The sequence below is a fragment of the Myotis daubentonii genome, chromosome 1 (assembly GCF_963259705.1).
Source record: "Myotis daubentonii chromosome 1, mMyoDau2.1, whole genome shotgun sequence".
NCBI classification, from domain to species: domain Eukaryota; kingdom Metazoa; phylum Chordata; class Mammalia; order Chiroptera; family Vespertilionidae; genus Myotis; species Myotis daubentonii.
The window spans coordinates 208,627,804-208,903,175 of record NC_081840.1 but is presented as its reverse complement, the minus strand read 5'-3'; the positions used below and the strand labels follow the sequence as shown (position 1 = coordinate 208,903,175).

The 275,372-nt window shown below is 43.4% G+C and overlaps 4 protein-coding genes across 11 annotated transcripts; 3 read left to right on the top strand and 1 right to left on the bottom strand.

Moving 5' to 3' along the window:
- Window positions 1-30,719: 30,719 nt before the first annotated feature.
- LOC132241003 (transmembrane protein 126A-like) lies at window positions 30,720-31,321 on the top strand. The gene has a single exon (XM_059709032.1). The coding sequence runs from the start codon at window positions 30,872-30,874 to the stop codon at window positions 31,319-31,321; it is 450 nt and encodes a 149-aa protein (XP_059565015.1). The 5' UTR covers window positions 30,720-30,871.
- A 20,795-nt stretch (window positions 31,322-52,116) lies between these two features.
- Window positions 52,117-71,181, top strand: CHRNA9 (cholinergic receptor nicotinic alpha 9 subunit). The gene is made up of 5 exons (XM_059672843.1): window positions 52,117-53,330; window positions 53,618-53,763; window positions 54,720-54,874; window positions 59,854-60,386; window positions 70,409-71,181. Exons 1-5 carry the CDS (start codon window positions 53,267-53,269, stop codon window positions 70,948-70,950), a joined length of 1,440 nt encoding a protein of 479 aa, XP_059528826.1. The 5' UTR covers window positions 52,117-53,266; the 3' UTR covers window positions 70,951-71,181.
- Window positions 64,403-68,547, top strand: LOC132219990 (ATP-dependent RNA helicase DHX8-like). Its single transcript, XM_059672835.1, is given in 1 exon segment — window positions 64,403-68,547. A coding segment is annotated over 1 exon segment (3,630 nt). The 5' UTR covers window positions 64,403-64,440; the 3' UTR covers window positions 68,071-68,547.
- A 41,171-nt stretch (window positions 71,182-112,352) lies between the features above and the next one.
- On the bottom strand, window positions 112,353-271,440 carry RBM47 (RNA binding motif protein 47). Of its 8 annotated transcripts, XM_059672778.1 has the most exons (8): window positions 271,295-271,440; window positions 270,987-271,146; window positions 204,981-205,065; window positions 146,345-146,469; window positions 122,701-123,863; window positions 121,624-121,830; window positions 118,770-118,969; window positions 112,353-115,096 (listed from the first exon to the last, which is right to left on the bottom strand). In XM_059672778.1, the coding sequence occupies exons 5-8, from the start codon at window positions 123,830-123,832 to the stop codon at window positions 114,857-114,859; spliced, it is 1,779 nt and encodes a 592-aa protein (XP_059528761.1). In that variant the 5' UTR covers window positions 123,833-123,863; window positions 146,345-146,469; window positions 204,981-205,065; window positions 270,987-271,146; window positions 271,295-271,440; the 3' UTR covers window positions 112,353-114,856. The 8 variants fall into 8 exon arrangements, with proteins under 8 accessions (XP_059528761.1, XP_059528780.1, XP_059528788.1 ...); XM_059672797.1 differs by lacking the exons at window positions 270,987-271,146; window positions 271,295-271,440 and adding an exon at window positions 269,916-270,228; XM_059672805.1 differs by lacking the exons at window positions 204,981-205,065; window positions 270,987-271,146; window positions 271,295-271,440 and adding an exon at window positions 188,964-189,072.
- Between the last annotated feature and the right edge of the window lie 3,932 nt (window positions 271,441-275,372).

Here is a 275,372-nt window from a genome sequence, read left to right as displayed (position 1 = left end):
TTAATCTATATACTTCCATCTAGGGTCTAATACAGAAATCAACATGACGGGAACATTTTCTTCTGCTTCTTTATTATTTTTATTATATTATTACTATTACTATACTATCTGGTATTATTATCTATATTATGTAATATGTAGTATAATATATTATATTACTTATATTAGACTCACACTTTTGGAGTTGGAAGAAGGCTATCTATACTAATAAAAGGGTAATGTGCTAATTAGACCAGGAGACGGGACATCTTCCGACTGTCCGACTTCCTTCTAGAGTCTAGAATCTAGACAAAGCCATAGTGGTGGGGGCCGAGGCAGAGGTGGTTAGGGGCGATCAGGCCTGCAGGGGAGGGCAGTTGGGGGCCATGAGGCCGGCAGGGGAGAGCAGTTGGGGGCCATGAGGCCGGCAGGGGAGGTCATTGGGGGGCCATGAGGCCGGCAGGGGAGGGCAGTTGGGGGCCATGAGGCCGGCAGGGGAGAGCAGTTGGGAGCCATGAGGCCGGCAGGGGAGGGCAGTTGGGAGCCATGAGGCCGGCAGGGGAGAGCAGTTGGGAGCCATGAGGCCGGCAGGGGAGGGCAGTTGGGGGCCATGAGGCCGGCAGGGGAGGGCAGTTGGGAGCCATGAGGCCGGCAGGGGAGGGCAGTTGGGAGCCATGAGGCCGGCAGGGGAGGGCAGTTGGGGGCCATGAGGCCGGCAGGGGAGGGCAGTTGGGGGCCATGAGGCTGGCAGGGAAGGACAGTTGGGGGCCATCAGGCCAGCAGGGGAGTGGTTAGGCGGCAATCAAGCTGGTAGGCAGGCAAGCGGTTAGGAACCAGCAGTCGTGGATTGTGAGAGGGATGTCCGACTGCTGGTTTAGACCCCATCCCACAGGGTCCCAGATTGGAGAAGGTGCAGGTTGGGCTGAGGGATCCCCCACCCCCTGTGCACGAATTTCATGCATCAGGCTTCTAGTGTTAGATATGATAATATAATATAATTCATATAATATAATATAATATAATATAATATAATATAATATAATATAATATAATATAATGTAATTCTTTTACTATTACCAGAGGACACACAGCTGGCTTCAGCCAAAACTGGGACTTGAGAGCCAGGTCTCAGCTCTTCCCTCAGGCCTCAGACCGTCAACCTCTACCTTTGAGCTACCGACTCTGTGTCTATTTGTTTCAGTTTCAATGATAGAAGTTTAAAGGTTTACCCTTTGCTTAAAATGTCAGCGCATTGGCAGGTGATTAAAAAAAATAAGAAAATGTCAGAGGCAAAGGCCGGCATATGAAACCAGCAACTGTAGTGGAGCAGAAAGACACGGGACACAACAGCCCTGCGCTGTCTGTTCCTGACAAGCTCGACAGCCAGAGCCAGGAGCCCTGGACCACTCAGGGCTGGGGCCACGGGGGTCGGTCCAGGGGGAACCTGAGGGATGCTCTCCTACCTCCACCTACCTGCTCAGAAGGGAGATCTGCAAGCCAGCCCGGTTGGGGCAGGTTAAAGAAATCATAAAGGAAAGAGATTCTTCACACAGATATATACTTGCATATCTGTTCCCCACCAAATCTTACAAATATTGCACACTTATTGTTGAAAAGATTAGGGAAAAAAACCCAGCAATGCAAAAAGACAATACTAAAAATCACCCTGATGTCACATCATTTTTTTGTATTTATCCTTCCAGAATTTTTCTTGCACACATATGTGTGTATTTTTACAAAAATAGGATCATATGGTACAATCTGATTTCCAATCTGCTTTCTTCACTCTCTATATTGTGAACAGCTTTCAGTGTCAGCGTGTTAATGAATATACATCCGCCTACGTTGTTGAGTGTAAAGGCAGCATGCGAACTGCCCCAGATTTTCCCGGTGAACCTGTAAGCATGTTTGTTAATTGCATCCATAGGTATCTATCGAATTTTGTATTGAAAATGTATGTGCGCGTGCAGGCTTGTGTGTCTGAATGTGTGTGTGTGTGGCCTTGCTTAAAGCCGCGGTAAAAGCCACAGATGTCTCTAGCACTCTGTGCTTTACTTGTAAGCGCTCAAGAGAAAGGCACTATTATCCTCCCCCTTTTACAGTGGAGGAAACTCGCCCAAGGTCACGCACCCAGCGTGTGCCAGAGTCAAGGTTCAGTCCGGACTCTGGCTCAAGCCTGGGTTCCTGACCACCACGCTTCCTATGATGCTTCATTCTGTTTGTTGCTACGTGCTGGCTCCTTGGTTACCTCACGGGGTGGGCCTGTGGGAGCAACCAGTCCCAGAAAGGAAAATCTTAGTATGACAGATGTGAAGTCCAGAGATTTCTTCCCTTTCCTACCGAGTCACCTTTAAGTTCATGACATAGTTTGAAACCATCCACCCAGCACTTCCATCTCTGGTCTTCCCTATCTTTCTTCGACTGCCCCTCACACCCCTCCCATCTTTTCCTAGCTTTTCTGCCCTTCCCACAGGGCAGGGCTCCCTAGAGAAGGTCCCTGGAGGAGGCTTAAGCTCTTCAGAGGGAAACAGTATGAAAAAAACACACCTTTTTGTTTTGTTACTCTTGACACCTGTCAGAGAGAATAGTCACCTTCCTCCAGCTCACCAGACTTCCTCCCAGGAAGGGCTGGGAGGGGGCCCAGAGGAGGAAGGACAGGAGGGGGTGAGGGGGGGGGAGAAACCCCCATCCTGCCACAACACAGAGCCTCGGATTTTGCTCTGCTTTGATGCTAACGTCTCTGATTCTCCCTGGGTCCTTCTGAAGTTGGGGGTGGGGTAGGCAGGAGGGTATGAGAGGTCCGGGCCTCCAAGCTATGGTGTAGCTCTAGACGCTGAGGGTGAGGAGCCTTGGCCGGACCTACCTGCCCCTCCTCCACCCCCCCCCCCCAAAAAACAACCCAACAACAAACAAACAAACCGAAAAAACAAAATACAAGAGTAGTCATCTTGAGTGAGGCTCTTGTTAGCGCAGCTGGCTAAGGTCTGTGTAGGGCAGATTCGGGGTCTCTTTCTCTGTCCGGATATTTCTTTGAAATGGAATTTCTGGTGTGATAGAGCCATCTGGCCTTTCCAATGGGCCTGTGATCATCTGATTAAACTGCTGTGGTACGAGACCTTCTAAAAATTTTGTTTCCAATCATTGCAGACCAATACTGTTTAAAAGCATAATGAATTCCAAGAAGAAGAAGAAGAAGAAGAAGAAGAGCAAAAGATAAATAGGAAAAAATGAGATTAAAAAAGGACATATAAAATGCAAGTCCCCTTTTTATTATTAGATTCTTAGATTCAATAGACATTATCCAATTGCTAAAAATACACCTTTCTAAATATATACTCCTGATGGCTGTGCTTATCTTGCTATGGTCCGGCAACCGTTTGCAGACCTACTCTGCCAGGTCTTTGGACCGCACTTTGAGCAGCCTTGATATTATCACGCACTCATTTCTTCTCTGTTTGAGAAAGTTCATTTCTGTGACCATGATTATGTGCTATTGTCACATAATTAAGGTGCAATAGTCTCATGATACATCAATATAATGTGATGTTCACCCTAGTAGCATTAAAAAGAAAAATGGACCCAGACCGCTCTGGGATGGACCCTCCTTTGTGTGGTGGAATTCAAACCCTCTTTCTGGGAAGAAAATCAGCGCTTCTGTCGAAACGCCTCTGCAATTTCCTGGTGGATTGTGATGGATTAAGACTTGTTCTGAGAAACCAGTCACCTACTCCCACCTCCAGCTGACTGTCAGATAACAGTTTAGTTGACCTTCAACCAGACATTCTTTTTATTTTTTTATTTTTCCTGTGTCTAATAACGATTATCTGGCCATTCCTATCAAGTGTGAATCTTTGACGTGGACTCCTCCAGGCCCCTGCCCCTGAAGAAAGGCCACAGTACTGCTGGGCACACGGTCATGTCTAAAGAGGAAGGAGGAGAGGATTCTGGTGGGTTGGTGGAGTTGGTGGGAGCTGGTGGCCCTGGGCAAGCTTTATGTTTCCTAGTCTCAGTTTTTTAAAACATTTATTTCATTCATTTATTTTTCCCCATCACTATTTACCCCTCTATGCCCTCTTCCACTTCCAGTCCCCCACCCTCCCGATCACCACACTGTTGTCCACACTCAGGAATTTTCTCTCTTTTTTTTTCTTTTTGGTTCAATCCTTCCACTGCCACCCACCCCACCCCCACCCCCACCCCCACCCCCACCCCCACCCCCACCCCCACCCCCACCCCCACCTCCACCCCCACCCCCACCCCCACCAGAGCTGTCTGCCTGCTCTCTGAGTCCATCTCTATCTGGCCAAGTTTCAGTTTTTTTCATCCATGAAATGAAAGAATAATACTTCAGGAAGCGGCTGTGAGCATTAGGTGAGGCGCAGAATGGGAAGGGCGTGGGATCTAAGCAGGTGCACCGTGCATGCTCACCATTACTCAAACGGTGCCCATGGCCTGCTGGTCTCCTGGAAGGGAAAGCCCTGTGGTGCCAGGTTCCTCCTTGGCTCTGGCAGGAATGAGACTGTAGGGAGCAGGGGTCCAGGCCCTCAGGCGAGGAGGGGGGCCTCCTGAAGCGCCTGCGTCAGCTGGGCTGGCATGTGGGGTAACATTGGCGTGGCCCACACTTTCAAAGCTGCCCCTAAGGCAGAGAGGAGGGGATCGGGCTAGAAGGAGCTTGGGGGTGATTCTGGCCGACAGACTCCCCGGGCTGGGGCTGAGCCTGAGCCGCAGCAGGTGTGAGCTCTGGAAGCCAGCCAAACCCGAGCTCTCCCCACAGCGGTGGGAGAAGGCGCGCTCGCCTGTGGCTCGGCTCTGTGGCTGCTACCAGGCGCTGTTATGGCCCTCCTTTCTCACAGCCTGTCTCTCCGCTCGGGCTTGGCTGGCAGGAGAGGGAGGCTGCTGTGTTCTGCTTGGGTCTGTTTCTTCTTTCTGCTCTCAGCAGAAGCAGCCCACCTGCCCTGTCGTGAGTCATATTTGCCCTTTCACCCTCACTCTCTTTTCTCTGAGAAAGGGAAGGCCACGGGTGGTGTCAGAAGCTCTGGGAGAGGCTGAGGGAGAGAGGGAGGAGGGGAGATGGGGGTCTGGACAATGTTCCCAGCCCACATGATATTACACACTCACCCTTCTCCGCATGGCCCCCTGTTGGGAAGGGGAGGAAGCAGGAGGAGGGAAAGAGCAGAGTGTTAGCAGGTGGTGCAGCGCTGCTCGCCTGCAGGGCGCCCTCGTAAGAATGAGAACATGGCACCAGCTCTGGTGCACACAGCCCCCGGCTAGCCCAGAGCTTGGCAAGCGCAGCACAGGCCCGGCTTCCACCTCCTCTGTCCGCTCTGCCCAGAGCCTTGTTCAGGGAACAGCCTGAACGACGGTGCCCAGCAGCCCTGGCTGGGGGAAGGCCCGTCTCAAATGCTGCGGAAGGTGCGGGCTCCCAGGGAACTGCGATGGGTGCAGAGGTAAACCCGCCCTCAGTATGGCTACAGTGTCTGGTGAGCGTAAAGGTGCAGCCCATTTCCAGAAGGAAAGCCTTGTTCCTGGGCAATCGCTCTCCCTCGTTCAGTGCAGCTCTGCCCTGCCTCCATGGAGCCAGGGGTCCAAACCTGCGGAGTCTGTTCACCCCTCCTCTTCCACCAGATTTGGACTTCCGCCCCTGCGGCGCCGTCTTTGGGCTCCCAGGCAGCTGCTTCCTGGACCTCAGAGGGAAATCTCTACCCCTAACCTCTCCGCTGCTGATATTCACGTTTCTTATAGGAAAATTCTGGTGCCTTATTCTGCCGAGAGGATCCCTTGCCCCCAATCAGATGACACCTTTTAGAAAAAAGAAGACAGGAAGATGTGAGGGTAAGAGAACACGAGAGTGGACAAAATCCAGCCTAGTCGAACACAATGCTTTTGCTTTAATTCACTCCCCGCCCCCCCCCCCCCCCCCCCGAGGGAGAATGTCTAAAACATTCATCAGATTCTCGTAAGAGTCCATGACCCTGAAATTTCAAGAGCTGCTGCTATAAAATGAGTCAGACCATTCAAACAAAAAGGGCACAGAAAGTTCAGGGAGGGCTTATTAAATATATTTTATCTCACTGTCTTATGTTCGGCGGATTATCTAATTTCTTTGAGACCATGGCCACGAACATGGCTGTTTATTTTGCTGCCTGGCTTGGATGGCTTCCAGAATCATAGTATTCTAATAGCCAGCGAGCCGGTGCCCCGATCTTCAGCCCCTCGCTCTCCGTTGTTTCCAGAGCCGTAATCCTGAAGCGTCTCTCATCGTATCTCCACCAAACTGCCAGCCACCCGCTCACTGGGGTTAAACTTCTCCATTGTCTGACCCACCCAACCTGCCTGTCCTTATCTTGCTTTGTTCTCTGGCCAGCCCTCCAAGCCAGGCAGCCCTGCCCGCCACGTGGGCAGCATGACCTTCTGCCTCCAGGTCATCGCTCAGAATATCCTGTCACCCCTTTCTACCTCTCCTTCCCATTGGTTAAGGCTAGCTCTTCTAGAGTGGGGTGCCCTGCTTCTGCGCACAGCACCCTGTTTTCCCCATCGCGGTCCCCAGGGCTGTGTGCTGTAACTTGCCTGTCGTGTCTGCTCCTCCCCTCCCACTGGCCTGTGAGTTTCTTCAGAACGGGCTAGTGTCTGGCCAATGTCCTTGACATTGCCTGCAACTTCGTATGTGCTTGATAAATGCTGGGTAAACAACGTCTTCTCTGACAATGGTAGTGCATCTCCATCCTGTGTTTCCCCAAACTTCTATTATATGTATTGTTTCTACCAGTGACGGACGATTCTTTCCTGGGCAAGTTCTTAGGAAATAACGAATTCTCCGAGCCCCGTTAGAGGTCCACTGAGTCAGAATCTGGAGGGGTGGGGCCCCGAATCTGTAGCTTTACAACGTTCCCCAGGTGATTCTTATCATCTAGTGTTGGCTTTGTATCTGCTGTTCTCAAACTTTTGGGACTTGGGACCTTACACTCTTAAAAACCATTGAAAAGCCTGGAGGTTTTGTTGACGTGAGTTCTGACTATTAATTTTAACCAAATTAAAATTATAACAGGTAAATTATTCATAACAAAATATTTAGATATTAATTCACTTAAAATAACTATGATAAATTAATGTACCGTTAACATAAATAACACATTCTTAAATAAAAAAAATAACTGTATTTTTCTAACTAAAAATTTTTAGTGAGAAAATGCCATTGTTTTAGATTTTTGAAAATTGCTTTAACACTTAATGATAAATGATAGCTAGATCTCATATCTGCTACTGCATTTAACCTGGTATAATTTGCAAAGTATAGTTTTGGATGCAATAGTTGAAGAAAATTTGGCTTCAAACATATATGTACTTAGAACAAAGGGGAGTATATTTAATAGCCTTTTCAGATAACTGTGGGTATTTTTTGTTGATAGTACTCCAAAAATTGATATTGTGGTTTCTTCAAGGTTAGTTTCAATGTGGAATCTGGAAATCTTGTCAATAAACTTTCTGAACTCTGTACACTTGTAGAGAATGAGTGAAATAGGCAAGCACGGCCTTAGTATTATTATGAAAATAGTTTTGACCTCATGGTGTCCTGTAAGAGTCTTGGAGAGCCCAGGCATTTCTGGATTACACTTTGAGAAAAGTTGCTGTACTCCACAATGTTCATCATTTATATCTTGTTCTCAGATTATTTTATACTCATTCATTCAACAGATATTTGTTGAGTGCTATGCTAGGCAGCATTCTAGGCTTTGGGATTCTAAATGTAACTGATCCTACAACTAAATTATATTAAAGACCGAGGCCCCAATTTCAGGGCTGCCTCTTGAGAACCTAGTTCCCGGGTTGCTGCTAGGGATTTGGCCCTTTTGCGTAAAGTAGAAAAAAATCCCTTCCTCTGAAGAGATGCATCTCACGGGCATGCACTTCAGGTGGACATGACCCAGGGCTCGGTGAGAGGAGTGTGGGCAAAACTGCATCCACCACTCACTCACTGGCTGAGCACTTTTATGCAGTAAGTAACTTTATACGACTGCTCATGGTAGCCTTGTGTGTTTTATATTTCTCTTGTTTCTAAGCTGCTAAGCCTTGGAGCCAGAATTTCAACCCAGGTGGTGAGGCCTCAGAAGACTCCAGTAAGTCTATGACCTTAACCTTTAGGCCAGGGGTTCTCAACCTTCCTAATGCCCACCACCCTTTAATACAGTTCCTCATGTTGTGGTGACCCCCAACCATAAAATTATTTTCGTTGCTACTTCATAACTGTAATTTTGCTACTGTAAACAATATGCAATTATATATGTGTTTTCCGATGGTCTTAGGCGACCCCTGTGAAAGGGTTGTTCGACCCCCAAATAGACTATGCAATTCCTGATGCATTGCGAGCTCTCACCAAGAGGCCGGTGTGTGGGTAGAAGTTGATAATAGTATATCCTTAGGCTTAACAGATTGTCGTTAACAGATTTATACAGACTTTGTAAACTTAGTGCTTCCTAAAGACAACAAAAAAAGCTAAGTTGACTATTTTGTGACTACTGGTTGGTGGTCACAAACTAGTCCTGGGGATGTCAAGGACAGCACAGGGGATGCAGTCAATAATATTTTAATAACTATGGATGGTGCCAGGTGGGTCCTTGAAATATCTGTACATCTGAAACTAATCTATAATAATAAAAGGGCAATATGCTAATTAGACTGGAAGTCCTTCCTGACAAAGCCAGGGCTGGAGGAAAGCTGGTGCTGGCAGCCGGGGGAAGGAAGGCCTACTCTTGCATGAATGTTTGTGCATCGGGCCTCTAGTACAAAATAATATTGAATGTAAACTGTAATTAGAAAAAGAAGCTAAGTTGAGAAGAACTGAACTTATTTCATAAAGGGACCTATACACAGTTAACTTAAGCACACGTATATAGAGTATCCCCAAAAATGTATACACACACTTTGAATAATTATAAAGGCAGTGTTTATTAAGATATATTTCATTTTCAAAATTGATCTGCCAGCTGCTAAAGTGTGTATACCTTTTGGGGGGGGCACCTTGTATATTTAACAACTATAAAGAATGCTGGCCCGTTTTGGTGTTAACTGCCAAGCCTTTGTCACTGGGGCACTGATGGATCTCTCAGCCAAGTGACATCATTTCCTGGACACTGAGCCTATCTTCAAAGGATGGAGACACAGTTCTGCAGATACCTCGCCTGCAGTCACCTTCAAATGGGGACACTGAAGTGGAGTGATGTGGCTACCTGCAGTGTGGTGACTAGCTGAGGTCTGGGGGAAGTCTCTCACCATTGAACCAAAATTCACAGCGGCAGCCCTTCCTGCTCCTGTGTGCAGAGCTCTGTGAGAGCGGAGGCCGGCCAGTACAGACAGCTTGACCATGACCCAAGGGCCCAAGGATGTGGTTGGCGGAGGTTGGGGGAGGGAGTGAGACAGGGAGGGAAAGGCAGGTGAATTTTTCAGTGCTGCCAAGAACCATCTGAACAGAGATGAAAGCTCCGTGGAAGGGACCAGGAGGAAACTAAACGAGGCCTGGCAAAACCAGGCTTGGGCCGGAGCTCCGTGTGGCCTTGCCGTGACCTCTGCTCTCCCTGGCACGTGTGTTCCGTTAGGAAAGGAGGTGACTGGGATCCCTCTCTGGTGCCCTGAGCTGGTGTCACGGGACTGCAAGGTCCTTGGATTGAGAGCAATTTCAAAAACCCTTTTATTGTGTGTGCTTTTTCTCAACAAGGAAGGGAAAAGTGTTTCAGAAACAACGTTTATTTCAGAATCTAATACTACATACAAGGAATAATAAAATGAAACTGTCCTTTTGTTACTTTCCTAATACATGTCTTTCCAGCCTTTTCAGATATTTAATATGCTTTCCTATGATGTTTTATAATTTTACATCAAGGGCATTTGGCATAAACGTTAAAAGCCTAGTTTTAGCATCATTGAATGGATCTGTGTTTAAATTTTTTCATGGCTCTTGGTTAGCTCTGTGACCAAAGGCAAATTATATAGCTTCTCCAAACCCCATTTTCTTAAACGTAAATTGGGAATAATACACATACCTTCCTCATGGGCTTTTGTGGGAATTGAGTGAGGTAAGTGTTACGAGCTCAGCATTGGGTCTGGCACATAGTGGGCATTCATGAGCTGCTCTTACCACCATCGTCATCACCACCACCACCTTTGAGGTAGACAAAGGCAAAAAGAATCAGCCCATTTTACAGACAGGGAAAACAGAGTCCATATTAACTGACAAGATACAGGAAGAAAACTAAGTCCCACCTCATTCATTAACTACGCTGTCTCCAGTCACTGACCCCCTTCCTCCATTCTTAATACAAACCACAAAAGCATCCTAGCTCTCTTGGAAGAAACTCTGTGTTAGCATCCAAGAGGAGGAAGATATTCCTTTCCACATGCAACCATAGGGGGATGTGCAGGAAGTTGAGTGTGACTGTGACCCAGTGGGTGGGAGTGTTCCATCACACTGCATGGTGGGGGAGAGCTGGGGTCATGCTGTTCCCTCTGGTTGGCTGAACAAGCAACCTGCCCTCAGTGCAGAATGATCGGTGAGGATAAACCTTTGTTTATTTCCCCTGATATAGTCTGAGCTGGAGTGAGAAGTGTTGCAATTGTGTTTTGATCTGTTTGGTTTTTAATGACAAGGGGGATGAATGTAGGTTTGGGGTAGGAGTGAGGGACAGACTCTGAGTGAAAGTACTCAGATTGCTGGTTTTAAGAGAAAAAAATTTTTTGGCTTATATAATAGCTTGTTCTTATGTCTACCAATAAAACATGCTAATACTCAATTACATTTATTGATGAATACCAATTAAATAAAATATTGTGATTTACTTTTAGAAATGCCCTACAAATACTTAATCTTTTTTATGATAGTGTGCTATAACAATCTATATTTTCCAAATTTTAAAATTATAGTATACTTGTTAATAATTTTATTAAAATCTTATAAAATGGCCACAATTTGTATTATCTAATATTTTCTCCCAATCATTCTCAACATAGAATTATAGTTCTTTTTTAAAAATATTTTTATTGTTGATAGTATTACAGATATTTCCTATTTCAACATAGGGTTATAGTTTTATATAATTTCAATTAGTGTGTATAAACTATATTGTGTATATATATACTTTCACTTAACATTATTTTCTGAACAAATTTCCATGTTTCTCATGGTGCTATTAAGTTTATGGCTAAATATTCCATTGTATGAATGGATGCTATAAATATCTATGTGCTTTTTGCCTTTATATAATTTCTCTGGGGTATTTTGAGGAGGTGTTTATACCTTGATCAGTAAGTATGAATATTTTATAATTCTTATAAAAGTTATGAAATACTTAGCAATTTGACATTAATTTAGTCCCTCTCAGTTCTTAACCATTTTTAGAATAACTAGAGGCCCATCACGCGAAATCGCGTGAGACCCAGACCCGGCGTACCTGCGGGGACGCAGCGCCAAGTTTCCACCCATCCACGCGCGCCCCACTGCGCACGCAGCCTCCTGGGACTGGTCATTATGGTGTTATGGCGTCACGGCTAAGGGGTCTATATTATATAGGATAATCTTCTTTAAAGCTAGCTTTGGTTGATGATAACTTACTAACACAATGTAAAAATTAGAAATAATTCTTACAGGGGGCATCTATCAGGGGGCAGTTTGCATCTATTCGGGCACTGTGCATGAATTTAGTTAGTAAATGGCAAATCTGGGTTAAACTCCGGCAGTTTTGCTCCAGAGTTTATGTACTAAACCACCATGCTGTCCCGCTATACCTAACTTGATTCCTAAAAAATTCTCTGAGGTATGTGCACTCCACCCCATTTTTCACAGAAAGCTGAGACTGAGAGGGGATAAATCAAGAACTCAAACTGACACACAAATTGAGTCAGTGTAAGAAGATATTTTGTTCCTCTACTTTCTCATTTTGCTAAAAATGTATGTATAGCTCTCTCAATCTCTATTGATAATAAAAACTATTTTTGATTACTCTTAGCCCAATGATGAGAAAAAAACAAATCTCAAGAATAATAATTAATATAAACTATCACCCACCTACCCTGTAAAGAGACAATAGAGAACAGTAGCAGGAACAGTGGGGAGCTGCAAAATTCATTTCAAGGAGCTGATCACCCCAGCTAAGTGTTGCCATGAGGAACAGACAGACAGCAGGCCCAACATGTCCAGGTGTATCAGTTAGCTATTGCTACATAACAAACCACCCCCAACACTCAGTGGCTTAAAGCAATAAGCATTTACTATTGTCCACAATCTGTGGATCAGGTGGGTGGTTCTCCTAGTCTTGACTGGATTCACTCTTGCAGGCATGTGCTCGTCATCTGGAAGGTGAGTTGTGGATTAGCTCTGCTAAACTTTCACACACCTTGGGCTTTGGCTTGTCTTTGTCGGATATGATCTCTCCCTCCAGCAGGCTAACCCATGCTTGTTCACATGGGGTTCTGGCAGGTTTCCAAGAAAGAAAGACAAGTGTACAAGGCCTCTTAGCTACAGGATCAGAACAAGCTCTCTGTCATTTCTGTCACATTCTATTGGCCCAGGCAAGTCACAAGGGTGGATAAAGGGTGGAGATATAAACTCCAACCCTTTATGGAAAGAACTGTAGAGTAACATGGCAAAGTGTGTGGGCAAAGGGAAGGGTGAAGAATTGAGGCTATTTTTGCAATCAAGCTACCATATCAGGTCTCCCAAGTTTTCAGAAAAAGCAGAAATTCAGATCTTTATGTAAAATTTCCTGAGCTTTAAGTATTGCCAACTCACTTACAAACTTTTAAGGCAGTGGTAGGCCAATTCTCTGTGGGCCAAACAAATTATGTCTGAGCTGGATGTGGTTTGTGGGCCATCCGTCCGCAACCTCTGGGTAAATAATTTGTTCACGTTTTCACAGAAATTGGCCGAAAAGGAGATTTGAACTTAGTGCTGTCTGGTCTCTGGGTCCATATTCATTCAACAAATATTTGCATGCCTTCCCAGTACAAGGCTTGGGCAAACCATGATAAATAAAGCACAATTCCTCCCTTCAAGGAGTTTCTGGTCATAAATGGGGGACGATACATAAACAGTTAATTCATGTGATTGAACACTACAGGTGCTTCCTTCCTGTGAAGGGAACTCGATTAATATAACACTATCTCTCTCTCTCTCTCTCTCTCTCTCTCTCTCTCTCTCTCTCTCTCTCCTTTTGTATGTTCCACGCCCTGCAGGTGGACTGCCTCATCTCATTTGTAAGTTTATGGAAAACAACTAGGTATGTTTACCTCACTTCTCTATATTTTGGGGGCTGGACCTGGCCAGAGTGTTTGCCTCTGATCCTTCATGCTAAAAGTCCTCCTAGAACTCTGGCTGATGTGGCTCAATTGGTTGGGTATCGTCCCATGCACAGAAGGGCTGCTGGTTCAATTCCCAGTCTGGGCACATGCCGGGTTTCGGACTCGATCCTTGGTTGGGGCATGCAGGAGTCAGCCCATCGATATTACCCTCTCACATTGATGTTTCTCTCTCTCCCTCTCCTTTCCTCTCTCTTTAAAAATCAATATAAATATTTAAAAAAATAAAATACAAGTCCCCACAGAGCAGGTTCCTCAGCCTTGGCTCTCTCCATCCCCGGCTCCTGGTGAGCAGTCCTGAGAAGGGGCCGGGAATCCACCTGATTCTGGGTTTGGGAAACAAGCTCATTTAGCTCTCACACCAAGCTATGGCTTCCCACTAGTTTGATCAGTAACAAAGGTGACATCATGGCCTCCCCCTTTCCCTTCCACTTTATTTCTTAACTTGTTTAGGACCCAGATGGTGAAGAAAATGCTATTTGTTGGAGGACAGCGTCAGAGGCCTCAGTGGTGTTGTGATGATAATTCGAGTATATGCATAGATCTCCTACAGGTCGGCCTATATATAGGCCTACACACATGCACACGGGCTGCCCTGAGGGCTCTGACAGCTGTGCCTTCAGCAGGCTGCCTCCCAGAGCTCAACCTTGACTTCGAGTTATACCGAAGGGGGGATGTAAGTCTCCTATTCAAGCAAAGGAAACAGAAATGCTCTTAACTCACATAAAAGCTGGCATTGAAAACGTGGCGCAGCGCTTCCTATCACATTACAGAATTACCCGCTATATTGTGGCGCACCCTTTTCCTTCTAGGCGTCTCCCTGGGATCATCACTCCAGGCCCACTCTCCTTTCTGTTCCCAGGGTGCCGCACCTGTACTTTCATAAGCGGAGGGCCCATGTTTCTCAGGAGAAAATGGTTTGATTTCAAAGGTCTCTTTAGGTTGCCTTCTGGGTCTCAGAACGTCATGAGTTTATGCACCAAAAGAGTCCTGAGCCCCCACCATCTGGTGGGCGCTGTGCTCGGTGCTGGGGGTCATGGCACAGGAAACTATGAGGTCCCCGCCCTTGGGGAGCTGCCATCTGGGAGGGAAATGTGAAGCGAGAGAGGGAGGCCAGCGCCCTCATCATGCTGGGCCCAGGCCCCAGGAAGGCGTGAGATCCTGGGGTCCCCAGGAGGAGGCTGAGACAGAAAACTCAGGCCGGGACCCTCTCTTTTCTTCCGACCAGGCTTATTTCGCAGTGCTTCCTTCTTCCTGGTAGCGCTCCAATCCGCTGTGCCGGGAAGGCAGCTTGCGGGGAACCGGCCAACGCTTCACATACTAGTATTTTCCATCTGTGGAGCGTGAGTGGCAGCGGGTCAGGCTGCACAGGTTGGGGTTCCATCTTCCTTGCCAGCCGCAGCCAGGGGCCCACCCACGTGCTCTCCTCGGTCCTCTCTGATGTTCTTCCTCCTCGGGGGCTGCAGCCAAGAGGGGTAGGAATTCCATCTCGCGGAAGGAATTTTCTCTCTCTCGAGCGGCGAGCAGCGTGGCAAGATGAGCTCGAGAGCAAAGCCACATCAAAGGAGGCGGCTGCTGTCACCGTTGTATCTGCGGCGCGTGAGCCCGTGGGAGCCCGGGTTTCCACGCGGCGCCTGCAGCAGGCTTGGGGACGGTTCATAGTTTCCATTCACGAAGGCAGCTGGGACCGTTTTACAGTATATGTGTAATAATCCCCATGACACAACGTGACCCATGCCACTCATGTTGACAAATCAATTCTGGGCCCAAAGAATTCGGGTGGAATCACCACTGTAGCCATCTAGACCCAGGGCCAGCCAGTGTCTGGGGGAGGGAAAGCCATGGTCAGATGGCCTCCGTTTAAAACCCTGAGTGAGGGGGGGGGGGGGCAAGTTATGAAACTTCCTACGTATCAGTTTTCTGTCCTGTAACAGAATAATAGTGTTCTATGGGATGAGAGAGCAGTAGTACACACTTCCTAAAGTAATTAAGTTGAAGCGAGGTAATGCCTGTAGCACATGGACGGGCCATAGGAGACTCAGGAAAAAGTTCTCCCCTGTCATTTCTGGGGCGTCCTCAGCCTTGCTGCTGACGGTGATGTGACAAGGGTGGGAAGGTGCCCCCCTGGCCTACAGCAGGCCGCCCACAGTGCCCAGAGTGCTGGGATGTGCCCCCGCCCAGTGAAGGTCTTAGTGAATCGAGGGGAGGCCTAAGGGAAGCAGGGCACCGAGCTGGCGGGGTCTCTTCTAGTCCTAGAGCAGTGATGGCGAACCTATGACGTGTGTCAGAGGTGACACGTGAACTCATTGTTTTGGTTGATTTTTCTTTGTTAAGTGGTATTTGAATATATAAAATAAATACCAAAAATATAAGTCTTTGTTTTACTATGGCTGCAAATATCAAAAAGTTTCTATATGTGACACGGCACCAGAGTTAAGTTAGGGTTTTTCAAAATGCTGACACGCCGAGCTCAAAAGGTTTGCCATCACAGGTGCAGGCAGGGCTCCTATTGCCCCCACCCCTGGAGGGAGCAGGGAGAACCCAGGAGGCACCCCCTGCTTTTTGAAGGTTTACATCACGTCACCGGTTTTACAAAAGACCTACATCAGGACCTGTTTTAGCTAACCGAAAGAAATCCGGATTTCTAATTTTACGAAAAAAGGCAAACATCGAAAATAGCGGTCAGCATGTTTGGCAGCAGGCCTTGCAGAGGCAGCGGCACCGGCACCGGCACCGGCACGGCACCGAGCAGGCAGCCGCAGTGGCCGGCCAAGCTTCCTTCCTGCAACTACACCTGCATCTCAGCGTCTCAGCCTCAGGCCGCCAGGGCCGAGAGCCGTGTCTGCGAGCACCTGTGCTTGAGCTGCTGTACTTGGTGCCTCCCTCAGCAAGATGTGTCCTAAGGCGATTGCTTCCTTGCTTAGGCTTTTCAATTAGGGAAGGTTCCATAGGAACGCTCTGCTTTCGATAATAAGGGAAACCTGTATTTCAAAGATTTTAGGCCAAAACTGCCAACAGGAAGGAGATCCCAGAGGCATCTTGAGGGGAAGGCTCCAAGGTCAAGTTGTTGGAGGTGGTGACAGGGAGAGAAGACCAAGAGTGGGAATGGAGAAGGTTTACCCAAATCCTCTCCCTCTGCCCATTCTCCTCTTTTTCTCGCCTCCTTGAAACTGGGCAGGAGACCACCTGCTGGGGATGGGGCTGTTTTAGGAAGGTGACTCCTCATTCAGACCCAATCTCTTTGGGGAGAGAACAAGGGGCCTAAGAGCACAGGGAAGTGCTCGCTGGAGCTTCCGCTCTTAGGAAAGGATCTGGAGCAACCGAAGGACTTGTATGCATGTGTATAAGCATAACCAATGACGCAAGACACTGGGGGTGGGGGGATGAGGGTATGTGCCGGGGTGCAGGGGAGGCGGGGGTGGGGGGAGGTCAATGGGAGAAAAAAGGAGACATATGTACTACTATTTGTAATACTTTAAACAAAATAAAGTTTAAAAAAAAGGATGTGGAGTTTCTTGCGAGCTGAAGGCCACCCTGCAAGGCGGGGTGGGGGGGGGGTGTTGCTTTTAGCACCTCAGGGTGCTTGGCGAGGACAGAGCCAGCTGTGCTTGAGAGAATGGAACTCCTCCTCACATTGATTCAGGCTGATTTTCACTGTTGGACTCTCTAATAGAAGCCCTGAGAGTGGGTTGCCATGGTGACGCTGCTTTTAACAGGGAATTAGGGATAAATGGCTTCCCCCAGGCCCTGCAGCTTTCCCCGGCTGTGTTTGGATTTTTAATTTCTCCTGGGCAGGTGGGGGTGGTGCTCACAGACAGGCGTGGGGGGTGGGGGGTGGGGGAGGGGAGCATTGGGAGGTGGGCGGATTTGATTGGAAAGAATTTAGGCTTTATCTATAGACCAGAGGTAGAAAAGGGTGGTGGTCAAGTGAAAGGGCTTTAGAGTCAGCATCTTCTGAGTCCCAGCTTTGTCAGATGCCACCTATGGGACCTTGAGCCAATGACTCACCCCACCTCTTGGAGAAGTGGGTCCTCAGAGCATGCACTTCACAGGCCAGCAGCCTGCCCTCGGGGTTAAATGAGATGACGCGTGGCCCTTGGGAGGCTCTGAGGGTGTTGGTTCACCAGGCCCTCTCACTCACCTTCTCTCAAGGGCACAGAGCAGGGATGCCGGTGTGGATGCCATTCTAATTTTCCAGAGGAGGGAACGGAAGCAGGAGCTCAAGGACTTCCTATCCTGGCTTTTAGGGTGGAGTTGTGCTCGCTTCTCTGACTTCATCTCCCTTGGCTGCCAAGCCCAGGCCGGCCTGTCACTGTCCCTCTCTTTATGCCACTCCCCTGGCTTTTCATGAGTCCAGCTCCTTCTCTTCTTTTGGGTTTTAGCTGAGACCTTGGGAGGCCTTTTCTAATCAACTTAGTCAATCAACCACCCTGGTTACTGGTTAATCTCTATCACTTTTTTTAATGCTTTATTATTACCTAAAATTATTTTTTATTGTCTTTAAACAACTCATGACAATCTGAATTATTGTGCTTATTATCAGTGCTCCTCAACTAGAACATAAGCTCCTGTGTTTCCTACTGTAGTCCCAGAGTTAGCCTCATCTTGGGGACTCTTTGGAGTCTGTGGATAGAACTTGGGCTCTATGACTCTGGGTAGAAAAGAATTACATCTTTATTTTTCACTACCCCCTAACCGAAGTTTAGCATGTCCTTCCATCATGAGCGTTGGCAACAAATCACAGTCCTTACAAAACAGGATATTCTCATTCTTACTGACTTCTTGGCATATTGGTAGTTTGGCCTAGTTTGTAAGATAAATAAAACAAACATGCAGGGCAGTTCCTCTGAAATGGCTCCTCCAGCTCTATTGAAAAAAAAAATCTTAATTGATTTCAGAAAGGAAGGGAGAGGGAGAGAGAGATAGAAACATCAATGATGAGAGAGAATCATTGATTGGCCTCCTGCACTCTCCCTACTGGGGATCAAGCCCACAACCTGGGCATGTGCCCAGACTGGGAACCGACCTGTGACCTCCTGGTTCATATGTCGACGCTCAACCACCACGACTGGGCTCCATCTCTGTTTTAATGTGGCCCTGCTCACGTCATTTTCCACGACCAAGGTGCTTGTGTTCTCCCTCTTGTCTGTGCTCGGGAGGCCCAGCTGTGGGCCCAGTTACTCTCCTTGATCGCTACCATGCCTCTTACTCGCACAGGCCTTTACATTTGTAACAAGTTTTGCCAAAAGTCAAACGATGAAGGATTTGCAGCACAGAAAAATACAAAAATAAAAAACTGAATAACAGTTATCTCCATTTTTCAAAAGCGTGATTTGCCGTTGTCTTAGTTAAGATTTAAGCTACGTCCCTGAAACAACAGAGATTCCGCGCCACCCCCCCCCCCCCCCGCCCCCCGGGGCCTCCTGCTGAAAACCTGTGATTTTATCTCTCTCAGTCCAGGCTGAATGGCAGTTTTGTTCTTTACTGTCACTCCAACCAATGTTCCTTCTATCTTGTTGCTTTGCCATCCCCAGGAGTAGCTGTGTCTTCATCTGCATGGTCATAGCGGGGGAAGGGGGGGGGGGGACCACACCCACTAAAGGCCATTGAAAAGGGAAAAGAGAAGGGAATGGAGGCCAAGGATTTCCTAAGCAATTAATTATACACATCACTTTCATTCTCATTCCTTTGGCAAGAATATAGTCATGTGATCACTCTGGCTGCAATGAAGCCTGGGAAATGTAGTCTTTAACTGGGCAGTCATGTGCCCTGCTGAAACTCTATTATCATGCCAGAAAGAGAGAACAGGATTTTGAAGACCACTGGAGTTATCTGCTTCAATCAATCTGGTTTCCAGCCTCCTACCCTTTGATTAATCTTTTGCTCTGTCTTCTTTCCCTCTTTCCACTCTCCTTTAATCTCAGCTCTCTCCCCTGCCTCCTGCCTGTGCCCCAATTCTCATTTCATTTTAATGCAAAACCATTTAGCCATCTCTCATTTACCCCCCACCCCCACCTGTTCTCTCATGTCTCAGGGACTCACTTCCCATCACAAATGACCTATAAAACAATTGTCCTAAACAAAGACATTTTATTTTATTTTATTTTTAAATATGTTTTATTGATTTTTTACAGAGAGGAAGGGAGAGAGATAGTTAGAAACATCAATGAGAGAGAAATATCCATCAGCTGCCTCCTGCATACCCCCTACTGGGGAGGTGCCCGCAACCAAGGTACATGCCCTTGCCTGGAATCGAATCTGGGACCTTTCAGTCCGCAGGCCAATGCTCTATCCACTGAGCCAAACTGGTTAGGGCAACAAAGACATTTTATATTCAAATTGGGAGTCTGGCACCACCTGTTACATTTTTTTCTCTCTCTCCATCCTCTGCTACATGGCAAAAAGAAAACAAGATATCATTTAAAGACACTTTCCCCCAAAACACTGAGTTAAGATTAAAAAAGAAATCCCTTGTTCTGTAATGTAAGCATCCCAAATCATAAATGACTTCACAAACTCTCAAGAAACACAGGCTGCTCATTTCTTAAAATGAAACAATTTCACACTACAGCAGAGCATGAAATCCAGACTTCCAAGAAAAAGTTTCCGAGGGGCAGCTGTTACTCTTATTACTTGAAAAGTAAAACAATCTTCATGAGAGAGTTCTACACTCTTCTTCCCCATCTTCCTAGAGTCCACTTGCTCTCAGTTCAATCAAACCACACAGCATTTGAAGTTTCTGCAAGCACGGGTAGATTTCACATCTGATTACATGTCATGGGGCAAAGCAAGTTATATGGACAAGTCTCAAGTCAACGAGGCAGGAATCGATCCTCTTCCTATGGGGAGATTATAAGTCACAAGACAATGGATGTAGATGTACAACCTATTAGGAGATAGGGTGAATACTGGTGCACATTAATCGATTTGTCGGTTGTAAGAGGTAGGACTGGGAATAGATATTGAACCCAGGGCACAGAGAGCCTTGAACATTAGACCATGTAATTGGGGCTTTATTGGAAGGCTGTAAAGAATCATTGGAGATGTTGAGCAAGCTGGTGATGTGATCAGAGCATGTCTTAGGAATGACAATTAAGAGCATGACCTGCTTCTTCTGCTTCTGAGCTCATCATCGTGGGAGGAACTGTGGTAAACTTGAATTAATAAATTAGTACAAAAATAACTTTTTATTCCTGCCTCTATCCCCAGCTGGCTGGACAGTGTGGTGAGCCATTGTATGAGTCAGAGTTCTCCAGAGAAACAGAAACTCTTCTCTTTCCAAAGCAGAAATCTGAGCACGAACTTCTCAGACAAAACCCACTTGAGGCGCTGTATTGCATTCCTACAGAGGCTGAGTACATTAGGCTGTGCAAGACCTGACCCCAGCCTGCTGCTGCAGCAGGGTCACCCTCTCTGTCCTCTGTGCTACACCCAGTTCTACCCCCTGCTGCAGCCTGGAAGCCTTAGACCTTGTGAGGACACCTCTGAGGAGAGGTGTCCACTGCTGCCTCTACACAGCTACCCTATTTTACCTGCCTTTTGAAGAAAGGAATCTGTGGGTGGTAACGCGTTTGAAGAGTATTCTTTTGGCAATACCGAACTGCTTGTACTTTATTGCATGTACCAAGTCATTTCACGCTTCTGTTCCTTTATTTATGCTGTTCCTGCTTCTGGGAATGCCCATCTTTCTATGCCTGGGACTGACTCTTCCTTTGCTATAAACAGAATGCTTGTGTTTATATATTGAATTTATATATTGAAGCCATAATTCCTGAGATAATGGCATTAGGAGATGGGGCCTTTGAGAGGTAATTAAATGTAGCTGAGGTCATGAGGGTAGGGTGGGGCCCCCATGATGGGATTAGTGCCCTTATAAGAACAACAGATCAGAGTCCCCTCTCCTCCACCCCATGTGAGGATACAGGAGGAAGGCAGCCATGTTCAAGCTAGGAAGAGGACTCTCACCAGACCCTGACTCTGCCGGCATCTTGATCTTGGACATTCCAGTTTCCAGAACTGTGAGAAATAAATGTCTGTTGTTTAAGGCTTGAACTTTAAGCCACCAGTCCATGGTATTTTCTTACAGCCTCCCAAGCTGATTAAGACATTTCTCAACTCTTAGCTCTAAAGCCAGTCTGAACCCCAGAGTGTGTTACTGTCTTCTGTCTACTTCCCCACTGATGCCTGTGCATGTAGCTATGTTAGTATTTACTACATTAAACTGAAGATTACTTGTTTATGTGTATACTTCCATTGTTAGGCCGTAAACTCCTGAAGACAAGGATCATTTATTTCCTTAGTACTTAGTATAGTTGGAGCTCAAAATTATGTGTGTGTATGTGTGTATGTGAGTGTGTATGAATGGAACCAAGTTCCCTGGAAAAGACCCCCATTCTCCTATGTCTACCTTGATTCTCACCACCTCCATGACTACTGCAGTCCTCATTGATCTCCATCTAACCAGCTAAAGAAACTCTACAACAGGGGACATCTTGATGTTGTATTACATGGCTGAGTATAAATTCAGCCTCCATCTTTATTTTCTTAGCCCTAATAATGCCACTAATTAAGTCAATTTAAGAAAATTAGGTGGTGAACACACAGTGCAATGTATGGATGATGTGTTATAGGGCAGGAAGCAGCTGATTGATGTCTTTATCTCTCTATCCCTCTTCCTTCCTCTCTCTCTAAAATAAATAAGTAAATAAATAAATACAACAACAAAAAATTTAAAACATTAAAAAAAGTTACCCACAATCCTACCATCCTTGCAGTAACCACTTCCATTTTTTTTACATTGTCCTTATGGTTCCTGTTGAAATGATATAGTTTTTAAAAAATTAATAAAAGAAACACAGGTTCTGCCCTGGCCAGTGTGCTCAGTGGTTAGAGTGTTGACACATGCACTGAAGGGTCACAGGTTCCATTTCCAGTCAAGAACATGTACCCAGGTTGCAGGTTCGATCCCAGCCCCTGGTAAAGCTATGTGTGGAAGTCAACCAATCTATGTGTCTCTCTCACATCAATCTTTCTCTCTCCCTCCCCACTCCCTCCTTCCTTTCCACTCTCTCAAAAAAGTAATAGAAAAAATATCCTTGCCCTAGCTGGTTTGGCTCAGTGGAAAGAGCATTGGCTTGTGGACTGAAAGGTCCCGGATTAGATTCTGGTCAAGGGCATGTACCTCAGTGGCAGGCTTGATCCCTGGCCCTGGTGAGAGTGTGTGTGAAGGCAGCCAGTTGATGTGTCTTTCTCACATCGATGTTTTTCTCTGTCTCTCTCTCTCTCTCTCCCTTCCACTTTCTATAAAAATCAATGAAAAAATATCCTCAGGTGGGGATTAAAAATAACAACAAAATATCCTTGGCCTGGCTGGTGTAGCTCAGTCATTGAGTGTCAATCTATGAACCAGGAGGCCTCATTGATTCCTGGTCAGGGCACATGCCGGGTTGTGAGCTCGATCCCTAGTAAGGGGTGTACAGGAGACAGCTGATTGATGGTTCTCTCTCATCATTGATGTTTCTTTCCCTCCCTTTCCCCTTCTTTCTCCAAAGTCAATAAAAACATTAAAAAAAAAAAATCCTCAGATGAGGATTGGCAAAAGAGAAAAAAAAGAAAAGAAATACAGATCAATTATAGGATGTTTTAAAAATGTAAGACAGTATAAAGAAGGAAACAGAAGGCACCCATCATCCTTTCACCCAGAGATAAGCACAGCAACTCTTTGGGGCAATTTATTCCGGCCTCTTTCCATGTGTGTATGTATTTGTATAGGTTATTATAATCACTAATATTCATTGAGCATGCTTTATTCTAGTGCTCTAATCCTAGTATTCTAAACTCATTTACTTTTTAACAATCTATGAAGAAAGTATTATTATTATTATCTCAATTATAGAGACAAACTGAGACAAGAGGGGTTAAGTGATTTGTTCACAATAGGCAGGATAGTAGGGACTTGTATATGTACTAGTATGTGTATGTGTATGTATGTATTAATATTCATAGATACCCATTTTTTTTGTAGCTGCAAAGGGTTGGAAGTTTTATATCTTAAGTGTTGAAGACAAAGCTAACTTCTAGAAAACACTTGGCAGTTGGCTGATGCTTTGGCCGAGAATCTCTGCATTGTTCTGTCACAGCCTGTTATGCTGGGCTGCCTGAGGGTCATGGTTCTGCTTGTCTATTGGCTCTACTCCTGCTTCAAAGAGGACTTCAAGGGTCAATTCGTTCTACAGCGTCCCCATTTCTTATGGCTTAGGGAGCTAACGAATCCTTCTCAGGTTTACTAGAAGGGAAGGCTACCTAGCTGCCTTTCAGGAGAATATATTAGCTGATTCACATTTCCCAGAGAACATATTGACTCATATTCCCAGTTCTTATTATAGAGTTACTTTTAAGTAAATTGATTAAAATTCTTACTGTGGATCATAAAAATATTTGATAAGTACCTAACAAAAATTGTCATGCATCACGAAAATGTGCTAAACTACCAGTTTCTAAGAAACCACAACCCATAGTAACATAAAGCTCATGGTAGCTACTGCTGACCCATAGGCAGAGCTTTGTGGAATGCACTGTAGTGCTCCAGTTCCTTATTGCAGCACAAAATCCACTCCAGGTATAACAGCAATCACTTATTGTTGCCTGAGCTCAGGAGGCGGTTCTCACTTGGAGTCCCTCTCGAGGTGGTGGTCAGGCGGTGACTGGGGCTACTAGAGTCATCTCAAAGACTGTCTGGGACTTCACTTGGAACATCTATAGTTGGCTCTACATGGTCCCTTGAGCTGCCTCATACCATGGCACAGCTGGGTTTGAAGATCAAGAATCCTGAGATAGAAGCAAGCTCAAACAACGTTTACAACCTCACCTTGGAAGTCACACAATGTCACTAGGTCCAGTTTATATTCAAGAGTAAGAGAATTAGCCTGTGTAGCTCAGTGGTTGAGCATCATCCTATGTTTTCCAGGAGGTCATGGTTCAATTCCTGGTCAGGGCACATGCCTGGGTTGCAGGCTCGACCCCAAATGCAGGGCATGCAGAAGGCAGTCGATCAATGATTCTCTCTCATCACTGACGTTTCTATCTCTCTATCCCTCTTCCTTCCTCTCTGAAAGCAATAAAAATATTTTTTAAAAAGAGTAAGAGAATTAGACTCCACCTCTTGATGTGAAGAGTGTCAAAGAATTCACAGGTATATTTAAAAACTGTCTTATGTAGAAATTCTGCAAAACCTATGGTTCTCTTCAAAGAATGGTCATTCCTCGGTTCACCCTCAGGGTGGACTCATTTTCTGAAATGTCCTGGGACGCACGTACATCTTTAGCACAGTTTACTTGTTCTCAGAAGCTCCCCTACTAGGTCCATTACCTTCTAAGACTAACAGCTCTATGATGCCATCTATCTCCTGGATTTTGTCAGTGCCTTTAAATACCCTTAATGGTTCTGAAGGTGTGTGGGGCCCGCCATGACTCCCCGTAAGCAACTTCAGAGGGGAAAGACTGTTTGAGGAAGATGGATGAGTTTTTCTTTGTCTTCTGGCTTCCCCTCCCCTGATTAGCCATTCGGGGTGGCTGAGGTAAAATGGAAGGCTCTGCTTTTGTCAACAGCTGGGAAAAACTGGAACGAGGACAGGCATTCCAGAAGTAAAGAGGAAGTGATCAATCCTTTGAACCACCATTATGTTGCTAACAATACTCCACTTAGATCGAGCTCTACTAGCCTTAAGTGGTAGGCACTTTATACATAAGAAAACAGTGGTCAGAGTGGTTAAGTGATTTGCTCTAGGTCGCACAGTACTACCAGATAGAGCCTGGATTTGAACCTGCATAGAGCCTGGATATGTCTGACTCAAAAGGCGGCATAGCATTTATGAGTTCAAACATTGGGGTCAGAGCACTTGGGCTTGAGTCCTTGTGTTGGGTGATCTTTGACAAGTAACTTCTTTGTGTTTCAATTTTCTCATTGGCAGAGAGGGAACAATCGATCAATTGATTAATCCCATAAGAGTTTTAGAATTAAATTGGTTGAGGCCTTTGGGGTGTTGAGCACTGAACAAATGTTAATTATTCCTCCTTCTCCTCTTTACTTATGTCTGCTGGGGATGGTGATTTCTTTAAAAGAATAATATGCCAAAAATCCAGAAGTCTGAGGAAGTACAGGATGAGGCATCTGCCATAGACTCACTATCAAACCTCAGCATTCAGCCACTCATTTCAGCTTCTAGTGACTCTGAGTTCCAATCTGCAAAGTGGACACAAGACTGGGATTTGGTGACAGTGAATGGAGGACCCAAAAGTTCTGCACTATGGCACCCCGTCCTTCCTCTATTCCAGGTCCAACTCAATTTACCAGCCATTTACCAAACCTAATACAAATGATACATGATGATTCAGGAACTCAGAGTCCTAGGAAGGGCTAGTGACAAGCCTGCTACACCTCATCGCTGGGTGCAGAACGCTGTCCAATCCACAGAGTGGCCAGATGCCAGGTTCTTCTCCCTGGGTTAAACCCTAGAGCAGTGGTTCTCAACCTTACTAATGCCGCGACCCTTTAATACAGTTCCTCATGTTGTGGTGACCCCCAACCATAAAATTATTTTCGTTGCTACTTCATAACTGTAATTTTGCTACTGTTATAAATCGTAATGTAAATATCTGATATGCAGGATGTATTTAGGCGACCCCTGTGAAAGGGTCGTTTAACCCCCAAAGGGGTCGCGACCCACAGGGCCTAGAGGGAGAAGAATGGGAGTATGGTTTCCTGACATGTGTTTACACTGAAGCAAAGGGGTGGGATCTGTTACAGTAGGGTCTCACCCGTTGCCTCCGTGAGTAACATACAGTACATGACTCTATGTTATGGAGTATTGGGCTGGCATGGGCCCCGGGGGGGGAGAGCCCGGCAGCTGGTGTGGCCTGCCCTTTTCCATCCATGTTGCTTAGCTCTGGATCAGCATGGTCTTCACCCAAAGAGGCTAGGAGGTGTTTACACAGACCCCACTTTGTCGCTGCGTGTGGATCGGCCCCCTCCCAGGCAGGCTGATTTGTGAATGTGTTGAACTCTAGCACGCTGGGCGGCCTAACCACAGAGCCCTGTTTTGTTTCTCTACCGGATACACCTGCCCAAAAAGCAGTGTTCACGCATGCTGCAGGCTCCGGCTGTTTTACTTTTGAAAGATTGCTCCCTCCAGATAAACCAGGGGGTACAACTGTGCGCATTGAGGACCTGCGGAGGCTGAAAAGTAACGAGATTCTTTTTTGGGGGGAGCATGGCGGGGGCAAGGGATCATTATGTAAAATTGTTTATTCTTCACTTTCCAAATGAACATTCTCCACTTTCACATCAGTCATTATTCCCCAAAGCGTACCACCCAGAGTAGTGTTAGGGATGCATGGACACAGCACTAAAGAGCATCGAGTCACAGACTGAGAAAGCCAGTCCCTTTTTAAATTTTTTCAACCTTTCTGGTTTCGTCAAGGAAAAATCCTTCATTTGAAGCCAGTATGTCTTTAACATCTAACACTTGCTAATCTCCCTTAAACACACACACACACACACACACACACACACACACAACTACAAATGAGTGCAGACCTCAGATTTTATATCTTTAGTTATAGTATCTACTTAATTGTTATAATATTGTCCAGATAAAAGTTGATAATATTGTTTTGTTTCTATTGTGATTATTTTTAGGATTGTCTTCAATTTACGGCAAGAAATAGCAATTTACTATTTACTCTAGGGATATTATGTTTCTTTTTAAAATAAATAAATACATTTTAAAATCGGTTGATTTAAAGAAAAATATTATATAAATAATTGTACAGGTACTATTATTCATAAATAATGTAAGTTGTGAGGGTCGTATGTGGTGATATTTGGATACAGTGGAAATTGGGAAGAGATGATACAAATATATGATATCTGAGCAACTGGGCTTTGGAGTAGGACGACCTTGGGTTTGAATCACTGTCTATCACCTACTAGTTGTATGACCTTGAGCAAGTTATATAATCTCATTCCACATCTGTAAAATCAAAACAACAGTTCACTACCTACCTCAGATTTCTTGTGAAGATTGCCTCGTAAGTGCTCAATAAAGTTAGCTATTGTTATTGTTGCCAGGGGATCTATTTCTACTTCTCAGAACTGTGCTTGTGTAAGCACAGTGCCTGGTACATAGCACACACAGTAAATTATAATTGCTTCCTGAATTACTGTTGTTATTAGCACCATGTGTTAGTCCATGTTTGCTTTGAAGTAGATGTCAAGATGAGATTAGGTAGGCAAGGGATTTATGAAGTGGGGAGCCTGTGAAGGAGCATGGAGGAGGGAGCAGAGGAAGTGGGAGAGAAGTTCTGCACCTGTGCAAGGAAGGGGGTGGGGCTGGAGGAGTCTCTGACCGCAATGCAACCACAAGAAAGGTTTGGCCAGGCGATGAGGGGTCCTGGAGCCCAAGTCAACCATTGGAGAAGTGCCCCTCTGTGCTCAATCATTGGTTGAGAGCAACTCACGGGACATGTGGTCTTCATGTGAACGTGGTGGTGGGTCCAGGAGACAGCATCTGGGGTGACAGTCAACTATGCTCCCACAACAGGAGCTCTGGGTGGCATACCAGGTGTGGCAAAAGTAGGTTTACAGTTATGAACACAAGAAACACAGTTTATTCTTGTGCTATTATTTATTAACTAGAGGCCCGGTGCATGAAATTCGTGCATGGGGGGTGGTCCCCTCAGCCCGGCCTGCATCCTCTCCAATCCGGGACCCCTCGGGGGATGTTTGACTGCCTCTCACAATCCGGGACCGCTGGTTCCTAACCTCTCGCCTGCCTGTCTGCCTGATGGCGCCTAATCCCTCTGCCTGCCTGCCTGATCGCCCCTAACAACCTCTGTCTGCCTTCATGATCACCCCTAACTGCTCCCCTGCTGGCCTGATCACCCCTAACCGCCTCTGCCTCGCCCCGCATGCGGGACCCAGGATTCCCTCCTCCGGCTGGTCACAGGCACCTGGGACCCGGGCTGGCTTCACCTGGGCTGGCTGTAGCTGAAGGGGACTGTGGGTGGGCAGATTTGCCTGGGCTGCAGCCGCAGGTGCTGGCACCCGGCACTGTGGGGCAGGCGGCTTGTACCTCTCCTGGGTCGCAGGTGCAGGCGCTAGCGCCCGGGACTGTGAGGTGGGTGGTTTGTCCCTTTCCTGGACCACAGGCCCAGGTACAGCCGCTGGAACCCAAGGCAGGAGGGCGAGCAGCTTGTCCCTTTCCCGGGCCGCAGCCTGGCTGGTCCCCATTTCTCTCTTGCGAGCTCATTTGTGCCTGGCTGGTCCCTATGCCTCTCTCCCCAGTGTCGAGTGTCTGAGCCGTTATGGTGTGATGGCATGAGGGTGTGATGACCATTTGCATATTAGCTCTTGATTATATAGGATTATTGTATTATTTTCCAGATGACAGCTGTAAGCCCACTTTTGCCCCACCCTGTATTTTGTGGCTGCTGCACACGTCATCTCCATCTTACATGTGAAAAATGGAGCCTGAGCATTTCCTCCAGTGCATTTACCTGGTTAACTAACTACCCGATTGTTACAACCCAGAGAGAGACTAAAATGATTCCACACCGAAAAGTCCAATGTGATATTCGGAGGATGAAAGAAATTCATGACCAACTCATGATTTGACGCTCACCTCACGCTGCGGGGGCTGCTCATTTGACCAACTCATGCCCAACTAACAAACCAAAGATGTTATCTAAAGAGTTTATCTTGGTCACAGCTCTTTATTAGCCTTGTTTGTCTTGTAGGTCTACCTTTGGATTTCAAAAGTTTTGCATTTAAGGCAGAGAGTTAAGCACACTGCAAGGTCCATGCAAATCATAGGGCCCCAAATGCCCGTCCACACAGATGTTTGGCCCGTACAGTGTTTAAAGAAATTATTTTTGGTCAACATTTTAAAATTGGGAGGTTACTAGTATATATATTTAAGTGTTGATTTCTGGCTTCTCTTGAAAACCAACAGATCTGGAACACTGGGCCTGAATTTCTGCCTGACAGTTCTGCCTGGGTAAAAGTGGCTGCGCCTCAAAATGGGGCTTTCCTGTTTGCTTTCGGCTCCACCACCCCCACAAAATATGCATACGTCCTTATACCCAGAAGGCTTCACTGATTTATATTCCTGTTTGGTCCTTTGTGCAGAGAATGCTAACTGTCCCCCAATATTACATTCTCCCCTTGTTCTATAGTAATGCTCCAGGTGGACTCATGACTACATTTCCCAGCCTCCCTTGCAGCTAGATGTCATCATGTGACTAAGTTCTGGCCAACAGTATGAGAGTGAAATTGATGTTTGGAACTTCCAGGCTGTGCTTTTAAAGTAAAGTAGTGTGGCCTTTCTTACTCCTTTTCTTCTTCTTGACAGCCGGAATGTGGACATGGTGGTGGGAGCTGGAGCAGCCGTCTGACATCACAAGATGGAAGCTATGTAATGAGAATAGCAGAGCATTAAAAAAAAAAAAAAAAAAAAAAAGGAGGAGGAAACTGGGTCTCCAACAAGGAGCCCCATACCTCCTCTGGAAAGCTTATGCTCAGACTGTTACATCAGAGAAATAAACTTCCATTTTTGTTTCTCTTTTTCACAGCAGCCTCAACTGTATCTTAATGAACATATCCCTGGAGAGTAGTTTTTCCTTGTAAATGGGACCCATGAAGGAAGCGTCAAATCCAATTGCACCAAGAGCTGAGATGGGGTATAACCCTCTTCAGGGTACAAGCCTCATTGGAAAACCCTGCCCACGCCCCACAGGCGCCACTTGCAGGTGGTACCACTTCCCGGCTGTGGATGGGTTCGTTCACATGGCTCCTTAGGGGCCTCTGTTCCCCACAGCTGCGTGTCTCGGGTTCACAGGCCGCTGTGCCACATGCTCATCTCCACCTTGTCTTGGAAGGCCACACCTGAGCAGGCGGCCCTCCCACCTTTTCTCGGCAGTGCCCTCAGAGCGGAAGACGAGAAGGAAGTTCTCGGTGGGTACCGTTCTGGCTCCCAAGTGGCCGCCACGTCTTCCTGGGCTAAGTGTGGACCCACAGAGGATCCTCACAGTTTCGAAATGAGCAGCCCCCGCTGCGTTCAGTGAGCGTGAAAGACTGGTTCTGGAAATGACTTCTAACAAAAAAAGATGTAGCTACCTCCCCAGGGACAGCGCCCCAGATGACAGGTTGTTGTGCTCCTTAGAATGATGAATGAAAGTACTGAATGAGGGAGTCACATGCCTGCCAAAGACGGCTGTGCCGCCAGCAGAGTGAAGGATGAGCCTTAGGGCTGAGAAAGGCTGCAGGGAGAGCATAAGGCTCAAGATGGAAAATCATGAGTCAAATGACACTTTCAAGAAAGAACACATTTTGGACATCATAAACAGAAAAATTAACCAACTTCCAGAAGCAGAAAGAAATCTACTTGAACATGGATCAACATATGTTGGGCCTAATGCTGCTCTCCGGGGCCTAAAGCCGTCTTTTCCCACGCATCTTATATGTGACACAGGCTCGTATAGCTGCTGGTTTACCAATGGTAGTGATCCCATTTTTGACAGCGAGCGTATCTTACAAAAGTTTTGTAAGTTTACCATTGAGTACAGGTGATTTGCATTGTGAAACCTGTACCATCACACGAGGTGGACTGACTGGGCTTGTTTGTGGTGGTCTGTACCCTGTTTTCTTGGCTACTCCTGTGAATGGTGGCCTAGCAGCCAGCTGTGCCTCAGCCCTGCTACCAGAGAGAGGACACATCTTAACCCACTGGATGAGAATGTCTCGACCTATCTTTAGAAAGATGTTATTTCCCATATTGCTCCAGGCTGGGTATTCAGCATACCTTAGTTCTAGGCAATATAAACTGCTTATAAGGGCTTTTCAATTACCTGAACCTGGCCTAAAAATTCAGCGATTGTTAAGCAAATGTGTACACAAAAATAAAACTGTAAGAATAAAAAGAGAAAAGAAAAAAAGGAAGTACTGATAGAAATTCAGGTAATAATAACGCCAGGCTCTGTGGTATAGTCTTTGACAAGGAGTCCTCCAATCCAGGACTACTTTGGGGGAACAGATGGGGAAAGAAAAGAACTACTGTTTAATAAGCATTTAAATCCTAGCTGGTTTGGCTCAATGGATATAGTGTCTGCCTGTGGATCAAAGGGTCCTGGGTTCGATTCTGGTCAAGGCCAGGTACCTTGGTTGCAGGCTCCTTCCCGGCCCAGGCCCCTGGTCCGGGCTCATGCAGGAGGCAACTAATCGGTGTGTTTCTCTAACATTGATGTTTCTCTCTGTCTTTCCCCTTTCCTTAAAAATCAATGGAAAAATATCTTCAGGCAAGGATTTATTTATTTTTTTAAACTTATTTTTATTTTTTAAATATATTTTTATTGATTTCAGAGAGGAAGGGAGAGGGAGAGAGAGGCAGAAATATCAATGATGAGAGAGAATCATTGATTGGCTGCCTCCTGCAGGCCCCCTACTGAGGACCAAGCCCGCAACCCGGGCATGTGCCCTTGAGCAGAATTGAACCTGGGACCCTTCAGTCCGCAGGCCGACACTCTATCCATTGAGCCAAACTAGCTAGGGCTCAGGCGAGGATTTAAAAAAAAAAAAAAAAAGCACTTAATGTCCCATAAATGCATTGTACATTTTCTCATTGAATCATCTCAGAAGCCCTGTGAGGAGGTATTATAACTATTCTTTCTTAAAGCCGAAATGCTAACTAAAGTAACTTGTCAAAGATCACACAGCTTGGAAGCAAAAAGCCAGGATTTTGATGTTTTGGTGACTTATGTTCAGTCCATATCACTCAGCCTCACGGACTCTCTAAGGTTAGCCTAATCAGAAGGTGGAGGCAAGCAAGATCATGGACAAATCGCTGGGGATGGAAGTATCTCGGTGAGGGGGCTAGTGTGTAATGGAGGCAGAAAAGCAATAAAAGAAAGGGGGAGCCCAGCTGGCATGGCTCAGAGATTGAGAGCCGACCTACGGGCCAGGAGGTCATGGTTTGATTCCAGGTCAGGGCACATGCCTGGGTTGTGGGCTCGCTCATCAGTAGGGAGCATGCAGGAGGCAGCTGATCAATGGTTCTTTCTCATCACTGATGTTTCTCTCTCTCCCTCCCTCCTTCTCCCTTCCTCTCTGAAATCAATTTTAAAAATATTGTGGGAAAAAAAGAAAGTGGGAGACATGAAGAGACTGTATACCTGCATCAATCAGATCATCATAAGGCCCCACAATTTAAAGAAGGTTTCAAAACAAGTGCAACTCTCTGATGCCTGAGGGAGGAGCGATTGTGGAAGAGGCAGGTGGCCGATATGCATGGGGAGAGCTGGCCTGGCAGCAAGATGAAATCACTCTGAAAACTAAATGTTACTGCCCTCTTTGCATTGCAGGATACTGCTGAGTAATTGGTTGGTAGGATATGAAGTAGAGAAGAAATTACAGCTTAATAGGCAAGACAGAGGGGTCCATGTTTCTGCTTATTGAAGTACGTGTGCTTTTCCCTTCCCTGGAAAATTCTTTTGCCGTGTGTCCCCAGGTTACTCTTTGATATGCAAGGCCTCTGTGTCCATTCAGACTGTCCTGCAAGATCAAAGGGGGAAAATGTTCCCAAAACGCTCCCTGGGGCCCTGAAGGTCATCAAGCATCAGACAAAATCATGCCAACATTCCTTTCGCTATTATCACTTACCTCTGCCTCTTCAGAGAGGCAGTTCGTCTTTACGTCCACTTAGTGCTAAGGTGTTTTCTGACAGCATCGGTGAAAACCCACTCAAAGTCAAAGACCAGCCTTTTAGACACAAGACAAATGTCAGTTCTGTTTGGCACAAAGTGGCTGCTAACAAATCTTTTAAGATATTTCTTTCTCTCTCAGCTATGGATGGGTGTCTGACAGCTCCAACTCCTTTAACTCTAAACCAATTTGTAAGACAGATAAAATCCTCAGCAAAGGAGACGTGTCTAAGTTGCAGCTGTTTACACTTCAGCGGTGATGGTGGTGGTAGTGGTGGGGACAAGCTGGGTCCCAGATATATTCCAGCTGCAACAAGAGTGATATCCTCTCCTCTGGGTCAGTCGAGCTCTTTCTACAGAATGGGTCTCCGGTGAGTGAATAACATTCTCCAGACAGGAGCAGAAAAGGATATAAAATAGAAGCATCGGTGAGGCAGAGAGAAAGATGCCTCCAAGCCTATCTGCAGTTCAACAGACCTTATGCTTGTGCGGGCGTGGCAGCAGGGTGAGGTTGGAGAGGAGATCTGCAGAGAGCTCCCGGGGAGGGCAGGGGTCCTGAGCAGGATGGGGACATCTGGTTTTCAGAAGGCTTCTCGAGGATTCCATCGTGCAGAAGCTTTCCAGAGCTAGCATGTGGCTCCATGATGCTGGGGACCCTGTTCCCTTCTATCTTTTTTTTATTCCCTGCTATTTTCAATAGGTAGCTTCCTTCCAGTGAGGTCAGATGGTAGCCAGGTAGTGGTCAAAGGTTGCTTCGCTCATCATTCTTTATGAACGTTGCTTTGATAATGAGAACGTGGACTCCTGCTAGACTTGGGGTCAGAGAAGGAGACAAAGGAATATGATGAGCTACTAGTGCAGTTGGCAGCTTAAAATTCATTGCATCACTTTGGGGAGGTGAGGGGGATGGGTGGAGGTGGAAGAGGACACGGGATAAATGATGATGGGAAAAATGAAATTAAAACAATTACAAAAAATCCATTGCATCACCAAGTTCTCTGAGTTAAGTCTCTTGCCCACCTTGCTTTGATAAAATCAGAAATGCAGCCCTCAGCTCTCCATTGCTGTAACCTGGCCTGGTTGGGAGGAAGTGAAACTAATTTGGGCAAAGACACATCCTGTCTGCCTGTCCATGCTTCCTGTATGGACAGGAAGGTAAAAGCAAGGGGTTACACATATTGGGCTAGAATATTAGGGAAAGAGGAAACAATGTACGAAGTGAGACTTTGGGGTCAAGGATCTATGTATATTAAAGCCTAATATGCAAACTGTCCCCGAGGGAGTTTGACTGGGAGACCAATCACTCGCTATGACGTGCGCTGACCATCAGGAGGTGGCGCGGAATGAAGGAAGGCCCAGGCCGGCAGCTGGCAGCTGGCAGCTGGGGAAGGGAGGCCCTGGTTGGCAGCAGGAAGGAAGGCCCTGGCCAGCAGCCAGAAGGCCTCAATAAGCCCTGATCGCCGGACAGGCCTAGGGACCCTACCCATGCACAAATTTTGTGCACTGGGCCTCTAGTAGTTCAATTTTTAACCATTTCCTTTTGCTTTAGGAATTGCTCAGTTTTTTGTTTTTTTTTAAGTCAAGTTTCCAAATAGAAAAGGCAGTATTTGTCAAGCACTACAATTTACTTTGAATCAACTGGGTTCAGAACACGAAGGCCCTTTTTACGCCCATAGTAACTAAAAATAATAATAGTAGTAGCATGTTTCTCCACTAATTTGTAGGTTTCTCATTTAATGCTACAGTAACCTTCTGAGATAGTGATTGCTACTCTCTCTTATGGGCAGGGAAAGTGAAGCTCAGAGAGGGTAAGTGTCTTCCCCAAGGACACACGGCTGGTAAAAGGCAGAGTCTAGACCAGTGATGGCGAACCTTTTGAGCTCGGCGTGTCAGCGTTTTGAAAAACCCTAACTTAACTCTGGTGCTGTGTCACATATAGAAATTTTTTGATATTTGCAACCATAGTAAAACAAAGACTTATATTTTTGATATTTATTTTATATATTTAAATGCCATTTAACTGAGAAAAATCAACCAAAAAAATGAGTTTGTGTGTCACCTCTGACACGGGTGTCATAGGTTCGCCATCACTGCTCTAGGTCCTTCCATGCTGTGTCAAAGGGTAAGAGATCCTTTTTAGTGCTGCATAGTATTCCATGGTGTAAATATACCACAGCTTTTTTTTATCCACTCCTCTACTGATGGGCACTTGGGCTGTTTCCAAATCTTAGCTATTGTAAATTGTGCTGCTATGAACATAGGGGTGCGTATATTCATTCTGACTGGTGTTTCGGGATTCTTAGGATATATTCCCAGAAGTGGGTCAAATGGCAGTTCCATATTTAATTTTTTTGAGGAAACTCCATACTGTTTTCCACAGTGGCTGCACCAGTCTGCATCTTCTATATTTGGTAGAAATATAAATCTGGCGCAGCCATTATGGAAAACAGTATGGAGGTTCCTCAAAACATTAAAAATAGAACTACTATATGATCCAGCAAACTCACTTTTGGGCCTACATATCTGAAGGAAATGAAATCATTAGCTTGAAAAGATATCTGTACTCCTATATTCATGCATAATTTTTCCCAATAGCCAACATATGGAAACAACCTAAGTGTCTGTTGCTAGATGAATAAACTAAACTTTTTTGTGCGCATGTGCACGCACAGAGAGAAGAGTATTATTCAGCCTTAAAAAGAAGGCAGTCATGCCATTTGCAGCAATACGGATGAACCTGGAGGACATTGTGTTAAGGGAAATAAGCCAGATAGAAAGACGAATACTGCATGGAATCACTATGTGGAGGAAATGGGGAGAGGCTGGGAAAAGGATATCAATTTGGTAAAACTTTCAGTTAAGCCACAAAAAGAGAACAGCTTTGGAGACCTCTAATTCTGATGAATTCCAGCCAGGTGAGGCTGCGGTTACCTTTGCCGCCACCTGTTCCCTCCTTCAGCAAAGGTATTATGTGGATGGAGCAGTGTAGACTCAGACCCACTGTGGGAGTCCAGCTCTCTGAATATGTATCAAGGGCATTAAGAAGTTCTGCCCAGGGCAGGATGTGATGATACATCATCTGATGGAATATCATGCGATTTCTAAAAATAACAGATCAGTTTGGATTGATGTGGAAAGCTGTCCAAGATCCAGTAAGTGAAAAAAGCAAGTGGGGTAGAATAATTATAGTGTCAAATAAAGAAATGATATTTATGTGTTTCTATATTCATAGAAAACTTCTGGTAGCAGTGGTGACCTATAGGATGTGATACTAGGTAGAAATTACTTTTTAATGTACTGTTTAAATTTTTAAAAAATCCTAAACATGAATTAGTTCATTTAAAAAATGGTTTAAAAATGTCCAGGCTTTTTGAAACTCCTTTTATGATTTTTATCCTGAGGAAATAGGGCTAAATAAATATTTTGTACTAAAATGATCATGACATTTATGAAAATGGTGTAAGATTGGAAATAACCTAAATGACTAGCATTAAGAGAATGATTAAGTAAATAAAGGAGAATGGACTGTAATATAATGTGGTCATTTAAAAAAAAAAAATCAGGTTTCTGAAAAGTGTAGCCAGATGGGGGAAATGCTTACAATATGCTAAGTGGAAAAAACATAATCTATGTAAATTCAGTATTAATAGCAATGATATAAAAAATGCATAGAAAAAAAAAACTTGGAAGAAATATCCTCAAATGACAACAGTGGCTGCCTCTGGTAGTGAGGTTACAGGGAATATTTTTCTTTCTAGACTCTTATTTTATTACATTCTTTTCAATTTTTCTTCAACATGCATGCATTAGTTTGTAATGTGAAAGAAAACGGAAGTAAACCACGGAGAAAACCATGACATGCATTCCTGGCATGAGTCAGGAGCTGAATTTTCATGTTTAAATTAGTTTCAGAAACACGGAGTGGTTTCTAGGCAACCTGCTTGGGAAATCATGTTCCTGCCCATTGTTCCTGGAGTGTGCGTGAGCCTCTCAAAGAAAATGTAAGCGATGAACCCCTGTGGAAGCAGACTCCTGCTAAGGAAAAACACGCTTTGCCACCCAGCTTTGGCCATGGGGAGCTGAGCTATTGTGACCTCACAGGGGGCCTGAGAGTTGTTGTTGTTTGTTTTTTTAGTTTGGTTTTGTTTGCAAATGAGTAATTGACTTTAATGAAGATTGCTGAAAATAGGTAAAGTAGATAGATATTCAAGGATCTGCTTATGGTGTGGGAAACTGGGTGGGGGTGGGGAACGAGAGCCCAAAGCAACAACCCCAGGTGGCTGGCTTTGCTGAGAATCCGGGGCTGGGAATGCAGACAGTGGCGAGGCTTTACAAGATGGACTGCAGCTCAGGATGTGAAAAAGATTGCCTCATCATCATGTGAGCCATTTGCTATCATTACAGATCATCCTGCTGAGCCCGAGGGCTTTTAATCAGGAGGCAACACTGAAACACGGAATCAGAGCTAAGAAACCCTGGGCCCAGCGTGATGGGCTGTGGGTGGAGGATGGGCTGGGTTACGAATGCCTTTTAGCCTCCAGGGAGCCGTGCTCTGTACGAAGAGCTTGCGGAAGGTGCAGGAAGTATTGTTCTCGGCCCACTCGTGTGTTTTGTTGACTTTGACTGCTGCATTTTCCAGCCAGGACCAAAGGCATTCTGCCTGATGAATAGGGTCAGAGCCCAACGCTCACTCCTAGGCCCCCTAGTGGTTCTCTGTCGCAATTAAAAGAATTGTAAGTGAGGCATAAACAGCAGGTTCCTGCCTTTGGCCTTGACTCCCTCCAGGCCTCATCACAGCTCAAGGGAGAGGCTGCATTTCAGGACCCCTGGCCTCTGGATTGATGAACCCTCGTCCTAGCAGAAGGTGGCACTGGAGGCAGGAATTTTTCAAGGGGGAGAGTTAAGAAGAGCTTATTCTGCCTCCAAATATCTGACCCCATGCCCTGCATTCCACTGCTACCCTACTCTAAAGCTACAGGCAGGGTAAAGGGAGAGGGGATACCAATATTTACTGACTCCTACTCATGTGGTAGCATATATATATATATATGTGTGTGTATATATATATATATATATATATATATATATATATATATATATATTTCAGAGAGAGGGAGAGGTATAAAGAGATAGAAACATCAATGAGGAGAGAATCATTCATCGGCTGCCTCCTGTACTCCCCCTCCTGGGCACTGAGCCCACAACCCAGGCATGTGCCCTGACCAAGAATCGAACGGTGACCTCCTGGTTCATAGGTCGATTCTCAACCACTGAGCCACACTGGTTGGGCATATGGTAGCTCTTGAGGGCTTGACACATCTGTTGTGCTAAATGTTTGCAGTCTGGAGTGATACATGGCGCCCATGAAGCAGATAATAGTCTTCTTGTCTTTCCAGTGAGGAAACTTAGGTGCAAAGAGGTTTACAAATGCCCAAGATCTCTAACGAATAAATGGCAGCACAGAAGCTCCAGCCCCAAATTCCAAAGGATCTGCTCATTTCTGTCCACCAAGATGCCCCACCCCCAATGCCCACCACCTTGCTGTCCAGCCTGTCAGGTAAGAGCCCCATGATCTCTGTATCCTTTGGGTTAGTCTGCCCTGGAGGCCAATGTCCTCTCACTTCTCTGGACCTCTCATTTGGCAGTGAGTCACCCCTTTAGGACATATTCTTCTTATATTATTTGTTTAAATAGTCTTATATTATCATTTAACTTTTCTTAGAAGTTTGTCTTCAAATAGTTAGTTCATAAGCACCTTGAAGGAAGGGACAATGTATTAATCCGTAAACTCTCTGCCCAGAATTCAGAAAATATTTGCAGTTAGAGTGCAAATCAGAACTTACCTCCCAGGGCCTGTTGGTACTAGGAAACTAGCAAACAGTTTTAATTTTTGTTTGAAAAATTTATTCTCATAAAGACACACCTAGCCATAGATGGTTTGGCTCAGTGGATAGAGTGTCAGCCTGTGGACTGAAGAGTCCCAGGTTTGATTCCGGTCAAGGGCACATGCCTGGGTTGCGGGATCGATCCCCACCAGAGGCATGCAGGAGGCAGCCGATCAATGATTCTCTTCCATCGTTAATGTTTCTATCTCTCTCTCCCTCTTCCTTCTTCTCTGAAATCAATAAAGAAAAATATTTTTAAAAATAAAATAAAATAAACCCCACACACCTAATAAGTGACTTTTTCCTTGGATTGGGGGGAAGCGGGTGGCTTGCAACCTAACATAAGGTAAATACAGATCTCTTTCTCCAGAAGCTTAGGACCTTGAGCACATATGTAGCTGGACTGTTATGACACGGGGTTTGGGCCACAGGGGGAATTCAGGCAGCTCCTTCCATGCTGACTGGAACCTGTTGGTTCCCAGGCCAAACAGCACAACCTTCTGAAACAAGGTTCTGCTCCAGCAAGCTGGAGCCCTAATAGACCCAGGAACAAGCTGCTGGATTGTTTACCAGGAGCACTTACATCTGGGTTTGCTCATTTTGCTCTTAGGGCTGCCCTCCAGGGAGCCATGCTTGGCTCAGGGATGTGCACAGTACGGTTAAGACCCAAAGCACTCAGCTCCCACCACCCTCTCACAGTGGAACAGCAGGGAGTGCTGCTTCTCAGGAGAGGCTGGCCAAGGCTGCCTGGGGAGGTGTGGCATGGGAGGGGGTTGACCGGCAGTCAGGAGACCCCCCAACAGGCTCTGGCCACTACAGTCATGTATTTCGTGAGCATTTATTGGGCACCTCTTATGTGCCAGGCACTGGGGATACCAAGAGAAATACAGTAATTGGAAGGTGTTCAGTCAGGTTGGTGGACAAACATGTCAACAATTAAACAAAATGATAGGCATTAGAATAGAAGAGTACAGAGTACATGTATGAGAGTACAGAGGAGGAAGTATAGAATTCTGCCCATGGAGGTTCAGAAAAAGTTTCACAGGTTAGGAGACTCTGCAAATGAGTCTAGAAAAAGGGAAAACTGTTCCCTGGTTCGGCAGGGTAGAACGAATATTTCTGGCTGAGGGAACAACACATGCATGGAGGTGTGAAGGAGTGCGGCAAACCCACCTCGGTATTTATTTTTTTAATTTTATTGATTTCAGAGAGGAAGGGAGAGGGAGAGAGAGCTAGAAAGAGCAATGATGACAGAGAATCATTGATCGGCTGCCTCCTGCACACCCCACACTGGAGATGGGGCCTGTAAAACCTGGGCATGTGCCCTGACCAGGAATTGAACCGTGACCTCCTGTTTCATAGGTCAATGATCAACCACTGGCCACGCCGGCCCCGGCCCCGGCCCACCTCATTAGCCAAGCGATGTGGCGATGGCAGGAAATGAGTCTTATGGGGGAAGGCAGAGTTGAAAATATGAAGGCATGAGATGCTGTGTTTTAGAGTGTGACTCCATCCTATGGATGGTGAAGGAACATGGGAGGATTTCAAAGGAGGAGGTGGGTGTGGCTCAGTCAGATTTCAAAAGATCTATGTAATGATGTGAAGGAGGTACTAGAAGAGGAAGAGACTGAAGAAGAGGGACCAGCCCTGAGGTGACCTGGTCACACTACCTGGAGTATGTCAGGGGAGATAAGAGAGACTGTGTGGGTTTAAAAGACAGAATTGATGAAGCCTGGTGAAAGATGAGATGTGGTGATGCGGGAGGGCAATCTGGGATAACTCCCAGTTTGGGCATGGGAGATGGGAATGGTGGCTCCATTCAACAAACGCAGGAACAAATGGGAGGGGCGGGAAGGTCAGTGTGGAGGGGAGTTCACTTTTGGCCATGTGTCAAACTCAGGAACAAATGGGAGGGGCGGGAAGGTCAGTGTGTGGGGGAGTTCACTTTTGGCCATGTGTCTAAAGTGCGTGTGGGCCGTCCAGGTAGAGCTGTCTGCTGAGTGCTTGGCGTGTGGGAGTCTGAGCTCATGGAAGAGGCTGGTTTCTGATGGCAGAGGCTGGAGCAGGCTTCCCTTTCTGTAGACATTCCGTAAAGATTGTTTTGGGTAGCTAATTAATGACTACAAGGCACTGGGAAAACAGAACGACTTTGCAATATAAATGTGGATGCTCTCCCGGTAATGGACTGATGGTTGCAGAAAAGCTCCAGCTAAATAACACTAATTTTTTCCAGCTATAAATAACCCTTCTGCTGCAGTCGGGTTTTCAATGACACCATGAAAAGAAATGCCGCAGGGGAAAGGAGGACTGGGGCACAGGAGGGCACAGCATGCCTGCAGGGTACAAATGTGGGCAAGTTCCAGCCAAAGGGGGTAAGGCAGTGATCTGATCTGGTAGAAAGAGATGAAAGTTTAACATCAGGAGATGATTTCTTAACTACTTGGGTGTCCATAATAAATGATCAGATGTGTAATAAACGGTTGCTGCCACTTTCACAGATACAGTAACAGTTTTAAGCTTTTTTTTTTTTTTTTTTTTTTTTTTTTTTTTTTTTTTTTACAGAGAGGAAGGGAGAAGGATAGAGAGTTAGAAACATCCATGGGAAAGAAACATGGATCAGCTGCCTCCTGCGCGCCCCCTCCTGGGGATGTGCCCCCAACCCAGGTACATGCCCTTGACTGGGCTCTAACCTGGGACCCCTGAGTCAGCAGGCTGACGCTCCATCCACTGAGCCAAGCCGGTCAGGGCTGTTTTAAGCTCTTTATGTGTATTACTTCATTCCGTTCTCAGAACAACTTCATGGTAATTCCGTTGTTATGCCTCCTTTGACGATGAGTAAATTGAACACAGAGATTATAAGTGACGTACCCAAGGCCACTCAGCTCAAAAGTGGCAGATAGTCTAGGCCCAGCATCCTTATAGAGGCAATTAATGACTGTGCTTTCCTGCCTCTCCATGTAAAAGTTAGGAAATATCGCCCTAGCCGGCTTGGCTCAGTGGATAAAGCTCAGCCTGTGGACTGAAGGGTCCCAGGTTCGATTCCGGCCAAGGGCACATGCCTGAGTTGCTGGCTCAATCCCCAGTGGGGGTTGTGCAGGAGGCAGCCGATCAATGATTCTCTCTCATCATTGATGTTTCTATCTCTCTCTCCTTCTCCCTTTCTCTCTGAAATCAATAAAGAAATATATTTTTAAAAAGTTAGGAAATATCACTTTACATGGCCTCCAATTCCTCATTAGTGCATGGATTCTGTAACAGGCAGGTGACATAATGTATATTAAGGCCTACATTATAGCTGTATATTCTCCTGTGATTGATCCTTCGAGGAAGCAGTGTTTAGAGATTTGTCCCAGCCTCTTTGGGGAAAGCTCTGGGAGTTCCTGTCATTGTGTGGCTTTGTGTCTGCAGCCCGCAGCAGACTACTGAGCAGCATGATCATTCAGCGCTTGAGTCCTGTTGATTGGATTCAGCGTAATAATAATGATCCAGGGCTCGCGAGTAAGAGAAGCCTTGGTTCCATCCCAGCTCTGCTACTTAGACGTGCTACTCAAAACTCCCAAGCCTCCTTCCTCATCTGGACATGGGGTAACTTTTAGGACTCTAAGGATTACAGTGGCAGAGAGTTGATAGTCCAGGGTAGGAGAGTCAGTAAGCTAACTACGACACAAAGAGACATGTGAGCACTAGGGCAGCCCTTTCTAGGGAGAAGGACCCGCGGAAGTCTTGCTCTGATGGGGAACTTGGAGTGTGGGTTGCCCTCCAAGAAGGCCAACAGGGTGCTCTCATAAATTTATTCAACAATTAGCATTCTTTTAAATATTCAACAGTCAGCATCTCTCTCCTCATACAGTATGTCTATAACTAATAAAGCAAAGCTTATGATTTTAAGGAAAGAATTTTCTCCAAACATTTAAGCGTTGATTGCAAGCTTAAATTAAGTTCTTCTGTTCATTTAATTAAAATCACAACATGAACACATTGGATTTTCTTAAATGCATACATCAAACACCGTAAATAGCTGACAAAACACACACTAATCGTCACAATGATTACAGAAGTTACTATGAAAAATGTATTTTAAAATTGCTACTACCATGGATTTAAGGTTGTTTGTTCATCATACTAATTGTTATCTATATTTTAATTCTTATTTTTATTTTATGCCTTTCTGGAATTACTATTTCTATATCAGTTTATGGTTGCAATAATCATACTGATCATCCCTTCTCCCCCCTCCCCCAAAAGAGTCAGATTAACCAAAGTTGCAAATTCTGAGTTCTCAAGTCATTGCTTCTTGGAGGGGTTACCAGGCCTAGCAATTCACACCTGCACAGTTAGTCTTTAGATTGAGCCCTTTTAAAAATAATCAAGCCTTATTTCTGGTGTTACAGAATTTTTGAGTCTCTTTTAAGTTCAAATAGATACTGAATTTTGGAAATCAGAAGCATGTATTCTTTAACATTTTCACAATCTATATTCCCCATCCCACATTTCAGCCATTGTTATAACTGATCTGGTCTGTGGGGTAGCTGGCAACTTAGGTGTGCTTTATCGGTACCCCATTATAATGATGGAGTCTTCCGGGGCATTGCTTCTCAAAGTGTGGTCCACGGACTGGCAGCGCCCGCATCAGGTGGGATGAAGAATCTCAGCTCCACTTCAGATAAGTTGACTCAGGACCTGCATTTTAACAAGGCACCCCCGCTGTGAGATGATTGCACTTTAATTTAGAGCAGCCCTGCTGTAAAGAATTCATCTACCTGGAGATGAGGGATCAAGCCTGCAGCTAGCACTCCTCTTCAGGACATGCAATTAACTTATCAGAACCACCATGGCTTCCTCTTTTCTTATCGTTTGAGACTTTATTTTATATTTTAAAATGTATCTTTATTGTTGAAAGTATGATAGATGTTTCCCTTTTCTCTTCCCCATCGACCCCCTCCAGTCCACCCCCATCCCCTACCCCAGGCCCTCACCACCCCACTGTCTGTGTCCATGGGTCATGCATATATGCATATAAGGTCTTTGGTTCATTGCCCTTCACCCACCCACTCTCCCCCGCCTTCCCTCTGGATTCCGGATGCTTCCATGTCTCTGATCTACTCTGTTTATCAGTTTCTTTTGTTCATTAGATTTCGCATATGAGTGAGATCATATGATACTTGTCTCTCTCTGACTGACTTATTTCACTTAGCATATTTTCCAGGTTCCCCATGCTGTCTCAAAGAGTAAGAGATCCTTCTTTTTTACAGCTGCATAGTATTCCCTTGTGTGAATGTACCAGATCTTTTTTATCCACTCATCTAGTGATGGGCACTTGGGCTGTTTCCAGATCTTAGCTATTGTAAAGTGTGCTGCTATGAACATAGGGGTGCGTACATTCTCTCTGATTGGTGCTTCTGACTTCGTAGTGAAGCCACGGACAACAGGTGATAGGTGAAAAGTACAGAAACTTTATTGCAAGCAAATACTACCTCTAAACCTTAATTCTAAATTCTAAGCCTGCAACTCTGCCCCGCTTGGCTCAGAGGGGCAGAGGGGCAGTGGGGCCACCTGAGAAAGGTGTCCTCTAAGTTCCTAATCCTGAGACTCTGTCCTTGCTGGTCGGAAAGAGGGGCCCCTAAGAAGGGTGGCCGCTGCTTTCTTTGTCTGGAGGCATTAAAGAGGCTGGAGACCTCCTTTTCTGCCGTGGGACCTTAGCCCTGTTATCAGCTCCCAGGACCCGCACATCTGCACTTTTCCTCGTTGGTCATCTTATCTGTTTAGGTGGGAGTCACTTTTGATTTATCTATGGATTTCTCCCAGTTGTGCTGGCAGAGATGCTTTATCTTATAGCTTTCCTAGCCGCTCAGGTCAAGGCTACTTTTGGTCTAACTTTGGTCACTTTAATTGCTCAGGCCAGAGATACCCCTGTCTGTCCTTGGTTTATGGCTGTTTTAATTGCTTAGGCCAGAAATGTTTCCATCTGCCTGTGGCATTTCTCTGTCCTCTGTACAAGTAAGATAAGCACCATGACGTCTTCAAGTCTCCATCTATGCATTCCTTTCCCATGGGCTGTCCTCATTCCCTAAACCAGCGGTTCTCAACCTGTGGGTCGCTACCCTTTGGGGGTCGAACGACCCTTTCACAGGGGTCGCCTAAGACCATCGGGAAACACATATATAATTACATATTGTTTTTGTGATTCATCACTATGCTTTAATTATGTTCAATTTGTAACAATGAAAATACATCCTGCATATCAGATATTTACATTACGACTCATAACAGTAGCAAAATTACAGTTATGAAGTAGCAATGAAAATAATTTTATGGTTGGGGATCACCACAACATGAGGAACTGTATTAAAGGGTCGCGGCATTAGGAAGGTTGAGAACCACTGCCCTAAACCTTCCTAATTAAGATAGCTTGCTAACCCTTTCATTAGAATATATTCCTAGAAGTGGGATCACTGGGTCAAAGGGCAGTTCCATTTTTAGTTTTTTGAGGAAAAAAACTTGACCTTGACCATAACACCGTTTCCCATAATGGCTGTACCAGTCTGCATTCCCACCAACAGTGCAAGAGGGTTCCTTTTTCTCCAGCACTTGTTTGTTGATTTATTGATGATAGCCATTCTGACAAGAGTGAGGTGGTACCTCATTTAGTTTGCATTTCTCTGATGATTAATGACGCTGAGCATATTTTTCATGTGAATTTGAGACTTTAATTGCTAAGAGCTTTTTGCTACATGGACCAAGAGAAGAAGAAGGCCTGGGGCTGAATGTGAGGAATCCAATATGGGAAGGGGGCAGATGAGGGGGAATTGCCCAGAAAGCTAGGAGAAAACCAAGGGAGCTTGACGGTCATAGAAACCCAGTGCGAAGACCTTTCAAGGACGTCACACTTGTCAGGTCCTCTTACCACCCTGACGAGCACGTGGTGAGCGCTCCATGAGCGCTACCCGTCGTCCCTGTTGTGACCACTGTCTGTAGCAATTTAAAGACGAAGAGCGGGTGCTTCTGGACAAGCTGGGGGAAGGCAAGAAGCATCATCACCGAGGTTTCCCACAAGAGTCACTTTCCCGGACCCTTGGAGGAAGTATCTATGGTCCTTCCTGGGTGTTGAATGGAAAGGGGCTGATTCGGAGAATAAACCCAGAAAAAAAATTAGGTCAGAGGAAGTAGTCTGTTCACTGTTTACACTTCCCTTTGAGGGCAGGGCGAGGTGGCGCCAAGGGAGAGGTTGAGAACACAACTAAGTAAACTTACTTTGAAGAATGAGACAGCTTTCCCACCACTTTTTTTTTCTTTCTGGACTTGACCATAACTCTTCATGAGTTTGTTTATTTATTTATTTTTTTAAAAAAACCCCATAAACAAATGGTTTGAAACTATTTTCAAAATTCCCTGCCCTGAAGGAGTAGAGAGATCAAGCTGGGTGAAGATGGTTCCTCTGAGAGGCTCCTGGGATGCTCTGTTTGGGTCTGGCAGGGTTGTGCTCTGTTAGAGATTAATCTGGCTGAGGGATGAGGAAAGAATAATGCAGGAATATTCTAGAAAGTATATTGACAAACTGACTCTAATAACTGATCTCAGAGATAGGGGAAGAGCTATGATAATAAGCATTTAGCTATTAGCCAGAAATCCTGAATAAGTGGATGGATCTCTGAAGTATTTGGTATTGGAGCCTGTTACACTTCAAATTGTTTTTGTGTGACCTCTCTTTAGAGCTGGTTACAAACCACAGATTTCACTCATGACGTCATCCTCAGCATCCTGTGCAGGGCCTGTAGGGAGTTTACAGAGACACCTGGTGGCTGGTAAGGTGAAGTACCCAGCTTTGTTAGAAAATGAAAGATGGGAATTGTGTCTACAATTTGGTTTATGTTCGTGGTTGAGAATTTCTTTCCTTCTGCCATTTATTTTCGTAGGACTGAAATTGTGTATTTAAAAATAGATTTTGATTTCTTTAGATTATTTCTATAGCCTCCAGCCTTTCTTTCCTAAAGAAACCACCAGCCTGGTGACCAGCAACATCTGCTGGGCTCAATATAACCAGGGCCAGGGCTAGGGCAAAGCAAGTGCAAGTGTAAGGAAGAGCCAAAATTCTCAGGGATGAATGTAGACAGTATGGAATGCACTATTTAAAAAACTCAAAATCCATGCAAAAAATTTATGATAAAAAAACATCAAAATTGTAAATACAGGACCAGTATTAACTGATTTTCCCCTTTATCTTAGGCTCCAGGGTGGCTCCAGGAGGCACTGGAAAGAGCAAATGTAGCCAATGGCCTAGCGCCTCACCTGGCTCATTCATGGTCAGTGAATGTGTGTCTACCCTTCTCCCTCCCTCCCCCCCGCTGCCCCCCTGCACCCCCACATACACACACACACCTACGATTTCCCTTGTCCTTGCTGTGGCGCTCTCAGTCTCCTCTCCTTTAATTCAAATGTAAGGAGTCTAGGTCAATGGCAATGATAGGTAAAAAGAGAAATAAAGAATAGAACATTTAAAAGTGGCCTTGAGGGAAAAAATTGGGAATGAAATATTCAGGTTCTCCTGCTTTTCATGACCCTCCTTCCTCCCAAGCATGCTTACTATTCCCTTGGAGCTCTTTGCTCAGTGGGCCTGAGCCCATGAGACTCAGACACTGAGGACCGGTGGGAATGGGAGGTGGAGGAGGGCGTTGCTCTGGAGAGAGAGACCCTTTCATTTCTTTCCTGTTTTAACACAGCCCTTCAGTTCCCATTTACCAGGACCAGGGCAGGCGGAGGGGTGGGATGCGTGAGGATCTGAGACCAGGGGACCTGCCACTTCTTGGGGTGGGGGACATTGGTGGGAGATGTCGGTAGCTGGTATACCCCCCAAATCCTGGGAAGGGTATGTGTTTGTCTGTGTGATGCTATCTCTGAATCTCCCTGTTCCTCTTCATGAGGATCAGCAACCTGGATGTTCAACTTCTGTGAACAGAAGGGGGTCCCCACGAGCTCCCTCCCTGAGTCTACAGGCTTGTCCTTCACCTAACTCCTGCGTTGTCAGTCAAACAGCAGGGAAATGTTGTGCAATGGTAGTCACACAAGCTGCTGTGAAAGAGGAAGTAAAGCCAGTGGGGTGAGAACAGATGGGGGAGGAAGGATCAGAAACTCGAGAACAAAGGAAGATTTCAGAACAGCTTTAAGAAGCACGTGGCTTAAGAAAGAGGCCAAAAGGATCTCATGGATGGGGGTTCCTCAGCACATGGTGAAGAGAGAACCCAGAAGTAAGAGGAAGCCGGGAGGTACTCGCTTGTGCAACTGTGTACACTTTCACATATATTCCCTTGAGGGGTTTCAGGGAGAGTAGTGTGTGCCCTCTGACAAGGCACAGACACCAGAGCCGGCCACAGTCCCCGGATCACTCACCTGCACACATCGGATACCCCGTATCATGTATCAGCTGTTCTTCTGCCCCAGAAAACGGCATATCCCTTATCACCGGCTCATGACTCCTCATGAACTTGGCTCTTCTGTTGGCAACGGGTGAGTCTCTTTTTACCGATGGAGGTTTTGCCGGCCACTGGAGCCCATGTGGTTCAGTTGAGAGCCTGCTATATGCCGAGTACGTGTTTGGCACTTTAAGTTTTCTCTTTAATCCTCATACTACCCTTAATTGAAACTTGAAGAAATCTTGTGATGGCTCTAGCTCATGTAACTACTGAGTGGCGGTTCCAGGACTTGAACCTAGACCTCGGGACAACTGCTGTGTCTCTATGTTCTTTCTGTTGCATTGGGTCAGCAGAGAATGGAGAGATGCCTCCACGCCCTCCTTCTGCAGCCATGGCAGGTCCTGCTAATTGATCCTGGTGCTTGTTCCCCTAGAGCAGCGGTTCTCAACCTGTGGGTCGAGACCCTTTTGGGGGTCCAACGACCCTTTCACAGGGGTCGCCTAAGACCATCGGAAAACACATATATAATTACATATTGTTTTTGTGATTAATCACTATGCTTTAATTATGTGCAATTTGTAACAATGAAATTGGCGGTCACCACAACATGAGGAATTGTATTAAAGGGTCGCGGCATTAGGAAGGTTGAGAACCAGTGCCCTAGAGCTAGGGCTGTGAATAAAGCACAGGCTGCATATAGAGAAGTAGAAATTATGATCCATGTCCTCAAGGACTTTTGCTGTGACATAGGTGAAAATAGATACAGCAGTAGATTAGCAAGGTAAGGCTATAAAAACACCCCAGCTGTGAGTGCTAAAAACCTGGTAAGCTTATAAATCAGAGGAAGTCTATCTACCTTCTTTTGTCTGAAAGCTGGCCTTTCCCCCCTTTTTGATTCTTTAGATTCCCCACCGCCCCCATTCTAGATATTACTCATTTATTCAACCAATAAATATCTTCTCTGTATCTGAGAGTACAGCATGGAACAAGGCCAAGCTCCCATTCTCATGGAACTGAGTTTTCATTGGGAGATTAGACACTAAGCAAGTAAGGGCACTCGCGTGCATATACATCAGCTGGCCCTAAGTGTGATGAGAAGGTGCAGCAGGGAGGGTGGACAGAGGGAGTGAGGTGTTACTTTATGTAGGGTCAACAAGAAAGATGGCATTTGAGCTGAACCAAGAAGGAAGAGAGTGGGGGAGCCAACAGGATATGGCCAAGGGCACCCTGGCAGAGGGAACAGGAAGAGCAAAGGCCCTGAGCAGAAGTGGTTAGTGTGTTTGTGGAATGCAAGGAGGCCAGTGTGGCTGGGGTGCAGTAAACCAGAGGAGAGTGTTAGAGCCAGAATGTCCGGGGCCTTGTAGCTATGGGTAGGATTTGGGTTTTACTCTGAGGAACCTGGTATGGGCCCCTGGGAGCCTGCGCTTATTTAGTTCTCAAAACAACCCTCAGAGGCATAAACTGTTATAATTGTCCCCATTTTATAGATAACGAAACTTTAGCACAGAGAGGTTAAGTCATCTGCCCAAAGTTCCACAGCCAGTAAGTGGCAAGTGGGCTTGAATCCAAGCAGTTTGACTCCAAAGTTTATGCTTTAAACTCAATATTATACTGATTTTCTTGGCGAAAACAGAGAAAGGAAGAAGTTCTGCCTTAATGGGTAGTCCTTTGGGCATGACTTGGCATCCAGATACCAGCCCTTATCGCAAACTCAGGTGCATGGTGAAAGAATTGGGGAACTATTTCTCCAAAGAAACTTTAACCTTTTAATTTCGAGGCACATGCCCAGCATGAATCCAGCAAATTTAGAAAACAGTGGTGAAGAGGTGCTCAGGTCTGGAGGCCAGAGATTTCAGTGAGCTGGAAGCAGTGGGAGCAGGTGTCCCAGCTCTGAGCACCGAGGACAGCTCTCCTCAGCCAGGAGCTCAGGCTCCTATGCGGGGGGTAGGCTGAGGGTCTCTGACTTGGCTCTGGATGGAATCAGAATCCTTTCCCATCTATGAGCTCTCTGGGCCTCAGTTTTTCCATCTTTATAATGAGGGAGCTTAACTGCATGCTCTCCAAGAGCTTTTTATGGGTTAAACATATTCTGATTCTAGATTTAATGAAATGGAGAAAATATTCATACCATCTTTTTTTCGGGGGAAGGAGGGGTGGTCCTTTATAAAACATTATGTTTGAGTCTTGCAATTTTTGTTAAAAAAATACAGGTAGCAGGATGAAGGTATTTATCCTCTTCACCCCTTTGTCCTCACCCTTTCCCCTCTGCTACTGGGAGAGGGCCTTTTAGCAGAAGAATTCACCAGGATTTTTTTGTGGGGCCTGGGATCTCTCCAAGGGACTGGAGTACAGCCGCCTAGAGTGGATCCAAGGGTGCTCCAGGAGGCATGACCCCAATGGGCCAAGGGTTCTCAGCAGCTTCAACCCAAAAGGGTTGAGCAGGGACCCTGAGGGGAAGGGAGAGAGGCAGGAGACGATGGGAGCCCATTCAAGGTAGACCTGGTAGACCGTGTCTGAGCCACAATCCAATCCCAGGAGAGCAGGAAGAAACATCCTCAGCACTTCTATGTGCTCATGATAGAGCAAGACAGGGATCCACTCATGGTCTGTGCCCTTCTGGATCCCAAAGACACGACAACACAGCCCATGAGCATTTTCGAAAGACGGCTGCTGCATAAACCTGCGTGCCTCTGCCTGGTTGGGTTCTCCTCAGTGACCTTTCTTTTCCTGCATTGTGCTTTTTTATACTTTTCAATATTCCTGCATGAGGCGTGCATTGCTTATGTAATAGAAATTGTGTTTAAAAATATTAAGAACTTACGAAATGTCTCTAATACCGTAATCTCACATTTGGCAATAGACGAGTGTCTGTGAGTCCATAGGGGAGAGTCTGAAATGGCTGGGCTACTGCACTGTGGCAGGACTGCTGCTTCTCAAACGGCGCTGGGGTTGAAGGATTACTGTGCTCTCTAGAAATTCTCCGAACTGCGCAGCTCTTGTTTCTGGCCAGCGTCTACTCCCTCGGGGGGTGGTTTTGAGGTCAGATGCTGTTCAGAAGCTCTACCCATGAGCTGAGGAAAAGCAGCTGCTGGCGTGAGGGTCATGAACTTCCGAACTGGAAGAGTTCAGTGCTCTGTGAGCCTGAATTAACATGCCAGTACATAGGACCAGCCCTACATTCATGGGTGCTCAGGAAATGGGGTGTACTCAGGAGGTTCCACATTTCTGGATGGCCAACGTTTGTTCAGATTCTTTTGGTTGTCTGAGCCCACATTTTAGAAAATCGGTCTAAAGCTTAGCTGCCTGATTTTTAGAAGCCTTACTGAACTCTAAATAGTAAATTCAACGGATTTCTTCTTCCATTAGTATCTTGCAAGCTATGGGATTACATTATAGCTCTCTCTCTCTTTCTCTGTCTCTCTCTGTCTCTCTCTCTCTCTCTCTCTCTCTCTCTCTCTTTCTCTTCCCTCGCCACCCCGCCTCCCAGTTGGGAGGTAAGGAAGAGCTAGTGACTGGGCATCTTTGGGCCTCAGTTTTTCATATGAAAAGGAGATGGTCAATTCCATTTCAACAGTGCCTTCAGCCCCTGAGATTCCAGAGCGGAGGTTTGCTGAGCGTGGGCATAAGGAATTGTGTCATTTGATGGGTGAGTCAGACTAGGGCGTCAGCAAAATAATGTCTTCACAATCAACTCCAGGGCCCAGGCAATTAAAAAACGCATTTAGCCGACAGCTTGAGCGTCTGCTCCGTTCGGCGGCTATGTTCCTGAAGAGGGACAGGATGACTCACCGGCCGGCTGTCACCTGAGGAACGAGGTTATATCCAGTTTCCTTGCTTTGATTCCAGGCGACCGACGGAAAGATCCTAATTTGGGTTTCCCAGGCAGTCAGCCCAGGCGAGAGCAAGCATGGCGACTGAAAATTGACATTCTTTTGTGGGAGCCAAACTAGATCACAGAGGAGAAAAGACGGTAACATTCCATGAAGCAACATTCGATGCGAAGGGATTGATCATCCTTGGCAATATCATCATTGCTTATGAATCACTCTCATGCTGATGGGCTTAGAGGCCTGTGAGCCATTGTTTTGTAGAGCTAGCAAACCTGGGGTGACTTGGTAAGTAAGGAAATTCTGCATCTGCAATGCTGCTCCGAATTTAGTGCTTCACAGTTTCCAAAGTGCTTTCCATACAGCACCCTGGTAGCTGGGGAAGGGGGCACGGTGTTTCCCCAGTGTCTGCCTCAGGAAGGCTCGTCCAACCCAGGACCAAATCACAGTCCGCCGCTTCTCCTACCCATCACCCCCTCACACATAGACTCACACATACCCTCCCCCCCCCCCCCCCGCCCCAGATCCGTGCTCCAGGGGACAACTGAGGCAGGGATGTGAAGCAGAACGCAGAAAGGAAAGCCCATCTGTTCTGGAGATCATGGAACTGCTGCTCTTTCCGTCCTGCTCAGAGCGCACGTGGCCTTTCCAGATGGCTGCCCGTGGCTGGGTCTGTTCAGCTTCCCTCAGCCCCAGACGCAGGCTGAATCTGACTGCTGCAGGGGTAGAAAGTACCCAATCTTTTAAGATGGAATCTCTTCCCCTGAGAGTGTGGTCTAGATGTTCCTGCTAAGGGTGGGGTGGCCCTCCCAGAGCAGCACGGCCTCACCTAGCCCTCCTGGGACTCCTGGCATCTCAGCTGCTGGCACTGCCCATCTCCGATTACCAGAGGGGAGGGACCTCAGGACCTGGGGCCCTCCGTGCAGTGCAAACCTGAATGCTCCATCGCTCCATCGCTCCATCGCTCCATCGGCTGTGGAGACTGCCCCGGAGCTGTGCCCAGACCCTTCCCATTCACGGAGGGGAGTGGAAGACAGCGCTGCCTGGCTGGGAATTTATAGAGGCTCAGAAAAAAGATGAACTGGCCCCATTCCTGCATCTCCTTTTGTTGGATTTGCTTTGCTGCCTCCAGACTGAGAGGTAAGAGACTGGTGGGTGGGTACCCACCTCTGCTCATCTGGGGCCACTTCTTTGGTGGGAGGTGGGGTGGGCCAGGGCACAGACCCGGTGATCTAGCTGTAGGGAAGTGTCGAGTGCTTCTTACTGACTAGCCCTGGTCCCGTAGTGCAAGGTAGGAAAAAACTCCTCCTCCAAAGCTTGTCCCTAGCTGATGCTGGGTCGCCCCCAATTCCAGTCCTCGGTCTGTTGTTCTTTGCCTTGAGACACACACGGCGCTGAGTGTTGATCAGGTCCCTCTTTCTGAGCAGTCGTAGGAGCAGCAGATGGGAAATACGCTCAGAAGTTATTCAGTGACCTTTTTGAAGATTATTCCAATGCTCTTCGTCCAGTAGAAGACACAGACAAGGTCCTGAATGTCACGCTGCAGATTACACTTTCCCAGATTAAGGACATGGTGAGTCCACAAAGTGGTGCCTCTTCGGCATGTTGCTTAGGAGAAGCTGACAGTGCTTTTCAAAGGGCTGTTTTAACTGGGAGTTTGAGAGGGAAGAACAGGCAGCTCTGTGTGCAAGCGGGTGGGAGAGGGGGACACCCGGGGAAGGAAGCGTTCTACAAAATTAATTTTGCTAATTGTTACCTGTCCCGGCCATTAACAGTAATAGTTTAAGATCATCTAAAGACAGAGGGTGTTACGTATCGCGTGACTGCATCTCTATGAAATGTCCAAAATAGGCAAACCCACAGAGGCAGAGTATCGGTTGCCAGGGGCGGTGGAAAGGACAGGGGACCAGGGAGTGACTGCTTGACAGTCTTAGGGTTTCTTATTTGGGTGACATAATGTTCTGGAATTAGATAGTGGTGAAGGGTGCACAACACTGGGAATCTTCTGGAAGCCACCAAATGATTAAAAGGTAAATCTTTAAGATGGTTAAAATGGTGAGTTTTGTGTTATGTGCATATTATGTTATGTGCATTTTATGTTATGTGCATTTTATTCCAATTTAATAAACACAAAGGTGGTGTTTTAAGATGACATACCTTAATCACTGCTTATGTGTGTTTAATTACGCAAAATTATGAATCTTGATTTTTTTTTCTGTCCACTGTAAATATTTCCTGACTTTCTCATTCAAATGAATCACCTGAAAATTATTTTTTGGAGAAATTTGGGCAGTGGATTCGTGCAAAGATTTGATGACTTAAGTATTTGTCCACTTAACATTCCAAACACTAAATAAAGCAGAAAAAATATGGCCTTGGCAGTCAGTCAAGGGGCTAGACTGAGAGAGCTCCCACTCACAGAAAAAAGAGCAGTGCTCTTGGAATTCCATGTGAAGAACAAGTGTTCTAGAGATGGAGGGCCAGCTGAGGTGTCCACTGGATAAAATTACATCTGGGTCAATTGTGCAGGATGAAAGGAATCAAATTCTGACCGCCTACTTATGGATCCGCCAAACCTGGCATGATGCCTATCTCACGTGGGATCGAGACCAGTATGACGGCCTGGACTCCATCAGGATCCCCAGCGACCTGGTGTGGAGGCCGGACATTGTCCTGTACAACAAGTAAGTGCAAATCACTGGTTTTTCAGGAATGAACTTGTTGATGTAACAGGATTTAAACATAATGGAGAAGGAATATTTAAAACATGTGTAAGTCACCTGGCCAGTGTAGCTCAGTGGTTGAGCGTCGAGCCCAGAACCAGGAGGCCATTGGTTCAATTCCCGGTCAGGACATATGCCCGGCTTGGGGGGGCTCCATCCCCTCTGTGGGATGTGCAGGAGGCAGTGGATCAATGACTCTCTCTCATCATTGATGTTTCTATCTCTCTCTCCCTCTCCCTAACTCTCTGAAATCAATTAAGAAAAGATGTTCCATCATTTCAAAACAAAACAAAGCTAGTCAAATGTCAATTTCTGTTTCTAGGCCCTAAAATAATGGTCATAAAATCTTAGATGATAAGATGGTAGTTCATAAAAGCTTGGAGCTACATTCCCCTTTGCAGGTAAGAACTGTCTAAGGCTGTATTCGTTTTCCAGGTCTACTGTAACGAAGTACCTCAAACTGGGGGTGGGAGGCAGGGGCTTAAACAACAGAGATGTGTTAGCTCACAGTCTGGAGGCTAGACGTGCATGATCAGGGTAAGGTGCCAGCGAGGCTGGTTCCTTCTGAGGGTAATGCGGAAGACTCTGTGCCCACCAGACTGGTGCAACCACTGTGGAGAACAGCATGGAGTTTCCTTAAAACACTAAAAGTGGAACTCCCATTTGACCCAGTGATCCCACTTCTAGGAATATATCCCAAGAAACCAGAAACACCAATCAGAAAGGAAATATGCACCCCTATGTTCATAGCAGCATAATTCACCATAGCTAAGACTTGGAAACAGCCTAAGTGCCTATTGGCAGACGAATGGATTGAAAAACATCTACACGATGGAATACTATGCTGCTGTAAAAAGGGAGGAACTCCTACCATTTGCAACAGCATGGATGGAGCTGGAGAGCATTATGCTAAGTGAAATAAGCCAGTCAGTGAAAGATAAAATCACATGATCTCACTCATTTCTGGATTATAATGAACAACACAAACTGATGAACAAAAACAGATCCAGAGACAGAGAAGCATCGATCAGACTGTCAAACCTCAGAGGGAAGGTAGGGGAGGGTGGGGGTAAGTGGGAGAGATCAACCAAAGGACTTGTATGCATGCATATAAGCCTAACCAATGGACACAGACAACAGGGGGGTGAGGGCATGAGTGGGGAGGTTGGGGGTAATGGGGGGGATAAGGACACATATGTAATACCTTAATCAATAAAGAAATTAAAAAAAGAATCTGTGTCCGGCCTCTCCCCTGGCCTCTGGCGGTTGGCAGCAGTCTTTGTTGTTCTTTGACTTACAGAAGCATCACCCCAATCTCTGCTTCATCTTCCCACGGCATTTTCTCTATATTGTCTGGGCCACATGTTCCCTTTTAATATGTTTTTTTTCCTTTAATTGATATCAGAGAGAGGAAGGCAGAGGGAGAGAGAGAGAGAAACATCGATGAGAGAGAAACACTGGGGATTGAACCAGCAACCCAGGCATGTGTCCTGACTGGGAATCAAACCAGTGACCTCCGGGTGCATGAGATGATGCTCAACCAACTGAGCCACAGGGGCCAGGCACACAAGTTTCCTTCTATAAGGACAGCAGCTGTGCTGGCTTAAGTATCCACCCTACTATACCTCATCTTAGCTAATTACTTCTGTAATGACTCTATTCTGAATAAGGTCACATTCTGAGGTGCTGAGGGCTAGGATTTCAACATATGAATTTTGGGAGGGACACAATTCAACACATAATAGCAGTGTTCCCTTCTCCAAGATCACGTATCAATAACAATGATACTACTAAGATTAAATCGGGATGGACCGGCTGGAAGCTGGCCTATGGATTCTGGACTTTGTACGGAGAGGAGGAGGAACGAAGTTGTAAGGTCACCAGTTGGCTGATCTCAGAGCAAGGGGCCTTGAGTAAATGTAGGTAAGGTTTATGTTTCTCAACTGTAAAGCACACATGAATCACCCAAGGAGCTAATCAAAATACGGATTCTGAGTCAGTGGGTCCAGGCTAGAGTTTTTTATTCTGCACTTTTATAAGCTCCAGATGTTAGAGCTGCTGGTCCGTGGACCACATTTTGAGAAGGAGCCAGCTTGTTCTGTCACAATTCAGGCTCAGTTGCTCCACCTATTGTCAAAGGAGCTTCAATCTCTTTTTATTCTGGAACTCAAGTTTCCAGGGGCTGGGAAAGGCTCCTCTTGGGCTCAGAACAAGGTGAGTGAGGGGCAGCTCAGGGGATCTCTCCTAAGAGAGAGCTCAGCCTGCAAGTGGGCACGAGTGCCCCTTCAGGAAGCGGCACTGGTGGGATGGGTGGTGGGACTGAGTGCACAGACGAGTCTACGCTGAGGGTCCAGGCACTCTGGTGACCGAAAGAACTGGCGGACTCACTGTTCTCTCCTTCACCAGCCCACTCCTCCGGTTCCGGTTCCGGTTCCAGGGTGGGATTCTTACAGCCCCCACCGGGAAAGACCTGTGTGCACAAGTGCTAGGTGACTGAGATCAGATCAGCCTTTGATCAGCTCCAAGGGGACGAGGGGCTGCCTGGAGGGCGCTGAGTGGCCGAGGAAAGGGAAGAAAAGAGGGAAACAAATGACATATCCTCAGGGTCATCCTGTTCTGTCGACCTCCATTTTGAAAGTTGGTCCCTGTCATATTTCATGTTCTGGTTGAGAACACGGAGCCCAGTTAGAAACACAGGGAAGGGGGAGAGAAGAAAGGAACATATATTGGACACATACTATGTGTCAGGCAGAGTTGGGGCTTTGCAAAGGGTGGTAGATAGAAAAACCGCCCCCAAAGTGTCCGCACCCTAATCCTGGAAACCTGCGAATATGTTACCTTACGAGGCAAAGGGGACTCTGCAGGTGTGATGACAGCAAGGATTGGAGTGAGGAGATCACCCAGCTGGGCCCAATGTAAACAGGAGTTCTTATAAAAGAGGAACAGGAGGGTCAGAGTAGGAGATGCCAGGAAGGAAGCAGAGGGCAGAGTGCTGCCCTGCTCCATGGCATGCAGGCAGCCTCGAGGAGCCGGAAAAGACCAGGAAAGGGACAGTCCTTCAGAGCCTCCACAGGATTACAGCCTTGTCTACCTCTCGATTTCAGGATTTCTGACCTCTCAGAACTCGAGAGATGTTCCATTTGTATTGTTTTAAGACACTAGGTTTATGGAACTTGTTACAATAGCAATAGAAATTAATACATATAATTTACTTACTTAATCTAATGTTCAAAAAGAAACTTTAAAGTATTATACTCCTTCCTTTTACAGGTGAGATGTAACTTGCTCCAGGTTATAAAACCTGAACCAGGTTTTGAACCAAAATCTCTTGGTGACATTTCTATGATGTCATGACACTTTCTCAAGGAGAATGGGCCTTAATTATTCAAGCAACCCATTTACCTACCTACCTACGTCTCTTTGTCAAATCTTTCTTCTGGGAAAGGCGTTCTGTAGTGTGTTGAAGAATAAATTAGGATTTTAAAACTCAGTCTCTGGCCTGGCTGGCGTGGCTCAGTGGTTGAGAACCGACCTATGAACCAGGAGGTCATGGTTTGATTCCCTGTCAGGGCACATGCAGGCTCGATCCCCAGTGGGGGTGGTGTGTGTGTGTGTGTGAATGTGTGCAGGAAGCAGCCAATCAATGACTCTTTCACCATTGATGTTTCTATCTCTCTTTATCTCCCTTCCTCTCTGAAATCAATAAAATATTTAAAAAAACACACAATGCAAACGATGGATATTTAATCTGACTGGAGAGGCAGGGAAGGCTTCTCATAGGAGGTGAATCTTTTTTAAAATTTACTTTAAAATTTTATTTATCAATTACAGTTGACATTACTAGTGCTTTAAGAAGTGGGTCTTGAACAATGTATTAGATTTGTTCATGCAAACTATTGTACATCGAAGAAAGGGTTTGAGTGAAGGAGGGAAACTCACAGGGTGGGTTAGGGTTTCAGCCCTGGTTGGTGGAGTGTGAGTGAAGGAGACCGTGGGAGACGTCAGGCTGGAAAGTGAGATGGGAATAGATCGTGGAACATCTGGGACACTAAACTAAGGAGGCTTGGAGTATTTGGTGGACAGTAAGAAACCATTGCAAGTTTTGACCTATAAAATCTGATCAGAGAAACCAGGGAGATAAAACAATAAGATATTGGTTTTAAAGTAAATAAATAGGAATGCCTTTAAACTCTTCCCTCTAGCTTCTGGGAGCACCAGTGTGCAATTAAAGGGAGAAAATAAAGTGAGGCCAGGATATGCTACCTTCCTATAGAGTTATCTTTGGCTGTCTGTCCCCGAACAGAACGTCATAACTCCTGACTTGATCAACAGCCAATATGCCTTGCAATGGTGGTGGAGAAAGAGAAATCCCTAAAAGAAAATAAAAATTCTGTACCCCAAATTGCCAGGCATAAATGTTGACAACGCAAAAAGAACATTTATCCAGAATAAATTATTATATCTTAAATTCTGGGTGAATAAAATTTTGTCCATGTTTTCCAAAAGTTCTACTACACATGTAAAACTTTTCCAACAGCAAGAAAAAGTTGCCTTAATATTCTTGTGCCCAAAGTTAACAAAATCAGGTAAGCAGAACCTCCCTTTCAGATTTTAGCTTTGACAGGTTTGCATTTTGTCTGGACTTATAAGTCATTATACCTGGACCAGCAGAGTGGTATTGGGAATAGAGAGGAAGGGACGTAAAGCAGAGATGCTTTTAAGGAACAGTCCAAGACAACTTGCCCCTCACTAATCACAGGAGATGGAGCAGAAGAGAAAATTAGAGTTGATTTCAGATTTTCATGCCAAAGTAACAGGGAGAATGGTGACCCATAGCCAAAGACATGAAAGTGATGGACACAGCGTGGTGAGCTGTCTGGAATGGGAAGTTGGTGAGTTATTCCAGCAAGCTGCTTTCATTTTCTTCCTCTAACTTTCAGGGCTGACGATGAATCTTCCGAGCCTGTGAACACCAACGTGGTCCTGCGGTATGATGGGCTGATCACCTGGGACGCACCAGCCATCACCAAAAGCTCCTGTGTGGTGGACGTCACCTACTTCCCCTTTGATAACCAGCAGTGCAACCTGACCTTTGGTTCCTGGACCTACAATGGCAATCAGGTGGACATATTCAACGCCCTGGACACTGGAGACCTCTCCGACTTCATTGAGGATGTGGAGTGGGAGGTCCATGGCATGCCTGCGGTGAGGAACGTGATCTCCTATGGCTGCTGCTCTGAGCCTTACCCCGACGTGACATTCACTCTCCTTCTGAAGAGGAGGTCCTCCTTCTATATCGTCAACCTCCTCATCCCCTGCGTCCTCATCTCTTTCCTGGCTCCCTTGAGTTTTTATCTCCCTGCAGCCTCTGGGGAAAAGGTCTCCCTGGGAGTGACCATCCTGTTGGCCATGACTGTATTTCAGCTCATGGTGGCAGAGATCATGCCGGCCTCAGAAAACGTCCCTCTGATAGGTGAGTTCAAGTGCCTTACACTTTGAGCCCCACTTTGTAGTGACTGCAGTGATATGCATGCCTTTAAACCTATAACAGTTAGGCCAGCTTCACACTCAACACAGGCTGTCACCTACTTCATCTAGTGTCTTCAGTTGGCATCGTTGAATACAGGTGTGGCTGTTGGAAACAAAACTGGCCTTGTGGTCTCCAGATGGACCCAAAAGAAGATTGAGGGGCAATATAGTTTAGAGCAATGGTTCTCAAAGGGAGGTCCCCAGACCCGCAGCATCAGCATCTTTTTTAGAAATGCAAATTCTCAGGGCCCACCCTAGACCATTTAATGAATTAGGGACCCTGAGGGTGAGGGCTGGCATCTGTTTTAATAAGCGTTCTGGGTGATTTTGAGTTTAAGGCCTTGATTTTTTAAAGTCAAAAGAAATCTACATTTGAACTCTGACTTCACCATTCATTCCTTGATCAATCTTTGACAAGTTATTTAATCTTTGAGTCTCTGCTACCTCATCAGCAAAATTCATGTAACTGCTACCTCATGTGTCATTGCTTAGCTCAGAGCCCAGCATATGATAAGTACTGAGTAAAGAGTGACTCTTTTTATCTTTTCACATCACAAGGGGTCTCTCCTTGGGAAGAATGGTAAACATGTTAGAAATGAACTGGTTTTAAGCCTACCATCTACCCTTAAAAGAATAATTCTCAACCTTTATTGGGTATAATAGGTGTGTGAGGGCTTGTAAAAATTCAGGTTCCTATATCTATAAAGTTTAATTTAGCAATCTTGGGCAAGATTTGAGAATCTGACGTGATTCTAAAGTGGATTACATTTTAAAAATCTGCAATAATGAAATGTCCTCCTAAGGGTAGAATGTAGACTGAGACTACCATTCCTGTCTCCTGTATTTTTTTTACCTACCTTATTCTGAGTTCCCTCCTAACACCTTCAATACCTACACCCTGCCACCAAGGATATCACTCAGCTGCAACACCTCTATGTCAATGCTGTGTTATTGTCAAAGATGCTTACCCTGCCCTAACTGATTTGGATCAGTGGATAGAGTGTCTGCCTTCAGACTGAAGGGTCCTGGGTTCGATTCGGGTCAACGGGACATGCCTGGGTTGCAGGCTCTGTCCCCAGTAGGGGGTGTGCAGGAGGCAGCCCGATCAATGATTCTCTCTTAATCATTGATGCTTCTATCTCTCCCTCTCCCTTCCTCTCTGAAATCAATAAAAATATATTTAAAAATAAAAAATTAAATTTAAAAAAGTTGCTTACCCAAATAAAAAACTAGACCTATTTTTTAGTTCCTTAAAGTAGGCAATGAGGAGAAATTTCAGAACCAGAGACTTACAGACCAATATCAAAGGGATGTTGCATTGCTCCTTTACCCTCCACTGAATCCCGTATTATTTAATACTAGAGACTCAGTGCATGAAAGTCATGCACTGGTAGGGTCCCTGGTGGCTGCCAGCTGCCAGCCAGGGCCTCCATCCCTCCCCCTGGCCGGCCCTGCCCCCTGGTAGAACTCCTGGATGCACTCCCAGTCAAGGGGACAATTTGCATACTATGTTTTTCTTACATAGGATTCAGATGTTACTACATTGATTTCTCTGTTTGGAGGTTTGTTTCTTACATCTCTCCAAGCAAAACACAGACACAAACACACACACAGACATACACATACACCTTTTTAAGAGATAGACACAGAAGGTTCTCTCATCCCCATCGTACCACTAAAGAGGAGGTATATTGGCATTTTTTATGACCTCTTCTGAGAGGCAGAAATGATGGACAGTGACGATATCCAATCATAACCCTATTTGAGGCAGCACCAAGTGGTAAGTCCCTCTCCCTTCTTTAGCAGTGACATTCAACAGCAAGCTGCCTCAGTTCTGAAAAGCAATGTCTCAGGACATGTGTTGGAAATTTTGCAAGCACTACTTGTTCTATTTCTGTGATAATATAAAAATGTATTTTTTGGGAGTACCCATACGACTGTCAGCTGATTTCTCAACAGAAACTTTGCAGGCCAGAAGGGAGTGGCAAGAAATATTCAAAGTGATGAATAGCAAGAACCTACAACCAAGATTACTTTATCCAGGAAAGCTATCATTCAGAACTGAAGGTCAGATAAAGAGCTTCACAGATAAGGAAAAGCTAAAGGAGTTCATCACCACCAAACCAGGATTATATGAAATGCTGAAAGGTATCCTTTAAGAAGAAGAAAAAGGTAAAGATACAAATTATGAACAACAAACATGCATCTATCAACAAGTGAATCTAAGAATCAAGTGAATAAATAATCTGGTGATCATAATAGAATCAGGGACATGGATAGGGAATGGACTGACTATTCTTGGGGGGGGGGGGAAAGGGGTGTGGGAGATGCGGGAAGAGACTGGACAAAAATCGTGCACCTATGGATGAGGAGAGTGGGTGGGGAGTGAGGGCGGAGGGTGGGGCAGGAACTGGGAGGAGGGGAGTTATGGGGGGAAAATAGAGGAACAAATGTAATAATCTGAACAATAAGGATTTAATTTAAATAAAAAAAGAATTTAAAAAAAGAAAAAAAAAAAGGAGTTCATCACCAGCAAACCAATATTATGTGAAATGCTGAAAGGTATCCTTTAAGAAGAGGAAGAAGAGGAAAAAGGTAAAGATACAAATTATGAACAACAAATACACATCTATCAACAAGTGAATCTAAAAATCAAGTGAATAAATAATCTGATGAACAGAATAAACTGGTGAATATAATAGAATCAGGGGCATAGAAAGGGATTGGACTGACTATTCTCAGGGGGATACGGGTGTGGGGGGTGCGGGAAGAGACTGGACAAATATCGTGCACCTATGGATGAGGACAGTGGGGGTGGGGGTGAGGGCAGAGGGTGGGGTGGGAACCAGGTGGAGGGGATCTATGGGGGGAAAAAAGAGGAACAACTGTAATAATCTGAACAATAAAGATTTAATTTAAAAAAATAATTAAAAAAATATTTTTTAGAGAGAGTAGAAGGGAGGGGGAGAGACAGAGAGAGAAACATTGGTATGAGAGAGACACATCCATTGGTTGCCTTCTGCACGACCCAACCAGGGCGGGGGTCAAGCCTGCAACCAACGTACATGCCTTTGACAGGATTGAACCCGGGACTCCTCAGCGCGTGGGCTGACACTCTATCCTCTGAGCCAAACTGGCTAGGGTGGTTCTTATATTTCTTTTTTTAAAATATATTTTTACTGATTTGAGAGAGGAAGAAAGAGTGAGAGAGAGAGAGAAAAAAATGAATGATGAGAGACAAGAGAGAACCATTGATCAGCAGCCTCCTGCAGACCCCACACTGGGGATCAAGCCCGCAACCCGGGTATGTGCCCTTGACTGGAGTCGAACCGAGACCTTTCAGTCCACAGGCCGATGCTCTATCCACTGAGTCAAACCATCTAGGGCTGCTGCCCCACCCTCTCTTTAAATTGATTTTTGAAGAGAGGAAGGGAGAGAAACATTGATGTGGGACTGAACCACCGGCTGCCTCCTGCACGCCCCCAAATCCAACCCGCGATCACCACACGCCCCCCACGGCCCACCCCCCGGACAGCGCACTTCGCTCTAACCACTGACCACCTGGCAGCGGGCTCCGGTCAGCACTGCAGGGGAAGAGCCACCAGGGGGCGCCAGCGACCAGTGCCCCCGCCCAGACACTACCAGGGACAATGGGGCGGAGCGGGGCGGGGAGGTGTGGGGCAGGGCGGGGCGCCCGCCCCTGACTGGCTCCAGCTGGAACCTGGAGAATTCGTCATAATCCTGCCCGCCGCTCAGGATAAAAACGACGCTCCTGCGCACGCCGCCGCAGTTTCTCTGCAGACTCCGGACCTGCGACAGCGGCGGTGTCGGCGCAGGGCGGCTTCCCTCCACTGCGTGAGGGAAAGGCCTCTTGGAAAGGGAAGACCTTTCATTAGCTTCTCCAGGAGAAGAAGCCACGGAAGGAGCAGGAAGAGAAGGCAGAGTAAATTGCTTAAAAAATTCCGGCCGTGAGTGAGGAGGCGGGGGAAGCCGCAGCCATGGCGGTGGCCGTGGCCTTGGTGGGAGCCGGCAACGGGACGGAGCTAGGCCTCGCGGGAGAACTCGCCAAACTCGAGTATCTGTCTTTGGTGTCGAAGGTTTGCACCGAGTTGAACAATCACTTGGGGATCAACGACAAGGACCTGGCTGAATTTGTCATCAGTCTTGCGGAGAAAAATACCACCTTTGATACTTTTAAGACTTCCCTGGTCAAAAATGGTGCGGAATTCGCGGATTCTCTCATCAGTAACTTGCTGCGTCTCACACAAACCATGCGGCCTCCCCCAAAGCCTTCTACTGGCAAAGATCCAGTTGTTAAACCCAAAACGGAGAGAGAAAAGCTGAAAGAACTCTTTCCAGGCCTTTGCCAACCAGACAACCCTTCTGTGCGGACCAGGCTGGATGAGGATGATGTGAAAGTCGCTGTGGATGTCCTGAGAGAGCTGGAGGCTTTAACGCCCAGCGCAGCGGGCCAGGAGAGGCAAAGAGACGCCGAGCCCCGGGACAAGGCAAAGAGGAGGCAGCGGAGCCGGAGCTGAGGGCGAGACCGTGGTAGAGACCACAAGCGGAGACACCGGTCCCGCTCTCGATCACGTTCCAGGACCCGGGGGAGGAGTAAAGGGAAGTCTAGATATCCGTCCAGGAGCAGAAGTCAGAGTCCCCCCAGGGACCGGAAGGACCGAGACAAATGGGAGAGGAATCTGGACAGATGGCGGGATAAGCACGCGGACCGCCCTCCCCCGGCAGAGCCCGCTATCGGGGACGTTTACAATGGCAAAGTGACCAGCATCATGCAGTTTGGATGTTTTGTGCAGCTAGCGGGACTAAGGAAGCGGTGGGAAGGCCTGGTGCATATTTCTGAGCTCTGGCGCGAAGGCCGTGTCGCTAATGTGGCTGATGTGGTGTGCAAAGGCCAGAGAGTCAAGGTCAAAGTGTTGTCCTTCACTGGGACCAAGACCAGTTTGAGCATGAAGGATGTGGATCAAGAAACTGGGGAAGATCTAAACCCGAATGGACGACGAAATCTTGTCGGGGAGACCAATGAGGAGACTTCTATGAGGAATCCGGACAGACCCACTCACCTCTCCCTCCTCAGTGCCCCTGAAGTAGAGGATGACTTGCTGGAGCGCAAGCGCCTTACCCACATCTCTGACCCAGAGAAGTGGGAGATCAAACAGATGATTGCTGCTAATGTACTTTCTAAAGAAGAGTTTCCAGACTTTGATGAAGAGACTGGCATTCTTCCTAAAGTAAATGATGAAGTAGATGAGGACCTTGAGATTGAACTGGTTGAGGAAGAGCCTCCCTTCCTGCGAGGGCACACCAAGCAAAGCATGGACATGAGCCCTATTGAAATTGTTAGGAACCCAGATGGCTCGCTCTCTCATGCAGCCATGATGCAGAGTGCCTTGGCCAAAGAAAGGCGGGAGCTCAAGCAAGCCCAGCGGGAAGCCGAGATGGATTCTATTCCCATGGGACTCAACAAACATTGGGTTGATCCTTTGCCTGATATGGAAGGCAGGCAGATTGCTGCCAACATGAGAGGCATTGGGATGATGCCCACTGACATCCCCGAGTGGAAGAAGCATGCCTTTGGGGGCAACAAAGCTTCTTATGGAAAAAAGACCCAGATGTCCATCCTTGAGCAGAGAGAGAGCCTGCCCATCTACAAACTGAAGGAGCAGCTAGTCCAGGCTGTCCATGACAATCAGATCCTGATCGGTATTGGAGAGACAGGATCTGGGAAGACAACACAGATCACCCAGTACCTGGCAGAGGCGGGCTACACTTCCAGGGGCAAGATTGGGTGTACCCAGCCCAGAAGAGTGGCAGCCATGTCAGTGGCCCAAAGAGTGTCAGAGGAGTTTGGTTGTTGCTTAGGCCAAGAGGTGGGCTATACCATTCGATTTGAGGACTGTACCAGCCCTGAAACAGTCATCAAGTACATGACAGATGGGATGTTGCTCCAGGAGTGCCTGATTGACCCCGACCTCACGCAGTATGTGATCATCGTGTTGGATGAGGCACATGAGAGAACAATTCACACTGATGTGCTCTTTGGATTGTTGAAGAAGACTGTTCAGAAACGGCAGGACATGAAGCTGATTGTCACCTCAGCTACCTTGGATGCAGTGAAGTTTTCTCAGTACTTCTATGAAGCTCCCATCTTCACCATCCCTGGTCGAACCTATCCAGTGGAAATACTGTACACAAAGGAACCTGAGGCAGATTATCTGGATGCCAGCTTGATCACCGTCATGCAGATCCATTTAACAGAACCACCAGGTGACATCCTGGTCTTTCTGACTGGTCAGGAGGAGATCGACACTGCCTGTGAGATCCTGTATGAAAGAATGAAATCCCTGGGACCTGATGTTCCCGAGTTGATTATCCTCCCGGTGTACTCTGCTCTTCCCAGTGAGATGCAGACCCGAATCTTTGACCCAGCTCCACCTGGCAGCAGAAAGGTCGTGATTGCCACCAACATTGCAGAGACATCGCTGACTATTGATGGCATCTACTATGTGGTGGACCCTGGCTTTGTGAAGCAGAAGGTTTACAATTCCAAGACAGGGATCGACCAGCTCGTGGTGACTCCTATTTCTCAGGCTCAGGCAAAGCAACGAGCTGGCAGAGCTGGAAGAACAGGCCCAGGGAAGTGTTACAGGCTGTACACAGAGCGAGCCTACCGAGATGAAATGCTGACCACCAATGTGCCAGAAATCCAGAGAACCAACTTAGCAAGCACAGTGCTCTCACTCAAGGCCATGGGCATCAATGACCTTCTGTCCTTTGACTTCATGAATGCCCCACCAATGGAAACCTTGATCACAGCCATGGAGCAACTGTACACACTGGGGGCCCTGGATGATGAGGGCCTTCTTACTCGCCTGGGCCACAGGATGGCAGAATTCCCACTGGAACCAATGCTGTGCAAAATGCTGATCATGTCTGTGCATCTGGGCTGCAGTGAGGAAATGCTGACCATTGTGTCCATGCTGTCTGTGCAGAACGTTTTTTACAGGCCCAAGGATAAACAAGCCCTTGCTGATCAGAAGAAGGCCAAATTCCACCAACCCGAAGGAGACCACCTCACCCTGTTGGCCGTGTACAATTCTTGGAAGAACAACAAGTTTTCCAACCCATGGTGCTATGAGAACTTTATCCAAGCTCGTTCTCTGCGCCAGGCCCAGGACATTCGCAAGCAGATGTTAGGCATTATGGACAGACACAAGCTGGATGTGGTTTCCTGCGGTAAGTCCACAGTCCGAGTGCAGAAGGCCATCTGCAGTGGATTCTTCTGAAATGCTGCCAAGAAAGACCTGCAGGAGGGTTACCGGACACTGATTGACCAGCAAGTGGTCTACATCCACCCTTCCAGTGCTCTCTTCAACAGACAGCCGGAATGGGTGGTGTACCATGAGCTGGTGCTGACCACAAAGGAGTACATGCGTGAGGTCACCACCATCGACCCCCGGTGGCTTGTGGAGTTCGCTCCTGCCTTCTTCAAGGTCTCTGACCCGACGAAGTTAAGCAAGCAGAAGAAGCAGCAGCGCCTGGAACCCTTGTACAACCGCTACGAGGAGCCCAACGCCTGGAGAATATCCCGGGCTTTCCGGCGGCGCTGACAGGCAAGACTTGTTTGTCTTCTGTGGCAGTGGTCCAGGGCTTGGACTCACTCTTATTGGTGAAAAGCTGACCATGAGGATACGATCTTAACGGGACATTTTCCAAACTTGATTTGCATTTCTTCCCTTGTGGTAAAATAGAAACAGGGATTTATGCCTGGTTTGACCAGAATGTCCAGTCCGCACTATCTCAAATCACTGGGGCCACATGGGGCTCACAGCCAACACGGGTACATTGTATCATCTCCAAGAAAGGGGTAACTCGTGCAGCCCTGGGATGGGAAATGGGTTGTGAGCACAGGACACCTGGACATGCAGACAGAGGGACACGATGGGGACCCTGATGCCCTAGCTGGTACTGTGTGGAGGAGAGATCCATGAAGCTCATTGAAAGTATTGGCGCCACTTCCTGCTACTGTCCAGCCCCTGTACTTTCCCTTGACCTGATAATATTTATTTGCTTATTAAGGAAACAAAAATGGAAAAAAAAAATTCTGATCGGTAACCTTCGGGCAGGACGAAGCTCGCTGGGGGTGGGAGAGGCGGGAGATGGTGAGAGAGCATTCCCGGAGAAAGCTGGACTGCCTGGAGCAGCTGGAAAGGAAGCTGGAGTGGGAGCACAAGCTGCGGGAGCAGCAGAAGGAGCAGTGGGAGACTGTGGGTCAGACCCGGTCCTGCCCGGACGACGGGCTACTGCGGCCCGGGCTGTGGTCATGTGGCCTCGAGTTGAACTGCTGGCCTCGTTTTCCACATTTCGTTTCTGTTTTGTCTTGGCTTGTAAATTTGTAGAATTAAATCTTATTTCCTTGTGTAAAAAAATAATAATAAAAAATCCAGAACAAGAGGTTCAAAAAATGTATTTTTTTTTTTTAAGGAAGGATGCACACAGATCTTGAGAATATTTATTAGCAATCACAATTTATTTGTAGCACTCATGAAATGAACTTCTAGTCATAGAAACGTGTTCAAGTTTTCTTCATAAGTATAGCATTTGATCTGGGCATCTGGCCCTTAGCCTTTACCGAGTTCCATTTAGTTTTAGTTTACTCAGAGCTTTTAACAAGTAATAAACAGATGATGAATATTATTAAATCCATTATCTCCATCTGTTAAGATATGCATGTGAGTTTTCTCTTTTACTCTCTATTAAAGTAGTGAATTAGGTTTTCTGATGTTGAGCTAAACCCTCCTTTATCATGATGAATTATCATTTAAAGACACCAATTGAGTTAGCTTGCTAATAATTTTTATAGGATTTTCTCAAATATGTCTATAAGTGAAATGGCCTTAATATTTCCTTTCTTGTTACTTTTGGAATCAAGGTTAAATTGACGTCACAAAATGAACCAGGCAGTTTTTCCTCTTTTTCTATTTCTGGAACAACTTGAATGAAATAAATTATCTGTTCCTTAAAAGTTTGGCAAAACTCACCTACAAAGTCTTTTGGCCCTAGAGTATTTGGGGGGTAGATATATTTGATTAATTCCATTTCTAATCAAGTGTTCTTTCTTCTTATGCTATGTTTGACATCTGATATCTTTCTAGAAATTTGATCTAGGTTTTCAAATGTAGTATCATGCAACTATTTATAAGATTATTATATTGTTTTCTCAATTTTGATTCTCTTATTTTCTCTTTTGCATCCTCTTTCTCCCCACTACCACCTGCCTCTATTTCATGTGCAGTCTTACCAAAAGTTTATCGATTTCATTATTTTAAAAAAGTAGCTCCCTTTCAATGTTATTCATTTTCTTGGATTTTTTTGTTCTATATTTTATAAATTTTTACCTTTATCTTTGTTTCCTTTTTTCATTTTTTTCAGGATTATTCACTTTATTATATGATCACATCTTAAATAGATAGGGACACAGTGTCTCTTCTTATTCAATAGTAATGAGCTTTCACATTAATGAGGCCTGAAGACAATTCAGAGAACTGGCTAAGATTGTTAATTATTTGTCTGTTGAAAGTGAACATTTTTCACACCATGATCTCAGCAAACATTTAAAAACCTTTTAAGTAGGTATAAGGGACAGTTCTGAGGACTTTACATGAGTCACTGCAATTAAGCTTCACTATATTCCTATGAGTTAGATACAAGTATTATATTCATTTTGCAAAGAAAGAAGCTCAGGCATTATTATAACTTGTTCCAGAACACAGGTCTAGTGGGTGACAGAACTTGGGATTTGAACCCAGAAAGTTTGATTCAAAAGTCTATAGTGTATATGGCTTCCTAAGAAAAAGTGTGTTTTGTTTTGTTTTGGGTTTTTTGTGGATTTTTTTGAGCCAAACATGAGGTCAGTTTTAAGCTGACTTGGTTGTTGATATTTTTCAGGCAAATACTACATAGCCACGATGGCCTTGATCACAGCCTCCACGGCCTTGACCATTATGGTGATGAATATCCACTTCTGTGGGGCTGAGGCCCGGCCAGTGCCACACTGGGCCAGGGTGGTTATACTGAAATACATGTCCAGGATCTTGTTCGTCTACGACGTGGGTGAGAGTTGCCTTAGCCCCCGCCATGACAGGGAGCGGGGCCGCCTCACAAAGGTTTATGGCAAACTTCCAGAGGCTAATCTGAAAACAGCCAGGAACAAAGACCTTCCCAGAAAGAAGGAAATGAACAAACTCTTAAAGAATGACTTGGGGTGCCAAGGTGAGACGCCACGGGATGCTGACAATTACTGTGCACGGTACAAAGTGCTGACGAGGAATATCGAATACATTGCCAAGTGCCTCAAAGACCACAAGGCCACCAATTCCAAGGGGAGTGAATGGAAGAAGGTTGCGAAAGTCATAGATCGATTCTTCATGTGGATTTTTTTCATTATGGTGTTTGTGATGACTGTTTTGATCATAGCAAGAGCAGATTAATGAGCACTTGGTATGTGGGGATGAAATAATAGAATTCTCTGTGACCTACAATAATAATTCCTCCAAGTCTTCTCTATTTTAATTACAGAAATACTTTTGCCAGTTAAGTTGCATTTGGCTGCAAATAACAGAAAACCCAATGAACCATAACTTAAATAGAAAGTACTCATCTACACAAAAATAAATCTACAGTTACAAAGTCCAAGGATCTTTTCATTTTTCCTGTGTTGTTTTAAGGCATTAAATTTGTGGTAATCGGTTACAACAGTAATAGAAAACTAATATAGGAACCAGAGTAATTCTGTGTATATAACATTTTCCATGTTTTAGATTATTTGTTTGGGATAGGTTTGACTATAGCCAGGTTGAAATGATTTTATTGAGCCATTTCTAGATATTTCACCTAGGTTTTCAAATGTATTATCATGCAGCTGTTTATAAGATTCTTATATTGCTTTCTAAAATTTGATTTCTAAAAATTAAACTTTATCCTGAAAACATTAGGGATCCACAAAAGGATTAAACCAAGGGAATGATAGTGTCAGATTTATGTTTCAGAAATAAGATGGTGGTGACTATAAGATTGTAGAGATAAGATAGAAGAGGTAGAGAGATCTATTGAAATGTGTTGTTTTTGTTTTATCAATTCAAGAAAGAGATAATGAAAGCGTGACCCAAGATGAGGGGAATAAGAAAACGAGTCACAACATATTTATGACCTAGAATAGACAAAACTTGGTGACTGGTTGGATATGCGGTTATGGAGAGAGTGGTATTGAGAATAATTCTGAGCTTTCTATCTCAGACAACTGAGGTTAGGAATAAAGGAAGACCAGGTTTTGGAGGAAAGAATTCTGTTTAGGACATCTTGAGCTGGAAATGCTTCTGGGATATGCTGGTAGAGATATCCAGTAAGTAGCTGAACGTACATTTGGAACTTTGGATATAAGTGAAAGCTTAAAAAAAAGATATACACTCAAGTTCATTGTTAACATATGTATTAAGTAATTTCAGTGGGTAGGACACAGTGCTACAAATCATGAGAGAGTCAAAAGAATGAAAACACTTTTTTTTTTTTTGCCAGAATTCCAGAAGCTTAGAACCATCATACATCATTAAAGCATTTGCCTTATTAAACTGTCATTTCTCCATTCACATATCTGCTTCCCCAAGTATATTCAGTTCCTCCCCAGGCCTAGGGCCCAGAAGCTCTGTCATTATTCTCTCTCTTTTTTAAAAAAATATATTTTTATTGATTTCAGAGAGAAAGAGAGAGGGAGAGATAGAAACATCAATGATGAGAGATAATCATTGATCAGCTGCCTCCTGCATGCCCCCCACTGGGGATCGATCCCCAAACCCGAGCATGTGCCCTTGACCAGAATCAAGCCTGGGACCCTTCAGTCCACAAGCTGATGCTCTATCCATTGAGCAAAACTGGCTAGGGCCATTATTCTCTTTTTAAATTTTTTTTATTTTTTAAATTGTTGACAGTATTACAGATGTCTCCCATTTTCTCCCCCTTTACTCTCCACCCAGCCCCTACTCCCTGCCCGCACCCCCCCCCCCCAGGTCTTCATCACCCTATTGCCTGTGTCCATGGGCTATGCATGTAAGTATATAATTTCTTTGGTTTATCTCTCCTCCTCCTCCCAAACCCACATCAAGGTATGTCTGTCTATCCCATGCCTTCATGCTTCAGGTCTTATTTTATTGGTCAACTAGAAGCCCAGTGCATGGATTCATGCACTGGTGGGATCCCTCGGCCTGGCCTGTGCCCTCTCGAAATCCGGGAACCCTTTGGGGATGTCAGGCTGCCAGGTTTAGCCCGATCCCTGCAGGCTATGCTGAGGGACCCCACTGGTGCATGTATCCATGCACCAAGCCTCTAGTATGCATATAAGATCTTTGGTTAACCTCTTCCCGCCCTCCCCCCAACCCCCTTCCCTCTGAGATTCATCAGTTTGTTCTATGTTTCCATGCCTGTGCATTGAGCATCCACCCCCCTGGTGGCACTGTGCATCAGAGCTACTGGTTGAACAGTCACTTAGGCTTTTATATATATAGATTCATTTTGTTCAGTAGATTCTACAAATAAGTGAGATCATGTGATATTTGTCTTTCTCATTTTGGCTTATTTCACTTAGCATAATAGTCTCCAAAAGGTAAGAGATTCCTCTTATTGTTCTCTTCTTATCCTTTATGATAAGGATCTTCTCTTTTTATCCTTGTGTACAGTGAAGGGCATAGCACAAAGTCATTAGTCATTAAACAATCATTGAATGGATGAGTGAGTGAAAGGAAGAGCTGTAGGAGGGTCCAACAAAGTGCTAGAGAAGTGCAGACTGCAACAGGGTGCCAATTCTATCCCACATATAAAAATAAACACCAGATGGATTAAAGAGTTAGATGTAAAAATAAACAAAAAGCTTATAAGGAAATAAAGGAGGATTTCTAAATAAAATTCTCCACCTGGCCCGGCCAGTGTAGCTCAGGGTTTGAGTGTGGACCCATGAACCAAGAGGTTGCTGGTTCAATTCTAGGTCAGGGCACATGTCCAGGTTGCAGGCTGGATCCCAGGGGTGGGAGGTCATGCAGAAGGCAGCTGATCGATGATGTCTCACTTTCATTGATGTTTTTATCTCTCCCTCTCCCTTTAAAAATCAATAATAATAATAATAATAATAATAATAATAATAATAATAAAACTTAAAAAAATTCTCCACCTCGCCCTAGCTGCTTTGGCTCAGTGGATAGAGTGTCAGCTTGCTCACAGAAGGGTCCTGGGTTTGATTCTGGTCAAGGGCACATGCCCAGGTTGTGGGCTCGATCCCCAGTAGTGGACATGTAGGAGGCAGCCGATCAATGATTCTCTCTCATCATTGATGTTTCTCTCTCCCTCTTCCTTCCTCTAGGAAATCAATAATAATAATAATAATAGTAATAAACCATGTAAAAAATTCTCCACCTCAATACATTTTGAGATGTGACTGCTATGAAAGAGAAGTGCAGGGCCCTCTGGAGGAGATAGCAAAGGGGGACTGGGTTGGATTGGGCATGCCTGTTGAGGAAGTGGTGCTCATATGAGATCTGAGGGGGAAGAGCTGGGAAATGCCAGGTTGCAGGCAGTGGGAAGGACAGAGTTCAAGCTTCAGGGAAGAGCAGAGCTTTTATTATTTGAGAAAGAGAAAGGAGGCCCAAGAGTCAGATCAGTGTGATGGAATCAGTGACCTGCGAAAATGCAAGAACAAGGCCGGTCAGGCAGAGCCTTGCAGAATTTCAAAAACACCAATGACTGACTGTTCATCGTCTGACTGCCTTGGTGCACCGAGGTGGCCAGGGTTTGCTGAGGTCCTGACCTTTGTTCTTTCTCCTTTGTCAGACCGTCTACTTTTCCATCAGCTCATTGCTCAAACCGACACTTGCCATCCAGCCACAGGCAAACCTGGCAGATGGACTCTTGGTCAAACCAGAAACACAGGTTTTAGAACGTCTTGAGCAACAGTGGTGAGGCCACTTGTAATGTCATCAATTCCAGAGGCTCACAAAAAACTCTCTACCTGTGTCTTCCTTCAGCTTAGATCACACCTTTGAAGTAAGCTGTAGAAACCTTACAGGCTTGTGAATACAGTCAAGCCCCCCAAACCTTAGAAAATAAACCCCATGATAAAACCTCCCTGTTTTTCTCTTTACCGTCTCCAGCCAAGGTTCCTCCCCTCATTGTTCAGGGTTCCAGCAAGACATGGATGGTGTGTTCAGATTAGGATAGTTCATGGAAAAATTAATAAATAACTCTATAAAGGTGTGGGCAGTATGTAGCGAAACACAAGGGGTGAGAGAAGACCCCAGAACTAGGAGAGCAGAAGTACTACCGCTCCAAGGCCTGAAAAAAGGTGGAAAGTTACCTGAACCCAGCTGGAGAGAGCTGTACCCTTGGGTTGAGTGAATGAAGCAGACTCTGTAAGGAAGGAATTGGGTGACTATATGTCCCCACCTCACTCTCCATCTTCCCTCCAATCTCCAGGGTTCACTGTTGACCAAACTCAATGGAGTCATGGGAACCTTTTGAAGTTGCCTTATATCTGGGACAGAGAGCAGAGTGCTGAAGGGGAGAGTGTGGATCTGGAGGGACAAAGGGGAGACATCTGGCACATTCCCTCATTCTGACTTCCCTCTACAACCTAATTTCTTTTCACCCCCACTCAACTGAAACGGCTCTAGCCAAATTCACTATATGGTAATTGCCAAATCCACTGGATATGTCTGAGGCCTCTCTGCTGCCTTCAACACAACTGACCACTTCCTTCTTCTTTCTTTTTTTTAAATTAAATCTTTATTGTTCAGATTATTACAGTCCCCCCCCCCATAGCTCCCCTCCACCTGGTTCCCACCCCACCTTCTGCCCTTACTTCCCTCACTGTCCTCATCCATAGGTGTACGATTTTTTTCCAGTCTCTTCCCGCACTCCCCACACCCCTTTCCCCCCGAGAATTGTCAGTCCACTCCCTTTCTATGCCCCTGATTCTATTCACCAGTTTATTATGTTCATCAGATTACTTATTCACTTGACTTTTAGATTCACTTGTTCATAGATGTGTATTTGTTGTTCATAATTTGTATCTCTACCTTTTTCTTCTTCTTCCTCTTCTTAAAGGATACCTTTCAGCATTTCATATAATACTGGTTTGGTGGTGATGAACTCCTTTAGCTTTTTCTTATCTGTGAAGCTCTTTATCTGACCTTCAATTCTGAATGATAGCTTTGCTGGATAAAGTAATCTTGGTTGTAGGTTCTTGCTATTCATCACTTTGAATATTTCTTCCCACTCCCTTCTGGCTTGCATAGTTTCTGTTGAGAAATCAGCTGACAGTTGTATGGGTACTCCCTTGTAGGTAACTGACTTTCTTTCTCTTGCTGCTTTTAAGATTCTCTCTTTGTCTTTTGCTCTTGGCATTTTAATTATGATGTGTCTTGGTGTGGTCTTCTTTGGATTCCTTTTGTTTGGGGTTCTCTGCACTTCCTGGACTTGTAAGTCTATTTCTTTCACCAGGTAGGGGAAGTTTTCTGTCATTATTTCTTCAAATAGGTTTTCAATATCTTGCTCTCTCTCTTCTTCTGGCACCCCTATAATTCGGATGTTGGTACGCTTGAAGTTGTCCCAGAGGCTCCTTTCACTATCTTCATATTTTTGGATTCTTTTTTCTTTTTGCTTTTCTGGTTGGGTGTTTTTTTGCTTCATCGTATTTCAAATCTTTGACTTGATTCTTGTGATCCTCTAGTCTGCTGTTGGATCTCTGTATAATATTCTTTATTTCAGTCAGTGTATGCTTAATTTCTAGTTGGTCCTTTTTCATATCCTCAAGGGTCTTACTAGATTTATTGAGGGTCTCACTAAATTTATCAGTAGTTTCTAGAAAATTCTTGAAAAACCTTATAAGTGTGGTTTTGAACTCTATATCCAGTAGTTTGCTTTCATCCATTTCTGTCATTTGTGACCTGTTTCTTTGTCTCCACATTTTTTATGCTTTCCTGTGTTGATAGAGTAGCTTTGTGTGCTAGGTGTCCTATAGGGCCCAGTGGCTCAGCCTCCCCAATTACCTGAGGTGGACACTCTTGCTGCACCCCTTTGTGGGCTTTGTGCACAGTCTTGTTGTGGTTAAGCTTTGATTGTTGTAGGTATCACTGGGAGGAATTGACCTCCAGGCCAATTGTCTGTGAGAATCAGCTGTGTCCATGGTGGGAGAACTTCTGTGCTGGAGACACCCTTCTGGGGCAAGACTTGCTTCAGTGGGGCTTTGGTGCTCACTGAGTCTGCCTCCTGAGTGTGTCCCTTATGGATCTAAGGAGTTGTAATCTGGATGGTCCCACTCTGACCACTGGGTACACGGGCTCTTGGATCTCTAAGGAGGTGCTAATTTAGCCTCTGCCTGAAGCTACCCAGCAGGAGCTATGGAGATATCTGCAGATTCCTCTTCTTTGTTTGGGGTTTGGAGGTGCCCAGATGAGGCCCAGCTGTGAAGCAGTGCAAGCTGCTGTGGGGCCTTGGGCCTTCTTTTGGAAGAAGGGGTCCCTCTGACCCAGCTGCAGTTTGTTAGGTAATTTTCAGATTGCAAAGGGCCAGGCCATTCATATGCAAAAGCCTCCTTGCACAGCTTGGGTGGGGCGGGGACTCAGGGAATCAACAGGGCAGAGCAAACAGCTATGGCTGATCCTCAGCCCTGCCCTAAGAGGCCCCGGGTCTCAGTGTCCCGAGGTAATCTCTACAAGCACCTCTGAGAGAGAGCTGCCCTTGAGTTCCACCCGATGCGAGACAGTCCAGTTTCTCCCAGTATGAGTCTGGGTCTTCAGAGACTTGCCCGGAACTGGAGTTCAGAGCAGTCAGGAGCTTGAGACTCCCTCCTGATTGAAAAAGACAACCACATCCTCAGTTGCCAGCCCTTTCCTCGTGCGCCTCCATACCTTTGCACTTTACTTCCACACTTCCTCTGAATCTCAGTGTGTTTTTCTCTTTCCTTCTAGTTGTAGAATTTCCACTCAGTCAGCCTTCCTGTGGTTCTGGATGATGCCCATTTTGTCTTTTAGTTGTATTTTTGAAGTGGTTGTGCGAGGCAGCAATTTCAGGTGTTTACCTATGCCACCATCTTGGTTTCTCCCATTTCCTCCTTGTTGAACCCTTTCTCTCTTACCTTCTGTGTTACCATTGTCTGCTTCTTAAACAGCTCATTCTCAGAAACCCTGGCTGGCTCCAGTTCCTCCTTTCCTGGCAAAGTTTGATGTCCCTCAGTGCTCCGTCTTCAGCTCTTCTCCTCCATGCCTTTTATTATTACACTAGAGGCCTGATGCACAAAATTCATGCAAGAGTCGGCCTTCCTTCCCCCTGCTGCCGGCACTGGCTTCCCTCTGGCACCCAGGACCTGGGCTTCCCTTGCAGCCCTGGCTTCGTCCAGAAGGTCATCTGGTCTAACTAGCATATTATGCTTTTTTTATTATTATAGATATACTAGAGGCCCAGTGCACGGATTCATGCACCAGTGAGGTCCCTCGGCCTGGCCTGTGGGGACCAGGCTGAAATAGGCCCAAGGGGTCCTGGGCCTATTTCTCTGACACCTCCTGAGGGGTCCCAGATTTCAAGAGGGCACAGGCCAGGCTGAGGGACCCCACTGGTGCATGATCGGGGCTGGGGAGGGACTGCGGGAGGACTCCAGGTCATGTTGGGCCCTTCTAGGCCAGTCCCAATTGGAGCCGGTCAGCGGGGAGGGACTGCTGGAGGGTTCCAGGGCATGTTGGGCCCATCTCACCCAGTCTCTATTGGCCGGACCCCAGCAGCAAGCTAACCTACTGGCCAGAGTGTATGCCCTCTGGTGGTCAGTGCGCATCATAGCGACTGGTCAAATGGTTGGACTCTTAGCATATTAGACTTTTGTTATATAGGATCCTGACGATTCTCAGAACCACTTGCGCAGTCTTGTGCTCTGCTTAGCTCCAAACCCAATATAATCTTCATGCCAATTGAGTATCACACCTAAATGTCTCATAGACATGTTCAAATTCAACATGTTCCAAACTAAGCTCATTATCTATGTTACCATCCAAGTCCTCTCTTCTTTCTGTGTTTCTGTGTTATTTAGCTACACCAACACCAACTCTACCATCCAGGCTAAAAATCAGGCAGTCATTCTGGGTGCTCACCTAACCCAACAAAGTCCGTCACTGATCCTGTCAATTCTACCTGCTGAGGGGTTTTCAAATTTGTCTTTTTCTTGCTATACCCTTTATTGCTTTATTTCAGGTCTTTGTCATATTTGCCTGGACTATTGCAGTAGTCCTTTAACTGAGCCTCCTGTCTCCAGTTTCTTCCCTTTTTATTCCATCTTCTTCCCCAATGCCAAACTGATCTCGTGACTCTCCCACCCAAAACTTTTAAATGGCTTATTAAATACCTACAGGTTGGATAGAGTCCTACTTCCTTAATACGATATAGCAGAGATTAAAAATGTGTATATGTGTGCTTTCTTTTTTGCTGCTCCACCTAAGAGGTGTTCCTTTGTTCATTCACTCCGAGGCCATAATTTATCTTTTTGGCATAGAAAGAAACCTCCCTGCTATCTCTTGCAAGAGAAGTAATCAGACCGTTTCTGTTGTGAGAGTCTGAAACTTCTGGAAGCAATCAGGGTCTTCATCATGAGAAGATGGATAGAAATAAGGCTTTTGGTGTTCAGTAGTTCAAAAAGGAGGACCAAAGCTGGTTTCCCACCTTGGGCATGTGACTCAGGCTAAGCTAGACATAGACGCTCACCTGAGACCTTAAATCTTAAAGTTTATATGGAAGAATGAATACTAAATACCAAAAGCCAAGAAAAATCTGCAAAAGAAAACTGTGAGAAATACTTGCCTGAGAAGATAGCAGAGGCCATGATAAGCACATAAAGTTAGGATTAGGCTAGAAATAGTCAAAAGCAAACAAACAAGCAAACATCAGTAAAAAGGAGTTGAGAAGTCAGAAATTCTCAGTGTATGTGCAAATTTGATACATGACAATGAGGGTAGTTTGAATCAGTGGGGAAAGACTATCTATTAAAAAATAAATGGGACCTCTATCTTAAATACTAATTCAAAATGATTGTGGTAATCAGTCCACAAGGTGTGCATATATTAAATCATCACCTGATATACTTTGAACGCCATGGTACTATACATATATATATATATATATATATATATATATATATATATATAATTTTCACTAGTTAATTATACCTCAATAAAAGCTGTGGGAGGAAGAAAATTAAGGAGATTACATGTAAGTGTCACAGGAGAACTTATTTTTAAAATTGAGGTATAGCCGAAACCGGTTTGGCTCAGTGGATAGAGCGTCGGCCTGCGGACTGAAAGGTCCCAGGTTTGGTTCTGGTCGGGGGCATGTACCTGGGTTGCAGGCACATCCCCAGTGGGAGATGTGCAGGAGGCGGCTGATCGATGTTTCTCTCCCATTGATGTTTCTAGCTCTCTATCTCTCTCCCTTCCTCTCTGTAAAAAATCAATAAAATATATTAAAAAAAATAAAAAAATAAAATTGAGGTATAATTGACATATAACATTATATTAGTTCCAGGTATACAATAGAATGTTTCTACATTTATATATAGTGAAATGATCACCACAATAAGTCTAGTTAACATCTGTCTCCATAGTTACAAAATATTTTTTCTTCTGTTGGGAACTTTTAAGATCTATTTTCTTAGCAACTTTCAAATATACAAACAGTATTATTAACTATAGTCACCATGACTTATTTATTGAGATCTTCTTAACACCAGAGCTATAAAATTTATTAAAAAGCTAGAAATCAAGAGCTATAAAAGAAAAGATAGACATATTTGATTACATAAGAACTAAAAATTCCCTATGGTAAAAGTATAATGAATATAGTAAATGAAAAAGACAAATGATAAAGGACAGACTTGGACATACCATTAATACTGCTAATAGCCATAACATTCTTACAAATTGGTCAAAAAGTGTAAACAACCCAATCAAAACAATGAAAACACAATATGAAAAGGCAATTCACAGAAAAACAAATTAATATGACTTTAAACATATAAAAAGTTGTTAGAACAAAGGAATAGTCCAGGAAATGCAAATTTAAAAAATGCTATGCCATTTTTCACCCAACTGGTAGCAAATATTAAAAAAGATCTATGCCGAAACCGGTTTGGCTCAGTGGATAGAGCGTCGGCCTGCGGACTGAGGGGTCCCGGGTTCGATTCCGGTCAGGGGCATGTATCTGGGTTGCGGGCACATCCCCAGTGGGAGATGTGCAGGAGGCAGCTGATCGATGTTTCTCTCTCATCGATGTTTCTAACTTTCTATCTCTCTCCCTTCCTCTCTGTGAAAAATCAATAAAATATATTTTAAAAAAATTAAAAAAAATAAAAAAGATCTAGACATCTATGGCTGGTGGAGATAGGTATGGGAAGGCAGGGCTACTGTTTCATACAAAATAAATAGAAATGTGAAGTATTATAATATTTTCAGAATACATACTAGCAACATTTTTAAGTATTAAAAGTATGTCCTTTGCCACATAAATCCCCCTCCAGGGAATTTAGCCCATAGAAATAGAAGCAGCAGGCAAAAATATATGTCCAAAGATGTCTATTGCAACATGCATATAGCACCCACCAATAGGGAAATGAAATATGGTATACTTATAAGATGGAATATTGTGGAATAATATCAATAGAAAGAATGATTTATAGTTATACTGACTGAAATGGAAAGGTTCCTATAAGGTTTTATTGAGAAAAGAAAGATACATAAAATATCTACAATATGATTTGCATTTTTGTAAAATGAACACAAACAACATATATATCTATATGAATATGAGTAATTACCTAAACTTGGCGAAAAATATGGAAAAATAAATACCAGAGTATTAACAAGATTAATGGGGTAGAAGGCCAGTGCTTTTGTATATAAAAAAGAATTATTTTTAAAAATTCACATTTTTGCAGTGCTTCTCTTGTGCTCCCAGTTTGTTAATTACTCCTTTTGTTGTCTCTAGAAGCATGCACAAATTTCCATATTTGCCATATGACACACTACAATTTTGTAAGTTAAAAATATCTACAGCTGTGTTCTCTCTTAGGTACAAAAATTGTATATTATTTATCTTTATATTTTGTCATTATTTGGGTGTTGTAATCCTGTCCAAGGGCTGCTATAACTGGGTGGCTCAAAACAATGGGAATGTATTCCCCACAGTCCTAGAGGCTAGACTCGCAGCCGTGGGCAAACTACGGCCCAAGGGCCGGATCCGGCAGTTTGAAATGAATAAAACTTAAAAAAAAAAAAAAAAAAAAAAAAAAAAGGCCGTACCCTTTTATGTAATGATGTTTACTTTGAATTTATATTAGTTCACACAAACACTCCATCCATGCTTTTGTTCCGGCCCTCCGGTCCAGTTTAAGAACCCATTGTGGCCCTCGAGTCAAAAAGTTTGCCCACCCCTGGGCTAGAGGTAACAAATCCAGATGTCTGCAGGGCCATGCTCTCTCTGAAGTTTCCAGGGGAGAATCCTTCCTGGCCTCTTCCAGCTTCCAGGGGTTGCCTACAATCCTTGGTATCTCTTGGCTCGCAATGCAACACCCCAATCTCTGCCTCTGTCTTCACATGGCGTTCTCTGCTTGTCTCTGACTCTGTATCCAAATTTCTCTTCTCACAAGGACACCCAGCCATTGGATTTAGGGTCCTAATTCAGTATGACCTCATCTTAATTTGATCTACAAAGACACTATTTGAAAATAAGTTTACACTCATAGAATCTTTATATTAAAAGAAAAATGCATAGAACAAGCAGTAAAATGTTAGTGATCTAAGGGAAAATGCAATAAAAGCAAAGTGTACACTGATTTGTAGCCAATAATTCATGCCAAGCAAAGTCATAATAAGACAGATAAATACAAGAGAAGTACGGATGGTGCTAGGGATCATGAGAGATGTAACAAATGATCTCTTTCTTTTGTACATATTTCCTTATCCAACTCAGAGAAACCCAAATATAATAAAATTTCTACTTTACACAGTGTGCCTAATCACATTTAGAAATAAATGACTCCCCACAGGTTAAAAGTGCAAGGATTAGATTTATTCAAGACTAGAACATACATTCACAAATCAGGGAAGGGGCCCTACCTCCAGGAAATGCAGGAGAAATGTCTTTGTTTCAGAAAAGATGGTGCCATACAGCTAGTGTTTTCCTTAATCCAACTACAGGAAGCAAACCTGAATAAATGTTGGCTGGTAGGGATATAAAAAATTCAAGGGGAGAAAGCATTGAAGGGGGCCTGGGCGAAGAAAAAAAAAAAGAGCTGAGGAACACTAGGCAAGAAGAGATAAGAAACATAATTTAGAATTATAAACTCTAAGACAATTCATTGTTCTCATGGAGACAATGAAGGTCTGGTTCTTTAAGTTTGAGGGGAACAGCATTTTGACAAATTCTGTCTGTGAGGTCCCCTTTCTGACTAAACCAAGGAAAGGTTTTCTTTGCCTGTCTCTGGCCTGAAGGCTGTGGTTGAAGCCTGTTGACTTCAGTCGTTTACATACTAACCATTCACTCGCAGGTCCCAAGGTTAGTAGGTTGATATATATACCCAAAGCAAAGGAATTGCCTTGTTTCAAGATCTTGGAGATTTGAAACAGGGCTCTGCTCCCCACTCACCCCGTGTCCCCTCATCCTCTCTCCTGAGTCTGGGCTGGGTTGAAATGAATTCCAGGCGCAAGTTGATACTATATTCCTTGTTTTCTTAATTGATTAAATTATCAAGTGGCACATGGCTGCAGTAGTAATTGAACAGTTGCTAGTAACTAGATGTAGCCCACAGGTGTCCCTGTGACCCTATAGATAGGGAATTATCCTGTTCTACACCAGCTACATTAATTGCTTAATGGTTATGTTTGTGGGAAGTTATGTAACACACTCTGAGCCTTCACATGTAATTTAGCTGTAGAGCCTATAGCAACTGAGATCCTCACATCAGATAACTGGGTCAAGGTCCAGACTCCAGCTACTCGGCAGGGAGATGGCACACCTCCAGATGTCCCTTGTCCCTAGGAGTAACCCCGAGCCTTCCAATTTCTGCCCCATCCTGGGCATGGATTGCAAGGTCAGAACTACAGAACTCCAAGCATTCTATCTTTTTGTGGGGATCTGTTCTAACGATTGGTTCAAATCTTTTTTTTTTTAAGAGAATTAAGCAGTAACTTCTATTATTCTAAAAAAAGAGTTGGGTAGGTCAGTTGACTAGGGAGTTGTCATGATATGCCATGGTTGTGGGTTCGATCCTTGGTCAGGGCACATACAAAAATCAACAGATGAACACATAAATGAGTGGAACAACAAATTGATGTTTCTCTCTCTACCTTTCTCTCTCTCTCTCTCTCTCTCTCTCTCTCTTTCTCTCTCTCTCTTTCTCTCTCTCTCTCTAAAATAAAAAAAAATTTCTGCAAATGTAAGAAGGGCTTTAAAAAATTAGCAACAAGAAAGAATAAATAGAATAGCATTTCTTACTTTTATCAGGAAGCAAAATCTTTCCCAGAAGCCTCGACAGTATTCCTTCGATATCTCATTGGCCAGTACTTGGTCATGTATACATTCCTGGACCAATCATTGACAGAGGTTAGTGCACACTGTTGCATGGCTGGTAGTATTTTATTTTTAAAAATATATTTTTATTGATCTCACAGAGGAAGAGAGAGAGAGAGATAGAAATTTCAATGATGAGAGAGAATCATTGATCAGCTGCCTCCTGCATGCCCCCTACTGGTGATCGAGCCTGCAACCCAGGCATGTGCCCTGACCAGGACTCCAACTGTGACCTCCTGGTTCATAGATCGATGCTCAACCACTGAGCCACACTAGACGGGCGCATGGCTGATTTTAGAACAGTCAGATTTATTCCCTGGGACTGGAGAAAGGGTCCACTTTCTCTCACCTCATTGCCGCACTCCCAATACCAGAACAGTAGGGATCTGTTGGCAAGAAAGATTTTGTTTGGTTAGCCAACAGTGTGGACCACAACACTGAGAAATAATAGAAAATATGGCACCAGTTAACCTAGGTATCTACATACCACTCTTTCTGTAACAGGAAAAATATAAATTTGTCCTTATCTCACCAAAGAAGACAGCAACCTTGAACGAGGAACAGAAACTCTTATCTGGGTCCATATATGTTACAAGTAGCCCAATTGCACACCCATCCACTCTGAGACCAATCAGCCAATAATAACAGAAAGTTGATTCCCAGAGCCAACTGAAAGTCTGAGATTAAACCCTTGACTAGTTTTTCTCAGAATTTGTCTGCTGATAAATTGTGTAAGAACACAGAAGGGAGAACAAGAACTTTAGAAACAAAGGGAAAAATTATGCCAGCATGACAATTTAAAAAAGAGAAAAGAAACAAACTTAACAAAATGTTGAACAAGACTTTGAAACTACGTCCATTAAGTCATCCTAATGACTGTGAAGGACCACATACTACCCAGTTATGACAAAGGTAGGATAAAATGGAAAGCGCTGCCACGGAGGTTAAAATGTTAGATTGTGTTCCATGTAGGGGATTAATTCTACTTTTGAACATAAAGATATATGTGTGTGTGTGAGTTGGTGTATAATTCTATTAATAGAAAATCCATGTCTCCCACCTCCAGGAAAACAAACAACAGACAAATACTTCCTGAACATGCTTTGAAGAGGTACCCAACCATCATCCTGCCTAGAGCCCCAGCCTCGCTCTGTCAGTGAGCAGTGGGTGGAAAAGACAAGGGCTTTGGCATTCAGAAAACTGGTGTTGAACACAGGCTGCAGCACTTGCACTTCTAGGAACCTGAGCATGTCCTTACTCTTGTTGATTCTCAGATACTCAGTTGTAAAATGGTAACAACCTGACAGAGTGTTCTTGTAAAGTGCCCGATTCATGGCAGATGCTCGTGATACAGTAATTACCGTTAACTCCTTGCCAGGAAGAGATCTTTCTAATGTGTGGTCCCCAGACCAGCAGCACAGCATACTGAGGAATGTGTTAGATATGCAGCCTGCTGGTGTGGCTCAGTGGTTGAGTGTCAACCTATGAACCAGGAGGTCACGGTTCAATTACCGGATGGGGGCCAGGCTTGATCCCCAGTAGGGGGCGGCCGATCAATGATTCTCTCACACTATTGATGTTTCTCTCTCTCTCCCTTTCTCTTTCTCTCTGAAATCAATAATAAAGGAACATTTTTTTAAAAGAAAAAAGAAATGTAAATTCTTCGTTTCTGCCTAGGAAGTAAGTCAGAAACTCTGGGGTGGGCCCAGCCGTCAGTGTTTGAACAGGCCCTCCTGGGATTCTGGCGTGCATTCACATTTGAGAGCCACTGATGAAAAGCAAGAGCAAAGGGCCAGACTGCCTACGTTTGAAGCCAGCTCGACTTCCTACTCTCTGTGTGATCTTGAGCAAGTTACTCCACTTCTCTGTGCCTCCATTTCCTCATCTGCAAATGAGGATAATGGTTATAACTGTGTCATAGAGCTGTGAGGACTGAATGAGTTAATGCAGATAGAGTGCTTAAAATGTGACCTACTCCACAGTAAGTGTTTAATAGATAACGGCTGGTATGATTAATTATTGATAGTCCTATGTAGTTCTTGTTCTGCTATGAGCACTTCCAGGTTAAGGGTCATTTGGGAGGAGGTGTGATGATGGTTTGACATCCCCAAACTTTCCCCCTGCTCTGTAGCTTCTGCTCCAACCCTCACCACGACCTCAGATGGCTTGAGGAAACTTGGGATTGGTAGGAATATACAAAAAAAAATGTCTGTGCCAAGGAATTGCAAAGTCTTGTCATGTTGGGACATTTAGTGAGCTGATTAAATCATGTTTGAACTGTTTATTGTTGCTCATCAGGGGATTGTAACCAACTGGGTTTGGTTCTTATAAGTTCAATTTGTTTTGTAAGTGCTAACAATCTTTTTAAATTTAAGAAGTAATTCATAAAAAAGACAAAAACCATATGATTCTACTTATACGAGGTACTTCGCTAGAGCAGTCAAGTTCATAGGGACAGAAAGTGGAATGGTGGTGGCCAGGGGCTGGAGGGAAGGGGGAATGGTGAGTTAGTTTGGTGACTACCTAGTCTCAGTTTGAGAAGATAAAGAAAGTTCTGGAGATGGATGCACAACAATGTGAATGTACTTAATGCCATAGAACTGTGCACTTAAAAATGATTAAAATGGTAAATTTTATGCTATATGCATTTTACTACAATAAAAAATGAAAAAAAAATGATAGAAAAAGTAAAATGTGGATTTGGGGGGAAAATACCCAAACCAAAAGGATTTTTTAAAAGAAGCTCATGAGCCCTAACTGGTTTGGCTCAGTGGATAGAGCATCGGCCTGCGGACCGAAGGGTCCCAGGTTCAATTCTGGTCAAGGGCATGTACCTTGGTTGTGAGCACGTCCCCAGTAAGGGGTGTGCAGGAGGCAGCTGATCAATGTCTCTCTCTCTTTGATGTTTCTAGCTCTCTATCCCTCTCTCTTCCTCTCTGTAATAAATCAATAAAATATATATTTTTAAAAAAAGAAGCTCATGATTCTGGGGCGCAGGCAACGTTCTGTTCTTTCACCTAGTTACAGAGGTGCTGATTTTGTAATATTCCATCAAGCTGTTTAGTCATGTAATTGGATGAGACCAAGTGTGGGAGTGATAAATACTGAACCACTGTCATCCTTTGTCAGGGTGGTTGTGACACCTTTTAACTAATCTCCTGGCTCTGTCCTTGAAAACTTAGAATCTGTTCTCAACCTGACACGGCAAATGAAGCTCTTAACATGTAAATCACTTATTATGGGTGAAATATGTCCACTCCAAATTTGTGTGTTGAAGCCCTAACTCCCAATACCTCAGAATGTGACTGTGTTTAGAGATAGAGCCTTTAAATGTGTGATTAAGTTAAAATGAGCCATTAGGGCGGGCTCTACTCCAATCTGATTGGTGTCCTTGTAAGAAGAGGAAGAGACAGGAGGGGTGCATGCACACAAGGGACAGACCCTGTGAGGATCCAGCTAGAAGGCGGCCATCTGCACGCAAAGGAGAGAGGCCTCAGAAGAAACCAAGCCTGCTGACATCTTGATCTGAGACTTGTAGCCTCCAGAACTGTAAGAAAAAAAATTTCTGTTGGGTCAGCCTCTCAGTCTGTGGTATTTTGTTAAGGCTGCCTCAGCAAACCAATATATCAAGTTACACCATCCTCTCCCCAAGTCTTCCCCTGGCTGTCTGTTTTATTTCAAGTTCAAGCGGAAGTTCTTACAGTGCCCTACCAAGCCCTGTAGCATCTGACCTTCACCCCCTTTGTCTAACCTTACTCCTATTACTCTCTCCTTTGCCCATTCTGTTCTAGCCACTCAGCTTCCTTGCTGTCCCTTGAACATGAAGCTGCACGTTTGCCTCAGGGCCTTTGAACATTCTGGCCTCTACTGAGAAGCCCTTTCCCCGGATACCTCGATGGTTCACTCCCTCAACTCTGTCAGCTACTTACCCAGTCCCTGGCCACCTTATCTAAAAGAGCATGCCCCACCCTCCATCCGGAAGGCCCTCCCTTCCCTGGCTTTACTTTTCTTTTTAGCACTTATCTAAGACATTATATCTTTTACATATTTTATATTGTCTGCCTCCTATACTAGCATGAAATCTCTAAGAGGGTGGGATTTGTGTCTGCTTTGTTCAATGCTGGAGTCCCAGGGTCTGAAATGCTTTGAACATAGTATTTATTTGTTGAATAAATGATTTTTATTGAGATATGATTGACATATAACATCATATTGGTTTCAGGTGTACAATATAATGATTTGTTATTTGTATATATTGCTAAATGATCACCACAATAGTCTAGAAACATCCATCACCTCACCGTTACAATTTTCTTCCTTGTAATGAGAATGTTTAAGATCTACTCCTTCAGCAATTTTTAAATATGCAATAAATATGAATAAATAATTTGACAGGCAAATAATTTCTTAAATTAAAATTTATTCAGTTATCAGTGATGTAAAATATTTCTTTCAGAATTCTTTTCATTATTTATATTTACTCCTCTATGTCTTATCTATTCCTGTTCTTTGGCCATTTTTAAAAATTAGTGTCCAAAAGACAATGTTTTCTCTATATTGCTACTGCTTCTCCTACAAACATTACTAACTAGTATAGTTATATATTAAAGAGATTAAACTCCTTGTTTGCCATATTTTGTAACACGTATTTTTAGTTTGTGGTTAGTGATTTTTATTGAACAAAACAATTTAGATTTTTTTGATATAGTTAAATCTGTTGTACTTCCTCTGATGCAAATTTAGTCTTAAAACAGCAGTTTTTAATAACTCTGTCTATTTCTCAGGAAATCTCTTTTTATCTTATTTCCAGACAACCCTCTGAGGCTCATTCATCTGAAATTTACTCACCTGGAACAGGTGACAGAAAGCTGTTTTCCTGCAAGAAGTGACAATGAGGAGTTTTTATAGCAATAATCACAAGCGGATTTTGCCCTCATGAAATTATAATGGTCAGCAAACAGTCAAGTTAATTTAGGATTTTTTTTTTTTTTTTTATGGTGCTATCGCAGGGCTCAATCTTAACAGATAGGCCTTAGGTAATAGGTTGGTAGACTATTTCAGCATCAACATACTGAGCTAATTCATTTTCTAAGTTTTTTTCTACCCATCTTCAGGGGCCAGTTACTGCAATAATAGTCTTCCCTACTCCAAGCAAAGGGCTTTGTGAGCTCTGGCAAAAAGATGAGAAAATAGAGGCCCCAAAATGCTTAAATAATGGGCTAAAACTTAAACTGAGTAGAGGGTGATATTCAAAACATTTAATGACCTGCATGATGTTATCGCAAACTCTCAAAAACTGACCAATCAGAACAGAGGCCAGCATGAATTCTAACCAATCAAAACAGAGGTCACTATGAACAACTCCAGTGGTCCCACTACTGATAACACTTAAAAACAAACAACAAAATAAAACATGGATCTCCTGGCTGGTGTGACTCGGTTGAGCGTCCTCCCATGCACCACGAGGTTGCCTAGTTTGATTCTTAGTCAAAGCACATTCCCAGGTTGTGAGCTCGATCTCCAGTCAGGGTCATGCAGGAGTCAGTCCATTGATATTTCTCTCTCCTGCTCCCTTCCTCTCTCCCTAAAAAGAAAAAAACAAAAGCAAAAACAATAAAAACATTTATATCTTGGGCTGGCTCAGTGGTTGAGCATCAACTTATGAACCAGCAGATCACAGTTCAATTCCCTGTCAGGGCATGTGCCCAGCTTGCGAGCTCCATCCCCAGCAGAGAGCATGCAGGAGGCAGCCGATCAATGATTCTCTCTCATCATTGATGTTTCTATCTTTCTCTCTCTTTCCCTTCCTCTCTGAAATCAATAAAAATATATTTAACAAATACCTATATGTATAAAAGCCAAGTGACCAGAGCGACCGGTTGCTATGACGCTCACTGCAGTGGCCAACCAGTCCAATCAGGCCCTGATCGCCTCCCCCAATCGGGGGTGGGGCTGGCCAGCCAACTGCCTACGGCCCCTCCTCCTGGCCAGCCCCAACCCGATTGGTCCCTCAACCTCCTGTGTCCCCTCCCCCGGGCCGGCCTGGCCTGATCAGCCCCAATCAGGATGGTTGGACCCCACCCATGCACGAATTTGTGCACCGGGCCTCTAGTACTTAAATATTATGTTTAAAAAGCAAAACATTGACATCAACACAGTTTTGTGCAATTGAGCAGGCAAATATGTAAAATAGAGTAGGAGGAAATGTACTAGAATCTTAGCCATTCTACCTTTGCATGCACTTTTTTTCTCCTTTTCCAAATTTTCTTTTTTAAATAATAAATCATTAGTTTTGTAATGGCAAAATTTAATAGTTTTAGGTAAAGATAGTTATGAAACTTGAGAGGGACAGTTTGCTGAAGAAGGCTAGTTTTTATGACACGGTTACGGGTGAGAGCCTTTCTCAGGGCAGCCACCGAAACCTCATCACAGCAGGAGCTCAGTTGCCACTGCTTGTGGTCAGGGGGATGCTAACAGGAGGCAACAGAGCACTCCAGAGAAGGTTAAACAGAAGTCCCTGTCACTGCTTCTAATAAAGAGGAAGCACAGCAGCTAGTGGGCCTCTGCAGACACTTGAGACAGCACAGACCCCATCTGAGTGTCTCTGGCAGCCACTTCCCATGAGGGGCCCTTCTCAACACAAGCATTAAAAGCCGGTCCACCAGCCCGGCCCAGGGCACTGGCCTTGGGACCAGCTGGTCAAGGGAGACCGGCACACACCACAGATGCCGATCTTGCTGCCTCACTTCTCCTGTTGCAGTAAAGCACTGTTCCAGCCAGCACTTGGGGCGCTGAGTCCTCCTGGGGGACTTGGAACCCAGTGGGCTGACGTCTATGGGCTCCTCATTCTGGTGGTTGGCATTGTTATGCTCCTTGCCATTCTGCATGCGGTGGGAATCCTCACCGAGGACTGGTAGCTGGACCTTCCTTCATGACGCTCCACGGGCCTTCCTGCTACCGAGCAGCAGGCACAGCTGGGTCAGGGTCAGTCCCGGCCACACAGACTGGAGGCTGATACCGCGGCTGGACGATTCCAACCCACATCCCTATAGATCCAAACAAGGGGACCACGGTGCAAGTTACATGGGCACAGGCCTCGGTGCAGCCTGTTAATACTTGGGCTCCAGAGTACTTTTGCATATGCCCCGCTATACTGCCTCATCCCCAGACTTTCCAGCCGAAGTCTGATCCTCTAAATCCCACCTCTTCTGTCCACTAATAAGTGTCTGTTTCCCCCCAGCCTTCAGCAAAGTGAACTATATCCAAATTGGGGTGCAGGGGTGTCACGAAGGGAGAAGGCAGAATGAAGCTGTGTGTACATAGGGAAACAGGTAGTGTTTCGGTGTTTGGGGTGAGCCACCTCCTGCAGAAAAGTTATGAGAAGGCAGGAGCAAGCCACAAAGCAGCCCAGAGCAGCTGTCTATAGTTGAGGGGACATCATTCTCCATTCCTCAAGATTTTGAGAAATCTTTGGAAGGGAAATTGATTTCTTGCGAATATATAAGGTGTGATTTCCAGATCTGATGATGATGATGATGATGATGATGTGTTGATGCTAATGATGATGTTATTAAAGGAGGGGTTGAGTGAAAATGTTGGAATGCTTGGCTTGGATTGAAAACCCAGGTGGAGGTTTAGGGACATCATCTTTGGAGTCAGACATTTCTCTAGGTGTGGCTCTGCCATTTACAGCTTAAGTGACCTAAATCAAACCTCCTTCCCTAAATCTCCTTAATCTGTAAAATGGATATAATAATAGTGCTCATCCCATAGGCTGAGGATTAAGAGGACACATGTAACTAGTTGCTGAGCACAGTGAATGGAATGTCCAGTCAATACCAGGTGTTACGCATAAAACAGTGGCGTCATCACCATCACCATGATCTCTGAAATATTTTGCGTCCCTAAATGCACACACACATGCTACAGAAGAAAATGCCAATGGAACCCAGCTGGTGTGGCTCAGTGGTCGAGCATTGACCTATGAACTAGGAGGTCACAGTTCGATTCCAGGTCAGGGCACATGCCCAGGTTGCAGGCTCAATCACCGGTGTGGAGTGGAAAAGGCCAAATTTGAGAGCTCTAAAGAAACCTGAGTGGGCATGTCACTGGGCTCTGAGCTCAGGACATTCCTAAAGAGTCAAAGCAGGGAAATTCCAAAGAGAGAGAAATATGATTTTAGGGAAGAAGAGAAGCCCTGAAGGGCATGGATTGATTGGCCACAGATCCAGTCAGAGAACTGGGGAGGCGGTTAACGGAGGTTACAAAAGACCAAGGCAGATGATGAGAAACACTTTTTGTTAGACCAACAGGGCATCTCAACCTATCAAATTTTATCCTTTGCCTTTAGATGGCCTCTCTGGGAAGTGTAAGGTAGTCAGAGGGTAATGCCAGTTGATTTCATATTTTTACACTTTTTTCTTAAAAAATTAAGAAAAATTTTAATTTACAGTAGACATGTAATATTAGTTTCAGGTGTACAACATTACACGGTGTCTTGATTCAAATGTTTTCAAGGTGCATTTGGACAGCATTGGGGCGGTGAGGCTGGGTGAAGTGAGGGGAAGCCAGGTGAGGGATGTATTCTCATGCCTTGCCGGAGGGAATGCAAATTAGCATGACTGCTCCGGAAAGCGACTAGCCGGTGCATCTCAAAGTGCTTTAAAAATGATCATCCATTTGAGTGCAAAGTTTGCAGCAGTGTCCTGTGGAAGTGATCAGAACTCTGGCCAGCACAAGGGAGCACATAGGAAGAAGACTGTAAACACACACACACACACACACACACACACAGGATTTGAGCAGTTGTTATATCTGGGGAGTGTGACTCTAAAAATTGTTATTTGCTTCATTTTACTTTTAGATTTTCCTAAATTTCTCCAACACGTAACTTAAAAGAAATATGTTTAAAAATAAATGCATTAAACAAAAATATACTTCTTCCTTTGCAGTCCTCCTCTGCCTTCCTTCCATTGAAAACCAAGAGCCTAGTTATTCTGGTATGACAGGCACAGGATGACCTGTTGTGGATTCTGTCCTTGACTCTCTCTCTCTCTTCCTTTGTTGATTTTCCTCTGGGCTCTGGGCTCTGGGCTCTGGGCTCTGGGCTGGGATTGAGTGGCTTCCTCCAACGTGGGTGGAGCTTTGCAGGATTTGCTCTCAATGGCACTGGTCCACGAACACCCTGCATCACTGCTTCTCAAAGCCAGACTGAGCAAGGCACCTAGCAGGGGACAGGGGGACAGAAGGGGGCAGTCAGGATTAATTAACACTTTTGCTTAGAGTTCATCTTGCTTTAGATATACTGGCGTAGGACTGGGAAATGGGAAGAAGAGGGAGGAGAGTGTTGTTTTCTATCCACTGATATTTTTCTTTAGAAAGTTAAAAGTCATACCTGGTATCCTCGGTTGGATATACTTGGTTGATGATAACCTGTTTTGTTTCATACACTAAAAAAAAAAACAGAAAAAGATAGCGTGGCTGAGGAGAAATCCATCCATTCACAGTTATTTATTAGTTCCTTCTCTGTGCCAAGCACTGTTCTAAATGCTGGGAATACCGCTGTGAACAAACCAGGAAAATTTGCTGCCTCGATGGAGCGTCCCTTCTACTGGGGCTGAGAGTCGATGGGAGTCAGTAATGCAATGAAGAAAAATTAACCAAAATAAAGGAGATAGAGAATGAGGGGCTGAAGTGCGTGTGTTTCTTTAGGTAAAGTACTTGGAAAAGGCCTCTTAATTTGAATAAAGGCCTGAAGGAAGTGGGGGAGTGAGGCATGTAACTATGGTGAGGAAAGGCTCTCTAGGTAGAGGGAACAGCAAGCGTCAAGACCCCAAGGAAGAGCTCACTCGGTGTGTTTGGTCTAGCGAGGAGGCCAGTCTGGCTGGAGATGAGGTTGGGGAGTTACGAGAGGGTCTTTGTGCAGTGGCTTAATATGATTTCAAATCCACGTGTGTGTGCATGTGTATGTGTATTCTCAAAAAGAAATACTAGAAAGATAACTCAGGAAGTAATAGAAATTATTTATGAGAGGGCAAGGGACAGGAAGAAGAGACAAGGATGGAAGTGGGCATTATAAAAAGAAAATAAATTTAAAACAAGAGCACCAGGTATAGGCTTAGACAGGCTTGGATTTAAATTCCAATTCTGCAGCTAACTACCAATTGACTTTGGAAAAGTTACTTAGTCTCTCTCAGCTTCAGTCCTATTAATAAAATGCATAGGGTTGTTGGGAATATAAAGTGAACTAACACTGGCTAAAACCCTTAGCCCAGTGCCTGGTGAGTATAGGCCAGTGATGGCGAACCTATGACACGCGTGTCAGAGGTGACACGCGAACTCATTTTTTTGGTTGATTTTTCTTTGTTAAATGGCATTTAAATATATAAAATAAATATCAAAAATATGTCTTTGTTTTACTATGGTTGCAAATATCAAAACATTTCTATATGTGACACGGCACCAGAGTTAAGTTAGGGTTTTTCAAAATGCTGACACGCCGAGCTCCAAAGGTTCGCCATCACTGGTATAGACTATGGTTAGTCTTGGTTCAACAAGCAAGAATCAGGACTATGGGAACCTTGTAAAATTCTTAAGCTCTCTAACTATCCTTTTCCCTGAATGCTTAGGAAGAAAATCCTTAAGAGAACAAGGGCTTATAGTTGTCTTGGGGGTGGGGGTGGGGGGGGCAGATGGAATGAGATGTTCTTACTCTAGCCATTTTGGGGTGGGGTGGAGGAGTAATAAGAACTCTGGGGGATAGAGTGGGTGGGAACACATTTAGAGAGGAAATGGAAACAGACATTTAAAAACCAAAATTAAACCAAGGAAATCTGAAGACCTAATTGGCTTTATTAAGTGATTCATGAATTGGGCAGCATCTCATCCAGCAACTAGACGGGTGTTCCAGAAGGTTGCACAACATGGAAGGTTTTTATCAGAAGTGTATGGAGGGGAGTCATTAGCAAAAGAAAAGTGGTTATTTTTAATCAGGGGCATGTTCTTTTTTGGGAGAAGGGAATTCAAGGGTTTTATCCTACAGATCGTCTCTTCTTAAGAGAAACGGAGAGGGCCTACAGGAGGAATTATCTTGCTGGTGCTTGACTAAAATTGTATTTCTGGGAGTGGTTGAAACTAAAATTAAATCAGGTATTAAATCTAAGCCTGGTCTCACGGGCTTTAGCATGAGTGACGCCATTCTGGGCCTGTGGTTTCCTTCCTAACACAGGGGAATCCCTGGGGCCTGCTGCAAAGAAGGGAAGGTGAGCCCAGGGCCTGGGCTAGGAAATGGGAGCCGGTCAGAGGGTATTCCCCCAGCTCTGCCATGGGTGTCTTCCTTCTTCCTCTCTCATGACGGCATGGAAATGCAGGGAGACAGTCCGGCTCTGTAACTTGCTCGGCGGGGCCTACCAATCCCAGGTTGTCTTCTTTGTTCCCATCAGGAAGCAGCTCTCCACTCCCTCCCTCCCGCAATCAATGCTTCATTGTTTATGGAACTCAGGGAGTCCTTGGTCCAGCTTCTATAATCCAGGCCAGACCTTTAGCACCCAGTGCTTCTTTTCAAAAGGAAGCAAAGCCTCTTTTCTTCCTGACATTTCAAAGCTCAATGGAACCTGACAGCTTCCAAGCATGCTGCCACTTGGCTACCTGTGTGACCCTGGGCAAGTTTCTAAACCCCCAACTGGCTTGTGGGTCTGTCCCTCAGGAGAGCAGCAGAGGCAGGACTGTCTGGTCCAGTCTTGCCCTCCACATCATATAAGTGGTTTCAGCAAGTACAACGGGTGGTTTTAAAATGTGTTTCCACGCCCAGCTGGCGTGGCTCAGTGGGTGAGCGTCGACCTATGAACCAGGAGGTCACGGTTCAATTCCCGGTCAGGGCACATGTCTGGGTTGCTGGCTCGATCCCCAGTAGGGGGGCATGCAGGAGGCAGCTGATCAATGATTCTCTCTCATCATTGATGTTTCTATCTCTCTCGCTCTCCCTTCCTCTTGGAAATAAATAAAAATATATTAAGTAATAATAAAATAAAGTAGAAATTTAAAAAATAAAATAAAATGTGTTTCCTCAGTGTGTCCCACTGTGAAGCTTCTTACCTTCCATTGTGCTTGAACATCTTCTGGATCCTGAGATTCACAGTTGAGCTGAGCCCCAGCCTTCTAAAACTCCTTGGTTTCTCCTGGTGCAGAAGAGGAATGGTGCCTGCAGGTCAACCAGGTAGTGGATGCTGTAGTGAATGCTGGCCAAGGCTGGCAGAAAATAAATGAATGAAATGTGATGAGAATGTCACCGTTACTGTCAACCATGGTCACTATCCTTGGACATTGATTGTTTTATATGTTTTTCTTTAAATTTATTTCAGAGAGAGGAAGGGAGGGAGAGAGAGAGAGAAACATCGATGAAAGAAAAACATCAATGGGCTGCCTCCTGCACGCCCCCTACTGGGGATCAAGCCCACAACAGGGTATTTGCCCTGTCTGGGAATCGAACTGTGACTTCCTGGTTCATAGGTCCGCCCTCAACCACTGAGCCACACCAGCGAGGCTAGACATTGATTTTCTTGACAGAGCACCTCGGCTGCCACCACGGATCCAGCATCACTATTTCTTTGACTTTGCATAGTTCACAGGCTTTGGTGGTGGTGACCTAGAACCTGTGTGGTCTCTGGCATTTGAGGGCAAAAAGGGCAAGGATTTCTGCCTTTTCCATGCTGTGCTCTGTAGCATTGGTTCACAACCAGAAGATAGAGCGTCGTTACCCCAAGTTCATATCCTCTGGTTAACTCTTGAGATGTTGGTTCTAAGAGTGCTTTTTCTCGCAACGGGCGATTCCTCAAAATTAGGACAAGGGACTTGCATGCTGGGCAGCAAGGGGGGAAAAAAGTCCATTCATGTGATGGAATTGTGGACAGTGTTGCAAAGTGAATTTTTTTAACCAAGCCTTTTGCTCTCCCCTCCCGTGGCTTCTCTCCTGCTGGAGCCGGGGCTGCCCAAGTCCTGTTTCGCTTCAGGACCTGAACAGGTGCGTTTGCTCCCTTCCTGTGCCTGGAGTCCTGCCATCCATTGCTCAACTCCAACCTCGTGTTGTTTTAACATTGGGCCTCCATCCCCAGGGCCTTCTACTGGCTGCAGGTCTTGGAGTCAAGTTTCTTTTCATGAGGCTGCTAGTTGCCAGCTAACCAATCATAAATCTTGGGACTTGGATAGAAATGACATTTTTTTCTTCTTCCTTGGCTCTTCTCTCTGAGGGTCTTATCTCTAATCCCTGGATTTGGAAAGAGTGCCAGATGGAAGCTGGGAGGCCCAGATTAGTTAACTATGGACTAGGGCGAGTACTTTGACTTTCTGAGCCTCAGTTTCCTTATCTGGAAAATCAGAGGCGTGCTGACTGGAAAGATCTCTTGAGCTGCTGAATCACAGGGATTATGGTGCTAACTCGAGTGTCCTTTTTTTCTCCATTCTACTTCCTGGATCCCTGACTTTCCTGGTTTTCCCACCCCTAACTCTGGTCTGCATTATGTCTATCTCTTTGGTTCATTTTTAACTCACCAGTTATGGAACCACCATAAAAATGGGAATTTTCCACTCTTCATTCAACCCGGAGTCCTCCCACTCAGTATCTTGCATAGATTGCCCCAAATCACTCAGCCAGAGGACTTTGACCTTTCAGAGGTCACAGAGACAGTAGAGGGGCTGAGCCTTCAGCATGTGAACCTCACCCTACAGTGTGGGGTCAAATATCCTGTCATATCCTTACCCTTTTCTTGATAAAAACCCAGATGACACTGGTTACATTGTGTTCCTTTCTGACATGGACTGCAACCTCAGAATCATATCTTTGCTCCTTGGTTTTACCCAGAAAAGGGGGGGGGGGCATACAAAGCAATCTTTTGTTTATTTTATATACCAGAGGATCCCCCTGCAGGTTTTCCCACTCTGCCTTCCCTGTATTATTTTTTTGGAGTTTCACTAAAAATAATGGCAGTTATAAAACAGCTATCATTTACTAACAATTTGCTAAGTGCCAGGCCCTGTGCTGGGAGCAGCGTCTGTATTTTCTCATGTAACCCACTCAGTAAATGTCAGAGGTAGGCACCAACGCTCTCTTGCTATGAATGAGGAAAACCAGGCCTGGAGAAGCCGAGTGACCTTCTCCTCTAAAGCCCTGTCAGCCCCCATACAGTCACCAAGCGGGCCCTCTGGAGGAGTTGGTTCACTCTCCCCAGACCCCCTCAGCTGCCCAGTCTCCAGGGCTAAAGGAATCTCTGTTGCTTTTCTCATTTTCTTCTTCCCAAAGCCTCCAAGTCTCCTGAAGGTTACTGAGCTTCAATCCACTGGCTAAGAAGGATTTCATAGGCTCTCTGTAGAACCAAAAACCCTTTTGCCGCTCTCACAGAGACCACCATGCTGGGTGTGGCCCCTTTGACCACACTCATGCACTGGACTCCATAAAGGTGGCTCCAACATCATCTCTGGGCCTTCTCAGGTCTGGGAGAGCAGGAGTGTGGTCTAGATGAGATGTGCAGGCGTCATTTAGTTCATGTCTTCGTCTTCGGACGGGATTACCCTTCCCGATGCAAATCCCAAGTATGATTACATGCTCAGCCTCTCTCCAACTGCTCAAAACAGTTTCCATTTCAATCCAACTCAAATGTTCATTCTTCTACCCTAAGAAAACAGGGGATAATTAGTTGTTGATATATATATATATATATCATATCATATATATGTTGTTGTTAATCCTTACCTGAGAATATTTTTTCCATTGATTTTTAGAGAGAGTGGAAAGAAGGGAGGTGGGGGGGGGGGGGAAGAGAGAGAAACATCCATGTGAGAGAGACACATTAATTGGTTGTCTCCAGCATGCATCTGAACCTGGGCCTAGAATAGAACCTGAGACCCTTTGGTATGCAGGCCAACGCTCTAACCATCTAGCTACACTGGCCAGGGCGTTATCTTCAATATATTACTTTTATTTCTCCTTTTCTGTTCCATTTCCTAAAAAAGCATTAAGCAAGCGTGTTAGGGGATTGCCATTGCCCGGCAAGTACACACACACTGCTTGAGTGGGAGGGGAGATTAATGTGCTTCCGTCTTCTGCTTTTCCCTACTGGCTGCTGGGCCCCTTTGTCTGGAGAAGTGAACAGAATACTTCCTGAAGGAATTCAAAGAGAAAGAGAATTAGTATTCAGTTTCTGACATTCAAAACAGAGTTGACAGCATGCCGATGACTTGAATGCTAGGCTTGGGGTGAGAGAAAACATTTTCCTATAAATATCTTCCAGTTGGTCTAGAGACCATAGGGTTTCTCTGATAGGACAGAGAAGGTAACTCTGTTTATGATTAGGCTTAGGTTAGAGCCAGGAAGTGATGAAGCCGAGGAAGAAAATGAGCTCACTGCCTCTTCTTGTCCTGGGCCATCATGGGAAGAGGAGGCCATGGACGGAGGCCAAGTTAGGAGGGGAAGTGGTGAGGTCCCTGCTCTGATGTCCCTTTGAAAGGCATGTCCCACAAGCTGGGAGGCACGTAGAAGACAGGTCCCCCCCGTGCCCTGTCTGTTAAGGCTGTGGGGGGAGCTCTTGTCGCAGTTTCTGCTCTGGGACAGGTCAAGGGTGAGTGGACAATGCAACGCGGTACAAAGTCAGGCTGCATGTCAAGCAGAGAGAGGATTCATCTACAGTCCCAACTGGAGAGCCGGTGAGCCAGCCCTGACACCCACTGCCCGGTGGAGAGGGAGGCTGGGGCAGAGCTCTGCAGGCTCCGCAGCTTCAGAAGCAGCGAGGCTAGTGAGGAGCCCCCGCAGGGCACAAGGGACAGGGAGCCCAGGGCAGGAGCTACAGCAAGGGCAGACATCCATGGTGGGGCGAGCTGAACCCTCAGAGACAGGGACCCATCTAAGGGTTTGTGTAAAACCAAGGTGCCTTCTTCCCCCCAAGCAGGCCATGGGCCGAAGGCTCAGACACCCTTGAGGGAGAATGGGGAAGAAGCCAGCAGAAGTAGAAGACCCTGAGCAGGACCCAGAAGGGACCAATGAAATGACTGATTTAAACTAAGGGTGAAGCTGGATCGGGCATTCAGTTATTTTTCTCTAGCAAGTAACAACAGATAAGATGACAACACAAGGAAAGTACTTCCCCTGCATATCCAGGTTGTATGGTGAGCATACTTAAGCCTGACACCTGTGTTTCAACCAAAGAAAAACCGCCTTTTCTATTTCAGGCCCAGTGATCTGAGCTATTTTTACTTTTCTCCTGATTTTACATTCTTGGTTCTAGTTGCTAACCCCTGGATAGTATCCCTTTGAAATTCTACAGTATTCTCCTTTGCCTCCTCAACAGCAACAAAAAGAAAGCCGGAGCCCAGGCCGGCTTGGCTCAGCGGATAGAGCGTCGGCCTGCAGACTGAAGGGTCCCAGGTTCGATTGCAGTCAAGGGCACATGCCTGGGTTCGGGCTTGATCCCCAGTAGGCGGCATGCAGGAGGCAGCCAAGCAATGATTCTCTCTCATCATTGATGTTTCTATCTCTTTCCCTCTCCCTCCCTTTCTGAAATCAATAAAAATATATTTAAAAAAGAAAGAAAGAAAGCAGGAAGCTCACTGCTGTGGGCTGAACTGTGTTCCCTTAAAATTCTATGTGGAATCCTCGCCCTCAGTACTTCAGAATGTGACTATCGTTAGAGAAAAGGCCTTTAAAGGGGTGATTAAGTTAAAATGAGGCATTAAGAAGCGCCTAAATCCAATGCGACTGGTGCCCTTATAAGAAGATGGAATTGGGACACACCAAGAAACACCAGGAATGCAGGAACACAGTGGAAAGGCCCGGGGAGGACACAGCCACAAGAGAGCCACCTGCAAGCCAAGGAGAAAGCCCGTAGGAGAAACCAAACCAGCCGGCCCCTTGGTCATGAACTTCTAGCCTCCAGAATGGTGAGAAACAAATTCTGCTGTCTAAGCCACACAGTCTGGGTGTTTTGTGATGGCAGCCTTGGAAAACCATTACACTCACCTTTGTAGGTTTGTGCCGAGGTAATAGAATTGTGCAAGTGGTCAAAGGGAGCCCTCCCCCAGCTCCCTGTGGGCATTCTCTTTAAAAAATTTACCTGTATTGGGGTAACCGTGGTTACCATGATATAACTTTCAGGTTGGGCACATTGTTTAAGTGGAAGGGCATCGACAAGGCTGATCCTCCTGTTGGAGGCGATGCTGAGGGTATTGCCGTTACTTTGCATAAAAGTGTGGCCACGGCGTGATGATCAGCGGGCAGGCTGGGATTAAGTGGGACACACGACAGAGGCACGCAGAGATGGCAGCTGGATTGTGGCTGGGTGGGGGCTGTCCCTTGCCCACTCAAGCCATTTTTCTGTGACAGATGCTGCTTTCTCACTGCCGGGGTCGGGGGGAAGAAAGGGGCTTGGAATTAGTGGCATAAAATGAGGGACAGTATAAAAAAAACCTGAAACTTGACCTTGAAAGTTGATCACAGTCGACACGCAGGGGAACACTTCAGGAAGCCTGCCATTCAGCAGAGACCTTCCAGCTGGGAGGGTGACAGCAACCCTGTGAGCTGTCATCCAAGGGCCTGAGGCCTTGTGACGGTTCCTAATGAGCAACGCTTTCTGCCAGCTGGAAGCCAGCTCCCTAACCGACATCTGGAAATCACTCATGGAAATTAGGGGAGGCCCCTACAGAAATGAGGCTCTGGGAAAACACAGATGGGAGCAAATGTGCCCTACACAGAATCAGAAGTGGCTGTTGCTTATTTATTTATTTTTGTTAATCCTCACCCAAGATTTTTTCCCTTGATTCTTAGAGGGATTGGGAGAGACAGAGACATTGATGTAAGAGAGACATATCGATTGGTTTGCTTCCTGCATGTGCCCTGACCAGGGCCCGGGCTGGGGACCAAGGTTGCAACCGAGGTACCTGCCTTTGACCAGAATCAAACACGGGACCCGTCATTCTGGGGGCTGAAGCTCTATCCACTGAGCCAAACCGGCTAGGGCTGTTGTTGTTTTTTTAGTGAAGATGGGGCTGACCCAAAGTATCCTGGGAATAAGCCAGCCTGAATTCCTTGGAATCCTGTGTTAGGGCCCAGGTCCGAGGAAAAGACTTTCCTTCTGTCCTGGCTCCAAGGTACTCAGTCCTTGTCCCGTTACGTACCTTAGTGAAGGACATTAGGGCAACTGGAAATGCTAGGCAGGGCTAAGGGCATGAGTAGGCTTCCACCTGCACTCAACCTTTCCCTCTGTTTCCTCCAACCCGGAGAGACAGGCTTGGACTTCACCCACCCATTTCCCTGGCTCTCACTTTATTGGAATCACTCACAGGGCTTCGATGAGAACAAAGAGCCTTTGCCTCATTCAACAGGAGGCCAGAGGGAATTTTATTCCGGAAGTGGAGAGCTGGCTCATCCCCTCTCCACCAACACTATTTTGGGGGTAGAAGCAATCCCAAGAGATGATGCTGGCTCCCCCAGCAAATGTTGACATGTCTGTCATGATCGCCCTGTAGGTGGCATTTTGAGGGCATTGTTTCCACTGCACTCAGGCCCTGCTGTACCCTGTCCCTCTTCTAATCCTGTGGTTCGAGAAGCACCCTGGTTTGCTCTTTGTCCCAGAGCCTTGGAGCTCTGGCAAGGGCAGGAGTCATCAGGCCTTCTGTCAAAGGTCTTTGCTATCTGAGCATTGCAACAGCAAAAGCAAACGGCCTAATCTCTTGCCGCAGATAGGCAGGGCCAGAGCGGAGGCAAAGAATCTTGTTTGTCATGGAATAATAGGACGCTAGAGCCAGGGACGCCTGTGAGCTCACCTGGTCCACAAGACACAGATGAGGAAATTAAGACTCAGAAAAAGGAAATAACTTGTCGAGGTCACATAGGTAGTAGGAATACACCAGCTGCTCCAATTTATCGAGCACCTACTACAACACTCCCTATGATTGTGCAAAGCATTTCACTTGCCTTGTGTCCCCCCCTCCTCCCAACAACCTTGTAAGGTAGGTTTACAGAAAGGTTATGGAAGCCTAGAGAAGCCAGGTGACTTGCCCAGGGACCCCCAGCTGGACACAAAGCCAGGTTTCCCAACACACTCTTGACCACCACTCTCTGAGGTAAGACCCTGTTTTGGGGGGGTTGCCAGAATGCTGGATGTTCCATACCTAACACATGATTGACAGGTTACAGTTGCTGTTTGGTAAATGACCAGTATTCGGGGCGGGGCGGGGAGTGGGGGTGGGGCGGGAAAGGGGGGTGAAAACCCACCTGGCTCACCAGGGCGAAAGGATTATACCTCTTAGCTCATCTTTCCACAGGCTTCTCCAAAGAGGCTGCAAAATGTTGACAGACGAGTTGAAGGTGGATCAGGTGCCAGCCTCTGTGGCTTACTTCCTGATTAACCATATCCCTGGCGCTTGCAGGTGAGGACACAGAGCGGTGGAGAGGGTGGGAGCTTTCTCACGGGGTGTGCGACAGCCGAGGCTCCAGCAGCTCTGGGAGGTGGGGCAGAACTGGTTTTGTGTCTCTTTTTGACCCTTCCTTCTCACTGCTGCTTGGTGTCTTTCCCTCCCTGCATGTCCCAACAGCCCCCAGCAAAGCCCTACTCCATGCCAGAACCATTGGCCCAGTCCCCCGCCCCTGTCCCACACCCACACACCTGCCCCAGGTGACATTTCTCTGGGGCCCTGCTCTCTGCCAAGCAGACTGATTCATCAGCTGATCCTTGTGGTGTGGTCTGGGCAAACCCTCACTCCCTTTAGGTAACGCATTGGGAATTTAAAGGGTAAAATGGTCAAGGTTTTGAACAGTCTGTTGGGAATATATCTGGGGAGCCAGGAAGGCCTCGTAGGGGGGATATACAATCACAGTCTGGTTATGTCACAGCCCAGTTTTTGGGCAAGACTCCCAAGGCTCTGCCCATGCAAAGTGCATAGTAAGTGAGGCTTATTTGCATCTATGTCCTCACACAAGTGTCACAGCTAACGTTGGACTTGGTGACTCCCAACTGCACCCTGGGTGACCCTCAAGTGTCTTTCTGTGTACAAAGGAAAAGTGGAGCTCTGCTTAAAGCTGGGAAAAATAACACTGAGCTAGCATTTGAACACCTCTTACGGACCAGACTCTATGTATTTTAATTTTTATAACAACCTTGAAGGAATAATATTGTCATCCACTTCACTGATGAAGAAACTGAGATTGAGAGACTTGCCCGCATTCTCATCCGAAGTCGGTCTGAGGGAAGTCTGTCTGTCCTCATGGTCCATGCTTTCCTGTTGACAGGCGGTCTAAGTGTGCCTCTAGCCCAGCCTGAAACTGACTTGTGCTGGCTCCTGAGAGCTGATTGTTTAATTTTTAGGAATTTCGTGAGTCAATTGTTAAACATAGCCATTATTAAAAGCCAAATTACGTTGACTTATAGTAAAATAAATTATATTAAAAACAAAAGTAAAAATTCTCAAAATTTGCCACTATTATTTTTGCTGTTAAAGTTAATTATGCCTATTTTATCTGTATGGGGGAAATAATGAAAAAAAGCTAGAATATGCCATTCTCTTCCCACCTCTGCACTCAGTGGTAGCACCTTGTGTCTTGAAATCAGCCATGGTGGGACTGTTTACACCATGGAAATTGGCAAAGGTGACAAATCAGGGCTGTTTCTTTCTGGAGAGCCAGTTGGTAAACATGTGTTAGCAAACCACCGCCTTACCCCATTACCTCCTCATCACAGACACCAAACCTTTAAATCTTCAGACTAAAAGAACACATCAAGGCAGTTTCATGGACTCCAGATTTATTTTATAGTCGGCAAAACTAGGTTGTCAAATACCAGGCAGAAGCCTCGTATGGGACACAAGCCCATAGACACGCTTAGCTGTTGTTTTCAGCCTGTGAGCTTCGTGCTGGACTTTGTCATAGCAACGAGCAATGAAACATGCAGTTTCCCTCAGGCCCTTCATGGGGACTCTTCTTCTGACTGTCCCCCAATCATGGGTGTTCACCAAAGTTTTATTCTTGACCTCTCCCTGGTCATTGTGCACTCTCCTCCCATCTGACCTTCATTCCATGCCCTCAGATACCAAACATATGTATAGTTGTTGGTTTCTGAAAGGGTCCCCATAAACAGCACCTCTTTTTCCCTGCCTTGTTCTGAATAAACTGAGGAATGAAACAAGGGGTTAAAACGGATGCTACAAACATACAAAAATCAGTTGCATTTCTACACACTAGCAATGGAGAATGCCAAAATAAACCCATTTCCAGTAGCATTAAAAATAACAAACTACTTGGGAATAAACGTAACTAAGACTTGTATAATAAAAAAATAAAACATTGCTGGAATAAATTTTAAAAGACCTAAATAAATGGAAAGACATCCTGTGATTGTCTTGCTATGGACTGAAAAGAATCTGATAGTCAAAGCTGAGGGGTGGCTTGGACTTCTGGCTGATATCCCACTCTCCCCTGAAGCATTGAATCCTGTTGATCCCAGGTATAGGGAGTCCCAGAACACCATGATTTAAAGCAAATGAAAAAATACATCGATTGACATTTTTCAAAAGTAATATTTTGCTATAAAGGGTAATACTTTAAAACCCATAGTTTCAGCTCCCCCGCACCCCCGCCCCGCCCCTGCCCTCATATATCCAACTACCTTTGCCTGGCATCTTAAGCTCAACATGTCCCAAACTGGTTTTGTCTTATGCTCAACCAAATTTATGACTCCCTCTGTACTGTTCATGTCAATAAATTGCAGTCCATGTCCATTGATACTGGGTAAGAATGTGGATTCTGGCCCTAGCCAGTTTTGCTCAGTGGATAGAGCATCGGCCTGCGGACAGAAGGGTCCTGGGTTTGATTCTGGTCAAGGGCACATGCCCCGGTTGTGGGCTCAATCCCCAGTAGGGGGCATGCAGGAGGCAGCCAATCAATGATTCTCTCTCATCATTGATGTTCCTACCATTCTCTCCCTCTCCCTTTCACTCTGAAATAAATAATTTAAAAAAAGGAAAAAATGTGGATTCTGTACCCAGGCTGCCTGAGTCTAAATCTGGATTCTGTCACTTACTAGCTGTGTGACCTTGGGCGACTTATTTACCCTCTCTGTTCCTCAGGTTCCTTATCTATTAAATGGGGATAAGAATAATCTCATGGAGTCATTAAGAGGATTAAACGGGTCAATTCACATAAAATACCTAGCACAGTGATAAATATTAGCCATATAAAATTGCACCATTAGCCACCCAATAATCCAGGCCAGATACTCAGGTGTTATTCTTCATTTCCCCTTGTTCTATCGCCAACTAGTCACCAGCATTTATTGACTTTAACACCTCTTGAGTCCATTCCATCTCTAACTCCTTTGTTAGCCCCTTAGAGTCTAGCCCACTATCATCTGACACACAGTAGAGGCTCAGGAAGACACCTGCTGAATAAACAAATGAGTGAATAAATGAAGAGGAAAAGCAAAAGGAGAAGAATGCCTTCTGTAATTAAGGATTGTCATGAGATTCAAGTGAGATAGAGATGAAGAAAGCCTTTGGTGGACACTGAAATCTATTCAAAGATAAGCTAAGGATATTAGTGCTGTAGAATAAGGGAAGTTCCTTGATTAGAGTGTCTTTCCAGTATTTTCCTCATTATTAACATTCTTCAATTAACTCTCCAGAGGGTTAATTGATCTTCTAGGTTAGGAGATCAGTTAATGTTAATTAACCTTTTAGGTGATCAGTGTAACTTTTAGAACAAACAAATAACTTTAATTCCTAAGCTGAGCTCCCTAGACTGCGCTGCTGTGTTTTTTTGTGTTGGGTTTTTTTCATATATATTTTTTTATTGATTTCAGAGAGGAAGAGGGATAGAAACATCGATGATGAGAATCATTGATTGGCTGCCTTCTGCATGCCCCCTACTGGGAATCAAGTCCACAACCCGGGCATGTACCCTAACAAGGAATTGAACCATGACTTCCTGGTTCATAGGTCAATGCTCAACCACTGAGCCATGCTGGCTGGGCTAGACTGGGCTGCTTTTGTGGTACAATGTCATGGGCAGGTGGAGGACCTCCTGAGCCTTGAAGCAATTCTCTTTAGTTGACCGGCTAAGGCAGTGGTTCTCAACCTTCCTAATGCTGCGACCCTTTAATACAATTCCTCATGTTGTGGTGACCCCCAATTTCATTGTTACAAATTGAACATAATTAAAGCATAATGATTAATCACAAAAACAATATGTAATTATGTATGTGTTTTCCGATGGTTTTAGGCGACCCTGTGAAAGGGTCGTTCGACCCCCCAAGGGGTCGTGACCCACAGGTTGAGAACCACTGGGCTAAGGCCTTAAATTCCAAAATTAGGTCTTTTATTGAATTATTCCTCTGTTTATTGAATAAGGGGCTTAGTGAAAAAACCACAGTGTGAATTAGTTCATTTCTTCCTTTCCTGAGAGCAAGTTTAATGAAAGGGGCATTAGGGCGCAAGAGATTTGGAAGCCACCAGGAATGTGTCTGCATATATTTGTAATCCGACAGTGGTTGGACACTCCAGGTTTTGTACCTCATGTTCTGCCATGGGTAATTTTTCCCCCTCTCCTTTCCAATTACCTTTATGGTGGAGCAACTCTTTTAGGAGATCAGTGTAACTTCTAGAACAAACAAATGACTTTAAATCCTTACAAAATGGGTGGATTAACCCCATCCTTATGAGTGACCCCTCATCCCCATCCTTAGCTCTGGAGTTATTTTTGTTTTTGTCTCTTACGCTCACAACACTTCCTTCTATTAATGCTAGAGCACATTTAGAATCAGTCACATTTCCAGAATTTCTCTTCTTAGGGGAGCATCTCATTGAGGAAAGGAAGTCCAGGGGCCTGTCAGGAAGCTAAGTTTGCATAGCACTTTGTATAAGATTGAGAAAGTGTCAAAAGGCCATATGTGAATTGGGGTCAGGGTGAGTCTGATAGAAATCCCATTCCCTGGTGCCACCACTCTTGGAAATAAGGGTTCTGGAAAAGAAATGGAAAAATCCCAGCAAAACCAAAATTGCACGGCCCCGTGTTATCGTAATACCATAAACTCAAAATGTCTTGACCCAGCGCCCCCAGCAAGGTCATTTCAGAAACAATTGAGCTTCAGCAACTTGTCTTACCTGCCTCAGAATGACTAAGGCCTATTTAAATCTCGTGGTTGGTTAATCATTAATGAAGATTTTTGACAAACAAAGTAGAGCAAGCCAAGAAAGAAGGGTAGCTAAAAATTAGCTCAGGAAAGGTCATGTTTCTTGCAAATGCAGGGTTTGGTGTTGCTTTTGATCGTGGGTATAATCGTGTGGAATGGAGTTGCAAGGAAATATAATCCCGCCGAGGAAGCCAGTGCACCTCTGAAGAGTTTACGTGGGACCCTCCGCTGCCCTTGCAGTCGTCTGGAGGACTAGACCTCCATCACCTTTGCTGAGAAGCCTGTCTTCCTGTAGGGCTACCAGACGGAGAGCGGGAACAAACACCCTGGCCAACACATGTAGCTGCTCAACGACTCCAGAGGGTGGAACCTGGATCTAAAGGAAGGTGTGGGAAACCCTAAGAGCCTTGGCTGCCCCTACAGACTCTCTCACCAGATCAGGGTGGGTGGGCATCACCTGGAGCCAGGAAGGCTGAAGGGAGGGAGTTGCCCACTAGGGGGAGCACTCAGATACACCAGGCTGTTGATGGCTGCGACAATCAATCCCGCAGCTTCTGCAGCTGAGGTAAATACTGATCTCTGCCATTTTCTAAAAGAAACTCAAAATCCTAAGGAGAAATGATTGAGGGTTCATCCCACTTCCCTGTTATAGGGACCAATTCTCTTTCTTCCCCAGTTAACGCAGGCCCATGAACCATGTTTAATACAGAACGGAACAAAGGTCGAGTTTCTTCATGCCCTCTCTCTCTCTCCTGGAGGCAGCAGATTTGAATATACCATGCGTTTTCTTCTGGACCTGGCACCTTTTGTTCCCTCTCTTTCCTTCTCACCGGGCCTAACTCCTACTCCTCCTGTAGGTCATGGCTCAGATGCCACTTCTTCCCCAAATGTTTCTTAACCCCTTGGCCAGGCCTGTGTGGGTGTCCCCAGCATTTTATGGCACTGGCAACATTGTGTTATCATGCCTGGGAGTATCTGGAAGGCAGAGAGGTTGATTTTGTTGATCACTGTCTCTCCAGTGCCTCATGCTGTGCTGGCACACAGCTGGCACTCAACAAACATTTATTGAATAAACAGAAACTAAAGGAACAAAAAGGCATAAAATTAAAAGGCTTACTGGAGTTACTATAGCAGAATGCTGTCACACTACAGTGTATAAAGAAGGGAAGTGTTTGTTGAGTGCCTACAGCACATCAGGCTTTTATTTTATTTTATTTTATTTTTTGCACACCAGGCTTTTAAAAGATTCATTAACTCATCGGATTTTCAATAACCTTATGAGGGCAGGATTATTTTCTCTACCAGTTAAGAAACTGATGCCCAGACGAGTGAAGCATCTTTCCCAGGTCACATGGCTGACAAGTGGCAAAGCTGGGGTTTCACCTCCCAGGCATGCCAACTGCAAACTCAACCTTGTTCCACTAGCCAGTGGTTCTCAACCTTCTGGCCCTTTAAATACTGTTCCTCATGTTGTGACCCAACCATAAAATTATTTTCATTGCTAGTTCATAACTGTAATGTTGCTACTGTTATGAATCATCATGTAAATATCTGATATGCAGGATGGTCTTAGGCGACCCCTGTGAAAGGGTCGTTCGACTGCCAAAGGGGTCGCGACCCACAGGTTGAGAACTGCTGCCTAGGCCATGGTGTTTGCTCACAGAGCTAAGTGTTTGGGCAATCACATTTTTTCCAGGTTTAGTAGTGTGAGGAGTTAGGCAACAGAGGAATACTGGGTACTTAGGAAGGTTAGACTAATGAGGGAAAAGAGGACAAAGAAAAGGCTATATTCAGTCAACATCTTAGTACTTAGAATTAGCAAACATTTAGTGGATATCTCTTGAGTCTCATTCTATATTTAAGTCGAACCCTGCCCTTGACCTTGAGTGGTCAGCGATGGGGAATAGGTCAAGGTGTGGTAGGGCAAGGATCAAGTGGGTGTATCTCTATCATCCTACCTACCCAGTAATTTTTTAGGGTCATGGTGTCAAAATGCCATTTCATCAAAGCAGCCATGCCACATTGTGTGCCCACAGGACTATTAAAAAAATACCACATAATACTTGAATATACTATACATTTCTTTTAAAATGTCAAATGCCCTCATATCCTTAAAACAGGGTCTGGTAAGCCAGTGAAGTCCATTATAGCTGACAAAATACACCTAGCACAGCACATGCCAGCGATGGCTGCTGGACTGTCCATAGGGTCCCCTTTTGCTAATTGCTCATTCAACTTATGTATGTTGTTCTGACTGATATTTTTGGATTAAAAACATGCATGGGACACCTATTTTAGTGGAGGAGCCGAGGGAGTTATCTCCCCACGACCATTCTCTAGCCTCCTCCATCATCTCTGGGACAGCCTTAGAGTCAGAACTCCTCAGATCTACCAGAGAACACATTTCCAGCAGCCTCCCTTAGAGCTGCTGTGTCTTCATGCTGAGAGTATGCATTTCCAGCCATTCTACCCTCAGTTCCCATCCCCCAAGAGGTTGCATATGAAAACACTTTTTAGCCAACAGCAAAAAAGAAGCTACACTTGTAAAAAAAAAAAAAAAAAAAAAAAAGCGCCATTCTTTCCTTTTTCTGGGCTCTGAGGTAGGTGGTTGGCATGACTGGTTTCACCCATTTCCAGGGTCAGAGTGCTGTTGGAAAGAATCTGGGAACTGGGGTCTGAGCTCAGGTTCCAGTCCAGGTTCCTACCAGCTGTGTGACCTTGGCCAGTCACATCATCTGCCCTGCCCACTTCACTGAGTTACTGTGAGGTCCCCCCGAGCCCAGGAGCCTAATGGGTCATATAATCGTAGCATTTACTCCACCTGCTGTTTACCTGCTCCTTTTGTCCGTGCTCTCCCACAGGAGTGTAAGCTCTATGGGTGCAAGATGGTTTTGCTTTTGTTCATACTGTAGCCACCACCGCACCTAGCCAGTGGTTCTCAACCTTCTGGCCCTTTAAATACAGCTCCTCATGTTGTGACCCAACCATAACATTATTTTCGTTGCTACTTCATAACTGTAATGTTGCTACTATTAGGAATCGTAATGTAAATATCTGATATGCAGGGTGGTCATAGGCGACCCCTGTGAAAGGGTTGTTCGACCGCCAAAGGGGTCGTGACCCACAGGTTGAGAACCGATGACTTAGAAGAAAGCCTGGCCCTCACTAGAGTGCAATTCACATTTTGTAGGATTGTTAATTCCTTTTCTAAGGAGATTGATCAAACGCCGTGATTCTGTAACTTGAAGGGCATCTGGACTCTTCTCCTAGGACAAGAAGGAATCAGCAGATCTGGCTGCCCTTGAAAATACTGCCTAATGACCTGTCCTCTGGAGGGTTTCCAAGCCTCTTCTGCCTCTAAAAGGGCCTTTATCTTTGTAAGAGGAATGTGCATCCGGACGCTATAACTCAGGCAGCTCAAGACTAAGAAGGTGAAATTCTTAATCAATGGCAGAACCATGTGAGGCAATTTTTAGAAGTAATTCTATTGACAGCCTGTCACTTTCCCTCGAGTCATTTGATTGGCTCCGCTGATGGGCGCTGCCTGAAGTTAGCGATGAACTTTGGAGAAAGGGGAAGGAAGTGCTCTGCTAACCTTGCTGAGAGTGTGGAAAGGAGAAACAGAGGCGTCGGTTTCCTCTGCTGTGACCAACATTCAGGTCACCCCAGCACTTTCACGAAACCACCAAATAGCTAGCTCCATGTCACCCGAACTGCCTCCATTTAAAGTTGCGTGTGAAGCCTAACAGGACCATGAACACACGTAAGCAGTGACAGCCGTGACAGGCTCTGTCACATCCTAGTCCAGTCAGATGCTGAGAGTGTCCCAGAGTTCAACTCTCAACCGCCTGAGCTCAAGTGTGACGTAGTAATAACTCAGTTATGACTATGTACTCCATCTACAACGGTGATTCCAAACGAAAAGACATGATAGCCACTTGCTGGTTTTCCAGCTGAAAGTACTGAATGAGTTCACTCCTTCTATGGTGTTAGGGTTTTTCTAATTTTGTCAGGAAGAAAAAAAAAAAAGAGGTTATGGGTCCCTAGTATGACATAAAGAAAACACAATTTAGAATAAGATTTTGAAATTGCTTTAAAGAAAGCTTTATTTACTACATACATCCTAAGAATGTATTGTAAATGGAGCAAGATCTAAATAAGTTTAAAGCTTTTCAAATACAAAGCAACTAAAGAGAAGTAAACTGCTAGCACGTTTGAAAACAGAAAACTCTAAAGCTTTTTTTTTTTAACATTTATATAGTTTGTTCTTAACCCTAAAAAAAAAAAAAAAAAGTTCACATTTCAAGTTATAAACTTACCTCAGTAGTGTATGTGAAATGGGTTTGAAATAGAAACAGATAAAAGGCTCACTGATACTTAACTGGCTGTCACCAACATTTGTTTTTAAGGTAGTTTGGCATTTGCCATGTTAAGATATCATTTTTTTTCCTTTACTTTTTATTATTCTTTCCCCCCCAAACAATGTACAGGCACATGTAAAATACAGTAAGACCGCTGGGTCCAAGTCTCATCCAGGGAACCTCTGTGGCCATCAGACACTGGAAGGACACTGCTTCTTCTCACAAAGCCACAGGCGGCGGCCCTGGTCCAAGCGGCATTTCGTTGGGTTACTCATTCCAACCGACTCGAGTTTGGGTGCAGCTTGCTGGGTACATCACCAGGAACATTGCACAATCGCTGTATGTCACTTAGGAATGGTGGGAAGGAATGTTTAAAGGCCCCTGTGAGCACCCAATAACGTCACACAATAAATAAATATTGCTTATATATAAAAAATTCACCCACTCTAAATTGGTGGCGGGGGTGGGGGGAGAGTGGTGCAGAATTTGGGAATCTCTTAATTTAAAATTTAAAACAAAACTAAAATATTTGTTTGAGGCATGATCCTATTATTAATCCACAAATAAGAATTCAGCCACCAGCAAAAATTCAGCGAGTGGGAAGATTTGGTGGGTCTCTAGTATTATATAAAAACACAACTGTGTTACTTGCTACTTATTGCACAACTCACTTCCTTGGTAGAGCCTTTAAAAAAAATTCCACGTTGATGTATTTCATAAAGTAGATGACCATCTTAATATTTTACTGTATCTTACATTCACTCTGCTAAACAAAAGCCTTTAAACAGGCACAAAACACTGCAACAATATATTTACTTCCTAATAAAACAAAGCTTTAATAACATTGAAATAAAGTGGTTTCCTTTTGCATTAAACTCTATACCATGAACTTCTGCAACATAAAAAACCTAAAAAGGAGCATTAGGGTATTTACAAACTATGTCTTAACTCCTGCCGGTCTCCCCCTCCTCCTGGGCGTGCACGGTCGGCGCAGTTCACCTGCCACGCGGCACAGCCACGGAGGGAGGCCCTGTCCAATAAACAGACTATTTTTAACGCCACTGGCGACCACAGACATTTTTGCATGAAACACGGTAAGGCAACTAGAAGTGTCACTTTCTGCAACAGGAGTCTCTGGGGGGGCCTTGCTACAATAACATTCGTCGTCTCTACAAACTCATACTTCAAAAGCAAATAAAATACAAGCGTGAGAAAAGGAACTGAAGTTTTCTATCGGGCAATTAAATAGCTATGCAAAGATGTCTTATGAAAACTACTAAAATCTGTGCTTACACATAGTCTGCTATTGAAAATACGTCCTCAACCAAAACCCAAAATCCCCAACAAAAACCCAGAAGTACAAAAGCCACCCATGTTTTCTCTACCAGAGTAATTCATCTGCTCTAGACTTGCCACACAGGGAGGTGGGATGCGGGTAGAAGGCAGGGATGAGCAGGGGAGTAGAAGGCAATATTAAGTTTAAGAGCAAAGACCCAGAGAGAATGAGCAGGCCCCAGGGTAATGGTGGCAGGGGAGAGCATTCCAGTGTTTAGACCCAGAAGTGTGACAAGTCTTTCCAATGTTGGCTTAAGGAGAGACCGGGTGTTTAATTTCTTTTAAAAAAATAGAACCATCGTAGATAACACATGGTAACCCCGTCAACCCTTAATGCCAGCAAAAATAGAGGTTTTACTCATTTTAAAATTGCACTTTCCAGTATAATTTTTAAAATAACGTTTTATGTGATAGTTTTAAAGCACTATTGTTTGTATCTTTAAATATTGAATATATTTTTCAAAATAGTTCCCTAGCTGCTCAAGTGTGCCTTTTAATATATAGTTGATATATTATTGAAGGTACTACAAAATAGAAATCTCTGGAGTGCAGAAGTTAAGAAAATAACCTTCATACTGAAAATATATCCTTAAAAATACAAAAACAAAAACCTCTATACAAACGTACTACAGCATACAAATTTTTAAGAGATGGTCTTAAGGCACGAACCATTACAAGTCTCTTAGAAATGTATGAACACAGGCTGCTAAGTTGAAAATAGTCTTAAAAAACTAGTGAAAACTTCATGTATATAAAATATTTCAGTATGGTACTTGACTACATTCTTCACTTTCAGGTTTCATCTGTGTGCTAAGCCACCATGCTCTTTCTTCATAAATAGTAAAGTGTTCCTTCAGTGGTAGTTTCGCGATCCGTCTCCGCTCTCACCCCCAGAATCAGTACGTCTGGTAGACGTCATGAATGGGAACCTGAATAGCAGCAGCAGGGAAGGCCTGAGGTATATAGCCAGCGTAGCCTCCGTAGACGGCGGCGGCCGCGGCCGCGTTCTTCTGTAGTGTGGCGATCGTGGCTGTGGCCGGAGCAGCAAAGGGAACGTAACTGGCCCCATAGATCCCGGCAGCGGGAATTCTCTGAATGTTTGGAGCCACCGTGTATACTGGAGTTATTGGACGGCCCTGTGGAGGAGAGAAAAAGAATCCTTACCCATCGGGAGCACCTTTCCCCATTTAGTCATCCATTCATTTAACAACTCCACTCATTCCTTCAACTCCCAGGTGTAAAAATAAAGGTCTCCACTCTCAGGGAGGGGAGGGAGAGGAGAAAACAAAGGACAAATATTTGTTTAAAGCGGGGTGAAACGAGCCATTGAGCTAAGGTGGAGCTGCATCCTCAAGGCTCATGCAAATTCCACAGGTGAAAGTGAGAACCAGAATGCTAAAGGAATCTTCAACCCACCATTCACTCTATCAGCATAAGCCCAGGGAACTAGACAAGGAAGTTGAGAATCCACCCTTTACTTAGCTGATCTCACAGTAATTAAACATTTCCTTAGCTCTGGCCGATGTGGCTCAGTTGGTTCAGTGTTGTCCTGTGCACCAAAAGGTTGCTGGTTAGATTCCCGGTCAGGGCACATGCTGAGGTGGTGGGTTTGGTTCCGGGGTGCTTACGGAGGCAACCGGTCGCTGTTTCTCTCTCTCCCTTCCTCACTCTAAAAGTCAATAAAAACATATTTCACCCCCTAAAACAGGGACCTAAAATACATGCCGGCTGCCTCAATTCACACTTAACTGAAGGAACACGATATTTCAAAAACAAGGAGAAAGGACTGACAACTTTATGGAAAAAAGTATGCAGACCTCCAAAGGGGCAGCTTCGTAAGCTGTTCCTCAAAACAACCGACCACACACGATCTCCAACAAATGCAATGGTTTCAACCACCTAAGATGTAACACCACCACACATACAAATTGTTGCAGAAACTTACAAAAGGAACCCATTAACCTGGGAAGCTGGAGATAGCATCTCGGAAGTGGAGACACTGAGCTGGGTTGTGAAGGATAAGGAGGAGTTTTCACGTGAATCAGGAGAAATAAGCTGACTAAAGCTGCCTCGATGTAGCTGCCACCACCGACAGTAAAAGTCCCTGCTACTTCCTCCTCTCTACCTGAAAGTGTAGCATTCTATGTTTTCAGAGCAAATGTGAGTAGAGAGGGCATACTGTGGTTCAGTATTTCCCAAAGTGTTTGGCACAGAGAAGGGGATTTTTGGTAAAATAAGACATACATTTAACAAAATCTCTGGAGCACTTTATCTTCCACAGGATGCCTGCCCCATAGCAAATGCTGCTAGGGTCTCTATGTCTTAATGCATCTGCAAATAATTCAGGATACATGACATAGAGAATTAGGTTTAAAAAATTACTTCCTCCTGGATTTTTTTATAAAGGAGTATCATTCCTTTACAAAACCTGCAAATCAGAGTGACAAAATTATGTTCAAAGGAACTTCATAATCTAAGAGTCATTTTTTCAACTATAACCAAAACAATAATTATACTAATGATATAATAATAATAACTGAGAGATTGTGGTTTGCCAGACACAATTCTAAGCGCCTTATTTGTATGACATATGGGATCATTATGACCACTAATGAAGCTGGTATGGGATTACATGGAGAGGTTAGCATGTGCTCAGTGGCTGGCACAGGGAGGAACAGCTTTGGAGCAGTGGCACTGTGACCCTAGAGCCTGCACTTTATTTAAAGCCACATTATCTTGCCTTCTATAACCTATAGCAACAAACACCTCTTTGGCAACATCTTACAACCTGGGGTAGAGTTTAGAATGCTCCTTGCTCTGCTGCAGTTTGGCAGAGAACACGGACAGGGTGAAGATGGAGCACAGCAGAGAAGCCAGGTCAAAGGCCAGAGGGCGGGCCACAGAGCACGTAGGTTTGAGGGACAGCACCCAGGCCAAGCACACCCAACGGAGCCATTCCCAGGTTAAAACAGTGAGTGGCACCAGGCATTCTGCAGAATACGCTGAAGGAGGGACAAGTCGCCAAAGGAGTCAACTGACTGATGATGGTACATTGAGCAAATTCTTAAGCAGAGACATCAAATAAAGGCCCTGAAGGTGACCTCCAGTGCAGGGTGACAAGAGATAGCTACAGCCTGCTATTCAACACGAGCGTGAGGCCGGGAATCTGGGCCTGACCAGAACCGATGCTACATGTCAAAGGCAGAAGTTCACGCGTTTCTTAATAAAGAGGAATTACAAATTATTACAATAATTCCACCAAGTATCGCTTGTAGGCTACTGTAGATATTCACAGTTCACAAGAAGTAACGGCACTTGGCTGTCATTCTACAGTGTGAATCAATGACACCTATTCCAGTTTTTGGCTGCAGGAAGGCCTGCGTTAGAGAATGCTCGGTGACACATTGGGAGGTGAATACACGTTCAGCTTTCTGAATAATGCATTCCAGACTGGTGCTCAAGTGGGCAAATGCAAGCGAGCAGCAGCCCACTCCAGCGGCTCACAAGCCTGGCTGTTGCAGCATCACTGAGGAGCTTGTACAAAATGTGGATTCTAGCAGCTCAGTTCTGTGAACCGGAATCCTCTGAGGTTTGAGTCTAAGAATCTCTGTTCTCTGGATAATTCTTATCCAGTTAGATAAGAGTTCCCAGGCCAGAGTATTTGTGCTTGTTGACTGGGAAGGTATTTCGCTGCCTCACAAAGAACAGCTTTAGCAAGACTTTATTTTCTGTTTGGCTAAATGGCTGTCTCTCACTTACAGGCATTCCGTGTGCTATGCACTGAAGAGACAAAGAAATGTAAGATGTAGCGTCTGGAGGATCTTTTTTGTTGTTGTTGTTAATCCTCACCTAAGGATATGTTTTCCATTGATTTTTAGAGAGAGTGGAAGGGAGTGGGGTGAGGAAGGAAGGAGGGAGGTTGGGGTGAGAGGGAGGGGGGAGAGAGAGAGAGAGAGAGAGAGAGAGAGAGAGAGAGAGAGAGAGACCGAGATTGAGCCAAACCAGCCCAGGTTGGAGGAGCTTCATTTTAATTGGGGAGATGGAACATACTGACAGCCATATGCCAAGTACCGCTGTAGGTAGTGAGACTTCCAAGGCTAAGTGGATGGGGAAGATACTACAGATGAGATGAGATGAGATGAGATGAGATGAGATGAGATGAGATGAGATGAGATGAGATGAGATGGAGGAAACTACACAGAAGAGAACACTGTGAGCAAAGTTGGGGAGGAGGGTGAAAGGTGAGGGTGGATTGGGAGAGATGTGGGAAGAGTAGGATATGGTTGGAGGAGATGATTACGGGCAGATTGTGTAAAGTGCCACATATCCCTACCTCTACAGATATTTCTCTCTCCATGTACATACATGCTTATAGATGTATACATTTATACAAATGTATATGTTTATACACAGAGAGATTTAAAAACGAAATTCTTCATTGCAATTCAGAATGTGAAACTGGGAACTATCTCCCTGACACTGGCACCTTAACAAAAAACCATGAGTTAAAAATTATTGTGCCATAAAAAAAACAAAACAGTAAGCACAATATTGTGACACTGAAAAATTACACGTCATTTTTGTATATTGCTTCCCATCTTTAACTCTAGTGAGAACAGCAGAGTTATGCAATTATTATTGAAAATTGTTCTGTCCTGTCATGATTTATTTAAACATTTTTTCTGCCACCCGATTCCATAGTTCTAACAGAGAGCTAGGCACACAATGAGCTCCCCTGGGAACAGTAAATGAACCCACGCAAAGGGAGGCCTCACACGCAAAGTACAATGACTGCGGCAGGAACTGTACCTGGAAAGGCGGCGGCGTTGACACCGCGGGAATGACGGCGGCGGCGGCAGCGGCAGCGGCGGCGGCACTGGCTGGGTCTGGCTGCATGGCGATGGGGCTGATCATGTGCTCCACTGCGTGGATCTTGCCATCTTCAAGCATTTTAGGAGCGGGAGCCGCCTGAAACATGGAATACTGGGCCCCAATGGCAGGGATGGCCACTGCAAGAGAAGTAAGAGGGAAACAGGTGCATCACTCCCGTCACTTAAAAGGCCCATCACTGTCTTGACATTTTTAAAAACCAAGTTTGGCAGCCATGGGCTTCTCCCTGCTAACTTTGCTTTCTCAGTACAGGTGAGGAGGTGCTACCCAAGAAGAAGAGAGAGGAGGTGGCAGGTACCCCCTCCCCCAGCCCCCGCTGGTCTTTCAGAAGGAACCACGTGGGCATGGACGTAGGCTCCCAAGAGATCACCATGGGAGGAAAGTCTAGAGTTAGGTTTCTGCACCATTTCCCTGTTAGTTTCAGCTACACCGGGGCCGTGCGAAGTAACTCTGGATTGAAAAATCTCATTTTGAATCTTACTCTTGATGTCCTACAGAGCAAGAAGGGGCCTTGTAACTGAGAAAACAGGCTCTGAGACAGAGGCTGGAGGCCCTGCAGGGTGAGTAAGCCCCTGTCTCACTCACTTCTCCCCTCATCAGACCTACTGCCCTTTCAGTTTCACCGAGTTCCATGAAGCAAGTGCAGTGGAAGGTTTCATTCTGAGCACTCCGAGGTCTGTGTATGTCTTCCCCACCTGTGTTTCAGATTTCAACATTACTGATTCAAGGAAAAATACATTATAAAAATGAAATTTTCCCTACTTTTCTAATGTCCACTCAATAGTGAAGCAGTAGTGACTTTTTTTTTTTTTTTTTTTTTTTTTTAATGGGACCGGCCAATTCAAAGAGGTGTTTCTGTGAGTAAAGATCACCTCATTTCTCTGAGATTCAAACAGGCGTTATCGAATGTCAGTGTATGATTAATAGAGGTAAAAAGAAAATATACTCTCCCTGATTTGGGGGCATTTGTGCGAGTGCGTGTGTGTGCGTGTGTGTGCATGTGTGTGTGTGTGTTGAAAGGATAAACAAGAATATGAAATGCATACACAAATATCCTTTCATTTATGGTTTTTCTTCAACAGTAGGCACATTTATTCTAATGAAAGCTGACTTGATATAAGGTAAAGAAACAGATTTGACTGTAGGCTAAACAATGGCATGGTCGTCCAATAAAATCTTCCTAAAGCCTTAGCCAAATCTTTCATCTGCCTTTCCAACCATACGGTCTTGTGCCCAGTCACTTCACCACTGCACTGGTGGTTCTCCTACAATGGGAAGTTCTAATTTTCTGGACTGAACAGAAATAGAGGCGAAGGGGCGGGGCTCAGAGAGGGCTGTCGTTTCAGCTACACTGGAGTTGTGCAGAGTGACTCTGGCTTGTTCTGGTTATCCGCCCTCAGGAATTTCTACGCCGGGCCCCGGGACACGACTATGCCAGTAAAGATGGTTTAAAGAGTTCTTTTCTCTAGTTAAACCTTAAGCTACTGCAGCTTGCCAACAGGTGTCCCTTTTCCAACAAGTAGACGTAGCAACTCCTGTCTCCAGGCTCTGTTTTATGGAATTACAGAAAGACACAGGAACAGTTTTACAATGATTATAACACCAGTGGCATTTATGCAGAAATCCAGTCTAAGGAGTCACTTAGTTGCAGAAATTGCAGAATTTTTTTCACAGGCCAAAACAAACAAACAAACAAACAACACCCCCCCCCCACCCCCCAAAAAACACCATACCCCAAAAAACAAAAACCCAAATCATATCACTGAATTAAATTCAAAAGGAAGTTCTACTGGGAAAATGCTTTTAAGCCCGAGGTGGCCTACACGAACCTTCTGCCCAAAATGAGCAGAGCCCTTGACTGTCAGCTGGAAGGACCAGAAGAAAATCAGAGTAGCTGAACTTCAAAGTGAGGGGTCTCTCTAAGAGCTCTTCAATCTACCCTCAGGGAGACCAGGAAGTGGTCTGGAGGAGGAGTTCCCTGATTACCCACTACTGGCTTTTTCCCCTGGTGTGTGCTAATAATAAGGAGTTTGTGCTGTGCTCATACAGTGGAGTTAAAGTTCCTTGCAGGTTACGGCCAGAAAGACCTGTCTCACCAATGGGCACAACAGCACTGGCAAACTGGTTTGAGAGGCCTGGAGGGGAAAGCAAAGTTCAAGGTTCCTGGCTTGAATCCCTTGAGCAGCCCTATTCCAATCTATTGATCCAGGGAGAGAAGGAAATGAGTGCAGGGAATTGGAATCCAGGCAACTAGCAGCTGCCTTGTTCTCTTGTTCCCGGGAGGTCCAGCTTGGTTAAGTCCATGAGAAGGGACAAGTAGTGCTAGTTGCTCCAGAAGGGGAATTTTCTACAACTCTCAGAATGGCAATAAGCTAGCTGCACCCTCTGGCTTCTGATGGCTGGAGTGGAAATCGGATTTAGTGAAGGAAAAGACAGTTTTGAGCTGATAGAAGATATAGAACAGCCTCGTATTCTTCCATTATCCGCCTCCTGCCCCCACAACTCTGCCGACTCAGTCAGAGATTGAGAAAAAGCCTAACAACGGATAACACACATTTGAAAAACCCACTATTGGAAAGCTGGACTTGAGCATGGTCAAAGCTAGACAGTCTTCCTAAATTCCAGGTTAAGAACAGTCAGGAGGCCACATTCTCTGCCTAATCTCTGGCTGCCTCCAAGAGGAGAAACCCATGTGCATAGGCTTGGGGTTGCTGCAAAGAGAGGGTTGGGATTTAGGCTGAATGGATGCATTCTCGCTCTCATTTATACTGACCTGCACCAGGTTTAATGGCAACTGGGTTGACAGTAGAGATTTCCAAATTCGGTACAAGTTCAAATCCTTTTTCTTGCTGCTTTCCTTTCCCTTCATGATATCGGCTATATATACCACGGCCAGCAGAATATCCCCCGAGGTAGGAACCTCTGGGCCCTGGGTTTCTGTTGCCAGCTGCACCTCGACCCCGGCCTCTTATGCTGCCTGCTTATAATAACAACACAAAAAATGATGAGCAACCAACAGTGACAGCACAGGAGGCAGATCTCAACGCAAGGTGCTTAGCATTTAGATGTTGGCCCCACGTCTAAGTTGCAGGGGGCTACACCTCTCTTGTTCAGTGAGCTGGGGAAGATGCTTCCGACATTTCATTGCAGCCTAGATTCCCATCCTACGTATGTCTACCTGATGCAAGAGATGAACTTGCAGGGTGCTGTTCCTAGGATTGTAACTGTAACTTCAATAAAGAAAAATGTCATCGATTGTAAAAAAAAAAAAAAAAAAGTTAGAACTGGAAGGGAACTGCTGGTTTATCTTCCTCATTTCATGCGTGAGAAAACAGGTCTAGGGAGGTGGAAGAGACGGACTGAAGTCACAGGGCTAGTTAAGCCGAGAGCAGGACCCAGAATCTTGGTATTGTTTCCCGATGTAATGCCTGGTTTTATTGTACCTCGTCAAATGATCGAAAAACAAACAAACAAAAAAGCAAACCAACAATGTTGTGCCCTCTACTCCCCTACATATTAAAGATAGAATTTCTTTTTACACAGGTAGGTTTTAACTGGAGGACCCGGAAACTAGACCCCCAACTGGGTAGATCCCAGACAGGCAGCATGCAAGAGCTTGCATGACCCCTGATTCTACTGCTCACTCCATACACAGGAACCTTCTGCATGTCTCTCAATGCTAGAGAGGTGAATTCCTAAATGCCAGCAAGGAACCCAGAACTGACATCCAAATGAGGGTAGGTAGGGGGTCAGCATCCACCAACTCTGTTACAGCCACAACATCCCTGACGCGGCCCGCCTAGCAGACACGGCTCTGGGGGGCCTACCCAGGAGCACAGTCCCCACTAACCTTTCACGAAGTATTCCCTGTTGGGCCCGATGAGCGCATTGTAGGGGTAGCCATAGTAGGCCAGCGTGTAGGGGTCGCACGAGTACACATAGCTGGGCTGCTGCTGCACGGCTGCCGCCTCGGCCGCGCCGCCGCCCTTGGCCGCCTTCTGGTAGCGGGAGTACTGCTCTTTGTCTACCGGCTTGGCCAGCGTCACCTCGAGGCACGAGCCCTCCAGCTCGGTGCCATTGAGGTGGTTCATGGCGTGCACGGCGTCCTCGCGGCTGGCGAAGTGCACGAAGGCGTAGTCGCGGATCTTCTTGACGCGCTCCACGCAGCCGGGGTTGAACTGGCCGAAGACCTTCTTGATGGTGTCCTCCGTGGTCTCGATCATGAGGTTGCGCACGTAGAGGATCTTCACGGTCTCCATCACGTCCTCGTCCACGTCGATCTCGGGCTCGGCCCAGTCCACGGCGATCTGGTGGCCCCAGAGCTGGATGCGGCCGGGCATGAGCTTGCGGCGCGCCATGGCCGCCGCGCGGTGGCTCTCGTACTCCACGAAGGCGAAGCCGCGGTTCTTCATCTTGTCGGCGGCGCTGGCGTAGACGATCACGTCCAGCACGCCCTCGGTGACCTTGGAGATCTCCTCCAGGATCTCCTCGCGCTTCTTCATCTTGGGGATGCCGCCGATGAAGAGGCGGCAGTTGTCCACGCTGCAGCACACGCCGAGCAGGCGGCCCGGGCGGATCTCGTAGTTGTTGAGCTCGCGCACGGCGCGCTTGGCGTCGGCCTTGTGGCAGTACATGACGAAGGCGTAGCCGCGGTTCTTGCCATCGAAGTCCATCATGAGGCGCAGCTCGTAGATGCGGCCCACCGTCTCGAACACCGGCACCAGCTCGTCCTCGTACACGTCGCGGGGGATCTTGCCCACGAAGACCTCGCAGCCGCGCTGCGGGTGCGCGCCCTCCCAGCCGGGCGGCGGGCCGCCGTACTTGCGCTGCCCGTTCTCCTGCACCATCGTGTAGCCCGTGCGCTCCATCAGCGCCAGCAGCGCCGCCTCGTTGGGTGCGCCGGCCACGCCCTCGGGCACCCTGACCGCGGACGAGGGGGCTGGGTCGCTGCTCATGGCTGCAGTGGAATCTTCTGCAGTCATAATGTCAGAGGCATCCACGGCTGCTGGAAACCTGGGGGAGGCAGAGAGGGAGGGTGAGTGTGGTGGCATCTGCACGAGTGCAGCCAGAACCCGACTCCTCCACCCCCCATCTCACCCCCTCACCCCCCTCCCCTTTTTTTTTTCTTTTGAAGACATACAAGGCTCATGCTTAACCATCAGGTGGTTACATGAGAAAGAACATGGAGACCCGCTCTGGAAACGCAGCAGCTCTAAAATAGTCTAGTCACGTGGTATTGCACGAAAAACCAGAAGTTGACTCGGAAAAACATTCAGAATGAACGAGCAAGTACTTCCGCTTAATCAGCTTCGAAGAGAGAACCTGCTGTAATTGTCAGTGAAAAGCTTACGTTCTTGCAGCAAATGGCAACATCTTTTGCTTAATTCCTGCCTGTCAACTCAGATTGATTTCCCTCCAGTGATAGCACTTCACCCACATTTATTTCTTTGGCAGACAAAGCCTCTTTCTTTGCTTTCTGTTTAAAATACAGTCTTTTCCACTTGGGAATGGAAATAGAGCAACGTATTTACATTGTTAAGAAAAACTTTGAGGTGCTATACAAGGTAGATACAGAGTTGTGTGCTGACGCTCTTCACAAGGACGAACTGGACCACGCACACTGCCAAGGACTTGGCCGAGGAGCTGTGGTAAAGAGCGGCTAAGTGTGATTTTAATGGTGCCATTCAAGCAAAAATCTTGGATTTAGAATCAGTCCTCAAAGAGATTAAGCTCAAACCGGGAGACTCGTGAAGCAGCAACTACCTGGTAAGCCACACTATAGTTTTCAGAGCAGTGTCACAAGCACTATCTTATTTGATCTTAATCGCCTTACATGGTAAGTGATATTATCATTAGTCCCAATTTGTCTGTGGGGAAGTAAGCTCAGAGAGGTTGAGTAAATTGCCCATTTCACATAGCAAGTACCAGCTAGTACCAGGACTCGATGCCAAGTTGCCTGGCCTCAGATTCTGGGTTCTTCTAAACCAGTGCTGTGCATTGCAACTTTCTGTGGTGATAGAAAAGCTGCCACCAGCCACCTGTGGTTACTGAGCAATTAAACTGGGGCTAGCAGGACTGACAAGTTGAACTTATCATTATATTTAATTTTAACTAATTTAGAATTAAAAAGAATTAATTAATTTAGAATCATAGATGATAGTACAGGTCTAAACTGTGCCACCTTCATTCATACAGCTCAGGGGTCTGTGGAAATTATGTAGATATATTCCTCACCTGAGGATATTTCTTTCCATTGTTTTTAGAGAGTGGAAAGAAGGAGAGAGAGACAGAGAGAGAAACATTGATGTGAGAGAGACACATCAATCGGTTGCCTTCCACATGGGCCCGGACCAGGACTGGAGATTGAGCTTGCAACTGAGGTACATGCTCTTGACTGGAGTTGAACCCGGGACTCTTCAGTCCATGAGCTGATACTCTATCCACTGTGCCAAACCGGGTAGGGCATGATTTTATTTTTTATTGTTTTTCTCAGTAGAAATGATTTTAAATTATACAATAAGATTATCACTAGGAGCTGCACAGTGCGCTTTTGTAATGAAAAACTGTGATTGGCCTTTTGAAAAATGAAGTTATTTCATTTCTTGGACTATAAAAGTATTCAAGTAAATTTTATGGACAATCGAGCCAAGTAAATAAGAAATCATTCCTAATTCTGCTACTCAATGATAGCTAAAATTAAACTTATCTTTTTTTAAAAAAGCTTTTTTGGGGGGGGGGATGGAGCTTGGCTTCTAGCAAATTTATATTCTGCTCCTTTACTTCATTTTATAAGCATTCCTCCATGGTCTTAAAACTCTTGGAAAAAACATAAAAAATAATGGCTTACTAAGGTTTCATCATTTAATAAGGACCTGGAGCTTCATTAATTTTTTTAAAAAAATCTACTAGGAATTATATACAAGAGTATTAAGGGAAATTTGAAGGATAATTAAATTTATCTAAAGAAAAAACAAAACAAATTATAATGACACAACAGAAATCAGCATGGCTCAGTGATTGAGCGTTGACCCATGAACCAGGAGGTCACAGTTCAATTCCTAGCGAGGGCACATGCTTGAGTTGCAGGCTCTATCCCCAATGGGGGCGTGTAGGAGGCAGCCAATCAATGATTCTCTCTCATCATTGATGTTTCTATTCCTCTTCCTCTCCCTTCCTTTCTGGGGGGGTGGGGGGTAAGGAAGGAAGGAAGGAAGGAAGAAAATAAATAAGTAAGTAAGTAAATAAGTAAGTCTGAGATGTTTATTTGCCAGTTGGCCAAACCAATACTACCCTGGTTTATTTGCTGTAGCATCTAGATCCGGTATAGTTTAGTGGGGGAAGTGTGGCCTCCAGAGCTGATGGCATGCTTGTGTGTGAATCCCAGCTTTAACAGTTCCTAGTTGTATGACCTGGGGCAAGGATACTTAGCTGCTCCATGCCTCAGTTTCTTCATCTACAAAATGGGGATACTGATGATGGTATTTAGAAGAGTTACAATATATACAAAGCACTTTGAATTGTGCTCAGAACATTGCAAATGCTCAGGAAATGTCATTATTATCTTCCATCCAAATTTCTGGGTAAAACTTTAGACCAATTCTCTTAATTTTAGAGTAATTTTGACACTTTCCCGATTCTTTAAAAACATCTGGTTGATAAGGCTTCTATTCTTACTTTTTAATTTTCTTTGCTCTTCAAGTGCTTGAAAGCTGGTTTGGCAACACATCTAGTTATCATGAAGGATTTTGTTTTAGTATTCATTTGGGAAAATGAGATGTTAATTCCTATAGTTTCAAGTTGAAACAAAAATTTCAATATCAGATTTGAATATGAAGATCTTTTCCTCCTTTCAAATGGAAGAAAAGGGCATATTCTTAAGAATACTATTTATATAAACACATGTGTGTTTATCATCTTTGCCCTGGAAAAGAAATGCTAAGTATATATTATAAACATGTATGAGGCAATTCAAGATCTTATGTGTTGCATTACTAAAACACTGACTAAAGTCCAAAGGAATAGATAGACCCTATCATTCTGCTGAGCTATGTGGAGTTGACTTTTCGTTTTCCTAATTGTATTTAAAACTACCATTTTACCAAAAAAAAAAAAAAAAAAAAAGTCTTCTAATGGTCAGGTTATGGGAGTTATTTTCAATCGTAACCCCATTAAATTCACCCCAAATTCTGTTTTCAGTCTGAAATCTGCTGGTCTCAGTAACTTAATTCATTTAAAATAGTTATAGCTTATTTCTTACATCTTTGAGCCAAGGAAAGCCTTTCCCTGCCCTCCTAAGCTTACGTCATCTGGAATAAATGAATCACGTTACCTGCCTTCTTTCCCTTTTTTCTTTGGCCATTAGGAAGTTCAGGACTGAATTTGTCACTTCAGTTTTAATAACTGTATAGAACATTACAACACACTCTCATGCTCACCTAATATTGGCTATAGTTGTTTTTCAGCCTTCTATATTCCCAATGCCAGGAATTTAGCTATTTATATTATTAATCTTATTGTTTACATGTTCTTGGAAGCCATGTCATATAATTTGGGAGCTAGGAGAAGAATAAATGCACACACACAAATCTAATTTGCACCAGACGTTAATTAATGTAATATCTAAACTATTACATTAACTACAAACATTGACATAAAAACAAGTGAGAAGCACAGTGAGATACAATTTCACGCCCATTAGCATGGCTATTATTTAAAACAAAATACATGTTGCCAAGAATGTGGGCAAATTGGAACACTTGAGCATTGCTGGTAGGAATGTAAAATGTTGCAGCTTTAGAAAACAATATGGTGGTCCCTCAAAAACTTAAACATAGAATTAAACATATAATCTACCAATTTCACTTTTGGGTATACACCCAAAAGAATTTAGAAACTGAAACTCAAACAGATATCTGTACACCAGTGATCACAACAGTATTATTCACAATAGTCAAAAGGCGGGAAAAAACAAATGTTCATGGCCACTTCCATGGATACACAAAATGTGGCATAGATACACAATGGGGTATTATTAAGCTTTAAAAAGAAAGGAAATTCTGACACAGGCTACCACATGGATGAACCATGAAGACATTATGTAAGTGAAAATAAGCCGGACACAAAAGTACAGATACTGTATCTTTCCACTTATATGAAGTACCTAGAATAGTCAAATTCATAGAGATAGAAAATAGAACGGTGGGTGCCAGGAGTCAGGAAAAGAGAGAATGAGGAATTGGTGTTTACTGACTTTGTTAGGGATGATGGGAACAACAACGTGAACTATACACTTAAAAAAATAGTTAAGCCCTAACCGGTTTGGCTCAGTGGATAGAGCATCGGCCTGCGGACTGAAGGGTCCCAGGTTCGATTCTGGTCAAGGGCATATACCTTGGTTGTGGGCGCATCCCCAGTAGGGGGTGTGCAGAAGGCAGCTGATCGATGTTTCTCTCTCATTGATGTTTCTAACTCTCTATCCCACTCCCTTCCTCTCTGTAAAAAAAAAAAAAAAAAGTTAAAAAGGTGCCCTGGCTGGTGTGGCTCAGTTGGTTAGGTACCATCCCATGCACCAAAGGTTGCTGGTATGATTCCCAGTCAGGGCACATGCCTGAGTTGTGGACTCGACCCTCAGTAGGAGGCATGCAGAAGGCAGCCAATAGATGTCTTGCTCTCACATTGATGTTTCTTTCTCTCTCTCCCTCTCTCATCCTCCCTCTCCCTTCCTCTCTCCCTAAAAATCAATTTGAAAAATCTTTAAAAAAGGTTAAAATGGTTCATTTGTTATATGTATATTTTATCACAATTTCTAAAAACAAAAAAAGTGATGCAAAATAGTCAAAAATAAGATTCCATAAAATTATAATTTCATTGGAAGCCATAAAAAAAGATACATTGAGTTAGTTTAACACATTAAAAAAATTATATGGTTTATAAACCCTATTCTCCTATCTTCATAGCTAATATAACATAGTTGAAAAATTATATGGTATGCTGTGCAATGAATTTGAGCCCACAGGCTTAGATTTATAAAAGATAATTTATTCAATGCCTTAAAAGGGGGAACTATACAGCTAACATGTCTTTTCTCTTAGAGATGTAACAGAATGTGTAACTTACTACAATTAGACATGCTTTAGACCAGGCCTTGGCCAACTATGGCCTTGGCCTGCCCTTCGTTTTTGTTGGGGAACACGGATATACACCCCGCCCCCTTTTCTAAAGTATCATCTGTAGATGCTATTGCACCACAACGGCAGAGTTGAATAGTTCAGAGACTCCCTGACCTGCAAAGCCTAAAATTTTTACTACCTGGCCACGTACAAAAGCTTGCCAACCTCTGCTCCAGGAGATGTGCAGAGAACATCACTGAGGGTAAAGAACGTACATTCCCATTGTTAAAAATTACAGTCACTTTTCCCTCTGTTTCCTGTACCGAGCAATGACTTAATTTCAGGACCAGTTTTGAAATTCTAACATATTTCAAAGACAGTCTTCCTGACCTGCCTTTTCCCCCTCCTTCTAAGCTGTTTTCCGTTTAACTGCCTGGCCCAGATGATGGTGCCTGGAAGAAAGGACAGCTCCTAACACACAGGTAAACAACAATTTCTTAAGAGACACAAATGGAAGGGTTTGTGCCCATTTATTCATTCCATTCAAGAAATACTTATTTATTTAACACCTACTATGTGTCAGGCACTGGTACCATCTTGTCCTCATGGGGTTTTCCTCAGAGTTAAAGGAACTAAAGAATGATGCTTCAAATACAAAAGAGCTAAGAATGAAGGCGTTTAGTACTCGTGCTCAGTGCCCAAGACTGCTTCAAAAGAGCTGTGCCTCAGTATCTTAATTAGTTTCTCATAGGCCATCGCTCCTCAAGGTAAAATCCAGCCACCATCAGAACTATGCTTTAGAAACCCTCTTTAGTGTAAATGAGTGTGTGACTAGGGAACAGTGAGAAATACTACCTGTTGAATGATAGTATTCTCCTTGGGATGGAGGTGTGGACACCATCCCATCTAATAAGGAAGGAATATGCTAATTGACTGCCACGCTCTCAAAGATGGCAGCCCCCACAGCCAATAAGGAGGGAATATGCTAATTGACTGCCCCACCCTCAAAGATGGTAGCTCCCAGTCCCCTCAGCCCCGCTGCATGCCTGCCTCCAGAGTCCCCCAGTCCCCTCAGCCCCCCAGCCTTCCAGGGCCGCCCGAGGCTCAGGTAACCAGGGCCGGCCGAGGCTGGCGCTGCCGGCAGTGGCAGCAGCAGAGGTGTGATGGGGGCATCGCCTTCCCCTGATCGCCAGGTCGCCTCCCGCCCCTGAGGGCTCCTGGACTGTGAGAGGGGGCAGGCCAGGCTGAGGGACCCCCCTTCTAGTGCATGAATTTTCATGCATCAGGCCTCTAGTGGATAATAAGCTGACTTCATAAGATGAAATTTGTACGTGAATAATAATTTAAAAAATCTGGATAAATGGCACAGAATTACCCAATTTCCTCCCATTCAGGATATGACAGTTTTTAATGGACTGGACGGTTTGATTTTGGCTGCCTAGCCCACTGAATACAGTCTCCAGAGTCAGAGAGACCTAGTTCCAGATCTTGGCTCCTCAGCTTACTAGTGGTGAACCTGGGAAGAAGCCATTTAACTAATTTAAGCCTCAATGTTCTATATTTAAAATGGCGACAAAAATAGCTAATATTTATTTAATGTCTATTATGTACCAGGTGGTGTGCTAAGCTCTTTATATGTATTTATCACTTCAATCCTCACAATGTTCATATGGGACATTAGGATCTCTACTTTATAAAGAAGCCGAGGCACAGAGAGATTAAGTAGATTTTCGCGTCATGAGCATCAGAGCTGGTCTTGAAACCCTGATCGTCTGGCTGAAGTCTGTTCCAGCTGCCCCTCAGTGACCCTTAATGGAACGATCCGTGTAAAGCTCCCAGTGTAAACCCTGCACTATGTGCTCAAGAAATCTTAGCATGAGAAATTTGAACTAAAAAAAAAAAAAAAAAAAGATATTTGAACTTGTAGGAATCTTGCCCCTCTGTTGGATGCTTCTGTTTACAAGGAAACAGGCGAGAGGTTATTTTAGTCAGCTTTAAACCCGTCGGTATGAGAAGTCCAGCCTGCGAGTTCTGGTGGAGACCGGTGGACCAGAGTCTCCCAGATTCCATTCATAACAGTAAGCTGCCTGGCAGTGTGCGTCTCCGCTTGGTGGTGTGGCTCAGGCATCCAAGGGTAAGCCTGTTTCTCATCTAGCCCTTGGCCAGAGCACTGTGCAAGGGCTCTTCCAGAATGAACCTGAAGAGACTTGCTGAATTGGATGCAAAAGGTCCCATCAGTCATGCACGGGGATGCCAAATCCCCTGAGGCCGGACCCTCCCAAGCCACAGCCGTTCTCTCACACACACACTAGCACTGCATTAGTGTTCAGTGAAGGCTGCTAGCATTAAACAAACATGGCAATATATTTGAAACCAATCACTTATGCACAGTTTGGCAAATAAAACAAACAGAGAAACCTATCCTTGCAAATCAAGCTCTTATTATTCTGAACTATTTAGCTAGAATTTTTGTTGTCCTTGTTTGAGCTTGTCCTTGTTTTGTTGTCAGACTTAAAGCAAAAATCATCAGGGATTCGAATTCCTTTCTTAGTACTGGTTCAGAGTACCTTTCAGGAGGATTTTTAAGTTTGAACTGGGATGCATTAGGGGCAAGGGATACCACTGTATTGCGAAATATTTCTGATGTTTATCAACCCATCATTACCTAGGATCCAGAACAGTTTTGTGTTTACTGTAGAATTATCCCAACTGCCAGTTAACTTTGGTTCATTTCTCTAGAGAGTGTGTATGTGTGTGTATGTGTGTGTGTTTGGGGTTAATTTTGCAATTTGGAATTTTGGGGAGAGTTATTTGCTGACCAGCAGACACATTGAAATTTGAAGATCTATTCAGTGGGGAGCAGGGTCTTCCAGCTCTAACTGGAATTTAATTCAATGGAAGGTTTTAAAATGTATTTATCCAAGAGGTAATTCTATCTCTGTTTGTGATTAGATTTCTATTTTGATGTATCTTACTCACGCCATAATATTTTTGTCTTTCCTAATAGTCGCTTATTAGGCATGACCTGACACACACAATGTGGACAGAATAGAACACATACCATGCTAGTTAAGAGCCAAGACTTTGGAGTCAAAGAAATGTAGGTTCAAATCATGACGGTGCCACTTACTAACCATGTCACACAAGGTGGATTACCTCAGTTCCATCCCCACATCTCTAAGATGGGTCTACGGTCAGCACCTATTTCAGATGATCAGTTTCAGGAGTAAAGGGCATATAATGCCATGAACAGGGAGGGGGGCGGGGGGGGTGGGGGGGTGGGGGGTGGCGTAATTGAAGGCCAGCTCCTGCAAAAAGTTTCCAAGATTCGGCCTCACCCTGAGCGGTTATCTTAACTGCCTGTGCCAAGCTGCCGCCACCCACTAGAGTAAACAGCAGGGAGGGCACTCCCGCAGCAGGCAGGCCTCCGGCAGTGGGACATACCCCAGGGTTAAAGTGTAAAAGTTCTGCTAAAGAAGGAGGCAGGATACTGGGAATTTACCTGAAGGCCCAAGCACTACGCTGAAGACTCAAGTTCAGGCTCTTGTCTTTTTCTATCTCAGCCAGCAACCTCCTTCTATGGGAGGGCACGGCCCTTGGGACACATAAACACCCTTCCACGACTCTCCGGTTTGGGTGAAATCCTGAGAGGGTGCAGAGGTGGTGAATGAATGACATTCTGGGCCATACCTCTGCCCACGCCTGGCTGATGTGAGACGAGTTCATTCCTACTGGGCTTTAAACTGTGTCGATGCCTGTATGGATTTCGCGAGGGCAAAGCATATCCTTTAATGAATGATTGTGTCTGATAAGCAGATGCAGAGCCAAGGGGCTCACTTTTCCCAGACATTTCTATCAACACATCCCTGAAAACGAGGCCTTGCGCTGTGGGTTCCCAGGGATAAAGTCACCCGCCCGAAAGGGGTGGACGGGGTTGTCTACGGGCGTTTGGCAGCAAACCAATACCCGTTGAGAATCTGTTATCTTGTTCCCTTTAAATAAGCATTACACACACTTTTTCTCAACAGGTTGATGGGGTAATGCTGGAAATAATGAAACCCATCAATTCGGCGCACATCTGCCTCCTGGATTAACGTTTTCCCGAACTCTGAACGAGCGGGAGGAGAGATTTCCAGTTTCACCCCTTATTTTGGCTCCTCTGACCTAAACCTTTGAGAATCTGGCAAGGAACAGAAAGGCTGACCAGAAAGGAGAAGGAAGAGGAGAAGCAGCTTATATAATAGCAGCTTAAATGTAGACTGTGTTTCGCAATTTATAAAATTATTTCACGGATACATCTAATTTAATCAAATCCCAAAGTTTAAGCTGGAAATGGATCTGAGGTATCATTTACTCCAGGGTCTCTCAACCTCGTCCCCTAGGAACATTTCGGGTGTGATAACCCTGTGCTTTGGGGGACAGTCCTGTGCTCTGTAGCATCCCTGCCTTCTACCCTAGGTGCCAGGACCATCTGTCCTCCATTTTGACAACCAATAATTGCTCACTGTTGAGAGTATCCTATCAAGTCTTGGAGCTATAAGCAGATTGCATACTTGCACATGGCAGATACTAAATTAAATAGTCAGAGAAGTTATTATTTTATATACTCTCCACCCCCAGCATGGGCTCAATCTGTCAAGACTGAGAAATGTGCAACACTTTTCAAAAGCCCAAGGTAGTGTCTCCGTGATGCCAAACCACTCATTTAATTTGGCTGAAAACCTACCAATTTAATTTTTCAAACCAAACAACTGCCACCATCAAGCCCGACCAGACGGATTCCGATGTCGAACTTATTTGTCATCACAGACAAACTGAGAGGCCTGGGTCACACATTTTTGAAATCAGGCTAATGATCGGCCAAGCGGCAGAAGTGCCTCCTTTAAGTTCAGACTTCGTGGACACATGAAAACTGCTGACAATCTGGTTTTAAAGTCTTGGACTTCGCTCAAATGCCATTGCTGGTTTCTGCAATAATGTAGAAAGCCGCATTGAAGATTCAGAGGTGTTCTTTTTTTTAGATATTCTAGGAATAGTCACTAAAAATGTGCTCCTGGAACACAGTCAACTCACTGTTGTACTAAAACCAACCTCCCTAGCCCTTAATGGTCTGATAGGATAGACCAGCAAACTGCGGCTTGCGAGCCACATGAGGCTCTTTGGCCCCTTGAGTGTGGCTCTTCCACAAAATACCGACTTCTGCGCATGGGCCTCGAAGTTTCAATCGCACTGTACATGCGCGCTCGCACATGGTATTTTGTGGAAGAGCCACACTCAAGGGGACCAAAGAGCCGCATGTGGCTCGTGAGCGGTGGTTTGCCGACCACTGGGATAGACAAATAGTATTTGTGCGTGCGTTCATTCATTCAGTCATTCAAACACTGACTGAACAGTTGCTGTATGGCAGGCTGTGATAGGGACTTGGGGATACAGGGATGACCACTGCACAGTCCTAGTCTACCAAGAGTGGATGAAGAAGAAGGGAGAGGGAGACAGTGCAGAGGGATCACCACGACCTAAGATGGGCAGACAAATAAGGTTATTCAACCCTAGGAGGCCACCTCTGTTCTTTCAGCAAACATTTTATTGAGTGCCAAGGCAACAGTGGACCATGGGTCAAAACAGAACCCAAGGAGTGACCCAGCTGTAATAGTTGGACAAGGACTGAGCATCTGTACGTGCCTAGTTTTATTATGTTTACAGATGGAAAATCTGTAAGAGCGGAGCTCTCTGTACCCTCCTGCACTTAGGCGCGCATTATGTCATGTCACATTATTGCAAACATAATACATAAGCAATGATGCCTTAATGAATGAATGAATTAAATTACGAAAATAAAAATCCATGTGATTGAGCATCCATAGGAGCCAGTCTGCTGACTGCAATTGTTTAGCACTGTCCCATGGCATGTCCACACTGTATTTCACTCATGTGCTAAGAAGAGAGTGGCACTAAGAGCAGAGATGAGTTAAACACAGTTCTCCTTGGTGGGAAGGAGATAGACTAGAAATAATCTCTCGAAGAGTTTCCTAGTGTACAGTTTAAAAGCTCTTTGAGTTAGATAGCTACCATTTTTGAGCTCTTACTATATGTATAAAACACCATAAGGATAGGATAGTTATCTGATTTTTATGACATCTCTATGAGTTCAAGTTTAAAATGTGGACTCTGGAGTGGGGGATCAGCAAACTACCACCAGTGGGCCAAGTTTGACCCTCTGGCTATTCTGATCAAGTTTTACTGGGACACAGACATGCCCCTCTGTTTACACGTTAGTGGCTGCTTTCTTGCTACAATAGCAGAGTTGAGCTGCAACCATCATCCCCACTGCCTCATCATAGTCCCAAGTCTCACTTAAACATTTGAATTATGTGGATTCTAATCCTTAAACATTTCCATTTAAGAATTTAATTCAATAAGTTTTAAATCTAAAAATATAAAAATAAAAACATAAATTGTCTCGTTGTAACAGAGACAATGAGACCTGTAAAATCTGAAATATTTACTGTCTGGCCTTTTACAGCAAAAGACCCATGCTCTAGGGTCAGACTTCTTCAGCTTAAGCCCCAGCTCTTCACCTGTGTAGCTGTATGATGTTGGTAAGTTATTTAAAGTTTTAGTTCCTCAACCTCCTCATCTACAAAATGAGAATGGTGGTTACTAATAATCACTGTCTCCAGGCGTCACTGTGAGGAATAAATGAGACAGTATTTACCAAGAGCTTAGAAAAAACAAGTCTCTCAGGTCCTTGAATAACATCGTTTTGCTCAATGTCGTTTTGTTATAATGTTGATGAGATGGGCAGGAACTTAATATCAATTAATTTATGGTAAAATTGATTTTGTTATACACCGTTTTCCTTAAAATTGCAGAATCTATGGACGATGTTAATGAGAACTTAGTGTCTTAGTAAGTGTTTGATGAATGTTAGATATTATTGCCCCATTTTAAAGATCAGAAGCTTGAGGCTCAGAGAGATCAAATAACTTGGCCAAGGTCACTCAGAATTGAAACTGATGATGAAGCCTCAGCTCTTTCTACCATGGTACTCTGTCTTTGCTATTTTCTTAGCGATAGCAGGGTTGGCTGGCCAGTGCTGACAGGCAATCCACTACCAGTGAGAAATGGACACTGGTGGCTATAGTTGAAGCAAATCCAAGCACGGATCCACAGTAATGTTGTTGGGAAACCTTCCCTTCCTACCACATGCCTCACTGCACCTCACCACCCCTCTTCTAAGCTTTCAGAGAGTTCTGCAAACTCTTCCATAACCTATTTTTGGCCCTTTATAACATAGTTAACACGCTCAATTTATATTTTTTAGATGTAAAAATTTATTGAATTAAATTCTTAAATGGAAAGTTTAAGGATTAGAATCCACATAATTCAAATGTTTAAGTGAGACTTGGGACTATGATGAGGCAGTGGGGATGATGGTTGCACACCCATGTTTTGGAGCCAGACAACCTGCCTTCATATACTGCTTCCCGACTTGAGAAACAAGTGCCATCACACAAGTCAATCTCCCCGAGCCCAGTTTCACCATCTATAAAATGGTGATAATATACTTCACCATGTGAGGATTAAATGGGATCATATATATAAGACACTTAGAAAAGTACTTGGCTACAGCAAATGCTCGAATCTCTTTATCATCATCACCACCACCATCATCTCAGTTGGTCAAAATAGTAGATGTCTTTCAAGGATCTTCTCTTTGTAGAGAACTACTAGTATATAGTCACAGCTTAGAACGACAAATTTTCTGCCTGACAATATAATTTCAAGAGTTACAGAATTTACTTCCAAAAAGTTATGGATGAACTGGAAGGGAACTTATATAGCTAGCACCTTCTATTGCTTTAAGATACTGCACATGTGCAATGCGTGATAATAATGAAGCATTCTTCAATCAATGCTTATACGAAAAGTAAATACCATGTCCTTTTGATATTTGTCCAATTCTGTATTATATAAATACTACTTGTTATACCCACACTGATGTTTATTTCCTACCCATTGAATATAGTAGGTCCTAAATATTGTTTATTAACTATAAGATATTAAAATTACCAGTGGAGGTTTAAGAAAGAAACCTGGGCATAATATTCTCAGAAAAATTTTATGTGCCAGCATTTGAATATATGAACTAGCAGTTTCATGTATGATTCTTTTTATTATAAAAATACTTTTTAATTTGCAAAGGGATTTCTTTACATAGGAAATTCTCCATGTCATTTAGAATGATTCAAGTTATCTATCTATCTATCTATCTATCTATCTATCTATCTATCTATCTATCTCTTTCCAGTATATACTTTGCCTCTATATATAACCACAATACTATGCAAAAGTATCAGTCCTATTTTTTTGATGGAGAAACTGAGAACAAAGGTGATCATGTGCTTAGCCGAAAACACAACGAGATAATAGTAAAGTTGGGATTATAATTTAATAAAGAAGCTTCGTCTTTGGGGTGATAGTCTCTAGTTTAACTTATATTTGACAGTAGAGTCTGCTTATATTCAAAACAAAACAAAACTCTGACAGTCCATATACAGTAGAGAGCTGCCTATAAATAGCTTTTGAAAAATTCTAAAATTTTGTATGTAAAGGGTATTTTTCATTTGTCTGATTTCTTGAATTTATGCCAAAACAGACTTGGAAAGTGAGCTTTCCCCAAGATAAGCTTTCAGTTTCTATGATGTGTAAATGCTCTTCTTCCCAACTGCAAACTGTATTGGTAGTTTGCACGTAGTACTATAGTATTAGTATGTCTATTATTACTATGCCATGTTATACATAAGTACATACTCTAAGGATATGTTCTTTTATTACCTTCTGGTGGTGTCAAATAGTAGTATACAAGAATATCACAGGTCTCTCTGTAAGAAAAATGACAAATTGCCTGTACTCAAACAAAGGCTCTGAAATAGAATGACATAATCAAATACTGGCTTCAGTTTTAGGTGTGACCTTCAGATTTGAGTTGGTTAATATTAGTCATTTCAGTTGTGACTGTACAACAATATCTGCTACCACAGAAAAAACAGATCCTATTTAATGTGATGTCCTTGTATTTCATTGGCGAGTACACCTCAGGGCAATAGTTACAGTGAAAGAGCATTTGGTCAGGAATACTCTCAACATTGAATAACTCATGGGTTACTTTCTTCTATGAATGTTTAAGTTGAATGTGGGGTATTTTTGAAGTTAAAAATATTTTCAAATAGCCCAATATTTCATGACAATATGACTATAATAGGCTCTTTATGAGAAAAAAATGTAAAAGGAAACTTACTCTCCAGTGGGAGACAAAGACAATATGCATTAAAATGCAACTTGAAACGAATCCAGGAAGTACATTTGCTTATTATTCATTAAATGTTTAAGTATTGTTCTCTCTTTTCCTAGCTTTCCAGCTTTGTTCCCTGGTGCTATTTGGACTTTAAAAAAATGTTTTTTTAGATATACATATAATGAGAAACAAACAGGTAGGTCCTTCTAGCAAAAGGATGGCTAAGGTTAAACCTAATACCCAATAATTTAATTCTTTAATATAAAAACATGGAAAAGAATGGAAGAGTATGAATTCATTGGTCTGAGAAGAAACCTGCGACGGGTATTTGTGAATATGTTGGCACGTTTTATCAGCGTCCTTTGTTTTTCAGTCTTTTCTGAAAAGGACTCTATTAGAAGTGGGGTCATCTGAGAGAGGTACCTTAATACCAGAAAAAGTAAAATTCACCTTCTATTATGAAGTGATTTTAGATATTTGAGGCTATTTCCACTTCTACATTGTTTAATCTGTATCAGAAAATGAAAGCACCATGGTTTATCTTATTAGCTATGATCGAAGCTTTTCAAAGGCAGGGACCCTTATTTTGGTATCCCCTGTGGCTAGCACTGAAGGCAAGAATGTGTTAATAATGAAATGAATGAATGAAAGAACCAATGAATGAGCATTGTCTTTTATAAAAAAAACATGGTAGGATCCAATTATAAAAATAATTTTATCATCATTTTAACTACCAGTAAATTGCTATGAAAATTTTTTTCATGGATCTGTTTATATTTAACTTGTGTGGTTTACCTGCATCCAGAACTGTGTACAAATAGTCATTCTAAGTCTTGTCCAGCAGTGTGTCTGTATGACCAAAGGGGGCCCATTAAAGAATGGATAGGCCAGCTCGGTACGGGAGCTGGCGTTCCTAACACCGAGCTCAGACCCAGCAGTGTCAGAGGAAAGCCACACCAACCACTGAGGGACTACACTGGATGCAAATGTGGACCTCCTTAGAGCCTCCTTGGCAAAGCAGGCCTGGCCAGGCAGCTGTAGAACACCATGACTCTTTTGCCTTCATCCATATGCTTAGCTTCTGCTACACTGTCTCGGGGTTTGGTAGTGACTTCATGCCACAGGGAAAGAGGCACGATGACCAAAGGCATCTTCCAAGCGCCATTTTACGCGCAGGCATTTCTGGAAGCTGGGTACTATAGTGCTCGAGCTGTGCACACTCCCTGGTATTGGGAGGGAGCCTTTCTCCCTGGTATTTCTCTCCTCCTGGGCAGTTAGCTCTCTGCCAGCAGTGGTGGGTCCTGATGAGTTGGAAAGGAGATCACAAATTAATCTGATACTAAGAATGTCATAGCGAAGGTCACAAATGCCTGTCTATGAAATCCAAGGTTCTCGATGCGATAAAGTCACTCATTTATCTGCTGTCCCACTTTCTATGGGAGTGTGCCACCCAGGGAAGCAGCCTCGCGTGCAGAGTGGAAGAGCTGGGGAAGACGCACACCTTTCAGTGGGCGGAAAGCTTTACTGCTTATCATCCTTCCTCCTCATTCGTCTCCTCCACCTTATTTTTTTTCTTTCTCTTTCTCATCTTAAATTCTCATTTAGTATCCCTGTTTGTGTGTGTGTGTGTGTGTGTGTGTGTGTGTGTGTGTTTTAGTGTAATGACCTTGGTTAATAAGTACCCAGAGTAATGCATAGGAATAGAGCGATGCTACTGTCTGATTAGCCGTTTGCTTTAATCATTGTTTAAATAAAACACACACTGCAGTTTTTAACAGGCATTCACCATTTGAACAAAATGTAGTAGTAATATAGTTTAAAACTAGGAATGGGAAAAGAGTTTGTCAACTACAAATTACTTCAATGCTAAATTCATAATATTTTTTGAGGTAGAATTGGCAGATATTTGGAAAAGACAAAGCTGTTCTATTTAGAGGTGTTCTATTTATTTTAAAAAGGAGAAGAAAGGGAGGGAGGAGGAAGGAGAACCAGTTTTCCCAGTCTCTATAAATTAATTAGACAGTTAAAGTTAGTTGAAAATTTACATAAAAGTTACATAGAAAGCACAACTAGATTAATGGAAGAAGCTCATGAAATGTAGACTAAACTTTTTAGAAGGGAAAGGAACAGAAAATGGATATCCAGAGTCCTGCCGAACCCAGAGCATTTAGAATGAAATGTTCAAGCGCCAGGAAGCTTATGAGCTTCCAGGTATATTAACGCCTGGGACTAGGGTTGGAGTACGATTGTTCACGCCTTATGTACTCTGTCCTTTCATTGTGTGCATTTGAGCTAATATTTCAGTTGAAAAACTAACATACCAGTAAAAATGTCCCTGATTTGAGCTAGTCATTTATTCCCAGTCTCACAGAGAAATATTGGATATTCTTTGAGTTAATAAAGTGTGAAATGACTTTAATGCTTCAAGGGAAATACAATATACCACGCCAGTCTCGCAAAATGTCTTTTTAGGAAGCACGGTTTATCTTATCCCACCTGCATCAGAAAATTTAATTGGCTTAGCTATTTCCTCTTTCTCCAAATCCCCTTTTATGGCAAAGAGAAAATGAGGACCTACAGCAGCAAACAGAGTTTATCCCTCATAAGCCTGTCCTCATGAAACCAAGCAGGGGCGGACTGGGTCACAGTGTGTTCTCATAGGTCCTGAAGCCAGAGTCCGAGGTGATTTAACTCTAATTTATTTGGAATTGGGACACCCAGCTGTGAATACCGTGTTCAAGTGTTGAGAATCTAATTCACGTGAAGAATCCTGCAGCTCTGAGTTATATTCTTTGGGCTATCTCCAAACCCATCAGAGAGCAGCCGGTCAGGCGCAGACCTTGGAACTGGCGATTCTAGGAGAGGCAGTTTACACAGCCCGGTAGTTCCTGCTCACTCGATTCTGCAAGTGAAGGCTAGGTGGGCTACCCACGTGACATTGTCCACAATAAAAGAGAACTAGGATAGCTGTTTTAGAAAAACTGTTTGGAAACGTTACTGTGGCTAATCTAGATCCGTTTCCCTGAAACAGAACGGAATTTATTTTCATGCAATAAATAAATAAATAAATAAATAAATAAATAAATAAATAAATAAATAAATAAATAAACTGACTGTAGCTCCTAATTCACAGCCACATCCCGTGTGGTGTGTCCTCTCTCTTCCCCTCTGCTGCCACACAGATATGCATACATATCACACACAGACTTTTTTCTTTCTAGTCTAAAACGCTATCGACCTCTGCTGTTCCTTTGCTGGGGATTTCATCAAGCATGTTTACATCAAAATGCGTCCTGATCCCAGCCACTGCCTCCCTGCTGTATCCTAGTTGCAAGAGCTGAGACAGCTCTTGGTTCCCCAACTGCTTCAGCTCTGTCTCACCTGTTTGTTGGGAAACCACCAAAGCCAACACTGCATAGAAAAATAATGAACATTAGATGTCAACATGTGCCATGTGCCTAACTGGCTGATACACATCTTCACTGGGACGTAGTGGGATTGAAAAGTGCCTCTTTAAAAATAATCCTAGCCCTTACCATCACCACATGCAAAAACTGACTCACAGGCTTAAATGAAAGAGCTAAAATTATAGGATTCTTAGAAGAAAACATAGAGGAAACGCTTCATGATATTGGATTTGGCTTTGATTTCTTGGATATGACACCCAAAGCACAGGCAACAAAAGAAAAAATAAAATAAAATAGATAAACTGGGCTACATCAAACGAAAAACTTTTGTGAATCAAAGGACACTATCAGCAGAGTGAAAGGCAACCCTTCCTGAGGAATTAATATTCAGAAGACCTCAGGACCTCCTACAGTGCAACAATAACAAAACAAATCAGCCAATTTAAAAATGGGCAAAGGGCTGAACAGGCATTTCTCCAAAGACGATACCCAAAAAGCCAACTGGCAAATGAAAATATGCTCAACATCACTAATCATTTGGGAAACACAAATCAAACCACAACGACATACCACTTCACCCCCATTACGAGGGCTACTATTGAAAAAACAACAAACAAAAATCCCCAAACTAACAAGCGCTGGCAAGGGTGTGGAGAAATTGGAACAACTGTGCATTGCTTGTGGGAATGTAAAATGGTGCAGCTGCTATGGAAAACAGTACAGTGGTTCCTTAAGAACTTAAACACAGAATTACCATATGATCCACCAATGCCACCACAAGGTGTATACCCAGAATTGAAAGTAGGGATTCACACAGATATTGGTACACCCATGATAAAAGCATTATTAACTACACAGCCAAAAGGTGGAAGTAACTCGAATGTCTATCAGTGCATTAATGGCCCTATCCAGTTTGGCTCAGTGGGTAGAGCATTGGCCTATGGACTCAAGAGTCCTGGGTTCGATTCCAGTCAAGGGCATATGCCCAGGTTGCGGGCTCAATCCCCAGTGTGGGGTGTGCAGGAGGCAGCCAATCAATGATTCTTTCTCATCATTGATGTTTCTGTCTCTCTCTCCCTCCCCTTCCTTTCTGAAATAAATAAAAATATATTTTTAAAAATGCATTAATGGATAAACAAAATGTAGTATATAAACAATTAAATGTTATTCTCTCTTAAAAGAGAAGAAAATTCTGACACATGCTACAACATGGATGAACCATGAAAACATTATGCTAAGTGAAATAAGGCAGACTCCAAAGGACAAATGTATAATTCTACTTAAATGAGAAACCTAGAATAGTCAGTCATAGAGACAAGGAGTAGAAAGGTGGTTGCCATTGGGAAGATGAAAAGTTTCCATTTGGGAAGATGAAAAAGTTCTGGAGATGGATGGTGGTATTTATACAACAATGTGAATGTATTTAATGCCTCAGAACTGTACATCTAAAAATGGTTAAAATGGTTAATATACATATTTTACCACAATAAAAAGAGAGTCATGGAAAACCAGCAAAGATTATCTATAATAATAAAAGCGTAATATGCTAATTAGACCGGACGGCCTTCAGGACGAAGCCAGGGCTGCGAGGGAAGCCTGGGTCCTGGGTGCCAGAGGGAAGCCGGTACTGGCAACCGGGGGAAGGAAGGCCTGCTCTTGCACGAATATTGTGCATCGGGCCTCTAGTATGAAATAAATAAAAAAAAATGCAGATTTTTACAAGATGGGAAAATCAATTAGAAAAATGATGTTATAGGTTATACAGCTTCTTCTTCATGTTTGCAATTCAAATTGCAAAGCAAGACAAATGGCCAATATATTAGCAAATGAGACTTTTTAACTGTGTGAAATATAGTCAAAAAGTGTCTGTGTTGTTCGAAGATTGAGATTACAGCCAGTTGGGGAACTATTACAATTCCTTCATGCTTTTAGGTTTTGGAAGTTGCCCCAACATATGTAAATACATATTTTTTAAAGCACAAAGCCAAACCGGTATTACAAAGTGGCAAAAAAAAAATCTGAGTAGAGAGGAATCCAAAAAATATTTATGAAGAATGTACTCTATGTTAATATGCAAGGGACAATCTACCTCAGAGAGAAAGATTAGTTGGCAGGTGACAGACTTTCTCACAAAGTTTGGCTTAGTCTCCCTGAAATTGCTCGGTATAGCTCAGTAGTTTAGTCACACAATTTTAACATTTCTGGCAGGTGTAGGTGGTGAAGGCTAGCTAAATATTCATGCAATTATTATCATTTTTTCTTAGAGAGACAGAAGAGGGGGGAGGCGAGAGAGAGAGAATGATTTGTTGTCCCACTTATCTATGCATTCATTGGTTGATTCTTATATGTGCCCTGACCAGGGATCAAACCTGCCACCTTGGTATTGGAACGACACTGTAACCAACTGAACTATTTGGCCAGGGCTCACAAGCTTATTTACCCTTTAAACATGTTTGGTGTGTTTCAAATGTAGACTTTTAGTGAATGTGTGCTGGGGTGATGGGGCGGGGGGCGGGCGGGCCATAGGTACCAGGCTGAGGATGAAGATTAGACAGAACCGTAGACTCTATCACCTTTAAAATTCTGGTCATGGTTCTTACAAGCCTTTCTGTGAAGCCCACTGGCCATTCCTTTGCTTTGGGGTTCTCATCCTTTGGTAGTTTATCTGTTATTTATGAATTACAGATGTTAGAGCTAGAGGAAACCTTAGAGGCCATACTGAAAAATTTTCCTAGGGGAACTTTCTCTCCTAAACTGATGTGCGTCCATTGCCTGAGAAGTGACAAAACACATTATGGTGTTCACCGTTAAGTGTAGACATCTAGATAATGAATGGCCTTAATTGTATGCACATCTGTTTACTAGTAACCCCTTCAGATACTCTTTAGATAGAGACAAATTGAGTCTCTCATTTAAAAGAAGGAACAGGCCTTGAGAATGTAAGTGACCTACGCAAGGGCAAGTATTTTTAAGTTGGCTGTTTGGACTCCCAACTGAATTAAGCTTCTCATAGACAATGAAAAGATGTTCTTTTGTTCCCCTGAAGCACACAGTATAGAAATGAACAGAAGTGGTGATAATACCCGCTGAATAAATGCAAGCCTCGCATATGCTTTTCCCTATAAACAGATCTGAGAGATTGATGCTGACGTACAATGTCAATCAAATGACCCTGTCTTCTACTTTAGAGTCCTGATACTGGTTAAGGCTGGGGTGTGCCAGGGGAGGGAACAGGCTTTTGTTCCCTGAACTTCTGTAGAAATATTTATGATTTTAAACCTTAAAATGATAGATCTCAATCATTACATGCGTGCAGTGAAATGAACAGTCATATGTAGTGGGAGGACACATGTAATAGGTAATGGGCTGCTCATCTCTGGAGGACAGTTAGAATATATCAAGAGCTTTACAGTGTTCATTCTCATTAGCCCAATGATTCCATTTAGGGAAATTTACCCCAAGAAAATCATCAGAGACACAAGTAAAATGCATAGTCAAATTGGTTCACTACAGTGGTATTTGTAACATAATGTAATGAATGTAATAGTATATATTTATATGTGATATAGCAAACATAATGTATGAAAATGGCTAAATAAATTATGGCATAGTTGTAGACTAGAATATTAATTTCGTGTTCTCAACTAGGTTTATCTTGTAAAATCGTATTTTAGAATATATGTGAAATAGTTGAAAAACAAACAAGAAAGGAATAAATTTACCATAATGTTAATTGTGGTTTCTTTGGAATGTGGGATTTTAAGTAATTTTATATTTTTCTTTATTTTCCAGGTTTCCTTTAATAAATATGCTTTTATAAAAAGAAAAAAATTATAATTAAAAAAATTTTGGCTCTCCAAGTCCCTGAATTCAGTCCAGATCCCAGCCTAGAGGATATGAGAAGGGGCTTTGGGTTGCATTGGGGGCGTGAGGAGTTGTTGGGCACATAAGTGTCACCAGGACTCCTCCCTGACATACAAGGATCTATGGCCTCTACCTTCCAGCTCTATGTGAGGGCTGTGGCTACAACTGGGGAGGGCTGGCCGTGCAAAGCTCTAGGTGAAGATGATACCAGTTACATCTTTTGTTTTCCATCCCTGCCATAGTGTACATAAAATTATCACCCACAGAATAATAATGCCTCCTATCTGTAGTGAATTATATAGTTGTGGAAGTGTATTTCCATATGTTGTAATTGGATTGCCATGAGTTAGCGGTTCTGATAGTTACTTTGACATCATCCGACAGGTGAGGTAACAAATGAGAAAAGGCGTGAGAATTATTCAAGAAAATACAGTTGTCTTCCGTAGCTTGTACCAAGGCCCTTCCTTGTGTCCAACCCTTTCAGAAGACAATGCCAATTGACATACACTTGATCTCTATTTGTGGGTATAAAAGTCAAATTATAAGCAATACATAATTATTCCTCATCTCTCCTAAGATGCTCACACATGCATACAGCAGCAGTAGTTTTTTCCTCCTGGGCCACCAAGATGTAAACTAAACAGAGAAATAGGGATTTATACTGTGGGTTCAAAATCACTTACTGTGTATAGCCACTCGTGTTGCCACAAAACGACACACCAGATGCACATTGTCTAAGCAGCAGATACCTCATTGATAGGAATGAAAAAGTATGGTTTTCCTTAAGAAGAAAAGGATACCAGCAGGTGTACTCACCAAAAAACCACCAATTTGACTTGTCTGGTCCTTTACAGGATGTAGACCAAGAATGTACAGGGAAATTCAGGCAGCTTTCTTGGGATTTCTCAGTTCAATTTTTGGAGTGCCCTTTGAAGCAAATCCTATGGGTAAAAAAAAAAAAAAAATTGCTAGAAATGTTTTCTATTTCAATATAATTTTCATATATGCATTACAAATTTGGGGCCATTTTCTTTCAAAGGAAAATGGACTATCATTTCTCTATCATGTTAGCTACAAACCAAGAAATGCAACCCCTTTCCTTCTTCCTGTCCTTGAACGGGATCATAATAAGAAGATGACCAATTTCTTCCATTTCTTGTATTTCCCCCTCTCCCTTCTTTAGAGCACTCATGACTTCAAGATGAACAATATATGTTTAGGAAGGAATATAGATATAGTCTATATTGTATGCTTATAGACCCTTAATAAGTGAGGTGGGTCACTACAGGGCGGGTAAATCTAGCTCATGGGCTGCCCCTCCCCATTTGGGGGGCTCTGCTACTCATCACTGACAGATCATCACACTCTATCCTGTGAATCCAGGGAGGATCTCAGCACCACTGAAACAACCACCACCAGCACTGCCAACTGAAGAGAGTTGCTGTGAAAGTGACTTGGTTTTCTGCCCTAAATGTGTAGTTGAGACGCTGCTGACAATGTTCTTTGCATGGAGAATCCCACAGGATTTGGGATCCTAAGATAAAAGACTTTAAAGTCATGATACAGAACATATTCAAATTTAGGAGACTTAAGTTCAAGAGAAGGGTATTTCGGGTGAGACATTAAAATATACCCTAAGCACAAAACTTTTACCTTTATTTTACATCTGGATACATAATCAGCCCAACTTTAAGAATGTTCCCTCCCAACAGCTGAGAGCCCTCCTTGAGCTGCGTAAGATTCAATATGGCGCGGTGGCTGCAGCACCAGTCTGGGAACTAGAGGACTAGTTTTTTTATGCTTTTTTCATTTTCCCAACTTTATTGACCAATATAATTGCATATAAATATAATTGTATATCAATGTAGAACATGATGGTTTGATAGTTTTAATTTTAGCTCTGCCATGACTTTTTCTGTGTTCTTAGGTAAATCATTTCACCTATTTGAGCCAAAGTTTGTTCCCTTAAAGAAAATAAGAAGTTGGATGACCAGTAGTTTTCAAACTTGTTTTTAACTTTTGTTTTGTTTTATTTCTTTAGAGATAGCACCCTTTCTTCCATCACACATGTGCCTAGATGCAGGAACAAAACCGAAAAGCAGGAGCTGGCTGAACTGGAGGCGGGATGATATGGCAGACCCCTCCAGCTCATCACCGATTCTGCTCCATCATCCACGGGAGCCATGAGCGGACCCCACAGGGCCTTTAGGACTACAGAGACCACAGTTTGAACCTGCCGATTAAATGGCCCCTGAAGACATTCGCAGCTCCAAAATGATTCTGCCTTGACTATCTTTATATTGCAATGACTGGCAAAGCATTCAGTGGGATTCAAGCCTTGATGGGAACACATGCAATAAAACAAAACAAGGAGCTGATTTTAATCCTTATTATCAATGATTTACTGGGGGGGAAACTACCACACCCTCAAATAAATCATAGAGTAACAGCTGTTAAGTTACTGCTGAAGTATATAACCTACACCCCCATCTGTATCCTGGATAACACCTAATGATCAACATCACAGTGTTTGATAAGTCAAAATAAACGTGCGAATTACAAGCTGCTCCTGAAATTAATCCTACCCTGCTTAGGCAACAGAATAAAACTTAGACGCCTGCACTATTCATCTACTAGCTAAGTTACTTTAGACACATTTATTTAACTTTTCTGAGCCTCACTTTCCACATCCATACATGGAGATAATTCCTTACAGAACTGTATGGAGAACAGAGAAAATATTTATAAAGCACCATTCCTGGAACATATTATTTGTGCAGAATTGTGAGTTGTCTCTCTTTGCATAATGGCAAAATGTCCTCCCTTAAAAAATAGTGTCATGGTAATGGACATGTACACTCCACGAATTGAAAGCAAATTACTAATATATAAACAAGACTATAGGTTTTACATAGTTTTGTATTATATCTTCATAAAGGAAAGGGGGTTATTGATGTGCCTCTGATGTCTATTCAAGAAACAGGAATTTTCCCCAAAATGAAGCATGTAGATTCAATTGTATGTTTCCAGACAACTCCAAATGTATTTCATAAAAATTTCAATGTTGTTTTGCCATAAAAATCTTCAAGCAAAACCCATATGCTATTTGTCCTATGGCTTCACATTCTTCCTGTCACATTATTAGGTACCCCAAGGCACCCACTTTGAGAAGTCTAGCTCTAGTCCAAATTTTTTACTTTACTGTGGAGGAAACTTTTACCAAAGGTCGCAAAACTCGGCATACTAATAGGAAATGGTCTCTGGACATGAATTGGGTAAATTCGTTCACTTGCTCATTCTGTGAAACAGGTCTGGGTGCTGCTCACTACACGATAGAGTCTTTATGAAGACCCAATGGGGAAAATTTTCTGGATTCCAGTAGAAAGAAAAGCTACTCTGAGCATGACACTTGGTTTATTTTTATTGGGGGAGAGGGGCATGTGAATCTTAAAGTTGATTATGCAAATGTTTGTTGGACTTAAGACACCTGTGGCATCATCTTAATATGCCTACCCTGATCTTTTACCTTCTCTACTTGTCATACCATATGTAGTTTTGAAAACTGTTTCAAATCCATTTTTGGAATGAGGCAGGGTACAAATAAATACATAAAATTAATTAATGTATTTTTCCCCCCAAAAGATGCTCTAATTTAATATCAAGTTCCATGTTACGTTCTGCTTGCTTCTCAACTCTCAGTCATAAAACGAGGCTAAGAATAATCTTTCATCTCCCCCTCCACCACTAAGGAATGAGAATTCTGTTCCTTATAAGCAAATCCTTTCTTAAGAGAAACCAATTGTGCACACTCAGAGATACTGGCACATGGGCCTAAAGCTCCCAGGAGACCATGGGGCAAGAGTCATACCACAGAGTTCTAGGGTCACTGCCACCAGCACCATCTGACCCTGGGCATGCCATGTGGCTGAAGCTGATATCAACACCTTGTGTTAGAACTGTTATAAGGGTAAAATATGAATTTACATTTGAAAGCATCTTGTAAACTGCCAACCATCAGTTTCTGCCTGGATACCGGCAGTAGCCTCCCAGCTGACTTTGTCCCATCCGCTCTTGCCCACTGCAATCAATGTAGCTCTCATGGCAGGCAAGGTGACTTTTTAAAAACACACAATTTGATCATATCACCTTCCTGTTCAAACCTCTAAACAATATTCCTACTGACGTAGGATTAAGTCCAATATTCTTAGTAGGTCCTATAAGGAAGACTTTGGCTCCTTTTGTCAACCTCATCTTGCACATGCTGTTCCCAACTCTTCAAACCCTTGCTAGTCCCCATACTTACCCCCCCCCCGCACCCCGCCCCCACCTTACCTACCCAGCTCACACTCATCCTTAAACCTCAGAAGTCATCCCTGGAGTCCCCGAGACACGTTCCTGTAACGTCATGAAATCCCTCATAGCACTAGGTTGAATTACATGAAATTGCCGTTTGAGGAAAGAAATGCTAGCCAATTGGCAATTTTATATGGTTTAACCTTACAATAATTGGTATAATAGTGATACCCTCCAGTCAATTGTACACTTTACTAGGGTAAAATCTAGTTCTGACTCACTACTATAAACCCTGTGTCCCACAGCCCTTCCTGGCGCCCAGTAGGTGCTTAATTTTTAAGTTAATGTGCGATGTTATACTACCTTTTTAATGCTCAGCACATAACTTTTATATTGTCATTGGTAGTAAAAGTGATGTTTTTATTCAAATGCTACTTCTAAGTGTCAAGGAATAAAATGAAGAAATAGAACGAAAAAAATTACTTTTTAAGATTTTCATTTCTGGCATTTCTAGAAAGCATGAATCCTAGTAAGTATAATACACCTCATTAGGGATAAAATTAGCCCACTGGTGTGGTATCACTCATGAATTTTTAAAAACTCAAATGTTTCTCACTGAAGGGCAGAATGAAAACAACGCAGCAAGGAAACCAGATGGTTTGGATGTCTCTCTTTTTACAGCTTTTGCGTGCAATAGCAAATCAGTCAGTGGGGAAAAGAAGCATCTAAAAGAGTGCTAGACTTGCAACAGGAGTTTTAAAGTACACTTCCCCATGATATTCAAAAGGAATGCATCCTAAAACTTACCCGATATGCCATAGTTAGCGTCCGCCATGAAATGAACAGAACAAAGCCCAAGTCTAAACCAAGTTGAGATGATGTATGTGGTAGGTTAGGCTTCTTCACAAGCTACGTACTTTAATGATATTAATAGTGTCAATAGCAGCTGACAGTCAGTGAGTGCTTATTATGCACCACACACTGTGCTAAGCTTTTCTCGTACATTGTCTTATCAAATCACTTCCACAGCCCCATGAAGCAAATTCTAGGGTTGTTTTCATTCTGGAGGCTGCTCATTGGCTAAGGCCCCTTAATTGTAAGTGAAGAATCTGGGATTCAAACCTAGGAGTCCTGCCCTGACCGGTTTGGCTCAGTGGATAGAGCGTCGGCCTGCTCAAGGGTCCCGGGTTCGATTCCGGTCAAGGGCATGTACCTTGGTTGCGGGCACATCCCCGGTGGGGAGTGTGCAGGAGGCGGCTGATCGATGTTTCTCTCTCATCGATGTTTCTAGCTCTCTATCCCTCTCCCTTCCTCTCTGTAAAAAATCAATAAAATATATTTAAAAAACAAACAAAACAAAAAACAATAACAACAAAAAAACAACCTAGGAGTCCTGAGGCCAGACTCTGTGCTCTTAGCTATTCTGCTCTATGGAAGAATCCATTTGCTTCTGCACCCGTGTCTGGAAGGGTAGAAGTTGTGATGTAACAAAAATGGTGAGTTTTTATGAATTTATATTGCAGCTTTAGAGTTATTTATGACTCAAGGTCTACTGTCTATGAATTTTTTTTCAAGAGTCCCAGAATTCAACTTTAAGCAGTAAAAGATATTTTCAACCTGGGTTAGAAATATGGGAGTTCAACTTTTTGGTAGAAGAGTGGAGAATGTCGGAGACTCATAAATATCATAGATTCAGAAATCCCTGGTTATCCAAGTTGTTCCCCAGCTTCTTGCAAAACCTGTCCCACTTTGGAAAGCTTTTGAGAAATCACAGAGACCCACAAAAGGAGTAAACAGAGCCCGCAATTTCACTTTCTACTGCTCAGTCAATAACTTCTAATCAGACTATTCTTTCTTACTACATTTAAAAAAATTACCTACCTCTTTTAGTTGCAAGGAAAGAAACATACTAACATGCACACTATAGAAACAGAATTTTAAAAATAAATACAGGTTATTAATCCTTTACATATGATTCATAGGTGGTGGTAACTGAGCTATCGCTCCCCACCCCCCTCAGTCTTTGTGCATTAACATTTGACCCTTTTTATAATATGCACCTTGTACCAGTGAAACCTAAGGCACCAGCTAGTTACTCATTAAACTTGGGTGCCAAGGGCCGACTTGTACAAATTACACTGTTAACTGCCTGGCCTGGCCTGTGTGCAGAAGTGGAAAAAAAGCAATCATCATAGCTGTGAAATTCTGTCATATCGGCAGAATTGAACTACAAATTGCAGCAATTCATGCCTGACCTCTGATCTGTGAAGTTAGTCTAAAACCTTTGACCCTCAGCTTGGAATTGAGAAACAGCGTTTACTTGTGCTGGAGAAGATGGCTAGCAAGGATTCTCTGCTGTGAATTGTTAACTCTGATTATTGGTCAATCCCATCCACCTCCCACAAGGAGTCAGCCAGAGCAAGACTACAAGGAAGATCTTGAGAGTGACTTGCCATGAAGTGGCATTTTGAACAAATCTAATAAAAGTAAAAGGTTTCCGGATGCAAAAATCTTTAAACGAGTATGTAAAAATAATAAGAAAAGGGGGAATCTGAGATAATTTAAATTATTGGGCATTTATACTTAGTGATAAATGCGTTAAAAAATTCTCTCTATAAATTAAACAAAAATAGCATTTTAACTAAATACTTTTTAAAATTTTACCAAATGGTACCATCTCTTATATCTTTAAACAAATGTATTAGTTAATTTCTGTTATAAAATACAACCCATATTAAGCCACCTTTGGGATAAAGCAATAATGGGAAACCAGTTATACTTTTTTTCGAACTCAAATTTACCTTCGAATAGTAAGCATTAGATGTAGGCTTTTGACAATAATAACAACATACATTTCTTATGTATACATTTTGTTGCAACACTGATTTCTAATTTTATTCATAATGAAAAAGGTTTTTTCGTTGGAGGATTAGCTTCCAATGCTATTAAAATTGCTCCATTTTCCAGTAGCAATCTCATTCTATTTTTCTTGTTTCTTCAGGTCAATATTAGAACAAATCTCAAATAGCACATAAAATATAACTAACCTACTCTTTATAATGAAAGTGCAATTTATTTGTAGTCTTTAAAGCATATAATCTACACGTAGCTAATTCCATTTCATAAACTTTACTATTGGTTTGAAAAAGTGATTGATACAAGCATCTTCTTACACCAGAACTTTTCTCAGAGAAAATGCCATTGTTGCTAACCTTTATGTAGTAATTATCATAATGCTGATTCCATTAACTTGTTTTATTTTCATTATCTCACATCTTAAAATCACAGATTTCTTCTACAGAGACAAACTCTGAAAAGATTATAGAAAACAAGTGTGAGCCTTATTGATAAATTCCTGCTTTCTATCTCACAGTTAAAATAGCAACAATTCATGAAATAATGACTTTGCAAAGACCTAGCTTTTAGTGTATTTAGCTGTTGGATGAACTAATTTGTGTTGTTTTTTTTTAGTTTGTAACTTAAGAATTTTGGTTTTGCTGCTAGAAAGTAAATGGTACAGTATTTGACATTCTCAGAAACTTCACTTTTTTTTTTTTTTTGGCCTTCAATTAAAAACAAACAAAATGGATCATTTGTTTATTCGACCTGATCTGAATTACTTTAACCAAACACAACCATCTCGTCCTCTCATACAATTTAAGCAAATAAGGCATCCCCCTACCTTTCCAGTCCTGAAATCTGGATGCGGCAGGCTAACAGTAACAAAAGCTTTGCTTAAGCAACCTTCGCTCCTGATCCCAGGAACTGCGTGACTCTGCTAATACGGCACCCGGCTCCTCATTGGTCAGTGAGCTTTGGCCACTTAAATGCCTTGGGAGTCATTTGCTAAGGGCACCTGGAATGAGCTTGGAGTGGGTGGTACGGAAAGAAGGGAGGTGTTCAAACTGCCAGATACAAAGTGCTCAACAGCAGCCGGAAAACTTCACGGAAATGCTACTGTAAGAAAAGACCCCAGAAGACAGAGAAAGAAATTTAACTGAAATATTTTATTCAAACACAAATACTGACTAAAAGGAAACAAATGATGTTTAAAATCCACCTTCCTAGAATAAGACGGGTGCCCACAACCTGTACCGCTTGGGGCAGACAAGAAAAACAGTAATTCCCACTTCCCCCGGGTTGTTGTGGGGATTGAATGAAAGAACTCGTGTGAAGCACTCAGAAAATTTCTTGGCATATAGAAAGTTCTCAAAAAATGTTACTATGGCTTCTTAGAAATGTTATAGTTTTAGCAAAGGTTGCTTTTCTTTTCTTATTATTTCTAGGGTAAGTGATCTGGATTGAGGATCCTTTATCTTTCCTCGTAATCATGACCAACAATCCCGTTTATGGTAAGCCTGGAAGGAAAAAAGGATACAGGCAAAAATATGGCATAAACTCATTTTGTTTGATCAATTTGGAGCTGGAAATGGATTTACTGGTTAAAAAAAAAAAGTAGAGAAAAATAGAAGGGGGCGTAGAAAGAAAAAGAAGGGAGTGGTTAAGACAGGATTCATTGGTAACAAAAACAGTCTGTACGTGACAACCGATCAGAAGGACTTGCAGAGTAAATGCATCCCTTGTCAGGCAGTTAGGATGGAACCTCATCTAGAGGCTGAGTCTGTGGGTCCAGGCAATAGGGATTGGAGGGACAGGGGGACTCAGGAGGGCTCCTGAAAGCCACGTGACATCTGGGTACAGACCGTCTGAACCAGGAATAAAATGAGCTCCGTGGCATGTAAAGAGAGAAACCCATCTGTAACTTCCTGAAACAAAGATTCAAAGCGGTGGTCTCCAGTTTTCCCTTCGCAGTTATTCTGTCATTGTTAGCCTTACTAAATTCTATAAACCACAGCAATTTGAAGTAGCCTGGAGGGGAAGTAGAAAGGCCAGAGTGAACAAGAAAGTTTTAAATTTATTTACCTACCTCTATTTTTTTTTTAAAGAGACAGTTTTATTACTTCCAAATAATATACTCTAAAGCTATCGATAGTAACTAGAAAATGCCAGAAGGTTAGTACAGGGTCAAAATCCAGAACAAGTCTAAGACTATAAGTGTGTTAAATATTGTTTAAAACGAAATTGCTCGGTTCTGATGAAAGATATGGTCTTTGTAAGAAACTAGTTCTAAAGAATTCAAACAATATAGGAAAGTACACATAAAAAGTAAAGGTCACTCTCCTTCCACTGCCACTGGCATTGACTCCTACTACATAGTCCTCAGTGGAGGCAAATGCATAAAACTACATCCACGGCATCGTAGTGGACATGTCGTCTGAGAGATCTGACTTACAACAGCTTAAGTCATCCCTAGAGGAGTGACCTTTTGTCTTAACAAGCCACCTTTTTTTTTTTTTTAGAGTGGAGCGACAGCAGGCCAATCTGAGGTCTGGGGCTGTAGGAAAAAGAAAAAGGAAAAATACAGGTGGAAAATAGAAGCTTGAGACCAGATAAGCTCTATGGTAGATTTGAAAACAACAACAACAACAATACTCAGAACCTTCTGGGAGAGGAGGAAGTGCGGCCCTGGTGAATACATAATAGGAAAGCAGGAAACTGTCCTGCGGCCTATTTTAAATAGAAGTAATAATTAGTAAGGTCACCTTTACATCTTACTAAGAGTAGCATTATATGTATTTTTTAGTGTTTTAAAATACCTAGAGGCTAAGATAGAGTTGATGTAAAGATCAAGTGAATGTGCGTTTGTTTTCTATATAACAGTATATACTTTTTCAGAAGTAGATTTTACCCTATTTAGAATTTGAAAACCTTTCCTGAAATTGTTTATTGTATTAATGTATGACTACAGCATAAGAGGAAGATTCTGTACACACACACACACACTGAAGTACCAGTCTCCATCTGAAAAGGTGTCCAAGATTGGCACTAAAGCCATGTAACTGTACTGATGGTGTCAGCAATAGTGGTTGACCACAAAACTAACCAAGCACACCAGGAAAGTAAGCTCAAAGAGATGAGGGCATGCTATCCATTTGAGAGTCCTAAAGAACGTGCATGACACACAGAACCCACCGGGAGAATGGCAAAATTATAACAAGGACTTGGCCGCAGCGACAGGCACTGTTTTCTTATATTTGGATTTAATCTCGTTCACAGCATTCAATATTCTAGGATAATTATTGAATTTCTATCCTGTGCCATTTCCTATTTTAGGTGCCCAGGATGGCAACATTTACTAAAAGTAATAATAAAAAATCCCTGCTCTCTGGAGTTTTATTCCAGTTGGGAGTCAGAAAATAAATAAACTCATAAAACACCAAGAATGTCAAGATAGTCAATGCGGCTATATGCGTTGTTTACATCCTGTTACCTGCCCACGTCCATCACTGCTTTAGGCCAAAAGCCTGTCTCTGCTTTTATAAACCGGTATATCATTTCATCAACCTGTATGGTTAAAGCCACCGTAGTCTATTAATTTGTCAAATACCCCATCAATGTGCGTATCAGCAGGAAGAATCAAGTAATTGCCACATCTGGGATGAAGAGTTTATCTGATCTGGACATTAGGAAAGGATCTGAAAGCTTTCGATTTAAAAGTTAAAATTGTATCTTCTCAATCGGTACAATTGTTTTAAAGAGTAAAATTATAATAGTAACTAACATTTGTGTATTTCATTCATTCAGTCAATATTATCCAGTGCCTTTTAAACGCCAGGCACTGTTCTAGGTACAGGGGCGACAGCAGTGAGCAGAACAGATAAAAATCCCTGCCCTGGTGAGCCCTACAAACCCGGGGGGGGGGGGGGGAGAGAGGGCACTGAGTGGATAAAACTGTAAAATATGTAGTACGCTGGGCTGTGAAAGAGCCAACAAGAAAAGGCAGCAGGGAAAGAGAGCAGGAATGTGCGTGTGCCGTGTCTTCCTTCTTTCCTCCTTCTCCTCCTCTTTCTTCCCCACACCCGTCTCTCTATTTACCTACCCACCCTTCACCTTTCTTCTCTGACCCTGCTAGTGGCAGGCATTTCTATACTTACAGGAAAAGCTCGGGAATTTTGGAGGTGGTACCTTTGGAGCCAGATAGGAAAAACTTTAATGCTTGGGGAGTGAAACCATAACTTCAAAAAGCCACAAAATCTAGTTTAAATCTAAAGACAATTCTCTTTGTATCTCCCTCCCCACTCCCCAAACCTTTCCTCCATTCTAGGCAGCATTCATCATTGATTCTCAGAAGCCTGTTAGGTTTTATAGTGATTCCTACTGCCCCTTTAACATAGCAAACTGTAGTGTCTGATAAGCTATGCAATTACCAGTCTTTATATATCCTGTGGTAGTTTCACAGACTTTCTTTTTAAAAGAGGAAGATCAGAATAAATATTGAATGTAGTGCAGAGAGGAGACACCTATTACAAAGTCATACATGATGTGTACAAGTTCAAACGCATGTTCCACTAGAGAAAAGCCAACTACATTAAGCCATAAGATAGCAGTAGATGTTCCCTCCTTAGAATGGGCAGTGAGGTTAACAAGAGCTCAGGAAGTGTGTGCTTTAGCCAAGTATTATTAATAATTAAATGGTGTTTTACTAATTTCTACAAAATGGCCACAGAAATCCCCTAGCATTCTAGATTTACCAAGTAGAGTTCTTTTCCATTTCAGTGGGTGTTTACTGGGTACTTTCAATAATGACTTCAAGGTAGATTCAAGCTCTGGGTGCGTGTGGGGAGGGTGTGTGGGAAATGCAGTCCAAGACCTAGACCTGATGTGATCTCTCTTAACGAGAAGCTAATAATGTTCTTGGAGAGACAATTAAATGTCAGTGAGAACATATAAAATACTAGACAAAATGAAGCACCATGTGCTGTGTGGATATGAAGAGCTATGGAGTAGGATAGAGAGCATTGTCAAGTGACCGTATGGAAAGCTTACGGAAAGAAACGTCTGGAACTGCAATTGATTTACAGTAGTTTTAGGTACCACCGTGGGCAGTCACAGGCCCACAACTTTAAAATATGCAATTTTCTGTTCTGTTCACTTTGTAATTAAAAACAACAATGACACTTTTTCCTGGAGACTTTCTTTATTTTAAGAATTAGGTATTATCAATATAGGTATTAATCTTAACTGTAATATATTTTTATAAGTATGATATCTTAATCAGCCAGGAAATGGAATCTTGTCAGAGGCTTGAATAGCTAGCAAGGTATTGCGTAAGTTATGTTATCTTTAAAAGACTAAGAACACTTTTTTGAATTATCTGTTCAACATATTATTTTACTACTTTCTAAAATAAGCTCTTACTTTTTGGGAACATAAAAATTGATATTCTAAAGAAATTTAAAAAATAATATGGATGGTGAAGGCCTGTGGTGGAGGCGACGGGGGTGGGAGGAGACCTAGAAGGGGTCAATGGGGGGGAAAGGGGACATATGTAATACTTTCAACAATAAAGGTTAAAAAAAGAAATATGGAAATAGTAGAAACCATGCAAAAAAAAAATCTAATGGATTAAAACTGGCTCCTGTGGATCTGTGAGCACAGGTTAAGTCATCACTTAAAAACATGGAAGGCTGATCAGTTTAGATAGGGTGCTAAAATTAGCAAGGAGTGTGTGTTCCAAAAAAAGAACAACATAAAATAGTACTGGAGCAAATCATTTAGGCACAATGAGCCTAATTTACTATGAGCAAATAGTAATTTTGCAAGACACCCGATTTTGAATTGGTTATATGAGTTATTCAATCATTCAACAGATGGTTACTGATCCCCTACTATGTGTGGCGACCCTGGAGATGGTGCTGACCAAGAGAGACAAGGAGGTCCTTCCCAACATGTTGGGGAAACATACTAAACAAGCAAATATATATGTTTTGGGGGAGCAGAGTGATAAATGCTATGAGGAACAATAAAGCAGGGTTAGGAGGGGCGATGGGGGCTGTTCTGGTTGGGGTGGTCAGGGAAGTCCTTTCTTGAGTAGGGACCTGATGTTTGGAGACCCAGAGCAAAAGGATTCCAGAAGAGGGAAGGAGAGACTACGCCAGGGGGTAGCTTGGGGTATCTGAAGAACAGCAGGAAAGGGGCAGGGCAGCAGGAGAGGGCCAGATGAGGGCCTTATACAAAAGGACTCTGGGTTCTATTGAGCTATCGGAAGATTCTGAGCAGCGAAGTGACGTGATGTGATTTTTTTTTTCTTAAGATCTCTCTGGCGGAGAAGAAATCGGAGGCATGCAAAAGAGGAAGCAGAGGGGTAGTTCGGGAGGTTGTTCCGGTCACCCAGGGGATGGGACGATGGTGGCCTCCCCGAGAGTGGTAATGCTGGGCTGGTGAGACGTTAACTTTGAGCTGCATTTTAAAGGCATAGTTCACAGAGCTGGTTTAATGGATGGCATGTATGATGACAGTATCCAGGATGACTAATATTTTCAGCCTGCGCACTGCGAGAAGGGTGGTGCCATAATACCACGTCAAAACGTTTTTCTATGGCATTGCATTGAGTCATAAAGAGTAAACACACAAACAGGCATATAGTGTGGGGTGCTGCTAATCATCAGGCAGCATATTAAAATGTTATTTTTAAAAATGTAGGTTTTAGGCAACCAATGCCCTCTGTCCTGAACTTCATTGCTAAACAGATTGTGCATGAATTCTGCGGTCTCCCCATTTCCAGTTTCCTCTGGTACTTTCATTGTTCTTTAACTCAAAAGAATGTGTACACTATGGACAACTGACTTCAGGGCCAAGAAGCAACAAAATACCAAAATATAGTCACAGCAACTTACATTATTAAAAGGATAAAACACAAATTTAAGAGACACACTGGCTGGGTTGGGGTGGGAGTGATCATACAAAAGGTCCATACTCTGGAGACGGCCAAATTTGAGGGAAACAAAGGCGTCATAAATAAGAGCGGCCTGGAAACCTTTAGGAAGCTCCCAAGGTCTTGTGGACAGTAGAGTTGGGGGATGTAATGAGTGGGCCCCTCCCTCATTCCACTCTGCAGGCCTCTCTAGTCCATACTCTTTTCATCTTGGGCTTCATAACCCTATTCTTACTCGGTCCCCCTCATTACTATGACCTGCTTTTGCATAATTTTTGTTATTGACCCTGTTTCTCTCTGTCCCTCAACACCGACCGAGGTCTAGAATCTTCTTCTCTTGCCCCTGTACGCCCACTCCTCACAATTACATTACTTGCTTTCCATTCCTCCATTAAAAAGCATATTAGCCCTAGCCGGTTTGGCTCAGTGGCTAGAGCATCAGCCTGTGAATTGAAGGGTCCCAGGTTTGAGTCCGGTCAATGGCACATGCCCTGGTTGTGGGCTTCATACCCAATGGGGGGCCATGTAGGAGGCAGCCAATCGATGATTTTCTCTCATTGATGTTTCTATCTCTCTCCCTCTCCCTTCCTCTCCGAAATCAATAAAAATATATATAAATACTATTCATCAATTTAGATATCCTGTTAGCTAATAACATAAAGAATGCCAATTAATTTATACATGATACACACACACACTCATATCTATGTATGTGTGTATGTGTGTGTGTGTGTGTGTGTGTGTGTGTTATTTATATTTTAATGTCTCTCTTTAGGAATTACAAATGACTTCCAAGCCCAACAAAATGTTCAATCACACATTGGTAAGCAAATGATGTATATTAAAGCCAAATATTATAAACAATTTCATTTTTAATCAATAAAATTAGCAAATATTTTTTAAAATAATAGTTTCTTAATTTTTTTTAAGAGAAGAAGGGAGAAGACAAACATACTAATAGATGTGAGAGCCCAACATCTATCAGTTGCCTCCTGCACGCCCCTTACTGGGGATTGAGCCCCAAACCTGGGCATGTGTCCTTGACCAGGAATCAAAACAGCAACTTTTCAGGGCACAGGACGACACCCAATCAACTGAGCCACACAGGCCAGGGTGAATTCGCAAATACTTAAAGTGAATAATGCTAAAATATCATTACTCAGTAAGGTAAGTATAAATTGATCAAAAACATTCTTTTAAAAAGAGACTTTCTAATACATATGAAGAGCCCTGGAAATGTTCACTGTCTTCACTTACTAATTATGTCTTTAAGAATCCACACTAGAGAAATAATAAAAAAATGAAGTTTACATACAAAAGATTTTTATCTTGGAATTTTTAATAAAAACTCTGTAGCTACCCAAATCCTTGACCTTAAAGGAATAGTTAAATAAATGGTGGTATACAAGCTACTAAAAGTTACATTTATGAAGAATTTTAATGTCCTGAGTAAAGGTTTTAGGTAAGACTAATACACATAAAACTGCATGGATCACATAATCTCAATTGATACTATGGAAATAAAAACTAGAAAAATATAACAAAATATTGACAGTGGTTGTCTCTGGGTAGTAAAAGTATTGAATATGGGTGATTTAAAGTTTTCCTTTTTATGCACTTCTGCATTTTAACATTATACACACACACACATATACATTTGTTATATAACTTTAGCATATATAACTCTGACCATCAATTTAAAATGATTTGATAAAATAAATCTCTTTGTTTAAGCCCCATCCTCTCCTTTTCAGCCCGTCATTAAGTTCTGCCCGTTCTCTTCCTTTCCTCTCTCAGACTGAGCTCAGCATTAACCATGGCACAACCTCCCACCTCCACCCCCTTGTTCTCCTCCCTGCTAACCACGTTCCCTGTAACCATCCTGAGAGTGGTTAGAAGGAAATGTCTACCCTAAGTATGGCTGGGATCATATTACCCCTATGAAGGGAATTCAATATGATCCTTAGTCATCCATACACTCCAAGCTTTTGATCATGAACTGCAAATCTTTGGTAATTTCCCTTTGTTCCTCTCAACCTCAATAGATCCACACCCACGCGCAAAACCCCCAGGACTACCATCTCTTTTCTCTAAGCAGACCCTTGTTTTCCTTCCTAACTCCTTCTAAGAGGCTTCTTACCCATGTATCTGCTTTTCTGCAAACAACTCTACTGCCACGTTGCTTAGAGCATCCCTTCCTTCTTTATAGATTTGGCAATGGCTGTGCTTGTCATTTGCAATCAGACTTGCAAAATGGATGGAAGTTCCTGTTTCATCACAACGTTGCCTAAATAGCAATTGCTTCTGGTATACATAAACTCTAAGTCCACATTTGAAAATTAAAACTTATACACAAAGTTTAAGGCAGTCTTGTAATAAATGAGATACTGGACACCGGTAGTCAGTTTTTTGTTTGTTTGTTCACATAGTTGTCATTTGCTTGCATGACAAGATGATAGCTATCTCTGGGGTCTATCCAAGGCATTTGCTTTCAACCTCTCTCCCCTGCCCAGCGAATACACACAGAAATTCACTAAACTGGGCTCAATAGTTGCTTGTGATAAGAATTTCAAACTATTAGTAAAATATTTTTGAGTTACAACATGGAGCCATACATCATAATAAGAAATTTTAGCTTAAGAATCACTGTGAGCTCTGGCCAGGTAGCTCAATTGGTTACAACATTGTCCTAATAAGCCAAGGTTGCAAGTTTGATCCCTGGTCAGGGCACATACAAGAATCAACTAATGAGTGCATAAATATGTGGAACAACAAATCAATGTTTCTCTCTCTCTCTCTCTCTCTCTCTCTCTCTCTCTCTCTCTCTCTCTCAAATTAATCCATAAGTAATAAATAGAAGAATCATTGTGAAACAAAGACCTCAATGTTCAATCTCTTGAGCTGTTTGGTGAACAGCTATGGAGTCGTTAGCGGGGAGGGAAAGCACATTGCCAGCTGCTATCTCTGACTAGTGGGAACATGTGCCTCTTCAGTGCTACCGGATTGATTCCAGGCTTCTGATTTGAAATGCACATGTGCCTCTGACACCTCAGTGATGGAAAGCATCATTTCTCCAGCTCCGTTTTACAGACGAGGAAGCAGCTTATTAACAGTATGTTTTTAGAAATGCCAACGCTGAAATCATCAGTTCCCGAGCTCCAAGTGAAACTATGAAAAGATTTGTATGAAAATCACTTTGATCTGAAGTGTTAATGAAAATAATAGTGTCGTGACTTCTTGTAATTACTCAAATGGACAATTTTTTTAAATTGGAAATACACCTTTCTGTGAAAACACGCTTTTATGAAGAGGAAGTAGATACATCCCTCAAACAGAGAAGCATGTGATTAACAGTAACTACTTATTAAGTTTCTTTTGAGTGGTTGTCACTAATGCATTGATTGGAAGTAAAACTACAAAAAAAAAATCATGATTAAATGAGGAAACAGAATGCCAATAATGGTATTTACGTCTCTTATAGAGGATGTCCCAAAATTCACGCAAGATTTGAATTTTGCATGAGCATTAACACCACCAACAACAACAAAAAATAAAAGCCTAATTTTACTTGGCTTATTGAATCAGATTCTAATATCTGTTGCCCTTTGAAATCAATCCCTTCAATTTGATAAGCATTACCAAGTACCAATTATGGCCCAGGAGCAGGGACAATGAAGACCAATGAAGACCATGGCTTTGCGTATGTGCCAACAAAGCCGTGGAGGCCATTTACCCGATGTGCTACTCCATACATAACCCTATACTATATACTTTATGTATCAATAAAAAATTTACAATTTTTAATTATAAACCTGTGTTTTCTATCAAAATTACTTCTTGCGTGAATTTTGGGACACCCTTAGAGATGAAGAAGTAGAAATTATTGTATTTTAAAAATCTCCATTTTAGACTCTATATGAACATACATATGTGCCAAAAGAGACATCAGTTAGTAACTGAACTTCGGTTGAAAAATTAAACAACCAAATATAGTAGCTAAGGTTGACACTGAGAATTTATCTAAATTTCAACTTAAACTTTTCTTTCTATCAAGAACTGAGCATTAAATAGAATTCAGAAATATTTACTAAAATGAAATAAAAGACAAACTACAAATGAGGTGGGTTGCAGCACATACAATGAAGAGTCAATTTTCTTAATATGTGAGAGCTCTTACAAAAGTAAGAAAAAGATAACAATAAATATGAGCAAAGATAAGAATGGACAGTTTGCAGAAAAATAAAATTATATGGCCAATAAGCATAAAAAATATGTTCAACTTTATTCAAATTGAATTTTTAAATAGAAATCTAAATAACAAACAGGGACTCGGATTAATTTTGGATCCCAGTAGTTGGTGCCAGTACTTCTTTAAGCAGTCACTGGAGTGGAGGGGACCTAAAATCCCAACAGCCACCGAAGCTTAGTCCCTGTGCTCCCCCAGGAGGGAGCAACCTTAGATGGTCAAGGGTCATCCCCTAGCTCTTTTACACCAGAGTGGAACTTTTATTGAGGATTAGCAGATGAAACTGAATGATACAAAAAGGAAACTAGAATGAATCAGAGTCTCGGGAACTGAGATGTTCCTTGTGGTTAGTGATTTCACCTCTACACAATCCATTCCTTTCCTATCAAAACCCAGTGTCTAGATATGATGTAGAGTATACACGTACACACACGTACACACACGTACACACACACACACACACACCTTTACACCTGCCTCAGTGCGTGTGTAGCTTAACTTGATATCTTGTCATTCTTTTTTCTTTAAAAAAATATCATTTATTGATATCAGAGAGGAAAGGAGAGGGAGAGAAACAGTGCTCATGAAACATCAGTGATGAGAGGGAATCATTGATTGGCTCCCTCCTGCACGCCCCACACTGGGGATGTAGCCTGCGACAGGGCCATGTGCCCTGACTGGGAATTGAACCATGACCTCCTGGTTCATAGGTTGATGCTCAATCACCTAGCCATGCTGGACAGACTAAAAATAATATACAGTGCTAATGGCCTAAAAGTTTTGGGAAATAGTTGACAGCCAATACTGATTACTAATATTGAACTACAAAACTGGAGAGATATGTGTGCTGCTGATCCCAGGCCACACTATTTGTCTAAATTTAGAACCCATGGCCCACAGGCTCCTCAACACCTCATGTGCCCATCTTTCACATCCTTATATAATTATGTGCATGGCTACACAAAGAACAAGAATGGCATGCTCCACATATGAAGAAATAAATGAAATTTGCTATTATTAATATTTCTGACTATTCATACTAAATTCAGTCTTTCAAAAAAACAAATATACTTTTCACCTAACTTTGGATATAATTCAACTTCTTGATTTATATACCAAAGCAAGCTAATTAACAATTTGTAGATTGAGTGCTTTTCTTCATGTTTTCCCTAGTATTTTCTAATTTCTCTGAACCTTTGGGGCCAGAAAAAAAGCAGGTGTAAAGGTGTGTGTGTGTATCCACATATTTTCTACTTAGTGATTTTTTTATAAAAAGAATATTTTATTTCTTTTTCCTATAGGTAAAATGGAAATAACTATTTCCCTATACCAACCTCAGATATGCTGCGAGGAAAAAATATGCAGTATGCATGAAAGTATTCTACATTTTCAGGAAGAGAAGCAACTTATTAAAATAATGCTTACCTATTATTTTAATATTTATATTCAAATGATAACAACATAAAAATACCTAGCTATAGTTAATAAAAAATATAGCTTTGTTTGAAGGTTTGAGATTATCTTAGCTAATACCATTCATAAATAACTACAGATAGCTATATTTATATGTTTAAGGAGGCTAACTCAAGGCTCCAGAATAGCATTGATCCATACTCCTTTTCTTCTTGTAAAAGCAATGGTCATTCTTTGGTTGAAGGATGAAAATAACAATGTCTATACTTTTATTTATTCCTGAGAAATGCACGCCAGGTACATAATGGCAGCCGTGTGCCTTGAAGCTGCCATGAGAACATGCTACCCCCATAAAGCCTCAGATAACAAGACTTGAATGTGACGTCCTAAAGGGGGTTCAGAGAAGGGCATTTCTGCCCCCCACCTCAGGAGGAGAACCTGAGGTCTTACAAAACTGAAATTAGAATTTTTCAGGGATAGCATTTTTTCTTTCTTTTTTTAAATATATTTTTGTTGATTTCAGAGAGAAAGGGAGGGAGAGAGAGAGAGAGAGAGAGAGAGATAGAGAGAGAGAGATAGAAACATCAATGATGAGAATGAATCATCAATCAGGTGCATACCCAACACTGGGGATCCAGCTCCAAACCTGGGCATGTGCCCTGATTGGGAATTGAACTGTGACATCCTGGTTCATAGGTTGATTCTCAACCACTGAGCAACACTGGCTGGGCTAGTGATGCCATTTTCATGATATATGGGACTCCCATCCTGAGTTTGTTTCAAATTTGTTTAGGAAAATATTTCCTGCTGTTGTTCTCATCTCATCGTTGAAGCCTGGATGGATGATCAAGTAAGTAATGTCTGTGCTCATCCTAAGAGCTCGTGTTTGAAAGTAACATCCAGGGCTGCCACATCCCAGTAGGAAATCTGTCTCAGCACCTGGTAGCAAACAGAGCTGAGGTTCATCCTGGTAGCATGTTCGAGTGAGGTCATGGATGGTCAGCCAAGTACAAACTACTAGAAATACAAGTCAGGGCTCTGTAGCTACCTTACATAGAGTTAGCTCAGCATAGATCCATCTGACCTAACAACAACCACAACAAAACATAAGAATAGCTAATTCTTACTGAGCATTTGCTCTGTACCAACTCTGGGCTAAGTACATCACATGTTAGCTTATTTATTCCTGACAACAACACTATGAGGTAGTGACTATCTTTGAGGTTATTTTACAAATGTGTACACTGAGGCTTAAAGAACTTAAATGAGTTGCCCAAAGCTTCACAGCTATTAAGTGGCAGAGATGGAATTCACACCCAGGCAGCCAGACTCCAGAGCCCATGCTTCGATCCCAGAATCACAGTGCCACAGGGGCGCCACCATCACAGGGAGAGGTCAGTGCTCATCAGTTCTCCTGTGTAGCTGCTTCGTGTATTCAGTTGCCTTGTCACTGTCCTCAAAGGAGGAAGTCTGAAGGCACTAACTCAGCATTGGTCATTCAAGCTCACAAATTGTCTTGTGAGACAGAGAAAGAAGGCAATGAAAAGGCCGTCAACAACCTAACCTTCCACTTTAGGAAACTAGAAAAAGAAGAGCAAAGTAAACTTGACACAGCAGGAATGGAAATAAATAAGAACAAGGATTTAAATAGAAATAAAGGAAATGGAGAATAGAAAAAAACAATAAAGAAAGTAAGTGGGAAGAAAATAAGTGAAATCAAAGTTGGTTCTTTGAAAAGATCAATGACTTTGACACACCTTTGCCTAAGAATGACCAAGAAAATAAGAGAGAAAACTCAACTTACCAAACTTAGGAATAAAAGTAGATATCACTACTGACCCCATGGAAATAGAAAAGATTATAAGGGAATACTATAAACAACTGTATGCCAGCATATTAGATAACCTGCTTATAATAGACAAATTCCTAGAAAGACAACTATCAAAACAGACTCAAGAAGAAATAGAAAATTTGAATAGACTTATAACACATGAAAAGATTGAATTAGTAAAAAAAAGAATGTTTTCCACAAAGAAAAGCTCAAGAACTAGCTTTGCTACCAAATGTTTAAAGTATGATTATCACCAATCCTTCACAAATTCTTTCTGAAAAAAATAGAAAAGATGGGACAGTATTACCCTACTACAAACCCCAGACACAAGAAAACTACATCAATTTCTCTTATGAATACATATGCAAAAATCCTCAACAAAATACTAGCAAATTGAATTCAGCAACATATAAAGGATTATACACCATGATTGAGTGTGATTTACCCCAGGAATGCAAAGTTTTAACATAGGAAAATCAATCAATGCAAGATACCACTTCACAACCAATAAGAGAGCTATAATAAAAAAGACTGATATCAAGTTTTGTCAAGGATGTGAAGAAACTGGAACACTCAGACAGTTCTGGTGGGAATGTACAATGTTACAGCTACATGGGAAAACTGTTTGACAGGTGCTCAAACGGTTGAACACAGGAACACAGAGTTGCCTTATGACTAAGCAATTCCACTTCTAACTATATATCCAAGATTTATGAATACTTATGACCACACAAAACTTTGTACATGAATGATCATAGCGGCATTATAATAGCCCCAAAGTAGAGACAACCCAAATGTCCATGAACTGATACATAAATACGTAGATCGGTAAAATGTGGTGTATTCATCCGATGGAATGCTACTCAGTAATAAATGGAACAAAGTACTGACATATGCTACAACGTGGATGAACCTTGAAAGCTATGTGAAAGAAGCCAGTCTCAAAGACCACATATTGTATTGACTCAATTTATTTGAAATGTTCAGAATACGCAAATCTATAAAGACAGAAAGGGGATTAGAGGTTGTAAAGGGCTGGAGAAGGGGGTGGGAGGTAGAGGGGTGGGAAGAAAAGGGAAGTAATTGGTAGTGGGCACAGGGGATTTTTAGGGAGGTGATGAAAATGTTCTAAAATTACTTATAATGTTGGCTGCACAACTCTGTGAATATACTGAAACCCACTGAATTGAATTACAGTCAACTGTAATAGGTGAAGGGTATGTAAACTATATCCCAAATAATGCTGTGATTTGACTTGATTTGTTGTTAATCCTCACCCGAGGATATTTTTTCCATTGATTTTTTTTTGAAGAGTCAAGGGGAGAGGGGAAAAGGAGAGAGAGAGAGGGAGGAAGAGAGGGAGGGAAGGAGGGAGAAAAACATCAGTGAAGAGAAAGAATCATTGATCGGCTGCCTCCTGCCTGCCCCACACTGGGGATCGAGCCTGAAATCCGGGCATGTGCTCTCACTGGCTATCAAACCATGACCTCCTGGTTCATAGGTTGATGTTCAACCACTGAGCCATGCAGGCTGGGCTGTTTTTTTTGTTTGTTTGTTTGTTTTTGGTGTTGTTGTTTTTTTTGAAATCATATACTTTATTTTTTTTATTAATATATTTTTTATTGATTAAGATATTACATGTGTCCTTGTCCCCACGTTACCCTCTACCCCCCACCCCCCGCTCATGCCCTCACCCCCCCACCCCGTTGTCCGTATCCATTGGTTAGGCCTATATGCCTGCATGTAAGTCCTTTGGTTGATCTTTCCCCCTTACCCCCACCCTCCCCTACCCTCCCTCCAAAGCCCAACAGTCCAATCAATGCCTGATCCAGAGACGGAGAGGCATTGATTGGTGTGTTTTTTAAGCCAAGAATGTGCGAGTGGACATATGGCAGATGCAGCTTTCCCTAACTCTCTCCCATTCCAACCATCATGTCCAAGAAATTAAACTCAAGTATGCATCTGTGGGAACTAGGGTGTTCCTGATACATATTATTCCCTAATTTCACTTCAGACTGGAACCTCATGTGCAAAAATCTCACCACACAACATTACCGAGAAGGTTCCAATATGACAATGACATTTTTACGTCCAGGTGGATGGCCTAGCGCTCCAGCTCTTTGTTACAGCTTTCCAAGGAAACGCTTTCTCTGGTCCCTGCTCACTCAGCACTCCTTCTGAGACGAAAGTCCCCCATGGTATCTGCGTGCACAAGTGTGTGTGAGGTTCGCTGGGGATGGGAGTCTGGGGTCAGACCACTGCCAAACTTCCTCCCCAGCTGCAGCAAGCAACAACTCTCCTTCATCTTCCTCACCTACCTCCCTTCCTCCATCATCCTCATCACCCAGCCAACCTTGCTTTCCCAGAGCAGGTGAGCAGAACAAAAACAATCTGTAGAGTCCGGTAGACACGAGCTCAACTAACCTTATCCCTTTCTATTTGGGAACCTTGGACAAGGCTCAGATGTCAAATTTGTACCATGAAGACCACATGTTTCCAGAGTTCTCACTCTGAGCTGGGTACTGAGAATACACACCTCAAGAAGACACAAACTCTGTAGCTGAAAAAGTCATAGTCTAGTAGGAGACACAAATATAAACAAATAATGACTACAGTGCCACAGGAGATGGTATCTTGAAGAAGAGAAGGATTAATTCTCCCAATGGTTGAGAAGGAGGCTTAGGGAATGGCTATGAGACTTCAATAGACAATGTGTCCACAGAACACCTGGCACATACCAGGTGATCAAAGGACTCTAGGAATTTAGAAGAAGAAAAAATTGTACTGAAAAGGACCCCTCACCACACCAGCCAGAGTATTATCAATTAAAGAAAGCTGGGCATCTGTTTTTATTTTTGAAGATATTAATTATAATATATCTCTGTATTGTATTATATAGGTATTAATTATCATAAATTTATATTAGCCGAAACCGGTTTGGCTCAGTGGATAGAGCGTCGGCCTGCAGACTGAAAGGTCCCAGGTTCGATTCCGGTCAAGGGCATGTACCTGGGTTGCGGGCACATCCCTAGTGGGAGATGTGCAGGAGGCAGCTGATCGATGTTTCTCTCTCATCGATGTTTCTAACTCTCTATCTCTCTCCCTTCCTCTCTGTAAAAAATCAATAAAATATATTTAAAAAAATAAATAAATAAATTTATATTATAACAAAGAAATGTGGATATCTGGAGGTTAATACTGTAAATTTTAACTCATAATTCTAATTTTAGCTCATTAAAACATCCAGTAAAATGGTCCAAAAAAAAAAAAAAATCCTTGACTCTTCCTTCAATCACTCATTATATATTTTATTGACTTCCTATGATGTGGTATCAGGCAACAGAGACATAAAATTGAACTTTCAACTAGTATGCAAATGAGTAGGGGAGCTAAAGCAAGTCCTTAGTAATTGTAATGATGGCAGAATACCACGCTGCCTATATTTTCCCTCAGTATTTGCTCAGGAGGCTATCTTGCTCTTGAAACAAAACAGGGAGATAATGCTGATAAGGTTGGTTCTTTCCTGATCAGACCTGTACTTTGACACTAATTTCTAGAACTAGATATTTGCAAACGCGCTTCCCTTTGGTTAAAAAAGAAATGATGAAGTTTCTCAACAGAGACAAGTCAAGCACGCGGTGTTCTCAGAGCAAACTCTTGCTGAAATGATAAAACCTCCAGCAGTTATCAAGAGGCTTAGCTGCCTAGATAAACAACCCTGAGAGTCAGTAAATCCATGCATGCAAGGAACATGGTGTAATTCAACTTCGGAGTCGGTGGCATAAGATTCCTAAGGCAGACATCACTGAGGAAAGGAAGGCCAGGAGCATACAGATACCTACTTTCTCCTGCCCATCCCCCTTCCCACAGAAAACCCCTCCATGTCCCAGAACTCGGGTGCAGGGCACCATGCAGGTGAACCAGAGTCCCTCTGGGCTAAGAAAGCTGTAGGGTTTTCCTTAGGAATGAGAGTTGTATGAACAATATAAGCCTGACGTTTTCAAAAATAAAACCACAGTGAGGACAACAGAGATATAGATGGGGGGAAAAATCCTGATGACCTATTTTGATCCCATCATGGTCCACCCTTTGGAATTTCTAGCTAAGTGAATATATACAGGGTGAGGCAAAAGTAGGTTTACAGTTGTTAGTATGGCAAACAATACAATAATTAATAAGTAGTAATACAAGGAGAAACTGTGCTTTGCGGACTTACAATGAATGGTAAACCAACTTTCGCCCCACCCTATATATGTGTGTAATTTGATATCTTTGTTGGTTGATTAATTCCTTAAACTATTTGAAATTGGGTTTCTGTCACTTACAACCAAGAGTCCTAACTAACAAAGGGTCTCAACAGACCTCTTTTCTTTGGTATATATTTTTATGGGGATGGGGTAGCCAAGTAGGTCACACAGTAATCTCACCTGACCCATTCATTCTTTCTATTATTTTTTCCAGTTCAACAAACATCCTCTCCAGGTCTCATAAAAAGTTGCCATTTTCCCTCCTAGTAAAATTTTACTTCATGCCTCTTCACCCTTACTGAAAGGGCATTTTATTTTTGGTAGAAGAGCGATACTAATCTGATGTATCTTTGAAGGGCAGTACTGGCATTCAAACGGAAAGTTGACAAAGGACACTGCAATTAAAGAAGGTTCCTCCTAGAAGTTCCTTATATTTAACTTATGGAAAGTTGTCCGATCACACACACACAGACTCTCTCTCTCTCTCTCTCTCTCTCTCTCTCTCTCTCTCTCTCTCTCTCTCTGTAGTAGTAGTAGAAGAAGCTTACAGAAAATTCTCTTGTTCATGGAGAGAGCTTTTTTGCAATGATCATAGCTTAATGCCACTGAAAGGCCCTAAAAGGCCCTGTCATCTGTGGATGTCATGTCTGTGTCTGCTGTCCTGAGCCATGTTGACTGGGACTGCTTAAAGGACCCACGTGTACAAATACAGTTATATGATTACTAGAGGCCTGGCGCACGAATCCGGCCTGGCCTGTGCCCTCTCACAATCTGGGACCCCTTGGGATATGTCGGAGGCCCAGTGCACGGATTCAGCCCGATCCCCGCAGGGCAGGTCAAGGGACGCACCGGGCCTCTAGTATGCATATAAGATCTTTGATTAATCTCTTCCCACCCTCCCCGCTACCCCCTTCCCTCTAAGATACATCAGTCTGTTCCATGTTTCCATGCCTGTGCGTTGAGCGTCTGCCCCCTGGTGGTCAGTGCATGTCATAGTTACCAGTCAAACAGTTGGTCGCTTAGGCTTTTATATAGATTTAAAAACTAATGAAAACTAAGAGAATACAAATTCAAAACAAGTTTCCTTCATTTTGTATGATGAACTGTAATGCTCATTATTTAAAAACAATTCTCTAATTCTAGAAGGCAGAGACAAATGTCCAGAGCTGTTACCAGCCTACCTTTAAAACTCTAATGTCCACTTCAGTTTGAACTTAGTTCATGAGCAAGCTGGTTTTGCGTAGTCTGGTAAATATGCACTTGGTTTGCGCATGTAATCAGCAGTGAACCCTCTAGTATGTATATCCCAGAATGCCAGTTACCTAACATTGATTCTTCTTTAAATTCCCTTTCCTGAATATACTTAAATTATTGCTCAATCTAGAAATTCCCCTTAGGGATCCTTGAAAAGCAAACACTAGTACAAATTCTATTAAAAAGCAAGTATGACAGTGGATATAATAACCTTTAATTGCTAGAAACATAAGGTGCACACACACCGAGTTTTCATTTCTAACACAATGTATAAATATGGCTGTGACTGGTATTGTAACAAACTGGAGAGGTTGTTACAGCTAGCTTCGGATGAGTCTGTTCAGTTAGTTCAGGCATTACCATCTCTATGCATTAACAACTCACACCTCATGTTAATAGTAGGTACTCAATAAACACTTATTAAATGAATACACAAGTAAGGGGGATTGCAAAGCAAAAATTTTCAAATAGAAAAGCCCCATGGTCATTAAAAAATACATCAAAATGGGTAAAATTTAAGATATACAGTATATGGATTTTATACATTAACAAGAAGGCCTTTTGATTATAAAATGTCATTTATTTAAACTTTTGGGTGCCTAGAAATAGCATGGAGAAGTTTTCCTACATCAGAAATGCAACTTTGTGCCCTAGCCGATTTGGCTCAGTGGATAGGGCGTCGGCTTGCAGATCCAAAGGTCCCGGGTTCGATTCCAGTCAAGGGCGTGTACCTCGATTGCAAGCTCCTCCCCAGCCCTGGAGGAGGCAACCAATTGATGAGTTTCTCTCACATGAATGTTTTTCTGTCTTTCCCTCTCTCTTCTGCTCTGCCTAAAAATCAATGGAAAAATATCCTCAGGTGAGGACTAACAAAAACAAGAAGATCAAATTATGTTGTATGCCTGAAACTAGTATGTTATATACCAATTTTACCTCAATTTAAAAAAAGAAAAAGAAATGAGATTGCTGTTTATTTAGACACTTTTCTCCCTAAAAACTCTGTGAGGAAGGAATTACAACTTCTGAATCACATCTTATTTAATCATTTCCCTCTGTTGTTCCCCAAGCACACTTCCTTACAACATATTGTGTCTACATTATGGCTGGTTATAGATAGCTACATTGCTGACCATAGATATAATGTCTTGATATTGCTTCCATCCTTCCATTCATCTATTGAGTATACTGTGCTTTGCCCAACAGGAAGTACATAATGAATCAGCAATATAACAGGCACGTCACAGCTGGAGAACACCATCTAGCAGTTCTAGGCTATAAACACCTTGAAGACCAAAAGATATGTCTTATTCCTACCTGTGTCCTCAAAGCTTAGCACAAACTTGAGAAATGTTTGCTAACTTGAAACACACCTTAGAGATCATCTAGCTCAACAGCTCATTTCCTGGTGGTGACTGGATTATTTCACAAGGTGACAAAGCTATTAGTTAGTGGTAGGGCAGGACTGAAGGTCAAATTTCCTTTCCCTCAATCCAAACTTCATGTAAAATTCATTTTATGATTGATTCCAAATCAATTTATAATTCAAGTGGCATTGCGATAGTTATTTTCTGTTAGCTCAAAAGCCCACTAATGTTTTAAGGCAGTGGTTCTCAACCTTCCTAATGCCGCGACCCTTTAATACAGTTCCTCATGTTGTGGTGACCCCCAACCATAAAATTATTTTCATTGCTACTTCATAATTGTAATTTTGCTACTGTTATGAATCGTAATGTAAATATCTGATATGCAGGATGTATTTTCAGTTACAAATTGAACATAATTAAAGCATAGTGATTAATCACAAAACCAATATGTAATTATATATGTGTTTTCCAATGGTCTTAGGCGACCCCTGTGAAAGGGGTAATTATATATGTGTTTTCCAATGGTCTTAGGCGACCCCTGTGAAAGGGTCTTTCGACCCCCAAGGGGTCGTGACCCACAGGTTGAGAACCACTGTCTTAAGGAATCAGGTGTCCAATTTATTTATTTATTTATTTATTTATTTATTTATTTATTTATTTATTTAAAATATATTTTATTGATTTTTTTACAGAGAGGAAGGGAGAGGGATAGAGAGTTAGAAACATCGATGGGAGAGAAATATCGATCAGCTGCCTCTTGCACACCTCCTATTAAGGATGTGCCCGCAACCAAGGTACATGCCCTTGGCCGGAATCGAACCTGGGACCTTTCAGTCCGCAGGCCGACGGTCTAGCCACTGAGCCAAACCGGTTAGGGCAGGTGTCCAATTTATTGATGAAACACTGCAATTTATTGGGCATGCTCTTCAAAATTAAGCATTATGAGTTTATCCTGCTAGGTGAAGTTTTTAAATATCATAATAATGAAGATTAATAATTAGTTATGCCATATGTTAATATTCTGGTTAAAAGCTTCATTTTATTTTAAAATGTATCTGTACTCCTAGGTGTTCATCCAAGAGAAATAAAAACATGTTCACAAAGTCTTATACAAGAATGGTTATAGCCCTAGCTGGTTTGGATCAGTGGATAGAGAGCCTGCGGACAGCAGGCTCCAGGGCTCGATTCCTGGTCAGGGCACATGCCCAGGTTGCCAGCTCGATCCCCAGTGGGGGGCATGTAGGAGGTAGCCGATCAACAATTCTCTCTGATCATTGATGTTTCTATCTTTCTCCCCCTCGCCCTTCCTCTCTGAAATCAATAAAAATATACTAATAATAATTTTAAAAAAGAATGTTTATAGCAGCCTGGCTGGTTTGGCTCAGTTGTTGAGCATCAACCCATGAACCAGGACATCACGGTTTAATTCTCAGTCAGGGCACATGCCAGGTTGCGGCCTCAATCTCCAGTAAGGGGTGTACAGGAGGCAGACAATAGATGGTTCTCTCTCATTGATGTTTCTATCTCTCTCTCCCACTCCATATATATATATATTTTTAAAAGCATGTTTATGGCAGTGTTATTTATAATAGCCTAAAACTTAAAACATCTTAGTCATCTATCACTAGGGGAATGGATAAACAAACTGTGATATGTCATACAATGAAATGCTACACAGGAACAGAATAAATCAGATACATGAAACATAATGGATCTAGCTCATTAGCATAAAATTAGGAGTAAAAGGGGTCTTACACCAAAAAGAGTACATACTGAGTGAATTCTATTTACATGAAATTGTAAAACAGGAAAAACTAACATGTAGTGGAAAAATTTCACATCAGTGGGAGGTAGGGGGTAGGGCAGGGATTGACTTGGCGGGGGCATGAAGAGTACTTCTTTATCGTGCTGGGGATGCGGGTTACACAAGGGCATGCCTTTTTTGAGGCTCAGTAAATGTATGCCTAAGATTTGTGCATTTCATTATATGCAAACTTTGTCTTTAAAAAACTGTAAACAGAAAGGGGTGTGGGAGATGCGGGAAGAGACTGGACAAAAATTGTGCACCTATGGATGAGGACAGTGGGTGGGGAGTGAGGGTGGAGGGTGGGGTGGGAACTGGGAGGAGGAGAGTTATGGGCTGGGGGGAAGAGGAACAAATGTAATAATCTGAACAATAAAGATTTAATTAAAAAAAAAAACCTGTAAACAAATATTGAATTTTAGTTAACAAAGTATTGCAGGAGAAGTGTCCAATGTTCAGCAATTTATTTTGAAGGCCATCAAAAAATATAATGAATTCATGGATAGAGAAATGGATTGATGGGCAGATACATATAAAGCAAGTATAGCAAAATATGGCAGAATCTAGATTTGGGGTAATGTGAGTGTTCACCATAAAATTCAAATTTGCTGTATGTTTCACATTATAACAATAAAATGTTGGTGAAAAAGATAATTAAACAAGCATTCTCTGGGAAACCTAATGAAAAAACAATAGTAAAAAGAAACTATTAAGACCACTGGAAAGTATATGTGAGCTGGGTATTATTAGATGATAACAAGGAATTACTGTTAATTTTGTTAGGTATGATCATGACATGGTGATTATATAAAAATATTGCCATGTTTTAAAAGATGCATATATTGAAGTATTAGAAATAAAAATAATAGATGTCTTTGATTTGCTTTAAAAAAAAACTTTAAAAATGAAGGGGGAGGGAATGATGTCACAGCATAGCAAAATCTTTAAAGCTATTAAATCTGTGTAATGGGCATACTGGAATTTAGTATATTTATTCCCTCTAAACTTCAATGCAAATATAACATTTTAAATGTTCTTTTGAAACCAATTAGTACACACTTATATTAAGACTACAAAAATCAAATGGCTAGTCCTAAAAATTTGAAATTATAACACTCTGTCATAGATGTAATATCACACCTCTTTCATTAAAAGTACTGTTTTAATAGATTTCCTTTTTTAAAGTTAAAGTGAATGTAAGCTCAATTTGTCACTAAAATTTTTAAACTTCTAATGTAAGATCTTTTACATTAGAATTCTCCTTTGAATGAAGTAGAAACAATCAGGTCATAACTGCAGGTTTGAGAATCAGTGGACTAGTCATATTAAATTAGAGATAGCATTCATCCATCCATTCCTTCATTCATTCAATCATTCAATAAATGTCTCTTTTGCAAACTCCATAGTATTATAATTACAAGTATCAATACATTTTTTTTAAAATATACAGATGGCATCATACTCTTAAAAACCTTTAGGAAAAAAAACCAAAAAAACCTCCACAGCTATTACCTACGCTTAGACATTTATGACACATATGGTTATGACCTTAAGAAATGCAACCAAAGCCCTGGTTGGCTTGGCTCACTGGTTAGAGCATCAGCCCATGGACCAAAGGATCGTGGATTCAATTCCTGGTCAAGGGTACATACCTTGGTTGCAGGTTGGTTATAGGTTCTATGCCCAGTCACTCTCATGTCGATGTTTCTCTTTCTCACTCTTTCCCTCCCACCTTCTCTCTCTTTCACTTTATAAAAATCAACGGAGCCCCAACTGGTTTGGCTCAGTAGGTAGTGTCAGCCTGCGGACTGAAGGGTCCCAGGTTCAATTCTGGTCAAAGGCATGTACCATGGTTGTGGACACATCCCCAGTAAGAGGTGTGCAGGAGGCAGCTGATTGATGTTTCTCTCTCATTGATATTTCTAAGTCTCTATCCCTCTCCCTTCCTCTCTGTAAAAAATCAATAAAAATATATATTTTAAAAAAATCAATGGGGAAAATATCCTCAAGTGAGAATTAAATAAAATAGAAATGCAACCAGAAAAAATTTTAAGAGAGAAATATAACCAATAAGATGTTCATCTACTTGACCCTAAACAACGGGACTTAATTTTGTATTTAATGAACTTAGTCTTACTAAGATAACCACACAACACGTGAGCTCCTGAATTTACCAAACGGATGAACTGGTTTATGTCACCTAACAAAATAATGCTTTTCTTTACAAAATGATCTATCCCAATATTCTCTTATGCTTCTTCAATACCTTTAACACTCGATGGTTTACTAGGTTTTCCTTTAACCACAGCTTTCCAGTAACTAATCCATCACAGAAAACACGGACTACGGTCCCTGACATTCTTTGCTTCTGTATCACGTCTATTTTTCAGGTTTCACTTGTTTATAAATTTCAAGATCTAGGTTTTGAAGAAATGTCTGCAAGGTCAATATTTAAACTGGTTTCTGGTAACAAGTTACATTCTTCATTGAATTTCACAATGTCGAAAAATAACAGCAGTATAAAACAAGAGATCCCAGGGGAGTGAAATTTTAACTCAGAGTTCAAATGTGCATACAAGCTCAGCTGATGGTTTTGTTTATCATGAAGAGTGAAATGAACACAGGGAAAGACTGTCTTAATTCGAGCATAATTTAAACTTGAACTTGATCATGGCAACTTGGGGCCATACTCATGTAAAAACATGAATATAATGGTAATAATGAAGATTATAAGGCCGAGAAGATGTGGACAACAGAAAGGAGAGTGGTCTGCAAAACGGATCTAGATTCTGCTGCTGCTTACGGTTCTAACCTCAGAGGCTAGAGCAGTGATTCTCAACCTTCCTAATGCCGCAACCCTTTAATACAGTTCCTCATGTTGTGGTGGCCCCCAACCATAAAATTATTTTTGTTGCTACTTCATAACTGCAATTTTGCTACTGTTATGAATCGTAATGTAAATATCTGATATGCAGGATGTATTTAGGCGACCCCTGTGAAAGGGTCGTTCGACCCCCAAAGGGGTCGCGACCCACAGGTTGAGAACCTCTGGGCTAGAAGGATGCACAGCTCATACTTCATACTGTCAGATCCTGAAAACAAGCATCTAGATCAGCGCTGTCCAACAGAATTTTCTGTGATGAGGGAACCACTTTTATCTGCACTGTCCAATGCAGTAGCTACTAAGCATATGTAACTGAACGTTTGAAATGTGCAAACACGGAACTAAATTCTTTCATTTAATTTGAATTAATTAAATTGAAACCGTTGCATTGCCTGTGGCTATTGGCTGCCAGGTTGGAAAACACAGGTCTAGCTAGATTGACAGGGCAGCTCCTGCACAATAGATTTGGGGCAGAGTCAGGCCAGTAAGTCTTAGAAATGTTGTATCCACTTTGGTAGAGGACAAGGAGCTAATGTAATCAATGCACTTTTTCCATTTAATGCACTTAAAATTCTTGGCCACCTTTTCCAAGATTCAATAAAGAGTCAGATGAGCCCTGGCCGGGTGACTCGGTTGGAGCAGCGTCCCATACTCCAGAAAGGTTGTAGGTTTGATTCCCCGTCAGGGCACATATCCAGGTTTCAGGTTCATTCCCCAGTTGGGGTGTGTATGGGAGGCAACGGATCAATGTTTCTCACATTGATGTTCCTCTCTCTCTCTCTCTCTCTCTCTCTCTCTCTCTCATCAATAAAAACATGCCTTCGGGTGAGGATTACAAATTTTTAAAAAATAGAAAAGTAGAGTTAGATGAAAGTTAACAGAAGCTCAGTAACTCAAATGATTTTTTTTCAGTCTAGCTCTTCCTCTCCAGAGGCTGAATTCCCTCCCTGCACCAGCATTAAGTACCCACAAAACCACTTGCAGTGACTACACATACACCTTCCCTACAAGCCCCAGCACACACACTCACTCCCCACCCATCGCCTGCCTTCCCCAGTTCAACATTTCCACCCAGATGGTCTGAAACACTAACGTGGTCCACGTCTGCCTGTCTGAGGTCTTGGGTGGAGATGCCAACTTGGGCAAGTCACCTGCTGTATTGTAACTATTGTTGACGTAGTTCCCAAGCATATTTGTTTGATGAGTCCTTGTTACTTCGTTCAGAAAAAGAAGTGCAGATCTTCATTCGATGACTCCAGCCTGGCTTGAATTGAGGGGAAGTCAAGCATGAAGGAGGAAGTGGACTGGACTCCCCAAGAGCTGTTGAAAAATGTGCTCCCTGGCTAAGATGGTATTTTTCTCATCTGGTAGGGAGGGGTGGCATGGCAGGGAGAGACGTTAATGACTACGTGTGAATCAGCCAGTGCTCAATGATACAGAACTTGAGAAAAAGTTGGATTTGTTAAGCTTAGACAGACATATCAGTGACTAACACCTAATATTTATAGCTTCCTTTATTTTTTTTCACGCCTTGACTTTGAAACAAGAACTACAAAGACTTAAAATCAGAACCTAAAGCCGAGAGGGCAGAACAGACGTAATAGAGATCTGATGTGTCTGCACTGGGCAGGGGAGTCCTCCCTGCCGGTGATCTCAGAGCAGGAGGCCAGGTGGAGGCGAGGTCTGGAGAGATTTTGGGTGGTGCTGATAGCCAGCAGCAGGAGTCGGGAACTGGGAGGAGAAGGTATACTCAGATCATGCCTGAGGATTACTCATGACTGGTGAACTGCAGGTTTGCCTTGGGAGTGGGGGGAGCAAAGGGGAAGCCATGGGCACAAGCAAGGCCAGTCCTGGACATTCTGAAAAATCTCAGAATCCAAGATCTTGAAAAGCCCTACTATCAGCATACAATTGGAAGGTCAATAATCTCCCCATGGTCACTGCTTTCTGCTGCCCTTCACCTTGGTCAGTGTTTACTGTCATTATCTTATAGATTTGCCAGCAGGAGACTTTAAATTTCAGTAATTATTTTTAGAAATAACATTATTTATTATTATTATTATTTAAATATATTTTTTATTGATTTCAGAGAGGAAGGGAGAGATAGAAACATCAATGATGAGAGAGAATCATTGATTGGCTGTCTTCTGCACGACCCCTACTGGGGACCGAGCGTGCACCCCAGGCATGTGCCCTTGACTGGAATCGAACCAAGGACCCTTCAGTCCACAGGCCGATGCTCTATCCACTGAGCCAAACCGGCTACGGCAGAAATAACATTTTTTATATGCCACTCTGATGATACAAGATTCTTTCATGGCAAGGAAATGGTAAGCTCATTGTTGCTTTAATTTGCAGGTTATTTGTGATGTCGGCGTTCTTCCTTGTGTTATACACCCATATTTCTCTTTTGTGAATTAGACTGTTTCTTACTACTTTTTTTCTGTAGTTTTTCCTCTCAGATTCTATCATAGGGTCTTGTTACTAGGATAATGAATTAATAGAATACTAGGTTACTTCTTTGTGTCAAAAATCTCTCCCCACCAAAAATTATCCCCATTAACTTAATTTGTTCACATTACACTCCTTATTTTGTTCACACATTTTTTTTGTGGACCAAAAATAGGCCATTTTTGAGATATTTGTAAATAGCAGGTTCTCTATCAAAGAATGCTTAGGGAGGGCCAAGGACTACCCACTTTTGAAGGCAAATCATAAAAATGAAAAAGATTCCTTAATTTTTCTTATTGCAAAGATAAAGAGTGGGTTGGACTATAAACTTCAGAGATACTAGGATCTTTTGATATTGAAGTTCAATGTTATTTCCTAGAACTAAAAACGAAACACTTCATTGCGCAAACAACAGAATACTCCTGAGCAACGTATAATGTGAGGAGACTACAGCTGAGGGAGCAGCTCCAAGCACGAAGAAGTTTCTCAAAGTCACAGAACTGGCTCGGAGGAAGACCCAGAATGGATCAATTCCTTGATTCCTGGTCAAGTGTCTTTCCACCCCTTCAGAGCCTGATAATGTCTTCTAGAGAATTCAATTTCATTTTAAAATTCCAGTTAAAATACTTAACTATCATTTTATGTGGCAAATGAAGCCCTCATCACATTATACATGGGATTATATTAAATCATGTGTGTGGGTGTACATACGTGTGTATGTAGATGCCCATGTCTTATACCTTCAATGTACGATCTTACTTTCTCTGGCATCTTATTAAACAACATCAGGGACTGTACACATGAAGTGCTCTAACATTTTTAATTTAAAAATTAAATTGGAAATGAATTGGAAATAAATAATATTAATTGGAAAAAGTAAAAGTAGGCCTTTCTAGGGCTTTATAATAAGAAGCCATTTTATTAGAAAAGCAGAATGAAAGCCCTTGTTTCTACTCAGAGTCCAAGTTTGCCTTTGTGACTGACACAGAGGTGGCACTTACTTTACCAATGGCTCATTTAAATGTTGATGTTTCACGATCCTTAAAGAAAAAAAAAGTCCCATGTGACAGTGTTCAATCTTCTGAACTCACTGTTAAAAGTCCAGCTGCGTTCATATGTGCAAACTTCCTTCCAGGGAATCCTGCTTGAGGGAAGGTAAACTAAGAGCCACTGGACACCCATGATGTGCCAGATGCTCTCACACACTGCACAGCATCTCAGTTAATCCTAACAGTAACAGCCAGAGATGGGAAATGTGTGGAAAAGTAGTGCCATATGGAAAAGGCTTCTCTATTTCAGCTTTCTCATATACAAAATGAGTATATTTTACATCTCAGAATTCCTTTTAAAGGTAACCACAAAAATTATTTGAGAAAATATTTTTAAAAGCATACAAATGCAAAGTATTATTCCTGTGGTTATATTCCAATACTTTATGTTCCTCATAAGGTTAAAAAGAATCAACTCTAATCTTTGATGACCACTTTGCAAGGGGCTTTCTACTAACGTGAAAATAATGAAGCTTTTGAAGCAAAGATTCTGGGCACCTCTTGCTCTTTCTAGAAGTGACTTAAAATATTTGACTGAGGTGCTATTGGGATATGTTCTTGTCTTCTATTGCGAAGGGTGGGCTCACCAGCTTACCTGCAGCCTCCCTGAAATGACAGCCTGGCCACACCGATGTGCCTTGTGATATTAATGTGAAGTTAAAAACATAACTTCTTGCCCTATCTGGTTTGACTCGGTGGATAGAGCATTGGACTGCGGACTGGAAGGTCCCGGGTTCAATTCCAGTCAAGGGCACATGCTCAGGTTGCAGGCTCAATCCCCAGGAGGGGGTGTGCAGAAGGCAGTTGATCAATGATACTCTCTCATCATTGATGTTTCTATCTCTCTCTTCCTCTCTGAAATCAATAAAAATGTATTTCAAAAAGCCTAACTTCTTTCATCCACAGCTATAAAAATATTCCAAAAGGAATATTCTCCCTTTTGTTATTCTAAATGAAGCACATTTAGAAGTTGGTGGTAACTTTTGAAGTAGGAATAGAATATTTGTGATTGTGAATTCATATATTTGTAGAATGGAAAATTGAGGAAGATAATAATGAAAAGGACATTTTGAAACTTTGTTCATGTCTGAGATGGTCAGTTGAATCAGAGACTTTGACACCTACTGGGTCAGTATGCAGAGCCCTCTGAGTTTGAGTTTAAAGTACTTCAAACCCCACTTTGAAAGACCTGACATATGCCTCCCCGAAAATTTCTCAGCAATTCTAACTTGAAATTTACCAACCTTTCCTATGGCGATTGAATACATCTTTATGCACAAATATTAATACCTAATCTTTAAAAAGAAAAACCTCAAAACTATTCTAAATACAGACTTTAGAATATATACCATGTGCATCTGAAAATAAATTATTCATATGCAAAAAATATATTCATAAAGGAAGGTGAGAATAAAACACACACAAGGGAGCCTTCTTTTCAAAACAAAACAAAGTTTGAAGGGAAAGAGAGATGACCTAAGAAATGTCAGGCCAATGGCTGGCTTCTGACAGGACATACACAAGTGCGTACTATTATATAAAAGCCCAGGCTTCATTAGGAGGAGGCACAGCCTCAGCAGCCATCTAGCGTCACCTTTGCCAGGACCGGATCTCTGTCTGCTACAGCTAACAGCTTGTGTGTTTAGTTCAGCCCAAAGGCGAGTTCATGAATCTTTTCTCAGGCTCAGTTTCCTCATCTGCAAAACAGTGGCCGCTGCCTCCATGGGCAATGGTTCCAGTTTGAATGAACAGCCCATGCAGAGTGCTTGGCAAATACACTCCCAGAAATAGATTCCTCTCCTTCCACCCTTTCAGGTGATAACATTTCCACTGCGCCCTTTATGCGATCATTTAACTTTAAAGAGCTGGCACACATGGGGAAGGATTTTCAGCTCATATCGTCATGTTTTCAGTTCCTCCCAAATTTATTAAACTGTGGCCCATTCTTACAAAGGAATACCAAGCATCAGTGAAATAATAAATTACAGCTACATGAAACAATGTGGATGAATATCTCAAGACATAAGGTTGAGTAAAAGGAGCCGGATACAATTGAGCACATGCTGTATGATCCCATTTTTATGAAGTTCAAGATCAGCCAGAGCTCATCTATGGTGATGGAAGTCTGGATGATGGTCACCTGCAAAAGGGCGTGTGTGTGTGTGTGTGTGTGCGCGCGCGCGCGCATGTGTGTGTGTGTGTGTGTGTGAAATTCATCAATTTGTATACTCAAGAGTTGTGCATTTTACTGCCTTTAAAACTCAATATATAATGCTTAAAATATTATTTTTTCAAAGCACTTACTTGACTTAATCCTATTATATAAAGTTCCTTTTATGCATTCTTCCATTCTCTTTTTACATTTACATGAGTGAGAAATGTATTCATTGGTACCTCATAACTGTAGGAATAAAGAATTAGTCATATATGAAATTTTCCAAAATAACTGAATTTAAGTATTGAAGTAAGAAAACTAGTACTTTCTTGGATAAAAATCATTATAAAATGATTTGTAGTCTTCCCTATTATTTTAAACAGATGCTACTGAGTAAATTCTTCTTGGGGAACCAAAGTTATCCTTAGAAACGTAAATGGTTGAGCTGGGCTGAAATGGAGGGACAGCTTCAAGGCTCCTGTACGTTCTGCCCCTTCCCTGTTATCTGGCGCTATTTTTCACGGTTGCAATGGCTACCTCTAACCATCCTGGTCCTTCTCATTTACTTTCTCTTATTCCTTTAGTCATATATTTGGCACCTATTTTTTTTTGAAGAAAACTTTATGTAACAGGATTAAGTCAAGTAAGTGCTAAGCACTGGAAATATAGTCGTGAATGAGACACTCTTTACCTAGGGAGACTTACATCTTAGCTTAAAACAAGTGTGATAACTATCTTAAAGGGGGAAGTATTGGACTGAATTTAGGGGGTTCCAAAGGACACCTTGAGGAAATGACATCTAAGAACTGAGAGATGAAAACCTAGCCCAGGGTGAGACCTAAGTATTGGTTGAATGAATGAATCGTGAGTGATAGCCAGCTAAGAGGAAGAGTTCTGATGTACTTACTGTGTACTGGACTTTCATTCAAAGACGTTTAAACCAACAGGCAATAGGCACTGGGTGAGGCCCTGGTAGACTTAATGGCATTAGTTTTGGCTGCTGTGAGCACTGTTGTTTGCCTTACTTAAGACCTTGGGTTTCCAGTCAAGTGAAGGATTTGTAGTAATTGCTCAGCTAACCTGCACAGGTTGTTTTTATTTCAACCTGCTGAAACAAAACCAGCCAAAAAATACCCAACTCATCCTGGTGACCCCTCCATTTTGCCTTCATAGTTCTGGCCCAAGCTCACACAAACGTGACTTTTCTGGCACAGTCACCAAAATCACCTTGAAAATTGTTACCCAACCATGCCTTTGAGTGACAGCTCTGTCCAAGCCCAAACTGCCCTGACTCCTCGGGCATTACTGCATGTTGCACACTGCCACCTCACTTGGGGCCCATTATTGTTTCCAGAGCATTACATTACAAAGCAAGAGCTCACAGTCTAAAGGACAGACGGAACAGGTAGCAGCCTTCATAGAGAGACTTTACTCAATTATATGCCGTGTGAAACCAGCCTGATAGAGGAGCATCATTACATATCCCATGTAATAGCAGCAAAGTTTTTTTAAAAATATATTTTATTGATTTTTTACAGAGAGGAAGGGAGAGGGATAGAGAGTTAGAAACATTGATGAGAGAGAAACATCGATCAGCTGCCTCCTACACACTCCCTACTGGGGATGTGCCCGCAACCAAGGTACATGCCCTTGACCGGAATCAAACCTGGGACTCTTCAGTCCTCAAGCCGACGCTCTATCCACTGAGCCAAACCGGTTAGGGCAGCAGCAAAGTTTTAAATGCCAGAGATATGGGCCAAGTTATTCAGGGCTTAGTTTGATATGTGACTTGATCTATCAGCCAACTATCATGTAACGGCAAGAACCCATAACATGAGATATGAATGTAGCTTTTGGTGATCGAGGTTTCTTACAATTTCATATAGATCTTTGAGACTTGAAATCTGAAAAAGCTAAATGAAGTAACACCAAATAAAGATTTTCCCAGTGAAATAAAGGGAAATGAGGAATGACAAATATCTGGAAGTGATTTATTTTTAGACTTTTTTTCCCCCCCCAGAATCTTTCTGTTCCTCTGATACAATTCCAAACTTAAACCGGCATCGATCCCCTTCACTGTGCAGGGTCTATGTTTTGATAGTACGTGGTTTCACAGAAGGTCAAAAGATTCAGCAATCTAAGTGCTTCTATGAAACAAACAAGTACAGAGCAAGTATTCTTACCACTATTTCGAAATCTCAGCGGTAAGAAAAGGTTCCTTCCCTTGTCAGAAGTGACAAGCTTTTCGTGGTCAGGGTAGTGACTCAATTTTCGGACACCCATACACAAGCAGTCAGAGGCACTAGCCTTCCACAGTCTGTTAGATCTCATCCTATTTGCCTAAACACACAAAGCCACAGTGAAGTTCTGCCCATGAAGGAAGTTTCCTCCAATTTTAAAACCACCATTTCTCCCAGCCATTTTGCCATGAGTGGGAACTTGTCAGGAAAAGGATTGCTGGCTTCTTAACTGCCCCTGTCACAGGGCAAAAAAGTACCCAAATCAAGTTCTCTCATAATCATGGGCTCTTAAACTTCAGCACTGTCTTCATTTTTACGCCTCCTGCCATCAGACCCAGTCAATGGCCAGAGTCCCTGTCTGCCATACTGCGTACATTACAACGCAGCTTCTTTTCCCTGGAGGTGGCCACTACAGGAATCTTCTGGAGCTATTCTTTTTCTAGATTTTCCTATTCGCTGTTGGGGTTTTAGCCACTAATAACATGGCTGACGTATCACTACAATTGCTCAACGGTAAACATTTGATTAAGGCTCCCATTTTATTATATATGCTCATATTTTCTTTTTTTTTTTTTAAATGAAAATATTTTCTGCAACAAAACCAGCTAAAAAATAAATATGCAGTATTTCCAAGTTGTATTTAGTCACTAGTTCCTCCAACACTATCTAGGACCAGCGTATGAGTCGTTTCTAGCACTGAACGCATTCTAAACACACATATTTGAAGGTAAGAAGCAGCCTTTCAAGCTGACCTTTAATTTGTTATCTAGTCGAAATTTAACAGGTCAGGGTGGGGGATAGGGGTGGGGGAGGAAAGAAAGTTTAAAGGTATTTTCATGAAACCAGAGCCACCATTTAGCGAAAGCTTTTACTGGAATGCGTCACGGGGCACACTGAAGTGCAAACCACAAGGTTACACGTCGGCTCCCAGGGACGCCACACCTGGTCCTGGATTCTGTGCTCAAGCAAACGCCGCTAACATCCGATCCAGACACTGACAAACCTCAGGCGCAGGTAGATGTTAACTCACTCTCCCTGACATGCTAGTCTCTCTAGTAAAACTGAAAACATTTGCCTGAAACCAATGATCACGACTCTCCGGGGACCGTGAGCCACGGAAACACACAGCTTGCGAAGAAATTGCCTTGGCCCCTTCCCTCCCCTCACCGCCCCCGCCCCTCCAGTAGAACGGGACCAGATCGCATGTAATCTGAATTTTTAAGCATTTCTAAATACTAAAGTACGAGACAAGTACCTGCAAACACCTGGAGCTCTTTCCGCGGCTGCTCTCTCCTCCCACACTCTGGCAAGGGAATGCCCTTCAAAACCATGGCTCAGTGCTTTTGGTAAATGTTTTACAAGACACTAAACAGCCTGTGTCCCACCCTCAGAGCAAACACCATAGAGAGAACACAATATAATGGTCACAAAGACAGCCTGTGATGTACAATAATGCAAATGAACAGGCGGGCCCTATTAACAAGGGCGGGGGGATTTCGGGGGGGGGGGCAGTCGGGGTTAAGCAGACAGGAAGGCGTGAAGAAATAAACCCTGACGCTGGAAGTGTTAGCGTTTTGTATGTGTGTTGTGTGTGTGTGTGTGTGTGGGGGGGGGGGGGGTTCTTCTTCTTCTTAAAGCGGCCTTATGATAAGCTCATTGTTCTAATCCCCAGCAAGTCTCAGCTTGCTAAACTAAAAAAGTGTCCAAGGCAAAAGTTGGTTAAAGGGTTCAGCTCACCGGTGAGTCTGTAGACACGGCAGTAACTATACATTTACAGCGTTTTCTATTGATCAGAGCCACTGCAATTCACACACGCCTTCCATAAACCATCTCCCACCATAAGCAGAATGCACTCCCATTTTCCATATCCCTCAAGTAAATTCACAGTTAAAAACCAACTCTGCTCCAAACCAGAAGTTTTGCATTCCATTCAAGTTAACAATTACAACGGGAGGATAACAGAAACTTGCTGGCTCCGAATTATTAGCATACCCAGAGTGTCAGGTGCCTCTTGGTACCTCCAGGGTTAACCAATAAAGGGGGTGTCCAGGGATTCCCCCCGCCTGGCTTTACAGAAACTACCCAGGTTGCTGGAGTCCGAAGCCCCTGTGGGCAGCACACACCTACTGTGAGGAGGACAGTCTGAGAAAGAAGCAAGCCGTGCTACGTAGCAACCGCCAAACCTACTCACTAAAAGGAGACCGAGGGCATCTAGAGAAGGAAGAATTGACTTTGGTTTCAGAACCACACACAAGGCCAGGTTAGGCAGGTAAGAAACCCCATTCCCTTGTCCCCACCCCTTCCCAGGGAAAATATTCCAAAGAACAGACAGCTGTGCCAATCCGAGAACCTAGAAAATGGCACAGAGCCGTTCTTCACAATTTTCAAAACATCTTAAAGAGTAGTTGCAATTTTTTTGTCCCCCCTACCTTAAGTACATGGGTCCATCTTGTCTCTGTTTCCTCATTTACAGGTGCCTCAGGTTAGAGCTGTGACTCAGGGCAATTGACTTCACTAATCTGTCCTGGGTGGGATCCTAGATGGCTAGTTATCTGCCTCTCAGGGCGTGGTGAGGGGCCTCCCTGGCCTCCAGCCCAGGCTGCCATCTCTTTTACTTTCACATTTTTTACTCCCGCCTCCTAACCTGCCTTCTAGTCTCATCCTGGCCTCTCCTTCCCTTCCCCTTTCTTTCCCCCCTTCCTTTTCTGCCTGGCTTCCCTAAGAGAAGACGGGGATGTGGTGAAGAGTAATTCTCATCCTCCCATTTCTTTGATTGTTTTATGCAGCAGGTTAAACCACTTGGTGAGGGTGGTAAGACCGATGTTCTTATCATACAGATTCCACCCAAGTGAGACCTGAGATCCAGAAAGATTCAACAGCTGGCCAACGTCACGGGGAAATGCTGGCGGGACTGGGACTGAAGCTCAGCTTGGCTGACAGGCCAGGACTGCCCTGCTGCCGCTCAAGCCTGACCCACTCACCCCCTGCCCTCAGATGCACCTCTTTAAGTCCCAACAGTTCTCCCTGCCAACTGCAGTTTATTTTCCTCTGGGATGGCTCTTCTTATCTCCTTCCTTCTTCCCCCTGGGCTGGGCTGCCTCTTATCCTATTTTTAGAGTCTGTCTCACCTGACCCCTGTAACCCACCTCCCCGCTCCTGCTGTCCCAGTGTGCCCTTGGGCAAACCCAACAGGAGCACAGGGACGTACCTGCATGACTGGGGATAATGACCACTTCCTAGGGCAGTGATGGCGAACCTTTTGAGCTCGGCGTGTCAGCCTTTTGAAAAACCCCAACTTAACTCTGGTGCCGTGTCACATAAAGAAATGTTTTGATCTTTGCAACCATAGTAAAACAAAGACTTATATTTTTGATATTTATTTTATATATTTAAATGCCACTTAACAAAGAAAAATCAACCCAAAAAATGAGTTCGCGTGTCACCTCTGACACGCGTGTCACAGGTTCGCCGTCACTGTGCTAGGAGTCTTTCCTCATTGGAGGCTCTCTGGGGTCACGTATTTGTGTGTATGTCCACGGCTGTCTAGGCCGCCAGAGCATCCACCTCTGCACCCCTCAGCACGGAGTCCCGTGCTCACTGTCCAGTAGCATACTTGAATTTCGATGAAGAAAAATGTGAAGACATAGTGTAATCCAAAGCAGTGCCTCAGTGGATTACACTCCGCGTATAAGTGGGGGCCTGAGCGTGTAGGGTTGGTTTGCCTTTTTTTTTTTTTTAATTCAAAGGAGCGTGCTAAAAGTCGGTTATAAAGACAAGATGGCAAAGAAGCTAACTATCACGTCACAGCATGAAATCAACAGCCACCTGCGCATTTTCTGCCGCTCTGTGCCCAGAACCTGTTTGGCCCTGTTCAACCACTCCTCCTCCGCCTTTCCTTCTTATCCCAAAGACAATCTGTCCTGTTCACTTTGAAATCCATAAACAAATCTATTCATAGGCAGTATGGATCCCCCACTTCTCTTCAGGGAAAGCTTTATGTTCATTTTTTTCTTTTATCCTGTGGCCATAAATTCGAAGCTTGACTTGAAACACTGTAGGTGGTGTTCAAATTCCACATGTTACATACAGCACTTGGTGTGCTATTGTATTCAAATATGGTATCTCCTGCTGCTCGGAGACTGAATTCTGTGGCCCTGAGGAAGAACTGTGCCTTCTAGACAACAGGCATGTTTTATAGCAGCGTTTTCCCACTTCAGTCACGCAATTCTAAGTGGAGTTGTTGCTCCATTGCTTTGGGCACGCCAGCATGCAGGTATACCCTGGGACTTCTAGCTGCTGTGGTCTGACAGGGCAGAAAGACCAGCCTCTGGGCCTGCCGCTGTAGCTCCCTGCGCCTCGTCCAGGGTCGCTGTCCGTTCTAGGGGCCTACTTCTAATCTGGATATCCTTGAGTCCAGCATCCATATGATCTGCAGGATGGTCCCAGATTCTGAAAGGGATTTCGACCTCCCTTGAATACTAGGAGACAGGAGAGGAGTTAGCAGCAGGAGGGTAAGAAGCTGCTAAAGGCCTCGGCACTCCCCTGATTCACTGGAGCCCCTTCCCTTCTTCGGAGCTTTAGAGTGTGGCCCCCCAAACTGTTCATCGCCCACTCCAGCCTAAACTCAGGCCCTAAGCAGGGTCGCAACAGCCCTTGGTGTTTCCCCAAAGGAAAAGTCCATTGATATGGTTTCAGATTCTGTAGTGCAACGAACCTTTATGAAATTCTTTTCTAGAGTTTGGGTTTAGAATCAAAGAAGAATGTCCACAATGATCTGAAAAGGCTACTAAAGTTCTTCCCCTTTTTCCAACTGTATATCTTTGTGAAGCTAAATTTTCTTTATATATTTTGATGAAAATAACATATCTCAACAGATTCAAGACAAAACAAATATAAGAATACAGCTGACTTCTACCAAGCCAGCCATGAAAAAGATTTAGGAAGGGAAGAAGATTTGCAAAAACATAAATGATGTACTCTTCTCACCATCCATTTTGTTTGGAAATATACTGTTTTTCATAAAAATGTTATTTATGTCAATGTGAGATTTTACTATTGTTATTTTTGAAGGATTTAATAATAATTGTAATTTCTTTTTTTTTTTTTTTTTTAAATATATTTTTATTGATTTTTCACAGAGAGGAAGGGAGAGAGACAGAGAGTCAGAAACATCGATGAGAGAGAAACATCGATCAGCTGCCTCCTGCACATCCCCCACCGGGGATGTGCCCGCAACCCAGGTACATGCCCTTGACCGGAATCGAACCTGGGACCTTTCAGTCCGCAGGCTGACGCTCTATCCACTGAGCCAAACCGGTTTCGGCAATAATTGTAATTTCTTAAGTTTGAACTCCTAATGTGACAAATAGCAACAGACACTGCCCACATAAATAAGAGCACTTTGGGTTCCTCAATAATTTCTAGGAATGTAAAGATAGGGTTGCTAAATTTAGCAGTGAAAAATGCAGGGCATCCAGTTAAATTTGAGTTTCGGATAGACAACAAATGATATTTTGGTATAAATATCCATGCAATATTTGGGACATTCTGATACTTTAAAAAAAAATTATTGCTTATCTGAAGTTTAGATTTAATTGAGTATCCTTTAGTTCATTTGCCTGATATCATATGCTGAGCCCCAAACATTTAAGAAACACTGCACTAGCCCATGCCCCTCACATTTGTGCTGAAGCATTAATTACAATATTTACTAAGCATCTGCTGTGTACCAGGCCCAGTGCTAAATCCTTGACATTTATGACCTCTTCAATCATCCCCAAACCCTACGTGGCAAGCACTAGTATAATCCCTATTTTATAAATGAGAAAACAGGAACCCAAATAACTCAAGTGAAGCTAATAAGGGAAGACTGGAACCCACCCACTCAGACACCAAAATCTTAGTTTGCAACTATAAGGCTTACACTGAAATCTGAATAATGGGGATACCCAAAGATAGATTTTTCTGCATAGTTGCATCTCAAATTTTAGTAAATCAATTTCTATCGCTTACCTTCTCTGTGTGTGTGTGTCTCACAGCTGTGTGTACTGCTATCAGAACAATGGTGAAAACCAAGGCTGTAAGTCCCATGTAAAGCAATTCTACCCAGAGCTGGCCATCAGCATTTTTACTTGGTGCCGACTTGCCTCGTGATGCTTCTCTGAGCATAACAACAGCACTGTTCTGGGCTCAGAATTCTAGAACGGAGCAACGGTGCACAGGCTCTGCTCATTACTATTGATTGAAGCCACAGGGAGCTTGGTGCTGAGCTAGACTCATCCTTGACAATAAGCTGGGAATTTCCCCAAAAGAATCTGTACCAATGAAGCAAATGCATAAACTGCTGTTAAGTGAGCCAAGGTCCTGTCTATGATCGTGACCCTGCCACTGGATATATTTAACAAGCTCAGGCTCGACATTAAGCACTCCAGGGAAAATATTTTTATTGATTTTTTACAGAGAGGAAGGGAGAAGGATAGAGAGTTAGAAACATCGATGAGAGAGAAACATCGATCAGCTGCCTCCTGCACACTCCCTACTGGGGATGTGCCCACAACCAAGGTACATGCCCTTGACCAGAATCGAACCTAGGACCCTTCAGTTCACAGGCCGACGCTCTACCCACTGAGCCAAACCGGTTAGGGCCAGAGAAAATACATTAAAAAAAAAATATATATATATATATATATACATACATACATATATACACTAGAGGCCCAGTGCATGAAAATCGTGCACTGGAGGGGAGTGTCCCTCAGCCTGGCCTGCACCTTCTCCAATCTGGGACATCCTCTCACAATCCGGGACTGCTGGCTCCTAACCGCTCGCCTGCCTACCTGCCTGATCGCCCCCTAACTGCTCCCCTGCTGGCCTGATCGTCCCCAACTGCCCTCCCCTGCGACCTGATCGCCCATAACTGCCCTCCCCTGCTGGCCAGATCACCCCAACTGCCCTACCCTGCTGGCGTGATCGCCCACAACTGCCCTCCCCTGCTGTGACCTGCCTCCTCTGCACGAGGAGGTGGAGACGTCGGGACCAGCCTCCTCCGCACCTGCAGGCTTCACTGTGCAGAGTGGCCAATCGGCCCCACCTCCACTGTGCGTGCAGCCATCTTGTGGCAGCCATCTTGTGGCAGCGGTGCGCAAGGGCCTGATGACACCTAGGCTTTTATTATATAGGATATATATATTTATTGATTTCAGAGAGGAAAGAAGATAGAGAAAAAGAGAGGGGGGGGGAGGGGGAGGAAGAGAAACATCAGTGATGAGAATCATGAATCGGCTGCCTTCTGCACGCCCCTTACTGGGGGGTCAAGCCCACAACCCAGGCATGTGCCCTTAACTGGAATCAAACCCGTGACCCTTCAGTCTGCAGGCCGACGCTCTATCCACTGAGCCAATCCAGCTAGTGTGAAAGTAACTTTTTTTATGATCCAGCATGGGAGCAAGGGCATGCACTCCACTGTGCCACAAGATCTGCAAATACAGAAATAAATCTGACTGTAGCCAATTAGGGTCTATGATGTAATGTAGAAAGTGACAAACATAAGGCAGAGAGAGAGAGAGAGATTACTAGTCTTTCAGATGGAAAATATTTTTAAAATTGATTTTAGAGAGAGGAAGAGGATGGGGAGAGACTGAGAGAGAGAGAGAGAGAGAGAGAGAGAGAGAGAGAGAGAGAGAGAGAGACATCAATTGATTGTTCCACTTATTTATGTATCCACTGATTGATTCCTGTATGTGATGTGCCCTGACACGGGATCGAACCTGCAACCTTGGTGTATGTGGGGAAGATGCTATAACCAACTGAGCTACTCAGCCAGGGATGGGGAAAAATTCTTTTTAACAAAGGGAAGATTTACCTTTCAAATTGTTTTTGTTTTGTACATTTGGATTTTTAGATGAGGCACACTGTATTATACTAAGGGCAGTTGTGTATACAGAAGCCAAGGGTGATGAGAGAGAGAGAGAGAGAGAGAGAGAGAGAGAGAGAGAGAGAGAGAGAGAGAGAGAGAGAGAGAGATTTGTGTAAAAGATTTTGCAAACTTTGAAAAACAGCCTAGAGGGGAGAGTGGAACAAGGAGAAGAGAAAAGGGGGTAGGTCAGAAAATAAAAGATGCCGAACTGATGTGTTTGATACTTATAAGAAAGGTACATTTTAAAAACCAAGACTGGTGAGAAAAGGGAGAGGGAGAGGGAGAGGGAGAGGGAGAGAGGGAGAGAGGGAGAGAGGGAGAGAGAGAGAGAGAGAGAGAGAGAGAGAGAGAGAGAGAGAGAGAAGGCCTAGGAAGAAAGAGGGTTTGGGGAAACCCAAGGGCTGGGACACCTGGCCATGGGGTGTTCAAAGGGGGGAAAAAAGAATAATTTTTTATTTTTAAAACTGCCAACTTTGCAGTTCCTCTCAGACCCATCGGGCAGGCTTCTGTCTCAGTTCAACCTGTCCCAGCCCTGCCCTCAGCTTGTTAGTGAGGCTCTTTATCACCCACTCAATCTAGATCCCTCAAGTGCTGAAAGGCGTGTCTACAACAGGAAAAAGAATAAATTGAGATGCAAGGCTGGGCTCCCTCCTAGATAAAGTCAGGAGGCCAGGGCTTCTTAGAGCGCTCCCTTTCAAAGGGCCTTCAGAATCTATTCTTGGGAATGCTGACTGTCAAGGAGGACACAGCCAGAAACGGACTCATCACATTTCCAAAGGCAAGACCAGAACACACAGACTCTGGATCCAAGGCCTCACTTTCTACCTTTAGAACAGAGTCAAGGGCCCTGCCTGCTTCAGGTATAAGTGATGGGCCCAGCTCCCCACCAGCCACTGCCTTTCCCCATCTTCGGGATGCTCTAAAGCACAGGAACAGAGTTTCATTTCCCTGTGTTTGAGCCACAGGCCCTACGACATTTCTGAAAGCCACTCACTGCCCTTGAAAAGCGTTTGGATCTGGACATGAAGGTCATTAGCCACTAGTGCAGAGCCAAATGGTGCATATTTTAGCTTCCCAGTTCATACGGTTTCTGTTACATATTGTTCTTTCTTTTTCTGGTTTTACGAGCCTTAAAAATGTAAAAACCATTCTTAGCTACATATAAAACACACAAAAACTGACAGCAAAGCGGGCCATAGTTTGCTGAGCCCTCCCTTAGAGCAATGGCACGGGGTGAGCAGCAAATTCCGGTGAGTGACTTCTGCCTACAGTTCTGTTGAGTCTAGTGTTAAAATGTTCGGTAGCTATTACACCACCTTCTCACTGGCGAGGTCTACCTAATCCTCCATTACAACTGCCCAAGTCTGATGTTCTCTGCTTGTGGAGTCATCTCACCTTTGCTGGGATCCTCTTCAAAACAGAATTTAGCTGTAGATCTGGCAGAAAATTAAGTCCGCAAATGACAGTCATATATTTGGAAAATGAGATAAGTGGGATTTAAAATAAGCTAGAATATTTTTTAACCTGATAGTGCTTATTCTCTGTGTGTGTGTGTGTGTGTGCATTTTTGCCTAAAATTAAGTGAACACTCCATATATATCACAAAATTCCAAATGAGGAAGAATCCTCTGATATTGTCTAATTTATAACTATTTATACTTGCAGAAACTATGACCTACTTTGGTTAAATGAGCTATTCCAAGTCACATAGTAACTGGTGGGAAAGCTGGGACCAGAAAGTTGGTATCCTGATTTCCAAATTAGTTCTCTTTCTACTACTCTATTTTATAGCGCATTGCCAAATTAGTACTAAAAATTCAGTTCAACCAGTAGTTATAAAGTATTTCCAACATGCCCAGGACTGCTGGGTGCTGTAGGGATACAAAAGAAGTGTAAGAGGATTCCTGCCCATAAAATGCATTTGTTCTCACTGAGAAAACAAGGTACACACACACACACACACATTCTATCTTACATTGTTATGTGACTATTTGGCTAAAACAAGGCTAATAGAAGTTTCTGTAATGATAAAGCGGTTCTCTACCCTTGCTGTACACAATACAGTGTCCAGTAACCACATGTGGTTATTGATCACTTGAAATGTGGGTAGTGCAACTAAGGAGGTGAAATTTTCATTATATTTAATTTTAAGAAATCTAAATTTAAATGGCCACACGTAGCTAGTGGCTACCATGCTGGACCTCACAGGGTCTAAAAAAAAAACAGCGATGGCGAACCTTTTGAGCTCGGCGTGTCAGCATTTTGAAAAACCATAACTCTGGTGCCGTGTCACATATAGAAATTTTTTGATATTTGCAACCATAGTAAAACAAAGACTTACATTTTTGATATTTATTTTATATATTTAAATGCCATTTAACAAAGAAAAATCAACCAAAAAAATGAGTTCACGTGTCACCTCTGACACGCATCATAGGTTCGCCATCACTGGTCTAAAAGAATGATTATAGGCCTGGATGGAAAATGTGTAATACACATTCTGTCATTCCTCCCTCTCGTGCTATGGCACAGACCACTACTGATCACAGAACTCTTTCCCTCTGAGCACATACAGGCTCTCGGGAGTCTCCATACAACATATTTTCAATTGCCTGGACCTGATGTACAACACAAAACCTACCTGCCATCCCAGATACAGATAGAAGGTGACAAAAAATGAGCTGGAGGAGAAGTACTCGAGTTGAACTGAGAAAGACAACATTTGGATGGGTAAAGAGGAAAAGACAGAGTTGGGGGAGAAGGGGCCTCTCATGTAGAGAACAGCATGAGCAAAGGAACTGGGTAGCATTCTCCTGGCTCTAAGCTGGGGTGGATGCTGGCAGGCAGGAAGGAGGATTGTGTTGGGTGTGGCGGAGATAAGGGGACAGGCCGACGGGTGGGGCTAGATTCAGGAGACCTTTGGATTCCAGGAGTTTGGACTTTTCTCCAGAGCAATAGGTACTCTTAAACATTTAAGCAGAAGGACTGAACAAAAGCATGTTTTAGGAAGGCAAATCTGATAGCAAGCCACAGAATGGGTTTCATAAGGGATATATACACTCAGAGACCAGTAAGGAGGCTATTCCACTATGGTTTTTGGTTTTCCTTGAGGAAAAAAATATTTATTGAAGAATATGTATAAATCACAGAAAAGCAAATATAAGGTTAAACTAGACCTCTACCATTCAAACTCAACCTCTACTGGCACTTTGATGTGGTTTCTTCAAGTTCTCCACCACTCCCTCTCTCCATGGCTATTGCAATAATTTAGGAATAAAGTTGGGACTAGGACTAGGAAGGTGGTAGTGTGAATAAAGAGGCAAGACTACAAGATACATTTTTAAGTAAGGCAGCAGGGTAAAGAGGGAGGGGCCTGAGTTCTAGGCCTGACATGGACTTCCTCTCTCTCAACCCCCAGACTTGGTCTCCTCATTTTAGAATCAAGGTATTGGTCTAGGTTCCTCTGGTGTCTAATTAAGGGTCAGATGAGATTTTTGAGACCTCCCCTCAAGATCTAAAGAGGAACTAAAATACGTGTATGTGTGTGTCGATGTGGATTCTAAGTGAAAAATACATATAAATAGCAGGGGTTGTCATAAGACAAAATTGTTCCCTAGGTCTTTAGGTTGCACCAACAGCAGATAGCCCGCTGCAACCTACAAGATTTTAGGTGTCAAGTAATTGTACTATATATTCTGAGCAGTGTATTGTGCGAATGTGCAGATGCAGTTCCCAGGACAGGTAATGGGGCCATGTAAGCAGGTAATTCATTTTCGGAGAGGACTGAGCCAAGCAGGGACAGCATCTTCCAAGGAGCCAAAGGTTTTAAGGCCCAAGCCGTCTTTTCAGACAAAAGGAAAAGCAAAAACAAAAACAACTGCTAGCAAACACAGATTGTGCTCTCTGAAAAAATTAATACAGAGCCCTGGCCTGGCAGCTCAGTTGGTTAGAGTGTCATCCCTATACTCCAAGGTTGGGGGTTACATCCCCGGTCAGGGCACATACAAGAATCAACCAACAAATGCATGTATAGGTGGAACAAGAGACCTCACTCTTTCTAAAAAATAAATAAATAAAAATATATTTTTTTTTTTTAAAAAAAGGAGTTGCAGCCAGTTCTTAGTGAGGGGGATCTGGAGGCCAACCTAGAACCCACTTTTATAATTTGCATATTAAACTATATATAGTTTCTACTTCAGAGTGTAGGCTCTGTCATTTTTAACACATTCCTTAGTCTTTTCACTGACCTTGCATTAGAGAACTCCTAGGGACTCTCACCAGTTAATGAACTCTGGTTAATGAACATGCCTTTTCCCAAGGATCACTTGGCTCTCTAAGAGGCTAGTAGTTAAAAAGTGTACACTCTTGCCCGGCTGGTGTGTCTCAGTGGTTGAGCATTGACCTATGAACCAGGAAGTCACAGTTCGATTCCTGGCCGTGGCACATGCCCTGGTTGGGGGCTCAATCCCCAGTAGGGGGCTTGCAGGAGGCAGCCAATCAATGATTCCCTCTCATCATTGATGTTTCTATCTCTCTCTCCCTCTCTCTTCCTTTCTGCAATCAAGAAAAATATATTTAAAAAATAAATAAAAAGTGTAGGCTTTGGCCTTAGACTGGCCTAGGTATGTGTACTAGTTTTGCCATGCACTAACTGTATGACCTTGTACAAGTTACATATTCTCTCATTCCTCAGTTTTCTTATTTGACTAACATCTTCCTTATGAGATTACTGTAGAAATTAAATGAGGGCATGAAAGTAAAAGAGACAATGCCCAGTGATCCCACTTCTAAGAATATATCCCAGGAAACTAGAAACACCAATCAGAAAGGATATATGCACCCCTATGTCCATAGCAGCACAATTCACCATAGCTAAGATCTGGAAACAGCCTAAGTGCCCATCAGCAGATGAGTGGATTAGAAAACTGTGGTACATCTACACAATGGAATACTACGCTGCGGTAAAAAAGAAGAAATTCTTACCATTTGCAACAGCATGGATGGACCTGGAGAGCATTATGCTAAGCGAAAAAGCCAGTCAGAGAAAGAGAAATATCACATGATCTCACTCATTTGTGGAATATAATGAACAACATAAACTGATGAACAAAAACAGATCCAGAGATAGAGAAGCATCGATCAGACCATCAAACCTCAAAGGGAAGGTGGGGGAGGGTGGGAGTGAGGGGGAAAGATCAACCAAATTACTTGTATGCATGCATATAAGCCTAACCAATGGACACAGATACCAGGGAGGGGTGAGGGCATGAGTTGGGGAGTTGGGGCCGGGGGGGGGGGCAATGGGGGGATAAGGACACATATGTTAATACTTTAATCCAGGGGTCCTCAAACTATGGCCCGCGGGCCACATGCGGCCCGCCTAAAACATTTATCCGGCCCGCCGGGTGTTTTTGCCGCCGCTGCCTGTTACTTAGCAGCCAACTAGGTTTTTTTAAACTATAGTCCGGCCCTCCAACGGTCTGAGGGACAGTGAACTGGCCCCCTGTTTAAAAAATTTGAGGACCCCTGCCTTAATCAATAAAGAGAGAGAGAAAAAATGAGACAATGCAAATAAAAGATTTCTTTTGTGACTGGCACTTAGTGAGCACTCAATAAATGTTATCATTATTTATTTTCATCATCACCTCTAGGGTTCCTTTTTAACTCTAACATGTTATGTTTCTAAGAATCATTTGGTGGCTGTGTGCACAAATGGAGATGGACAAAATCAGCAGGTACTGACCTGCCTAGATTTAAAAGTCTGTTCAGCTCCCTTTCACCCCAGCCTGAGTCTTCAATAACCACTTCATTTTTTTCTTAAGATGTCCCTTATATTTTACTGAACTTGGCCTTAGTTTCAAAAGGACCTGACTTACTTTGCAAACAGAATTTTTGTTATTCTTGATAAAGCGACGTGCTTTTTCTGTTACTGTTATTTCTTGGCAGCACAGACACCCATGAGTATGGCCGAAGTGAACATCAGACATGCCATTTCTGTCTGCCCTTCTGAAGCAACTGCTGACACCTGGGGACAGCCTGCAGGAACCAATGCACAGCCTTCGATGGGGCCCCAACTCAGCATAACTTTGGTGCATGTCTAATGACTGGTTTGAAGACCTTGTTCTTGGAAACTTCGGGGCTGACTTTTGAGTGTTGCCCATGAAATTTGCCTAAAGGTTCTTTGCTGACTTTAGCCACACATTTCAGCCTCGTAACCTTGGAGAATTCTCCCTGTTTTCTACAGCATCAAATATCCTCCTACAAAGCATAATGCCATCGTCGACCTGTTATTCTGCCAAAAGACACACACATCTTGTTGATGCCCACAGCTTTCCTTTTCCTTGTCCTTACTGGGAATAAACCTCTTCCTTTTAGGAAGACAGTCCTTCTTTTGTAGGCGAACGTCCGCTTGTCAGCCATCATGTTATTGGTTGAGTCATGGCCCACAGCCACCATTCTACCTTTTCAGTTTTAAAAATGGGGTAGGTTGTCTTACAAACAGCAAGTCATCAAGGAGCAGACTGCCGAAGGAACCACTGGCTCTATGAAACTTTGGCCCATGTGGATGAAATAATTTTAAAGGGAAATCATCCAGTTTGTGATTAACCACAAACTCCCTGGAAAAACTTGTTATTCCCTATGAAAATCAGTTTTCCCAAACCTATGTCCATTTGGCTCTGGAAAACAACCTCAGGATCATCATAGCTACAGAAATGCCGTGTTATGAAGTCACTGGTTGACAGTATCCACAACGGGCTATGGGTGAGTTGGGCCCAATTACTCTGACACTAAGTCTTTTTGGAAAGTTCTTCAGCTTATATCACTGTGGCAATTACATATGGATCATTATAAACTGCAAAGGACTTGAGGGTTACTTTTGTTCAACTGGATCAGAGATCAGAAAAAAGTAACACGTCCAGACAACAGAGTGATGAGTTTACTCTCTGGTAAATGTGGATACAGATGAGAAAAGAGGATCCATTAACTTCCACTGCATTTTCAAACGTGCCATTAAATATTTGAGTTATGATGTTGCTTGTTCTAACTCCTGTTTTATTATTAATATTTCCTCTTACACTCTTCTGGGGCAAAGATCATGTCTGAATCATCTTTGTATCTCTATACACCTGCCCGGAATCTTTCCTGTCTTTTCATGTGGGGGTCCTTGGTAGGTTTATTAAATTAAACTACAGGCTTTCATTCCCCCTCTCTGTAGTAATAAGTTACATGGGACCAAGTAAATAGTAAAAAGTAACATGTGATGGAAAAATATCTCTTCTATGTTCAGGTGAAATGGCAGAAAAATCACATTTAGAACCTGCTTTTAGGGACTGTCTTCAACATCCTGGTGTCATTTTGTGACAGGCCTTTATTAGTGGCTGACTAAACAAAAGAGAATCTGTTTCAACTCATTTGCTTGACCTTTGTGTGTATTTGTTCTTGAGTAAGTTTCCTTCATACGAACCACAGAAGTTGTACAAAGCTTACCTTAAGTCCTCTTTGAGCTACAATCTGCCTTCTTGGGGGGGGCGGGGGGGGAATGATGGGAAAGCCATTTTCTAAAATGTCTAGCTTCTGATAAATTTTAGGGATTTGGGGGAAATCTGTTTCTAAGAGGATCTGTGACCACTAAATGACAGCTACCATTCAGAAGCATGAAGAGCCATTCACCATAGAAAACAATGTCTTAAGAAGCCTACCTTTCCTCCTTTTCAAAATCATCTTGTATTTTCAATTTGAAGATTAAACAATGCCCACTTTTTAATTTATTAACTGCCTTGAAATAGAAATCTAGGCTGTGATGAGTAGGAAAGGGTCAGCATTCAAAATGTTTAGCTATTTCATTTAAAGTTTCCATCAGGAACTCCATGATTTTTTTCTCTTCCCCTTTCACAGGAATCACCATCTGACCTCCGATGCCCATATCTTGATGGAGGAACACAGAATTCCCGTGACTTGAGAAAAATCAAGTAATGATCTAGGCATTAACTTTCAAGAGGACTGACCCAACAGGTCACCAAAAGGTAATACTAAAACTTCAAATTTCTTTATATCAATCATAGCCAGTGATATACTCTTTCCTTTTGTATGGAGAAAACAGACCAACCTTATCTCAGATTGAGGTAAATAAACTCCCCATCCCAAATTTTTAGGCCTGTTAAATAGATAGATATTTTTTAAAATAAATAAATAAATAAAATCTAGCTAGTTCTGGCCAGCTCCAATTCACAAAATGACCACATCATATTCACTCATGATTAAGAAATCTTGAGATGGCCAATCCACTGGAACTGGGGTACCGTATGTGTGTGTGTGCATGCATGCATACACATGCATGAATTTCTGAATCTGTCAGTTTAGTTACTGGTCAAAGAGTCTCAGCTCAGCAGTACTCTTGATAGAAAATGTCAACATCGAGCACTAAGATTTAAAACTTGAGAATCTCATAATGATCCAAAAGCGGAAGCAGGTTCAAGTAGCTAGTCTCTGTTCTATTTAAACCATCTATTTTCTATTTTTAAGAATCTGGCCTTTGGGTGGGGGGAATCATGCCAATGATGACCCCCTCCTGATACCATCAAGAAAGTAGAGAAAAAGAAAAAAACAACACATTTGTTGATGAAAACAATCTCTCGCTGGAAGCTGATCGCGTCCCTGTTGGAGGGAAGTGAGGGAAATTCAGACACAGATTTGGAGAGAATTCAAAGGACTGGCAGGAAAACAGGACTTGAGATCCAGCTCGGGGAAATAATGCTGATAGAGAAGAAAGAATTTATGTCTGAACCACAAAAAAACAAAAAAATCTGATCGCCAGTTTGAAATAAATCTCTAAGTGGTTTTAAAGATTCTTCCTGAAATTTGACCACGTCCTTATAATAGACATCTGTTTATCTGAATCCCTTTCCTCATTAGGTTCATAGTTAAATCTTGAACCTGACACTTGTTCGCCTGTTATGAGACCCTCAGGAAAAGCTGTTTCTCACTTGGTGCAGTCACTACCATCTGCCCCCAATCTCCCTATGCCTAGCAAACCATTCCTTCTCCTTCTGAGTCTCAGTTAAAATACCACTTAAATTCCAGAAAACTTTCCCTGGTGACTGCCCCTCCCACTGATGATTAGGTTAAGGCCTCTGATTTCAAACTTCCTTAACTCCTTAGACTTCTTCAATCCACGCATTATTCTTCTACTAGAGGTCCGGTGCACGAATTCGTGCACAGGTGGGGTCCCTTGGCCTGGCTGGTGATCAAGGCCTATCAGGGAGCCGGCCGGCCAGGGGGAAGGGCCTCAGGAGGTTGGCCAGCCATGGGAGGTTGGCTGTGGGAGTGCACTGACCACCAGGGGGCAGCTCCTGTGTTGAGCATCTGCCTCCTGGTGGTCAGTGCGTCATAGCAACTGGTCGCCTGGTCATTCTGGTCATTCCAGTCATTCTGGTCGTTCGGTTGTAACAATCACTTAGACTTTTTTTTTATATGTATAGATGATTTAATGTCTGCCTTGAGTACTAGGCCAGCTTCCTGGGGACAGAAATCCAATCCTTTCTGTCTTCATCTCTTAACTACCCAGTGCCTAGCACAGAGCGTGGCACATAGCAGAAAATCTTTGTTAACCGATTTACCTGTACGCCTACTGATTTCAGCATTTGTGTTCTGTCCTCCATGAGGCTCTACAGAAGGGAGGTTCTGCAAATCTTCAAGTCCGTAAAAACCAGGTACATCTAGCTTGGGGAAATCCTGCCCATTCTATATGAAGGCCGACTTGAACTCATTCACAGACAAACGGGTGCTGACAAATCATTCTGAAGGCACAGCACAGTATTTTAGTTGCAAGTCCTGTGATGTGGGAACCTGGCTTTGGATAAGAGTGTCTGATTCTGAGCTGTTCTGAGTGCCATCACCACTGCTCATGAGGGCCCAGGGCCACTAATCTCAGAATCGTCATCTGAAGTCACTGAAAAAAAATGGTTTTTCTCTCAGTATGAGAATCCTAAATTCTTTCTTTGGTAAGTACAAAATTTTTATTGACTCACTCTTTAACAGAAAAATATTCATTTCTTATCTTTAAAAGAAAAAGCATTGGAACTCTGTGAAAAACAGGAGGTAGAGAACACTTGACATTGGCCATTGGGGATTATCAGAGAAATGCTATGTTTCACCATGTCTAAGTTCCAGAAGATGCACATCAATTTCAGATATGTTAAATCGTGGAATGGAAATGCATTTTTGAGTTGATGAAATGCAGTAAACACTACAGGAAAAACTCGTTATTAAAAGCGCTTAAGCAAAGTCATTCAAATATAGCTTCTGTCATTCTTTGTGACGATGGAATCTTCTGGAGACATTCATGCCTATAAGTATACAGAGCACTGTGGCCTAGTAATTTAAGCAAACACCCAAAAGCAGAACCGTATGTGTTGGTTAAAAAAAAAAAAAGTGGAGATTAGCCTGTGAATGTCACTATGCAATATTCAGTACTTTTCTCCACCCCTGGATTATGTTCATTTGAGCCGAGGTGAAGATGCCGCCAGCTTACCAAACCTCTCGGTGAGCCTAGGAATGGCTGATCTCTGCGGGGTGTCCTGATGCAAAGTGTCCTTCCAAGGCCTCTGTTACATGAACTGTGAAATGGAAAAGAAAACACCACTGAACCAGAGACCGCTAATGAGGGGTATGCCAATGATGACTGCTAAAAGGGATGGAGGAGGAGGGGTTAGAATTCAGCCCTGAGCAAACTACGGCCCGAGGGCCGGATCCAGCCCGTTTGAAATGAATAAAACTATTGAAAAAAAAGACCGTACCCTTTTATGTAATGATGTTTACTTTGAATTTATATTAGTTCACACAAACACTCCATCCATGCTTTTGTTCTGGCCCTCCGGTCCAGTTTAAGAACCCATTGTGGCCCTCAAGTCAAAAAGTTTGCCCACCCCTGGGTTAGATGAAGAATTGCGGCGTTATATTATCACACATCTCAGTGTGTGCAAGGATCACAGGGAAAACTACATAACCAGACAGTGTAGTAAATTTCCGCTGGCCCCCCATACGTGGAGAAAATAGGTCAACTGTGCAAGGCCATTCAGGTTCATATTAGCTAAAGGACATTCAAGAAAGAAATCTTACAAGGAGAGGAGAGGAAAAGGTATCAGGAGGTGGTAATAGGGAAGAGAAGGTCGCAGGTTTTCCCAGGCGCTCAAAACTCAGCTCTACTACTTGCCACCTGGGTGATCTTGGGCATTTTACTCAACCTCTCTGAGCCTCCTTTAACTCATCTAATTTGGGCCTAATGTAACCCACCTGTTAAGGACATTGTGACAATAAATAAGATGACAGAAAGGAAGCCCTTAAGGCCGCACGTGAAAGAAAACATTCATGGAGGGCAGCTATGAATATTATATTCATTTCCATTTCTTTCTGCAGACACATTAAATTGTGATCTTAAATCACCAAACACTCAAAATTGTTTAAAGCATTATGAGCTGTTAGTATTTTAAACATTCCTTTATTTTTGGCAGCCCTGTATATCTGGCTTTTTTGCCCATATATAATTAATATTCTATAACTAGTCAGCTCATCTTTAAGTAAATACATTTGATTAGCTAGGCTCCGTACAGAAGATTTTCTTATGCTACCGCCCCACGAAAAATGAATAAAACTTCACAAGAATCTCACTCCTGCCTTCTCCAAGAAAGACCATGAGTCCACAACCTACCTCTGGGAAATAAAATACTGAATTCTGCTAACACTTGTGGTCCAACTCAGCAATCATTTGTTCCAAAGTTCTCCCCAACTCAATGGCCTAATTAAGTAAGGTTGAGCTTTTGATTAACATACAGTGGTTGAAGGAACTTTGACCCACAGAAACTTGGCATTTGCCTTGCTTCTCTGAGTCCAACCTGTGTCACGAATGCCAGTTTCAAGGGTAATAAAGGACCTAGCTGTTTGCTTATTGCAAATGGAGGCGGTGCCATGCCATTATCTGACTTTTACCTCTGCTGTCCACTGAACCCTGGACAAAGAAAGTTTGCAGCCTGAATGTCAGTTTCTAGAGTGAAAGGATATACATTTCCAAACTGAAAAGCACCTAAATTCTACCTGGCATATTAACTAAATGTCAGTTGTTTAGGAAACATGAACATGGTCCCAAGATCAAGGTAATCAGAGTGTAGACCAGGTGTTGGGCAGGTGCAAGTTATGTCTGTCCAGATTCTGCCTTGGTCCAACTGTTCTCTCTGATGGTTCCCGAGTTCCTCTTTATTAATGTGTTACATAAAACATGCATCAGACACAAGGCAGAGGCCACAGTACTTGAGAGTTCGTGTTCTTGCCTCTAATGAGATTAATAGTGTTCCCCAAACTCATATGTTGAAGCCCTGTATGTCAGAATGTGGCTATATGTAGATATAGAGCCTTTAAAGAGGTAATTAACTACCGACAAGAGGTCTTATAGGTGGACCCTAATCCAATATGATTGATGTTCTTATAAGAGGAGATTAGGACACATTCACACACAGACTGAGGGACAACCATGCGAGGACCCGTGAGAAGGTGGCCATCTGTAAGCCAGAGCCAGAGAACACAGGAGAAACTAAACCCACCGACACCCTGGTCTTGGACTTCGAGCCTGCAGAATCCTAGAACTGTGAGAAAATAAATTTCTCTTGTTCAGGCCACCCAATGTGTGGTACTTAGTTGTAACAAACGAGTACACTGCCCGACTCCCTGCACCTCTCAACCGTATGGCCCAGGACCAAGCAGGCAACAAATGAGTGAAACAGACAAAGAGCAAGAGAATGAAGTGGTGTAAACAGAAGAGGATATGTTCTATCTACAGTCATCAAATTTTAAAACTTTAAAATACTGTGAGGCCATAGAAAATATATTCCTGGACCAATTATGCTGGTGACCCTCCAGTTACAATCCCTGGGATAAACCATTGTGGTCTGACATTTAATAACAATTGATGTTTAAAGACACCCACTATTGACGTTCTCCCTCCAGGGAGCACACCTGTGCCACTCCTTTCCCCCTCCCTTTCCCCCACAGGCACATATCCCCTAATCTCTAAGGGACCCCATGAGACTTACAGCCAGGGGGGAAATGGTCCTTGTTTCACTGTCCTAAGTATGTTTTTGCTGCAGTCAATAACTTATTGCTTGCTGAAGAAAAAAAAAAGAAAGAAAGAAAGAAAAAAACAAACAACGAAAATAAAATAAAGACACCCACTATTCGTGCTTTCAATAAATAAGAATTCAACACCTACTATAGGCCAGACCTTAGGCCAGACACTGGGCATAGCAGTGCTGAATAAAACAGGTGTCTTCTCTGCCTTCGTGGTGTGTAATGGTCTGGATAGGCAGTCCAGGTATTGAGCCAGGATAGAAATACCAAGTTGAAAAAAGACACAGTTGTCACCCTCTAGGAGGGTACAGATTAGCAGGGCACAGAGATGCAACAAGAACATTATAAGACAATGTGACCCCAGCTTAATACACAAGAAGCAATGGAAAGTGGGGAGAAAATGATTCCAAGTCAGTCAAGGTTAATCGAAGAAGATGTGAGCCAACTCCTGAAGGATGAGGTGCACATTGTCTGGCAAACCAGGGTTGACCGATAAGGAGGGGGCACTTTCTGGACAGAAGGAACACCCAGTTCCTGGGTCCAGGGACATGAGAGGGCATGGCATCTTTGGACAATGACAACTAGTTGGACTGAGAGTGAGCTTTGGAGAGCTGCAAGGCATGCCACCGAAGAAGGCGAAGAACCAGGAGCTCACATTTCAGTGCACAGTGAACCACGGGAGAATTTTAATCAGGAAGGTGACACTGCCAAAATTCCATGTTGGAAAGATCACTCTGACCACAACTCAAAAAGGGCCAAAGGCAGGGCAATCCATCAGAAGCTGAAGGCAGGAACTAGGGAGACAGATGAGGGATGCTTGTTGGTCAAGGTCAGGGATGCAGAACTGGAATCGTCACGGTGTTCAACCGTGGCCCTGGGTGACATTGCCCAAGGACATTATGTGCGTAAAGAGAAGCACTAGTTTTTTAAGCTGGGTACTTCGGTCAATGAGAACATGCATTTCTTAAGAAGCTCTTAATTTCATTTATCTTACATTTTGCATCAGGAAACTAACCCTACTCACTCTTTTTATCCATCAAGGTCATATGTGACTGTACCTCAGCTTCCTTATCTATGAATATGATAATAATGACACTCCCCTGAGAAGGATTCCTGGAGTTCATTAATACAAATAAGTACTTAAGTGCGACAAGTGCTAGCCACTATTAAGGCAGAAATAAACTTTAAATTCAGAGATTCAAGGAGCCATGGGACCTGCTAGGGGAGAATGCAAAGGGGCACAAGAGAACTTTCTAGAGTGATGGAAATTTCTGTCTTGATTGGGGCAGTGATTCCAAGGCTATGTATGTTCCAAATATCACTTCAAATGTGTAAATTTTATTGTACATAAATTAAACTTCAATAAAGATTAAATAAAGATGGAAGATGGGAAGGGGAATTCACAGAAAAATTGATATTTACTAGTATATTCCAAAGAGAAGGGAAAAACAGATTTGCATGAAAGAACTTGTCTTAAAACTTTCAATTTCCACCCTGGCCAGGTAGCTCAGTTGGTTGGAACGTCATCCCTCACACCAAAAGGTTGTGGGTTCAGTTCCCAGTCAGGGCACATACCTAGGTGGCAGGTTCAATCCCTGGCCGGGTTGCATATGGGAGGTAAGTGATCGATGTTTCTCTCTCTCTCTCTAAAAATCAATAAAAACACACCCTTGCGTGAGGATTTTAAAAACACACACACTTTCAATTTCCAAAAACATCAGCTGGCTAGGCGTGTAAAAGAGCTTGCTTTATGCAAGAAACATTTTGAAAATTCACCCTCATCATCCTACGTCTAAAGAACAGCACTTTTACCCCTCGTTTCACTGGACAAGCTGCCCTCTGGTGGTTCTGATATATATTTCCCAAGCACAGAAGTGGGCAGTTTAATATTAAGCTAATAGGGTGGCAATCCCAGCCTGCCTGCAAATATTTATTTCTCAAGGTAACCGAGAGAGGGTGTGCTGGCCGTTTCCACCAAGAGAGCACATGGGCCATATGGGCTGTGTCACAGCTGACCTTTCCATAACTAAGAAAAGAGACTTGCCACAAAGCATATATGGTTTGAGGTTGATGAATTCAGAAGACATTGTATCTCCATTTAAATTGTCGGTTAATTTTAATGTACTCCAGCACACACTTTCATTTTTGCAACACAGAAGCTGCATATCACAGGCAAGCATGTGTCTCAAACAAGGTGAGGGCAAAGAGAACAACCGAAGTTTCAATCCCAGCATCTGTGAATACTATTCAACATTCCCAAGATATCTTTACATGAACAAAGAAAACAACAACCAAGCAAATACAACCCAAAACACTGGGCTCTGTTAACATTGGCACGTGGGGAATCTAGGTGTCTTATGAAACACGAAGCATTTGTTTAATAAAAGCAAAGAAGGAAGGACAGAGGGAGGGAAGAAGGAAGTAGACAAGAAGAAAAGGAAGGGAGGGAGGAGGGAGGATCAAATGGCATATCTTTCAAAAGTTGAACGAATAAGGAAGATAAAAGATGACACAAGCAGGAACTCAAAAAATGACAACATTTTCTCTTTAGAAAGCAATTCATCTTCATACAAGGCCTTTTGTAAAAGAACTATAGAGAGAAAAGATAAGGATATAGATCTGCGGTTCTCAACCTGTGGGTCGCGACCCCTTTTGGGGGTCGAATGACCCTTTCACAAGGGGTTGCCTAAGACCATCGGAAAACACATATGTAATTCCATATTGTTTTTGTGATTTATCACTATGCTTTAATTATGTTCAATTTGTAACAATGAAAATACATCCTGCATATTAGATATTTACATTACGATTCATAACAGTAGCAAAATTACAGTTATGAAGTAGCAACGAAATAATGTTATGGTTGGGGGTCACCACGACATGAGGAACTAACTGTATTAAAGGGTCGCGGCATTAGGAAGGTTGAGAACCACTGATATAGATGAAGACATGCTGTATTTCAACTGTTGAGATGTTAAAAATTCATCAAGTCCAGATCAGTAGTGTGAGGCTAGACTAAGTTAACTTCCACCAGGGCTAGATTCACGCCTGATGCATGACTGCGAGCCCATATTCTAGTACAGCGACCTTTCTTTTGAAATCAAGTCATGTCACTTCCCTTCTCAAAACCCTCCAATGTCTCCTCCTCACACTTGGAATAAAATCCAAAATCCTTCCCAGGGCTCCATGTGCTCTCCCGGGAATTTCCTTTCCCAGACACAGGGCTCTGCCCCCCTGATTCAGGTCTCAAACATCACCTCCAAGAAGTCTTCCTTGACTAATCTTTGACAACAAATTTCCAATCACGAAACCTACACTCACTTTCCTCTTTCCCGTCTTCATTTTTTGTCACTGCATTCATTAGTATCTGATATTACGCTATCTATTTATTTACTTTTATCACTTTTTATTATCTCTCTGCTCCACTGAAATGTGAGCTCCATGAGAGAACGGGGCTTTTTCTCCTCAAACACAGCCAGTACTGTGGCCAGTACTTATTATTTGAGAAATGATAATAAATCTGGTTGGGGAGATGATAAACCCTAATAAAAGATGCTATCAGTATCAACAAGGTCTGCCTCAAGTCTCTCCTATGGCAAGAAAAGTCTATATCCTTTACTCGAATCCCAGAGTGATGGACAGTGGTTGACCAACATGCTCTGCTGAATAATTCTTTGGGACCACAGACTTTGGAAGGTAAAATGGGGCCTTAGTTACAAGCTACTGCAGCCCTTTGGTTTTGAAGATAAGTACACAGGCTCAGAGAGGTTGGCTGGTACCTCCAGACACACACAGAAATAGCACACACCAGCAAATACCAGACCGCTTAAAGGATGTCCAGTGCCTGCCTTGTTCATCTCCATAATCCCAGGGCCCAGCACGGTCCCTGACACAAAGAATGCGCTCAGCACAAGTGCGCCTGAGTAACAGCTCCCGTAATCCTGCTCTCAGGGCTCACCGACTGCTCTGTACTTCCCCTCGTCGCTGTCTCAACTACAACTTCCTACCCGAGAGCCATTTCCAGTTGCTGTGTCATGTGTTATTGCATCCTGTCCTCTCTCCCTTTAATATGCAGCTTGACAACATATGAGGCCCAATAGTACATCTGGGGCCTGGTTAATTCTAACATAACTCAAATAGACAGCCTGGAAATACCAAGGAAAACGTGGACTATGAAAAGTTGGGATATGCAAACAAGAAAGGGAAGGAGGGAAGGAAGGAGGGAGGGAGGGAGGGAGGGAGGGAGGAAGGGAGGGAGGGAGGGAGGATAAGCCGGCAGTGAACTGGTCTAGGCCTTGGGTGCGAGACTGTGATGCAGAGCAGGAGGCCGGTGTGGCTCATATTTGTTTCCCTGCAGCACCTCGCAGTGCGCCCGGCACACAATCATGGCCCATTTGCTGGGAGGAAGAAGAGAAGAAAATGACAGAGCAGATTCAGTTTATACTCAGCCTACAGTGGTTTGGTAATAACAGTAAATTCATTTATAATGACAGCTTACACGTGCACAGTGCGTTCCGTTCTCGGCACTTTACATACATCTCCTCAGTGACTCCTCCCAAGACAAACACCTCACCCGTGGAAGAAATACCACAAAACCCGAGTCCCTTTCAGAAATCAATGAGCAGCCAAATCTAGACTCTCGTCTCTACTGAGACTCCCTGCAGACTTCCTGTTGTCCAGTAGGTCTGTATACCCATGTGCTTTGCTGAAGAAATAGTGAAGTGTTTGAATAGGGGGCGGTGCTACAGACTTGGCTAGTGGGATTAAGCAATGTGGAGTGCATTAGCACATTATCTTTCTAACATCTGAAATATTCTGGATTCCAAAGCACATCTGACCCAGTGGATCTCAGGCCAGGATGTCTCAGGTTTATGTTCACGCAGAGAAGTAACCTGTCCAAAGTCACACACGTAGGTGGTGGCGGAGCTGGGGGTGCTATTCAGTGGGACAACAGGCTAGTTCTGCAGGTGTGCTTGGGGCACATTATCCTGCCTCTCTCATCGATGCCGCCGATGTGACCTGCAAAACAGTTATTGCCTCAACTATTTGTCTGGTGTGGCTCCAGGAAATAAGATGCAGAGGTGAATGGCGGGGGCGGACTTGTGTTGTCACCATGAAGACTGATTAGGACTAGAGATGACCCCAGCTAAAGGAGGGCTTAGGGATGGTAACCCGCACACAGTGGATTTCCTAGGAGGTCATGGCTCGTTCAGGAAGAGGGCATACAAAGCTTTTTGGTGAGCAAAACACTGCCCTCCCCAAATGCCTGTCCAGGAGCTTCTGGGAGACACCGAGGCAAACCTGCTAGGGATCTGCTATGATCTTCCCACATGCTTTCATACGTTCTGCTAAGTGTCGTGGGAGAACTGTAGGTGGAGCGGGAGGCTGTGCAAGCAGAGATGGTGTGTGTGTGTGTGTGTGTGTGTGTGTGTGTGCGTGGAAGCACGTGCTCACTGCAGATGGACTTCCCCAATGTCCAGAACACAGAACAGTGATAAACGTGTTTTGGCTTTTTATCTGTGGAAATAAAAGATGTTAGTTTGGCCCAGCAGTGTTCTCACTTCACCAAGTACTTGGGGTGATTCCAGTCTTCAGATCTCGGTTCAAATGCAACTTCCTCAGGGAAGCCTTCCCAACACCCCAAAGTAAATACCCGTCCTCATTCTCTCTCACATCTTGGTGTAAGCCTTCTCTCGCAGCACCCTTCATGATCTGCCCTGAAATACGTGTGAGTCCATTTGTTCACTGCCTGGCTGTCCCCACCAGACTGCAATCTCCATGATGGCAGGATCCTTGTCTGTTTGCTCCCCTCTGCATCCCCAGCAGGTAGCACAGCACCTGGTACATACTAGTAGCACCAGAAATATTTGTTGAATGAGTGAATGAATGAATGAATGAGTCTTGAGTTGCACAAAAGAAAGCCAGGGGTTAGCAGCACCTCACAGACACACACAAGGTCCTCGCCAACCTCAGCCTTGTGAAAGCCTCAATGCCTGGGCAATGCTGTTGGGAAATTCGTCATGCGCTGCCAGTGACGTGTTATCTCTCTAGTTCTGGGTGGTTACTTCACTCTATTATTCTTAGCATTTAACTTTTAACCTGTTTAGATCTTGTCTTCCCAGCTAGATTAGGAACACACTGAGTGTAAATCACACTGGCTTGAATGTCTCACAGCTCCCTCACCAGTGTTTGGCCTCTGCCCTTCTTACACGCTTGCCTTTTTTAGTGTTCAAATCAGGTATTACTGCAGGTGGGGAAACTGGAGCCCCAGAGTGCAGGGTAGTGTCAAGGGAGAAAATCTGAAGCAGACGTTGTGGATTTTGTCTGAAATGTTTAAAAGGGGAGTTGAGTGTCCGGGAAGAAAGACTGGATGTTAAATATAAAACACAGGCTCTACCTTTGTTTATGTGAGTGACCAACACAGGGGCAGAGAACATCTGAATTGAGCTAAGTTCTTTCTTAGCTTCATGAAATATCCCCTCCGCCATCCTGCGGATCCCACCCACATCGGGAAGGCTCTTGGTGGCACAAAAGCAGGATTTTTGTTGCTCTGCCAAGTCAGGCCCCTTATTACAGGGTAGAAAGAACACTTGTTCGTGATTTCTCAATTCCTCATTCCTGCTGGCAGCACAAAATATGCCCAGCCCTGACTCTCAAGCCCAACAAAACACAAATGAAATAGATAACTCCGTGTTCTTTCAAATCTATATATTTCAAGCAGTTTTTAATGTTCGCTCTCCCCACCACCCCCGCCCCTTTTCTTCTTTTTTCTTTTTTTTGTTTTGTTTTGTTTTTTTTTTTGGTCAAATTACCTATGACAGATGCTAATGAATTATTAGCAAGCAGGTCTCTGACTCATTCACCCATAGCCAGGCACTCACATTCAGGCATTACCCTGTTCTCATTTCTTTCCCAACCCTCCTAGACGCCCAACAGTTAAAAACCAGACGAGTCAGCTGAAACGCTGTTGTCCAAACACAGCCAAACCACTCTGAATTTTCACAATCACGAGGAATTTCCTAACAAGGCCAGGGTCACTGGCAGTAAAGGGTTCCGCCAACATCACCTGCAGAACCTGAATGCACTCCGTGAGAAGTGCAGAGCCCCCCAAGATGCGTGCCGCACTCACTAAGGTCAGCCCTGAAAATACAAGGGCGTGGACATTCTGAGCGGTGCTCATCTCCTCGGCCCCCAGGCACAGGAGTGAGGTTTCGCATGGCCCAGCACTTCCTTCCCACCCTCAGATGACCAATGGAGCTCAAAGCATTCTTTGCAGGTTCAATTTTTTGAAAACCTAATTGGAGCTTATAATTAATCCCTCGGGTGGAAGGACAGATGCCTGGCTCTCCAGACTCCCCCCAGTGCCACCTTATGTCACAAGCCTGAGCAGCCTGGAGGTAGGGCTCAGCCTGCTCCCTGATCTTCCCTACCTCCTTGTGCATCTCAAGTTCATATAGTCTGTAGAGTGTCCCCTTTGACTGCTGACCACCATACCAAATCAGAAGTTGATGCTGTTCCCTTTTCTCTCATTATTTGCCATGTTTGTCACACGGGCTATGTGTCAGACACTGAATTAACACAGACTATGTGTCTGGTTTTAATCCTACAACCAAACAAGGTGGGGACTGTTAAGCCTACTTTCAGTGAAGAAACTGAAGCTTTGGGGGTACTGTCTTGTTGAAAAGAAAAAAAAAAGGTTCCTAAGAGGTAGGCTGAGACTTACACCTTGGTTTTTCTGGCATTATTCCATTGTTTTAAAATAAGAGATCCTTCTACTAGGAGATCAGAAATCTCTTGTCATCCATCCATCCATCCATCCATCCATTCATCCGATCAGTAACACGTGCTAGAGGTCCACAACACATGGTCTGCTCATCTATATATAACTTGGAACCCGTTTCTTCTACTCTATTATACAATAAACTTGACTATGTATTTTTTCCTGCTGAGTAGTTTGGGTCAATATATAGGACTGCTCAGAAGTAATATTCTTCTTAAAAGAGATATCAGTAAAGAATTAACTCCAGGGGATGAGAGTCATATTTTGTGGGTGTGAAAGCTTCAAGTGTCACACCCTAGAGAGAGGTAAGTTCAATGACAAGGCAGCATAAGTATGTGGTTTAAAACTATCCAAAGTGAATGAATATTAGGTTGGCAAATCTCATAAGCACTCACCCTCGCTAAAATCAAAAGTACATTTTAGTGTGGTTACTGACCTCCAAACTGTTCACCACTCAACAAGGCTGGCTCCAAATAAAACCTTTTTGCTTCAGAAATAGCATTTAAGCAATGAACACTTTGAGGCTCTGTGGTGCTCTTCTTTTCGTTTTTTTAAAAAAAGGATTAAGTGGCCCTAGCTGGTTTGGCTCAGCGGATAGATCATCGGGCCTGCGGACTGGAGGGTCCCGGGTTTGATTATGGTCAAGGGCACGTGCCCCGGTTGCAGTCTTGATCCCCAGTAGGGGTTGTGCAGGAGGCAGCCGATCAATGATTCTCTCTCATCATTGATGTATCGATCTCTCTCTCCCTCTCCCTTCCTCTCTGAAATCAATAAAAATATATTTAAAAAAGAAAGAAAATATAAATGGCCATTAAACATGTAAAAAAAAAAAAAGATTAAATGGCTGTAAAAGCTACAAAATGCTCTCCAAACTTTATGACTGTTAGAATTATGCAGGATCACCAGAGGCCAAATTCTTAAAATAGTGAAATACCTTAGATATCAACTCGTTGATGCAGATAAGAAAATAGATTCAGAGAGATGACTTGTCCAAGGTCACACCACCCAGACCTACTGAGGCCTCTCCCACTGCGGGTACAATGGAGAGGGTGGTGTCCGGTAGGCAAGGCCCGGCAGGCTCTCCCACGTGCTGACCTCCCGCCTGACCTACCCTCTGTGCTTTCCTAATACAGAGGTAATACACCCGCCTCCCAGGGAGGCTGTGGAACCAAGGCTACTTCTTGAAATTAAAGCAAGAAAGTGACAGAACTGTTATAGCACATGCTCTGGGTATGACCTTCAGAAGGACACATTTACAAGCATAAATGCCAGATGTATTTGAAAGTTAAGAAAAATACAAGGTGCGCAGGTGGCTCCCTTCTTTTGGAGCACAGTGAGGCCACGTTCCCACACAGTGGGGCCACCATTAGGCCTGACCGTTTGACAGTTCTGGATGGAGAGGGTTGATGTGAGCCAAGGTGATGCAGTGTGGGCCTGGCCCTAAAAAATCGCCCAGGCGCTCTCCTCTGGCATCTTCCTTCTCTGGCTGACAGGGAGAGCAGTGCCCAGGCAGCCCTGGATACCCAGACGGGAAAAAGCAAAGCCCCTCGCAGTCTGGATCTCCAAGTAAGTTCATGGAGAGCAGGCCCCACTAACGTGCACACACATCAGGAAGGACAAGAAATACATTTCTATTGGGGAAGCCGCTGACATATGGGGGTCTGGGTCACTGCGACTTAGCCTATCCTCATGAAAACAAGGAATCTCTGAAGATTGGGGAAGGTATGGCTTTAAAGTAAGAGAAATAAACGGCACAGGTAACATCTGTTGTTTATCATCCACGAAAAAAAAACACCCCAGGATTTGGGGAAGAGTAAAACATAGGCCAACGAGTTTCCTTCTAGAATATAAGATAAGTCCCTATCTTGCTTTCAGGACAGTTCATTTATAAATGGCTTTTTGAAACACAGAATGCCTTTTTCCAAAGAAAGAATCCTAGAAATCATGGTCACAACCCCCGACCCTACCAAAAAATCTGTTTGCCCAAGTGCAATAGAAATGATTCTAAAAGTAACACCAGTCTATGGGCCCCTGAGGCCTGGCGATCCTTGGTGAATGGAGGGGCAGGGGCAGGCAGAGGAGCTTCCTAGCAAGGGCCCCAGGGCCTGAAGGCCTAGAGGGAGGGCCCTGGGTGGGTGGCTTGGGTAGGTTAGGTAGCAGGAGTGGGACTGGGCAGGGGCTGAGGAAATGCTCCCTCCAGCAACCTCAGTCTTGGTGAGAACACAAAATCCAAAGCTGTCCACAGAGGCAACCGTCTTCATCCTGTGCTCCAGCAAGGGAGGCAATGAATTCAGCTAAGCTTCCGCAGTGCTTCTGATTTGATCGCAAATGGCAGTTTCATTAATGAGCTGGGAAGTTACTTTCTCATTCATCCTGGGCAGCCCCAGTGATGTTAAACAGTGCTCAGCACGATACTTGATACTACACGCAGGGTGGTTAGGAGCAGGAGGGCCTCAAGGGCACTGACACACATCTGCACGAACGGCCTTGGAGTTGGAGCAGGGGCCTTGCTGCCTCTGCTGGGCTGGACATTGACCTTGTACTTGCTTGGCTTGTGGGCAGGTCCAGAGGTTCCTGGGGAAGCGGCTAGGGGATCCAGGCTGGCAGTGATGGGGACATGTGGCAGGCTTGGGGCAGCACCTATCCACCCAGAGGGACAAAGATTTTGATCTTTTAAAACCGGCATGGCTGTACCAGCGCACACAACTGTCAGCCCTGGTAGCTTTGGGAAACAGACCTGGGCTCAAATCTTAATTCTGTTACAATCCACCTGTGTGAACCTGGGCAACTTATTCCTTATATTCTCTGAGCCTTGGTTTTCTCAACTGCAAAACGAGGGTGAGAACATGGATATGAAAGCACCTGATACAATGCCTGATGTTTAGTAGGTGTTTGGTGAAAACTGGTCTCCCCGAAACCCCTCCCAGCTCACATCACCTCACTGTAAGCCTAGAACACATAGATTAGGATAAAGAAAAAATAGAGGCTACATGATAAGATCACAGAATGAAAAGGATAAGCAGACAGAGGGGGAGACAGAAGAAAAAAAGGAGGCAAAGAGAAATCTAGTCCTGTCCAGTTTGCTCAATGGTTAGAGTGTCAACCCATGGACCAAAGGGTTGTGGGTTTGATTACCCGTCAAGGGCCTGTACCTGGGTTGTAGGTTCCTCAGCCCCAATAGGGGTGCATATGGGAGGCAACCAATCCATGTGCCTCTCTCATGTGGATGTTTCTCTTTCTCTCCCGGTCCTCCCTCCTTTCCACTCTCACTAGAAATCAATGGGAAAAATATCCTCAGGTGAGGATTTAAAAAAAAAAAAAAAAAGAGGAACCTAGAAGAGGATGCCACACATTGTTGAAGAGAAATGCTTCAAAAATAGGGCAGTGCCCCAAGTGGAGGCACTACCAGTCCAAACTAGAACTTTGGGTTAAGCAGGAGCTCATTCTCACTCGCAATGTCACTGACTAGAAGCCCTGCATCATATTAGAAACTGGAATGCAGAGCCAGTTCTGAGGCCTCCATCTTAGTTCAAATCCTGGCTCCACCATTTACTAGTTATTTGTAAATCATTTAACCTCTCCAGATCTCAGTTTCTTCATTTATACCTGGGAAGATTCATAGTACCTGCCTTCTGACTCATAAGGATACAGTGAGTTAACATAAATAAAATGCAAAGAATGGTGCCTATCTGGGTTAAGGACCATACACCCTTAGTTATTCTTTCTTCTTATTATTCATTGGTGGCACCATGAAAAGGACACTGGACTCAGAGACAAAAGCACCGCCATTTCCTAACAATGCAGGGGTTTTAGAGAAGTTACTTAAGTGTCTGACCCTCAGAAGTTATCTCTAAACTAAAGGGGTTGCATTATAGCTAAAACTTATCGAGCACTTAGTATATGCCTATTACTGTACATACTCTTACTTTTTTTCATTTAATGTTCACAATGATACTTGGATGACGATTTCCCGTGATGTCCATTTTTCAGAGAAGAAAGCTGTGTCTTCACAAGGCTAAGTCTCTAGCCCAGCGGTTCTCAACTTGTGGGTCGCGACCCCTTTGGGGGTCGAACGACCCTTTCATAGGGGTCGCCTAAGACCATCGGAAAACACACATATGATTACATATTGCTTTTGTGATTAATCACTATGCTTTAATTATGTTCAATTTGTAACAATGAAAATACATCCTGCATATCAGATATTTACATTACGATTCATAACGGTAGCAACATTGCAGTTATGAAGCAGCAACAAAAATAATTTTATGGTTGGGGGTCACCACAACATGAGGAACTGTACTAAAGTGTTGCGGCATTAGGAAGGTTGAGAACCACTGCTCTAGCCCAAGGTTAAAAGGTTGGTAAGGGGCCGGCCAAGGCTTCAAGCCAGTTCAGGGCGACACCAGATCCTCTTCTCTTAAACACTGTGCTCTATTACCTCTGACCCCAAGACGCTGTGTCGGCATTACAAGCGCTCTCGTAGGGTATCCTACACTGGTGTATAGCACAGCAAATGCACCTGAGGAAAGGAATGTGATCAGTGTCCATAAAAACCAGAGAAATGTGGGGCTGGCCCAACAGTATCCAGGTCAAGGTCAAGGCTTTTGGCTGTCCAGCATGACTGGGGATGGAACAAGACGAGAGAGGTATGGAAATAGAAGCTAATATTGGAGAATCAAGAGGTCAAAAATCTAATATCACATCATTCCTAATGTTACCATGCTTTATAAATGAGACAATCTAAAATAATTATTTCTATCTTAAATACCCTAACACTGGCTCCAGTGGCCTTAGATAATGGTTTTAAAATCCCAGTATGAATGCAATTTATATCTAAGAATCCCAACAACATTCTCTTTCAAAGTATTTTCTCTCCCATACTCTTGAATAGAAAGATTCAACATCAGAAGATGTCACTTTGAATTAATGTATAAATTTAACATGTTCACCTCCAAAAAAAATAATGGAGTTTTTTTTGTTGTTGTTGCTGTTGTGTTGTTTTTGTTCATTTGTTTGTTTGTTTTTTAAGCAAGGGAGGTTTGGCAGTAGACAAGTTAATCCAAAGTTCATAAGTAGGACAATTCTGACTGAAGGGCAAGCAGCATTATCAGATATTGAAACACAGAATAAAGCTTCAATAAATAAATAGTGTGATCCAGGAGGAACACCAGACCTCAAATTATTTCTATAAAAACATTTCAAATACAAAATCCGGCATCCAGTCAGAGAACCAGACAACATGAGTGAGAATCAGCAAAAATATAGGAAACAAAATTAAACTCACAGGGACTTCAGCTATTGAAATTATTTGACAAACTATAATAATTTTGCTTATTACACAAAATGCAGTTATTATCTTCAAAGGGCTAATAGTTAGATTGACAACTGCCTTCTTAGCACCCATAAAGGAAGCCAAAACACAGTAGAATGTATTCAATATCATGGAAAACAAACCAAAACTATGAGCATAGAATTCCATTCTCATCCAAAATCTTTTAAAAATGAAACTGAAAATAAGGACACACTCGGTCAAATTAATAGTGAGAGTTCATTGCAAGTAGATGGCCACTATAGGACGCTCTTTAAGCAGAAAGAAAATAGTCAGGAGGGGAAGTCAGAGAATACAGGATAGAATAAAAAGCAATAAAAATGATAAATTTAAATAAACATCGGCTATATAAAACTTTCATGGTAATGTCTTTATTAAACAAAGATTTAATAAATTAAAAATACTAATTAAACATGGCAAAAATAGCACATAAGTCAGAAGGTCGGTAAATAGACTTAAAAGCAGCCCAGAAACGTATAAGGTAAATGCCATTTTTTAAAAAGATAGAATTCCAAATTAATGAAGGGGGAAATGGGATGATAAAACACAGACACTTATACAAAAAAAAAAGAATGCTGGCACCAGGGTAGTTGGAACAATGGAATGAAAAAGAAAATCCAGGAAGTATGGATTGCAATTCAATAGACAATGAAAGAGGTATTATATACCAATTAGAGGCCCAGTGCATGAAATTCTTGCACTCGGGGAGGGGGCGGGGCGCGTTCCTCAGCCTGGCCTGCACCCTCTCGCAGTCCGGGAGCCCTAGGAGGATGTCCGACTGCTGCAGAGGTGGGAGAGGCTCCTGCCACCGCCACTGCACTCGCCAGCCATAAGCCTGGCTTCTGGCTGAGCAGCACTCCCTCTGTGGGAGTGCACTAACCACTAGGGGGCAGCTCCTGCGTTGAGCATCTGCCCCCTGGTGGTCAGTGCACCCCGTAGTGACCGGTTTTATTATCTTATCTAATAAAGAGGGAATGTGCTAATTGACCCTCATGCAGTTGCAAAGATGGTGGCACCCACAGCCAATAAGGAGGGAATATGCTAACTGACTGCCACACCCTCAAGATGGCAGCGCCCACAGCCACAAGATCGTGCGGCCCAGTCCCCTCAGCCCTGCCTGCCCAGAGCCAGCCCAAGGCACAGGCAAGCCTCTGCTGTTGGCTTCCCAGCCGCCAAGGGCTGCCCGAGGCTCAGGTAACCAGGGCCTGCTGAGACTTGTGCTGCCAGCAGTGGCAGCAGCAGAGGTGTAATGGGGGTGTCGCCTTCCCCTGATCGCTGGGTCACCTCCTGCCCCTGAGGGCTCCCGGACTGTGAGAGGGGGCAGGGCAGGCTGAGGGACCCCCCTCCAGTGCATGAATTTTCATGCACCGGGCCCCTAGTATAGGATAGAGACAGGACTTGGTGTTGGGACACCTAGATATTCATTTAGCAAAAAAAAAAGTTGGATTTGTACCTCATATCTCATACCTGCTATCTAATAAATCCTGAATGGATCAAATATTTAAACGTGAAGAATTAAATATTTAAATGTGAAAAAGTTCCACAAGAAAACATGAGAATTCTTTCATAACTTTGAAATAAGAAAGACCTTTCTACCATGACTCATAAACCAAAAGCCATAGTAAAAGCCTTATAATTTCAAGTCCATACAATAGTTCTTAAAACTACAAACAAAATCAAAGGATAAATGATCAACAGGAAAATATTCATAATTCACAACACAAAGAGCTTGTTCCTGTAATATATAAAATGCTTATGCATATAAATGAGGAAATGCTTGATGCACCAATAGAAAAAATGAGCAGAGAATATAAACAGATAGCTGACAAAGTACAAATGACCTTCAATTTTATTAAAGTAGGCAAACTGAAAATAACTGAAATATCATTTCTCATCTATAAGTTGGCAAAAATCCAAAAGCTGATAGTAACATATTAATGTGTTAATATGTTGTCAAAGATGTAGGGAAACTGATACTCTCGTGTATTTCTGATGGGAATATATGTATATTGGTACAACCTTTATGGAGGACACATGCATATCATTATGTATCTATTATAATTACTATATTATATTCACTTTATAATTACTATTGCATATATACTTTGGGGAATTTATCCTATAGGTATATTTAGTACTTGCAAAATGAGGTAAGTATAAGAAAAGTTAGTTGGCATTTTTTTTTTTTATTGCAAATGACTGGAAACAAACCAAATGATCATCAATAGTGAACAAGTTAAATAAATTATGGTAAATAGATACAATTGACTACTATGTCATTTTTTTTTTTAAGTTAATGTGGAAGCTCTCAATGCATTGAGATTGAGGGATCTCCAAAATGTATTGCAAAGTGAAGAAAAACAAGTTGCAAAACTACTCACCTAGTAGTCTACCTTTTGTGGAAAAGGAAGGAGAGGAGTAGAAGCTACAAGTATATCTGCCTGCATAGCATGAAAAAATTTCCAAAAGGATAGATAAGAAACTAAGAACGTTGGTACCCAAGCCCAGTTTATTTGAATAAGACAACTTAATAAAAAAGTGTTGTGTTCATCATGATGCATTCTTTGTTCATTTAATTTTCCTATGAAACTCCTTATTTATTCATTTAAAAGTTACAATAAATTAAATTTCACCACAAAATTGTGAAAATGTTTTCTATCCCTAGCAAGAACTGAATAGGAGAAAGCCTGATGAACATATATTACATGCATTTTTAAAAGATGTATAATCCCAACACAATTATCTCTGGTTTGTGGGATGACAGATTATTTTTATTTTCTCCTTTGTGTTCCTCTCTGTTTCTTTAGTGGCCTGCACCATTTTTATAATTAGATTAAAATTTGTCCTAATAAAATAAACATTATAAAGACGAAAATTATCTTCAGTGGTTAAGAAAAGGAAAAAAATTTTATTTTGAGGGTGATTACAAACTGGAACAGTTTACTAATAAAGATAATTGGAATTTCTATTTCTGCTAGAATTTAAGTCTTAAGAATTTAAAAATAGTATTAGATAGCTTTGGTTTAAATACCAATTTGTTAAAAGCTAAAAGGTCAATTAGATGATGTTTTGCCACAAAGCTGTCATAGCAACTGAAGAGCAGTATTTAGAGTATGTTTCCATTAAAGAAATTAGAAAGAGTAGTGCTAACTGAACAGCTGGAGGAATCCATATTGTGCAGGTCTTCGGTTCTGCAGCCTCCTGTGGGTGTTGTGGGTTATTGGACTTCTAACATCTACAATCTTCTCTAAGAATGCAAGAGGCTCCTCCTAAAGTGCCTACATAGAACATCACTGCATTATTTCAGAAATAGCCTGGGGAAAGCTTCTACCCTGAGAGAAACAAGCTTTCTAGTAAAAACAAAACAAAAAACCCATAAATTTTAATTATAATTTTTCTAAGAAACCCTGAAGACCTATATTTGCTTGATACCAGTGAACCTCAGGGGACCCACCCTACTGAAACAAATGAAACAGAGGTCAGAAAGAATCTCCAGATTCTTTTAAAATATATATATATATTTTATTGATTTTTTACAGAGAGGAAGGGAGGGGAATAGAGAGTCAGAAACATCGATGAGAGAGAAACATCGATCAGCTGCCTCCTGCACACCTCCTACTGGGGATGTGCCCGCAACCCAGGTACATACATGCCCTTGACCGGAATCAAACCTGGGACCTTTCACTCTGCAGGCCAATGCTCTATCACTGAGCCAAACCGTTTAGGGCAGAATCTCCAGATTCTAAAAAACTCAAAGAAATGACTCCTTCCAGGCTGTTAGACAAACCTGGATTCTGTAGGTATGTTTGAGAATTTCATAAGTAACCACAAGATCAAATACTGTAGGAGGGGAGAAGAAAAGAGCTATCAAAATATTGGAAGAAATATAATTGAAGGGAAAAAACACAAAATGAAGAATAACTCAAACAGGTTACACAGATGATCAGGTGGTCATTTTCCTAAAGAAAAACCGTGAACGGGGGTTGGAGGGAGGTCTGGGTCGGGAGGGTATTGGCCCCACAGAGAGAAACACTCATTCACAAAGGGAATGTTACTCCCGTAGCTGCCTTTAAGGAGTCTCACCAAGCTACCGGCCTTGGCATCTGAGTAATGGCTTTGTCCTTAATCTGCCTTGGGCCACTTGATCAGGGCCGCTGTGTGCCAGGTGACCAACCCCTGAGGGCTTTCCTGGGACTGTCCTGGTTTTAGCCCTGAAAGGACAAGTGAAGCCACTCTGCTGGCCAAGAGCACAGTGCCACTTGGTCATTGGAATTTTCTCTTCTGAAGAGACAAATCTGGTTTTCTCTGTGCCTGTCCTCACGTATAACAAGCTCCCAATGGGCAGGCCGCAGGAGGGCAAGAATGAGTTTGATCTCTCAGATGCTCTCTGTGCCTGGTGGCTGCCTCCTGGGTAGTGTGGAGTCTCGGGGTCTCAGACTTGTCAGTAGTTCCTCTGCTTCTATCCCCACCCAGTTACACCCACCCCATTCCCCGTCCAGGTTCTCCTTGGGAGAGGGTCCTGGGGCATCTCGCCTGCCCTGAGGTCCACACAGCCTGCTAAGGGACAGGGTATGCATCAGCCTTGGTGGGGCCGCCTCCCCTAAACTCCGCCTGGGGCGGCACCTCAGGCAATGAAACGCATTCCTTGAGACCATTCCCCTTAGCTTTCCCTGATTATACTCTCTCAGCAGTCTGTCATCGATGTGGAACATATTCTAACTGCTCTCCATCCTCTGATCACTGGACATAACATATGAAAGCATTTCACAAACTGTAAAATAAAAATAAATGTAATGGGTTAACATCGTAATGAGAAATCATTTGGGTTGAGGGTTAGCGGTTGACGGCGGCTCCCCTTTCTTGATGAATGTTGATAATTACCACGGGGCATTCACTGTGATAAGCACTGTGCATGTGTGAGCTCAGTTAACAGTCACAGAAACCTAATGCAGTATTATGAATCTGATGCTCATTTTACAGAAGAAGAAACTGAGGTAGAATGATATTAAATAACGTTCAGATTCAGGCAGGCTGGCTCCACAGTGAATGCTGAAGGTTTACCTGTCACTCAAGCCATTCCAGGAGAAAGAAGGGAGTTGCTCAGACAAGGTGCCCCTCCTGGAATGAATCAGTAACTTGCAGCCCACCCCAATCATTTGGTGGCCTGAGGGTCACGTGCTGAAGTAAAAACCCTGAGTGAGTCACTCATGAACACATGACTGTGTTAGTTCCTTCGGGTCTGCTTCCTGGAACAGCCTTCCTCGAGTGCTGAGCCAACAAATGGGACCAGTTTCAGTTCTGGGAAAGAGGCTCCATTCCAATCGCTGCGTCCACACTCCAGCTCTGCATGCTGGTGACCCCAGCCGCACACGGGACAGCCACGGGGACTTCCTCAAACAGAAATGCCTGCTCACCAAGGAGGGTCCCTGACCCACAGCCTGTCTGCAGACGAAACTCCTTGCAGGTGGCCTCAGAAAGACCCCGGCGTTGATAGCTTAATGAAGACAGTTCTAGAGACAGCTCACGTGACAGTCCAAACAAATGCAGAGAGTGTAACAGGCACCTGGTCAGATTCTATGCAAAAATAATGCTATTCCTCTCTGCCAATTATTTTCTCCTCCTGTGTCCCAATTTAAAAAAAAAAAAAAAAAAATCCTGTGTTCCCTTTCCTGATCCTCTCCTATGGTGTTTCATGCTATTTATTTATTTATTTATTTATTTATTTATTTATTTATTTATTTATTTAAAAGGTCTGGAATAACCTTAGAATTACAAAGAGACAGGAATGTCGCCAAACAAGAAACCAAAAGCCCCAATCTCAGCCTTATCACAGACACTCTCAAACTGGCGTTTTCTCCTACTTCAGCACAAATCTTCTGATTAGACAGATGTAGGACCATTGTGCGTTTCCCTGGTAAAGAAACCAACACTTAGGATTCCACCGCTGGTGCTTAACAGGTACTTGTGGAATAAATGGTGTCCCTCTGATTCCATTTTCTACTTCCATTCATTTTCCGTTTTCTTAGCTTTTTCTTTCCGTACCTTACCTAGTGTCAAAGCCTACTTTTAAAGTGCATTGTTCTTACATCTAAAGGCTTATATTTGAGGGCCTTTCCTATAATTTTCTCTTTTACCTTAACTTCGAGAATTACCGTGCTACATAGGATAGCAAGAGATTAAGAGACTTAACTTCTCTGTTTCTCCGATCCTCCACCTGTAAATGGTGTGAGAACTGTCCGTGCTGTGAGAGGACTGACCAAGATAATGCTCAGCTCAAGCAGCCTGGCTGCCATCAATGAATAAAAACCTTCCACTAAACAGGATTACTAGTTCAGATTGTCTCTGCCCTCAACATTTTGTCACTTTTAAAAGTAATGATGGAAAATAAGGTCTGGCTTCAGGGAGAACGAGATCATTCACTGGACCCCCTGTGTGGAGGTTGTGCAAATCAGAGCCCTTCGCCACACGTGTGGGTAAAGGCACATTAGCACGAAGCTCTGGGGACAGCCTCTGAAGCATTTGCCCTGTGGGCCACTTCTTTGCTGCCATTTTTTATTTATTTATTTTTTTTCAGTGATTTTGGAGTTACTACGTTGGGAAAGTGGACTTTAAGGTAATTACTGACCAGCAGGAATACAAAGCATTTTCTCCCACCCTGATCATTACTGTACAGAAAATCGTATGCAAAATCTACTAATATTTTTTTTTTTTTTTTTTACCCAGAAATGTTTTCAGAGTGCTCCCAAATTCTAATTCTGTTGAAATGCCCAACATGCTGAATACGCACCAGGAAATCTTTCTCCACTAAACTTTGTTTAGTTAGCAAAGTCAAATGATTCCACCTCATGGATATTTTCTAAATGGATTTACTTTCGCTTTAAAAAAGACAATCTTAGAACCCAAGTGACTGACCTGTCTGCTTGAATCCTTTTCTCTTTCTCATTTTCCTCCTCCAAGTCTCCAATACCTTCTCTCAGTTGTGAAAAGAGTCAAACTGCTCGACAAATGAGTTTAGGTTCCTCATTTGGAACCGAAACTCTAAATCCTCTTTCTGGTTTCAGGGCTCCAAGAATTCCTAACACTACAAGATAACCTTTGGGTACAAAATGAGGAACTCAGACACATGGTAGAGGCCCTATGACCATAAGCACAGTGACAGTTGATCTACAAGTTGGAAGGAGAGGGGCTTGAAATTACGGTTGCCAGTGCTCCCCAATGAGTCCACCAACTGGTGTCAGTGGCCCTCCTCATGGTCCTTTCCACACCACCGCTCCTCCTTTTCCGTGGCCACTGATTTCCTACAGCACAGGCAAGCAAGAGAGCGATTCGTGACCACCTCAGCCCTGTCCTCCTCGCTGACCAACTCCACAGTCCCACCCTTACCCCACTGCAGGCTTCCAATGAGGGTCCTGGCTGTCCTCGCCTGAGGGCATCTGTGCACGCAGCAAGAACCTGGCCCTTGGCTTCAGACAGATGCCAAGCTTGAATCCTGAATCTAGCTTTCCTGATGATGACTTAAGTTTATTTCAAAAATAAAACTGCACCTATACCAACTATATGAGACTATTGGATTGCACGTCAGGTAGAGTCCAGAGTAGGAGCTCAAAAGAGGTAGCTATTATTTCCTGTTACATTTTAAAATTCAGGGTCTACATCATGAGCTCTCAACAAATGATAAAGAACAGATTATGCTAGAACTTAGCTTTGCCTTTTAACATCAAATTAAATCACTTTTTTTTTGTTCCTAAAATACATTACTTGATAGGACAATGCTGAATCACTAACCCTTTAGGAATATAATCAGCCTCAGAATAGAGTGAGCTGAGACAGAGAAAGTGCCCTGGAAGGTTCATCAATCATCCACTTCCCTACTGAGAATTTTGTCAGGCCTGGGAAGCAAATGGAGTTCCATGATTGTGGTCATAAATGATGCACTTGAACAAGCACACCCACACACAAAACGGACCATCTGTCATTCCTGCGTCCCAGGCCCTGGGGTACGATGAACAAGCTATCACGGAGGGTTAAATTGTGGCTTGTCATTCCTAAGATTTACTCAAAATATTCTGGTTTCAGAACATATTAATCTCACAAGTTTTCACATATTATTCAATTAAGACTCAAAATTCACACATATTGAGGAATAACCCCCATCACATCATCCCAGGGTGTTAAAGGAGCTGTAAGCATTTCCCTGTCCTCAAATACCTTTCCCTTATTGGCATCATATAAAATAAGTAACATATAAAATAAGTAACAATAGAAAACAGTGTTTGATTAAGGAACAAAATAATTGGCATGACACATTATATGATTTACTCTCCTTGTACTCTGCACCCTTTCCCTCTGCTGGAGGCTGATCATGTGGAGTTGTCTCCCTTGCCCTCTGGCACCCCACTGGGCTAAGCCAATGGGGCCACGGGCAGAAGATGAGAGACTGGGAGCAGAGAAGGTCAGGGCATTCATTCAGTGGGTCCCCTGGCTTCCGGGTGACAGCAGGGTGGCTGCGGGCCTGCTCCGTGCAACTATTTTCTCTCTGTTTTTGGCAGTACTTCACACTCCCTTCTTGGTTTCCCTAAACCTTGATAACCCCTTTAATAATCGCTCCTCAATGATCCTGTTGAGTGTCCATCTGTTTCCTCTCGGGAATCTGACTGATAGAGCTGCCTCCCCTTCCTCCCACAAAAGATACAATCACTCCAGAAACTAGCATTAGTTTCACAGCAACTTAGCTGAAGTGACTGGGGAGAAGAACACCTTAACTTAGGGGTGTTTCCCCAAGAATCAAGCTCTTAGAACAAGTGCCTACTGAGTGTCTGTGATGTGTCAGCACTGTGCTAGGTGCTGGGGGTAGGCGGGCACCAAGGCCTCACACACTCAAGGGAAAGACGGACCATCCATACACGAGTAAACAAGATACTCTCCGACAGCAGTAGGTGCTGAGAGGTGAACACAGCAGGGCAATGGGTGCCGCCTGACAGGGATCCCCAAGAGAAGACCACTCGGAGGTAGCTGTGCTGAGAACGGAGCAAAGAAATGAAGGAAGCCTAGCAGAGTTGATGGAAGAACAGTCCAGATACACACAAGGCAAACACCTGCTGCAAATGCCCTGCAGCAGGAGCAAGTTGGTTTGCTTGTTTTGTGTTTAATTCCAGGAACAGGAACCTGTAGCTGGAATCTGGTGATAGAGGCAGAGGAGAAAGAGCCGAGTCGGGAAGGTGGCCAGGGGTCTGGTGGCAAAGGCCTGAGGAGCCACGGAAAGGAGTTGGGGTCTTATTCTAAATACAAGGAGATGCTACTGGACTGACATTGCCTGAACACATTACTCTGGCTTCGCTTTGTTTCTTGTGTCTACACTGGGCCCTCTGCCTGTTTCTACTCCAACTTTATGTCCTACTCTCAATTCCTGCTCATTTATCAAAACCATTCAATTGTCACTTCCTCTAAGAAATCTTTCCTGATCACCACCCTGGTAGAATCCATGGTCTCAGTCCTGCCCCTGCCCACACTGGACTCTCTTCCAACGTCTAGGAGGGTACCTGTGACATTTATCGTCCTTATTTATAAACTCCCGCCCTGGACTAAGAGTAGGCACCTTGAAGGCAGGAACATTATATTCATCTTTGTATTCCTAGCACCTATCAGAGAGCCTGGCACATAGTAAGTGCTTAGTACATACTCATAAATAAAACTTTAGTAGAGATATGGAATGTGCCCATTACAGAAAGGACAAAGTAGGGGAAGAGAAACTTTGGAATCAAAGGCTAATTGCAGAATGGGGCAAAGAACAAGAAAGGATAAAAGGAAAACAAAACAAGGTCAAGGATAAGCACAAGAGGAGCAAGTAAATTTAACACTAAACTAACTTTAACAACTTGCAAAAGAATGGCAGCTCTGACAGAACCTTCCAGATGCAACAGCAAGATAGCAAACAGGATGCTTGAGGAGCATGTTGGATATTTTATAAGGCCAATAGTAATAATAACAACAACAACAACTTTGTGATCGGCAACTATTATCAACAACTGAGCGCATCTCAGATGCCAGGTAATTTATGTGGGTTATAACTTTTAATACTTGTAACAATGCTGTTAGATAGGGACTATTATAGTCCAATTCTATAAATGAAGAAACCAAGGCTTAGCAAGTTTAAAATACTAGTCCAAGGTCACACAACTAGAAAATGGCAGATCTGGAATTCAAGCTCAGGTCTGCCTGACTCCAAAACCTGAGCTTTTAACTACAAGTACTCGGTGTTCATAGCATAAAATATTACTTAAGAGCTTTATAATGTTATCTATAATTAGATTCACTTAACCATACTGTTGAATGGCTCGTAACCAGTTGAGTTTTTTCAAGTTTAGCCCTAGCTGGTTTGGTTCAGTGGATACAGCATTGGCCTGAGGACTGAAGGGTCCCAGGTTCAAGGGTGTATGCCTTGGTTGTAGGCTTGATCCCTGGACCTGGTCCGGGAAGCAACCAAGTGATGTGTCTCTCTCACATTGATGTTTCTCTCTCTCTGTCCCTCCCCATTCCTCCCACTCTATCTAAAAATCAATGGGAAAATATCCTCAGGTGAGGATTAACAAAAAATAAAATAAATAAAATAAAATTTCAAAATTCAAATTATGATATTTCCCATGATAAGTAAAATTAAATATATGGTGCAATTTTGCAATCAAAAATTATCCAAGATCCCCTGGCTTTGACAAGCTTAAAAAACCAAATTATTACATATGTTTTGTGATTTGCTATGACATAGACTTTGTTCTTCCTGTTTTTTGTTTTTTTTTCCAATATATTTTATTTTTTTACAGAGAGGAAAGGAGAGAGATAGAGAGTTAGAAACATCGATGAGAGAGAAACATCGACCAGCTGCCTCCTGCACACTCCCCACTGGGGATGTGCCCACAACCAAGGTACATGCCCTTGACCGGAATCGAACCTGGGACCTTTCAGTCCGCAGGCCGATGCTCCATCCACGGAGGCAAACCGGCTTTGGCTGTTCTTCCTGTTTTTAACTGAGCTCATTATGATGTCCACAAAAGGTAAACTGGTGAGAACCCTGTGGACCATGACACGGAACCTTTTGTTGTGATCCACCAAACCAGTGCTCTTCTGTATTAACATCATGAGAAACACTTATGTATGATTTTAAATTTATGGTAGCCACATGTTAACAGTACAAACCCAGCTGACATTAATTTTAATATATTTTCTTTAACCTCAACATATCCCAAACATTACCACGTCAAAATATAATCAATATAAAAAATTAATTACTAAATGAGATAGCACACATGAATTTTTCTTTTTAACCAAGTCTTCAAAATCTGGGTGTATTTTATGCTTAAACCACATCCCAATTTGGATGCTAAATTTTCATCAGAAATAATCAGCATAACATAAAATTTACAGTTGAAAAAGTTGATTCACACATCCAAGTTACTCCAACATACTTTAAGCTTACCAATAAAGCTGTGTTTAACAAAAAATACTTTACAGTGCCTCAGTTTTTAAATTAATTAAAGTTAAAAATTCAGCTGGGTCACATTAGCCACATTTCAGAAGCCACAAGCAGCTGGTGGCTTTGGGCTGCATAGAGCAGCGGCAGAATATGAACTGACTACCCTCCACTTACAGGGGCGAACTACTGTGCATTCACTACTTCCATTAAAGTTGCACAAAATGTGGCTGAGAAACAAAGCACAGAAAATAACCAAGGGACATTATTAATTCATTAATTTGCTTTTCTAATAGGTTGTACTTGAGGTCATTACATGAATACCTACTCCATGTGACTGGACTACTTAAAGATTTTATCCCAACAAATCCTTGTTCGCAAAACCAAGAAAACTAAGAGGATTATGTGTTTCCATGTTAGTTAAACTAGAAAAACAGAGTTGCTGCTGTTTGTTTTAAAGCTCCACTGTACACAGGGAAAAAACTGGTATGGAATGAAATTCATGAGCCAAATAAAAATGAAAAGGGGAAAATAAGACCAAATTCCTTTGAGCCTAATTCTTTCTTTTAATATATTTTTATTAATTTCAGAGAGGAAGAGAGAGAGAGAGAGAGAAACATCAATGATGAGACGCATCCATCGGCTGCCTCCTGCATGCCCCACAATAGGGACTGAGCACACAACCCAGGCATGTGCCCTGACCAGGAATTGAATGGGATCATCTGGTTCATCGCTTGACACTCAACCACTGAGCCATGCAGGCCTTGTGAGCCTAATTCTTGTGTATCCATTTCATTTCCAGGCACCAGAACAAATTTGCAATCATCAAAAACTGTGACATTTATTGTAGAAGTAAAGAAGCAACTAAATTACCCCATATATACCTAATTGCTTCATTAGGCTCTAGTAAACTGATCTGTAAAGGTCTTCCGTAAAGATAAAGTGCATACATTACACAACTGCCTATTATTTTCTTTGCCTCAAACTGGTAGTGTTGGTTAACCAGGGTAACCACATCGGTGGGGCTTCTTGGGCAAAACCCATCTTAGCATCCACACTGCACAACAACATCAAGGAAATCCAGGCATCTCCAGGAGACGGGGGTGTTTCAGCACATGGTCAAGCACGCCTTACTAACCACGCTCCTCCTGTTACTAATGAGACCATGACAGGTCACCCATCAAAGCTCTTTGGGGCGTACACAACGGCTATTTTTATTCATTACTAATGTCCAGGACCAAACACAATGCCTGGCAAACAACAGGCACTCTAGAAATATTTGTTGAATGAGTGAATGAATGAATAAATACATTCTGGAGAACAAAAGTGGAGTAGGCATTCTTTAGTATTCTGGAAGGTGAGAAACATGATGGCACTCTTTTTTAAAAAAAAATTATATTGATTTCACAGAGGAAGGGAGAGAGAGAGAAACATCAATGAGGAGAGAGAATCATTGATCAGCTATCTCCTGCACACCCCCTATTGGGGGGGTCAAGCCCAAAACCCGGCATGTGCCCTAGCCAGTAATGGGACCATGACCTCCTGGTTCATAGGTCAACGATCAACCACTGAGCCACACTGGCTGGGCATGGTGGCATTCTCTCTCTTCCCATCCCAACCTCTTCCCCTAACCCTAAGCTCCTTCCCCAAAGTACACTGATGTGTCAAGCCCACTCGGTTCAAGTTCACTAAATGCCCGGCACTGTGCTAAAGGCTAAGGGACCAGCAATTCATAAGATACGGTACGTGTCTTAGAGAGTTACCTGTTAGGAAGACACCATTAAAGCTGCCTCCCACCTCCCACTCCTGTGCATTCATGTCGCATGTAGGGATCAATGTGTTGTAATCTGCTGGGTTCATCCTGTTGAGGTTTGGGATAAAGAACCCTTTAGGTTGTGTGTGTGTTTGGGGGGGGGCTGGGGGGGGTAGTCCCTAAAGAATGTGACTGTGAAAAGAAGAGGCTCCTTACACCGGAAGGAGAATCTGAGCCTTCGATGGCCAGGAATAGAAACTCCTGTGATCGGGGTGTTTGCTTGAGTGTCAGACTTTGGAGGATGCTCCTGGGTATCAGGGGCTTAGTAACCACCGCTCTTTCATGGAGATGAGAAGGAGAGTGACCTAGAGCAGAGGCCCACCTACCAGCAAAGATGGAAAAGCCTTCTCTTGTCAATCAGAGTGCGTCGTCTGCATGTAACTTTGTGTTTATTCCACCCCCTCAAGCATCCTCTACCCAGCTTGGACTCAAGTTTTAAAGCGGGAGTGGAGCTCCTGAGAACAGCCAGGAGGGGGTGGGTAACGGTAATGGGTAAGAGCTGTCCAAGGATTAGTGGTCCTTGGAAAAGAGTCACAGGGAGGAGGACCAGACACCCCAACCACCGATGACCCCCCTCCATTGCTCATTTGGAAGACACGAGTTCTTCTAAGGGTGTTTTTGAGTTTCCTTACAGAAAACATGCATAAACACACACAGCAGGTGAATACAAGATGGTAACATGAAGAGATGGACGGGAGATTCAGAACAGCTGTGTGCAGGCAACGAGCAAATATTTTAGAAAACAGTGTGACCTTGGGCATGTCACACGACTTGCTTGGGCCTCAGTGTCCTCATCCATAAAATGGGGGGTTTGGGCTGAATATTTTTACCAAAGGAATGTCCTGCTCTGATAAGAGCTACTAACCCAAGTACTAAAAGGTGTGATACACACTAAGTGCTCAGAGTTCAGAACGGAGGAGTCTACTGAGCTGGGTGGTTGGAAAGGGCTTTGTGGAGGAGGCGGGACTTGAACTGGGACTGAGGATTTGGGTATCTAGCAAGACAAGCACAGGGAACGGGCAAAGGGAAGAACAGTTTGACAGAGTCACAGCCTTAAGTTTGGGACTGTGCGTGGTGTGTTTGAGGAAGTCCTCACTGCTGACTTGGGAGGAGGGTCCTAGGAGGCTGGAGCAGAGGCACAGGGACCACAGGCTGTGCTGGAGGAGGAGCTGTGGGCAGGGGTGGGGAGTAACGGGAAGGAAGAGACCAGAAGCCTTGACGCCCTTCACTCTGGTTCCAAACATTTACCCAATACATTCAATGAACATGTATTAAGACTCTGTGCCAGGCATTAGATGCTACAGAGAGGTAGGGATGGTAGAGGGACATGGACACGAAATACGAAGACAAAATAAGCCCATTCCTTCCACTTCTATGAATTCCTTTCCCTTCCGAGCATGTTTTAGAGCTTATTTTAACTTGATTTCACTAAATAAAATACTGGAGGGGTGGGGTGGGGCATTCTCAGCATTTTCATTCACAACTAAAAGACCTTCCTTGGCACTTTCCTTAACCATCAGAGCCTCTGTCTATATAAGGGGCATAATGACGCCCTTGAAAGTAGCTGTAAAAATTAAGTGAGATGCCCAGGGCAGGGGTGAGGGGGGAGGCCAGACTAATTAGGATTGTTAAGTAACTTAAACAGCAAGCAGCAGTGCCTGAGACAAATGCTGGTTACTTGGTATTTTCACTGTTTTCATTTCAGAGAAGTAAAAAGGATGAAACTGCAGTTCCAAGGAATTATGGTGACTTGACCAAGTGACAAAGCCAGGCTCTAAAACTGGGCCTCTGCCAGGCAGCACCATGAGTAAGTAGCATTACAGTCGACATGTTTTCCATTTGCCAGTAACTGGCCAGAATCTCTCTTTTGCCTGTCCAGTCATCTGGGACAGGGACCCCAGTGCCCTCCCCAACTGCGTTCCCACTTCTCCCAAGGTGTGCAAAACCCTCCCAGACCTGGACTTAAGCACCTGCAACTCAAAGGACCAGAGGCACACAGCAAACACAGAGCCATGACAGGCACTGGGGTGAGGCCAGAGGAATGGCAGATAAACTTGAATTTCAGATAAACAACCAACAAAACTTCATTTGTTAACTATGGCAGCCTTAGGTCAACAGGAAACGGAAGACTGCTTGCAAGGTGAGTCCCCCAGGGTAAGTAGGGAAACATTCCAGGCCTGAGGCTTTACCACTTAAACTCCATGCTTCTTCCCCAAGGTCATTATTGCTGGGCTGATTTCCCTTTCAGGATTCAAAGTGTCACAATTGAATTCACAGTAAGAAAAATGGCGACACCTAGAATGTCCTTGCATATGTCTCATTAGAACTGAACCTTTCCTCAAAGGATGACCAACCATAGCAAGAAATGTTCGGGTAGGGGAGGAAGCCATGCCACTCCCTTCAAAACACTCAAGCATAAATGAGTTTGTTTCTCAAGTTCATACAGAAACTCACTGGCTGGGGTGTGAGCCTAGAAGTGTCCCACGTGTGGCAGCAACTAGACGTTGATCAAAGAGACAGATTGATTTCGTTCCAACCTATGTCCATCCTCTCTGATGCCCATAAGAGACAGCTGCCTGGGTTGGACTTGGAATGCAGTGAGGAGCTGCTCACAGCTGTAATTTATTTTGCTAGAATTAAGACTCCAAAGAAAGATCCTGTATTGACTGGTGGGAGAGGGGGAGAGGGTTAAGAGCAATTGCAACGTCTGTAATAATAAAAGTGTAATATGCTAAGCAAGATCGGGTGTCCTTCCCGATGAAGCAGGGGCTGCAGCCGTGGGATCATGGCAGCTGCCGGGGCTGCGAGGGAGGTATCCAGGCAGCCATGGCTGCGAAGGCTTATTCTTGCACGAATTTCATGCATCGGGCCTCTCGTGAGTTAGTAAGAGACTGGGCAGGGCAAAAAGCAGGGCTAGCGGGGGACAAGGAAGAGCAATAATGAAGAGCTATAGTCCCGCTCCACCCCCTTGTTGGCAATGGGAGACACTGTCATACTCCAACAGTGGTTGCACTGGAATTTTCGCTGACATGTACATGCTGTGTTCCCTTTCAATCTCTTCCAATCCCTCCTAGTGTATCAAAAATTCTGATGTTTGATTAGCGGTGGCTTAGGTCTGAGGAGAAGACAGAGCAGTATTAGCCAAAGGTTTTATTTTTGAGGTGATGAAAACATTGTAAATTGACTGTGGTGATCACTGCACATACCTGTGACTATACTAAAATTCATTGAATTATACACTTCAAATGGGCGAATTGTATGGAATGTGAATCCTATCTCAATAAAAAGGGTTTTTAAAAATTCAGGTACTTAGGAAGGTCAAATGGAGGACATTGATCCTAAGTGCCTGAGGGGGCAAGGAAGGCAATTCGGGAAGCAGCGACTTTCCGTTTCTTTTTCTATTTTTGGTAGGGTCCATCTTTCACTTTCCACTAGCTTCATTAGAAAAAACAGCAACTCAAGCGGTCTGACCTTTGGCCTCACTAAAAAAAGGTGGGGCTATGACAACCCGGAGAGGATTTTCCCCAACCACCAGGGGCAGAATGGGGCCGCCCACACTCCACTGTGGCTGGCAGTTGGCAGGCAGATATGTCAGGTACTGATAAAGCTTTGTTTTGTGTGTGTTTGGTGGCGGGGGTGGGGGGGGGGGTTGTTTTGTAAGACAGAAATTCAGATGTGTGTGGAGGGTGGGAAGGATCTCTTAAATTTTAAATGTGGGCAACCGATTCAATTGTTAATGATTGAGCAAGACAACAAAGCATGGAAGAGGAAACCCAACACATCTTGGGGGCCTCATTTTGCCCATTTACAGCCTCTTAGCTAAGATCACTAAGCAGTCCTGGAAGAGGTCCCAGTCCCTGGGCAAGGGCCCTGCTATCCATGCTGAAGACACACTGCCTCACTTGGTAATCAGTACTTAAGCTTAGTTGTGGTTAACTTAAAAAGCAACGGTCCATGCCCAGCCGGCATGGCTCAGTGGTTGAGCATTGACCTATGAACCAGGAGGTCACGATTCGATTCCTGGTCAGGGCACATGTCCAGGTTGTGGGCTCAATCCCCAGTGTGGGGCATGCAGGAGGCAGCCATTCAATGATTCTCTCTCATCACTGATGCTTCTATCTCTCTCCTTCTCCCTGACCCTCCCAAAAAAAGCAATAGCCCAAAGTGTGGAAACAATGCAAATGTCCATTCACAAATGAATAGCTAAACAAAACGAAGTAAAGCCAGGAATGAAGTGCTGATAGGTGCTGTAACGTGGACAGACCTCAATAGATCATGCTAAGTGAAAAAAGCCAGGCAAAAGACCACCTATTGAATAATTCCATTTATATGAAATATCCAGAATCGGTAAAGCCACAGATACAGAAGGCAGAGGAAGTGGTTGCAGAGGCTAGGGAAAGGTGGCATGGGCAGTGATTTCTTAAATAAACACAGGGCCTCCTTTGGGAGTGATGAAAACACTTGGAACTAGATAGAAGTGATAGTTGTATAACATTTCGGATTCCTGGCCACACACCCAGAATGTCCTGACACAGGACTCAGGCTGGCACACTTGAGAATCCCTGCCCCTTTATATCAATGCTGAAATGGCATTCAAAACTTTAGTCTGGTTTAATAACCTCCCCATCCAATTTAGTATCAATGAAAACAATTTGGGACATCCTCTATTATAAATACATTAAAAAATGTTTTTTACTCCATGAACTTTCTTCATAAATAGAAACCTTAAATAATACCTGACTAAAGGACAAAGACCTATGAAAGGCCACTGTAGATGTACCTGAACCCTGGTACATGTATATCCCTACCAATCTAAGGGAATAATTCAGAAAATCATTCTTCTCTTTTCCCCTCTTCCACCCACTTCAGATATGAAAATTTCCACTCTGGCCTCTTTTTCCGGCTAGAGCTGTGGAAGCATATTCCACTATACTCAGGGATATTTCTCTTGATTTGAAAGTGATAATGGAGAGATGAGGGCCATTGTGCAATGCTTCACAGATTGGTTCTTTCGGAGATGTTTTGAAAAACAGCATGTTCCTGTGCCTTTCACTTTTTTTTTTTTTGTACTGAGATAGCAAATCGGCACAGAGTGACATTGGACCAAGATAGGAAAAGCCAAAGCCTGTGGCATGGCAGTCTTCTGGAACGGAGGACAGAGCTCACACGCAAAAAGCTATCTTATACAGGTTTACAAATTGCTGGTAGGAGCATATAAACAACCATAGCTACCAAACTCCTCTACCTGGCATCAAGGCCTTGCCTAACCAGACCTTAAACCTCATCACCGTTCTCATCTCTCCCTCTATTTCCCTTTGTGTATGGTCAAACTGAATCATTCCCTGGTCTTCGCTTGCAACCTGATTATCTCTGCCCCAGTACCTTTGCTCACGCTGTTCCCAAGGCCTGGAACTTTCTTGCTCTGAATTCCATTGTTGTGTTTCCTGCCAGTCCTCTAGAAGCCCTTCAGGGTGTCCCCAGAACGAAAACGCCTCTCCCTCCTTTCTGCCCCAATACCTTTGCTGCACCTCTCTTGTAACCTTTATCACACTCTACCTTTTCCCCCTGGAGTATTTATCGTTTTCTATTGTTCATTGTTTTATTTCACTGGCTCTCTTGTGCCTTGAGGTTGAAGACTGAGTGTTATTATTCTTTGAATTCTATCTGCCCCCTCTGCAGACACCAAGGATGACCATTCCCTCCTCTGCTGAGAGAACTCCCCGGTCTCACTGCTAACACACAGACTGACTGGCTTCAAAGCCCATGAAGCTCACCACTGCGCATAGGGCCCCTTTGAGTGCGCAGCACCATTCAACATTCAGCTACTGCTGGAAAAGGAAATAACCAATTGGGACAATTACCTACATAGTTTTGGCTTGGGAAAGGGGAAGAATCTTCGTTAGAGAAACAAGGAAGAGGTATATTATCAATTTTTTTTTTCAAAATACACTGAAATATCTTCAACTTCTTTTTTAATATTTTTATTGATTTTAGAGAGGAAAGGAGAGGGGGAGAGAGAGATAGAAACATCAATAATGAGAGAGAATCATTGATCGGCTGCCTTCCTGCATGCCCCCTACTGGGGATCAAGCCCGTAACCCAGGCATGTGCCCTTGACTGGAATCGAGCTCAGGACCCTTCAGCCTGCAGGCCGACGCTCTATCCACTGAGCCAAACCAGTCAGGGCAATATCTTCAACTCTTTATAGTTTTTGTTTAGAAGTTCATTTGCTCACTTACTCTTCCTGACCTTGGCCTGTCTACCTTTGCTAGTGTGGACGTGATCTCTTGCTGCGCCATAAGTCGGACTTTTAAGAGACAGAAGGCAAGGGAAGTACAAGGGAACTCAATGTGCCTAATCAGAGACACAGGCAAAGCATATTACTAAGGAAGAGCTTTCAGGAGGGGGAGGTGACTCTCCTTGGAGTTCTTTCTGTCACAGGACAAATGGAATTTGGTTTTGTAGCATGAGGGTGGGAAAGTGAGAGCAAGAGGAAAAGAAGCTTAAAGCAGAGGAATAAGATCTAATCATTCAGGGGATGGGGCTGGATGGGGAAAGTTAATCATTCTTGGTCTCCTGAGACAAGAGAAAAGGAAGGGAGAATTTCTGGGTTATTACAGAAAAGCCTTTTGTCCACAGCACATATACCTACATACCAACCTTTCTCTAGCCAGATTATTTACTTTGTGGATGTGTGTGTGCAAATGCTAGACCAGGGGTTGGCAAGCATTGTTTGTAAATGGTCAAATAGTTAGTACTCAGGCACTGGCGACCATTCAGTTTCAGTTCCAACAACTCAAATCTGCCACATTACACAAAAGTAAGCATAGGCAATATGTCTTTTGTTGTTGTTTTTACATTTTTAAAAATGTATCTTTATTTTTGACAGTATTACAGATGTCCCCCCACCCACCTTATGGCCCCCTCCATATTTTTACTGCACTACTGTCTGTGTCCATAGGACAATACGTCTTTACACTGTGTGCCAATAAAACTTTATTTATGGACACTGAAATTTGAATTTCATATAATTTTCAAGTGTCACAAAAGGTTATTCTTTTTATTCCCCCTCCCCACCCCCCAATGATTAAGAATGTAAAAGCCTACATGTTATTTATGGGTATATACCATATGTAGTAAAGATAAGAAAACATAACAGGAAATGATAATCCCTGCATTTAGGGTAGAGGCCACTCCTGTGAAGGGAGGAAGAGGACGGGTAATGTTCACAAGGGGCTTCAATTAGCTCTCTAATGTTTTATTCTTTACTAGAGGCCCCGTTCACAAAATTTGTGTACTTGGGATGGGGAGGGGGCGGGGAATCCCTCAGCCCGGCCTGCACCCTCTCACAGTCCAGCAGCCCTCGGGGGAATGTCTGACTGCCGTGGAGGTGGGAGAGGCTCCCACCACCAGAGCTGCACTGGCCAGACATGAGCCCGGCTTTTGGCTGAGCGGCGCTCCCCCTGTGAGAGGGCACTGACCACCAGGGGGCAGCTCCTGCATTGAGCATCTGCCCCTGGTGGTTAGTGCATGTCATAATGACCAGTGGTTCTGCTGTTTGGTCGATTTGCATATTAGCCTTTTATTATATAGAATGTTGGATCATGGACACAGAGGCATTTGGTGTGCCATTCCCTATACTTTTCACTTGGTCCAAAATACTTCAATAAAGCAGAGTAAAGGGGACATAAAATGAGATTGCTCAGGTTCATTTCTGTTTTTGCAGTAATGACTATGTCAGTAAAAAACAACAAGTAAGTAAACAAACAAATGACAACATGTGTCCATGAAAAACCTATTATTTCAGCTGGTAAATCCCCATACAGACTTTCCTCAGGAGTCTGAGCCATAGAAAAACAAGGCACCTTGTTTTTGAATGAATTGACCTCTCTTATCCAGAGGATCTCAATTTTATTTCTGCACATGGCATTTTCTGCTTTCCAAACCTGCACTTTTGGGTCAATTTAGCATGCCAGCTGCTAGCATAACTCCACAAAATGGCAAATTTTTAAAGCAGGGAGCTACGTTAGGTCCCCAACAGTTGCTTTCTGGAAATTCTTTAGTGTATTATTGCATAGCAAAGGAGTGTGATAAGGATCAAAAGATTAGAAATAATTTCAATTAACCCCTTCTGATAATGTAGGTAGAGGAATAACCCAGTGAATTTTGCCTCAACTTCCAATGGAAAACGAAGTACACATATCATTAATCCAAATTACAGTACTTTAAAATGTTGTTTTAAAAAATCAAAATGTCACACATGCTCTGTGGGGCTGAAAAACTGAAAATTATGTAATAGGATGAGAGTCTAAATTAAGCTATGTCTAAGAACCCTTTGATGAAAGGTTTCTACATTCTTTTTCTACCCAGTCTCCAGCATCCTTCTGTCCTCTGCTCATATGTGTGTAAATTGCAAATGAATTATATCAAAAAGTCTTTTGCCCGGCTAGTGTGGCACAGAGGTTGAGCATTAAACTATGAACCAGGAGGTCACAGTTCAATTCCTGGTCAGAGCACATGCCCAGGTTGAGGGCTTGGTCCCCAATGTGGGGCATGCAGGAGACAGCCGATCAGTGATATTTTCTCATCATTGATGTTTCTATCTCTCTCCCTCTTCCTTCCTCTCTGAAATCATTAAAAATATATATTTTTTTAAAAAGTGTTTTGTCCACCAGTCTGAAGGAGGATCTATCTTTGTATGATTAAAATATTAATGGGTTCATCATCCTTAACTTCAGCAAATAATTAGTACTGATAAAGTTTATACTATACAAGTGGCCTGGTGCATGAAATTTGTGCACATTAAAAGGGAATTAATTAGAGGAAATATTTTAATATTGCTATTTACCCTTTCTCTGTAATAGAAGTGTCAGAGATGAAAGAAAATTAGTAAAATGTAAATGAAAATCTTCCTCCTGTCAGAGTCTGGGGGGCACCACAGGAACCAGAGTCAAGACCCCACCCACCCACATGTGCCTCGAAATTGTGTGAGACCCAGACCCAGCTGGTCCCACCCCCGTCAAGCCCTGCTGGGTCAGGGGGCACAGCCTGAGGTCCCCCAGCCTGGCGCTGGGGTGGGGGGCGCAGCCTGAGGTCCCCTGTCAAGCCCCGTCAAGCACGGGGCACAGCCTCAGGTCCCCTACCTCAGCCCAGTGCCACGCAGCCTCAGGTCCCTGCTGATTGCTTGTTAAGGCTCATTACGGGAACTCGGCCTCTGCTGTGGGCACAGCCATCTTGTGTTATGGAATCCCTGCCTCCACTGTAGGCATAGCCATCTTGACCATTACAGTGTGATGGTCAATTTGCATATTCCCTCTTTATTAGATAACTGAAATAATTAAAGTCCCAAAGTACAAATGCCCTAAAATAGAGAAAATAAAATGTTCAGCAGGACTCTCAAACCAAAACAGGCAGTACCAACCCCGGTAACATGGGGATTCCATGAGGCTGATCCCTAGCTGGCAGATCAAAGGTGGCACTCCCCCCATTGAGAGCTGATCTATGTCCCTCCCCTTAAACTAGGTGTGTTCTGTGCCTGCTTTGCCCTGAAAGTGACACTGTTTCAGCTTCCAAGCCCAAGCCCTAAGAGGCTTGCTTTGATGGCCTTTTGACCCTTGGAATGCTTAGCTGATATCGAAGTCCAACTAATCTGCAAGAGAGAACTTATGAAGAGGCTTGAGACTGACCCTGCCCAGGATCCTTGGGCCAGATTAGCCACAACTTGAATATCACCAACTGATCCCTGCTGATGCATGTATTACAGAAGAATCTCCCAGCTGAGATCTACCCAAATCATGCCCAAACCATAAGAGAGATGGTACTCACTGGTGGGTGTTTGACCTACTAAGACATTGGGCAATTTATTGTATACCAAGAGATCATTGGAATCCATGCATCATTCTGGAAACTACAGACTAATGTGACTCCTCACTTTAAATTTCTATAGGGGTGCCTTTCACCCCAAAAGAGGGATCTGAAGTCGTATTCCTCTTGAGAGCAAAACTGGGCCCCATGGATGAAATTAATGAGAAAGAAGAGTCCAGATAAATGTAAGAGCTTCCCAGGAGGGTTTTCCATTTCCACGCTGAAGTGTCTCAGGGAAACAATGATGCACCTGTCACTGTAGGAATTCAAGGCCAACGTGGAAGCAGTGAGACCTGTGTCTGGGTCTGTTTTGCTATAACTACCTGTGTGTTTTAGCCTCTCTAAGACAATTTGCTCATCTGTAAAATAGAGATCATTTACATGGGAAGCTCAGTGAACATATTTATCAGATCACGGTTATCACTAATGCTGCAGAGGCATTCCTGCATTGGATGGAATGTTGAACCAGAAAGTCCCTGTGGCCTGGTCCAACTGAAAACATGCTAGATGATCCCACGACCACTCATGGCAAGTTTGTGTCAGCTGAAAGCAGCCAAATGTTTACAATTAAAACTCGACCAAGACCACCACCTTCTCTTTTTGTTAACTTGGGGTCATTTAATTTGTACTGAAGACCCCTAATTATATAAGCAGAAAAGCAGAAAAAGAATAATGGATTTAATGTACATGTCAAAAAAGCTTTGCTTATTGGCTTGAAATAATTAGTTACAAAATGTTCATTATGAATTTTATCACATAGCTAGCTCACCACTCCTTCTCCATTTATTGCCAGCCTCCTGCTCCTCTCTGATCCTGGAGACTCATAGTCCAAGCACAACTGCCAACGCCAGGTGGCCCTGAGTGGTGGACAGGACTTAGAGAAAACGGTTTCAGACAGTCACTAGCCCTGTGATTCAGGGCTAGAAAGTGACTGAAATCCGTTTGGGTCTCAGTTTCTTCAGTTGGAGAATGGGGATAATAATGAACCCTCGTGGAGATGGTCTAAAGATGAAACAGAATAATGACTCCATTTGGTTTAAATGTTGTAAAACAAAACACAATTGTTAGTAGCCATGACTTTTAAAGCTAAAATGTGGCAGATAAAAATCCCAAGCTCAGTGAATGAAAACTCATGAGAGAAACAGCTCAGGATCTGAGAGTCATCATTAGTTTATTTTTCATTAAGTCTACTATTTCTTTCTTTCTTTCTGGAACAAGGCCTTTTAATTTAAAAAAGATTGTTAAGTCCTTTTAGTTCTTCCCATTTTTAAAAATATGCAAATCAACTGAACAGGAACAACTGGTCGCTATGATGTGCACTGACCACCAGGGGGCAGATGCTCAACACAGGAGCTGCCCCCAGCCCACAGGCCCCAGGCCAGCCAAAGTGGATGCCAGTGGGCCCCCCCCCATCACCCCGCTGATCGCCCCGCAGAGGGAGGCAATCAGTGGCAGTGATGGGGGGGTGGGGCCGGCAAGTAGGTGGTGCCAGTCCAGCCAAGGCGGGTGCCAGCTGGCCCCCGCTCCCCCCCCCCCCCCCGCCAATTGCTCCGCCAGTCACCCCACAGATCGGCCCTAATTGCCAGCCAAGCCTAGGAACCCTACCCATGCATGAATTTCATGCGCCCAGCCTCTAGTATGTACATATTTTTATTGGGTACATTCCTAAGAATCAAGTCACTGGCTCAAAAGGTATGTATATTTTTAGTTTTAGTGAATCCTCTCTTTTTTTGGCTCCAGACATCTTAATTAGTGATTATTTCATATTTGTCTCCCTGCCTTTAGGATCTCACTCCTTCTTTGACTTCCACACAACCAACCACACTTAACAATGTTAAAAATAGCACTGGAAATATTTGTTTCAAAACATTCTATGATTTGGGAATGCTGCATTCAAGATCACATTCAAGGTCTTTACCCTCTGGCCCTAACCTATCATTTACTCATTCAACAAATAATGTCCCCAGCCTGGAGGCACTTCCCAATCTGATAGGGACACACTAAACAAGTAACAGCAACATAAGAGAAGACCTTATCTCAGAGCCAAGTTCTGGAGGAACCCAAAGCATGTGAGAAGACTTAAATGAGGATGAATTGGCCCAACTGTCATGGCTCAGTGGTTGAGTGAAAACCTATAAACCAGGAGGTCACAGTTCAATATCACTGATGTTTCTATCTCTCTCTCCCTCTCCCTTCCTCTCTAAAATCAACAAAAATATACTTTAAAGAAAAATAAAATAAATGTGGAGAAATTATTTGAACTGATCCTAAGAAAGGATGGACGAAGAAGAGGTAGGACTATCAAAGGAACAATATATGATGATGAAAAAGCATGAGTCCAGGGAGGAGGGAAGCCCACTTGATGTGACAGCCACATGAGGTGCTGGTGTGTGGGAACCAGATGTGGGGCTGTGGTGTAGGCTGAAGCCAGGTTTTGAAGAGCCTAGTGCAAGGGTTCGAACCTTACCCTCCAAGCCCCAATTTCTCAATAATGTATGCGTGACACACCCTGCTGGTGTGCAAGTTGCTTTTGGTGGTAATGAATGAAGGTAGTTCATTTAAATGGTTTGGTTTATCTAAATGCAATTAGAAAAATACTGCTTTTCCATTTAAGGTAGTGAGATAAAATTTCACTTTAAATAAATGCATTTAAGCAAAATAAAAGTGAGTTGATATAAAGGAAAGTATTAATGAAACAATGATACAGGTGAAATACAGGTCTGGGGGAAATTGTAAAAGTAGTAGGAAATGGTTGGTGTTGGGAAGCTAAATAGAAAAATGGAGAACCAGGGTCAGTTTTTTGATAGGAAATGATGTGGTCAGATGTGTATTTTAGAGAGACAACTGCTGAGTGAGGATGCCTGCTCTCTGACCTCATCTATCACTCTCTCCTGTACCCCCATTGTGCCCTTTAACCCCATCTAGAAAGCTGCATGGACAGGGCTCGCCTTGCCCATGACCCTGCCTTTGCAGGAGACTGGGTGGCTGAGAGATGAACTCCAGAGCCAGCCTGCCTGGGTTCAGCCCCTAAGTTCTCCACCTACTGGTTGGTAACTTAGGAAATTGCTTTGCCTCTTTGTGTCTCATATGCCACCTCATAGGGTGGTAGTGAGAACTCAGAAAGTTAGTATTTGTAAAGGGCTCGAAATGTGACTCGCAATCTGGGACCCCTCAGGGGATGTCCGACTGCCGGTTTAGGCCCGATCCTGCTGCGGGATTGGGCCTAAACTGGCAGTCGGACATCCCTCTCACAATTTGGGACCTCTGGCTCCTAACCACTCACCTGCCTGCCTGATCGCCCCTAACCCCTCTGCCTGCCTAATTGCCCCTAACCACTTGCCTGCCTGATCACCCCTAACTGCCTCTGCCTCGCCCCCACCATGACAGCTTCGTCCAGAAGGACGTCGGAATGATGTCCAGAATGTCATTCGGCCGTCCAGTCTAATTAGCATATTATGCTTTTATTATAGATGTCCAGAACAAGTAAATATATAGAGATAAAAAGTCGGTTAGTGGTTGCCAGAGGTAGGGGAGAGGGAAATGGGAAGTGAGTACTTAACAGGCATGGGTTTCTTTTTTGGGGTAATGAAAATGTTCTGGAATTAGTGGCGATGGTTGCACAATTTAGTGAATATACTAAAAACCACTGAATTTTACACTTTAAATTATGAAATTTTATCTCTCCCCCCAAAACATAAATAAACAGTCCAGCCAAAAGACCATCCCCTGACTATCCCCTCCTTTGGGCTCCCTGTTGAGATCACACGCCCTGTTACACCCCAGTAAGTGGGCGCTGTCTCTATAGAGTATGAGCAGCTCGAGGGCAGGACGAGGGTCCATGTGTTCATCTACAACTCCCCAGAATTTAGCAGAATGACCAGTAAGTGTCCAGTCGCTGCTCTAGTCATTGCTTCTCAAGATAATAAGCAGGACGCTACCATACAAGGCTTGGAGAGTAACTTATTTCCTTAAGCGGGAGGCTCTAAAGTAGCAAAAAATCTCATATGCCCTGGCACAGCGCGGGGATGGGAGTGGGGGTGGGGAGCACCTCTGCTGAGTATTGAGACTGTGTGCAAAACAGCATAAAAAGCCCTTTTCTTTTGCTTGAGAACGAAACAAGCTTAGACTTCGTTTTCTTCTCTCTCTTGTCAACTAGGCTTGTTATGCCGGGCAAACATGCAAATCCCAAATTTAGATACTGTTGGACTGTCACCATCTCTGCTCTAGTAATCACTGTCCTGCCAAAGCCATGGTTAGTAAAGCAGGTACAATTCTAAGATCCTGGCATGGAAGCCACACTCTGGGTAAGCACATGCTGTGAAGGAAATACAAGCTGCAGAAATCCCACGAACGTGGCACCATGCAACAACGCTGAGGGCCTGACACGCACACTCCTCAGAGCCAGCCTGCTAATCCTGCTGCCATTACTGCTTTGGGAAAACAAGATGACACAAAATAAGTGCGCTACCTGCGATGTTGGGATACATTTCCCTACCTCTTCTTTTTATATCAACCTTTGCTGGGGAGGCAGGTGTGAAACAGAAAAAGACCAGAACCTGGATTTAGAACACCCAGGTTAAACTGTGGGAGAACACCCAGATTAAACTGTGGGTTCCATATGAACTAAGCAGATTCCTCATGGAGCCTCCGTGTCCACCTCTATAAAATGGATATAGTGAATATCACAGCAATGCTGTGAGGATTAAGTGAGATAAAGGGAGGGACAGTAGTGTACAGAAGTACAGTATGGCTTGAGGCCAACTATGTGAAAAAAATGCAAACATGTTCAAAAGAGCTGAAAGGAGAGGTACCAACAAAGCGAATGTAGCTCTTTGAGTAGGAGCCCAGGTGATTTTTCCCTCTTTGGTAGTTTCCATTTTTCTATACTTTCTATAAAGAACATGCTTTGCCCCTGGATGAAGTCCTTGTGATCTGGTTTCTCCCCACCTCTTCAGCCTCATCTCTCTCTGGGCTCAGGGATTCCCCCTAAATGGCAACTACTTGTTTTTCAAATCTCTGAGTCTCTTCGAAGACTCATTCAAGAATTACCTCTAACACTGGAGCCAAGCTGCCTGGGTTCATCTTAGGCAAATTACTTATCTGTACCTCAGTCTTCTGGTCTGTAAAATGACAATAACTGTAAGTATCTCCTAGTGTTTTTATGTAGATTAAATAAGTGAATCCTTGTAAAGTTCTCAGAATAGCACCAGACACCTAACACGTGGTATGTAAGTGTTAAGTATATTAAAAGGTCTTATCTTTATGAAGAGTTCCCTAAACATCTCCCCTTTCCCTGGCTATGCTTCCTCAGGTTGAACGGATGCTACTGATTCCAAATAGCATCTAGATACAGAGGCAGAGCTGCCTCAAACAGATTGTCAAACTGCAGCGGGAAGGCCGGGGAGGGTTGGGGGGCAGGAGGTAGGGGGGTAAGAGATCAACTAAAGGACTTGTATGCATGCATATAAGCATAACCAATGGACATAAGACACTGGGTGATAGGGGAGGCTAGGGGACTGTCTAGGGCGGGGGGATAAAATGGATACATATGTAATACCCTTTGTAATACTTTAAGCAATAAAAAACAAACAAACAAATAGCATCTAGAATATTTTATGGCACTCATTTAAATATATATAAATATTCTTAGTTTTTAGAGGAGGAAGGGAGAGGGAGAGCGAAACATCAATGTGAGAGCGAAACATCAATCGCTGCTTTCTGCACACACCCCTCACTGGGGACCAAACCCATAACCAGGATTGAACTGCAACCTTTTGGTTCATGGGATGATGCCCAACCAACTGAGCCACATGGGACAGGGCTATAGCACTCATTTTAAAGTATCATTCTGTCTGTACTAGGCCATAAGCTCCTTCAAAACAAAATAAATGTAGGCACAAAAGTAAATGGTTTTCAGTGAATTCATGGGTGAATAAATAAATACGTCCATTAAGAAAGCACAAAACAACATTTTTCGCTTACGTCTCACCTTGTCTGTGAGCTCAAGAACCCATTTGTTGGTCTGGCTCAGCGGATAGAGCATCAGCCTGTGGACTGAAGGGTCCCAGGTTCGATTCCAGTCATGGGTATGTACCTTGGTTGCAGGCACATCCCCAGTAGGGGGTGTGCAGGAGGCAGCTGATCAATGTTTCTAACTCTCTATCCCTCTCCCTTCCTCTCTGTAAAAAATCAATATATATATATATATATTTTAAAAAAACAACTATTTGTGCCTCCAATGCCTAATACAGAATCCATGTCCAAAACACATGGAATCTTCAAGAAGAGTTTTGGAAGCAAACCTCAAAGCATTATTCAAGATTTGGGTAAAACCATACATTAATTGGACAATCTGTTCATCATGTCAAAGATATCACGGATGAGATATACATATATATCCAATATCGTAAGCGAAGTAACTGAAATAATCAAGCTTTGGGTGTTGGCTTTCCATACTTCTGCTTGCCTCTTCCGAACAGAAAGATGGAGACTGAGACGGAATAGGACTCAAATGGCCAAAGCATGAAGGATCAAGAGAAACAGAATACAATTAAGTCAGCTTTCTCTAAAAGCCTGAAATTGGCTTTAGAGCAGGGGTGGGCAAACTTTTTGACTCGAGGGCCACAATGGGTTCTTAAACTGGACCGGAGGGCCGGAACAAAAGCATGGAGGGAGTGTTTGTGTGAACTAATATAAATTCAAAGTAAACATCATTACATAAAAGAGTACGGTCTCTCTTTTTTTTTTTTTTAGTTTTATTCATTTCAAACGGGCCGGATCCAGCCCGCGGGCCGTAGTTTGCCCACGGCTGCTTTAGAGGGAAGAAAAGTAAGCACTTTTAAAAGGGCCAGTAAAAGTGCAGAACCAGTTGTTCCTAAAGACAGAAAGCACTGAAATGGAGATAAGTTCCCCAGAATTTAAATGAATTCATTGATCATAGATCTGTAATGTGTGGGTGTGAAGAGATACTGGTATCTAGGGCCTTTATCTGACTGGCATTCCAGGAGTGTAACTGGAAAGTCCACAAATTGTATTGTCCAAAATACATCAGCCCCCCCCCCCTTATCCAGTTTTGCTTTCCAAGGTCTCAGGTATCCACAGTCCATCGTAGTCCAGAAATATTAAATGGAAAATCCAGGAAAGAAAACAATTTATAAGTTTTAAATTGTGCCCTCTTCTGAGTAGCATAATGAAATCTCACTTGGTCCCACTCGGTCCCACTCGATCCCCCCAGGACATGAATCATCCTTGTGTCCAGCATATTGACAAAATATCTACACTTCTCACCCTTTAGTCACTTAGTAGCCATCTTGGTTATCAGATTGAATGTCGAGGTATTGCTGTGCTTGTATTCAAGTAACCCTTATTTTACTTAATAAGGCCCCAAGAGTAGTGATGCCAGCAATTCAGATATGCCTAAAAGAAGCCAAAAAGTGATTCCTTTAAGTGTAAAGGTGACTATGTGTTTAAAAAACCACTATATTTAGAGTTCAATGTTATCCAAGGTTTCAGGCATCCACTGGGGGTCTTGGAATGTATTCCCCAAGGATAAGGAGGACTACTGTATATCCCATAAAGCCTGAAAGAAGCAGGAAGCAAATGCCCTAATCTACCAGGGCATTTGCAGAGCTTTTATGACCTTAAATGACCCAACCTGGCATAACACAAAATGTTTTCTTTGGTTGTAATAGATTTCTTATGGAAGCTAGGTAAACGCAGCTTCCCTCGGCCAGGAACAACTGCAAGCCTAAATGCATTTATCTTTCTTTCCCAAATCTACAGGACATCAAATATTGACCAAAATGTTTCCGCAGAGGGAAATGTCAGCCTAGTACATGGAGTTCATTTCTAGCCACCCTTTAATGTTTCTCGTTTTTCCAAAGCTGTGGACAATGCATCTATATCCTCGCATGTATTCATTTACCAGCTCTTCTCTCTCCGTGGAGTTTAAAGCACAGTACAAAGGTTTTTCATTTTAAATGACTTTAAGATACAGACTTGATAAAGCATAAAACAAATTCATCCTACTTAATCTCAAGCTTCAAACTTTAGGTCCAAAAAGATTCTACTAACAAACTTTCTCAAAGCCCAGCTCTGTTGGAAATTTACAAATACCAAGACACCTCTCAAAAACGAAAGTCTAGCCCAGCGGTGTGGCTCAGCTGTTGAGCATGGACCCAGGAACCAAGAGGTCACCGGTTCAATTCCGGGGCGCATGACCAGGTTGTGTGCTCAGTCCCCAGAAGGGGGCGTGCAGGAGGCAGCCGATTGATGATGTTCCTCTCTCATCAGTGTTTCTATCTCTCTATCCCTCTCCTTTCTTCTCTCTCTAAAAATCAATAAAATATATATATATATTCTAAAGTCTAACAAATTCTGGAAATACTTAGTGACATTCAACTAAGGGCGAATTCTCAAAACTGGAGAAGGAAGGAGTGAAGTGACTGACATTAGTCACCAAATCCATGGCAAAGGGAAAAATAAACTATGAATTGAGGCCTTTGCTGGCAGGCTGCTGGTGAACACCGCACCCCAAGGACAGCGTGCAATCCGACCTTGTCACTGACCTCCTTCCCGGATTCCTTCCCAGACTCTGGATCTTCAGAAAGAGATAAGGGCAACCACTAAAGAAAGTTTGAACACCTCTGATTCGGGTTCTGGAAGGCTGTAGTGGATGTGGAAAACGAAGGCTCATCTAGAATGGGGTGTCCCAAGCTTGGCACCATGAACATTCTGGACCAGATAATTTCTTGTTCGAGGGGCTGTCCTGTGCATTGCAGGATGTTCGGCAGCATTGCTGGCCTCTGCCCACAGATGCTGGTGGCACCCTGCCCCTCCCAGATGGTGACAACCAATAACATCTTCAGATATTGCCAAAGGTCCCTTGGAAGACAGTCTCCCCCAGTGGAGAACCACGGTCTAGAACAGTGATGGCGAACCTTTTGAGCTCGGCGTGTCAGCATTTTGAAAAACCCTAACTTAATCTGGTGCCGTGTCACATATAGAAATTTTTTGATATTTGCAACCATAGTAAAACAAAGACTTATATTTTTGATATTTATTTTATATATTTAAATGCCATTTAACAAAGAAAAATCAACCAAAAAAAATGAGTTCACGTGTCACCTCTGACACGCATGTCATAGGTTCGCCATCACTGGCCTAGAACCACCCCAGACACCAGCTATATTCACTATCTTGAATGGATTCAGGAGTCAGGAATCAAGTCTGTAAGAACTTTGTAAGATTTGGACACACCACCTAACCTAGCAGTTTCCTTCCTGTGATTTAAGGCCAGGGTGCCTGCCCATCTAATCCCATAGCCCCAGTTTACTCCCACCACCCTGATCTTTCCTTTAGACATCTTACGAATAGCGATCTCTGATAGATTTGAACCATGAAAGTAAAAAGACTTAGAAGTCGAGAAATTCGGGGCTGTGCAAAACATGTCTAGTCCAAAACCTCCCTTCCCTTCTATCCAATTTTAAGGACAAGGAAATTGAAAGCCGGTCATGTGAACCATGCCATGTCCAAGGGCACGTGTCTGCTAAGCCAGCAACAGACCTCCGTAAGAAGACTGGGTTCTGGTCCAGGGGTTTTCCCAGCCCTCACTTCGGAAGCCTCACAATAGTCTGAAATCCTGACCACTATTTACCCTGGTCAAGTTGCTTGGCCTCTCAGTGCCTCATTTCCACATCTGTGAAATAAGAATAATAGTAGGGCCTGGCTGGCATGGCTCAGTGACTGAGCATCAACCTATGAACCAGGAGGTCACAGTTCGATTCCTGGTCAGGGCACATGCCTGGGCTGCAGGCTCAATCTCCAGTGTGGGGCGTGCAGGAGGCAGTCGATCAATAGATTTGAGCGATTCTCGCTCATCATTGATGTTTCTATCTCTCTCACTCCCTCCTTCTTCTCTGAAATCAATAAAAATAAAAAATAAATAATATTAGGACCTACTTCTTAAGGGTGGTTCTGTTGATTAAATAAGGTCATGCCTAGCATACAGAAAGTGCTTATTCAATGTCAGCCATTATTATTAGTCATTATTATTTTGTTTTTAGCTTCCAACTTCAAATATTTAGTTAAAGACAGCCGTTCAGCAATTACTCAGACGCAAGCCTCCTCCTTTCTCCGTAAGATTATTGTAAACACACATTATTAACAGCTCCTCACCAAAGTATATTTCTTATCAAAAACAGAATTTGAACAAATGTGAAACCTTCAGGCACTACTTTTGGAAACTGACCCATCTTATACAAAACCAAAAAGTACACCATGTGGCTCAATTAAGAATAATAAATTTGATTATACCCCATAGGCTCACTGGTGTTGACATACCAGAATGAAAAGCTACAGCCATTGACAATTTCTATAGCCATGATTGCAAAACAATACCCAATACCTACCATCCCTACTGGTTTATGACTTTTTAAAACATTACTTTTTTTAAACTGAAGTTTTCCAGTGCGTAAGACCAAAATATAGCATTTTATTCCTACAAATTTGGAAATACTTGCTCAATCACACCCCCCCCCCCCCGCCCAAATAACCACTTTTGGGGGGGAAGGGGGGTGCGAGGGAGGGGGAAGAGCTTACAGTGGTGATGCTATAAGCAGATAAAGCTTCCATTCCTCTAAGCTCCAAAAGGCTTGTGCCTTATTTACCATCATATCCCCAGTGCTTGCTCTAGAACAGTGGTTCTCAACCTGTGGGTCGCGACCCCTTTGGCGGTCGAACGACCCTTTCACAGGGGTCGCCTAAGACCATCCTGCATATCAGATATTTACATTACAATTCATAACAGTAGCAACATTACAGTTATGAAGTAGCAACGAAAATAATTTTATGGTTGGGTCACAACATGAGGAACAGTATTTAAAGGGCCAGAAGGTTAGGAACCACTGCTCTAGAAGCTCAAAAGATGAGTTTGCTAGAGAAATAAGCCTTTCACAACATAGTTTAAAATGAGTCTGTACTGGCTTCCAGTTTCCACTCACATGTCATGCAGAAGTGCGGCAGGCCCTTTGTAAAGTTAGATAAGGAAAAGAAAAAATATATTTGCATGTGCTAAATGGATCCATTTTTATTGTCAATATTTACAGCATGAATCAGCATGCCTCTGGGTGATTGTAACTCAAGGAAATCCACTGTTTCATCCTGTAATATTTTCTTTTATCTTTTGTAATGTGGGTGAATTTTTGTTCATATATGATTTACACTTAGTTTTGAATATCAAGTATGTTGTTTAATGTATATTAAGTATGTACAGTGGGGCCTTGACTTACGAGTGTCCCGACTAACGAGTTTTTCGAGATACGAGCCGTCTCTCGGCCAATTTTTTGCTTTGAGTTGCGAGCTAAAATTTGGGTTACGAGCCAGCTTCAGATACCCCACCGCTAGTTGGCGCAGCGAACGTCACAGTGAACGCCACAACATCAGCCCAGCATCACGTGTCTCACTCGTTCACTTTTTGATTTGACATACGAGTAATTTGAGTTACGAGCTCCGTCACGGAACAAATTAAACTCGTAAGTCAAGGCCCCACTGTATATTAAATATGTATTCAAGTTTTAGAGATCATTAAGTATATTTATATTAGTATACAAATTAATGTTAAATATATAATATAAATATCAAATATACATTTAAGGTTTCAATATTACCTATAGGATTAATTTGAATTAAAAGATTGCTTGGTGACTGAAACTATACTTAAGATTTTTTAAAAAATATATTTTTATTGATTTCAGAGAGGAAGAAAGAGGGAGAGAGAGATAGAAACATTCATGATGAGAGAGAATCATTGATTGGCTGCCTCCTGCACACCCTCTACTGGGGATCGAGCCCACAACCAGAGCATGTGCCCTTGACTGGAATCGAACCCGGGGCCCTTCAGTCGGCAGGCCAATGCTCTACCCACTGAGCCAAACCAGTTAGGGCCTTAAGATTTTTTAATGGCGGGGGCGGGGGGGTAAATAGGGATGAAAAGAGACTTTACTTTGGGCGAAGGGCACACGATGCAGCGTGCACATGCTGCTTTGTTGGGTTGTACACTTGACACCTGCATGGTTTTGTGAACCAATGCCACTCCACTAAATTCTATAAAATAAATAAATAAAGACTGTTCAATGTTCGATCCTTTAGCCCACCCCCCATCACAGTTTCCTATACACGGTAGCTGCTCAATTTAAAATATTATTTTGTCACCCTAGCCAGTGTGGCTCAGTGGATAGAGCGTCGGGGTTTTTATGAGGCATCTCAGTAAAGATGCCCCAAACTGAACTCTCGATTCGCTCTGCCCTCCTCCAACCTGTTCTCCCCCATTGCACCCGGTACCTCAAGTCAGAATTCTTATTTCTCTCCTTACCTCTACATCTGGGTTATCAGCAACTATCTTGCTATTCCTGCCAGTCATTGGTGAAACTCCTGCCAGGGCTGAACTGAGGCTGTAAAAATGCAGTCGGATGCACAGAAGAAATTGCATCCATTTGACCAGCTTCTTCCCACCTCCACTGCTACCTTCAAATAGGAACTCAAATATTCATGCTTTGTTGCTGGAAGCCGATCCACCCTTGCTGCTTGACGAAGTTATGTTTCAAGGGACCTGGCGTATATGACATATGTTTGCTCCCCATCTTAAGCACTATGTGTTTTAACCAGGGACACCTCCCCGAGAAAGGTTGTTTCCCTGGGTTAAGGGTTAACAGGACTAAGGAAGAGAATAAATCAGTAAATCCCCCTAGTGTTACAGAAATACCATGTACTACTTATGAAGAACTTGGACAAGCCTGTTCGCAATAAATTTGGGACTTGTTGGGCCCGCATCCCCAGGGGTCTGCCCACCAGGGAAAGCACCAAAGCCTATACCCCTGGAGGCCCACCGACACAGGGCAGTCCCAGGGAAGGCAAGCAGTGAGGCGGGGAGGACATAACCTTTACTGGGTAGGATAATCTCCTTCTGTCACTTCCTTGTAGCCTATCAGTAGAGCAGTGACCTTGGAATAGCCCTTGTAATGAAACACAGAGATTAACCTAGACAAGATTAAAATCAACAGAACTAGATAGAGACAGTTTTTTTGGCAAAGGTCAGGTAAGAAACAAGGAACTGTAGAACGTTACCCAAAACATACCATGATGTAATTATAGAGGCATGCTTATAGAATCTAATAGTATAAATATAGATGTAACAGGACAATAAAGAGAGAACCTCGCCATGATGATCAACTGAACGCTGCCTCCATGTCATTCCTTCTTCGCCGACTCCGTCCTCACCTATGGGAACCCCTGGACCTGTTGGGGCTGGACCCCAGCACTTTGTCTGCTGGGACAGCCTCCCTCCAGTCCAATGTTCACCTAGTTAGCTCTTGACAAGTAAATCCTCTTTAATGGCTTTCCAATGGGCTTAAAGAACAACACACATACTCTTTTCCATGGTCCTGAAGGGCCTATATATGGTCTCAGTAACCCCCACAACCCTATCTCATATCCATCGGCTCCCAGCACTTACATTCCTCAACATGCCATGCTTTTTCCAGCCATAGGACCTTCATAAATGCTACTCCATCTGGCAAGGATCTTTCTGTTCATCAGCATGACCTCCCTGGAGGAGCCTTCTGGGACCACTCCAGTTAAGAATCCCATCTACTATTGTCGAGTACCTGCTGGTTCCTTCAGGGCACTGAACCCCATCTCCGTCACCAAAGAAAGCCTCATGAGAGTAGAGGACTTTATTCTCCACTGCATACCTAGCACCTAGTGTCTGGCACACAGCAGGTACTCAATAAGTAACCGTTGACTCTATGTCTATATTAGAAAAGTAGGTCCTTTCAATGTCCAGTTTAATAAATTATCATCTTTATTTTTTACAAGTGGACCTATTTATTCGTTCTATATTTTGATAAATTTTTCTAAATCATAAGTAATTACCACCAGCTCCTTCTACATAGTATATTGCTAAAGACAGGTCTGTCTAATTTAACATTTATATGCTATTCATTTTTAATTTCCCATTTGGTACATATAGTAAGTGATGAAATGATTTGCAGAAAGTACCATAAATGCTAGTTGTTTATTAAATATATTTCATTTTTTAAAAATTCCTCAGCAAATTGTCCAGTTACTATCAATTGTGATAATAGTTTCCAAATCAATTTAGAAGTGAAAAAATATCCAATAATTCTAAATCAGTCACAAGCCATGATCAACAAGTCAGAAATAACCATAACCAAGATCTCCATGTACCTTCAGCAGAATTTATATAATACTAGAGGCCCGATGCACGAAAGTCATGCAAGAGTAGGCCTTCCTTCCCCCGGCTGCCGGCACCAGCTTCCCTGCAGCACCTGGGACCCGGGCTTCCCTCCGGCTGCTGGCAGGCACCCAGGACCTGGGCCTCCCTTGCAGCCCCGGCTTCATTCGGAAGGTCGTCCGAAAGGACGTCCGGTCTAATTAGCATATTATGCTTTTATTATTATAGAATTATTATAGATTCTTTTTTTACTGCAAATAACCTTCCTGGACTATATACTCACCTTCATGACTGGCTCTAGGGTCCCCAAGCCTAGTAGTCATGGGTTTCTACCCTCCACTGGGGAAGGTAATTTCCAGTGCCGAGGTATAGATCTACATAAGGCAAGTGGACACACAGAGGGAGCTTTACCTCCAAAGATCAAGAAATGCAGTTTTAAAAAACCAAGGTAATTGTACGAAAGGAGGAAAAAACCAAGATGGCGACATAGGTTAACGCCGGAGATTGCTGCCTCGAACAACCACTTCAGAGATATAACTAAAGGACAGAACGGACATCATCCAGAACCACAGGAAGGCTGGCTGAGTGGAAATTCTACAACTAGGAGGAAAGAGAATATCATACCCAGACTCAGAGGAGGCGCAATGCTGAAGTGAAATACTCAGGTGCGGAGTGCGCGCACGGAGCGGGCTGGCGGCGAGGGTGCGGTTGTTGTTTTCAATCAGGAGGGAGTTTCAGACTCTGAGCTCCAGATCCCGGCAAGTCTCTGGGGACCCAGACTCAAATGGGAGAAGCGGGACTATCTGGCTTCGGTCAGAACTCAAAGGCAGCTTTCTCTCCGAGGTTTGCAGTGGTTGCTGGGACTCTGAGAGGCAGAGCCCCTAGGGATGGAACTGAGAGCAGCCATAACTCCTTGCTCCAACCGCCTTGTAGATCCCCAGGGACCCGCCCCGCCCAAGCCCTGCCCAGAACCATTTGCCAGATAGCCTCAGGCAAAGGCTAGATTAGCACCGCCCTAGAGATCCAGCACAGAAGCTCTCCCACTGCAGACACAGCTGACTCTCATAGCCAGTTAGCCTGGAGGTCAAATCACCCCTGGTATTGCTGACAATCAAGGCTTAACTACAACAAGACTGCGCACAAAGACCACTAGGGGGTGCACCAAGAAAAGATAAAAAAATGCGGAGACAAAGAAACAGGACGCAAATGTCAGAAATGGAAGATATAGAGCTCAAAACCACACTTTTAAGGTCTCTCAAGAACTGTCTAGAAGCTGCCGATGAACTTAGTAAGGCCCTCGAAAAGACTGGTGAGACAGCCGATAAATGTAGTGAGATCCTCAAGAAATCTAATGAGACCCTCGATGTGTGATAAAGAACCAACTAGAAATTAAGCATACACTGACTCAAATAAAGAATATTATACAGACACCCAACAGCAGACCAGAGGAGCGCAAGAATCAAGTCAAAGATTCGAAACGCGAAGAAGCAAAAAACACCCAACTGGAAAAGCAAAATGAAAAAAGAATCCGAAAATACGAAGATAGTGTAAGGAGCCTCTGGGACAGCTTCAAGCGTACCAACATCAGAATTATAGGGGTGCCAGAAGATGAGAGAGAGCAAGATATTGAAAACCTATTTGAAGAAATAATGACAGAAAACTTCCCCCACCTGGTGAAAGAAATAGACTTACAACTCCAGGAAGCGCAGAGAACCCCAAAGAAAAGGAATCCAAAGAGGACCACACCAAGACACATCATAATTAAAATGCCAAGAGCAAAAGACAAAGAGAGAATCCTAAAAGCAGCAAGAGAAAGAAACCCAGTTACCTACAAGGGAATACCCATATGACTGTTAGCTGATTTCTCAACAGAAACTTTGCAGGCCAGAAGAGAGTGGCAAGAAATATTCAAAGTGATGAATACCAAGAACCTACAACCAAGATTACTTTATCCAGCAAAGCTATCATTCAGAACTGAAGGTCAGATAAAGAGCTTCACAGATAAGGAAAAGCTAAAGGAGTTCATCACCACCAAACCAGTATTATATGAAATGCTGAAAGGTATCCTTTAAGAAGAGGAAGAAGAAGAAAAAGGTAAAGATACTAATTATGAACAACAAATATGCATCTATCAACAAGTGAATCTAAGAATCAAGTGAATAAATAATCTAGTGATCAAAATAGAATCAGGGACATAGAAAGGGAATGGACTGACTATTCTTGGGGGGGAAAGGGGTGTGGGAGATGCGGGAAGTGACTGGACAAAAATCGTGCACCTATGGATGAGGACAGTGGGTGGGGAGTGAGGGCGGAGAGTGGGGCGGGAACTGGGAGGAGGGGAGTTATGGGGGGGAAAAAGAGGAACAAATGTAATAATCTGAACAATAAAGATTTAATTAAAAAAAAATTGTACAAAAGGAGAGAATGAGGCCGGGGCTAGCAAGCAAGTGTGTCAGATCAGAGAGTTACTTTGCCACTCAGTAAAAGGCAAGAGCAAGGTTTTGTGTAAAGGTCTGGGGAAATACTGAAGACTCGGCCAATGACACCAGCACTCTTATTTCATGTCAGGTCAAGTTAAAATACCTAACTGAGCTCTGCAATCGAGAAAAATCTAGATGGAATCCTGTAGCAGCAGTTGGCATTTGGCAAAATCTCAAAGGTCAGAAGAGCTAGTGAAAAAAAAAATTGGCCTTGACAGTTAACTTTCAGAACAATCATTAATTATAATTAAATGATAATAGAAAAAGTAATAAACAATATAGTAACATTTGTTAGTTAAGTGTAATTATCTGTAGGGCATGCAATTCACAAGCCTGGTTCAAACCAGAGGGCTGTAAGAATTGGAAGTCACAAAAAGATTGCCAAAGACCAGGTTTTGATTTGGAAACAGAGAGAAGTGCTGAAATGATTGCACCATCACCACACCGAGACCTGCCTTGCTCATTACTTAGTCATCCACCTCCATCAAGGGCTCTGGGTGGCACAAAAATAATGAAACCAGAGAAAACAGGGCAGCTTAATAGGAGAGGTGTGGGAGGAAATCCATGCTTATTCAGAAAGGTGTGTTCATGATTGTATTTTGAATAGAACACACAAGCTATATGACACTTTCAGTCATACCTGTGCTGTATAAAAGCCTGTGTTTTATTCATTCATTTAAAAAATATTTATTGAGTGGCTACTCTGCAGCAGACTGCACTAAGATGCTTGAAGCAGACATTCTAGTGGAGAAGAGACAAGCCATACTAATAAGTATATAATATTTTAAAAATAGAACAGGGTAGAGAGATAGAGGGTGCCAGCAGGAAGGAGGAATTACTGTTTAGATGGAGGGAGGAAAGGAAAAACCTGAAGGAGGTGAAAGAGTGAGCCACACAGGTATTTGGAGAAACTGATTCAGGGACAGGGAGCAGCCAGTGCAAAGGCCCTGAGGCATGAAACTGGCTACAGCAGAGTGAATAAAAGAGTGAGCGATGATAAGAGTTGAGATTAAAGAGGCAATTGGATTAGAAATACCGTGAGTGCTTCAGTGGCTTTAGAGTGAGATGGAGAAGCACTGGAAAGTTTTCAGCAGAGGACTGACATGATCTGACTTCTGTTTTGAAAGAGTTGCTCTGGATCCTGTGTCAAGAACAGAGGTGTGGATGAGGGGAAAGATGGAAGGAAGCAGGGGAAAAAGATAGCAGATTCTACAGTTCAACTGACTAGTTCCTTCACTAGTTATAACCAATAGGAAAAGGGCAAGACCTTTCACACCTTACTAGGTAGGATGTGTCAGAACACAGACATTAGCATTTATTTATTTGTTTGTTTAAAAAATACTTTTATTGATTTTAGAGAGTAACGGAGAGGGAGAGAGAAACATCAATGATGAGAGAAAATAATCTATCAGCTGCCTCCTGCACGCCCCCTACTGGGGATTGAGCCCTGACCAGGAATCAAACCAGTGACCTCTTGGTTCCTCGGTCAACCCTCAACCAGTGAGCCACACCTGGCTGAGCCTGGGTGTTAACATTTAATTTCAGGGTCTGTGTGCTCCCACAGTTCCCACCGAGGGAGTGACTCCTGGTTTCCACAGTGGGAATGGTACTGGAAGCACATCCCAAGAGCCCTGCCTTACCAGGCTCAGGTGGTTATGAATATGGAGCAACCACAGTTGAAAGGCACAAATTCCATTAAAAAGTAAATATTAAAAAAATCAAACTTATAGAAATAGACAATAGATTGGTGGTTGCCAGGGGATGAGTGGGGGTGAGGGGGAAATAGGTGACTATGATCAAAGGCTACAAACTTGTAGTTATGAGTAATTCTGGGGACCTAATGTACAGCATGGTGACTATCAATATATATAAAAGGCTAATATGCTAAGTGTCCCTCCGCCCATCCGACCGGTCACTATGACCCTCACTGAACACCAGGGGCAGACTCAACACAGGAGCTGCCGTGACACACACTGGCCATTTACAGAGAAACAGCAGCGCGGACCTGGCGCCGAGAAAGCAACACTTGGCTTCCCCAAGTGGGACACAGGCCCCGCCACCACCCAGAGTGACAGCACACCAAATTATGGCCGACACTGCCGAGACCCCATGGCACAAAATGCTGCCCACAGCCCAGCCCGGCCTGGAAATGGTGGCTGTGGGCTCTGGGTAACAAAGTCACGTAGCAACACCTGGCTTCCTCTCCCTAGCAACTAGCCTCCTTGGAGTTTCTTCAGCCTAGGAACACGACTTGCTTTATAGCCAGGTGCAAATATTTTACACTTTAACCAAATGTTTGTGAAGCGTTTTCCCATGCCTCATCTCATTTGATCCTCACAGAAGTCCTGGAGTAGGTAGATAGGAGACTCGGTGGAATCCTATTTTCTTTTCATTAGCCGGAAAACAAAGATTTAGAAAGCTTAGAAACTTGACCCGACTGAAAAGAAGAAATGGTGGACCTCGAAAATGACTTCAGGTTTTCTCACTGCAAAGAATATAGTCAAACACTGCTGCAGTTAAATATTTTACCCTTTGTTCTCCCTGCATGATCTACAATAATCTGCTTTGGGTTGATATTTACTGCTGTGTTGCTGACAATTACCTGAAAGAGAAGTTGGGCTATTTCACTGGGCTGGAAAAAGTTTAGCTAAATCAGAAAGCAGGTCTAGTTAAGCAAGTTTATTCTATATCTATAAAAGGCTAAGTTGACACACGCATGAGATATACATATAAAGTTCTTGCTGGCACCAATTGTACACAAGCATTTCCATTTGTCATTGTCGATTGTGAATTTAGTTGACACTTCTATTATAGAGGAAGGGCAAATAGCAATATTAAAATATTTCTTCTAATTAACTTCCTTTCAATGTGCATGAATCCATGCACCAGGCCACTAGTAGCTAATAATACTCTACTGAATATTTGAAAGTTGCTAAGCAAGTAAACCTTAATGGTTCAACATACACACAAATGGTAATTATGTGAAGTGATGGATGTATTAACTAACCTTATTAGGATAGTTATTTTTCATTATATATGTGTATCAAATTATCACGTTGTACACCTTATTTCTTACATAGTGTTATACGTCAATTATATCTCAATAAAGCTGGGTGGGGGTGGGGGAAGTTCCAGGGAGGGACAGGCATAAATTCCACTTATCAGTACTATCTGAGACCTACAATGTAGGGCAAAGAGCAAAGATGGTCCCTGGGCCAAACTATTGTTTGCACCAAGTGGGAAGAGCTGACTTGTTACTGCAGTCTCTTTGCTCTGCAAATAGGATTTCACTAGAGGCAATTGTCTCAGTACTTCTTTAGCCACCTGTCCTTCCTCAACTCTTTTCTTTAGCCAAGAGAACACCAGCCCACCAGGAAAACCACAGCACTGGGCTCACAGACCTGTACCTTCACCTGATATTCTTCTTCATTTGGATTTCGTTGTGGTTGTTCATTTTCCCTAATTTAAGAATATGCACATTTTTCTATTAATTATCTAATAAATTCCTTCTAACTCTGAGAAAATATATTTTCCCCCCTTCTCATAGTTACCTAGTCACAAGGCTGAGCCTTCTAAAGACTGATAAAGAACAGAAAAAGAGGAGCATATGCATGTTTACACAATGTAATGGGCACCTAAGCGCTGTAAGAGATCGACCCTCCCTATCCCAGGCCGTCCCACCCTGCCAAGCTTTCAGAGGCAGGGCTGTGGATAGGGCTTAGGTTCTCATCCCTTCCTGCCTGAGTTCATTACAAGTCATTCAGAGAACTACGACGTATAGTACACACCATGGAATGCAAAAATGTCTCTATGTGTGTATTTGAACAAATAAATTCTTATTTTATGAGCACTCAACTATAAACTAGGGACACTGAGGGATGCAAATGTTATTCAGATACAAATCCTGCCAATAAGGAACTTCATTTCTGCCTGGTAGAAAAAACAGTATAGGAACCAAAGTCAGAAGTGATATACGTAAGTGTGCCATGAGAAGTACACAGATGAGGCACTGTGGCAGTTCTGAGGTCCCAGATTGTTTATTATACTTATGACTAGTTAATACTAACCAATAAAAACATAATAAGAACTACTTAAGTTTGATGCATTAAGCTCTTTCACACAGAAAATGTCTACTTTACATCAGTCATCTTCAGAATCGATGCTGCTTGCAGCCACACACTTGATAGTCTCACACTTGACAGATATGATAGAGCATCATTCCTTTTGTTTCTGACATATCTAGTTTACTGAGGGAGGGAAAACGCACCTGGATCATTCTAAGTAACATTTTCTCCATACAACTAACATACAAAAACCAAAACAAGCATCAAAACAGTGCCTGCCTACAATGGCAACGGCCATGCGTTCAAAGCCATGGAGTGATGCTGGGAAGAGGGTCCTGGATTCCAGCCAGCAGAAGAGGTCACGAAAGACAACTCTTACATGGTTAGAATAGTGAGACAAGAACTCAAACCCAGAATCGCATTCAAACATGATGTACATGCACATCATACTGAGTACATGCCAGGCACTGTTCTAAGCTCTGTTCAGACAGTAGATTAATTTATACTAATATATTAGTGTATGCCAAGTATACTTTAACAACAACCAAAAAAATTAAAGAGAGAGAGATTACATAAGTTTAATTAATATCATCAGAAAGATTATAGGAGATCTTGTACAGGCTAAGATCCTAAAATGAGAATAGTCTGCTAAGAAAATGGAGTAATGAGAGAATAAGCAATATAAGACACATTTCAAATATAAGAAGACAATCTAAGAAGTTGAATATGCCTCTATCAGGCATTTTAGAAAGAGAAAAGAGAAATCTAGGAAGTATATACAAAAATAATTTTTTTTAATGATCAAGATTAATTAATAGAATTCTTACAAGACGCTGCCAGGTCGGCGGTTTATGATTGGGGAAACTGAGTCACAGAGTGTTTTGTTTTGTTTTCAAAGGTAACCTGCCTAAAGTCCCACGGCATGTAAGGGGCCGAGCCAGGATTTGAACCCAGGCTATCTCTGCTCCTAGCCACTCTGCCATGCAGTTTGAATTTAGAGCCAATAGCCATCCCTTTCCCCCGCAATTGTCATTTTTCACGCTGGCTGATGCCATTTTCTTGCTTTCCACACGTGATCAAATTCTGCTGATTACCCTGAGAACAAACTAGCTCATGAGCCGAGCTCCCCTGGGCATCGGCATGCTGCAGCTTCGGCCTTTCATAATCTAACTAAACTCCACGGTAAACCCGCAGCCACCACGTCCTTCCTGGGTAAGTCTACATGGTAAGATCATCGGTATGGAGAAATATAACACAGAGATTAGCTGGGAGAGCATAACAAACAACACAAACATGAGGCCGTTGAATTTTCTGTTAATAATAAGTTGCAGTGCCCCACGGAGTTTTCTGTGTCACCAAATCCTCCCGGTCGCCGTTATACAAAGGCAACTTTGTCTTAAGAAGGCTACTGGGAAGATGGGCCTAATCTTGGCAAGGGCTTGGTGTCCCAAGAACCATGTTATTATTTCAAAGACTAAATGACAACAAACAAAAAGAAATATGATTTAAGCCATCTTTTCCAAAGGCACAGTGCTAGCACGGACACGGATCCTCACTTTCAGAGACATGAACATTTCACCTGAGCTCGAAAGGCCCAGATGTACATTTTCAGAATGGCAATCAAACGGATCTCAGAGAACGAACACCTGAAAAAAAAAAATCGTCATTTCAGTAAGTAGTTCTTTATGTATTTTTGGCACGGTGTGAAATGTTTTACAGGAATGACCGAGCTGGATCTCAGTGCTCTGAAAGCTGAATGCTTTTTGTTATAATTTTTACAGGTTGGCATTTCCTTGGTCAGGTAGAGGCGTCCTGTTCCTGTTTCACCTGCACAATGCCCCGCATTCATTGTACACCCACCCGCTGCCCGTTGGTACATATAGTTAACTCTTGCTCACCCAAGCATGGATTATCATGGGATCAGCTGGTCTTTCTCCCCAGATGGTGGGAACTTCCATATTCGCAATATTGACTATTAGCCAAAGCCAAGCACAAACAGGAGGCTACAACTGTCAGCAACTCCCCTTTCTCCAATGTATACCCACCAGGCACTGACTATGGTGCTTGGCACTGGGCTGCCACGTTCTTAAGAACCACAAACAGACACTATCCCCAGAGACAAATACCATGATTTGAAGAGAGCAGAGATTGTTTCCTTGATTAATATGAATGGCTACAATTTACAAAATAAAGTATATATTTTGTACTACCAGGAATCTGCTGAGACCAAAGGATTGGTATTTTCCCCAAATCACAAAGAGTTCTCAGGATTACATTAGCACTTCTCCAGATGTCATCTCTCTTACATGGCCTTCAGCAAGGTGGGGGATTGTACTTTTGATTTCTAAAATGACTCTCTCAAAAACGGATAGGGTTTACCCAAAGGGCAACTATAAACTGTGGCTAATGATTTCTATTAAAGTATCAATTTACTTATGGTTTGTATTTTACAGACATATAAACTGCATACATCTAAGCACATTTCAAAAATCATTTCGCATGAACTAAATTCATATAATGACAAAAACTGAATATTCACAACAAAAAGAATGCTCACAATATATACATAAGTTATAAAAACTAAGCTGTGGGTTTGGTTTGGTTTTCCAGTTGTCCTTAAATCATTGCAGAAAGTAGAGGACAGACCCAATGGGAGTGAGGTTGGGAGGCTTGTGTCTTTTGTAATCAGTTTACTTTTGGTTGTACGAAGAGATGATATCTTTAACTCATTCAAATTACTTATCTATTGCACTGCCCTAGGAGCATGTGAACTACAGAAAGTGGGGAAATGAGCCTCAAGTCCCTACAGTTGACAGTTCACCTTCAATTTCAGAGGACACTGGTCATCTCCATGCCAGCTTTCTGGTAAACTCCGCAGTACCAACAGTGTTTGCAAATCACCTGTTTCTTGGCTATTTATTCCTCCAGACATTCTCTCCCCTTCTACTTTCACTGGAAAATTTCTCCTTCACCTCCTTTTCAGGGCAAAATATAAGAGGTTCTGAAAAGAGGGGGTTCACTGACTTCGAAGGGAGGTATCCCCCCCCTGTCAGCTCCCCCTCACACAGATGCTGACAGACTAGAAGGGGAAGCAACTCTGACAGAAGTGGAAACGCTCAGAAATCAAGGCCAGGTGACTTCAGGGGTGTTTGACTGACAAGACAATTCAGGACCACACACAAGAAGTGGCAGGGTGCCATGGCCCCCTAAATCCCTCCAGCATGAGACGTTTCCAACAGATGGAGGCGGCAACTGAACAATGAATTATTGTTATTTCTATGGTAGTTCTCTGGAGATTCTAAAGGCCCCCTATCTCGTAAACCTGCACTGCCATTATTGAAAACCTTTTTCCGGCTGTTCTTTGAAGCAAGTACTCTGAGCAGGTGGTTGACTACTACACACCCCTTAAGATATTAAACCAGAAAATCAACATCATCATAAGACACTGAGACTGCTCCCAAGAGGAAAAATATATCTCTTAATCAGGCCAACAGCTGTAACGTTCCAATAGAACCTTTAACTTGGCATCATTCTGACAACCATTTTTTAAGCTGCATTATACCTTCACTTCGACGTCACAAATGTTTGGCCCCCAATGCTAGAGTCATGAAAAAAATGTATTGTTTCTCTAAGTCTTAGGAATCCCGAATTAAAGCCCTCTTCAGAGTCAGTCCCCCCCCCCCCCCCCCCCAGGATTACGATTTCTCTGGGGAGATCTAATCCCAGCTTCACTTGAACTAGGGGTCTGTCTGGGGAGGCGCTCTCCTTTCCCCCACCAGCACCCCGGTCTCCATTCCCCTGCTGGTCCTGAAAACTCAGACGTGACTTGAAATGTGTGAAATGTGTCGCTGGGAAGGGTGGAAACCTGTCTGAAATAGTCAAACACTTTCCTGTGGCTCCACCACTGGGAACGTGACTTACTTTTAATCTTCAGATCAAGAATAAAATTTGGAAAGCAAACTCATTTTGTAAAAGAATTCCATCTACTTTAACCTTCTAATCTTTGTTTCAATGACCCAGTAATTAAGTCAAAGAGGCCCTCCATCATGGAGTATATCAGAACAGGGGGAAGGGTTAGGTGGAGAAGAAAGGATACAAAACCCCAAACTTCTTTCTTTCCCCTCCTCCTGATTTCCCGTTCAGACCAGGTTGGCTTTGTTCCCTGCCAAGACTCCAGCTCATCCATTTGGCAAAGATGATTATTTAAATTAATAGCGACACAATTTCCCGCAAAGTGTTCTGTCATTGCCGAGGTGGGGTATTTTGGTTTGTCTAGGGGCTGCGCTTTATGCCACTGACAACACCTCGCTTTTAAGAACTGGCACCTGAAATTCTCAAATGCTCTTGGTCTAGCTGTAACTGTGCTTAAATCTGCGGCCACCTCTTCCTGTCTGTGTTGTCAACCCTTTTGCTATCCCTCCTCTGAAAAATGCATGTGATCCAGCATTAAAACTTTTAAAGAATACATTTCTAACCTACATTCCTGCTAAAGAAAATGGAGTGAGTCATTCAAATGCCACTAAGAAGAAAAAAAAACAATTATTTGATTTTTCCCTTCAAAGCAGTATGGCCTATAAGAAGTCCCTTGAGGACACTATCTTTCTATCACTTTGATAAGCCTTAAGATAGAAGCCATATCCCCAAATGCCTTGAGACAGTAACCAAGAGTAAGTGAACTTTTACCTAATTTTAAAAAAAAGAATAATTTATTTGAAAAATTCCATTTCATTTATTGTAACTGATTTCTTAAATATCTGGTGACTGGTGATTGGCCAGCTGTCATAATTCATCAGTCCCACACTTTTCTGATTGAATTTTTAACTTTAAACATCTATTAGTAAGCCTCCAGCAGTGTTACCTTTGGAGGTAAATTACTACTCGAAGACACCCCCCCCCCCCTTCCTTAACATTTAAATGAGATGGCTGCCTGGTTTCCTCAATCTCGCTTTAATAATCTGAGTCTAAAAAGACACCCGTGCCGCGGGATGGCCCCAGCATGTGTTTTCAAGGGTGACAAGAGTCTGTTGTTTGTATGGAAAAGGTTCCATCACCACAGGAAACATGAAGCTGATGACTGTGTATGATTTTTCTGCTTTTCCAGAAGCTGACGCTTTAAAAATCTTTTTATAAACCATTTCTCTCCCACTACATACACGAGAGTCACAAGGAAGGTTTCGGAATGAGGGATGTAAGGGCCAAAGAGAGAAGAAAAAGAAAAAAAAAATTTTTTTTTTTTCAAAATAGGGACCCAAATGTAAGATGAAGCAACAGTAGTTGGAAGGATTACCAAAAACCGCCTTACCTTTGTTATGTATTTGGAGTCGCCCCACTTCAGAAATTAACACCATTCATTCACAGCCCGGTAGCAATTGACAAGGCTAGCAAGTCACCTACAACATCTTCCCGGCCTCGCTCTTTTTAATGTAAAACCACAACAAGGAGTGTCCAGCTACTCCCCACCGCGCCGCTTAAAGCAACAGGTCGTTTTAGGCTCAACTCCCAGGCCCTGGGAGTTCCAGTTTGTCGGAATGTTTTGACTTTGGAAACCTGCAGAGAGAAGCTCTCAGCGAGGACAAGTCCCCGAGCCGGGCTTCTCGCTGTCCCAGGCTGCGCCCTCCGCAGAGAGAAGCAGGAGCGAGAACCAGAAGGCAGCCCTCGGGGGCCCCGCTCCTGGCAGGAGCGAGACTGGGAAGCGCGGCGATCCTCCTGGCGGGACGGCGCCCGGTGCGCACCCCGGGGAGACGCGGCCCGGGAGCCCAGCGGCGTGCGCCCGGGAGCGCTCAGCGCCTGCTCCCGAGCCCTTCCCGGTCCCCTCCTCCCTCCTCCCGCTGCCCTCCCCCGCCGGGGCCGTTCGCCTCACAGTAGCAAGGTTGTCTCTCGTCTACTCCCTTCCCTTAAACTCACCAAACCAGATTTTTACTCTCAACACCGAGAACTTCCCGTAAATCTGCACTGAAATTTTATCCTGCTCGCTGAGCCTCCGCTGGCTGAAGGCCAGTGCAACATTCCTGTTGTTTTCGGAGCCGGGATACCTTTGCTGAAGGTTAACAAATAAGTCTGCCGGGATGGGCGAGATCGGGGGGCCTCGCTGCGGGCCGCCCGCCCCGCTCAGACGCCCAGACGTGAGCCCAGAAGTGACACCTGCTCCACCTGAGAACAGCGATCCGAAACCGACGCCCGGCCCCCGCCGGGCTGACCCGAGAAACCAGGCAGAACCACGTCTGCGGAATAAGGAACCTGCAGCTGAACCACGAGCCGATCGGCACCACCCACCCCCATGTCGGCCCCGGGTAAAGACGGCGTTCGACCAGGTAGGATCAGAGCGAGCACCGCGGCGGGCCAGACGGAAGGGGGACCCCCGGAGCGTCCTTACCTGCAGGCGAGCGCCGCCGGGACCAGCGCAGGAAGGAGCGTCGCGCGGACCGAGGCCCGACCTTCGCCGGGGGCCTCCGCAGCAGGGCCTGGGGCCTGGGTGCCGCTCGTTCCCAAGTGGCTTAACTGAGCGCACTGTGCCCTAAAGTTACAGCTGGTTTCTAGAAAGGGAACCAGAAGACACTGGACTGTAGAAACAGCAACCAAGGCCTCGCGTCACCTTTCCTGATCTGGAGGAGTTGGTCTGACTCCCACCCCCATCCTCATCCCAAAGAAGCCGGCAATCTGCGCCCCACCCCTCCGCGTTACCTGTTTACACAAGAGTTCAGGAGCCTCGCGCATTTCAATGGAGCGCTAAGCTTGTTTACAGGCGCGTAATCGGCCAACAGGAATCGAATTCGGTGACTAAACAAACTAGAAGAGGAAGCAGGAACCACCAGGAACCTAAAACGGAGTTGTGATTTCTGGTTGCAATGTCATGCAACTGAGAAAAAAAAAAGAAGAGAGAGAGAGAGAGAGAGAGAGAGAGAGAGAGAGAGAAAAGTGCCGTTTCTCTTTGGGCTACTTTACTGAAGAACTAGTTCAAAAAATGTTTTTTGATGGTTAAATGAATTAATACATACAAAGAGCTTGGAACAAGTCCCTGCCACTTAGCATTAGCTGGCTTTATTATTATTAATCATTATTATTATTTGTACTATGGCTTTTTTTTTCTGAAGGGGAGAGGGAGTGATCAGTGTTAGATAAGGCCATGAGCAATTTTTTTAAAACCTCTCCCAGGGTCAGTTTCTGGAAGATTCCAATGATGAAGTGTACTTTGTTTTTTGTTGTTTGTTTGTGTGTGTGTTGTGTGCCCGCCCCCCCCAACAGTTTACTTTGGGAAGAAGGTTCATGTAAAGGAGTGCCCGACTGATTTTCATCTCACTGAAAAGCTGCAAGATTGACAAGATACGGGGAGATGATCGGCCTGTGCATTCCAAGAAGCTCACTAATGGAGGGGAAACTCTGGACCCAGCAAGCCACCCTCCGTGTGTGCTTCGTTCTAATATGGATTTAAGCATTTGATTTGCTCTCTGGCCCTGGGAGGGTTCCTTATCCTATTCAGTTAGAAACTGATGCTAGCGGTGTGAAATAGGGCTGTGAAAACTAGTATGAAATAGGGGGAAATAACTTTTAAACCTCTCATGAATATTAAAAAGTGATTATTGGAGCCCTGACCGGTTTGGCTACGTGGACAGAGCGTTGGCCTGTGGACTGAAGGGTCCCAGGTTCAATTCTGGTCAAGGGCATATACCTTGGTTGCCGGCACATCCCCAGTGGGGGGCGTGCAGGAGGCAGCTGATCCACGTTTCTAACTCTCTATCCCTCTCCTTTCCTCTCTGTAAAAAAAATCAATAAAATATATATATTTTTTTAAAGTGATTATTGGAGGCTAAAATGTGCCTACATTTTAGTGCCTACGGAACACCCTTTTCCCTCCACTTACCTTCACTTTTAAAGAAGAAATCCCTTTACATCAATGAGGCCCTTTGTACTTTACCAAGCACTTCACCCACCTCATCTGATCTGATCTTACAAATCAATCCTAAGAGCTACTTTATACCCCTTTTGTAGGTTAAGACACTAAGGTCAATTAGTTCTAAGTTTCATTTCATGGTGTGGCGGAGACTAGCTCATGGTTCTAGTTAAATCTAAAAAAACAGCATTTGCCTTTAGGGAAAATGATTCCTTAAAATTAGCAATGAATTCTGAAACATTTTCAGTCCCTTTGTGTATGTATGCATGTATTGTTAATCCTCACCTGAGGATAGTTTTTCCATTGGTTTTTAGAGAGAGTGGGAGGGAGGGAGAGAGAAAGAGAGAGAGATGTGAGAGAGACACATAGATTGGTTACCTCCTGCACACATCTGGATCAGGACCAGAGATCAAACCTGAAATCCAGATATGTGCCCTTGACCAGGAATCAAATCCAGCACCCTTCACTATATAGGCCTATGCTCTAACCATTGAGCAACAATGACCTTTGAGATATATATATATTCTTCCTCAAATGGCAAGGTTTAACTCAGGTCAATTAAACATCTTCTGAGTTTTAGATTTGTTCCTGGTCAATACAGGCCAAAATGAACTATCAACAACAGGGGGTCTGAATATTCCCAGGTCCTCTCACTACATCTAGGGGTTGACACCAGCAAGCATGAACAAGGGCTCCACACTTAAAAACTCCAGTTTCATATTAGCCTTTCTTCTCTTTCCCAGAAATATCTGGATTGTGGCCTTAAAAGCCTCTCACTGTTAGGGCCCCTCTGAGTTAAAAGATTCAAGGGGGGACATTCCCAGTCTCACAGATTTTTCCACCTCAGAACAGGGTTTTCAGTAGGAGGCACTGGGCCAAAGCCTGGGGAATAAAGAGCAGAAATAATAAAATGAGTTTGAAAGTGTGAAGGTAAGTGACTTCCGGTGAACTGGAGCTGGAGTCAGGGAAGATGGCCCTGGAGGCACAGGTCCTGGAAGCAAGTCCTGATGGCAGTTCTGAGTGGATTACTTTCAAATGTTGTCTGGAATGCCTGCTCCTGTTTTCTCAGTTTTGCCCACTGCCACCTATTAAATGGGTGTAGTTTTTGTTCCTAACTACTTCTCACTGCCTTCCCCGGAAATATGTCACAAATTAAACAGGCTTTTTAAAGTGGAAGGCTATAGCAAAGAAATTTGAGCTTTCATTATTTCTTCTTTGTGGCAAAATCTTGATGCATAATAATAATTATTATTATTATTTAATTATCAGACAAACCTCATGCTCCTGGGTATTTTAAGTGTGCAAAACCCTTCCTTTCCTTCTTTCCTTTCTGTCTGGAAGGCAATGTGCTAGAGTGAATGCAAACCTCATGCAGATTCGTTTCCCACAGATTTGAGTCTAAATCTTCATTTTATCTCTTAGCTATCTGATGCTGGGCAAATTGCTGCGTTGAGCTTCAGTTTCTTCATTATAAAGTAATAACTGCTACCTCTCTAGATTTCTATGTAAGTTAAATAAGGTGAAATCTTAGCACAATTCCTTGCACACAGAAAGTATTTAAATAATGGTATTACTGCCCTAGCCAGTTTGGCTCAGAGGATATAGTGTGTCAGCCCGCAGACTGAAGGTCCCAGGTTAGATTCCGGTCAAGGGCATGTACCTCATGTGCCTCGGTTGTCGGCTCGATCCCCGGCCCTGGTTGGGAGCGTGTGGCAACTAATTGATGAGTCTCTCTCATATTGATGTTTCTCTCTCTCCCCTTCCCTTCCACTCTCTCTAAAAAAAATCAATGGAAAAATATCCTGGGTGAGGATTAACAACAGCAAAAAGAACCCCACAAAAACAAATAATGGCATTTCCTTTTGTACCTGGGGGTGGGGTGGAGGAATCTACTTCACAGCTCAGGAAGAATTCTTTCCCATATTTAAATCTTAGATCAAATGACATTACTCAAAGACACCCTCAGTAACAAAGGCAAGCCTCAGACCCTTGTAAAGAACCAAAGTACAATAATAACCATGTACATCGCATTTCCAATGAGATCTTATCATCTTTGATCATTACCACTGTGTGAACTGAGGTAACTATGGGCAAAGCTCAAATCCTTTGAATTGCCCCATTGCTCAGATTAGGAAACCCAAGAGTTGTTCCAAGTGGCTAGTAAGTAGCAGAGCCAGGTTTTGTTTTGTTTTGTTTTTTCAAAAACATGTTTTTATTTATTTCAGAGAGAGGAAGGGAGAGGAAGGGACAGCATCAATGATGAGAGCAAATCATCAATAGGCTGCTTCCTACCCGCGCCCTCCCACCCCCCGACCCCGGGGATCGAGCCCACAACCTGAGCATGTACCCTGATTGGGAATTGAACTGTGGCCATCTGGTTCATGGTAATGCTTAACCGCTGAGCAACACCAGCCAGGCCGGAGCCAGTTTTTTTGTTTGTTTGTTTGTTTGTACTGCTTTTGACTATTCCCTACTATTGGAACTGTGATTACGTTATTCCTACTCCCACGTAGGGAGAAGAATCAAGGAGTTCCAAAAGACTGCTTTGGTTTGCAGTTGTGGGGAGAGAGCCAGGAGATTCTGGCTAGAGTTTCTGGGTACTTCTCATTTTGGAGGCATGGAAAGCCACGAAGAAAACCATCAAAGGTCTGTGCTCTATGCAAGTCAGGTGTGCTGACCCTCAGGAGTACGCACCCAACTCGATGACAAACGGAATGGCAGCAAGGTAAAGAGGTTGGGCTTGATGTCAGCAAGAGTGAAGCTTATGTCCCGGAAGCTGGGATCATGGGCATAAGCCTCAGTTTGCTGCCAATGGCAATACCGAACTGTAGGGTCACCATGATGCTTAAATAAGATGATACACATAAAAGC

What these genes read in the sequence shown, in the direction of transcription:
- LOC132241003 (XM_059709032.1), top strand. Translation starts at nt 30,872, where the DNA reads ATGGTAGTGATCCCATTTTTGACAGCGAGCGTATCTTACAAAAGTTTT.
- CHRNA9 (XM_059672843.1), top strand. Translation starts at nt 53,267, where the DNA reads ATGAACTGGCCCCATTCCTGCATCTCCTTTTGTTGGATTTGCTTTGCT. An exon ending in TTTCCCAGATTAAGGACATG is followed by an intron (nt 53,764 to 54,719) that starts GTGAGTCCACAA and finishes TCAATTGTGCAG; the next exon opens with GATGAAAGGAATCAAATTCT. An exon ending in GACATTGTCCTGTACAACAA is followed by an intron (nt 54,875 to 59,853) that starts GTAAGTGCAAAT and finishes TCTAACTTTCAG; the next exon opens with GGCTGACGATGAATCTTCCG.
- RBM47 (XM_059672778.1), bottom strand. Translation starts at nt 123,832, where the DNA reads ATGACTGCAGAAGATTCCACTGCAGCCATGAGCAGCGACCCAGCCCCC. An exon ending in CAGGGAATACTTCGTGAAAG is followed by an intron (nt 121,831 to 122,700) that starts GTTAGTGGGGAC and finishes TGTTATTATAAG; the next exon opens with CAGGCAGCATAAGAGGCCGG. An exon ending in TGCCATTAAACCTGGTGCAG is followed by an intron (nt 118,970 to 121,623) that starts GTCAGTATAAAT and finishes CTTCTCTTGCAG; the next exon opens with TGGCCATCCCTGCCATTGGG.